Source organism: Scyliorhinus torazame, chromosome 11 (genome assembly GCF_047496885.1).
Source record: "Scyliorhinus torazame isolate Kashiwa2021f chromosome 11, sScyTor2.1, whole genome shotgun sequence".
NCBI classification, from domain to species: Eukaryota; Metazoa; Chordata; class Chondrichthyes; order Carcharhiniformes; family Scyliorhinidae; genus Scyliorhinus; species Scyliorhinus torazame.
Genome location: NC_092717.1, coordinates 164,844,684 through 165,133,041, shown reverse-complemented (window position 1 = coordinate 165,133,041; position 288,358 = coordinate 164,844,684). Strand labels below are relative to the sequence as shown.

At 48.5% G+C, this 288,358-nt stretch overlaps 1 protein-coding gene across 1 annotated transcript; it reads left to right on the top strand.

The window, feature by feature from the left end:
* The first annotated feature begins 78,604 nt into the window (after positions 1–78,604).
* Positions 78,605–287,732, top strand: cngb3.1 (cyclic nucleotide gated channel subunit beta 3, tandem duplicate 1). Its single transcript, XM_072468598.1, has 15 exons — positions 78,605–78,624; positions 79,322–79,485; positions 91,782–91,973; positions 111,077–111,285; positions 138,094–138,144; positions 138,255–138,341; positions 143,802–143,866; positions 149,931–150,053; positions 152,592–152,701; positions 157,232–157,263; positions 178,235–178,394; positions 178,484–178,581; positions 216,773–216,856; positions 254,114–254,232; positions 287,582–287,732. The coding sequence occupies exons 1-15, from the start codon at positions 78,605–78,607 to the stop codon at positions 287,730–287,732; spliced, it is 1,665 nt and encodes a 554-aa protein (XP_072324699.1).
* The last annotated feature ends 626 nt before the right edge of the window (positions 287,733–288,358 follow it).

Sequence of the window (288,358 nt, the reverse complement as noted above, 5' to 3'; positions counted from 1 at the left end):
GAAGTAGATCCTTGGAAAATAAAAGACAGGTTTAGAAAAAGGATCTGGATCGGCGCAGGCTGGGAGGGCCGAAGGGCCTGTTCCTGTGCTGTAATTTTCTTTGTTCTTTGTTCTTTATTAATGTTAGTGCGTCTGTCTTCCCAGCTGATTCAGAGCTAAAGTACATTTGGATTTTGCAGTGTATTTTAAGCTGTGTTTATGAGTATCCCCTGTGTAATGTTCATTTTTAGAAGCCTCAGTGATTACTTCAAATGCTTTAACAAAGTTTAATGCCTTAGTTGATATATGCAAGCCTCCTGGGAGCTAATGAGAACTATCTCTCTGACAGGTACTGCAGAGAATCAATCAGCACCCCTAAGAGTGTACGGCCAAAGGACATCCCAAAATGATGTCAGAGGAGATGTGTGTGCATGCACTGCACTTCAGCAGCTGCTGCTTTCGGACATTGAGCATGTCACATTAACAATTGAAATGTCAAAACCCTCCCCTTCCCCCACCTTCCTTCCCTCCCCTCTTCCCTCCCTACCTCCACTCTTTCCTCCCTCCTTCCCTCTCCTCTTCCTTCCCTCCCTCACTCCACTCTTCCCTCCCTCCCCTTTACAAATAGACAGAACTATTGTGTTTAAGGGAGAAAATATATTCTATTGCAAGAAATTTGTAAAATTGAGGGAGTTTTATGTCATTGTTCAACTGATAAAGTTAAATGTTAAATGCTAACTGGTTTTAAAGTTTTGAATTTATAAAATTATTTTTGTTAATAAATGTTTTACATTAAACGTTACAAGCTTCTACAAATGTCTTATTGAAACATCAGCACACATCATTGAACCTAACCTGTACATCCCTGGATAGTATGGGGCAACTTAGCATGGCAAATCCATCTAACCTGCGCATCTTTGCACTGTGGGAGGAAACCCACACAGGTACAGAGAGAATGCTCAAAGTCCACACAGTCACCCGAGGCCGGAATTGAACCCGGGTACCTGGCGCTGTCAAGCAGCAGTACTAACCACTGTGCCACCATGCCGCCGCCATTTCCTCTGGGTGCTTTGGTTTCCTCCCACTGTCCAAAGATGTGCAGGTTAAGTTGATTAGCCCCTTAGCGTCCAAAGATTAAGTGGAGTTATGGGGAAAGGGCGGAGGAGTGGGCCTGGGTAGAGTGCTCTTTCAGAGCGTCAGTGCCGTCTCGATGGGTTGAATGGCTTTCTGCTGCTCTGCAGTGATTCTATAATTCTATGAAAACAAATTGAAAAAAAATGTGATGTTACAAGGACAGTGACAGCAAAAAGCCCTAGGACACTTTTAAAATCTTATGACCATAATCTAAATAAAAACATATGAATATTTTAAGCATGTCACATATATAAAGTTATGCAATAATAGATTGTGTATTTAAATAGTTTCACAGATTTAAAACAAATAACCAAACCTATGTTCACTTATAAATAATCACTTTTAGTCACAAAAAAAAACTTTAAAAGAATCAGCAATAATGCCTGTTTAAAAGAAAGCAAAAAAAAACTTTTTAAAAATCCATATACCTTTAAAAGACTTGTTTAAAAAGTTGCCTATTGTTTTCTATCCCAATCTACTGTTTAAATACCTACAAATACCTTTAAATACCCCAAGCTGGCTGTGTCACAAGGGGGCAGGGCTGCACTCCTCCTGAGTGGCCCCTTTTAATTTGTCCCTCAGTTTGTTGATTTAATTTAATTGGTTGAACTTCAAAATAGTTCAACCACTGAAATTCCCCACAACCCTCACTGCCTCATGGAAATGTCATCCGCGCCCTTTCACACTGTACGGAGGCGTTTCCTGTATGGGCTGCTGCTGCAAACCCTTCACCTATTTGCCCTCGCCCCTTACCTGGACCTGTCCTTGCTTGCCGTCTGCAGGAGGAGGTCCCCACTGGAGATCTCTCTACAGATGAGTGCTCCCCTTCATTCTTGGGGACCTGGGGTGGAGGCAGTGCCATGCGACCATTGATTGCACTGGTTCATGGACTCGACAGCCATCTGCCTCTTGTCTACGTTAAATGTTTTACGATGCACCTTTTCGTTGCTCTTTGTTTCTGTTTCGGGCAGTGGCCCTTTAAGGAGCAGCCCCTTTTACCCCTTTTAATTTGATTTTGTTTAATTGTTTGAGCTATAGTTCAACCATGAAAATGCTATTAATGTCAAGGGGAGTGGTAGATTCTCTCTCATTGAAGATAGCCATTGCCTGGCACTGAAATGGCACAAAGATTACCTGCCACTTATCAGCCGAAGGCTGGATGTTGTGCATAAATTGTTTCACTGTCTGAGGAATTGTGAATAGAACTGAATACTGTGCAATCCCCACTTCCGACATGATGATGGAGGAGAAGTCATTGATGAATCAGCTGAACATGGTTGAACTTAAGATGCTACCCTGAGGAACTCCTGCAACAATGCCCTGTAGTGGAGATGATTGGCCTGCAACCGCAACAACCCTCTTCGTGCGAGGTCAGACACCAACCGGCAGAGAGATTTTCACCTGACCCCCACTGACTTCAGTTTTATTCAAAATCTTCTGTGCCACACTTAGTCAAATACTTTTTTGTTTGTCAAAGACGGTCAGTCTCACCTCACATCTAGAATTCAAATCTCTTGTCCATATTGCCATCAAGGCTGAATTATAGAATCATAGAATCATAGAAGTTTACAGCATGGAAACAGGCCCTTCGGCCCAACCAGTCCATGCCGCCCAGTTTTTACCATTAAGCTAGTCCCAGTTGTCCGCACTTGGCCCATAACCCTCTATACCCATCTTACCCATGTAACTATCTAAATGTTTTTTAAAAGACACAATTGTACCCGCCTCTACTACTACCTCTGGCAGCCCATTCCAGACACTCACTACCCTCTGAGTGAAGAAATTGCCCCTCTGGGCCCTTCTGAATCTCTCCCCTCTCACCTTAAACCTATGCCCTCTAGTTTTAGACTCCCCTACCTTTGGGAAAAGATGTTGACTATCTACCTTATCTATGCCCCTCATTATTTTATAGACCTCTATAAGATCACCCCTAAGCCTCCTACGCTCCAGGGAAAAAAGTCCCAGTCTATCCAGCCTCTCCTTATAACTCAAACCATCAAGTCCCGGCAACATCCTAGTAAATCTTTTCTGCACTCTTTCCAGTTTAATAATATCCTTTCTATAATAGGGTGACCAGAACTGCACACGGTATTCCAAGTGTGGCCGTACCAATATCTTGTACAACTTCAACAAGACGTCCCAACTCCTGTATTCAATGTTCTGACCAATGAAACCAAGCATGCCGAATGCCTTCTTCACCACCCTATCCACCTGCGACTCCACCTTCAAGGAGCTATGAACCTGTACTCCTAGATCTCTTTGTTCTATAACTCTCCCCAATGCCATACCATTAACTGAGTAGGTCCTGGACTGATTTGATCTGCCAAAATGCATCACCCCAAATTAGTTCTGCAGCAGAGTACCCCGGGTGGAACTCAAATTGAGTACCAGTGAGCAGGTTACTGATGAGTAAGTGTCACATGATACCATGGTTGACAACTCTTTCCAACAGTTCCTGATTATTCACAATATGGTTCTAAGGCCACATCACATTTAGCCTGTTTTTTGTGGGCAGGCCATACCTGCACTATTTTCCACTTTGGTAGCTGCCATTACTACAGCTCTATTAAAACAACTTGGCTAGAGACATAGCTCATTTTGGAGCACTGATCTGGAGCACAACAGGCAGTGTATTGTCAGAGCCCAGATGGGGCCTTAATTGCATTGGCAGAAGACTGAAAGTGAGATATCAAGATGAAATCTACTGATGCTGTAGTAATTTGATCACAATATCTATACACCTATAATCAGAACTACTGTTTTATAATAACTGAATGACTTGAGTCTTTCAATAATGTCAGAATCATTGTTTTTTAATTAAATTCTGGTAATCTCTTTCCATGCTCCTGACCCACAAAATGAAACAATTCAACGGCCTTGTTGCACCAACTTGGTGTCAGGAGGAGGCCGTTGAATCTCGCAAGAGGCCTCTAGCGCGATTCGTGACGTGGGTGCCGGAACGTGGCGACGAGGGGATTTTCACAGTAACTTCATTGCAGTGTTTGAAAAAAAATTTAGAGTACCCAGTTATTTTTTCCAATTAAGGGGCAATTTAGCGTGGCCACTCCACCTAGCATGCACATCTTTGGGTTGTGGGGGAGAAACCCACGCAGACACGGGGAGAATGTGTAAACTCCACACGGACAGTGGATTCGAACCTGGGTCCTCAGCGCCGTAGGCAGCAATGCTAACCCACTGCGCCACGTGCCGCCCCACTGCATTGCAGTGTTAATGTAAGCCTACTTGTGACAATAAAGATTATTATTTTTAAATTTAAATCGGGATTTAATGCTATCTCATGGGACATCACAAGCTGCCATCGCCCTCACTAGGTGTGATCCAGATCAACATAATTAACTGCTCATTTAAATATGCATTCGCAGGGTTCACATGGAATCTTGGCCTCAACGGCCGAGCCTAGGACATCCATCCCGTCAGGGCGTCGTTTAATATGCACCTAACGGGTGGGGGCTCCCAGACCATTGAAGACCCCTGATGGTTGGGGAAAGGGCAGGGTGACACTCTGGCTCTTCCTCTGGCACTGTCAGGGTGCCAGGCTTGTAGTGCCAAGGTGCTCAGATGCCACCACAGCACTACCAGGGGTCGGGCCGGGTGGGGGGCCTTACTCGGTAAAGGAGGTGATGGGGGCCCCGGGGTCCTCCCCAAGGTTTGGGGGTGAGAAGAGGTCAGAAACATGGGGGGGCCTGAAAGTGAGGGTGGGAGAAGATGGGGGCAGCCTTCCAAAATGAGGCCCTGATCTCCGAGGATCCTTTCCTGCTGGCAAGCTGAAACTCGCCAGCAGGAAATCACTCTGAGTGCGGCCTCAATGGAGAGAATCTCCACGAGGCCAAACAAAAGACAAAGTGCCGTTGAAAAGTGGGGTATTTCACGGCGCCTGTGGCCACCGAGTAACACCCCACTAAACCATTCAGCAGACTTTAACTGAAGTCTGCTGAATCATGTCCATAGTCTTGGTGGTTATGCCAGGACCTTGCCCACAGGGGCTCTCCCATGCTGGCCATTTGCAGGTTTATGGGTATAGCATGAGGGCATCTTATTTAATATGCTGGCTGTTTCCCAGGTCACCATGCCATTACTCAAGCACCTGTCTGCTCCATGCAGCCACAAAATTAAGCATATGCGCACCGCGAGGGCGATGGAGGAGGTAAGTGAGCGTGGCCTAATCAATCCAGCTCTTCAAGTCCAATTCAGTTTTACTTTGACTGCACCCATTTGTTGAGATGACCAGTGTCATGATATTCAAACACACACATCATGATGGACACACCAACAGACAAATCAGAACACACAACACCACAACCAATCACAGAAAGATATAAAAGCACAAACACGACACCTGGTGGTCAGTATTAGCTGGAGACAAGGACAAGGACAGACCTGCTACACGACACACTCAGGGAGACAGCACGTGCAGAGTATCCAGAACGAACTGTATACAAGAGTTAAAATAAAATAGAGTTGTACCACATACAACTGTGTTGGCTCATCTGTGCACCAGAGCACCCAACACCACATGGTACAGGAGTGGATCGATACCTGCCGGCATACCTCAGTGTACACAGACAACCAGCAGTGCCCAGGCAAAATGATAGAGCTCCCGGTTCCGCAGCCGCTCCAGTCCTACGGCGATCTCCGCGAAAACTGGCGGCGATTCCGGCAAGTGTTCGAATTGTTCCTGGTGGCAGCTGAACTCCAAGACCTGGATGATAGCGAAAAAATTGAATTTCTCCTCACCATCGCCGGTGCAAGGGCAAGAGAAATATTCACAAGGTTCAGGTTCTTCAGGAGGCAGCAAAGGTACGATTACCAGGCAGTCCTGGACAAATTCTCCAAGTACTGTGAAGAAAACGCAATCCAATCGGCAAGTAAAGGTAAGAAAAGCGGCAGTACTCACCTCGTGGCCGGGATCCCGGAGCCCGAATTCCCAGAGGCCGAAATCCCGGGCCTGAGAGAGGGCTGGGACGAGGTCGGTGGCCATCTTGCTAAAGGTATCACGCTAGCACAGTTGCGCGAGCAGTGCGCAGAACCGGAAGTTTCGTTTGCGCATGCGCGAGATGCTGCGCATGCGCAGTCAAGAAAACGGCCATCGGTAAAGGAACAGCGATCTGCGCATGCGCAGTCGCTTCCTACGTGCTACATACCGAGCGTCAGGATGTCAGAGGCCCCAGACCGCACCAATTTAAAGGGGAAACGTCCCAAATCCAATTTAAAAGGGAAACATCCCAAATCAAAAAAAACAAAAAGCTGTAAAACAACCTTCCCTCACCTGGAATGACAGCACATTGCCGCAAATTGACACAGGAGATGAATTTGACCTCCGAAGAACCCTCCGACAAGCAGTTACCTACGCACAAGCCGATGATTCCGACCTCGAATACTTCGATGACGATCTTTACAGTGTTTCCGGACCTCGCGAGCCCAATGATAGCTCCGTGGTCCTAGACGACTACGACTCGGACGAACCTTTCGTGTTGCACATTGGCGGCCCCCATATTGAATCCGACGCAGATGCGGATTCATTTTTCGGATTTGAAGATCTTCAACCCAGCAGATATGACGTCCCAACTTATCAGTACCGGATGATGCTGCAGCCTGACATTAACAGACAGGGAGCGGTGCAAGCCCACAGAGAGCGGCCTGCTGCCACACAGAGCATGGTCCACGTCCCGCTCAGCGTTCCCGACTCTATGAAAGAAGACATGCAAGACTCCAGAGCGCAGTCCTTGCATGAACAAGAAGTGACTCCAGAGTCACAAGCCTCCACTGCGAGCTTGTGGACAGACTCCACGATAGAAGGAACGCAAGACTCCAGCGCGCAGTCCTTGCATGAACAAGAAGTGACTCCACAGTCACAAGCCTCCACAGCAAGCTCGTGGACAGAATCCACAATTGCAGAAACGCAAGACTCCAGAGAGCAGTCCTAGCACGAACAAAAAGTGACTCCAGTGTCACAGGCCTCCACAGAGAGCTCGTGGACAGCCTCCACGATAGAAGAAACGCTTGACTCCGATGCACAGTCCTTGCAGGAACAAGACCATGAGGGTCTAGCAACCTCTCCTGACCAACCAGCGGTAGACGATGCAAGTCTGCCATGCTCACGTGAACAGCGCGAAGGCTATGACAGCCTACCATGCTCCACTGCACAGCAGCATGACCATGACGGTCTCTCATGCTACAATGAAGGGCACAGCGCTGATGACTGTTCAAGCCCAACTGAAGACAAGCCAAAGGAATCTCCTCTTCCAAGCCCGAAGGAAAAAGGTTCATGCGCTGACCTTCAGAATCATTGTAGCCAAACAGAGATTAATAATGCTGCACGGTCACAGAAGGATACTGAGGATTTGCTGAAGAAATTACCTGTATGTTTAACTACACTAACCCCAGTGATTAAGCAGTTATGTATGGGGAGTATAATGTGGGCAATTGAGAACAGTAAAAGAGAGACTGTGACCATGCCAGTCCCAGCAAAATCAGACCCAGAGACCATGAAGGCATGTACATTAGACAAAGATACATATGAGGTACCTGAGAAGAAAAGTGAAACGGAATTTTCTTTGGAAAATAGTACAATGTCGAGAGAAACATTGGATCCTATATTCGAGACCATACATATGGGAGAATTTGGGGGTAATAAACAAGGTTCTGCAATGTCTGGGGGAAGATTTAAAATTCCAAATAAGAAAAGCCCAAATGAAGGACAACGGCAAGATAATGCCAGTCCACCGACATGGTGTGCACCACCAGATGAAAACTCTGACAATTTACCCAACCCTAGTGAACAGCAAGCTGCTAATGAGGATCTATCCACGGGATGTGAGACGAGTGACGACAGCATCCCACTTCCCATGCAAAAGGTGCAAGGTGACAGACCTCGTCTAGTGCGTACCGAGGCACTCGACGATCACGGTGGGACCACTGACGACTGCGGTTGCGGCGCACCGCTTCCACCCTCGATGGCTCGAGCCTCTCCACTGGTCGGTGCATTCCTGCATGTTCCGACTCCAGAAGTGCAGCTTCAGGGAATCTCGGCTGCCTCCAGTGAACCTGTTGGGACTCCAGACGGGGAGCATCGACAAAAGGCAGACCGGACTCCAGATGGGGAGCAGCCAAGCGCCGACTCTGATTCGCGCACGCCAGACCTTGCTCCGGACGGGCGGTGTCGCGGCCTCGGTGATGGCACGCTCAGGGTGACGGCGGATGCCACGGTGACAGGGAATGGATCGCGTGGCAGTCCCACTGTGTCGGCAGTGGCGACCAGCACCGGCGGTCCAAGACGGACACACCAATTCGCGCCATCGCCAGACGTTGATGCGAGCAACAATTCTCTCTCCAAGGCGACATGCTTCAACGTTTCTCTGCGGAGTCGCCCTTCCGGCACAGCAGGTGGCCGGAACCAGCGTGCACGGTCTCGGCCAACTTCCACATCTGGCACAGTTATCGCCTTGCATGATATTAGTGATAGTGCTTCTTCGATGGCAACGACCCATCGGCTACAAGATGCCGTCCACCACAAACATAAAAAGAAAAAAGACTCCACCTTGTTCCTGGCATGCAGGGCGGATGGATTGGGGCGTAGGCGCAATCAGTGAGCTTTGCGCCGCCTTCCACGCTCGCAACTGAACCGTACGCACACGCCGGATCCTCCATTGGTTCCCAAGGATGACTTCGTGGAGATGCCATGGATCATGCCCCTTCCATCGCCACCCGTGACCAGGCCACAGCAGCTAAAATCCTCCCCTTGCAGAAGCTAAGGCTGTTTCTGGGACCTTGCCACCTGTCAAATCCAGGGCAAACTTTATTGAAGCAGACAAGTATTTTCTCCCTTTTGAGTTGGCATGCCAGTCGAAATGTCCCCGCATAGTCAGCACATCATCTGACTGTTTACAGAAATTAATTGATAGAATTATAGAGACAATATGTGGTTGTTCTCAAGGACCACAAACCGACGAAGGTGTTCAGTTGCAGATAATTAAGGCCTTACTAACTACAGTAACATCTCAGCACATAGAAATACACAAAGGAACTGTGTTACAGGCTGTTAGAACGCGCTACAATATACACCTGACCAGCAAAAAAACTTAGTAAACCAAACCACAGCCAAGGCAACACTAACAAAGATGTTGAATGTTATATTTGCACGAATGAAAAACCAAGCACTGCACGAAGTACAACAAATGGAAAAGTAGAGACTTCGGCAACAGCATCACCTCCAACAGTCCAAGGTGAACCAGTGTGACCCCAAATCTCCACAGCTGAACCAGCTTGAGGACCAGCCTATTCTTGAGGCGGTCACCCATTAGACTGGACTTATAACGCTGTTCATACGTTCAAGAAGTCAAACACTTCTGTATTATAACCTGTTGTTGTTTATCGTTCCAGATATCGTCTGACCGGACCACTGTTCAAGTTGTTTTTTTTTCTCGCATTCATGTTTTGTTATGGTACAACCTTGTTAGTGTGATGCACCCGACATCGCCCCATGTAAATAGTTACGTCATATACACACGCTGTACACAACACACACACACACTCTTAGATGCACTCACGACACGATCATATTTATAACCACGTAGGCACATATCTTTGTAAAAAGGGGGGATGTCATGATATTCAAACACACACATCATGATGGACACACCAACAGACAAATCAGAACACACAACACCACAACCAATCACAGAAAGATATAAAATCACAAACACGACACCTGGTGGTCAGTATTAGCTGGAGACACGGACAAGGACAGACCTGCTACACGACACACTCAGGGAGACAGCACGTGCAGAGTATCCAGAACGAACTGTATACAAGAGTTAAAATAAAATAGAGTTGTACCACATACAACTGTGTTGGCTCATCTGTGCACCAGAGCACCCAACACCACACAGTTTCCCCTTTCGGGGTGCAATTTACTTTATCTGAACAAACTTAAATTGGCCGAACATACACAGCCTTTCAGGGAGTGAAAATTCCAGATTTCAACTCCACTGTGTTTAAGAAAGTGCTTCATGATTTGTCTCTGTGGTGCCAGGCCCCTTGATGGGCTGATTGGCCAATAGGGTCACATGATGCAGAAAAACCATGGTGGAGGGTTGTCCCAGCAAGTGTGGGATTTTTCCTCAGATCGATTCTGGACATTGACTGGCAGCAACAAAACTGTAACACTCTGTAAGATAGTGAGCACAATTCAGCGACCGCCTTGCGCTGAGCGCAGATCGTAGTGCGCCAGGCGAATTGCGGGAGAGGGAAGTATCTAGGTTTGCACCAGGCGAAAATATCATTAACCCTCATTTTCATTTATTTCAATCTCAGTAACGAGTTTGAAGCCAAATGCAGTGGCCTCCCGGGAACTACCCGACTCCCCAGCGGGAAGTCGCGCGGGTAGTGTTTAGTACACGTTTTCAAATACGTGAAGCTCAATACTGAGGGGAATTGAGGAGGTGAGTAGTCATTTCCGTTTTCCAGCATGTACATCTAGGGCACCGGGGCTGCTGCCACAGTGCTCGGGGTGGGAGAGGGTGCGGGGTGGTTGGGCTTGGTCAGGGAGCTGAAGCGTTCCAGGTCAGGAGATGTGCCTAGGCAGGGGTGTGAGGGGCCTTGCGTCTGTGAATCTTTCAAAGCATCTTTAAATATTGTGGAGACCCATAAGAGGGGCAACCACAGCTACAGCCTGTCTATCCTACCAAACCCACAGGACAGAGCCATGCTGCAGACTGCCTGTCCTACCAAACTCCCTGAGGACAGAACCCTGCTACAGCTTTTCTCCTGAAAGTCAATTTCACTCCTTTGACTGTGAGCAGCCTCTAGTTTCACAGCTGAAGGCTATTTCAAATGAGGAATTTGCCTTGGTAGTTGTGAGAGTACTTCACGCTCCTGAACTCTGAAGTGCCTCCTCAAAGGTACAGGTGCCATGTCTCAGAACTCGATCGGGGACCTGTGTGGCATATCCCAATCATACACCCACAGGTGCATCTGGGAGGTTTCTAGATGCTCTGTATTTCCAGGCATCAGACCATATCACCTTACCTGGACCAAGTCCACCATGTCCGGGCTGCAGGATTTCCTGCATTCGTTGGGATGCCCCAGGTCCAGGGGGCAATCAATGGGACGCATGTTGCCCCGCGAGCACCGGGGATCAGGGAGTGCTCTATATTAACAGGAAGGGATTCCACTCCCTGAATTTTCAGATTGTGTGCGACTACCACCTCAGAATCATGCACATGTGTGTCCGCTACTCTGCGAGCGTACATGACAGCAACATCCTTGGTGAATTCGGAGATCCTCGGTGTTGTCAAGGGCCACCCCAGGATGAAGGGCTGATCCTTGGCGGACAAGGGATACCCCCTGAGGACATGGTTGATGACACCGATGCAAAGACCTGATACCAAGGCAGTGACCCATTAAAATGTGGTCCACGTTGCCACCCATGCTATCATTAAGCTGTGCATTGGGCTGATCAAGTTGTGGTTCCGATGCATTGACCCAGAGGTCTCTTACTTTGTGGTGGTCTGCTGTGACAGCCACAATTTGGCATAACAGCGGGATGGCATGCTGGAGGAGGAGGAGGCGGCGGGATATGTGGCCTCACCTGAGGAGGACGAGGAGGTGGACCAGAAGGGGTTGTAGAACGAGCTCAAGGAGCAGTCAGAAGATGGAAGACAGACTGCGGCGAGGGTCCGACATTCAAGGGGGACCGGGAAGACCCTCATCAACTCCAGATTTTTTTAGGACGAGGCGGTGTCCATCAGCTCCCTCCATTTTCTTCCCTCCCTCCCCCATTTCCCGCAGGCCTGCTGTGAAGATTAACGTGACAAAGGATTCACATGTATCAGGTGTGAAATGGTTTAATAGTGAACATTTTATTGTGACAGATTTCCATTCCCCCTAGCTACAGATAGTGAACCCCTCAGTGCCCACTTGGTGCTCCTCACTCTTCTTGATCTTCCGTGGACTAGAGCTATGTCTACATGTGTCTCCAGGATGCACATCAAAGGAGGAGGCAGAGTGCTGCTTTACGCGTCCTATGGCCTTTGATGCCCTCGACGGACATCCTCTGGAGGCCCTGGGGCTGGAGAGCCCCGACTAACTTACCAGTGTCACAGGTGTCGCCTTGCCACCCTAATCTGCCCACTGCCCTTGAGATGCGCCGGTGTCAGGAAGGGGGGAATCAGAAGAACTAAAGACCTCCGTAGTCTCCTTGGTGGCAGGCTCCGGATTGGCCTCCAGTGCTTCCACATTCCTAATGGTGCCCGTAAGACTCTGGAGGACTCCATGGGATGGAGGGGCAGCTGGAGCGAGCTCCAGAAGCCTCTAAGTCATCTGGCTCAGCCAGTCATGGAGGCCCCCAATTGTCTGCACCATGGGGGTCATGCCATCGCCAATTGTCCTCAGTGACTGGGCCATGCTCTGGAGTGCCTCGGCAAGATCCACCTGTGTCTGGGACACATCCGTTATCTCAGGATGTAGAGGCTCTCCGCTATGGTCGCCACAGACTGAGCCATGCCTTGGACACTATCACTCAAGTTGCAGAGCTCGTGCTCTAGGATTTCCACTGTAGTCGCCACCGGAGTGTGATGCCAGTGGGTTCGAAGGAACATGCTTGACGATTGGAAGTGGGGAGGGTGTGAGGTGTCAGCCAGTGGATTTGGGGGGAGTGGAGGGTTTGCGAATTTGAGGGGCCCAAGTAGAACTGATGCCAGGAGAGAGGTAGTAAATTACCCTTTCAGCTCGTTGAAGGTCGTTCGTCTTTTCTGACATTAGACTGGTCATGCTGCCCACATCCAATGCAGCTGCCACCATTTCCCAGGTGGCACTGCTGATCTTGCTGCTGGTTCACCCACCCCCTCGGGGAAACAGAATGCTCCACTTCTCATCCACAGCATCAAGAAGCCTTGTCAGGTCGGCATCTCCAAAGCGAGGAGCAAAGAACAAAGAACAAAGAACAAAGAAAAGTACAGCACAGGAACAGGCCCTTTGGCCCTCCAAGCCCGTGCCGATCATGCTGCCCGACTAAACTACAATCTTCTACACTTCCTGGGTCCGTATCCCTCTATTCCCATCCTATGCATGTATTTGTCAAGATGCCCCTTAAATGTCACTATCGTCCCTGCTTCCACCATCTCCTCCGGTAGCGAGTTCCAGGCACCCACTACCCTCTGTGTAAAAAACTTGCCTCGTACATCTACTCTAAACCTTGCCCCTCTCACGTTAAACCTATGCCCCCTAGTAATTGACCCCTCTACCCTGGGGAAAAGTCTCTGACTATCCACTCTGTCTATGCCCCTCATAATTTTGTAGACCTCTATCAGGTCGCCCCTCAAACTCCGTCGTTTCAGTGAGAACAAACCGAGTTTATTCAACCGCTCCTCATAGCTAATGCCCTCCATACCAGGCAACATTCTGGTAAATCGCTTCGGCACCCTCTCTAAAGGGTAAAAGGTCTGTGCTCTGCCCTGCTTGTGTGTTAACTGGGAGTGAGTGGTGAGGGAATGTTTCAAAGCAGCTCCCTTGTTAGCAGCGAACAGCTGAGATGCGAGTCGGGCAAATCAGGTGGCGATGGAGGCAGTAATGACAAGATTCTCACTGGTGCTCATTTTTGGCACTAAGTGCAGTTGAATACAGGCTGCGATGTCACCAACGTGGCCAACGCAAAATTCCCCACCAAACATCCCCAAAACCGACTTTAACTTTCGTCTGCGGAATCCTGCCCAGCATGTTGTAAATAAACATTAATTGTTTCATGCCTAGCTGGTGAGCTAAAGTTATTGCAGTCTCCTAAAGAGCCTAACATGAGAATGAAAATGATCTTTGTCAGTTGGAAGTACCTTGAAGAAATGGGAGTTTATCAAATAGCTGCAGTGATGTCAGTGTGTGGGTGGAGCTGGGCTGTCTTTCACTTTCGGTTTTGAGCTGGCAGATGCATTGTGTGTTTGGTTTCGTTTTCAGAGGTGGAGAGCTGCATTAAAAGCAAGCAGCTGCATAATGATCTCTCTCTCTACAAGCTAAGGAATGTCTCCAGATCATTGATGATTTCAAAGTAATACCTATTTCTGTAGAGCATTTAAACCTGCTTTCATTATTTTAAAAAGGATTTAACTTATGGATGTTGTTTGGGAAGATATTAAGGGTTACCTATAGAATATTGCATTTGGGAAAGTATCAGTGTTTGTAGTTGATAAGACATATACTGTGTGTTTATAAAATATTAACTGGATTCATAGAATAAACATTGTTTTGTTTTGAACATACTTTAGCTCTCTGTTGCACCACACCTGTAAAGTGGGCCCTTGTGCTCTCCATAACCAAAATATATTTAAAGTTGTGAGTCAGGGAAACTCCATGATATACTTTGGGATTCTCTAAACCCTGGCCCATAATAAATTGGGGGCTCGTGGGGTAAAAGTCTATCTTTTGTGATTGGGTTGACTTAGTGAACTTAAAGACAGTGAGGGGTGAGCATATTTGTGTTTGCTTTTCAGGTGTGGTATACCAGTTTAAGTAGGGTGTGTGTTGTGGCTCTTTCAGAGGCTCGGATATTTTTGGGAGTGGAGAAGGTCACACGCAGTACCTTACGAACAGAGACTAAAAAAAGGCTTTTACATTTGGCAAAAACATTGCAGTTAGCACACAAAAAGAAGAGGTACTTACGGTGCTAGCTGAGCATTTAAAATTGCCTGAGATACAGTCTGATTCATTAGAAATGACAAAAGTTCAGTTACAAATCAAGCAACTTGAACATGAAAAAGAATTAAAGCTTGAATACGAAATGAGAGATAAAGAGAGAGAAAGGGAGATACAGATCAGGGAAAAAGAAAAGGAGAGAGAAGAAAGAAACAAAGAAAGAACATCCCTCGCAGAACAAAAAGAAAGAGAAAGGGAGGTACAGATCAGGGAAAAAGAAAAAGAGAGAGAGGAAAGGGAAAAAGAGAGAGTCAGTTAAAATTGACAGATGTAAAGGGAAACGTACAGTTGGAGGATAGTGATGAGGATAAAGAGAAAGAACGTCATAGTCAAAGGCTTGGTGGGGATAAGAACATAAGAACATAAGAACTAGGGGCAGGAGTAGGCCATCTGGCCCCTCGAGCCTGCTCCGCCATTCAATGAGATCATGGCTGATCTTTTGTGGACTCAGCTCCACTTTCCGGCCGGAACACCATAACCCTTATTCCCTTTATTCTTCAAAAACCAATCTATCTTTATCTTAAAAACATTTAATAAAGGAGCCTCTACTGCTTCACAGGGCACTAAATTCCAGAGCTATTTAAATATGTCCAAGCATTGCCACGGTTTGATGAGAAGGAGGTAGAAGCTTTTTTCATTTCATTTGAGAAGGTAGCTAAACAAATGAAATGGCCACATGATATGTGGGTATTACTGATTTAAACAAAGCTGGTAGGTAGGGCTCGTGAAGTGTTTGCATCACTATCAGAGGGTCTATCTGGGATGTGTGAGGAGGTGAAAAAATCCATCTTGGGTGCATATGAACTAGTGCCTGAAGCCTACAGATAAAGGTTTAGAAATTTAAGGAAAGAACCTGGTCAAACATACATGGAGTTTGAAAGGATCAAACAGAGTAATTTTGATAGGTGGATAAGGGCTTTGAAAATAGACCAAACGTAGAAGCTCTCAGGGAAATTATACTTTTGGAGGAGTTTAAAAATTCAATTATTCAATTCCTGATGTAGTGAGAATCATGTAGAAAAGCAGAGGGTTAAAACTGTGAGGTTAGCAGCAGAAATGGCAGATGATTATGAATTAGTTCATAAATCAAAGCTTGGTTTCCGACATCAGTTTCAGCCTGTGAGGGATAGAAACTGGGGAAAAGGGAAATACTCAAGTGGTAGAGGTAAAGGAGATCTGATGGGAGATAATAAGGAGAGTGTACCTCAGATTTAAAAAGAAATCCAGGAGGGTGGAAGAGAAATTAAAAGTTTCAAATGTTTTCTCTGCAATAAACTAGGCCATGTAAAGTCACAGTGTTGGTGGTTGAAGAAAAGCACTGGGAAGGCTGATGTGATAAAATAGGATAAGTCAGTGGGGTTTGTTAAAGTGGTAAAGGAAAGCCCAAGTGAAGCGAAGGGGATGCAAAAGATTGTCCAGGCTGATCAAGAGGTGATTGATAAGAAGGTGCCAGATGCCTTTAAAGAATTTACCTGTGAGGGTAAAGTTTACTCATGTGTATCAGTAGGAGCAGGTAAAGAAGTCACAATTTTTAGAGATACGGGAGCTAGTCAATCTTTAATGGTAAGAGACGAGGAGTTATGTAGTTTGGGAAGAATATTGCCAGAAAAAGTGGTAATATGTGGAAATCAGGGTGAGAAGAGTAGTGTTCCATTATATAAAGTAAGGTTGGAAATTCCAGGGAAGAGTGGTGAAGTGGTAGAAGGAGTAATACAGAAACTATCTTGTCCAGGAATACAGTTTATCTTAGGTAATGATATAGCTGGATCGCAGGTGGGAGTGATGCCTACTGTGGTTGATAGGCCAGTGTGAGGTCATTTGGCAGTAAGGAAAACTCAAGCTGAAATCCAAAAACATTTTTATTGGCCTGGACCACATAAAGATGTAGTTAAATTTTGTTGATCATGTCACACATATCAAGTAATAGGGAAACCTCAAGCAGTGAAAAAACCAGCGCCCTTAATATCCATTCCAGCATTTGAGGAACCTTTTACAAGCATCTTAATTGATTGCGTAGGACTGCTTCCTAAAACAAAAAGTGGGAATCAATATCTTTTGACTATAATGGATGTGTTTATTAGGTTTCCAGAGGCCATTCGAGTACATAATATTATAGCTAAAAAGATTGTGGAGGAGTTACTTAAATTCTTTACTAGATATGGACTACCCACAGAAATACAATCGGATCAAGGATCAAATTTTACCTCAAGGTTATTCAAAGACGTTATGAATAGCTTAGGAATAAATCAATTTAAATCAACTGCGTACCATCCAGAATTGCAGGGAGCATTAGAAAGGTGGCATCAGACATTAAAGACAATGTTGAGGGCTATTGTCACGATTATCCAGAGGATTGGGATAAAGGAATTCCATTTGTACTGTTTGCAATTAGGATGCACCAAATGAGTCAACCAAATTCAGTCCTTTTGAACTAATTTTTGGTCATGAGGTAAGAGGACCACTTAAATTGATTGAGGAAAAATTGGTGAGTGAGCAGTCGGAACTTACATTATTGGATTATGTGTCAAATTTTAGGGAACGATTAAATAGAGCAGGGGAATTGGCTAGACAACTTTTAAAAGTTGCACAAAATGTGATGAAACGGGTAGCGGACAAGAAAGCAAAAGTTTGTAGTTTTGCCAGTAGAGATAAAGTTTTAGTATTGTTACTAGTGGTAGGTAAACCTTGAAAAGCAAGGTTTTGTGGACATTATCAGATTGAAAGGAAATTAAGTGAAGTGGTAAAAACGCCAGATAGAAGGAAACCTCACCGAGTGTGTCATGTGAAGATGCTTCAAAGGTACTTTGAAAGGGAAGGAGAGCAAAAGGGGGAGGTTTTAATGATTTTAACTCAAAGTGAGTGAAGAACCGAATCCAGATGACTTTGAATTTGACATACCTCAAATTAAATTGGAAATCGAGGATGTTCTTAAAAATTGGGATAAATTGTTGAATTACCTTCCAGAGGAAAAATGAACTGACCTGAAAGAGTTATTGATATCACATGGGCAAGTTTGTGGAGATAAGTTGGGAATCTCTAAAATGGCTATACATGATGTAGATGTGGGAAATGCTGTTCCAATTAAACAACATCCATATAGACTTAACCCTTTAAAATTGGGACATGTTAACAAGGAAATTGAAAGTATGTTTAAAAATGGCATAATTGAAGTGCGTTGCAGCCAATGGAGCTCTGAATGTATCTGACAATTCAAACTTAAAATTTGTAATTCCCAATTCCTGAAAATATAAATACATCCTCAGCTGTTAACAGGCAAGGGTTAATTCTCTGCTCGTTTGAAAAATAATTCAGAGTGTAAGTTTGCAACTGAACGTCATTACGTCATCGCCTCTCTTTATTTTGCCCTAACGAGAAACATGATCAGGGGATCCCTTTTTTTTCATAATCGCTGCTTTACACTCTTTTTATCTTTTTCCATCTCAGAATTTTTTAAACTTTCTTCTTGTGTCAGGAATAATTCTTTTTTTTTTAACCTGACAAGAAGTTTTAACTCAAGATCAATCCAGCACCGGATTTGTTATTTGTATTTTAACTATCCCAACTTCCAATCAATCCTATTAAATTAAAATTATCTTATCCTTACATGCGTGAATTTTGTATCCGGTTTAAAAATTCTTCATGTTTATCACAAATACCCTGGGAATCATCAGTAAACACGGATCTAGGTTGATAACTTTTGAAAACAAAGATTTGTTAATTACATTTCAGTTTGTTAGCTGTTTGACACAAACCACTTAAATTATGATTTTGAAATGACAATCTCACCATACTCACATACCAAGGAGGCTAGCACTTCAGTGCTTTGACCAAAATTAATTAGCTAAATGTCCTTGTGGTTTCTAAACTTCCAAATTCTAAATTCGAGGTTACTTCCCAGAAGATCCTTAGAACATCCACATAAAACAAACGAAACACATAGATTCTCACAGCTCGCAAACATCACAGTTAACTGTTAGTTTTCTCTCACATCTACAGATTCTTAAAGAGTATTAAACAAGATCCTCCATTCGCCTTCATCATAAAACTTTTATTTATTTTATTCCATTTAAGTCAATTTCCAATGATTGTTGAGCTCCCACAAACTCATAATTAAACCGAACAAATCAACTGTCTGCTGAAATGGTTAATATTCCTACAGAACGGAGAGTGGGCGGAGAAACTTGGAACACTATTTGCGTCACTTCACGTAATCTAAAAATTTACTTTGTTCAATTACTTTTATTCATAAAGGCATTTTCTTACTTTTAAACTGATTTTAATTTCCGATGTTACAGTGCTTTAGAGAAATTGCACAAGTATTTTTTAACTCAAATGATTTAAAAGTTCAAATTGGATCGAAACGGTGATTGAAGCTCTCAACATTGTGTGAAAGCGGGGCGTCCCCCATGCAGAAAGATTTCAACAATCAGTAAAGTTCAAATCAGATTTAATCATCTTATCGATAAGCTTTTCTGTGGTCCCTTATGGGGGAATCTTGGTCGACACACTTCCCATGGTAAAAGTTCAGATCTTACCTTGCATGCTGGCTTACCTTTGATCAAATAGCCAGGGACTCGAACCCTGCTAACCGTGTCTTCTCAGCTAAGGACTCTAACCTTGCTGGCCTTGCCTCATCAGCTAGGGACTCTAATCCTAGCAAGCTAGGGACTCAAACCCCAGTTCCGACAGGGGACTCAAACCCCAAGCAGGACTCAAACCTCCCTTTAGACTAATGATTTACCCTGGTAGTGTCACACAGGTGAGCGTATGCGTTTCTTTTGTCAAAACCTCGTAATACTGAAATCTGCCAGCTGCGGTCTCCGAGTTGTTGACTGGTGAGGCACTACGCTTGGTACCCATGTCCGGCATTCCAGGGGTTAGTCATCTCGGTGGAACCTCCAATTATTGTCAAAGTATTACAAGGCAGACACAGGAGCTCTTTTGATCAATCTTTATTGACATGTGCACATGGAGACGGACACAGTGAAGTTCACCGTATCATTCTGAATTAGTCCAGTAAGCAGAAACATTTATAGATTGATTAACCAATAGAATTAACAGATGCATTCTAAGCCATTAATTGAATGTCACATATGCCAATAATATCACTGTTAAACTTTCATTTTAGACCAATGAAAAGACAGTAATTCTAGCCAATAGAGAACACTAGAAAACAAGGCAAATGGAGCAATAGAAACACTAGCACTTTCTATCCTTCTTTTGCATACTTATCTTCCCTTTGACCTGAAGGTGACGGTAGTTTACAGACGAGCGCATCCTTATTATGACTACTTTCATCATTCTGTCTTCACAGACATGCATCATTCACTAAGAACCAGTTTGTTATTGAATCCATTCTAATTATGTCCTTCGCTTCTCCAGGATATTCTGGTTTCATACTAACTCATGACCCTTACTCAGAAACAGTATAATCATGGATTCCACAGCAGCAACTGAGCTTGTCTCAGTGGAACTGAGGCGCTGTGTGGGAACCTGTCTGGGATGTCACAGACGTCGGTGCACAGGTGCATCCATGCCGTAACGGAAGCTCTGTATGCCTTGTCAGCACAATATATCAGCTTCAATGTGGACCGAGCCATCAGAATGCCCGGGCAACGGGGTTTGCTGCCATCGCCAGGATGGCCCAGGTGCAGGAGGTGATCGACAGGACGTATGTCCACCTACGAGCACCGGCACATGAGGGCACAAACCGAAAGGCATTCTACTCCATGAATGTGCAGCTGGTGTGTGACCACAAGATGCACATCATGTACGTCTGTGCACAGTTCAATTGCCTGGACCGCTATGGAGGCGTCCATCATTATAGTGCTCGGACAGTCTCTCACATCGTGATGGCCTACTGTGTGCTCCACAACCCTCAGGGGTTCCTGCCTCCACCTGATGTACCACCACTGTGTGGTGCACCGCAGGAGCTCTTCACTAACATGCCTAACCAGGTGAGTGCCTCTGGCATGGTGGAGAGCGTTGGAGACAGTTGTGACAGGAAGTCGATGTCCTCCCCGGACTGGTGCTCTGGGGTGTCGCAGGTTTGCGCTTGGGGGCTCGCATCGCTGTCCATTGCCACCTCCTTGCTGGATGAGGTCTGGGGTTGTGGCTGGGGCGGGGGACACCAGAAGGGCCCATCTCATCGCCAGGTGATCCTGCAAGACACAAAACATAATGAATGGTTGGATCACGGATTGGGTTGGTGGTGTGGGAAAGGTGGGGTGGTGTGGAGATGGTGGGGTGCTAGGATTGTGGGGATGTGAGGGAAGTGGGGTGCTGTGGTTGGAGTGGTGTTGGGGAGGAGGGGGTTTGGGGTGCTGGGGTGGTATGGGGAGGTGAGGTGCTGGGTTTGGGGTGGTGTGGGGGAGGTGGGGGAGGTAGGTACGTTGTGCCACGTGTGCCACTTGGTTCCCCGATGCCAACCTCCACCTCGGCGACTGCCCTCTCCCCCAGTGCCAATGTCCAGGTCCAGTGCCCGGGCCGCTCCACAACAGTGTGGAGCCGGTGGTCCGACGACCCCCTCTAGTTTTCTCTCTCTCCCTGTGGTTATACGTTGCCTTCATCTTGCGGGGGGAAAACAGAAAATGCACAGTGTTAGACAGTCAGAAGTGGACAGCACAGGGGGTGGGCAGCTGGTGACCTTTGTGAACAGGGCACCCGGCCATGGCGGGTGGTATGGGTGTTGGCATGTGGTGCAGGGCGGGTGCATACAGATTGCCACTGGGTGCTGTTCGGGTGGGGGGGGGGGTGGTTACAGGTGGTGGGACAGGGGTTGGTGGCCAAGTGAGCGGGGCTGGTTACTCATCCTGGCCACTCTGAGGAGATTGTGCAGCTTCTTGTGACACTGCTGGCTGGCCCTGGCAATGGGGCCCATGCCTCCATGGTTTCTGCCACCTGTGCCCAGACCAGGTGTACGGCGACAGGTGGCAGCCTTCTTCTCACCCCGGGGAACAGGATGCTCTGCCTTTCTTCCACAGTGTCCATCAGGGTCTCGAGCTCCATATCTGCAAATTGTGGTGCCGCTCTTTGAGCTGCCATCTTGTTGGCTAGAATAAGTGTGTGTTGGGACTGGAGTGCTTATATGTGGCTGCTGCCCGTCAGCCTTATGAGTGCCGATCCTGACCCGGCGAATCGGACATCATTTTTCATTGGAATTGCTTTGGTTCCACGTGGCACCGGTGCTAGCCCATTAATGGATCCTGAATTTCTCAGGACCGGCACCGATTCCATGGTCGTAGAACCCCCTCGATTCAGTCCTGGTGTCAGCTCTTCGTCTCTGAAACGGAGAATCTGGCCCCACATCTTTTTTCATGCTCTGAGGTAAACATACTGCTAAGCAGTTAATAAGTAGTGAATAATAGGATTGCCTTTACTTAATCTTCTTATTTAAGTTTGTAATTGAATTGAGTGCTTTGAATATTAATGCTAATTCTGTCAATCAGATATACCTGATATTTGTATTAATTGTGCAATTAGTTTTATTTTTATTATTTTAGCTGATACTAAGATACTTATTTAATTGAATGTTAAATTTGCATCTACACAAAGCTCCATGTTCATGACACTAGGCATCCTCTATAGATCACAAATAAGCCACAGGCGGCTGTAAAAGGTGTCCCCAGGCTACATGCCTTTGGTGTATCGCAGTCCAATCCTGTCACAACCCAGCACCCATGTCTCTACATTGCCAGTACTGATTGTACAACAATCAGAAATAGAGAACCTGACTGATTTTCACCTTCCCAAGTCCAATAACACTTAAGACCATAAGACAAAGGAGCAGAAATAGGCCACTCGGCCCACTGAGTGCTCCTCCATTCAATCATATTTTTCTCACCCCATTCTCCTGCCTTCTACCCAGATCAACTAGAGTAGCCCAACAATGCTGCTGATGCTGAGATGAGTTATACAGAATCATCGAGTCATTCCAGCACAGAAGGAGACCAAGTCTATGCCAACAGTTACCTTACAAATGCGAACATAAGAATATACAAGGGAAATTTCAAATCAGGACAAAGCTACTTTAAAATAAGAACTGATTGGGCAGCACGGTAGCACAAGTGGATAGGACTGTGGCTTCACAGTGCCAGGTCCCAGGTTCGATCCCCCGCTAGGTCACTGTGCGGAGTCTGCACGTTTTCCCCGTGTCTGCGTTTCCTCCGGGTGCTCCGGTTTCCTCCCACAGTCCAAAGACGTGCAGCTTAAGTGAATTGGCCATGATAAATTGCCCTTAGTGACCAAAAAGGTTAGGAGGGGTTATTGGGTTATGGGGATAGGGTGGAAGTGAGGGCTTAAGTGGGTCGGTGCAGACTCGATGGGCCGAATGGCCTCCTTCTGCACTGTATGTATGTTCTATGATTTATGTCGGTCACTCTCCCAGCATCAAAATCAATCATTAGCTGGTGTAGAACTGTCAGTGCCCATTGAAATTACTGTTATAAATTTCAAGTCTACCTCAAATATTTTGTCAGCTTCAGTGGTGCTCCTTCCTCCTATCTACCTTATTTTCCAGGACTGGTTAGTATTACCCGATATTTAATCATATGGTGGCATCAAGTGAGGTGATATCAACCAAATGAAAAAGAGTAGGGGAGGGAACTGAGGTGGAAAACTAACTTGCATTCTTAACCACGGCTTAGCTCTTTGACTGGAATCTCACTGAGAGAGCTGGGCGGATTAAGAGCTTAATCCTGAGTAAGCCATGATTACAGTGGCAATCTTATTTGATTTCTTTCAACTGAGGCAGGAAAGTACCTTCAGATTGTTGGTGTTGGTGCAACAAACACATTGCCACAAAATGTTTCGTAAACTGTGGTTCAGGAAAGTTACACCAAAAGAGGACGAGCCAAAAGACATTCAAAAGGCTGGACCTCAGCTGGATTCAAAGGCACAGGTTAGTTAATGACTAATTGATTTTCCCACTGAGTTCTGTCACTATTACTATATGAATACCACGTAAGTTTTTTTTCTCCCCCCCCCTTGCTTATTTTCTTTCTTTGTAGGAAACTGAAACGTGTGGAAATGACACCGGGAATGCTGAAGAAAAGGATACAGAGGTCATAACAGTCCCCGGGAACAATGATGAGCAAGGTCTGGATTGAGTGACAGATACAGTGTACTGTTAAAGTATGGTCCTCAATATTGTCAATACGCTTAGGATCGATGTAATGTAAGAATTAGGTAAAATGATTGCTTCGTACAGCCGCTCAGTTAATCACGACAGGCCTATCAGTGGATAACAGCAACAGCCAGAGCAGTGGCACAATGGCTGGCTCTGTTGTCAAGCAGGGAGGGACAAAGAACACTAGAGCTATAGTTATAGGGGACTCTTTAGTTAGGGGTACAGATAGGCGCTTCTGTGGGTGTGAAAGAGACTCCAGGAAGGTAAGTTGCCTCTTTGGTGCCAGGGTCCAGGATGTCTCTCAACGAGCAGAAAGCATTCTGAAGGGAGAGGGTGAACAGCCAGAGGTTGTGGTACATATAGGTACTAACGGCATAGGTAAGAAGAGTGATGAGGTCCTGCAGCAGCAGTTTAGGGAATTAGGTAGAAAGTTAAAAAGCAGGACCTCTAGGGTTGTAATCTCGGGATTATTCCCTGCGCCACGTGCCAGTGAGGCTAGAAATAGGTAGTTAGTACAGCTCAACATGTGGCTAAATTGGTGGTGTAGGATGGAGGGTTTCAGATATCTGGACCATTGGAGTCTCTTCCAGGGCAGGTGGGACCTGTTCAAGAAGGATGGCTTGCATCTAAACTGGAGGGGCATAAATATTCTGACTGGGGGGTTTGCTGGTGTCACACGGGAAGATTTAACCAGTTTGGCAGGGGGTTGGGAAGCAGTGCAAAAGTGAATTAACTGAAGGGGAACTAGAGAGTAGGGCCAGTAAGATTCAGAGGAAGAGCAGGCAGGGTGTGGTTGCTGATCAAAGAGGGTCTGGTGGGCTGAAGTGCATTTCTTTCAATGTGAGAAGTGTAATAGGTAAGGCAGATGAACTTAGAGCTTGGATTAGTCCTTGGAATTATGATTTTGTTGCAATTACAGAGACTTGATTAAGGGAAGAACAGAATTGGCAGCTTAACGTTCCAGGATACAGATGTTTCAGGCGGGATAGAAGGGAAGTAAAAGGGGTGGGGCAGTTGCACTACAGGTTAAGGAGAAAATCACAGCTGTACTGTGGGAGGACGCCTTGAAGGGCTCATATAGCAAGGCAATATGGGTAGAGCTCAGGAATAGGAAGGGTGTAGTCACAACGGTGGGGTTTACTGCAGGCCTCCCAACAGCCAGTGGGAGATAGAGGAACAGATATGTAGGCAGATTTTGGCAAGGTGTAAAGGTCACAAGGTTGGTGTGGTGGGTGATTTTAACTTCCCCTATATTGACTGGGACTCACTTAATGCTAGGGGCGTGGATGAGGCAGAGTTTGTAAGGAGCATCCAGGAGGATTTCTTAAAAATGTATGTAGAGAGTCCAACTAGGGAAGGGGCCATACTGAACCTGGTATTAGGGAATGAGCCCAGCCTGGTGGTTGTCGTTTCAGTAGGGGAGCACTTCGGGAACAGTGACCACAATTCAGTAAGCATTAAGGTACTGATAGATAAAGATAAGTATAGTCCTCAGGTGAAGATGCTAAATTGGAGATAGGCAAATTACAAAAATATTAGGCAGGAACTGAAGAATGTAGTACAGTCAATTAATATCAAATTTGTCAAATTTATTGCATAGATTGACTGAACTCTTGAGGAAGGGTGTTGATGGTATTTGTCAAAGGGGTGTGACAAAAATTCAATTTTGTCTGAGAGTCAACTGGTAGAGGGTGCAATGTTTATACATTGTGATGTGTCCAAACAGATTAAGCTAGCATGTGATGCCTTTCCATACAGAGTAGGTGCTGTGATCTCTTGTGTATTTTATAGTGGTGAGGAAACACCAATTGCATTAATCACTTGCCCTCTCAGTGCCAGTGCCAAAATCTTTGATATTTGGAGTAAAAAGATTTATTATGTACTTGCATGGTCATAGTTTCATGATTGAAGCTGACCCTAAGCCATTGACAACTATTTTGAATCCAGACTTCATTCCCCACGTTACCTGCAGCCAAATACAGAGATGGGCTTTGATTTTGTCTGCTGATCAGTACAACATTAGATTCGGTTCAGACGATCATAACAGTAACGTGATGTCTAAAATACCATCACTATCAGACGAAGAACCCAACAAGGAAGATACATTTTTCTTTTCGGATGTAGATGAGTTTACTCACAGCAGATGACATTGATAGAACAACTTGTGGGGACCCTGTATTGGCAAGTGTCACCTATATCACAATGAGTGACGAACTCAGATTCGGGATGTAGAAAACAAGCAATTTTCTATGTGGAATATTGAGCTGTCACTTGAAAGGGGTCATGTTATGTGTGGAGCCAGACCAGGTACTGTGGAAATTTTCCCGGTGTGTCCTGTACACAAGAAACAGGACAAATCCAACCCAGCCAATTACCACCCTATCAGTCTACTCTCTATCATCAGCAAAGTGATAGAAGAAGTCATCAACAGTGCTATCAAGCATCACTTACTCAGCAATAACATGCACATGGATGCTCAGTTTGGGTTCCACCAGGGTCACTCAGCTCCTGACCTCATTACAGCCTTGGTTCAAACATGGACAAAAGAGCTGTATGCCAGAGGTGAGGTGAGAGTGACTGCCATTGACATCAAGGCAGCATTTTACAGAGTATGGCATCAAGGAGCCCTAGCTAAACTGGAGTCATACCTGGCACAAAGGAAGATGGTTGTGGTGGTTGGAGATCAATCATCTCAGCTCCAGGACATCACTACAGGAGTTCTTTAGGGTAGTGTCCTAGGCATCTTTAGATGCTTCATTAATAATCTCCCTTCTATCATAACATCAGAAGTGGGATGTTTGCACATGACTGCACAATGTTCAGCACCATTCATGACTCCTCAGCTAATGAAGCAGTACATGTCCAAATGAAGCAAAACCTTGACAATATCTAGGCTTTAGCTGACAAGTGGCCAGTTACATTCACGCCACACAAGTGCCAGGCAATGACCATCTCCTACAAGGCAGGATTTTACAATCAACATCCTGGGGGTTGCTGAACTGGTAGCCGCAGCAGGTCAAAGGCTAGGAATCCTACTGCGAGTAATTCACCTTCAGATGTTTGTCCAGCATCTACAAGGCTCAAGTCAGGAGTGTAATGGAATACTCTCCACTTGCCTGGATGAGAGCAGCTCCAACAACACTCAAGAAGCTCAACCCCATCCAGGACAAAGAAGCCCGCTTGATTGCTCCCCATTCCACAAACATTCAAACACTCCACGACCAACCAACGGTGGCAGCCGTGTGTACCATCTACAAGATGCACTGCAGTAACACACCAAGTTTCAAAGAACAAAGAAAAGTATAGCACAGGAACCGGCCCTTTGTCCCTCCAAGCCTGCACTGACCATGCCACCCGTCTAACCTAAAACCTTCCACACTTCCAGTGTCCGTAAGCCTCTATTCCCATCCTATTCACGTATTTGTCAAGGTGTCTTGAAACATCACTATCGTACCTGTTTCCACCACTTCCTCCAGCAGCGAGTTTAAGGCAACCCCTACCCTCTGTGTAAAAATCTTCCCTCGCACATCTCCTCTCAACATTGCTCCTCGCACTTTAAATCTATGTCCCCTAGTAATTGACTCTTCCATCCTGGGAAAAAGCTTCTGACTATCCACTCTTTCCATGCCCCTCATAAGTTTGTAGACTTCTATCAGGTCGCCCATCAGCCTCCGTCATTCTAGTGAGAAAAAGTCAAGTTTATCTCACCTCTCCTCAGAGCTCATGCCCTCCATACCGACAACATCCTGATAAACCTCTTCTGTACCCTTTCCAAAGCATCCACATCCTTCTGGTAGTGTGGTGAGCAGATTGAACACTATATTCCAAGTGTGGCCTAACTAAGATTCTATCCAGCTGCAGCATGACTTGCCAATTTTTATACTCAATGTTCCGGCCAATGAAGACAAGCATGCCGTATGCCTTATTGACTACCTTCTCCACCTGTGTTACCACTTTCAGTGACCGATGGACCTGTACACCCAGATCCCTCTGCCTGTCAATATTCTTAAGGGTTTTGACATTTACTGTATATTTCCCACCCATATGACACCTTCCAAATTGCATCACCTCACATTTTTCCAGATTAAACTCCATCTGCCATCACTTCACTCAAGTCTCCAACTGATCTATATCCTGCTGTGTCCTCTGACAGTCCATAACACTATCCACAATTCCATCAACCTTTGTGTTGTCCGCAAACTTACTAATCAGATCAGTTACATTTTCCTCCAAATCATTTATATATACTACAAATAGCAAAGGTCCCAGCACTGATCCCTGCGGAACACCACTAGTCACAGCCTTCCATTCAGAAAAACACCGTTCCACTGTAACCCTCTGTCTTCTATGACCGAGCCAGTTCTATATCCATCTTGCCAGCTCACCTCTGATCCCATATGACTTCACCTTCTATACCAGTCTGCCATGATGGCGCAAATCATCGTGAATGATTATGATTTAGTGGCCATTACTGAAACATGGTTAAAAGATGGTCACGACTGGGAGTTAAATATCCAAGGGTATCAGACTATGCGAAAGGATAGAATGGATGGTAAGGGCGGTGGTGTAGCTTTTTTGTTTAAGGATGGCATCCGGGCAATAGTAAGGGATGATATTGGTGCTATGGAGGACAAGGTTGAATCAATTTGGGTGGAAATCAGGAATAGTAAGGCGAAACGGTCACTGATAGGAGTAGTCTATAGGCCACCAAATAGTAACAGGATGGTAGGGCAGGCAATAAGCAAAGAAATAACAGATGCATGTAGAAATGGTACAGCGGTTATCATGGGAGATTTTAATCTGCATATTGATTGGTTTAACCAGGTTGGTAAAGGCAGCCTTGAGGAGGTGTTTATAGAATGTGCCTGGGATAATTTCCTGGAACAGTATGTAATGGAACCTACAAGGGAACAAGCGGTCCTAGATCTGGTCCTGTGTAATGAGGCAGCATTGATTAATGATCTCATAGTTCAGGATCCTCTTGGAAGGAGCGACCACAATATGGTGGAATTTAAAATACAGTTGGAGGATGACAAGGTAAAATCAAACACTAGTGTTTTGTGCTTAAACAAAGACGATTACAATGGGATGAGAGAAGAACTAGCTAAGGTAGACTGGGAGCAAAGACTTCATGGTGAAGCAGTTGAGGAACAGTGGAGAACCTTCCGAGCGATCTTTCACAGTGTTCAGAAAAGGTTCATACCGACAAAAAAGAAAGATGGTAGAAAGGGGAAAAATCGACCGTGGATATCTAAGGAGGTGAGGGAGAGTATCAAATTGAAGGAAAAAACATACAAAGTGGCAAGAATTAGTGGGAGACTAGAGGACTGGGAAGTCTTTAGGGGACAACAGAAAGCTACTAAAAAAGCTATAAAGAAGAGTAAGGTAGACTATGAAAGTAAACTGGCTCAGAACATAAAAGCAGATAGTAAAAGCTTCTACAAATATATAAGACAAAAAAGAGTGGCTAAGGTAAATTTTGGTCCTTTGGAAGGTGAGAAGGGAGATTTAATAATAGGAGACGGGGAAATGGCTGAGGAGCTGAACAGGTTTTTTGGTCAGTCTTCACAGTGGAGGACACAAATAACATGCCAGTGACTGATGGAAATAAAGATATGATAGGCGAGGACCTTGAGATGATTGTAATCACTAAGGAGGCAGTATTGGGCAAGCTAATGGGGCTAAAGGTAGACAAGTCTCCTGGCCCTGATGGGATGCATCCCAGAGTGTTAAAAGAGATGGCTAGGGAAATTGTAAACGCACTAGTGATAATTTATCAAAATTTACTAGACTCTGAGGTGGTCCCAGAGGATTGGAAAGTAGCAAACGTGACACCACTGTTTAAAAAAGGAGGTCGGCAGAAAGCGGGTAATTATAGGCCGGTAAGCTTAACTTCGGTTGTAGGGAAAATGCTGGAATCTATCATTAAGGAGGAAAAAGCGGGGCACCTGGAGGGAAATTGTCCCATTGGGCAGACACAGCATGGGTTCACAAAGGGTAGGTCGTGTCTGACTAATTTGATAGAATTTTTTGAGGACGTTACCAGTGCAGTAGATAACGGGGAGCCAATGGATGTGGTATATCTAGATTTCCAGACAGCTTTTGACAAGATGCCACACAAAAGGTTGCTGCATAAACTAAAGATGCATGGCATTGAGGGTAAAGTGGTAGCATGGGTAGAGGATTGGTTAACTAACAGAAAGCAGAGAGTGGGGATAAATGGGTGTTTCTCTGGTTGGCAACCTGTAACTAGTGGGGTCCCTCAAGTTTCAGTGTTGGGCCCGCAGTTGTTCACAATTTACGTAGACGATTTGGAGTTGGGGACCAAGTGCAATGTGTCAAAGTTTGCAGACAACACTAAGATGAGCGGTAAAGCAAAAAGTGCAGAGGATTACCGGAAGTCTGCAGAAGGATTTGGATAGGTTAGGTGAATGGGCTACGGTCTGGCAGATGGAATTCAATGTTGCCAAGTGTGAGGCTATCCATTTTGGGAGGAATAACAACAGAATGGATTATTATTTCAACGGTGAGATGTAAAACATGCTGCTGTGCAGAGGGACCTGGGTGTGCTGGTGCACGAGACGCAAAAAGTTGGTGTGCAGGTGCAACAGGTGATTAAGAAGGCTAATTGAGTTTTGTCTTTCATTGCTAGAGGGATGGAGTTCAAGACTAGGGAGGTTATGCTGCAATTGTATAGGGTGTTGGTGAGGCCGCATCTGGAGTATTGTGTTCAGTTTTGGTCTCCTTACCTGAGAAAGGACATATTGGCACTGGAGGGAGTGCAGAGGAGATTCACCATGTTGATCCCAGAGTTGAGGGTATTAGATTATGACGAGAGGTTGAGTAGACTGGGACTGTACTCATTGGAGTTTAGAAGGATGCAGGGGGATCTTATTGAAACATATAAAATTATGAAGGGAATAGATAGGATAGATGCGGGCAGGTTGTTTCCACTGGTCGGGGAAAGCAGAACTAGGGGGCATAGCCTCAAAATAAGGGGAAGTAGATTTAGGACGGAGTGTCGGAGGAACTTCTTCACCCAAAGGGTTGTGAATCTCTGGAATTCCTTGCCCAGTGAAGCAGTTGAGGCTCCTTCTTTAAACCTTTTTAAGAAAAAGATAGATACCTTTCTAAAGATTAAAGGGATTCGGGGATATGGTGTACGGGCCGGAGAGTGGAGCTGAGTCCACAAAGATCAGCCATGATCTCATTAAATGGCGGAGCAGGCTCGAGGGGCCAGATGGCCTACTCCTGTTCCTAGTTCTTATGTTCTTATGAGTGACCTTATCGAAGGCCTTACTGAAGTCTATGTCGACAGCATCCACTGTCCTACCTTCATCAATCATCTTTGTCAGTACCTCAAAAAACTCCATCAATTTAGTGAGACTCGACCTTCCCTTCACAAACCATGCTGCCCCGCGCTAGTACATCCATTTGCTTCCAAATGGGGGTAAATCCTGTTTCAAAGAATCCTCTCCACTAATTTTGCTATCACTGACGTAAGGCTCATCAACCTGTAATTTCCTGGATTATCCTTGCTTCCATTCTTAAACAAAGGAACAACATTAGCTATTCTCCAGTCCTCTGGGACCTCACCTGTAGCCAGTGAGGATACAAAGTTTCAGTCAAGGCCCCAGCAATTTCCTCCCTTGCTTGCCTGAGTATTCTGGGGTAGATCGCATTAGGCCCTGGGAATTTATCTATTTTAATGTATTTCAAGACGCCCAACACCTCCTCCTTTTTGATCTCAAAGTCGCCCAGACTATCTACACATCCTTCCACAGACTCATCATCCACCAAGCACTTCACTTTGGTGAATACGGATTCAAAGTACTCATTTATTACCTCACCCATTCCTCCAGCTCCACGCATGGATTCCCTCCCCTGTCCTTGAGTGGGCCAACCCATTCTCTGGCTACCCTCTTGTTTTTTACATACATATAAAAAGCCTTCGGATTTTCTTAATCGTGTTTGGCATTGACTTTTCGTGGCCCCATTTAGCCCTCCTGACCCCTTGCTTAAGTTCCTTCCTACTTTCTTTATATTCCTCACGGGTTTCGTCTGTTCCCAGCCTTCAAGCCCTTACAAATGCTTCCTTTTTCTTTTTGACTAGGTTCACAATATGCCTCATTATCCAAGGTTACCGAAACTTGCTATACTTATCCTTCCTCACAGGCACATGCCGGTCCTGAATTTCTAGCAATAAATATTCGACAGCATCTTCCAAACCCACAACCACTACCATCTAGAAGGACAAGATCAAGAGATGCCGGGGAACCCCACCACCTGGAGGTTCCCCTCCAAGTCACTCACCACCCTGACTTGGAAATATATTGCCGTCCCTTCACTGTTGCTGCGTCAAAATCCTGGAACTCCCTCCCTAACAGCACATTGCATGTACCTACACCTCAGAGGCTGCAGCAGTTCAAGAAGGTAACTCACCACCACCATCTGAAGTGCAATTAGGGATGGGCAATAAATGCTGGCCTAACCAGTGAAGCCAGCATTCCATCAATTAAGTTTTTTTTAATTCCTGAAAAATACAAAGCGTAACTGTTAGGTGATCTGCATGATCAGCACTTAGGGATGTGTTTGACAAAGAATCTGGTCACTCTTTGGTAGCCAGGGTTAGAAAAAGACATACAAAACACAGTGAAATGGTTGGAGGGTATGTCAAGCCGTAGAGATGAAGCTGCCATCGATAAATTTGCAAATGTGGAAATGGGGAGCTAGAGAGTAGCAGAGGGGACATATACAGAATTTGAAAGGTAACAGCTATTCATTGTGATGACAGCCATTTGAAGTGTGTTGTGATGTTCCCAATGAATCAAACAACAAGTAGAAAAACTCTAGATATTTTGCATAGATTTTTTTCTGCTTATGAGTTCCCGGAGGAAATGGTATCCGACAATGCACCTTAATTTTGTTCAGAAGCGTTTGCACAGTTCAAGAGAATGAATGGGTTAAATCACACTGGAGTTCGACCATATCATTCTGCTTCCAGTGGAGCAGCAGAGTGCACATTGCAAATTGTTAAGGGTTCTCTTAGATCAAATCTGAACAAATCTCACTACTACTGGCAGAAGGCCAGCTGAATTGTTTCTAAGAAGACGGCCCAGAACAAGGTTTTCATTGCTCAAGACACATCAATGAGCACAATAAGTAGATGAGAAACAATCGAGACAGAAAAAGAATCATAAAGCCACATCATTTAGCACAGTAAGTAGAAGAGAAGCAATTGAGACAGAAAGAGAGTCATGATACTAAGGGGAAATGTTTCTTCCTATCTATCCCTCAAATTTTGTACACCTCAATCAGACCACCCCTCAGCCTTCTCTGCTCCAAGGAAACCAAACCCAGCCAAACTACCTTCACTCCGTAGCTGGAATGCTTCAGATCAGGCAACAGCCTGGTGAATCACCTCTGCACCTTTTCTACTGCAATCTTATCCTTCCTATACTGCGGCAACCAGAACTGCATACAGTACACTAGCTGTGGTTTAATGAGCATTTTATTGAGCTCCACCGTATCTCCCTGCTCTAATGTTCTATACCTCAGCTAATAAAGGTAAGTATCTCATATGCCTTGTTAACCACCTTATCTACCTGGCCTGCTGCCTTCAGGGATCTTTGGATATGCACTCCAAGAACCCTCTGCTCCTTTGTACTTCCTAGCGTCCTGCCGTTCATTGTGTATTCCATTGCCTTGTTAGTCCTCCCAAAATGCATCACCTCACACTTTTCAAGGTTAAATTCCATTTGCCACTGTTTTGCCCATCTGACCAGCTATCTATATCATCCTGTAATCTCAGACTTTCCTCCTCACTATTGTTACACCACCAATTTTCATGTAATCTGTGAACTTACTGATCCTATCAGCTCACATTTAGACCATTAATGTATTCTACAAACAACAAATACTACAATCCCTGTAGTCCACCACTGGACACGGGCTTGCGGTCACAAAGACAACCTTCGACCACTAGCCTCTGCCTCCTGCCTCTACGTCAATTTTGGTTCCAATTTGCCAAATTGTCCTGGATCCTATGGGCTCTTACCTTCTTGATCAGTCTCCCATGCATGGCCTTGTCAAAAGCCTTACTGAACTCCAAGCAGCCATGTCAACTGAACCTGATTGGAAGTTTTGGGCCATTTTACATTAAGAAGGGAGGAACCTTAATTTTGTTCAGAAGAGTTTGCACAATTCAAGAGAATGAATGGGATAAATCACACTGGCGTTCGACCATATCATCCTGCTTCCAGTGGAGCAGCAGAATGCACAGTACAAATTGTTAAGGGTTCTCTTAGATCAAATCTGAACAAATGTTAGTTGTCATTGGATCACAGGTTGACGATTTTCTATTTGTTTGTCATAATAAATTTCATTACTACTGGCAGAAGGCCATCTGAATTGTTTCTAATTGTTTATATTTGGATTTGCATTTTTTACTGTTGTTGTTACTGTTATTATTATAAAATTACAAATACCTTAATAAAATGTTTTTTTTTAAAGAAGGGAGGAGTGTAATAATACCCACTTAAGGCCACTCATGTTTTTATGTAGATTCAACAAAGTCAGATCAAACTAGTTCACTTTTGTACCAGACGCTATATTGTACACATAAGACCATAAGGGGACCATAACCCCTGATCCCCTTATTGATAAAAAACCTATCTATCTCTGTTTTGAAGACACTCAGTGGTTTGGCCTCTACAGCCTTCTGCAGCAAAGAGTTCCACAGATTCACCACCCTCTGGCTGAAGAAATTCCTCATCATCTCTGTTTTAAACGATCGTCCCTTTAGTCTGAGATTGTGTCCTCTGCTTCTAGTTTTTCCCACAAGTGGAAACATTCTCTCCACGTCCACTCTATACAGGCCACGCGGTATCCTGTAAGTTTCAATAAGATCTCCCCTCATCCTTCTAAACCCCAATGAGTAGAGACCCAGAGTCCTCAACTGTTCCTCATACGACAAGGTTTCCGTTCCAGGGATCATTCTTGTGAACCTCCTCTGGACCCTTTCCAAGGTCAGCATATCCTTCCTTAGATACGGGGCCCAAAACTTATCACAATGCTCCAAATGGGGTCTGACCAGAGCCTTATTCAGCCTCGAAGTACATCCCTGGTCGTGTATTCCAGCCCTCTCGACATGAATGCTAACATTGCATTTGCCTTCCTAACTGCCGACTGAATCTGCATGTTAACCTTAAGAGAATCGTGAACAAGGACTCCCAAGTCCCTTTGTGCTTCTGATTTCCTAAGCATCTTCTCATTTAGAAAATAATCTGTGCCTCCATTTCTCCTTCCAAAGTGAATAACCTCACACTTTTCCACATTGTATTCCATCTGCCACTTCTTTGCCCACCCACCTAGCCTGTCCAAGTCCTTCTGAAGCCCGCTTGCTTCCTCAATACTAACTGCCCCTCTACAGATCTTTGTATCATCTGCAAACTTAGCAACAGTGCCTTCAGTTCCTTCTTCCAGATCATTAATGTATATTGTGAAAAGTTGTGGTCCCAGCACCAACCCCTGAGGTACACCGCTAGTCACCGGCTGCCACCCTGAAAAAGACCCCTTTATCCCCACTCTCTGCCTTCTGCCATTCAGCCAATCCTCTATCCATGTCAGATCCTATCCTGAACACCATGGGCTCTTAATTTATTTAACTGTCTCCGATGCGGCCCCTTGTCAAAGGCCTTCTGGACATCTAAATAAATCACGTCCACTGGTTCTTCTTTGTCAAACTTCCTTGTTACTTCCTCAAAGAACTCTAACAGATTTGTCAGACATGACCTCCCCTTGACGAAGCCGTGCTGACTCAGTCCTATTTTATCATGCACTTCCAAGTACTCCGAGATCTAGGGCGGAATTCTCCGCCCCGCCGCGCTACATTTATGGGATTATCCATTACACCGGCCGGTCAATGGGGTTTCCCATTGTGGGGAAGCCCCACACCATGGGAAATCCCCAGGCACCGGCGTAACGGAGAATCCCGTCGGCGGAGAACCCCGGCCCTCATCTTTAATAATGGACTCTAAAATATCACTCCAGAATGAGTGCTGTTGTTCTGCAAAGACACTTGTATGAGCATACGAACATACAAATTAGGAGCAGGAGTAGTCCATTCGGCCCCTCTCGCCTGCTCCACCATTTCATAAGATCATGGTTGATCTGATTTTAACCTCAACCCCACATTCCCAGCTATCCTTTACAGCCTTTCACCCCCTTGCTGATCAAGAATCTATCTGCCATAAAAATATTTTGCCAAATCCAGCTGGATGAGTCCAGCAGAAGGCTCTGCACCTTCAACACACCGTTTGGCACTGTCTCGGCATCGGAGCTCTTCCATCGCATCATGGAGCAGATGATGGAGGGCATTGAAGGGGTTCATGTGTACGTGGACGACATCATCATATGGTCCACAACCCCTGATTAGCATGTTTACCGTCTCCAGCAGGTATTCCGCCGTGTCCATGCCAATGCCTGAGGCTGAACAGGTGCAAATGTTGCTTTGGCATGTCGACACTCAAGTTCCTAGGTGACCAGATCTCTCAGCAGGGCGTGCGCCCGGACACAGACAAGGTCAAGGCCATCGAAGCCATGAAGGTTCCTGAAGTCAAGAAAGCGGTGTTGCGCTTCCTGTGTATGGTCAATTTTCTGGGCAAGTTCATCCCACACCTGGCCTCACACACCACGGCCCTACGAAAACTGGTGAAAAAGTCCATTGCCTTTCGTGCGGAAGGCAGCACATCAGGCAGAGTGGTTGGAGCTGAAAGCCAAGCTCACCACTGCACCAGTCTTGGCATTTTTTGACCCAGACAGGGAGACGAAGATCTCGACAGATGCGAGCCAGGATGGAATCGGTGCCATGCTGCTTCAACGCGATGACACTTCTTCCTTTGGCACCGGTAGCCTCCGCATCGAGGGCCATGACGGCCACTGAAACAAGGTATGCGGAAATAGGGAAGGAATGCCTGGGCCTTCTCACTGGCATTCTCAAGTTTCACGACTATGTCTATGGCCTGCCGACATTCACTGTCGAGACGGATCATAGGCCTCTGGTCCACATTATCCACAAGGACCTGAACGACATGACGCCTCAGTTGCAGCACATCCTCCTCAAACTCAGAAGGTATGAATTTGACTTAGTGTACACACCTGGCAAGGAGCTCATCATCGCTGATGCATTGTCCCGCTCCATCACATTGCCTAATGAACCGCTAGAAATCATCCGGCAGATTGAATCACAGGTGCAGCTGTGTGCTAGCACCCTCCCGGCGTCTGATGAGAAGGTGGTTTGTATCTGCGAGGAGACAGCCAAAGACCCCTCTTGCAGCGTGTCATGTACCACCTCGCTAATGATTGCAGAAAGGGCAGTTCCCTCAATTTTACAATGTAAACGACAACCTGACGGTGATTGATGGTATCCTCCTCAAGCTGGACCGGATTGTCATTCCACTCAGTCTCCAGAGCTTGGTGCTCCGCCAAATCCACGAGGGACACCTGGGCGTCGAGAAGTGCAGACGCAAGCCAGGCAGGTTGTCTACTGGCCCGGTATTAGCCAGGACATCTCGAACATGGTCCGCAACTGTGCAACCTGTCAACGCTTCCAGCCAGCGCAGAGCAAGGAGACGCTCCAGCAGCATGAAATCGAGACCTCCTTGTGGTCCAAGGTTGGCATCGACCTCTTTCGTGCGAATGGTCGTGACTACGTGTTGGTTATTGACTATTTCTCCAATTATCCTGAAGTCGTGAAGCTTTCAGACCTCACATCTTGGACCGTCATCAAGGCCTGGAAGGAGATGTTCTCCAGGCATGGTATCCCACTCACTGTCATGAGTGACAATGGCCCGTGCTTCAACAGCCACGAGTGGTCTGTTTGCCAAGTCATACCATTTCAAGCATGTCACTTCCAGCCCACATTATCCACAGACCAATGGGAAGGTTGAAAAAGGGGTGCACATTGTGAAACAGCTCATCTGCAAGGCCGCGGATTCTGCGTCTGACATCTACCTCGCGCTGCTTGCGTACAGGGCGACACCTCTGTCCACTGGCATTTCGCCGGCTCAACTCCTGATGAACAGAGACCTGCGGACGATACTTCCAGCCATACACTTGCCCAACCTGGATCACCTCCCGCTGCTGCAGAAGGTGCAGCAGCTCTGAAACCAGCAAAAGCAGGGCTATGATGCTCATGCCACCGATTTGCCCGTGTTATCCCCGGCAGACACTGTCAGGATCAAGATATCGGATGGTGGCTGGTCTGCTCCAGCTATCGTTGTTCGACAGGCTGAGCCCCGCTCCTATGTTGTACATATGGCTGATGGTTCTGTTGTGCGATGAAATAGACGGGCACTGCGCAAAGTTGCCTGCCCGCAACCGCTTTCTTCTCCGTTTCCGTCCGTTGTTTTGCCACTTCCTGATACCTCGAACTACGAGGCCACCAGTCAGGCTTCCATCCCGCCTGTCACGGCGCCATCGTCCCCACCACCACCTCTCCGGCAGTCGACAAGGATCAGACGCAAGCCCCAGAGACTGGACTTATGAACATTTATTTTGTTTGCTATGTTCTGTTTTCTCACATTAGACAGCTGTCTTCACATGTAAATATGTTCACATATGCCACCGCTTGTAAATATGTTAATATATGCCACCACATGTAAATATGTTCCCATATGCCAACAAAACATTTAAAAAAGGGGAGATGTCATGATATGCAGACATGCCGGTAATGATATACAGACAGGCACAGACAGGCAGCTAATGAACATAGAGAACAGGACATGACCAATAAGCAGGCAGGACACTCAGGGGTGGTATCTCACTATAAAAAGCACGAGGCGCTCACACTCTGCCTCTTTCCACTGATGAACATCTACAGAGCGAGTCAGGGTGTATTTACAGTATCACACCTCCAGCACGTGGCTAAGAGCTAGTCTGGTTCAGTCAGACAGAGTAACCACACTTAGGTTAGCAGAGAGTCAAACTCATAGAGAACTGTGCTAACTGTGCGACTGGTTCAATAAATCAGATTGAACTAACTTCAAGGTCTGGAGTATCTTTTGGTTAAAGCTGCATCCAGTTGCAGCCTGTGTTATCCCAGAGTACATAACACGACACTCCCATTCCAGGTATTAGTCTAATAAACCTTCTCTGAATTCCTTCCAATGAACATATATTCTTCCTTAAAAATAGCAGACCTATATTCTACACAATACTCCAGATGTGGTCTCACCAATGCCCTGTATGACTAAAGCACAACCTCCCTGCTTTGTATCCAATTCTCCTTGCATTAACCAAAGCATCCTGTTAATGTTGTATCTCTGAATTTGCTACACAGAGAACAGAATGGAAGTGCTCACACTTCGGCTTTTTACACACAATGAGAGGTTTTATTAGGGATGTTGCCCATACAATCTAAGATGGAGAACTGAACTGAGGTCCGTGCAAACACTCATTGCTGACATCACTACAGATCACGTGATGTTTCACCGGCAGGGATGTATTCTCTGATACTTAATAATTAAATTTCCTAATTACTTGTTGTACTTGCATACTAACATTTTGCGATTCATGCACGAGGACCAGAACCCTCTGCTTTTCAGAGCTCTGCAATCTCTCAGCATTGAGATAATATGGTCCTTTTATAAGTGATAAATGTTATTTTTCACTGATTAGCCAAGCAGAATGTTATCAAGGTCTTGCTCCATGTGGGCAAAGAACTGAGAAGTTGCAAATGATACAGAACAATGTGCAAACATCAACATTTACCTACATGTGATTATGTGTTTGTGGAAGCCAATCATCTCAGTCGCAGGGAATCACTGCAGGAGATCCTCTGGGCAGCGTCCAATCTTTAGCTGCTTCATCAATGATCTACCTGACAACAACAAAAATCAGAAAACCCGAATAAAATTTAGACAGAGTAAATTTGATTTTGTGAAAGGGAAATGGCGTTTAAAAATTTTGTCAGAGTTCTTTAAAGAACAGCAGGGGGGAGAAAGGGCAACCAGTAGACGTAGCGTACTTGGACTTCCAAAAGTTAGTTAATAGTGCGCCACTTACCAGGTTACTGCTCAAGACAAGTACTCACGATATTGGGGGCAGTATGTTAGCATGGATAGATGATTGGTTAACTGCACGGAATAGAATCTGAATTAATCGGTAATTTACAGATTGGTAAACTGTAATGAGTGGAGGGATCAGTGCTGGGACTATTTATGATCCATATTAATGACTTGGATGAAGGGATGTATTTTCGCCAAATTTGCAGACGATATAAAGATAGGTAGGAAAGCAAGATGTGAGAAGATTTCAAAGAGACTGCAAAAGGATATACATAGGTTAAGTAAGTGGGAAAAAATTGATAATTGGAGTACAATGTGAGAAAATGAGGGATTGTCAACTTTGGCAGGAGGGAATGCAAAACAAAAGGTTATTTAAATGGAGAGAGAATGCAGAATACTACGGTCAGAGAGATCCGGTGTCCTAGTACAGGAATCATGTGCTGGTTTCTCCTACCAATATTCTCATGGACAATTGCATGTACAACACGTAGATTGATGAGGATGAGGGTAGGTAGGACTTCCTCTCTCATCGGGTGGCACAGTGACATGGTGTTTAGCAGTGCTGCCTCACACCACCAGGGACCGGAGTTCAATTCCCACCTTGGGGTGACTATGTGGAGTTCGCAAATTCTCCCTGTGTCTGCGTGGGTTTCCTCCGGGTGCTTCGGTTTTCTCCCACAGTCCTAAGATGTGCAGGTTAGGTGGATTGGCCATGCTAAATTGCCCCTTAGTCTGCAAAGATGTGCAGGTTAGGTGGGGTTATGGGGGGTGGGGGGGGGGGGGGGGCGGCGGGGGGGGGGGGGGGGGAATGGGTGCAGGTGGGGTGCTTTTTTGGAGGGCCAGCGCAGCCTTAATGGGCTGAATAGCAATATGGGATTCTATGGATTGGCTTTTTCATCACCAGCCACACACATAATCTGGCAAATATGTCCTTCAGGACTTGCCCAGCTCAGTCAGTAGTGATGTGAGCAAGTTATTCATGGTGATGGGCACTAAAGTGCCATGCCTGGTATGGTTCTCTGTCCTCTTAGTGTTTCTCGCAAGTAACATTCAACATGAACAGCACTGATTCATCAGCTGAGGGAAGATGGTAGTTGATAATCGGCAGTAGGGTTGATTCCCATGCTGATCTGATGCCTCGAGACACCATGCGGTCTCCAGTCAATATTGAGGATTTCCAGGGCTACTCCCTTCTGATTGTGTACTATTGTGCCACCACCTTTGGTGGGTCTTTCCTACTGGTTGGATGGATTATACCCATGTATGGTAATGAAATAATCTGAAACCTCGCTTGTTATTTTGGCACAAGTTTCCAGCTGTTAGTAAGAAGGACTTTACAGGGTTGACTGTCTGTTGTCATTTCCAGTGCAAGGGTGATGCAAGGTTGCGCGTCCAATTTTATTCTTACTTGACATTTTTGTAATGGTTTGATACATTTGAGAGTGTAGTTAAGAGTTTACTACCTTGCTGTGGATCTCTGAAACACAGAAAGGAGACCAATCAGCCCATCATGTCTGCACCAGCTCTCCGAATGAGCTATTCACTTTGGGTCATTTCTCTGCCATTCTCCCTGTAACCCTGCAGAATCTTCCTTTTCAGATTATAGTCTAATTCCCTTATGAATGCCTTGATTGAACCTTCCTCCATCACACCCTCAGTCAGTGCATTCCGGACCTGAACCACTCGCTGCGTGAAAACGTTTTCCCTCCTGTCATTTTTGCTTCTTTTGCCAATTACTTTAAATCTGTGCCGTATCAATATTAATCCTTTCTGCCTATCTACTCTGTCCGAACCTCTTATGAAATTCACTAATTGACCCTGGCTGACTGAATTAATATGAATGCGTTCTGCTTGAACATGAGGTGATTGTGTCTCATATAGGCCAGACAGATAATGATGGCAGACTTTCTCCCCTGAAGCGCATTAGTGAAACAGGTAGCTTTTTACCACAATCTACTAGTTCCATGACTTATTAATTAGTTGAATTTAAAATCTCCCAATTGCCATTGTTGGATTTGAACTCAGTCTCCATTGCTTTAATTTGTAAAATTACCATTATACTACCTGAGGAGTGACATCCCCATGCCTTGTTGAATATTTCCTTTAACCTATTGTCATAATTTTGTTCCAGTTCAGGTTCATGGATCACGATCAGAGCATAACCTCAGGTTCATTCTCCCCTACGTAATTCAGAGCACTGATACAATGTAGTTCCACAACGTCTGCTCCAGTTTCAATCAATGAATTCAGTGCTAACACAGGGTTACATTTTTGACCTTGCTGTTTCTATAGCTCAGCTGTTGATAGTTAAAATTGGTCGAACATTCAAAGAAGACCCTGATTAATTATTTGTAAAGGATGGCTGGTTTCTGCCTTTACTTCTGGAATTGCTATCAAACGTCATTGTTTTGTCGCCACATACTTTATTCCAACCATTTTCTTCTGTCCTTATTTCACTCTCCCGAGGCATGCTTCTTGAAGGATTTATCTTACACCATTGTCACTGGCGGGGAGACTGCAATTAATATCACATTTACTGTATTGAACCACTTTGGAACAAGAGCAGGCACTGTTTATAACTCCAGCTGTTAGTATATTTAATACACTAACTGTTGTAAGACCTGTGAGCACTGACAGCTTTCTAAAACTGTTTTCAAATTAAAATGTATACTGTAATGTCCATGGAATTTCACATATAGTTTTCATTCCATAGTTATTGATTTTTAAAAACTTTCTCAAATAGGATCATAGAATTTACAGTGCAGAAGGAGGCCATTCGGCCCATCGGGTCTGCACCAGCCCTTGGAAAGAGCACCCTACCCAAGCACACACCTCCACCCATCCCCAGAACCCTGTAACCCCAACTACCTTTTTTCTGGTTTAGCATGGCCAATCCACCTAATAAGCACATCTTCGGACTGTGGGTGGAAACCGGAGCACCCGGAGGAAACCCACACAGACATGGGGAGAACGTCCAGACTCCGCACAGACAGTGACTCAAGCTGGGAATCAAACCTGGGACCCTGATGCTGTGAAGCGACAGTGTTAACCACTGTGCCGCCCACATGGCTACAGTGAAGTCAGATATGTTCTGATCAATATATGTGCAACAAAAATACCTTTGGTTTTCAAATTGTTCAGTGAACTTAGTGCGTGACTGAGGCACCAGTGACTGTAGTCAGCAAGTAGTACTATTTGACCAATAGAATCTCAACATTGTTTTCTATGTCACCAAAAGCATTCTGATTTATAAAGCCTCAGGAGATGGGGGGCTGGGGTTAAGGATTACTGGGAGCAAGCTGTCGTACGTCACACCTGAGAACAAAGGCAGAGGAGCAGCTGGGCTAACTGTGGAATTACTTTTCTGCCTCTAAAGTGTTGGACAGAAAACAGAGAGCAAGGTCTCGCAGAGAGAAAGGCTGCAGCTAGTGTGATCAGCAGTGAGGAGAGGGCTGCTTCTGCTCTACATGCTTGCAGGCAGGCCATGGAAGGGGGGGCCGTCTCTAGTCAAAGTATTACAACCTGTGGAAATCTAAACACGCCAGAAGATTTGTCCTGATTAAACCAGGAGGAGAAATTGTCAGAGTAGATCTTACTCAGGTACTCATTTTGGAAATTCTCCAAAAACTGAGGAAAATGTCTTTTGACGATCAGTAAAGATCAGTAACGATCAGTAAAGATCAGACGATCAGTAAATCTGCGCTGTAAATTCTATGATAAAGGTTATGAGTTGGCAAAACGGGGAGATGTGAACCCATTCGAAGCTGACAGTGGCCGTGGACAGTTTCCTATAAATACTATAATCCTGGGGAGAGAATGTTGTCATGTATGGGTGGCACAGTGGTTAGCACTGCTGCCTCACAGCACCAGAGGAAATAGCTGAGGCCTTGACAGAAATCTTTGGATCCTCGCTGTCTTCAGGGGATGTCCCGGAGGACTGGAGAATAGCCAATGTTGTTCCTCTGTTTAAGAAGGGTAGCAAGGATAATCCCGGGAACTACAGGCCGGTGAGCCTTACTTCAGTGGTAGGGAAATTACTGGAGAGAATTCTTCGAGACAGGATCTACTCCCATTTGGAAGCAAATGGACGTATTAGTGAGAGGCAGCACGGTTTTGTGAAGGGGAGGTCGTGTCTCACTAACTTGATAGAGTTTTTCGAGGAGGTCACTAAGATGATTGATGCAGGCAGGGCAGTAGATGTTGTCTATATGGACTTCAGTAAGGCCTTTGACAAGGTCCCTCATGGTAGACTATTACAAAAGGTGAAGTCACACGGGATCAGGGGTGAGCTGGCAAGGTGGATACAGAACTGGCTAGGCCATAGAAGGCAGAGAGTAGCAATGGAGGGATGCTTTTCTAATTGGAGGGCTGTGACCAGTGGTGTTCCACAGGGATCAGTGCTGGGACCTTTGCTCTTTGTAGTATATATAAATGATTTGGAGGAAAATGTAACCGGTCTGATTCGTAAGTTTGCAGACGACACAAAGGTTGGTGGAATTGCGGATAGCGATGAGGACTGTCAGAGGATACAGCAGGATTTAGATTGTCTGGAGACTTGGGCGGAGAGATGGCAGATGGAGTTTAATCCAGACAAATGTGAGGTAATGCATTTTGGAAGGTCTAATGCAGGTAGGGAATATACAGTGAATGGTAGAACCCTCAAGAGTATTGAAAGTCAAAGAGATCTAGGAGTACAGGTCCACAGGTCATTGAAAGGGGCAACACAGGTGGAGAAGGTAGTCAAGAAGGCATACGGCATGCTTGCCTTCATTGGCCGGGGCATTGAGTATAAGAATTGGCATGTCATGTTGCAGCTGTATAGAACCTTAGTTAGGCCACACTTGGAGTATAGTGTTCAATTCTGGTCGCCACACTACCAGAAGGATGTGGAGGCTTTAGAGAGGGTGCAGAAGAGATTTACCAGAATGTTGCCTGGTATGGAGGGCATTAGCTATGAGGAGCGGTTGAATAAACTCGGTTTGTTCTCACTGGAACGAAGGAGGTTGAGGGGAGACCTGATAGAGGTGTACAAAATTATGAGGGGCATAGACAGAGTGGATAGTCAGAGGCTTTTCCCCAGGGTAGAGGGGTCAATTACTAGGGGGCACAGGTTTAAGGTGAGAGGGGCAAGGTTTCGAGTAGATGTACGAGGCAAGTTTTTTACGCAGAGGGTAGTGGGTGCCTGGAACTCGCTACCGGAGGAGGTAGTGGAAGCAGGGACGATAGGGACATTTAAGGGGCACCTTGACAAATATATGAATAGGATGGGAATAGAAGGATACGGACCCAGGAAGTGTAGAAGATTGTAGTTTAGTCGGGCAGCATGGTCGGCACGGGCTTGGAGGGCCGAAGGGCCTGTTCCTGTGCTGTACATTTCTTTGTTCTTTGTTCTTTGTTCAGGGTCCTGGTTCAATTCCAACACTGATTGTCTGTGTGGAGTTGCAAATTCTCTCCGTGTCTGCGTGTATTTCCTCCGGGTGCTCCGGTTTCTTCCCACAGTCCAAAGATGTACAGGTTAGGTGCATTGGCCATATTAAATTGCCCCTAAGTGTCCACAGCTTAGGTGGGTTTAAAAGGATAAGGCGGGGGATTGAGCCTAGGGGGATTGAGCGAAGGGTCAGTGCAGACTCGATGGACTGAATGGCCTCCTTCTGCACTGAAGGGATTCTATGATGTGTATGTAATGTGGGGTCAAGGGTTGTGTTAAAGCATTACTAAGAGTTTTTCCTGTAGCTTACAGTATTAGTTGATTAATGGAATACTGGAATCTGGAACATTGTGTGTAGTTTTGGTCTTCATCTTTCAGAAAGGATATACTTGCATTGGAGGCGGTACAAAGGAAGTTCAATTAATTGATCCCTGGGATGTGGGACTGAATAAATTGGGCTTATATTCTCTAGAATTTAGAAAAACAAATTTCTCATTGAAACATTCAAGATTCTGAAGGAGCTTGGTAAGGTCGATGCTGAGAGATATTTCTGCTGGTCGGGGACACAATCGCAGGATAAGAGGCTGATCATTTGGGACTGAGACAAGGAGAAATTGCTTCACTCAAAAGGTTGCAAATTTTGAAATTCTTTACCCCATCGGGTTGCTCCATTGTTGAATACATTTAAGGCTGAGATAGACAGATTATTGATCTCTCAGGGAATCAAGGGATATGGGGAGCAGGGGCGAAATTCTCCCCCAATGGCGGGATGTCCGCCGACTGGCGCCAAAGCCGGCGCCAATCAGACGGGCATCGCGCCGGCCCAAAGGTGCGGAAGGCTCCGCATCTTTGGCGGCCTAGCCCCAACATTGAGGGGCTAGGCCGACGCCGGAGGGATTTCCGCCCCGCCAGCTGGCGGAAATGGCGTTTGTTTCCCCGCCAGCTGCCGCGGAAATGCGGCGCATCCGCGGGAGCGTCAGCGGCCGCTGTCAGTTTCCCGCGCATGCGCAGTGGGGAGAGTCTCTTCCGCCTCCGCCATGGTGGAGGCCGTGGCGGAGGCGGAAGGGAAAGAGTGCCCCCACGGCACAGGCCCGCCCGCAGATCGGTGGGCCCCGATCGCGGGCCAGGCCACCGTGGGGGCACCCCCCGGGGTCAGATCGCCCCACGCCCCCCCCCAGGACCCCGGAGCCCGCCCACGCCGCCTGGTCCCACCGGTAAATACCAGGTTTGATTTACGTCGGCGGGACAGGCAATTCCTGGGCGGGACTTCGGCACATCCGGGCCGGAGAATCCAGCGGGGGGTCCCGCCAACCGGCGCGGCCGGATTCCCGCCCCCGCCCAATCTCCGGGAGCGGAGACTTCGGCGGGGGCGGGGGCGGGATTCACGGCGGCCAACGGCCATTCTCCCACCCGGCGGGGGGTCGGAGAATGACGCCCCAGATATGGGAAAGTGGAGATGAAGCCCAAGATCAGCCATGATCACGCTGAATGGCAGAGCAGGCGCGATGGGTCAATGGTCTACTCCTGCTCCTATTTCTTGTGTGAGTTTTGAATAGTAGGAAATGTTTACTCATTTTTCTTTTCGTTGGTTTGTTGCAGTAAAAGTCTTAAAACTCGAAAGCCTGTTATGCAATTATTTAAATAGGTTACAGGGAATTCAAACCTCTTGGTTAAAATTATTGGTCTCTATGGAGATCATCACAGTATTCATATTTGAAAGTATAAAATTATATGTTTTAATTGAAATAAATTATTTTTAATACTATACAATTTAGATTTGTTTTCAATTGAAAGAAGTTACAATTACAAATGCGTTTGGTTTAATGCAAAAACTAATATTTTCACAGCCGCACTTTTCCAGAATCCTACATGTTGGAAAAGTACAAAAGAATCAAAGTTGCAGACAGCAAATAAAGCTCCTTCCGAACAGGGGCATGAATCAAGCTCCCAAATAGAATTAGCATCGAATGAAGAAGTTGGATTTAAGTAAGTAGCACTCAGCTAAAACAAATTAACACATTAATATGCACAAATGTTTAAGATGACATTAAAATGATCTTATTCCTTAAAATGTTTAATTAAGTACAGGGTGAGACCAGATAAACTAAAATAAAACATTGATATTCTTCATGAAAAGGAAAAAAATGTAATTTTGATATGTTAATGGAAGGAATAACTCTATTCTGCTTCATACTAATTAAACATAGGTTAAGGGTCTACTGGAAAATAAATAATATTTTGCCAGTGATGAAATATTCCAGGTTGCTTTTACTTGCATTGAATATTCAAAGCTCGCTTGTGTCCTCGGATATAAGATTTAAGGATTGCCTGGTTCGAGTAAACCAGCTGAATTTAAACTTAGACATGGGTTCTGATCTTCATTTACTGGATATTCAGATTTGAGTTCCTTTGCAATATGATAGAGTTTAGTGAGAGCTTTAAGTGCTATCTGTTGCAACAGCTGTCCCTGTACTTACAGATTAAGTGGTGGATGAAGATGAAAATAATCCTAACTGGGAAATTCAGAAAAGTCCCAATAGACTTCTGGTGCTTTGGTTCAGATTCAAAAATGTCTTCAAAGCACCAGGTATATTTTCTTTTGCACTGCTGAGTGAACTTAACAGACTATCATTGAGTGTTTGTGCAGAATCAAAGAGAGGATTTTGTTTCCACCTGATTATATAACTTCATGTTATGAACCATCCTCCAAATATTGGGTCCTATTTAATACTTTGCTGTCTGCTGGTTGTAATCTTCGCGCCATCTTCTTCAAGTCTACGCTGTCACCTGGGTAGATTAATTATTATTTTGCTTGACAGAGTGTAGCAATCAATGCACATTCCATTATAAAAAGCTGTGAAAGTCACTTATAAACATACTAATTAGGAGCATCGAGCTCCCGCTGTCATTCCATAAGATCATGGATGATCTTCCATAAGATCTGATTGTAACCTCAACTCCACATTCCCAACTACCCACGATAACCTTGGTTTTCAAAAATCCGGCTACCTCCATCTTAAAAATATCCAGACTTTTCTTGCACTGCCTTTTGAAGAAGAGAATTCCAAAGACTCACTACCCTCAGGTTCATAGAGTAGTTAAGAAGGCATACGGGACATTTGCCTTTATCAGTCGTGGCATAGATTATAAAAGTAGGGAGATTATGTTGGAGCTGCACAGAGCTTTTCTTAGGCCACAGCAGGATTACTATCAGCAGGTCTCGTCGCCTCACTATAAGAAGGACATGATTGCACTGGATAGGGTGCAGAGGAGATTCACCAAGATGTGGGATGGAGAATTTGAGCTATGAAGAGAGGCTGGATAATCTCAAGTTGTTTTCTTTAGAGCAGAGAAGGTTGAGGGGGGAATATAATAGAGGTGTTTAAGATTATGAGGGGTATGGACAGGGTTGATAGGAAGCAGCTGTCCCCCCTACTTGAAGAGTCAATAACAAGGGGGCATAATTTTAAGGTGAAAGGCAGGAGGTTTAGAGGGGATTTGAGGCATACAATTTTCACCCAGAGGATGGTGGAAGACTGGAATGCACAGCCTGGGAGGGTAGTAGAAGTGGGAAACCTCACAACCTTTAAAACGAATGTGAATGAGCACTTGAAATGTCATAACATTCAAGGCTATGGGCCAAGCGCTGGAAAATGAGATTACTGTCACTAATCTCACAGGCGCAGCCGGTAGATGTGGGGTGAAGCCTCCTGCGGGCTCCCCAGCAGCCAGTACTCCTCGCGAGATCTACCCAGATCTCACAAGGCATTGGGATCAGAATCCAACCCATAATGGGTAAGGCCAAGCCGCACTCGCTTAAGTCAGTTTTAAACCGTCTTCAGTGAGCTCACCCGAGATCTATCAGCCTCCCGGGATCTACTGGCCTCTCCAGGGAGACCCCATGAGCAATCTGGAACTTGTAGAATTTAACGGTTATCAAGGTGAGTGGACCAGGTGGAACGTGGACCAGGTGGAACGGCACCTGAGGATATTTCAGTCCTTCCGAGGTCCCTGGGTGGTCAGGGACAGGGCAGCATGGCTCTCTGGTCCTCCCCCTGGTATGCAGGTACCTTCGCACTGCCAGGCTGGCACCATGGCACTGCCGGCAGGAACCACAAACATTCAAACTTTCCACGACTGACGAACAGTAACTCACCGTTAGCACATGTGACTAGCACTGTGGCTTCACAGCGGCAGGGTCCCAGGTTCGATTCCATGCTGGGTCACTGTCTGTGAGGTGTCTGCACGTTCTCCCCGTGTCTGCATGGGTTTCCTCCGGGTGCTCCAGTTTCCTCCCACAGTCCAAAGATGCGCAGGTTAGGTGGATTGGCCATGCTAAATTGCCCTTAGTGTCCCCCTTAGTGAGGGCTGAAATGGGTTGGTGCAGACTCGATGGGCCGAATGGCCTCCTTCTGCACTGTATGTTCTATGTTCACCAAGGTTTTTCCAACAGCACCTTCCAAACCCACGGCCATTACTATCTAGAAGAAGATCAGCAGATACCTGGGACCCCCACCATTTGGAGGTTCCCTTCCAAGTCACTCACCACCCTAACTTGGAAATATATTGCCGTATCTTTTCTGTCACAGGGACAAAATCCTGGAATTCCCTCCCTAACAGCACTGTGGGTGTACCTACACCTGAAGGACTGCAGCAGTTCAAGAAGGCAACTGACCTCCACCTTCTGAAGGGCAACTAGGGAATGGGCAATAAATGCTGGCCTAACCAGTGATGCCCGCATCCTGTAACTTAATTTTTTTTTAAACGCAGAGATCAGGGCACCCTTTCAAAATGGTGCCCCGATCTCTGAGGAGCCAGTGTGGCCAGCGAAGTCAGCTCCCCAGTGATGAAAATAATTCTAAGTGTGGACGAAACTGGTGAGAAACTTCCCAGGGCTCAAAAAGTGACTAATGTGTCGTAAGATAGCGGTGGGAAACTCCCAGTAAAACCCGCCACAAATGACACATGGAAACTTTTCCGTTAGATCGCACCCAGTTTTGTCAGTGCAGACTCGATAGGCCAATGGGCCTCTTCTGAACTGTACGATTCTGAGAGAATATTTTTTTCCTCATCTATGTCTTCAATGGGCAACCCTTTATTTTAACACTGTGATCCCTAGTTCTAGATTCGCCAACAAAAGGAAACATCCTTTCCATATCCACCTTGGCAAGTCCCCCCAGAAACATCTATGTTTCAATCAATTTGCCTCTTAGTCTACTAAACCCAGCAGATACAAGCCCAGCATATACATCCTTTCCTTAAAAGACAACCCTCACACCCCAGTCTAGTAAACCTCTTCAAACTGCTGCCAAAACGTTCATATCCTCCCTTAAATAAGGAAACCAATACTGTGCACAGCACTCCAGATGTGGTCTCCCCAATGCCCTGTAATTGAGGCATAACCTTCCTACTTTTGTATTCAATTCCCATTGCAATAAATAATAACATGCTATTAGCTTTGCTAATTATTTGCTATGTCTGCATACTAACCTTTTGCGATTCATCTACTAGAACACCCAGATCCCTCTGCATTTCAGAGCTCTGCGATCTCTCGCCATTTAGATGTTTTTTTTATTCTTCCTGTCAAAATGGACAATTTCACATTTTCACACATTATACTCCATTTGCCAAATGTTTGCCCACTCACCTAACCTATCTCTATCACTTTGTAGCCTCCTTATGTCATCTACACAGCTTACTTTCAGACCGATCTTTGTGTCATCAGAAAATTGTGCAAATATCTTTGCTCCTTGCATCCAAATCATTTATATAAATTGTAGAATTGAGGCCCCATCACCAACCCCATGGCATACCATTCATTACATCCTGCCAACCAGAAAATGACTCATCTTCCGTCTCCTCTGTTTCCTGTTGGCTAGCCAACCTTCAATCCATGCCAATATTTACCCCCTACACCATGAACTTTTATTTTTTACAATGACCTTTGATGTGGCACCTTATCAAATGCCATCTGGAAATCTAAATACAGTTCCCCTTTATCCACAACACATGTTACTTCTTCAAAGAACTCCAATAAATTGGTTAAACATGATGTCCCTTTCACAAAACCATGCTGACTCTTCCTGATTATCCTGAATTTTTGCAAGTGCCCTGCTATAACATCTTTAATAATGGCTTCAAACATTTTCATGACAGAAATTCTGGTGATTCTATCCTTCCAGTGGGATGGAGGGATGATGTTGTTGGAGTGTACTATGTTGATTAATTTGATTCTGTGAATACGACCATGTTAGGCTATTGCTTGACTTATCTGTGAACAGTTCTCTCAACTTGGGCACCAGCTCTCAGATGTTGAGCTAGATAAAAATGAAGGGTTGAGATTGCGTGAGTCTTTCTCAGGACAAAGCTGTTTTGGTTCCAAAATGGTGCACAGTGCACATGCAAATTACTGGTTAGAGCCGCTCTGGACATCAACTGTAGTAGAACATTACTATTGGCAGAGGGATTTGCAGTGAAAGTATGCAGAATAAGAAAATCAGGGGCAAAATTCTCCGGAATCGGCGCGATGTCCGCCGGCTGGCGCCCAAAACGGCGCAAATCAGTCGTACATCGCGCCGCCCCAAAGGTGAGGAATGCTCCTCGCCCCGCGCCCCCCCCCAGGACCCCGGAGCCCGCCCGCGCCGCCTTGTCCCGCCGGTAAGGTAGGTGGTTTAATCTCCGCCGGCGGGACAGGCATTTTAGCTGCGGGACTTCGGCCCATCCGGGCCGGAGAATCGCGAGGGGGGGCCCGCCAACCGGCGGGGCGCGATTCCCGCCCCCGCCGAATCTCCGGTGCCGGAGAATTCGGCAACCGGCGGGGGCGGGATTCACGCCAGCCCCCGGCGATTCTCCGACCCGGCGGGGGGTCGGAGAATCTTGCCCCAGAACTCCAATCAGTGAGTAATGTTGATTTCACTAATGTGCTGCGTTTTGGAGTCCAACCCTTCAGCTAACACTTCATTTTAAATGCAGTGCAGGCGCAGCTAAGCATGTTTAATGGGACCAAGGACCTCTCAGCAAGACTATTTAAAGAATCATCATTTTCACTTGCCATTCCCCATTTACCTGCAGTCCCACACTTTACCTTCCCTCTGATGTGTTGGGTGCTCTGTATCCGTGGAACACATACGGGCCACTATTTTATTCAGTTAGAAACTGTTGAACATACTTTCACTGTGGGTTAACACGATGTTAGATTAAACTAAAGACCTATGCCTGTCCTAACCAGTCTATGCACTCAGCACATGGTGAAGATCTGTGCTGTAAGCTGTAAGCTCTGTCCTTCTGAGAGGCTGCATCCCGAATGAGCGGGAACTCTGATGCCCCCTGTCTTTATAGTGAGTGTGCTCTAACTGGTGATTGGCTGCGGTGTTGTGTGTGTTGATTGGTCTTGCTGTGTGTCCATCAGTGTGTGTGTATCTGAACCATGATATACTGGTGTGTATTATGACACCCTCTATTACTTACATCACAATGTCCACTTGATCACAATGCTGATCACAAAATAAACACTCCAAATGGGGGGCGGGATTCTCCCCTACCCGGCGGGGCGGGGGGTCCCGGCGCCAAGGAGTGGCGTGAAACACTCCAGCGTCGGGCCGCCCCGCACCTTCAGGAGCTAGGCCGGCCCCACAGTGGTTTGCGCCGCGCCAGCCGGCGGGGAAGGGGCTTGGCCCCACGCCAACCGGTGCCGAAGGGCCTCCGCCGGCCGGCACGAGTTGGCACATGCGCGGGAGCGCCAGCATGTGCTGGCGTCATCCCAGCGCATGCGCGGGAGGGTTCATCTCCGCATCGGCCATCGCGGTGGACCACAGCGGCCGACGCGGAGGAATAGAGTGGCCCCACGGCACAGGCCCGCCCGCGGATCGGTGGGCCCCGATCGCGGGCCAGGCCACCGTGGGGGCACCTCTCAGGGCCAGATCCCCCCGCACACCCCCGAGGACCCCGGACGCAGCCCGCGCAGCCAGGTCCCGCCAGTAATGACCTACTCTAATTTACACCAGCGGGACTGGCAAAAGACGGGCGGCCACCCGGCCCATCGCGGGCCGGAGAATCGCCGGCGCTGCGAGCGGCCGCCGACCGGCACGGCGCAATTCCCGCACCCACCAAATCCCGGCGCCGGAGATTTGGCGGGCGCCGGAGATTTGGCGGGGGCCGGATTCACGCCGTCCCCCACGATTCTCCGACCAAGCGGGGGGGGTCGGAGAATCATGCCCCAAGTCTATAAAGCAAAAACATTCCAATACTCCATTCAAAAGTTGACTAATCACCCTTGTGTATCACCTTAGTGCCTGCCTTCTGTGCGTCTTTGTCTAAGAGCTTGTTTACAATGGCACTCCAGTGACTGCAACATTCCTGCTGATTTACAGTAAGGGAACTACAGCTCATCTTACAGGATATCCTTGAGCAGCTCTGGACCTTGAAGGCTCAACTTCAGACTGTACCATCTAGGCATAGGTGGAAGCATGCAGCGTTTGGGGACTGCTGAACAACAGTAAGTGTTCTGGTAGAGTGGCAGCATTGGGAGCAGAAACACTGTTATCCTGAGAGGGGACGGCAGGTTTGCGCTAAAAAAAGCCACTAACATTCCCATGGGGCGGCAGCTCAGCATTCCCAGCAGTGAGTTGGCGGACAAGTGCAGCATTGCTGTGACTTTCTTAAATGTGGTGTTAGACTAGAAGACCACAAGACATAGGTGCAGAATTAGACCACTCGGCCCATCGAGTCTGCTCCACCATTCAATCATGGCTGATATTTTTCTCATTCCCATTCTCCTGCCTTCTCCCCATAACCCCTGATCCCCTCATTAATCAAGAATCTATCTCTGACTTAAAGACACTCAGTGATTTGGCCTCCACAACCTTCTAGGGCAAAGATTACAAAGATTCACCACCCTCTGGCTGAAGAAATTTCTCCTCATCTCTGTTTTAAACGATCGTCCCTTTAGCCTGAGATTGTGTCCTCTGGTTCCAGTTTTCCTACAAGCGGAAACATCCTCTCCATGTCCACTCTATCCAGGCCTCACAGTATTCTGTAAGTTTCAATAAGATCCCCCCTCATCCTTCTAAACTCCAATGAGTACAGACCCAGAGTCCTCAACCGACAAGCTCTTCATTCCAGGGATCATTCTTGTTAATCTCCCTTGGACCTTTTCCAAGGTCAGCACATCCTTCCTTAGATACGGGACCCAAAACTGCTCACAATATTCCAATTGGGGTCTGACCAGAGCACAATGCAGCCTTAGAAGTACATCCCTGGTCTTGTATTCTAGCCCTCTAGACATGAATGCTAACATTGCATTTGCCTTCCTAACTGCTGACTGAACCTGCACGTTAACCTTAAGAGAATCGTGAACAAGGACTCCCAAGTTCCTTTGTGCTTCTGATTCCTAAGCATTTCCCCATTTAGAAAATTACTATGCCTCCATTCCTCCTTCTAAAGTGCATAACCTCACACTTTTCCACATTGTACTTCATCTGCCACTTCATTGTCCACTCTCCTAGCCTGTCCAAATCCTTCTGCAGCCCCCCTGCTTCCTCAATACTACCTGTCCCTCTACAGATCTTTGTATCATCTGCAAACCTAGCAACAGTGTCTTCAGTTCCTTCTTCCAAATCATTAATGTATATTGTGAAAAGTTGTGGTACCAGCACAGACCCCTGAAGCACCCCACTAGTCACCGGCTGCCATCCTGAAAAAGACCCCTTTATCCCCAGTCTCTGCCTTCTGCCAGTCAGCCAATCCTCTATCCATGCCAGGATCTTACCCTTAACACCATGGGCTCTTAACTTATTTAACAGTCGCCTGTGTGGCACCTTGTCAAAGGCCTTCTGGAAATCTAAATAAATCATGTCCACTGGTTCTCCTTTGTCTAACTTCCTTGTTGCCTCCTCAAAGAACACTAACAGATTTGTCAGACATGACCTCCCTTTGACAAAGCTGTGCTGACTCAGTCCTATTTTACCATGCACTTCCAAGTACTCCGCAATCTCATCTTTAATAATGGACTCTAAATCTTACCAATGACTGAAGTCAGGGTAACCGGCCTATAATTTCCGTCTTCTGCCTCCCTCCTTTCTTAAACAGCGGTGTTACATTAGCCACTTTCCAGTCCTCTGGGACCCTTCCTGCCTCCAGTGATTCCTGAAAGATCACCACCAATGGCGCCACAATCTCCTCAACTATCTCTTTTAGAACTCTGGGGTGTAGTCCATCTGGTCCAGGGGATTCTTTGTGTTGCTAAATTCAGGATGGGTGGCGTAGTGTTCACAAAGACCACAAAATAGCTTTAACTTGAACAAAGCTATAAATTTATTCACACTACTAATTTGCTTAGCATCAATGCCTTATATAATTGTAACTCTAGCTCCCTCTAGTGGCTGATCTAGACATTCCATTAACCCTTGCAGTTCTTACATTTATGATAATACCACATCCCCTTTCTTTGGAAAAGAAAAATTATTATAAATTTGTTTGTGATATTTTTCTTTGAACATTACATGAGCTAGAATTAAACATAAATTTGTGATCACTTTTTTACATTCATTGTGCGAGGTGCCAGGGCGAGGTCTTGCACTTTGGAAAAAAGAATAGAGGCATGGACTATTTTCTAAACGGTGACAAAATTCATAATGCTGAAGTGCAAAGGGACTTGGGAGTCCTAGTCCAGGATTCTCTAAAGGTAAACTTGCAGGTTGAGTCCGTAATTAAGAAAGCAAATGCAATGTTGTCATTCATCTCAAGAGGCTTGGAATATAAAAGCAGGGATGTACTTCTGAAGCTTTATAAAGCATTAGTTAGGCCCCATTTAGAATACTGTGAGCAATTTTGGGCCCCACACCTCAGGAAGGACATTCTGGCACTGGAGCGGGTCCAGCGGAGATTCACACGGATGATCCCAGGAATGGTAGGCCTAACATACGATGAACGTCTGAGGATCCTGGGATTATATTCATTGGAGTTTAGGAGGCTGAGGGGAGATCTAATAGAAACTTACAAGATAATGAATGGCTTAGATAGGGTGGATGTAGGGAAGTTGTTTCCATTAGCAGGGGAGACTAGGACCCGGGGGCACAGCCTTTGAATAAAAGGGAGTCACTTTAGAACAGAGATGAGGAGAAATTTCTTCAGCCAGAGAGTGGTGGGTCTGTGGAATTCATTGCCACAGAGGGCGGTGGAGGCCGGGACGTTGATTGTCTTTAAGACAGAAGTTGATAAATTCTTGATTTCTCGAGGAATTAAGGGCTATGGAGAGAGAGCGGGTAAATGGAGTTGAAATCAGCCATGATTGAATGGTGGAGTGGACTCGATGGGCCGAATGGCCTTACTTCCGCTCCTATGTCTTATGGTCTTATGGTCTTATTTGCAAATAACTATTACATCACTTTGTTGATGATAAATGAAGAATTAGTACAATCATTACAAATTTAATCTTTTCGGTGGTCACCTCTTTCTCGTTGACCTTCTCAGTGGTGTCTTCAATGTATGCAATCGATCTTCAACATTGTCTTGCTGTATTAGTGTCAAGTAAGGATTAGGGAAGTCAATGTCCTTGAAGATATTCTCTTGATCAATAACATGTTGAAGTTGAGACGGAACATGATGTTTGATTCGTAACAGTGCGCTTCTATTTTGTCTGAACATAGGACCTTGTTCAGTCTGAACCAAGTACGATCTTGGTGCGACTTGACTTCGAACTTTAGCTATGTGTTGCCATCCACCATCAGGATTTTGTATACGTATGTAGTCTCCTTCCTGTAACTTTGATAGGGGTTTTGTTTGCTTGTCACAGTTATCTTTTTGTTTCTGTTTTCCTAATCTGATGCAGTTGTGTATCTTGATGATCCATATCTGGAATAGTATCTCAAGTAATGTAGTCTGAATCTTTCTACCCATTAACATCTGAGCTGGTGATAATCCAGATGACAGTGGTGTTGCTCTGTACGTCAACAATGCCAAAGATAAATCTTGCTTTATGGAACAATTTTTTAATTATTCCACCCTTCTATGCTTTGTCATTTGTTTGAGGATAGAGTGGGCTTGATGTGATGTGATTAAAGTTGTACTTCTCTGCAAACTGTGTCCACTCCCAGCTTGTGGAGCAAGGACCATTGTCAGAGACAATGTGTAATGGTATCCTATGGCGTGCAAAAATGGATTTTCCTGCATGTATGACAGATCTTGCTGTCGAATTATTCAGCGTCATCACCTCAGGATAGTTGGAATAATATTGATGATGACTAGATAGTCACGACCTTTAAAGTAGAACAAATCCTTTGTTCCATGGATTGGTAATGAGTTCAGTTTCTTCCATACTTCCTTTGCACTGCACAGTCTGATGCATTTGGCAGATTGTGCATTGTCTTGCCAGTCTACAACATTTCTCTATACCCTGATGACCCTTGTGAATCTGTTGCGGAATTCCTTGTTGGAGGCTTTCAGGAATAACTATCCTATCTCCTTTGAGTCGGAATCCATCTATTACTGTGAGATCATCTTTGATATATCGAAACGCAGAGCAACATCCATTGGGCCATCCTCCTTTGACGTATTTTATAACCCTCTGGAGCGTCAAGTCCTTTTCTGTTTCTTCTTCGATGATTCATAGTTTTCGGTCAGACACTAGAAGCATCTCGGCAATAAATGAGGCTTGTGCTTCCACTATGTGTGCCATACCTGTGTCTGATGTTTCAGTATCAGTGGTAGCTCTGGATAAGGTATCCGCAACAACTATGTCTTACCGTGGCTCTTCCTGCTGGTCAGTTGAAGTCTTGGTTGTGTGAACCCTTTCAACTAGGTTTCAATTTCCGCAAGCATTCCCAATTAGCGATGACTTATCATCTTCCACTATCTCAAAGTCGATTGGCATTTCAATGTTGCCATTTCTAACAACGAGACGGCAGGATCCTCTTGTGACTATGTTGTTACCATTGTAATCAGTCAGCCAACAAGTAGATTTCTGTATTAGCAGTGTACTATAAGCTTGTCTTAATTTTTTTCTGTGATAATATTTGCATGTGCTCCTGTATCAATTTTAAATGGTATATCTGAGCCATTTATTTCTAATAATACAGTCCACTTTTTAATTATCTTTGAGAGCTGTTGGACTGGTTTGTCATTACAATCCAGCAAATTAATCCTTGTGACTGCTTCAATCATGAAGGTACACTTTAGCGTGTACGGTGAGAAATCTTCATTATCAGTTAAGATATTTGATTTTTTATCTTCATTTTGAACACTTTGGATTCTTCTGTCGTCATTGTAGGACTTTTAAAATTTGTTTACTGGAGAAGCTGTTGAGAAATGACACTGTGCTGCAAAGTGGTTGAACTTGCAACAATTGGAACATTGTTTGCCTTTTGCCTGACTATTTTTTTTTACTGTGGGTATGGCCACAACGTGTGCATGTCATCACACTCGTGATGTCATTCTCAAAATGGTCACCAGAAGTCATATGCAGTTTTCTGTGCTGCGACACAGCATTAATGGCGTCAGCTCCATTTCCCGATTTCACGCTCTTTTCGTTTGCCCTGAGCTCTGCATAATTAGAGGATGCTTGTTCACTGACTTTGCCCGTATTAATCACGTCTTCTAGCGGTAAAATCGGCCGTCTTAGCATTTTTTCACCCAAACGTTCGGCATTTATCCCAAATTCAACTTGATCACGAAGCATTGAATCGGCAGCGGAGGAAAAGTTACACGACTGCGCTCTTAACTTTAAAGCTGTTATGAAAGAACCTACCAACTCCCCTTTTAACTGCAGCCTTTTTCTGAACATACAGCGCTTATAGGTCTCATTCACCTGCTTCTTGCAGTGTTCATCGAACTTCTGTAGCACTATGTTATATTTTGTTTTATCCTCATCAGCAGTAAATACAAAGGAGTTATAAAGCTCTAATGCTTGCGTTCCAGCCAAATTTAGTACAAGTGCTATTTTTCACTGATTGGAAGCATTTTCTTGCGCGGAGGAAGATAGGAAAATGTCAAACTGCTGTTTAAAGACTGCCCAGTTTTTACATAGTTTACCATTTGTCCTGAAGTAGTCAGGTTTCTTGAGACTCTCTATCTTACAATTTATCTTCTGTCTAGATTTTCTGATCCGTGTAGTGGCTTGATAATTTTCTTCAATCTTTTTATGCTAACTTATCTAATCTAACTTCTTCTTACTTCTAGAAATAAATTCCTGGTAACAAGTGGTGTTCTTTGTGTTGCTAAATTCAGGATGGTTGGCGTAGTGTTCACAAAGAGCACAAAATAGCTTGAACTTGAACAAAGCTATAAATTTATTGACACTACTAATTTGGATTCGACATGTACTCCTAAATAATATACAGTTGATAATTAAAATATTCCCGTACCGGCCTCCCCGAACAGGCGCCGGAATGTGGCGACTAGGGGCTTTGCACAGTAACTTCATTGAAGCCTACTTGTGACAATAAGTTATTATTATATTAAAATATAATCTACACTCACTGTTCTTGTGTTACTGGATGCAGGAGGGGCTGCACCTTCATGAGGGTGAGGGTGTCCAATCCCAAATTCAGGGGTTGGGAGTTCAGATATGGGGGTTTGGGGAAGTGCTGTCATGGGAATGATTTCTGGTCAGGATGTTGCCTCCTGAGTGGGAATAGTGATGATGCTGCTGGTACAAAGCATTCCTGTTCGTCTTGACCCACAAGCAATGCTGTTAAGGCACTTATTATTATTTTCTTCAATGAGATGCGGGTATTGCTGGCAAGGCCATAATGTGTTGGCTCTGATTACCCTTGAAAAAGTAGTGCTGAGCCACCTTCTTAAACCATCTGGTGCAGTTACACCTTCAATGCCACTGGGAAAGGAGTTCCAGGGTTTTGATCCCATAACAATGAAGGACTGGGGATACAGTTCAAAGTCAGGATAGTGTGCATGGCTTGGAGGGGGACTTGCAGATGGTGGCGCTTTCATGGACCTGCTGCCCTTGTCCTTCTAGGTGATAGAGGTTGTGGATTTTGAAGGTCGCGTTGAAGGAGCCTTGGTGGGTTGCTGCCATGCAACTTGTAGATGGTAAGACTGATGCCACTGTGCATCAGTTGTGGAGGGAATGAATTATGTTTGTGAGTGGGGTGCCGATCAATTTGGCTGCTTTGCCTTAGATGGTGTTGAGCTTCTTGAGTGTTAGTGGAGGCGCACTCTTCCAGATAGTAGAGAGTATTCCATCACACTCCTGACTTGCACCCTGTAGATGCTGGACAAGCTTTGGGGAGTCAGGTGGTTTGTTACCTGACTCAGAATTCTCAGCCTCTGACCTGCTCTTGTCGCCACAATATTTAAATGGCTAGTCCAGTTCTGTTTCTGGTCAATGATAACCCCAATTATGTTGATAGTTAGGGATTCAGCAATGGTAATGCCATTGAATGTCAAGGAAGGTGGTTAGAATCTGTTTTGTTGGAGATGGTAGTTTCCTGGCATTCTGTGGCATGAAAGGTACTTGCCATTTGTCAGCCAAAGCCTGAATGTTGGCTCAATGTATATCGGCAAAGACTAGTTCAGTATCTGAGGATTTTTCTGTGGTTTTGATCATTGTGCAATCATCAGTGAACATCTGCACTTCTGACCTTATGATGGAAAGATGGTCATTGATGAAACAGCTAAAGATGGTTTGGCCCAGGCCACTCATGCAGTAATATCTAGGCACTGAAATGATTGACCTCCAACAACCATAACTATATTCCATAAACATTCAATCCCTCCACCAGCAGCAAACAGTGGCAGCTGTGTGCATCATCTTCAAGATGCAGTGTGGCAACTCACCAAGGTTCCTAAGGCACAACCTTCCAAATGTACAGCCAAGACCATCTGGAAGGACAAGAGCAACAGATACATGGGAACACCACCACCTGGAGGTTCCCCTCCAAGTCACTCACTATCCTGACTTGGAAATATATTGCCGTTCCCTCTCTGTTGCTGGGTCAAAATCCTGGAACTCCCTCCCTAACAGCATTGTGGGTGTACCTACACCCCAGAGACTGCAGCGGTTCAAGAAGGCAACGCACCACCACCTTTTGAAACACAACCAGGGATGGGCAATAAATGCTGGCCTAACCAGCGACTCCCACATCCTGTAAATGAAAGAAAAAAATCTTTCTTTGTGCTACATATGATTACAACTAGTGGAGAGTTTTCTCTCTAACTCACATTGACTTTGATTTTGCCAGAGCTCATTCATGCCACGCCCGGTCAAATGCTGCCTTCATGTCAAGGGCAGTCACGTTTACCTCCCCTCTTGAGTTCAACTTTTCTCCATGTTTGTAATTAGTGGCCCTGGTGGAATCCAAACTGAGTGTCAATGAACAGGTTATTTTCTTATCTATTACCCAAAACTGTTCTTGCCACCTTTAAGCTCCAAGGAATGCCAGGCCTGAGAAACTCACATGACCAGGGTTAAACTTTTAAGACAATTAAATATGAGGATCCCAGACTTGGTATAACATTGAGTGGACAACCTGCCTCCTGTAAGATAGGTTGGCAGGCGCCCCCTGATTCAGGTATGAAGTGGGTTGGGGTCAGTATTAATCTTTTTAAGATGTTTACATCTCGCCCTATTTGAACTCGGCCATTTTGGGGTGTTAAAATTGCCACCATTGTTGTCCATTTTTAATTTGATCTTCCAATTCAAACCTAACTCATTTGTTTCTTGAAATAAGGCTAGTTGTCTGTCAAGGTCCCGAGGATTTTTCACTTGTACAGGAATGACATTTGGATTGCTTAAAATAAGAGCTTAATTTAAAAGTTGCCTTGCAATCTCTGGAAATGAGTTTGTCAATAACAGATGGCAGGTATTTATTCAACACCTTGGGGTGTGTATTTTAAAATGATCAAAATCCAATTTACATGCTCTGATATTTAAAATTCTTTCCAATGTTCTTTAGAAACTCGTTAAACGTACGCATGCCCATGTTGTTGGAACACATAATAATTGGTACTTTGTTAATTGTGGCCAGGCAAAATTACATGAATAAAATATTGATTTTTGATAGGATAATGCTGACCTTTTCCACTCCTAATGTACGCAAATGTCATTGCGTGTTCTATCCAACATAAGCAATGAAGTAACCATCAATCATTGGTTAGTGATGGCAGTGTGTGTTGAGTCCTTTGAGCATGCATCGTACAAAGACAATTATGAGATTTATGGTGTGCCATTATTAACGTATTAAAAGAATTGCCAGAAGCTTTGATGAGAAAAAGTAAACAGACTTAAGAATTCAGTACACCACTGCACTAATACTTTCCATAATAGGCCACAGCTATTTTAACACCTCGTAGTGAATCCCAGATTTAACAAGGCAATTAGAATAAGTGATCATGCAATCCCTGTTTTGAAAGGATGCATAGCCCCTGACATAGGGGCTAATCTTTCACTCATGCATGGACTGTAGAGGTGGTAAACAGATGATGGTGAAGAATATATGAAGACTAGTTGGATTGTTATTCCAGATATTTTTCTCAGGTTTAGGTCAAGCTCCATATGGGCGGCATGGTAGCACAGTGGTTAGCACTGTTGCTTTACAGCACCAGCGTCCCTGGTTCGATTCCCGGCATGTGTCACTGTCTGTGCGGAGTCTGCACGTTCTCCGTGTCTGTGTAGGTTTCCTCTGAGTCCTCCGGTTTCCTCCTAGAAGTCCCGACATGCTGTTAGGTGAATTGGACATTCTGAATTCTTCCTCAGTGTACCAAAACAGGCGCCGGAATGTAGCGACTAAGGGATTTTCACAGTAACGTCATTGCAGTGTTAATGTAAGCCTATTTGTGACAATAATAAAGATCATTATTTTCATAGAACTGGGGCGGGATTCTCCATCCCCAGAACCCAGAATGCATTCCCCACTGGGATGGAGAATTTGGTGTCAGGGCAATATTGGAATTGGCGCTGTGCCATGCTCCGACCCCTCGCCAGAGGAGTGAAGAGTTCCACGCCGCACGCCATCCGGAGCATGTAAATAAATACAAATATATCGTAATTCCCATCGGCATCTATTTAGTGGGCCCAGCGCCCTATGCTCCACCCTGCCATGATTCTCTGGCCCTGCAGCTGGATAACATGAAGGCAATGTTCATTTACGGTCTCTACAATCATGGCCCTGATATGGTGGACCAGGCGGTGGGCCAGGGGGGCAACCATTGACCATCCGTGCCAATCGCTCCCCCCCCCCCCAACAACCACACAGCAGCCCCAAGCCCCCAGATTGCCTTATGTCCGCTCCCCCCCGCCCATACCACCCACAGGTATGGGGGTGCCTCCCACTTCCCTGTCTGGACTGCTCTCTAGCTTTCAGACAGTGGTCCATTTTCTGGGGGGTGGGGGTGGGATCTGTGTGTGGGAGTTGCATTAGGCAGGTGTCGCTGTGGGGGTCCCCTATTACAGGGGTCCCTTTGGAGGGTCCCCTGTTACAGGGGTTCATGGGGGATGGCTCTGTCAGGCAATCTGGGAATGGGGGGCTGCCGTGCATTGGGGGGGGGGATGGGGGTTTGGGATGCTTTGCAGTGTGGGGGAGTGGTAGCCAGTGCCGATTTCCGTTTTTTGGGGGGGAGGGGGTGCAGGCTGCGGGATCTCGCTATTGTTCCGCCCGCTCAAGGTGATGGCCCAATATCGGAATTCCTCCAGAAATCCCTCGTATTCCACACCATGCATACATTTACATGGCGAGGAATACGGAATTGCATCTTGTTTTACGATCATAAGTGGATCGTAAAACTAGTGCAATTCAGCCCCGGCAGGAGAACGTATCTGGCCCTGTTCTTTCACCTCTGAAGTGGAGCACAGTATTGGAGCATACGGCTCAAGAAATCTTGTTTGCGTAAAGTGGCTGATGGAGAGAACACATTTTGAGCAATTTTGTGATGATCTCTATGATCAAGAGTAACAAAGTCCTTACGACAAAGCCTAAATCTTGCTCATGCACTTCCTCTGAACTCTCTTTCTACCAGATGACTTGTAATGTTTTGCTGATAGTAATCTGTGCTCAGCAAGCTTGGTCCCGTGTATGGAAGCTATGTTAACGTTCAGCTTCTCAAGGTCCATGTTAACTTTACCATGTTAGCTTGACAAAGAATCATCCAGACTCAAAACAATAGTTCCCTTCTCTCCCAACAGATGCTGTCAGATCTGCTGAGATTGTCCAGTATTTTCTGTTTTTGTTTCAGATTCCAGCATCTGCATTTACTCCACGTTAATCATAACTGTCTTATTGACCAGCTGCAAATCCCCTGTCAGTCCCACGCTGACATTATCAATCAAAGAGTTGGCATCCTCTTTCTTTTTGTTTGTGATGGTATGATGGACCCCATCCACTTGTTGAACAGAGACTCAAACCTCCAAGAACCGAATCCTGGGCAGTTGGATCACATTTTCTGGCTCTTCTAGCTCTGCCCATGTCAGGTGGCCCTTCATATTGCTGTCCGTGACCTAATTCCAGGTCACTGCCTCAACCTCCAACATCGGATTCCTGCCCTCCCGGACAGAGTGGGCCGAATCCTTAATTCCTTTGGACTCAGCCCAGCCTTGGGAGTGGGAAAGTAGGAGTCTTTGCAACAATCAGTGGCTCCCTATACCCTGGGAAAACTTTCAATCGCTGTAAACCCTCTGGCTTTTTTGAGTTGACTCTGGTGGTTTGTGATATAAATGCAAGTTCCTGCCCTTCTGAATATAGCAGCAGTAAAGACCTTGATACAGTGGTGTGCAGCAAGCCACTTTATCCCACCGAGGCCTCCATATGACTACTGAAGGCACCCTGTCACAAAGATGTTGAGCAGAGGACCTTTAAGAAGGGTAGAAGGGATAATCCAGGGAATGAGACACCAGTGAGCCTTACAGCAGTGGTACCAAAATTATTGGAAAAGGTTCTTAGTGACAGGATTAACTCACATTTGGAAACAAAGAGACTAGTTAGTAATAAGCAGCATGATTTTGTGAAGGGGAGGTCGTGTTTCACTAACTTGATCGAGTTTTTTGAGGAAGTGGTGAAGGTGATTGATAAAGGAAGTAAGAAGTCTTACAACACCAGGTTAAAGTCCAACAGGTTTGTTTCAAATCACTAGCTTTCAGAGCACTGCTCCTTCCTCAGGTGAACCTTCTGGCTCGTTTGAGTTGAGTCCGAAAGCTAGTGATTCGAAACAAACCTGTTGGACTTTAACCTGGTGTTGTAAGACTTCTTACTGTGCTCACCCAGCCCAATGCCGGCATCTCCACATCATGATAAAGGAAGGGCAGTGGATGCTGTCTACATGGACTTCAATAAAGCCTTTGACAAAGTCCCTCATGGCAGATTGGTACAAAAGGTGAAGTCACATAGGGTCAGAGATGATCTGGCAAGATGGATACAGAACTGGCACAGTCATGGAAGACAGAGGGTAGCGATGAAAGAGTATTTCTCTGAATGGAAGTCTGTGACTAGTGATGTTCCGCAGGAATCAGTGCTGGGATCATTGTTGTTCGCAGTGATGTGTTGGGTGCTCTGCTACACAGATGAACCAACATGGTTGCAGATGGTACAACTCAGTTTTATTACCAACATATATTTACAGTGGTAAACTGGTTACTGTGGTTCGATCATAATCCTTGAATCTGTGGACCTATTCCTAACACTATCTTGGAGTGGCACTCAGCACATGGTGGATGTCTGAGTGGCTTGCTGTGAGGTCTGTGCCCTGAGCTGTCTCCTGCTGGAATGAGCGGGAAGTGTCGTGTTCCCCGTTTTATAGTGTGTATGCTCTTGCCTGTGATTGGCTGTGGTGTTGTGTGTGTATTGATTGGTCCGTTGATCTGTCCATCAGTATGTATGTATGTTTGCACCATGATGTTTACCTGAATATCATGACATCCCCCCTTTTTTACAAGAACATGTGCCTATGTGGTTATAAATAGAGATGTGTACTGAGTGCAGCTGGATGTATGTGTGTGCAATATCTACAGCATGTACATGAGGCTAAACTATATACAAGGGGCGATGTCAAGTGCGACATAGCAACGAGGTTGTACCATAAACAAAAAACGGGGAAATGTTGAACGTCAAAACGAACTCCTGTAATGACAAGGAAAAAGAGAAACATATTAACACAGTGGTATTACGAGTTGAATGTTCAAACAGGCTCATAAGTCCAGTCTAGTAGGTGGGCGACGAATTCGGGTTGACCGCCTCAAGGGTGGGTCAGGATCCACCAGCTGAGGAATGGGCCTGGCCACGGGCGACGACGGAATGGGCATGGTGGCAGGAAGCTCCACGAAGTCGACATCAGGAACAACAGGAGGGCGTGGTACCGATGTAAGTTCCCGTAGCGAGCGTGGAAGCAGGCGAAGAGACCGGGGATTGCACCTGCGAATGGAGCCATCAGGCATGCGAACCTGGAACGAGCGGGGAGCCACGCGTTGGAGAACTTTGGCAGGTGCTGACCAGCCACCTTCTGGTAGGTGGATGCGGATGTCGTCTCCAGGCGCCAGGGCGGGAAGATCAGTCGCCCGTGTGTCTTATGCCATCTTCTGGCGAACGCGCTGCTGTTGCATCCTGTGCAGTACCGGAGCATGGTTGGTTGTGGGTACCAGAATGGATGGCACAGTGATCCTGAGGGCGTGACCCATCAACAGCTGGGCTGGTGAGAGGCCAGTGGCTAGTGGGGCCAAGCGATAGGCTAGCAGGGCTAGGCAGAAATCCGATCCGGCAGCAGCAAACTTGCAGAGGAGCCGCTTGGCAATGTGAACGCCCTTCTCCGCCTTTCCATTGGAATGCGGATGCAGACGGCTGGACGTCACGTGTTTGAAGCCATACGAAGCAGCAAAGGATGACCATTCCTGGCTGGCAAAACAGGGCCCATTGTCCAACATGACAGTAATCGGACTGCCGTGGCGAGCGAAGGTGTCTTTGCAGGCCTGTATGAGAGCGGACGATGTCAATCGTGCAGGCGTATGACCTCTGGATAGTTTGAAAAGTAATCAATGATGATTACGTAGTCCCTGCCGAGCGCGTGAAAAAGGTCCACACCCACCTTCGCCCAGGGGTTCGTCGCCAGCTCATGGGGCTGAAGCGTCTCAGGAGGTTGCGCCGGTTGAAACCTTTGGCAGGTGGGGCAGTTGAGCATCATATTGGCAATGTCATCACTGATGCCCGGCCAGTATACCGCCTCTCGGGCCCTCCGTCTGCACTTCTCAACCCCCAGATGGCCTTCGTGTAGTTGGTCGAGGACCAGCTTGTGCATGCTGTGCGGAATCACAATCCGTTCCAGCTTTAGGAGGACACCGTCAATGATGGCCAAGTCGTCCCGGACATTATAGAATTGTGGGCACTGTCCTTTGAGCCACCCTCCCGTCATGTGGTGCATCACACGTTGTAGAAGGGGGTCAGCCGCAGTCTCCCGGCGAATACGGGCCAGACTGGAGTCATCAGCTGGCAGATTTGCCGATGTGAAGGCCACCTACGCTTCGACCTGACAGACGAACCCCTCCGAGTCGGGCGGCGTGCTCACTGCTCTGGATAGGGCATCCGCAATGATAAGGTCCTTTCCTGGGGTGTAGACCAGTTGGACGTCGTACCTCCTGAGTTTGAGTAGGATGCACTGGAGGCGAGGGGTCATCTCGTTCAGGTCCTTATGTATGATGCTGACCAGGGGGTGATGGTCAGTCTCAACGGTAAACTGGGGGAGACCATACACGTAGTCATGGAACTTGTCTATTCCGGTTAACAAACCCAGGCACTCCTTTTTGATCTGCGCGTAGCGCTGTTCTGTGGGGGTCATGGCCCGCGAGGCATAGGCGACCGGAGCCCATGACGCAGTGTCATCCTGCTGAAGGAGTACCGCCCCAATGCCGGACTGGCTGGCATCAGTCGAAATTTTTGTGTCACGAAATGTGTCGAAAAACGCCAATACCAGGGCTGTGGTGAGCTTAATTTTGAGCTCCTCCCATTCCTTCTGGTGTGCGGGCAGCCACTGGAACTCCGTGGACTTCTTGACTAGGTGGCGAAGACCCTTCGTGTGGGAGGCAAGGTTGGGAATGAACTTCCCCAGGAAGTTGACCATGCCTAGGAAGCATAGCACTGCTTTCTTGTCTGCCGGCTGCGGCATGGCTGTAATGGCACTCACCTTGTCTGCATCCGGACGGACCGGGATATGTGGTCCCCCAGAAACTTCAGCTCAATTTGGCCGCAAGAACACTTGACTCGGTTGAGGCGCAGGCCGCTTTCCCGTATCCGCGCAAAGACGCGCTGGAGACGATTGATGTGCTCCTGTGGTGTGATGGACCAGATGATGACGTCGTCAACGTAGATGCACAGCCCTTCGATGCCCTCCATCATCTGTTCCATGATCCTGTGAAAGACCTCGGATGCCGAGATGATCCCAAATGGCATTCTGTTATAGCAGAACCTGGCGAAAGGAGTGTTGAAGGTGCACAGCTTCCTGCTGGACTGGTCCAGTTGGATCTGCCAAAAACACTTCGAGGCATCCAGTTTTGTAAAGATTTTAGCCCGGGCCATTTCGCTCGTGATCTCTTCCCGTTTGGGTATGGGGTAGTGTTCCCTCATTATGTTGTTGTTGAGGTCTTTTGGATCAGTGCAGATCCGGAGCTCGCCAGAGGGCTTCTTAACACACACCATGTAGCTGACCCATGTCATGGGCTCCGTGACCCGGTATAGCACCCCTTGGTCCTGGAGATCCTGCAGCTGCTGCTTGAGGCGGTCTTTGAGTGGCGCTGGGACCCTGCGAGGTGCGTGAATGACCGGGGTGGCGTCCGGTTTGAGCCGTATTCTGTAGGTATAGGGCAGTGTGCCCTCGAATGCCTCCTGGTTGTGGGCGAGGAGCGATTGAAGCTGTGCCCTAAATTCTGCATCCGGGAAGCCTGACGTGCCTTCTGGAGACAGAGCGTGGACCCGCTGCACGAGGTGGAGAACCTTGCATGCCTGTGCGCCTAGCAGGGAGTCCTTTGATGATCCGACTATTTCGAATGACAGTGTGGCCGTGTATGTGTTGTGTGTCACCTGGAGCTGGCAGGATCCCATAGCCGGGATAACGTTTCCATTGTAGTCGACCACCTTGCACCGGGTTGGCCGAATTGGTGGTCTGACCTTCATGGCGTAGTAGGCTGACCATGCTATGAGGTTGGCGGAGGCGCCAGTGTTCAGACTGAATGTTATCGGTGATCGGTTGACCATTAGGGTGGTACATCATTCATTCCCCGGACTGACGCTGTTCACTTGCAACGGCTGGTGGGTCCTGCCTGGAGACATCCAGTTCCTATCAATGACCGCAACACGGAAGGCGTCCCGGTCGTCTGTGTCACTGGTCTGGATATCGTCTGGGCATGACTCGTAGTAAAGAGGCTGAATGGTCCGCACGTCCCTGCGAGGCTGTCGGAATTGGGGAGCATTGGCAGGTTGAGCTGCTCGACAGTAGGCAGCGTAGTGGCCCATCTTGCCACAGCGGAGGCATTGTCATTTTTTTGCCGAACATTGCCGCTTTAAATGTGCGGCTCCGCAGTTGCCACACGTCGTGACGTCATGGCGTTCATTGCGCCACCGCGTATGCGCAGTTCGGTCTTGCGTTGAGCACGCCTGCGCATCACGTCCCTCTGTGTCGACGTCTTTTTTGGCACGCACAAACGCGGGAGGCCGCGCAAAGCGCGCAAAATGGCCGCCCTCGTCCGGGCCACAGGCCAGGAGGAACTCAATCGCCTGGACCCGTTCGGCCTCGTAGGACGCCTGCCTTGCCGATCCGGACGCGTAGGACCCCTGCCGCGCCGATTCGACCGCTTGAAATTGGGAGTAGCGGCTGGTCGCGTTTTCATGAAGGACACAGGCTTCGATTGCGGAGGCTAGGGTGAGGCCTTTAATTTTGAGGAGCTGCTGGCGTAGGGTGTCTGAGGTGACCCCAAAAACAATCTGGTCCCGAATCATTGAATTGGAGGTGGTGTCGTAACCGCAGGACTGCGCGAGGATACGGAGGTGTGCAAGGAAAGATTGAAAGGGCTGATCCTTACCCTGCAGGCACTGCTGGAAGAGATACCTCTCGAAACTCTTGTTTACCTTGACGCTGAAGTGTTGGTCGAGTTTGAGAAGGACCGTCTTGTACTTGGTCTTGTCCTCACCTTCCGCGAACACCAGGGAGTTGTAGACATGGATGGCGTGTTGCCCTGCCGTGGAGGGGAGGAGGGCGATTTTCCTGGTGTCCAAGGCGCTCTCCTTTTCATTGGTTTCCAGGAAGAGCTGGAAGCGCTGTTTGAACAGCTTCCAATTGACGCCGAGGTTTCCAGCGATTTGTAGCGGCTGCGGCGTGCTGACGGTGTCCATGGCGCAGGATGGCAGATTCCTGAGGATTCGTAGGTAGGTCTCACAGTTACCGGGTTCCAATCCTGGTACTATGATGTGTTGGGTGCTCTGCTACACAGCCGAACCAACACGGTTGCGAATGGTACAACTCAGTTTTATGACTAACATATATTTACAGTAGTAAACTGGTTACTGTGGTTCGATCATAACCCTTGAATCTGTGGATCTATTCCGAACACTATCTTGGAGTGGCACTCAGCACATGGTGGATGTCTGAGTGGCTTGCTGTGAGCTCTGTGCCCTGAGCTGTCTCCTGCTGGAATGAGCGGGAAGTGTCGTGTTCCCTGTTTTGTACTGTGTATGCTCTTGCCTGTGATTGGCTGTGGTGTTGTGTGTGTATTGATTGGTCCGTTGATCTGTCCATCAGTATGTATGTATGTTTGCACCATGATGTTTACCTGAATATCATGACACGCAGTAAATATAAATGATTTTGAGGAAAAAGTAGCTGGTCTGATTAGTATGTTTGCAGATGACACAAGGGTTGGTGGAGTTGCAGATAGTGAAAAGGATTGTCAGAAGATATAGCAGAATGTAGATCGGTTAAAGACTTGGACAGAGAAATGGCAGATGGAGTTTAATCTGAACAAATGTGATGTAATGCATTTTGGAAGGTCTACTACAGGTGGGACCTGTACTGTAAATGGCAGAACCCTTAGGAGTATTGACAGGCAGAGAGATCTGGCCATACAGCTCCACAGATCACTGAAAGTGGTAACGCAGGTGAGTAAGGCAGTCAAGAAGGCATATGGCATGCCTGCCTTCATCGGTCAGGGCATTAGTATAAAAATTGGCAAGTCATGCTGCTTGGTTAGGCCACATTTGGAATATTGTGTACAAGTCTGGCCGCCGCACTACCAGAAGAATATGGATGCTTTGGAGAGGGTACAGGAGAGGTTTACCAGAATGTTGCCTGGTCTGGAGTTTTTAAGCTATGAGGAGAGGTTGGATAAATTTGGATTGTTTTCCCTGGAACAAAGGAGGTTGAGGGATGACCTGATAAAGTTTTACAAAATTATGAGTGGCATGGACAGAGTGGTTAGTCAGATGCCTTTTCCAAGGGTGGAAGAGTCAATTACTAGGGGACATAGGTTTAAGGTGCAAGGGAGAAAGTTTAGAGGAGATGTGCAAGGTAGGTTTTTTTTACACAGATGTTGGTGAGTGCCTGGAATGCACTACCAGTGGAGTTGGTGGAAGCAGATATGATAGCAATGTTTAAGAGTCATCGTAGGGGCAGCATGGTGGCGCAGTGGTTAGCACTGCCGCCTCACAGCATCGATATCCCAGGTTCGATCCTGGCTCTGGTCACTGTCCGTGTGGAGTTTGCACATTCACCTCGTGTTTGCGTCCGTTTCGCCCCCACAACCCAAAGATGTGCTGGGTAGGTGGATTGGCCACATTAAATTGCCCATTAATTGGAAAAAATGAAGTGGATACTCTAAATTTTAAGAAAAAAGAGGCACCTTGACAAATACATGAATAGGATGTGAATAGAGGGATATGGACCCCGGAAGTGCAGAAGGTTTTAGTTTAGACCAGCATCATGATTGACGCAGGTTTGGATAGCAGAAGGCCTGTTCCTATGCTTTTCTTTGTGCGTTGCCTATTTGTGTCTCTGCCCATCTCTTTCTTGTAACAAAACGATCCATCTTCACAGTCCTCTTGCTTGCTAGCAGTTGGAAAATGGAAGAAGCTCTCCAGCAAGATTTGGCACCAAAAGCACGTACATACAGGGCAATTGACATCAAGTGTATGTGCAGGGCGCATGACCTGCTCACTGCTGCCACTTCTGGCCGGAAGACTGCAAACAGCCTCATTTCATTCTCATTTAAAAGGGGGCAGCGGCTGCCATTGTCAATAAGAATGCCGGTAGCGGCCATTGGGCGCTTCTCCCGCGGTCAGGACCACCCTGGGAACCCCGTCACTAATCTCTCCGCGACCCTCCCAACATTCGCACGTGACCCACCCTTTGAAAATCCCTGGTATAGTCCATGGGTGAAGTTGGCATGCTTTCTGCTTTTGTGTGCTAGTTTGCTTCTCATTTTCAAATTGGACAGCAGGATGTAAAAAATAGAACAAAATGCACAAGTCTGACCCTATCAGTGCCCATCCTCTCCACTGACAAGTCTTCAGATGGGTCTGCTCATGATGACACATGGAAATGTGTCTCTCACCGCCCCAGGCTAACAAAGAACAAAGAACAAAGAAATGTACAGCACAGGAACAGGCCCTTCGGCCCTCCAAGCCCGTGCCGACCATGCTGCCCGACTAAACTACAATCTTCTACACTTCCTGGGTCCATATCCCTCTATTCCCATCCTATTTATGTATTTGTCAAGATGCCCCTTAAATGTCACTATCGTCCCTGCTTCCACCACCTCCTCCGGTAGCGAGTTCCAGGCACCCACTACCCTCTGTGTAAAAAACTTGCCTCGTACATCTACTCGAAACCTTGCCCCTCACACCTTAAACCTGTGCCCCCTAGTAAATGACCCCTCTACCCTGGGGAAAAGCCTCTGACTATCCACTCTGTCTATGCCCATCATAATTTTGTAGACCTCTATCAGGTCGCCCCTCAACCTCCGTCGTTCTAGTGAGAACAAACCGAGTATATTCAACCGCTCCTCATAGCTAATGCCCTCCATACCAGGCAACATTCTGGTAAATCTCTTCTGCACCCTCTCTAAAGCCTCCACATCCTTCTGGTAGTGTGGCGACCAGAATTGAACGCTATCCTCCAAGTGTGGCCTAACTAAGATTCTATACAGCTGCAACATGACTTGCCAATTCATATACTCAATGCCCCGGCCAATGAAGGCAAGCATGCCGTATGCATTCTTGACTATCTTCTCCACCTGTGTTGCCCCTTTCAGTGACCTGTGGACCTGTACTCTTAGATCTCTCTGACTTTCAATACTCTTGAGGGTTCTACCATTCACTGTATATTCCCTACCTGCATTAGACCTTCCAAAATGCATTACCTCACATTTGTCCGGATTAAACTCCATCTGCCATCTCTCTGCCCAAGTCTCCAAACAATTTAAATCTTGCTGTATCCTCTGACAGTCCTCATCGCTATCCGCAATTCCACCAACAACTAACGCTTCAGTGAAATTAAGAAGAACTCAGAGGAAGAATTGGCCCCCAGACATGCATTGTGAAGGTCCACTGACAATGTGCAAACATCCTGGCACTCATGAACCAAACTCTCAGCTATGGACTAATTGCTACACTGCCCATGGACACCTCAGGAGAGTTAAAGGCAAAGGAAGTAAACCGGACAAAAAACTGTGGAGTGAAGCCGAAAGCCGGACTGATGTCTAAAGATGATACCCAGGGATAACCCAGGAAACTATAGGCCGGTGAGCCTCATATCGGTAGTAAGTAAATTATTGGAGAAACTTCTCAGGGACAGGATTTATATCCATTTGGAAACAAAGAGACTCATTAGCAATAGACAGCATGGAGATCGTGTCACACTAACTTGATCAAGTTTTTTGAGGAGGTGACAACGGTGATTGATGAGAGGAGGGCAGTGGATGGTGTGTACATGGACTTCAGTAAAGCCTTTGACAAGGTGCCTCATGGCAGACTGATACACAAGGTGAAGTCTCACAGGGTCAGAGATGAGATGGTAAGATGGATACAGAATTGGCTCGCTCACAGAAGGGAAAGGGTAGCAGTAGAAGGGTGTTTTTATGAATGGAAGGTTGTGACTGGTGGTGTTCCACAGGGATCGGTGCTGGGGCCTCTATTGTTTGTAGTATACACAAACGATTTGAAGGAAAATGTAGCTGGTCTGATTTGTAAGTTTGCAGATGACACCAAGGCTGGTGGAGTGGCAGATAGTGTTGAGCATTGTCAGAGTATAAGGCTGGACATAGATAGGTTGGAGACTTGGGCAGAGAAATGGCAAATGGAGTTTAAACCAGACAAATGTGAGGTAATGCATTTTGCTAGGTCTAACATAGAGGGGGAAAATACAGTAAATGGCAAAACTCTTAGGAATATAGAAAGTCAGCGAGATCTGGGCGTGCAGGTCCACAGATCTTTGAAAGTGGCAAACAAGTGGACAAGATAGTCAAGAAAGTATACGGAATGCTTGCTTTCATTGGACGGGGCATCGAGTATAAAAACTAGCAAGTCATGCTACAGTTGTATGGAACCTTGGTAAGACCGCAAATGGAATATTGCGCACAATTCTGGTCATGTGATGCTCAGCCTCTGGCAAAAATACTGGCAAGGCCATTAATGTGCCTCTCATTGGTACCTTGATTACGTTAAATGAGTGCCCCCACCATGCAGTGGACAGCCCATCACCTTCTCAGGCTGCCCTTGGAAAGTTGTCTGGAAGCAGGATTGCATTAGGAAGCTGTTCCAAAGACACTTCCTCTCTTCCTGAAATCCTACCACCAAGAGGTCAGGAAAATTCTACCCTTTGTTTCAGTAAGATAATATTACAAACAGGTTTTTCATGACAATAATTGCCATGGAACCTAGTGATCTTCAGCAGAACGTGGCTGCCACCATGTGATTTTAAAATCATGGGCACAATTTGACAGAAAATGTTCTCAAGGTGTCATTTTGGGCGCGATAGGCCGGGTGTTTCCCGACGTCTGCATTAGCGAGATCAACGCCGGTATTTAACGGCACTTAGTGCCAGAAATTACCCCCCATGAGCTTCTGGCCATTACTGGCTGTCTCACCATCTGATTCGCCAGACTCGTGCCTCAGTGTCTTGCCGCTAACAGGGGGAACTACTTTGAAACGCTCCCTCACCACTCACTCCCAGTCAACACACAAGCATGGCAGCACACAGACCTCCTCCTCGCTTTGGCGATGCCGACCTGACCAGGCATCACAACATCATCGATGAGAGACGGGACATCCAGTTCCCCTGAGGGGGCTGGACGACCAGCAGCAGGACCACCAATACCACCTGGGAGGCAATGGCAGCTGCTGTTAGTGCGACAAAGAGCACGTCAGAAGTGCAGAAGACCACCCATTCCGTTCCCCAGCTCGGGAGTGGGCAATCTACTCCCTCACTTTCCTCGCTCTAGACCACAGAAGCAAAAGAGGTGGCAGCAAACAGACACACGGCTTCCAAACATTAAACATTGAAAGGTCAATAATACAATAACGTCACCAGCAATCTGAAAAAGCATTTCTTTAATACCTTAACCATGCTGCTCAGGCGAAGCAGTCTGCCACTCCTTCCACCTTTCCAGCACTGTATTGATTTGATTTGATTTATTATTGTCACATGTATTAGTATACAGTGTAAAGTATTGTTTCTTGTATGCTGTATAAACAATGCATACCATACAGAGGGAAGGAAGGAGAGACTGCAGAATATAATGTTACAGTTACAGCAAGGTGTAGAGAAAAGATCAACTTAATACGAGGTAGGTCCATTCAAAAGTCTGATGGCAGTAGGGAAGAAGCTGTTCTTGAGTCGGTTGGTACGTGAGCTCAAACTTTGGAATCTTTATCCTGACGGGAGAAGGTGGAAGAGAGTATGTCCGGGGTGCGTGGGGTCCTTAATTATGCTTGCTGCCTTTCCAAGGCAACGGGAATTATAGATAGAGTTAATGGATGGGAGGCTGGTTTGCGTGATGGATTGAGCTACATTCACAACCTTTTGTAGTTTCCTGCGGTCGTGGGCAGCGCAGGATCCATACCAAGCTGTGATACAACCAGAAAGAAGATTTCTATGGTGCATCTGTAGAAGTTGGTGAGAGTCGCAGCTGACATGCCAAATTTCCTTAGTCTTCTGAGAAAGTAGAGTCGTTGGTGGGCTTTCTTAACTATAGTGTTGCATGGGGGGACCAGGACAGGTTGTTGGTGATCTGTACACCTAAAACCTTGAAGCGCTGCCGAGGCAGTTGTTGCTGCTTCTTTTTGTTGTCTTTTCCTATGGCTCTGTTCCAATTATGGCAATAAGTGAGTTTGCCCTTCTTTCTTTTGATATCTATGTTCTAATGCTCAGAGTCGCCAGGTATCAAGTGATACCACCACAAGGTTCAACTGGAAATCGATCAAAGAGCCAAACACCAGTTAGTTATTTCAAGGTCAAGGGTACTTTATTTACACACAATTAGTCATGCAACATAAACACTACTAGTTAACTACACCTATGGACCAAGACAACCTGTACTTAACTTCAGGCACCCGGCTTAGGTCAGAGGAACAGTGGCCTTTGTTCGATTCTGGATCTATCGAGTCTGGAGAAGTAACTGCTGCTCAGCTGGGCTCATCCATCTGGTAGTGAGCGTTGAACTTGGACTTGCTTCTGGTGGTGCTGCACTTGGGAAATGGCCATAGCCGGGGCGCCAGGTCCAAGAGAGGACGAACATATGGTGAACTCTTCTTCTCATACTTGGGGGTTTTCATGCTCTTTTGGGCGGTCCTTCAGTTTGGATCCCACTAATTGGGTGATCCCTGATCACTCTGTTCGATTCCTAACCAATAGGTGGGCGGGGATCTGGATGGCTGGGCGTGTCCCAAGCGGTCACTGACCCCATTATTTACGCTTCCCCTGAACAGGGAGTGGTGCCAAAATGTCTGGGACTGTACCTGTCGCTCGAGTACCAGTCCTTTGCTTTGGTGAAGATGGGCCATCAAATGCTAATCGGCCCATCAAAATGCTAATTGGATGGAGTTTCGATACCGTCTGGACTTCTTGCTTGCAAATATACATTTCAGGCTCTGAGCCTGCCTGGGTCTTGCTTTGTCCATTTTACCCGCTAGGCTTTGCGAGTTTCTCTGTCCCTAGTTGTAAGTGGCCATCGCAGATGGCTACAAAATCCAGGCCGTAAAGCGAGAGGGTCACAGCAGACAAGCACACAGCTGCCAGGCAAAAGAGCAAAACACTGCCAACAGTGAAAAAACAACTCAAAACCCCCCTCCCCTCTGCAACGCCTATAGTGGACCTGCATCAGTGGAAAGCCACTTGGTAAGCCAATCACCGGAAGGTCTCACCATTCTGGAGCACGGGAGGAGGGAGAGAGAGCGAAAACCACCTCCTCCCTCACCAGCACCGGCAGTGTCTTCCAGCGACTCCCATGCTACAGAGGCAGGAGAGGTAAAAAGATAATCCCCAGTTACATGGTATCCATCATACAATTCTCCGACAAATAGAGACCAAACACAGGCCAAAAGGAAACCAAGGAACATCAGCGACCCACACGGTTCTCATAACGGGAGCAGCTGATGGCTACTGAACATAAAAAGTCATCGGTAGACCATGAAAGTGTCCCTGCATAACCTCTGGGCTGCGCATTCCATCTGGGCTGCCACCCCTCCTCTCCTGTAGTATCAGCACCTGATCTTCCATCACGACCCTGTCCGACGACCGGGCCACAGGAACACAGGGGCTATGAACAGGTAATCCACGGGCCAGAACAGAATACACAGTCAACACACAAAACACTGTTTTGGCCTGTCAAAATCCTCCCCTCGCCGCATTCAAGGTAGAAGAGATCGAAAGGCACCTATCTTCTTTCTTCCTTCCCTTCATCCCGGAAAACAGCAAGTAAACCCAAGGGAAACAGGCAGCAGGCAAGCAGAAAAGGCTACAACAAACAGCAAACAAACTCTCAGCTATTGCAGGCTCCAGGCATTTTGTCACCAACAGGAGCAAACAGCAAACATAACCTGCAACTGGGAAGTGCTCTCACAACTAACAAGGCCAATTCCTCATGAGAAATAGCCTTCAGCTGTGAAGCTAGAAGTTACTCACAGTCAAGGGGAATTAAAGTGACCTTCAGCATATAATCAAGAAGAGGGCTCTGTCCTGGATGATTTTGGTAGGACAGACATGCTGCAGCTGTTGCCCCTGTATGGGTCTCCATAATATTAAAAGATGGATTGAATGCCTCAAAGATGAAAAATAAAACCTGAGATGTCCCCCTGCCCCCTGAGCACTGGGCCAGCAGAGCCTGTGCTCTTGAGCTGCATGCAGGAAAATGGAAATGGCTACTCACCTCCTCAGTTCCCCACAGCAGCCATTGTCCCAGCTTCACATTTTTAAAAAGGAATACTGAACGATGCTCGTGTGATTTCTCACTCGGGAGCCGGTTACTTCCCGGGGGGGGGGGGGGCCATTACATTCAACTTCAATCTCAATAATGAGATGGAAATTAATGCAAATGAGGGTTAATGATATGCTCATCATATTTGGGCAAGGTCCGGAACTATCTCGTCAGATAGCAAACTGATTCGCACCCGGCGCGAATCTCAATTTTGGCCTTTCCCACTATTTAACCGATGTACCCAGGTCCACGCTGGGCACAAGGATAAATCACGCCCATAGTTTTTGAAAATTAAGAAGTCTGTATACTCAGTATGTCTTCTACTATATCATCTCTACAGCCAAAAAGAATATAGCCACCTACAGATTAATTATTTAATTTATAATCTAATTAATACGTTTTCAAAATAGTCTGAATTAGTTCATACATTATAGTTCAATACCTTTTGTACATAAGTGTTGAATTTTATTTTTGCATTTCTTCGCAACATTTTTGTTTTGCAGTATTTCATGCTGCGATAAATGCAGTCAACAACCTGTACTGAGCAGTGATTTAGCTGATGTACAGCTGCAGAGCTTAGTGACACGTATGCGGGAAAGGACATCACTGTATAAAGAAAAGTTACTTGATCAGGATGGCTCTTCAGCAGAAGAAACTCCACCAGTCTGTAAGTTCAATCTTTCGAAGCAAATATCTAGCAGCTAATGAATCCCGTCGCACACGGTAATTAATGTACTGTGACATTTAGTCATGTAAACTGATGAGTAATGTATCAAGAAATAATGTAATTAATAATATGCACTTCTGTTCAGAGACCAAAGCTCGTTATGTGCTTATTTCCATCACATTAACTTTGGTTCCAAGTGTTTTAATATGATCTAGAAACAAAAGCAACAGAGAATCTTTCAAAATGTTGGATTTTCAATATTAGGGAATGAGGTTTGAATGACTGAACAACCTTTACTTGCTTTATGAACCTCTATATGGGAATTAAATGTGCATGAAAGAGTAAGCATCATATGGTGTTCAGAACGAGCAGACAAACTGAGCTAACTGATGCCAATAGTTAGGTAGATTGGCCATGTAAAATTGCCTGTTAGTGTTCAAAGATGTGCAGGTTAGGCGGGGCTATGGGGATAGCGCGGGGGAGTGGGCTGAGGGAGGGCCAGTGCAGACTCGATGGGCTGAATGTATGATTCTCTGATAAATTGCTCTTATTCTCTGAGACGTTCCTTTCCTTGGCTGGAGGATATGCAATTTCACGCTGACACACAGAAAAAATATAAATTTAAATCAGAAATGTGATGGTTCCATTCAGCTGTTTATTTAAACAACAGTATTGATATTGCTAATAACTTACAATACATAGGAACATTCATCCAAATAATAGTATGGCTAGTGTTCCATTATCAGAAGTGATGGGTACGTTCCTGCGTCTTTCTGTTTCACACTCCCATTTCATTTGGTCACGATATAGTCATGCTTTGTGACATTTGTAATGCCTCTGGCATTCCATAATAATTAAGAATAAAAGTAAAAAGCAAGTAAAAGTTGCCATACTCCCAGATGACCATAGACTGCTTTCCCCTTTGAGGGGGAGAGCTGACTGGTGGTGATTTGAAGTGTTCGCAATCTGTGTGAATGGAAGTAAGGCCTGCAAGGTTGGTGAGCAGGCTAGCCACATCACCATCATGCCGGAAGCCATTCAAGCAGGGGGAGCAAACAGGGATTCCAACTTTAACACTCACTTGGGCAATACACCCGTTGGTTCAGGCTGAAGAAGCACCACCTGTCAATTCCTGGAAAGAGAAATCCAGTCAGGTTTGTTTAAACCCCCTCAGATCAGCAAGTCATTCATTCAATTCTTTTTGATATTGATTTTGCTAGCTGTGATTGACAGGTTACACACAGCCCAGCTGTCAGTAGTTCTATTCCTCTTCCTTCTCGGTTGAGTAACTCTGAACTGCTCTAACCACAATATTTATAAACATCAAGCTTTGATTGACAGTCCTGCACCACTACAAATAGATTTAAGTGCTTTCTGATCACCTCCCTTCTCACTTGAATGATTTTGAAGTGGACAGTGGGAAATTGACACCAGGTAACTCTGTGCTTTTTCAGCGGGAAAGTGGAGCTGAGTCAACATAAGATCAGCCATGATCTCATTGAATGGCGGAGCAGGCTCGAAGGGCCTCCTCCTGCTCCTAGTTCTTATGTTCTTATGCTTTCACTAAACAGCTGCAGCTTTGATTCATCCATCTCCCTGCATGGATGAGTGTCTCTTAAGCACTGAAACACGATGTTTACCAACATTGACCACACCAAAGAGAGGTAAGTGCATTCCAATCACTAAGTGCATTCAATCACTCAAGCAATGCCCTTACCACTTTTTGATGTGGTTGATGTTTGGAAACATTGGGGTTTCAACACTTAGAGTCACTCATCCACGATCAGAGATGAATTAATGAAGGCTTCAGATGTTTTGTGGCAGCTGTCAATCACAGCCCACTACTGGAAAAGAAAAAATGGCTTGCAGCTAATGGATCTGAGGGGTTGAAACACGTGTCACAGCTGTTCTTCTAGGAATGGATACGTGGAGCTTCCAAATAAGTATCACAGCTGTGTTTTCTTTTCACTGCCTCTCTCTGGACTGCTCTCTAGCTTCCAGGCAGGGATCTCTTTTCTGGGGGGTGTGGGGGGAGGGGGGGTGTAGTCTTTAGGGGGTCCTTTTAGTCAGGAGCTCTCTGTAGGGGCTCCCTTTAGTTCGAGGGTATTTGTGGGCTCCCTCTATTTATGAGTCCCTGCAGGGGGGTTCATTCTTTTGGGCATCTCTGAGGGGGGTCTCTCTAGTTCGGACGTCTCTGTGTGAGGTTTCATTCTGGTTGGTTTGTAAAGGGTGGTTCAAACAAAGTATTTGGATTTGGCGGTCAAGCTGCAGTTGACTTTACCTGAAGGGGTGAGGAAGGTGGAGATAATTCAAGCAATATTTCAGCATTTAAATTTGCCAGAGACACAGCCTGCATCATTAGAATTAGTTAAAATTCAATTAAAAATGAAACAATTGGAAATGCAGGAAAAAGATAAAGAAAAAGAAATAAAACTGAGACAGCATGAATTGGAATTGAAAGCAAAAGAAAAAGAGGGAGAACTTGAATTTCAGAAAATGGAACTGCAAAGAGATTATCAATTTAAATGTGGGCTTAGTAAGAATTTCTACAGTTGCTTAAAAAGGAGAAAAGTAAATGAGGGCTGTTCCTCTGAAAATGGGGTATTAACAACATATAATAAAGAAATAGCAGATAAAATTAACAAATATTTTGCTTCTGCCTTCATAAAACCATAAGACATCGGAACAGAATTGGGCCACTCGGCCCATCGAGTCTGCTCCGCCATTCAATCATGGCTGATATTTTTCTCATCTCTATTCTCCTGCCTACTCCCCATAATCCCTGATCCCCTTATTAATAAAGAACCTATCTATCTCTGTCTTAAAGACACTCAGTGATTTGGCCTCCACAGCCTTCTGCAGCAAAGTGTTCCACAGATTCCGGATTCCTTTCCAAGGCCAGCTCATCCTTCCTTTGAAGAAAGTCATAAAGGATCGTTCCTTTAGTCTGGGATTGTGTCCTCTGCTTCTAGTTTTTCCTACAAGTGGAATCATCCTTTCCACCTCCACTCTATCCAGGACTCATAGTATTCTGTAAGTTTCCCCCTCATCCTTCTAAACTCCAACGAGTACAGACCCAGAGTCCTCAACCGTTCGTCATACGACAAGCTCTTCATTCCAGGAATCATTCCTGTGAACCACCTCCGGACGCTTTCCAAGGCCAGCTCATCCTTCCTTAGATATGGGGCCCAAACCTGCTCACAATACTCCAAATGGGGTCTGACCAGAGCCTTATATAGCCTAAGAAGTACCTCCCTGATCTTGTATTCTAGCCCTCTCGACATGAATGCTAACATTGCATTTGCCTTCCTAAATGCCGCCTGAACTTGCACGTTAACCTTAAGAGAATCGTGAACAAGGACTCCCAAGTCCCTTTGTGCTTCTGATTTCCTAAGCATTTCCCCATTGAGAAAATAGTCAATGCCTCCATTTCTCCTTCCAAAGTGCAAAACCTCACACTTTTCCACATTGTATTCCATCTGCCACTTCTTTGCCTACTCTCCTAGCCTGTCGAAGTCCTTCTACAGCCGCCTGCTTCCTCAATACTACCTGTCCCTCTACAGATCTTTGTATCATCTGCAAACTTCGCAACAGTGCCTTCAGTTCCTTCTTCCAGATCATTAATGTATATTAGAGAAGATACTAAAAACATTCTAGTAATAGCTGTAAATCAGAACGTGGAAGGGACAGAGGAACTTAGTGAAATTACAATCACGAGGGGAGCTGTACTGATGGAGCTGCAGGCTGACAAAGCTCTGGGTCGTGATGGATTCATCCTAATATCTCAGAAGAGGTCATTAATTGTTATGCATTGTAGCCAATGGCCTCTGTAATGTGGCACATGATAATGTGGTGACATCATCAGAGGCACTTGGGGGATTTTTCCTCCCTTCCCTTTTAAACTGCGAGCAAGCAACACCTCTGTAAATAAAGTCTGATAACTGATTATGTAACCTATGGTGTGGCAACCTGCTTATTATTTGTCTCCACTGAACCCCTTAGAATGTAACACTGATGAGGTAGTAAATGCACTGTTGTTTGTTTTCCAAAACTCACCAGATTCTGGAAAGGCTACATCAGAATGGAAAGTAGTAAATATAATCCTTCTATTCAAATAGGGAGAGAGGCAGAAAACAAGAAACTATGGGAGCGATTCTCCGAGCCCCGCGCCGAGCGCCACAGCGCTCCAACGCTGGCGCGCGATTCTCCGAGGTGCAGAGAATCGGCGCCATTTGCGCCGCCGCATTTGATGCGGCGCTGGCCACAGGCCACTGGAATCGACGGGGCCACCAATTCTCTGGCTCGGGTGGGCCTAGCGGCCGCGCGGAAAAAGCAGAGTCCCGCCGGCGGCATTCACCCCAGGTCGCTGCCGACAGGAACTCTGCGCAAAGGGTCGGGGGCGGCCTGTGGGGCAGGGGAAAAGTGCTCCTTCACCAGGGGGGGGGCCTCCGATGGGGTCTGGCCCATGATTGGAGCCCACCGATCGGCGGGCCGGCCTCTCCCCCCCCGGGCCGATTTTGTTGTGCGGCCGGCCCCTGAACCCCCACGCCATGTTGCGTAGGGGCCGGCACGCTGAGGAAGTCCCCCACGCATGCGTGGGTTGTCACGGTGCCCATTTGGTGCCGGGAAGGGAGGCTGGAGTAGCGTGAACCGCTCCAGCACGTGCTGGCCTCCTATGGGGGACAGAATTGGTCATCCCCGTAACCATTTCGCGCCGTCGTGAAACACAACGGCGTTCACGACGGCGCGAACACTTAGTCTCCATCTTGGAGAATCGCCCCCCATAGGTCAGTTAACTTGTCGTCTGTCGTGGGGAAGGTGCCAGAATCAATCGTTAAGGAGGTTATAGCTGGGCACCTGGAAAAATTCAAGGTAATCAGAAGGAGTCAGCATGGTTTGTGAAAGGGAAATCACAAATAACTAATTTCTTGGGACTTCTTTGCCGGAACTGTGGATAAAAGAGAGTCATTAGACGCACTGGGCAGGATTCTCCATTTGGGAGATGATGTTTTCCTGCCGGAGGTGAATTACAATCGGTTTACGATCCCCCTGGTAGCACAAACCATCAAGCAATTCAGTATTCCTTGCCATGCAAATTTATGCATGGCATGGAATATGAGGGATTCCCGGGTAGAATCCCATTATTGGGCCGCCATTTTGAGCAGACGACCCGATAACGAGACCCTGGAGCACCATGGAGGGCCGGAGCATCGGGCGCCAGGCTCACTGAAGATCCATTTGCATTCATTCACATGCTCCTGCTGACGAGCGACGTGGACCTCGATTCTGGGGGTTGGAGCATCACATTCGGGTCACCGCCCAGCGTGGATGCTGATTTTGCCCTTATGCCCGATTCTTCGTCACATCAGGGAAAGCAATTCCGGCATCCCCGGACAAAGAATCCTGCCCATGTACATGGATTTCCAGAAGGCATTTAATAAGGTGCCACATCCATGATAATATAAATAATCTTTTGTAGTGTCACAAGTAGGCTTACATTAACACTGCAATGAAGTTACTGTGAAAATCCCCAAGTCTCCACACTCCGACGCATGTTCAGGTACACTGATGGAGAATTCAGAATGTCCAATTCTCCTAACAAGCTTGTCTTTTGGGACTTGTGGGAGGAAACCGGAGCACCCAGAGGAAACCCACACAACCATGCAGAGAAAGTGCAAACTCCACACAGACAGTGACCAAAGCCAGGAATCAAACCCGGGGCCCTAGTGCTGTGAAGCAACTATGCTACCGTGCCACCCTGAAGATTTTGGGGGAAAATAAAAGTTCAGGGGGTAACATATTAGCATAGATAGAAGACTGGGTAGATGGCAGAAATGAAAAAGCATGCATAAATGAGTTTTTTCTGATTGATAGGATGTGGCAAGTGGAGTCACACAGGAGTCTTTTCTGGAGCCTCAACTTTTTACGATGTATATCAATAACTTACACAAGAGGAGCAAAGGCAAGGTAGCTAAATTTGAAGATAACCCACAGATAAGTATGCTGTGAAGAGGACATAAGGGATATTGCAGACACATATAGATAGGTTGAGTTAGTATTCAAAATGGTGGCAGATGGAGTCTAATGTGGGAAAATGTAAATGTTTTGACTTTGGCGGGGAGAATAAAAAAATGGAGTTTTCCTTAAATGGAAACGATTGCAGAACTCCAAAGGACCTAAGTGTTTAAGTGCATGAGTCAGAAAAGGTGAGTATGCAGGCTCAGCAAGTAACTATAAAGAATAATGGAATGCCGCCCTTTGTTAGAAGAGGAATTGAACATGCAGCAGGCTCGAGGGGCCAAATTCTGCTCTTACTTTGTATGTTCGCATGTAATTGCTTTTTTGTTTTTACTTCCATGATAAGCACAATTAGCACAGTTCAAAGTCATACCACCTCCCGTGACTAACTGTGAGCAATATCACTAGAGATTCATTGGAAGCATTGAAACAATTTGTATTTATATCTTGAAGTGTTTGTTTCAAATTCGAACATTTGATCATAACGCAAGTTCAATCCAGAATGCCCTACTTAGCATACAATGTAGCTCCCTCCCCAGATAGCACTTCTGTGAGTCTGACGATAGCTCTTAATTTACTCCCCTCTCATACCCACACTATTTTACTTTCATGTACAAAGTTTTAGTTTTGGTGTCTGTGAAACTGTGTGAAGAAATGTTGTTGTTATAAAGATGCACTTTCACAAACTGCATTAGTTTCCAAAAAAGGTATTTTTTAACAAGAATTGTACAGCAGCCCCATGGCTGCAGCCAGCTCCTCAAAATATCTCTGCCTAGGAACCTTTCTTACCATGAGGTGATTCCACATTCTGAGTTCGACGGGTCCCCTGGCCAGTTGACCCTTACTCTGCTGTGTCGCCATTAAAGGGACAAACACCACAGTCATGTAGTGCACTGCAACTTTGTGAGAGACAATGGGATGGCAATTGGTATCTACAAACACTGCAGTGGGACATGATATGGATTTGGGGGTAGAAGGCTGGGTGGTGATCTTCTGGAACAGAGTCAGAATCACTTGGAACAGCACAACAAGTAGGAAAGAAGTAGAAAAAAAAGAAGCCAGCATGCGTGGCTGGCAAAATCCGAATTCTTGAGGTAGCCTTCGTTGGGCCAGGAAAGTACAAGGCTGGAGCCAATTGTCACTTTGGAAGGGAGCGATCAAATGAGAAAATGAATGAGCTGAATGTATAATAATAATCGCTTATTGTCACATGTCGGCTTCCATGAAGTTACTGAGAAAAGCCCCTAGTCGCCACATTCCGGCGCCTGTTCGGGGAGGCTGGTACAGGAATTGAATCCGCGCTGGTGGCATTGTTCTGCATTACAAGCCAGCTCTTTAGCCCACTGTGCTAAACCAGCCCCATCAAGGTATCAACGTAATCAAGGTATAGAGCCAATTAGAGAGGGCAAGTGAGTCTAAGTTCCCACTTTTGATTCAAAAGATCTGTAAGACTCTATCTGCCATTAATCATTGACTCGGGTACTCAATATAAGACAAAATGGGCAGGATTCCCAACTCCCGCGCCGAGGTGGCCGCGCCATCGTGAATGCCGTTGAGGTTCACGACGGCGCGGAACGGCCCCGGTCCCGACCGATTCAGGCCCTGACAATAGGCCAGGATCGGGGCCGCGTCACCTACACGCGCCAGGCCTTGGCGCCCGCGTAAAAGCGGCGCCGCATAGATGACGCGGTTGCCGTCCTCTCTACGTCCGCCCCGCAAGAAGATGACGGACGGATCTTGCGGTGCCGCGGAAGGAAGGAGGTCCTCCTTCAGAGAGGACGGCCCGACGATCGGTGGGCACCGATCGCGGGCCACCCCACATTTAAGGTACCCCCCGCTGCAGGATCCGCCCTCTCCCCCCCCCGCAGGCCGCCCCCCCCCAGCTTTCACGCACCGCTCACGACGGCAGCGACCAGGTGTGGAAGGCGCCAGGGGGAACCCGCCGTTTTGGCCTGGCCGCTCGGCCCATCCGGGCCTGAGAATAGCGGGGGTGCCGGAGAATTGCCATTTTCGGTGTCTCCAGCGATTCTCCGACCAGCGGCCCGCGAAACTCGACCGGGCCGTTCCCGCCGCTTGGGAGAATCGCGGGAGGGAGTCGGACCGGCGTCCCGGGAAATTTTGGCGGCCCAGGCGATTCTCCCAACCGGCGTGGGAGTGGAGAATCGCGCCCAATGTGTTTAATATAAATCACTGTTATACTTTTTCTGGTATGCAGAGCAAATAAAACTGTCTTATCCTTGACATATTCTATCTTCTCTGAAGCATGTTTTGCCTTAATTTAAAAATAAATTAATTTACGGGATGTTGACGTCACTGGCTATGCCAGCATTTATTGTCCATCCCTAGTTGCCCTTCAGAATTTGTTGATAAGTTGCCTTCTTGAACCGCTGCAACCCCTGAGGTGTAGGTACACCAACAGTGCTGTTAGGGAAGGAGTTCCAGGAATTTGACCCAATGACAGTGAAGGAAATGTGATATATTTCCAAATCAGGGTGGTGAGTGACTTGGAGGGAAACCTCCAGGTGTTGGGGTCCCCAGGTGTCTGCTGCTCTTGTCCTTCTAGATGGTAGTGGTTGTAGGTTTGGTAGATGGCACACATGGCTGCCACTGTTCATCGGTGGTGAAAGGATTGCATGTTTGGGGAAGGGGTAGCAATCAAGTGGGCCGCTTGTCCTGGATGGTGTTAAGTTTCTTGAGTGTTATTGGAGCTGCATTCGTCCAGGCAAGTGGAGAATATTCCATTACACTCGTGACTTGTGCCTTGTAGATGGTGGACAGACTTTGGGGATCAGGAGATGAGATACTTGCCATAGGATTGTGGGGGATTCAGCGATGGTAATATCATTGAATGTCATGGGGTGATGGTTAGATCTTCTATTGTAGGAGATAGTCATTGCCTGGAACTTGTGTGGCACGAATGTAACTTGCCATTTGTCAGCCCAAGCTTGGATATTGTCCAGATCTTGCTGCATTTGAATATGAACTGTTTCATTATCTGATGAAACAGATAATGGTGCTGAACATTGTGCTGTCATCCACAAACATCCTCACATTTGACCTTGTGATGGAAGGGAGGTCATTGATGAAGCATCTGAGGATGCTGAGGACACAACCCTGAGGTACTGCTGCAGTGATGTCCTGGAGCTGAGATGATAGACCTCCAACCACCACAACCATCTTCTGTTGTGCCAGGTATGACTCCAACCAGTGGAGAGTTTTCAGCCTGTTTCCCATTGACTCCAGTTTTCCCAGGGCACCTTCAGACCATACTCGGTCAAATGCTGCCTTGATGTCGAGTATAGTCACTCTCACTTCATCTCTGACAGTCAGCTCTTTTGTCCATGTTTGAAGCAAGGCTGGAATGAAAGTCATGAGCTGAGTGACCCTGGCGGAACCCAAACTATGCGTCCATGAGCAGGTGAATAAATGCCACTTGATAACACTGTTGATGACCCCTCCATCACATTGCCGAAGATAGAGAGTAGACTGGTAGATGGTAATTGGCTGGGTTGGATTTGTCCTGTTTTTTGTGTACAGGACACACCTGCTGGCATTGTTCTGCATTGCAAGCCAGCTATTTAGCCCTGTGCTAAACCAGCCCCTGATTCATCAGCTGATAGTAGATGGTATGTGGTAATCTTTTTTACTTATTCCTAATTTTGCAAAGGTAAAGGTAGTGGATGGGTTTTGTTAACATGCTGAACTTTGGAGAGAGTGCAGCTGCATTCTGACCGGGTAGTGCTTGGCGGTTAGGAAGGTTAGAGAAGTTTTCTTTGTACAGAAGGCCGGCTGGCATAATGGGGGGCTTAATTACAGTCTGTCTTGGTCTGTAATATGGCAGGGAGATGGAGTTGAGGCTGCTGAGAGGGAAACTATGCACAGAGGGAGCAGGAGGTGAATTCTCACAGTCGGTCCTATGGATCGAGCATCTTCAGGAAACACTTTGCATACCATCACTTCAGAACAATTCCTAAGGCATCTGCAATTCACCAAAGATGCGGCTACAGAACCATATCACCTCCTTCAACTCTGCCATCTCTGTACATGCCTGTTTGGTTTGACAAGCCAGTCTCCTTCCCTTCTGAGGGAACTGGACTTCCTTCTGAGCCAGTGCAGCCTGGAGGAGAATTTCCGAGTGAGCCTAGGTGGCATGTCATTATTCCCAGAGTTGACAGAGCTCCCTAGATGTTCACTTCCAGGTTGCTGCCTTTTATAGATGGCCTGAGCCAAAACTCCCTTCTGTCTGCACCCCTTAACAGGTTGTCTGCCATTCCCTACCAACCATTAATTGAATGGCCCTGAGAACGTCATGCTTCCTCTCCCGTCTCCCTTCCATGGAGATACGCCACCTGCTTTAGGTCCTGGGCAGAATTCTCCATTCCCCCAGCCACATGTTTCTCGGTGGCGTGCCATTCGTTAGCAACGGGATTCTCTCTTCCCGCCACTTGTGAACAGGATTTGCCATTGTGGACACCACAGGCGGATTTCCCCAATAATGGGGCTATGTCCCCATGCCGGTGTGAAAAGCGGCACTAAACACTCCAGCGTCAATGGTCCCCGATAATGGGGAATGCTCCCCTTCCTAGGGGACTAGGTCAGCGCCGGAATGGTCCCCGCAGCTACAGCCAGCACGGAACGGCCGGCGTGCTTCCGCGCATGCGCACTACAGCCGGCGTGATTCTGCACCAGCCTCTGGGAAATACAGGGGCCCGGCGCGGAGGAACATAGGCCCCCACGAAACCAGCCCGCCCGCTGATCGGTGGGCCCCGATCGCGGGCCAGGCCACCATGCCCCCCCCCTCCTTTCCCGGGGTCGGATCCCCCGACACCCTCTCCACTACGGCCCCCGCGGACATACCTTCCAGGTCCTGCCGTGTGGGACCTGAGTAACCCACGCCGGCGGGACTCGGCCGAACTCAGCGGCCACTCGGCCCGTCAGGGCCCGGAGAATCGCCGGGGGGGGGGGCGTTTGCAATGGCCCCCAACCGGCGCGGCGGGAATCCCGTGGGCACTCGAGAATTGGCGGGGGAGAATCGGTAAGCCGGCGTTGGGGCGACGGGGCACGATTCTCGCGTCCCGCGGGGATTTTCCGACCTGGCGCGGGGTCGGAGGATCCCAGCCCACATGTCAGCAGGAGACCTGCAGTAGGGGTGCACTGCTGGCGGGAAAGGAAAATCCCAACAGCTGGAGAATTCTAGCCCTGATGTTAGGACTTTGTTGCTGTTGGTAAAATTCCAGCCATAGCTTCTCTCCTTCTGACAACGTCTTGAACCAAGGTTTCTAGTGCCACATCAAAAGCTCTGGGGGCCTGGACAGTTGTCTATTGTGCTACATGGTATCCTTCTCCTTACAGCCACTTGCACTAGAGGCAGTCAGCAGTAACCTCTGTGCAATGAATGCAGTTAGTTCCCTTTTAAGAGTGGGAGGCTGCCTTTAAGAGACACAAACTAGCTGAAACATTTGCAAGCCATGCAAGTTGCTGGACCTCCTGTTGAGTGTTCAACCAGCCAGAGGTGCAGATCACGCTCTGCTGAATGCTGCAATCATTGAAATGAGACGATAACTTAACATTTTAGTGCCAACTCCCTCAACAGGACTTGGCATGGGCTAATAACAAATTGCAACCCCAATTTTAAAAAGGAGCAATCCAGTTTTGATCCCTTAGTTTATACTTCTGATGAAACGTATCAATGTGACCTATTAACTCTTCCCTATCCACAAAAGTTGCCTGAACTGTTGAGTATTGCCAGCAGTTTATGTTTTGATTTCACATTTCCAGCACCTGCAGTATTTTGCTTTTAAACTAAATGGTAAAACTCTGCCTCTGATCGGCGCCCACCATTCTTTTCACGCAATTATAGGACATTAACCTCCAACCTTCTAAGAGCAGCCCGTACTTGATAACTCATTCTTTGATGGAGTGGTCTCCCAGATTTTAATGCAATCTACGATAAAAATGCTGAACATTTAATTATAATTAGCTTATTTCTAGCACAAGGTCATCAGGAATGAGCCCCACAATTAATTTAAAGATTGAATTTCTTTAGAATGTTGCCTGTCAAGCTACAGGAGATCTATTAGTAGCTGATTATTTCTAATTACTCTGATTAATATTGTGAAATTCCATTTCACATTTTTGGCTGTACGTGTTGTCAATGGAGGTTAATCAGGAATTTTGCAGGTTTTTTTAAAGTTAGCTTGGAGCACAAAACATTTCAATAGTTTGGCAAGACACAGTAAACACTATTTGATATTTATATATATTTCTCTTTTGCTTAGCTCCAGTCAAGAAGCTTCCTCCACAAAAGGAAGGCAAAAGGGAAGAAGTAAAACAAGAAGAAATAAAAGATGATGGGATCAAATCTGAAGAGGAATATCACTGTGATATGATTTGCTGTGAATTCAAGAGGCCTCCAGTCAAAAGGTTTATACAAAAGTTAAGAGTCCCTGAAAGCATTGATATATACACAGGTAATTTGTTCTTAATCCACAACTTTACCAGTGCAGATTGAATGGTGAACCAAATTTAGAATTAGATGCCCCCATTTTGTTTGCTTCATAAAGAAGTGAATCTTGCCAAAATTTACATTTGCTTCTAGGGGGAGCCATTTGATTGATGCAGTCTAATGAAGGAATATCTGGGAATTGAGTGAAGAGCTTGGATGTGTTTCACATGTAGTTTGATGTGGGAGAAGGGAAAATCATGGGCGTCATTCTCCGACCCCCCGCCGGGTCGGAGAATGGCCGTTGGCCGCCGTAAATCCCGCCCCCGCCCCTGCCGAAGTCTCCGGTACCAGAGATTGGGCGGGGGCGGGAATCGGGCCGCGCCGGTTGGCGGGCCCCCCCGCTCAATTCTCCGGCCCGGATGGGCCGAAGTCCCGCCCAGAAATTGCCTGTCCCGCCGGCGTAAATCAAAGCTGGTATTTACCGGCGGGACCAGGCGGTGTGGGCGGGCTCCGGTGTCCTGGGAGGGGGGGGGGGGGGGGGGGCGCGGAGCGATCTGACCCCGGGGGTGCTCCCACGGTGGCCTGGACCGCGATCGGGGCCCACCGATCCGCGGGCAGGCCTGTGCCATGGGGGCACTCTTTCCCTTCCGCCTCCACCACGGCCTCCACCATGGCGGAGGCAGAAGAGACTCTCCCCACTGCGCATGCGTGGGAAACTGTCGGCGGCCGCTGACGCTCCCGCGCATGCGCCGCATTTCCGCGCCAGCTGGCGGGACACCAAACGCCATTTCCGCCAGCTGGCGGGGCGGAAATCCCTCCGGCGCCGGCCTAGCCCCTCAATGTTGGGGCTCAGCCCCCAAAGATGCGGAGCATTCCGCACCTTTGGGCCTGCGCAATGCGCGTCTGATTGGCGCCGTTTCTGGCGCCAGTCGGCGGACATCGCGCCGTTGGGGGAGAATTTCGCCCCATATCTCAGGCAGTCTACTAATGCAGCACATATTTGTTTCGCTTGGTTTAGTTGATGGATAATTTCAATTGTGGGGTGCCTACTTCTATTTTGTAGCAATGTTCAAGATTTCTGTTCAGCTTCCTTATGGTATAGTTGAGGAATAAATCAATATTTTCTGGCAATGTTGGGAAGTCCCATGCTTAGATTTGGACTCCATTGTCATGAAGGTATGTTTTATGCTAACTGATGATTTCTGATCCACAGGCTAGAAACTTGAATTGAATTTTTAAAAAGCAGACTTTTTAAAAAATGCAGAGACTAAAGCATCTTGAACTCACAGCCCAAGATGGCATGCCTCAATTTTCATTATTCCATGGTCCACACTCCAATTCATTGGGGTGGAGTCATTTGGCCTATAAAACCCATCAAAGAAAATGACTTCAGGGAGTGTGAAGACTCACATCTCCCATCTCATTAACAAGGCATCTATAGCAATCAGCTGAGGTATTCAACTGTTGGAGACAGGCCATTAAGATGAATAGCTTGGATAATGGCAGCCAGGCTGAGTTAGCTTCCAGACATGAGCTAATCGGGAAAATATCTTCATCTAGGACAAGGCAGCCCATTTGATTGGCACCTCATCCAGCATCTTCAATATTCACTTCCTCCACCACCATTGTGAAGTGGCTGCAGTGTGTACCACCTACAAGACGTAGTGCACCAGCTCACCAAGACCTCGTCAACAGCTCTTCCTAGGCCTAAGACCATTACTGCCCAAAAGAACAAGGGTAGCAGGGACATGGGAACATCCTGTCCCAATTCACACACCATGCTAAACCTGGAAATATATCACTATTCCTTCATTGTTGCCCAATCAAAATCTAATCTCTCCTCCAGCCATTCATGTTCACTGATCCACAAGTCAAGAGAAATGATTATGAATATGCAACATATCAGAGCATAATCATCTCTCCCTCAGCTCCTCAACAGCTCCATATCATTGTAGGTTTCATCTATTAATCAAAAATTGTTGGGGGTGTCATTGTGTTACATCCCTTTTTTGCTATTAATTTCTATGGAATGGGAATAAGAACACAATGTTGATTTATGGAATAATGAATTCATTTTTCTGGACTCATTGGAGCTTCGAAGAATGAGAGGCAACATTATTGAGACGTATAGGATTCTCAGGGGCCTTAACAGTGGAAGAGCTGAGAGGTTGTTTCCCCTTATGGGAGAGTCTAGTCCCAGAGGGCATAATCTCAGAGTAAGGGATCGCCACTTAAGACAGGGAAGAGGGGGAATTTCTTATCTCAGAGGGTAGTGAATATGTAGAATTCTTTACCGCAGAGAGCTACAGAAGCCAGGTCGGTAAGTATGTTCAAGGCTGAGATAGACAGACTTTTAATCAGTAAGAGAACCAAGGGTTCTGGGGTTAAAGGGGTAAATGGAGTTGAAGATTATCACATCAGATCAGTCATGCTGTCATTGAATGGCAGAGCAGACTAGATGGGCTGAATGGTCTTCTTCAGCTCCTACATCTAATGGTTTTACAGTGGCATATACAATGCAAATTTTAGGAGAAAAGAATTGGAGGTCAATTTCATTGGGGCTCTCCCCATGGTCTATCACAACTTCAGTGACAGATTTGCAGAAACCCTGGGAAAGCAATGACTCTTCTGTCAGAGTGAACATACCAGAGAAGGTGCTCCATAGAAATTCGCCCCTTCCCTTAACTATGACAGTGCAAAGTTTAATGTGGTTTCTGATGGCTATGTTTTCTTTACTTTAAGGTACTGCGTTGAAAATTTGAATACAGTAATAAATAGAGGGGGGAAAAAGGAGGACTTGCATTTATATAGGGGGCTGGATTCCCCGCCCGCCGTGCCACTTTTCAGCCTCGACCCGCCAACGGGATTCTCTGTTACACCGGCTGGTCGATGGGGTTTCCCATTGTGGGACAGCCGCACGCCGTCGGGAAACACCGGGCGCCGGCAAAACGGAGAATCCCACCTACAGAGAATCCTGCCCTGGATCTTTTAGAACCCCCAGACATCTCAAAGCATGTTATGGCCAATGAATTATGTTTGAAGCGCAGTCATGGTTGTAATGTGGGAAACTACAGCAACTGATTTACTCACAGAATTTTGAACAAACACCTTCACTCTACCCGGTCAAAGGCGTTCTCTACATCCATTGATACAATTACCTCCAGCATTCCCCCCTCCCACCCCCGCCCCACCGTTTGGCAACCTTCCTATCTTACTAGAAAGCTACCTTACCTTCACAAATCCCGTTTAGTCTCCAAGACCACATTTGGCAGACTTCCCTCCAATCTTCTTGCCAATACCTTGGCCAGGACTTTCATTTCTGTATTCAGCAGCGAGATGGGCCTATAGGACCCGCATTCCAATGGATCCTTCCCCTTTTTTGGAATCACCAAAATCGATGCCTGCACCAGTGCCACCAGCAGCTCCCCCTTCACCATTGTTTCATAAAACATGCCCAAAAAGTGGGGGACCAACTCCGTCACAAACTGCTTATAAAATTTTGCCGAGAAGCCATCAGCCCTGGCACCTTACCCGACTACATCATACCAATACACTCCATCATGTCCTTTAGCCCTAATGGTTCCTCAAGGGCTTGCTTCTTACCCTCAGCCAACTCCGGGAAGTCCAGCCCATCTAGAAACCGGCCCATATCAGCCTCCTCCCCTCCTGCAACAACCCGTTTCGACCCTATACAGCCCCTCATAGAAGGCCTTGAACACGTCAATTATCCTCTCTCAATCTGACACCACAAAATTCGCCACCCCCCATCCACCCTGAATCCAAACTTCACCCCAGCCTCTGCTCCTGACCCGAAAAAAGTCTCACATCTAGATAGTGCGTGGCATAGTCTGAAATCGTTATTCCTGCATATTCCGCACCTTCCATCCCCTCAGCACCACCCGGCTTACCACAAAAAAGTCAATCCAGGAATATACTCTGTACACATGTGAGAAGAAATGTGGCACGGTAGAAAGAAGGACGACGCGGTAGCACAGTGGTTAGCACTGTTGCTTCACAGTGCCAAGGTCCCAGGTTCAATTCCCGGCTTGGGTCACTGTCTGTGTGGAGTTCTCCCTATTTCTGCGTGGGTTTCCTCCAGGTGCTCTGGTTTCCTCCCACAAGTCCCTAAAGACATGCTGTTAGGTAAATTGGACAATCTGAATTCTCCCTCAGTGTACCCCAACGGGTGCCGGAATGTGACGACCAGGGGATTTTCACAGTACCTTCATTTCAGTGTTAGTGTAAGCCTGTTGTGACACGAATAAAGATTATTATTATTATGATTATACTCCCTCTTTCCCGGGTGCCCAAATTTCCAAGGATCCACCATCCCAATCTTCCGGATAAACCCTCCCAGCTCTCGCACCAGTCTGAACTTCCCCATCGACTTAGTGCTTGGCCTATCCACCTTCAGCTCCAGTACACAATAAAAATCCCCCCCCCCCCCCCCCCCGCCCCACATAATTCAGCTGGTGAGAGTCCAAGTCTGGGATCACACCTGACAACCTCTTCATGAATCTGGCATCACCCCAATTAAGCACATACACATTCACCAATACCATCGGAGTCCCCACTAGCACCCCACTCACTATCAGAAACCTCCTCCCCCCCACCCCCAGGTTCCCACAACTCCCTCCTACGTAAACCCCGTTTTCTTATTCAGCAGTATGGCGACCCCCCTCGACTTCAAGTCAAACCCCAAGTGGAACATTTGCCCTACCCACCCCTTCCTCAGCCTCATCTCATCTTTCACCCGGAGATGTGTCTTCTGCAGGAAAATCACCTCGGCTCACTAACGTTTCAAGTGCGCCAACATCCAGGACCACTTAACCAGCCCATTTATCCCATGTCATGATTCTCACCAGAGGCATCTGCGTCCCATACCCCCTAGAGTCTGCCATCATCACTCTTGGGCTCCGCTCCCCCATCCCCACTCTAAATCACTCCCACCCAAGATGGCCCCCTGCCCCGTCCATGGCCAAACTCATCTTACAGAAATGCCGCGTCCCCCTCACCTCACCCCTTTTCCCAACCCCGCTCCCCCCCACCTCACTCCCCCTCTCACCCACACTGTCTAACCACTGCAGCCTCCATACTCCCAGAACGCCTTGATCCACTGCAATTCACATACCGTTGCAACCAGTCCACATCAGACGCCATTTCCCTGGCCCTACACTCAGCCCTAAAGCATCTCGAAAACAAGGACTCCTACATCAGACTCCTATCTATTGACTACAACTCCGCCTTCAACACCATAATCCCAGCGAAGCTCATATCAAAGCTCCAAAACCTAGGACTTGGCTCCCCACTCTGCAACTGGATCCTCGATTTTCTGACCAACAGACCACAATCAGTAAGAATGAACAACAACACCTCCTCCACAATAGTCCTCAATACCGGGGCCCCACAAGGCTGCGTACTTAGACCCCTACTCTACTCCCTGTACACACACGACTGCGTGGCAAAACCTTGTTTCCAACTCCATCTACAAGTTTGCTGACGGTACGACCATAGTGGGCCAGATCTCGAATAACGACGAGTCAGAATACAGAAAGGAGATAGAGAACCTAGTGGAGTGGTGTAGCGACAACAATCTCTCCCTCAATGCAGCAAAACTAAAGAGCTGGTCATTGACTTCAGGAAGCAAAGTACTGTACACACCCCTGTCAGCATCAACGGGGCCGAGGTGGAGATGGTTAGCAGTTTCAAATTCCTAGGGGTGCACATCTCCAAACATCTGTCCTGGTCCACCCACGTCGACGCTACCACCAAGAAAGCACAACAGCGCCTATACTTCCTCAGGAAACTCAGGAAATTCAGCATGTCCACATTAAACCTTACGAACTTTTACAGATGCACCATAGAAAGCATCCTATCGGGCTGCATCACAGCCTGGGATGGCAACTGCTCGGCTCAGGACCGCAAGAAACTTCAGAGAGTCATGAACACCGCCCAGTCCATCACACAAACCTGCCTCCCATCCATTGACTCCATCTACACCTCCCGCTGCCTGGGGAAAGCGGGCAGTATAATCAAAGATCCCTCCCACCCGGCTTACTCACTCTTCCAACTTCTTCCATCGGGCAGGAGATACAGAAGTCTGAGAACACGCACGAACAGACTCAAATACAGCTCCTTCCCCACTGTCACCAGACTCCTAAATGACCCTCTTATGGACTGACCTCATTAACACTACACCCTGTATGTTTCATCCGATGCCAGTGCTTATGTAGTTACATTGTATATGTTGTGTTGCCCTATTATGTATTTTGTTTTATTCCCTTTTTTTCTCATGTACTTAATGATCTGTTGAGCTGCTCGCAGAAAAATACTTTTCACTGTACCTCGGTACACGTGACAATAAACAAAATCCAATCCAAATCCAGCCACCACCAACCCCCCCGCAACCCACCTCTGTTCACGAGCATTTCTTGCTAGGTGGCAACTCCACCTGAGGGCCCGAACCCAAAACCCCACCATCATCAACCCCTCTACTCATCTCTCCTGCACCCACTATTGCTTCTCTCCTGTCCTCCTCAATGGTCCCTCCCCCAGTACCCTGCACCCAACCCAATGCAAGAAACATCATCCCAAAATGGCCCCCGTATAGAGCATTCTCTAACCACCCCGCCGCCCCATCCCAACTCACTACAACCCCTCATGCACTGTAGCAAGCATAACAAACAGTACAATACATTCGACACTACACCCCCAGCACCAAGGGTTCCCTCCAAAAAAAGCATCAATTTAACTTCAATATAAAAATACAAAAAAGTGGAAGGGTACAACCCCTCCCCCCCCGGAACAACCTTTCAGAGTCGGCAAATTCTCCCTGTGTCTGCGTGGTAAAAACATGGAACAAAATTTAACAGAGACAGAACTTCCACACACGTTCCTCTTTCAACCCTCCCCCAATTTATGTTCCTCAATAAAGTAATTTGCCTCCGCCAGTGTCCCAAAGTAATACTCCCAGCTCTCAAAAGTGACCCAAAGTTTGGCCGGGCACAACACCCCAAACCGAATCTGGCACCGGGACAACAACATCACGGCCTTGTTGAAACCTGCCCGTGTCTTGGCCAGCTCCACACCAATGTCCTGATAAATCCGGATTTGGTTTCCTCCCCAATCGCAATCCCGTTGCCATGGCCCACCTCAGGATCTTTTCCTTGTCCTGGCACGTGTGCATATGCACAATCACTGCCTGTGGCAGCTCCCCCGCTCTTGGCTTCTGCCTCAGAGACCTATGGGTCTGATCCACCTTGTCCATCACCTTCTTGTCCACCAACCTGGCCAGCATCCTCGCAACGTAGCTGTAGCGCACAATGACTTATGAGAGAGACGAGTAGTGATGAAGTCGATGAGGCTTTATTAAGCGAGACTTGTCCCCAGCAGTTCAGCAACAGAATGAAGCGGCGGGGAGAAGCTCGGGTTCTTATACTCCGCCTTCAGGGCGGAGCCAGGAGTCAACAGCCAACCAGGACCCGGGATCTGTCAGCCAATAGAATCACGGCTTCACAGTCTCACATGACCCCTAATACATACCACCACATTCACCCCTTGTTAAAAAGGAACCCGGCGGGGTGGTGGTTCGCATGGTGGTAGGGGTTTACAAGGCTGGTCCTGGGAGGAAAAGTTCGGGCATGTTACTACAGTTTTAGCCCTACACTGTGCTATGTACAAGGTTTGTGAAACTATTTACAATACTAGTAAGAAAAAATTTTTTTTTTTGTTACAGTCCAACAACATTCTTGGTGTCACGCCGATGCCACGAGTCGAGCGGGCGGTCTGGTCTTCCTCGTCGATCGCCTCAGCCCCGGTGGTGGTGCAGGTGCTTGTTCAGGCGTTGTCGTCTCTGGGAGCATTTCGGTGTTCGTTCCTGTTTCACTCCTGGGCGGGCACGGGAGGAGGACCGATCCTCCCAGGAAGGGGGCGGTCGCGGGGTGCGCCGGTGGTAGGGAGGGGATGATCGGTGTCGGGGGTGTGTGTGTGTTGCCGGCGGGCGCCAGGTCCCGCAGGGAGACCGTGTCCTGTCGGCCGTCGGGGTACGCCACGTAGGCGTACTGCGGGTTCGCGTGGAGAAGGTGAACCCTCTCGACCAACGGGTCCAATTTGTGCGCCCGCACATGTTTCCGGAGCAAGATGGGTCCTGGGGCCGCCAGCCAGGTCGGCAGCGACGTTCCGGAGGAGGACTTCCTGGGGAAGACAAGGAGGCGCTCATGAGGCGTTTGGTTAGTGGTGGTACACAGCAGCGACCGGATGGAGTTGAGAGCATCCGGGAGTACCTCCTGCCACCGGGAAACTGGGAGATCCCTGGACCGTAGGGCCAGCAGGACGGTCTTCCAGACCGTGCCATTCTCCCTCTCTACTTGCCCGTTCCCCCGGGGGTTGTAGCTGGTCATCCTGCTCGAGGCTATGCCCTTGCTGAGCAGGAACTGGCGCAGCTCGTCACTCATGAAGGAGGACCCCCTGTCGCTATGGATATATGCGGGGCAACCGAACAGTGTGAATATGGTGCCAAGGGCTTTAATGACTGTGGCCGCTGTCATGTCGGGGCAGGGGATGGCGAAGGGGAAACGAGAGTACTCGTCCACCACGTTAAGGAAGTATATGTTGCGGTCGGTGGAGGGGAGGGGCCCTTTGAAATCCAGACTGAGGCGTTCAAAGGGGCGGGAAGCCTTGATCAGGTGCGCTCTATCCGGCCTGAAAAAGTGCGGTTTGCACTCCGCGCAAATGTGGCAGTTCCTGGTGACTGTACAGACCTCCTCCACAGAGTAGGGGAGGTTGCGGGACTTTATGAAATGGTAGAACCGAGTGACCCCCGGGTGGCAGAGGTCCTCGTGGAGGGCTTGGAGACGGTCTATTTGTGCGTTGGCACATGTGCCGCGGGATAGGGCATCGGACGGCTCGTTCAGCTTTCCGGGACGGTACACGATCTCGTAGTTGAAGGTGGAGAGCTCAATCCTCCACCTTAAGATCTTGTCATTTTTAATTTTGCCCCGCTGTGCATTATCGAACATGAAGGCTACCGACCGTTGGTCGGTGAGGAGAGTGAATCTCCTGCCAGCCAGGTAATGCCTCCAATGTCGCACAGCTTCCACTATGGCTTGGGCTTCCTTTTCCACTGAGGAGTGGCGGATTTCTGAGGCGTGGAGGGTCCGGGAGAAAAAGGCCACGGGTCTGCCCGCTTGGTTAAGGGTGGCCGCCAGAGCTACGTCGGATGCGTCGCTCTCGACCTGGAAGGGGAGGGACTCGTCGATGGCAAGCATCGTGGCCTTTGCAATATCCGCTTTGATGCGGCTGAAGGCCTGGCGGGCCTCTGTCGACAGGGGGAAGGTAGTGGTCTGGATTAGCGGGCGGATTTGTCTGCATACTGGGGGACCCACTGGGCGTAATATGAAAAGAAACCCAGGCAACTTTTCAGGGCTTTGGAGCAGTGGGGGAGGGGAAATTCCATAAGGGGGCTCATGCGTTCGGGGTCGGGGCCTATTATCCCATTGCGCACTACGTATCCCAGGATGGCCAATCGGTTTGTGCTAAAAACGCACTTTTCCTCGTTGTATGTGAGGTTCAAGGCGTTAGCGGTCTGGAGGAATTTTTGGAGGTTGGCGTCGTGGTCCTGCTGTTCGTGGCCGCAGATGGTTACGTTGTCGAGATACGGGAACGTGGCCTGCAACCCGTGCTGGTCAACCATTCGGTCCATCTCCCGTTGGAAGACCGAGACCCCGTTCGTGACACCAAATGGGACCCTTAGGAAGTGGTATAGACGACCGTCTGCCTCGAAGGCTGTGTACTTGCGGTCACCTGGGCGGATGGGGAGCTGGTGGTAGGCGGACTTGAGGTCCACGGTGGAGAAAACCTTTTACTGGGCAATCCGATTTACCATGTCGGATATGCGGGGGAGAGGGTACGCATCTAGCTGTATGTACCTGTTGATGGTCTGGCTATAGTCTATGACCATCCTTTGCTTCTCCCCGGTCTTTACTACTACCACCTGGGCTCTCCAGGGACTATTGCTGGCCTGGATTATGCCTTCCTTCAGCAACCGCTGGACTTCAGACCTAATAAATGTCCGGTCCTGGGCGCTGTACCGTCTGCTCCTAGTGGCGATGGGTTTGCAATCCGGGGTGAAGTTTGCAAACAAGGACGGCGGTTCAACCTTGAGAGTTGCGAGGCCGCAGATAGTGAGTGGGGGTATTGGGCCGCTGAATTGAAATGTTAGGCTCTGCAGGTTACACTGGAAATCTAATCCCAGTAATGTGGGCGCGCAGAGTTGGAGAAGGACGTAGAGCCTGTAGTTTTTAAACTCCCTCCCTTGCACCGTTGATCTCTACGGAGTGGGATCCTGCAGCTAGGGAAATCTTTTGCGTACTTGGATGGATGGTCAGAAAACAGCGTCTTACCGTGTCTGGGTGAATGAAACTTTCGGTGCTCCCGGAGTCGATCAAGCATAATGTCTCGTGTCCGTTGATCAGCACCGTTGTTGTCGTCGTCTGGAGCGTCCGGGGCAGTGATTGGTCCAGAGTCACCGAAGCCAGTCGTGGTCGTAGTGTCGCGGCGTCTTATTCGGACCCCATGGAGCCGTCGATGCTGGGGTCCTTTGTTGTCATCCAAGATGGCGGCGTCCATGAATCGCACGTGGCCGGGGGTGGACAAAATGGCCGCCCCCATAGATCGTACGTGGTCGGGGGTGGACAAAATGGCCGCCCCCATGAATCGCACGTGGCTGGAGGGTCACAAGATGGCGGCGCCCATCCTCCCCTCGTGGTGCCCGGGACCCAAAATGGCGGCACCCGCGAGTCGCACATGGGGCGCTGGGGGGGGGTTGGGGAGCATTTGGGCTATGCTGGGCTCGTTCTTCTCCGGGGATTGCGGTGACCCCCCGGGACCGGCACACTGCCGCGTAATGGCCCTTCTTCCCGCAGCTTTTACAAATAGCTGCGCGGGCCGGGCAGCACTGCCGGGGGTGTTTCGCTTGCCCGCAGAAATAGCAGCGGGCCCCCCGGGATGGTCTGGCGCTTTAACCGCACAAGCCTGCGAGGGGGGGGTTGTCGCGACGGGGGTCCACGGAGCCCAAGGGGCTGCCGCGCGGTCGGGGCCGTAGGCGCGGGCGTTTTGCGAGGCCACGTCAAGGGAAGCTGCAAGGGCCCGTGCCTCTGACAGTCCTAACGACTCTCTTTCTAAAAGTCTTTGGCGGATTTGGGGAGAGTTCATACCTGCCACAAACGCATCGCGAATTAGCATGTCCGTGTGTTCGATCGCGTTCACCGGCGGGCAGCTGCAGCCCCGTCCCAAAATTAGCAGCGCGGCGTAGAATTCTTCTAGCGATTCTCCGGGACTTTGCCATCTTGTTGCGAGTTGGTAGCGCGCGTAGACCTGGTTCACGGGGCAAACGTAGATGCTCTTCAGTAATGCGAGCGCCGTCGGGAAATCCTCTGCGTCTTCTATGAGAGGGTAAATTTCCGGGCTTACCCTCGAATGCAGGACCTGCATTTTCTGGTCTTCGGAGGTAGCCTTCAAAACATGCTTGCCACTGTTTAAATACTGCTGCCAAGTTCGCTGCATGGGGGCTGATCCGCAGGCATTCCGGGGCGATCCGGAGCTCCATAGTCCTTTAAGCTCGCTTAATAAATTGTAGCGCACAATGACTTACGAGAGAGACGAGTAGTGATGAAGTCGATGAGACTTTATTAAGTGAGACTTGTCCCCAGCAGTTCAGCAACAGAATGAAGCTGCGGGGAGAAGCTCGGGTTCTTATACTCCGCCTTCAGGGCGGAGCCAGGAGTCAACAGCCAACCAGGACCCGGGATCTGTCAGCCAATAGCATCACGGCTTCACAGTCCCACATGACCCCTAATACATACCACCACAGTAGCCCACTGCACTTGTTCCCTCCACTCCCTCCAGTCGGCCCACAATCAGAAGATTTTGCCGCCTGGATCAGTTTTCCTGGTCCTCTACCTTTGTTCGCAGCGTCTTGCACATGTCCCCAGGATCGCCACCTCCGCTTCCAGTGAGACAATCCAGTCACTCTGGTCGGACACCACCTTCTCCACCTCTTAGATCATCACCCCTGCACCTTCAGGCTCTTCTCCACCTGATCCAATGTCCCGAGAAGATGTGCCACTGCTCCTCAATCACCTTCGACCAGTCACTCTGTATTTCTTTAAGCGGCTGCCCAAATCAGTCCTTAATGATGCTCCATTCCCAGCTTTCCAGTCGACAATGATCCTACCCCCTCTGCCATTTTTTTCAATTCATACTGCATCAAGAGTCTATTCCAACTCCTTAGCCAGGGTTTTTAGTGTCTTGTGTCGAGTTTGATAACCCGCAGGCCTGCTCATCTGGAGGAGAAGTGATCCCCCTCCACTCTCTGCACAAGGTTTCCGCTTAAATTCTCCGAAGTTCGGGTAAAAGGGGCTAAAACCAATACCTTCATGGAGGAGCCACCCTGTGTGCGACCACCGGGAGTCAAGAAAATGTAATCTTGATCTAAAATAAAAGCATCTTTGGATGTTGGATATATCCAATGCCCATGTTTTTCACTTCCTTCAGTGTGTTGCTCAATGTATTCTGAAACTGCTCTCTGCCAAAATGCTGATACCGTAGATCGTGGTGTAGAAGTCGACCCACCATGTAAGACATTCTCATTTTTTTACATCAAAATACATGTTTAGGCTGAGACTTTGGTGTTTAATCGACATCTCATTTTTCATGCATGTTTTAATGCTCAATTTTAGGGCTCATCAGAGACATATGTTTCTGGTTATACTTACCTTATAATTCAACACATGGGGTCAAAGAGGTGATACAAGCCATGTTGCCAAGTTGATACACAGGGGTTTAAAACACGCCCATCCAGAGCAGACTGTGCATGGTGACTAACAAGGAGCATTGGTGACTCCTTCACCAACACCAATAGTTCACATTTTATGCTTAATGTGTAAGTCACACTCTGTTTTGGGAAGGATTTTCCAAAGGTTGACTATTATGTCACAATCTAATCTAATTAATTTGCTCCATTAATGGTTTGACTTTTATCAAAATAAGCTTCAGCAGTTTCATGCACTCTAACTAGACAAAACTAGATGGACTCACTAGTTTGATACACAGGTGCTACTCACAAACAAAAATATCTGAACGTTACTTTTTTCCCAAAGAAGGAAATATGGCTATATACACTGACATTTACCCAATGGTAGAATGGCCGGCACGGTAGTACAGTGGGTAGCACAGTTGCTTCACAGCACTAGGGTCCCAGGTTCGATTCCCGCTTGGGTCACTGTCTGTGCGGAGTCTGCATGGGTTTCCTCCGGGTGCTCCAGTTTTCTCCCACAAGTCCCGAAAGACATGCTTGTTAGGTGAATTGGACATTCTGAATTCTCCCTCTGTGCACCCGAACAGGCGCCGGAGTGTGGCGACTTATTTCATTGCAGAGTTAATGTAAGCCTACTTGTGACAATAATAAAGATTATTATAAGTACCACCGTAGGGGACTTCCGATTGCGGCTATGCGGAGCTAAGTCGCACTTTCAGCAGCTCCCGCAAAAAATTGACTTTTGGGCTCTTTTCAGGGCCCCCAACGGACTTTTTGCGACGTTTCCCGCTGTGGGAAGGAGAGTACAATAGTTCCCCGACAGTATATGGCTTTTACCAGGAGCGGGGCGACTAAAAAAGTGGTGGTGGATCCGAAGAACGTGCGAGGGAAGAAGAACAAAATGACGGCGGGTGGGGACCAGGCAGCGTGGATGCAGTGGGCGCAGGAGCAACAGGAGGTTATCCAGCGCTGCTTTAGGGAGATTAAAGCGGACCTGCTTGAGCCAATGAAGGCTTCTATATATAAGCTGCTGGAGACACAGACGGCCCAGGGGGTGGTGATCCGCGAGGCCTGACAAAAGATCTCCGACAACGAGGACGAGATCTTAGGCCTGGCGATAAAAGTGGAGGCGCATGAGGCGCTCCACAAGAAATGGCAGGAGCGGTTCGAGGAGATGGAGAATCGGTCGAGGTAGAAGAACTTGCGGATTCTGAGCCTCCCGGAGGGGCTGGAGGGGCCGGACGTGGGGGCCTATGTGGTCACCATGTTGAACTCGCTTATGGGAGCGGGGTCCTTCCAGCGCCCCTGGAGCTAGAAGGGGCCCATAGAGTGCTGGCGAGGAGGCCCAAGGCTAACGAGCTGCCGCGGGCGGTGCTGGTGCGGTTTCATCGGTTCGCTGATCGGGCGTGTGTGCTCAGGTGGGCCAAGAAGGAGAGGAGCAGCAGGTGGGAGAACGCGGAGGTTCGAATTTACCAGGACTGGAGTACGGAGGTGGCGAAGAGGAGGGCCGGGTACAATCGAGTGAAGGCGATGCTGCACAGGAAGGGGGTGAAGTTTGGCATGCTGCAGCCGGCGCGACTGTGGGTCACCTACAAGGACCAGCACCATTATTTTGAGTCTCCGGAGGAGGCATGGACCTTTGTTCAGGCCGAGAAGTTGGACACAGATTGAGGGTCGGGATGGGCGTTTGGGGATTGCGGTTGATATGTTACTTTTTGAGGGGGGGTCCTTTGCTCTTTTTTTTTTTTTTCTGGTTGGGTGAGGGTGGTTAGGGCGGGTTGGGCACTGTTTTGGTTAGGTTGGTCGGGGGGGCTCTTGGAGGTGAGATGGGGCCCCGCGGGGGAAGGGGAGGCCCGAGTCAGGGGTGAGGGGACCGGGCCTGTAAAAGGAGCTGCGTCAGAGGTGGCGGGGCCAGATAGGTGGTAAGCGCGGGCTTTTTCCCGCGCTGAAGACTGGAGGGGGCGGGGCGGGGAAGCGAGGGTTGTTTCCCGTGCTTGGGATGGAAGGGGGAGGTGGAGAGCCTGCGGATGGGGAATGGAAGAGGAGGGCGTGTTACACAATGGGAGGAGTCGAAGGCGAGGCGGGAGTGGCCGGGGTCAGCAGGAGTCAGCTGACTTGCGGAAGTGCAATGGGGGGAGTAAAGCAGCTAGGAGGGGTCCTAGCCCGGGGGGGGATCGAGTTGCTGCTATGGTCAAGGGGGAGCTGGAGTGAGTGGGGGGTTTGAGACGGGGGTCTGCCGCCGTGGGGAACGGGCCAGGCGTGGGGTGCGGGCGCGTGGCTGGCAAAGGTCGACGGGGGAGGAGGGCGGGTAGCCCCCTGATCCGGCTGATAACCTGGAATGTAAGGGGACTGAACGGGCCGGTCAAGCGGGCCCGCGTGTTCGCAGACCAGGTAAAATTGAGGAAAGGGTGGGTAGGTCAGGTGTTTCATTCGGGGCTGGATGCCAAAAATCGAGGGGTGGCGATCTTGGTGGGAAAGAAGGTGTCGTTCGAGGCGTTGAGCATTGTGGCAGATAATGGCGGTAGGTACGTAATGGTTAGTGGTAACCTGCAGGGAGAGAGGGTGGTACTGGTCAATGTATATGCCCAGACTGGGACGATGCGGGTTTTATACAGCGCATGTTGGGTCGGATCCCAGATATGGAAGTGGGGGGCCTGATAATGGGGGGAGACTTTAAGACGGTGTTAGATCCGGCACTCGATCGCTCCAGGTCTAGGACAGGTAAGAAGCCGGCGGCGGCTAAGGTGCTGAGGGGGTTTATGGACCAGGTGGGAGGGGTGGACCTTTGGAGAGTTGCAAGGCCGGGGGCTAGGGAATTTTCATTCTTCTCACATGTCCATAAGGCTTATTCCCGGATCGACTTTTTTATTTTGAGCAGGGCGCTGATAGCGAGAGTAGATGATACTGAGTACTCGACGATTGCCATTTCGGATCACGCCCCGCATTGGGTGGACTTAGAGCTGGGGGGGGGAGAGGGACCAGCACCCGTTGTGGCGTTTGGAGGTGGGGCTGTTGGCGGACGAGGAGGTGAGTGAGCGGGTCCGAGGTACCTGGAGGCCAACGATAACGGGGAGGTCTGAGTGGGGATGGTATGGGAGGCGTTGAAGGTGGTGGTTAGGGGAGAGCTGATCTCCATTAGGGCCAACAAGGAGAGGAGGGAGCAGAGGGAGAGGGAGAGGCTGGTGGGGGAGTTGGTGAGGGTAGAACAGAGGAAGGACTGTTGAGGAAGAGGCGCAGCCTCCAGGCCGAATTCGACCTGGTGACCGCCAGGAAGGCGGAGGTGCAGTGGAGGAAGGCCAAGGGGGCGATTTATGAGTATGGGGAAAAGGCAAGCCGGATGCTGGCGCATTAGCTCCGGAAGCAGGACGCAGCTAGGGAGATTGGGGGAGTTAAGGACAGGGGAGGGAGTGTGGTGCAGAGTGGGGTTGGCTTCAATGGGGTCTTCAGGGACTTTTATGAGGAACTGTATCGGTCCGAGCCCCACTGGAGGAGGGAGGGATGGGCCGCTTTCTGGACCAATTGAGGTTTCCGAAGGTGGAGGAGGGACTGGTGGCGGGATTGGGGGCCCCAATTGGGCTGGAGGAGCTGACCAAAGGGATAGGGAGCATGCAGGCGGGGAAGGCACCGGGGTCGGACGGTTTCCCGGACGAATTTTATAAAAAATATATGTACCTGTTGGGCCCGTTGCTAGTTAGGACCTTTAATGAGGCAAGGGAGGGGGGGCTTTGCCCCCGACGATGTCCCGGGCACTGATCTCCTTGATCCTGAAGCGGGACAAGGAACCCCTGCAGTGTGGGTCTTACAGGCCGATTTTGCTGCTAAACGTAGATGCCAAGGTGCTGCCGAAGGTCTTAGCCACGAGGATTGAGGATTGTGTGCCACAAGTCATCCACGAAGACCAGACGGGGTTCGTGAAGGGGAGGCAGTTGAATGCGAATGTGCGGAGGCTTCTGAATGTTATCATGATGCCGGCGAGGAAGGGGGAGGCGGAGATAGTGGTGGCGATGGACGCTGAGAAAGCCTTTGATAGGGTAGAGTGGGGATACCTGTGGGAGGTGCTGAAGAGGTTTGGGTTTGGGGAGAGGTTTGTCAGGTGGGTCAGGCTGTTGTATGAGGTCCCGATGGCGAGTGTGGCCACGAACAGGAGGAGGTCTGAGTACTTTCGGTTGCACCAAAGGACGAGACAGGAGTGTCCCCTGTCCCCCCTGCTCTTCGCGCTGGCGATTGAACCCCTGGCTATGGCACTGAGGGAGTCGAGGAACTGGAGGGGGTTGGTACGGGGTGGGGAGGAGCATAGGGTGTCGCTCTATGCGGACGACTTGCTGCAATATGTGGCGGACCCAGTGGGGGGAATGCCGGAGGTAATGAGATCCTCAGGGAATTCAGGGATTTCTCAGGGTACAAGCTCAACATGGGGAAGAGCGAGTTGTTCGTGGTTCACCCAGGGGACCAGGAGAGGGGGATTGGCGAGCTCCCACTAAAAAGGGCGGAGAGGAGCTTCAGGTATTTGGGGATCCATGTGGCCAGGAGCTGGGGGGCCCTGCATAGGCTTAATTTCACAAGGCTGGTGGAGCAAATGGAGGAAGAGTTCAAGAGGTGGGACGCGTTGCCGCTGTCCTTGGCGAGTAGGGTGCAGTCAGTCAAAATGACGGTGCTCCCAAGGTTTTTGTTCCTGTTCCAGTGCCTCCCCGTGTTTATCCCGAAGGCCTTTTTTAGGCGGGTACGAGTCTGGGGGCGCTGGCAACAGCGCTGCTGCCGCACCCTCCAAGTAGGTATACCACGAGCCCGGTAGTGGCAGCTGCCCTCAAAATCTGGGGGCAGTGGAGGCGGCACAGGGGGGAAGTTGGGGCCTCAGTGTGGACCCCAATACGGGGGAATCACCGGTTCGTCCCAGGGTGGACAGATGGAGGGTTTTCGGGGTGGCACAGGGCAGGGATACAAAGGTTGGGAGACCTGTTTGTGGACGGGAAGTTTGCGAGCCTGGGTGAGTTCGAGGAGAAGTACGGGCTCCCCCTGGGAACACCTTCGGGTACTTACAGGTAAGGGCGTTTGCCAGGCGGCAGGTGGTGGAATTCCCGCGGTTGTTGCCACGCACAGTACAGGACAGGGTGCTCTTGGGGGGGGGGGGGGGGGGGGGGGAGTGGGGAAGGTCTCGGAAACTTACCAGGTGATGCAGGAGTTGGAGGAGGCCTCGGTGGTGGAGGTGAAAGGTAACTGGGAGGAGGAGTTGGGAGAGGAGATCGAGGAAGGGACGTGGGCAGATGCCCCAGGGAGGGTGAACTCTTCATCTTTGTGCGTGAGGCTCAGCCTCATACAGTTTAAGGTGCTGCATAGGGCACACATGACCGGGACAAGGATGCGCCGTTTTTTTGGGGGTGAGGACAGGTGTGTTAGGTGCTCAAGGAGCCCAGCAAATCACACCCATATGTTCTGGGCATGCCCAGCGCTGGAGGAATTTTGGAAGGGCATAGCAAGGACAATGTCGAGGGTGGTAGGATCCAGGTTCAAACCGGGCTGGGGGCTCGCAATATTTGGGGTGGCAGAGGAGCCGGGAGTGCAGGAGGCGAAAGAGGCCGGAATTCTGGCCTTTGCGTCCCTGGTAGCCCGGCGGAGGATTCTCCTTCAGTGGAAAGATACGAGGCCCCCAAGCGTGGAATCCTGGATCAGCGTTATGGCAGGGTTCATTAAATTGGAGAGGGTGAAATTCGCCTTGTGAGGGTCGGTCCAAGGGTTCTTCAGGCGGTGGCAACCGTTCTCAGACTTCCTGGCAGAACAGTAGACATTGGTCAATGGCAGCAGCAGATCGGGGGGGGGGGGGGGGGGTTACTTTATTTATGTTTATTTACACTGGGGGATCTGAGGGGGTGTATATAGTTGCTATGTTGGCTCTGTGTTAAGTTGGGGTGTTAATTTATTATTTTTGTACAGTGGGGAGGGGGGTATGGAGGGTTGTTTTTTGACTATGGTTTGTATTTAACCCAATTGGGTTCCTTTTTCATTTTGTTATTGATATTCTGTGAAAACCTTCATCAAAATTATTTTTTTTTAAAAAATAAGTACCACCGTAAGCTGGGTTAGTGGATAGCATTGAAATTAAAAATGAATGTCTGTCGATTCACCGAGCATGACCGACACCCAAGGCTGGAATTGAACTTGGGTCCCTGGTGCTGTGAGGCCACAGTGCTAACCACTGTGCCACCGTTCCGGCCCATCATAGCTTTAAGATAAATGTTAGACATGGTTTCAAAATATTTATACTGTGTGGAAGGTTTCTTCATGCTATTGTGTGATAATTATGAAATATTATGTTTCAGATCGTCTTTACGTGCTGTGGTTGTTTTTTGTGGTTCTGGCGTGGAACTGGAGCTGCTGGTTTATTCCTATCCGCTGGGCTTTCAACTATCAAACACCAGAGACTCTTACTTTCTGGTTAACCATGGATTATATATGTGACTTCATCTACCTACTTGATCTGTCAGTATTCCAGGTCCGACTGCAGTTCATTAAACAAGGAGACATAATAGTAAGCTTCTCTTTCATCAACCAATTTCAAATAATCATGTAATCATTTTGTTGAACTGATCATGTTTTGATGAAGAAAGAATAGTAACTCTAAATTCATCACTGATGTGCCATATCAAAATGGAAGATCCCTTATTTTCTTGCCAGTTTCTATTGAATTAGTTGGTTTTGTTTCAGGCACAAGTGGAAGTGAAATGAAATGAAAATGAAAATCGCTTATTGTCACAAGTAGGCTTCAAATGAAGTTACTGTGAAAAGCCCCTGGTCGCCACATTCCGGCGCCTGTTCGGGGAGGCCGATACAGGAATTGAACCCTCGCTGCTAGCCTTGTTCTGCGGTCTAGTTGGTTTCACTGCATGTCCCTGAGGTAGGGAAGGCAAAATTAAGTCAGAATTCCTGGTCCTGATTGCCACCTGGTGATAAGTACTGGAAAATACATGGGGAGCAGATTTTCCTCTTTTGCACTTAGTCATTAAAAAACTGTCGCACTTAAAGAAGGTTTGCCCCCACGTTCTCAAGGGTAATGAGGGGTGGAAACTCAGTGTCGGCAATGGTAATGTCCCATGAAGGAATATTTTTAAATGATATGGACAAATTGAGTTAATTGATCCCAACTGATTTTTCCATTCATTTAAGGACAGAATCGGGCTCAACGATGATGCCCTGATTTCAGATATTCATTGTCAAAGCGAACACATAAAGATTAAGGGAGCTTCTGGAGGACTTCCTCTGCCTAGAGCTATATTTTAGCTGTTGTAAGTACCTTTAAAGAAGGGGTGTAAAAAGGGAAGGAAATGAGGAAGTGTATCATAGCGAATGGCCTTAATATCCGTCATTAGCACAATAGCTCCTGAACGTAGGAAATGCTCCTGGGTCAACTTTGCTGGACCCTGTCCTGTTTTGCTGAACTTGAGTTCATTATGTATTTAGAGAGGGCTCCCAGCAGTATTCCATTAAAAATATTCCAATGTGTGGGACCAGACTGTTCCCAACTTTGGTGTCATATAGGACACTGAAATGAACTTCTGACCGTATATCAATTTCATCACTGTCTCAACCTCTGTAATATTGCATTACTCCACGTCCGTCCCCCCCTCAGCACATCTGCTGGTGAAACTCTCATCCATGCCTTGTGACCTCTAGACTTGATTACACCAATGCTCTGCTGGATGGTCTCTCCCATTCTACTCTCCGTAAAATGAGTTCAGCATAAAAACAGTTTGCTGCCCTTGACCTTACCCCTTACCTCATACCAAGCCCAGTTCACCCATCATCCGTGTGGTTCACTGATCAATATTAACTTCCTGATAAGTAATACCTCAATTGTAAAATTTTCATCTTGTTTTCAAAGCCCTCCCTGTGGTATTATCATAACTATCAGCACTGCAAGGGTTAATGTAGTGTTGAGAGTAGCCACTAGAGAGAGAAACAGTTACAACTATACAATACGAAGTCTTACAACACCAGGTTAAAGTCCAACAGGTTTGTTTCGATGTCACTAGCTTTCACCTCTTCACCTCTTCCAGGTGAACGATTCACCTGAGGAAGGAGCAGCGCTCCGAAAGCTAGTGACATCGAAACAAACCTGTTGGACTTTAACCTGGTGTTGTAAGACTTCGTACTGTGCTCACCCCAGTCCAACGCCGGCATCTCCACATCATGACAACTATACAAGGCAGTGTTGCTAAGCTTTGTGGGGACAGTGTATGCAGGAGTTAGCTAGTGAAGGTCAGAAGAGCAGATAGTGTAAGGAGTGCAGATCATAGTTTAAATCAGTAGTGAGGTTAGCTGTAGATGAGTGTAGTTAGATATTATTCATCAACTGTGTATTCTTAAGGAGTACGTGTCGAATCCAAGATAGTAGTGTTAATAAATTTGTACTTTTGTTTAAGTTAAAGCTATTTTGTAGTCTGTGTGAACACTACGCCATCCTGAAATAAGCAACACCAAGAACACAATACTCCCCAGGTTGACCCCCTCCAGATTTAATCTCCTCCAACCACAAAAGCCTCTGAGATAATAAAAACAGCAAAGGCTGGAAATACTCAGTAGGCCACATAGGATAGGAGGAGAGAGAAACAAAAAAGATGCTTCTGGCCAAAGCACTTTCATCAAAACCTTCCTAGATATCTTCACTCTTGCAATTCTGCCCATTTGAGAATCCCCAATTTTAACTGATCCACCATTGCCAGCCTTCAGCTGCTGAAGTTCCAAGCTCTGGAATTCCCTTCCGAAATCTCTCCTTTTTGTCCCCTTTTGAGATGCTCCTTACAGCATATCTCTTTGACCAAGCTGATCATCTACCCTAATATTCCTTGATACTCTGTCAGATTCTGCCTTATAGCACTCCAGTGAAGCGTCTTGTGATGATTTATTATGTGCTATATAAATGTAAGTTGTTGTTGTGGGGGGGCAGTGACTAAGGAAAATGGACCATCAGACATAGCCCCACCCTCTTGCTGTTGTTAACGTGAGGTGAATAAACACTCCAAAGGGCCTGAGGTAAATTTGAACAGCAAGAATTCAAGAGGCGTTACTGTCTCATTTTCCTTCATTTTCTTCCTCTGCATCAGTCGAAAGGCAGAATTCAGGAAGAAAACCCAGTCCCAACTATTTCCAAATTTAAAATGGATCATTTTTGAAATGTTACATTTCTGGATAGTAAAGACATCAAGGGATAGTGCGGGGGAATTGACGTTGAGGTAGATAATCAGCCATGATCTATTTGAATGGCAGAGCATGCTCGAGGGGCTGAATGACCTACACCTGCTCCTGTTTCCCATGTTCCTATTTGTTGCACAAGAGAATACTTTCTTCTAAGAATGCAAATTAAACTGAACTCAAAGCTTAAGTTGTTCTAAATATTGATTCTATCTTGTCAGGGACTATTCATTTTTGTCTTTACCTTCCCACTTAAGATGCTAACAGTTAAGTGTTCAGGTTCAGCCAGGCAGCATTGCCTTCCCAGCTATTGGTTACAATCCCTATCAATGGTGCTCAGGGTTAGCCAAAGACAGATGAACGAACAGGTTTTCCCTTCACATCCACCGCATTATAGAGGGGCTCTGAATTTTGTAGTCAAGTGAAAAACTGACATTTAAATCTTAGCAGTCAGGTCCAAGAAGTCTCATCTGGAGGCATGCAATGGGGAATGTGTCATTCACAATGGACATAATTTATGCTGGCCTTTTCCCAGTAGGTGCAAGAAAAAACAACTGTGTAAATAAGAAAACAATGTGAAAGTTTGATGCCCTAAAGGAAATGATAATAAAAACTCCTGCACTATACTTTATTTGTTAATGCATGGACCCCATTCATAGTTTTCACTTTGGTTGGTGTTTAGCAGGTAACCAGCAAGTGGTTGATCGTCTCCCCAACTAAATGGTTGTGAACTGGTCCCGGAGTGAAGTCTCTTAAGCCTAGCTGTTACGAATGGGGGACAAATTTAGTTTTTTCTGGGCAAGCTCAGTAGATGGAAAGCTTTTGCTACGCTGGGACACTTTGTCAAGGGAAGGGAAGAACTGAAGCCACTTACCTAGCTGCAATTGCATTTGGCCTCAATGAATCATAGAGCAGCAATGACAGCTAAGGGACAAAAACTAAAAATCCGTAAAGAAAAGTACACATCAATCAGTCCCAACCCAGTAAAGACTTTCAGTATGTAACCAGCAAGTTTAATAACGCATTCACTACACATCACCATTAAGCTGATATGATAATGATGGCCACTTTGTGCAGTTGCAATACTGCCATCATTTGGTGGATTCATTCAGTAGTGTTATGGGTCCGGGTTTACAGAACCCCAAAGTGTTTCATGGAGTTCAACCGACCCACAATTGTTAATAGATTGTGGTGTGGGAAGCACGCGGCGTACTCTCCAGGTGTGATACAGCAATTATGGACAAATGGTTTTTAAAACAAAACAATGTTTATTCTATGAACTCAATTTAACCTTTCAAAAACAAACATTGAATATCTTAACACCCATTACTTCAAAGATAACCCCAAAGGACTACAACACTGAATAATCCTTCAAACTGTTCCTTTAAACATCCAAAAGACTTCACCTTCAAAAACAGACATGAGGTTACATTCAATGCATTTATAGTCTTTGGATTTGCAGACATCAACAGACCAGCTCTGTGTTTTCTTCCTGCAACTCTCAGCAAAACACGTAGACACTCCCAGCTTTCTCCTCAAACTGAAACCAAAAGCAGAAGTGAGCTCAGCTCCCCCCACCCTCGGACATCACTTCAGTAATATGAGTATCTTTGGATCCTCGCTGTCTTCAGGGGATGTCCCAGAGGACTGGAGAATAGCCAATGTTGTTCCTCTGTTTAAGAAGGGTAGCAAGGATAATCCCGGGAACTACAGGCCGGTGAGCCTTACTTCAGTGGTAGGGAAATTACTGGAGAGAATTCTTCGAGACAGGATCTACTCCCATTTGGAAGCAAATGGACGTATTAGTGAGAGGCAGCACGGTTTTGTGAAGGGAAGGTCGTGTCTCACTAACTTGATAGAGTTTTTCAAGGAGGTCACTAAGATGATTGATGCAGGCAGGGCAGTGGATGTTGTCTATATGGACTTCAGTAAGGCCTTTGACAAGGTCCCTCATGGTAGACTAGTACAAAAGATGAAGTCACACGGGATCAGGGGTGAGCTGGCAAGGTGGATACAGAACTGGCTAGGCCACAGAAGGCAGAGAGTAGCAATGGAAGGATGCTTTTCTAATTGGAGGGCTGTGACCAGTGGTGTTCCACAGGGATCAGTGCTGGGACCTTTGCTCTTTGTAGTATATATAAATGATTTGGAGGAAAATGTAACTGGTCTGATTAGTAAGTTTGCAGACGACACAAAGGTTGGTGGAATTGCGGATAGCGATGAGGACTGTCGGAGGATACAGCAGGATTTAGATTGTTTGGAGACTTGGGCGGAGAGATGGCAGATGGAGTTTAATCCGGACAAATGTGAGGCAATGCATTTTGGAAGGTCTAATGCAGGTAGGGAATATACAGTGAATGGTAGAACCCTCAAGAGTATTGAAAGTCAAAGAGATCTAGGAGTACAGGTCCACAGATCATTGAAAGGGGCAACACAGGTGGAGAAGGTAGTCAAGAAGGCATATGGCATGCTTGCCTTCATTGGCCGGGGCATTGAGTATAAGAATTGGCAAGTCATGTTGCAGCTGTATAGAACCTTAGTTAGGCCACACTTGGAGTATAGATTTCAATTCTGGTCGCCACACTACCAGAAGGATGTGGAGGCTTTAGAGAGGATGTTGCCTGGTATGGAGGGCATTAGCTATGAGGAGCGGTTGAATAAACTCAGTTTGTTCTCACTGGAACGAAGGAGGTTGAGGGGAGACCTGATAGAGGTATACAAAATTATGAGGGGCATAGACAGAGTGGATAGTCAGAGGCTTTTCCCCAGGGTAGAGGGGTCAATTACTAGGGGGCATAGATTTAAGCTGAGAGGGGCAAGGTTTAGAGTAGATGTACGAGGCAAGTTTTTTACGCAGAGGGTAGTGGGTGCCTGGAACACGCTACCGGAGGAGGTGGTGGAAGCAGGGACGATAGTGACATTTAAGGGGCATCTTGACAAATACATGAATAGGATGGGAATAGAGGGATACGGACCCAGGAAGTGTAGAAGATTGTAGTTTAGTCGGGCAACATGGTCGGCACGGGCTTGGAGGGCCGAAGGGCCTGTTACTGTGCTGTACATTTCTTTGTTCTTTGTTCTTTGTTCTTTGTTCTATGATCAGCTCCATTTCTTAAAGGTACATTGCTTAAACATCCACTTCTTAAAGGTACTCTCACATGACAGTTGATATGAGACAATAGTGAAAAGAAACATCAAACGCGACTTCACAATAAACAGAATCATGAAATTAATGGCAGCACGGTAGCATTGTGGATAGCACAATTGCTTCACAGCTCCAGGGTCCCAGGTTCGATTCCGGCTTGGGTCACTGTCTGTGCGGAGTCTGCACATCCTCCCGGTGTGTGCGTGGGTTTCCTCCGGGTGCTCCGGTTTCCTCCCACAGTCCAAAGATGTGCAGGTTAGGTGGATTGGCCATGATAAATTGCCCTTTGTGTCCAAAATCCCCTTAGTGGTGGGTGGGGTTACTGGGTTATGGGGATAGGATGGGGGTGTTGACCTTGGGTAGGGTGCTCTTTCCAAGAGCCGTGCAGACTCGATGGGCCAAATGGCCTCCTTCTGCACTGTAAATTCTATAAATTCTATGTAACTAAAGATCAAAGAATGAGCTGTAGAATGTGCTAATTGTGGTTGTAATAATACAGTCCACCTGGTCACTATAATCCAGGGATCATAGCTGTTTGCACCACTCCACATTACCACTCCATGCTTCTATTGAACCTACCAAAATGTTTTGGGGCAGGGTATCAGGAGCGGGATTTTCCAATCTCCCAGCCGCGTGTTTCTCAGTGGCGCGCCGTTCACTGGTGGCAGGATTCTCTACTCCCGCTGCTCGACAACGGGATTTCCTATTGAAGCCACCCTACACCACCTGGAAACCCGTGGTGGTGTTTCGCTGCCCACGGGAAAAGAGAATCCCAATGGCCGGAGAATTGTGGCCCAGATCTCCGGGAATGAGCACTTGTCACAAATGCAATGTTTCCCAACCTTGGCAATGATCCTGGAAGTACATTTGGAAGCTGGTTTCACTGGAAGATGGTTTTCAGGTCAGCTTACTTGATAAAGTGATAGTTTGTGACCTACATGAGAGAGGTCACTTTAAAAATTAAAAAAAAACATTTCCCCTCAATTTCTGGGGTCCACATCCTCCAATCCTGTTCACTTCAAAGCGTAGCATGTCTCAACTCACTTGGAGTGGAAGTTTTCACATGTACACTCTCTCAGTACAGTAGCTAAGTTACTCTATTATTAATCCAGAGGCCTGGACTAATGATCTGAAGATATGAGTTTCAATTCCACCATGGCAACTCATGAATTTAAATTTGGTTAATTATTATTTTTTATTTGTTTGGCCAGAACAGTTTGATGTTATTAACAATAATAATGTTTATTAGTGTCACAAATAGGTTTACATTAACACTGCAAAGAAATTACTGTGAAAAGCCCCTAGTTGCCACACTCCAACGCCTGTTCGGGTACACAGAGGGAGAATTCAGAATGTCCAATTCACCTAACAAGCACGTCTTTCAGGACTTGTGGGAGGAAACGGGATAAACCCATACAGACACGGGGAGAACGTGCAGACTCCACACAGACAGTGACCCAAGCCGGGAATCAAACCTGGGTCACTGGAGCTGTGAAGCAACAATGCTAACCACTGTGATACCATGCCGCCATTCAATGGCTTAATCTGCCGCCGTGTGAGTGGCTGTGATGCCATCAGGAATGGATCTCGCAGGGCAGAAGATCAGTATATTAGAGATGGCCTGACTTGGATGAACACAGTCACTATTTGAGCTGTTCCTCACGTTCTACTTGGAGAACAAGTGGCTACATCCTACTGGTGAAGTTTTCAGCCACTCCAATAGATTTCCATTCGGGCGACAGTGGGCATCCACTGGAACTCTTGAGGAATTTCAGAGCAGGTCTTCAAAACGCTGTCTGCAAGTAGTCTCTTTTCTTGAAACTCCTAATAGTTTAAACATTCAGTTCTGTGTATTGAACAAAGCAGAACGGTGTTATCATAAAATTCCCAAATTCTAGCCTGATCTGTTACTCTACAACTGGGCCAGATATAGATTGTGAAAAATATTAAAGTTTATGGCCAAAATATTCAGCATTATTTAAAGCAAAAGCCAATTGCTGCAGATGCTGGAAATCTGAGGTAAAAACAGAAAATGGCAAAAATCACTGGGCTGGTCAAGTAGCATCTGCAGCAATAGAAACAGATGAAAGATCATTCACTGGAACTGTAATTTTAGTATTAATTTTCCTTTTTCTTGAGCTAATAAATAATACATTTCAGGTCGGCAGGGTGGTGCAGTGGTTAACACTGCTGGCTCACTGTGCCGAGGACCCAGATTCAATCCTGGCCCCGGATCACTGTCCGTGTGGAGTTTGCACATTCTCCCCTTGTCTGCACGGGTCTCACCCCCACAACCCAAAATGTGCAGGGTAGGTGGATTGGCCACTCTTTTGAGGTCCACCAACAAAACAGAAGAAAGGAAAACAAACTGAGGGACAAAGCAAAAAAGGGCCGCTCCTGTTAGGGGCACTGCCCGAACATAACAAAGATCAACAGAAACTTGAAAAACATCAAATAAGAGTGCAGTTAAAGGGGTCAATAAAGGACCCCAACCCCTGCGGTGCCCACAGGGCACGGAAGGCCTCGATGGTGCCCGTGGACACAGCATGCTCACTTTCCAGGGATACCCAGCCACAAATGTGGCCGCGGAAGAGGGGCAGACAGTCTGGCCGGACGACCCCTTCGGTTGCCCGCTGCCTGGACCTATAAATGGCGCGCTTCGCCAGGCCCAGGAGCAGGTTCACAAGGAGGTCCTCCGCATTCCCCGCCCCTCTCCGCACCGGGTGCCCGTAGATCAGGAGAGTGGGGCTGAAGTGCAAACAAACTCCAGCAAAAGATTGGTTAGAAAACTAAAAAGGGGGTGCAGCCTAAAACATGTAACATAGACATGGTCCACAGTCTCCACAAGGCAGCAAAAATGGCAGGCTTCTTGGGAGTCCGTGAACCGGTGCAATCGGTTATTGTATGGCACTGCTGCATGCAACACCCTCCACCCCAGGTCCCGATGATTGAGGGGAGGACTCCTCCATAGAGGGACCTCCAGTAGGCACCCCCGCCGCCAGACGGCAACCAGGCACGCCATGGCGTGTCCGGATGATGGGCAAGGGTAAGGAGGTGAAGGATGTGCAGCAGCAGCCCCTACAGGAAACCCCTCCGCGCAGTACGAAACGACACGGAGGTTATTTCCGTGAGGCGGCTAGGATTGTGGGGCACCAGCCCCAAAGGGAGGTTTCGGGGCCTGGGACCAATGTGGAATTCCGTCCGGGCAGGGGTTCGCCCAGACGGGATACCACCACACACCTGCGCGTCCTCCAAACCACGAGTGCCATCAGGTCCGAACACAATCGTTTCGAGGTCTCGGATGGCATTGGCTGCGAGACGGACGTCCACTGCTGCACGTTGTGCTAACTCATAGGGTGTCATCCAGCCTACTCCTCCGCCACCCAGCACATCCCCGATCCTGGTCACCCCGGCAGCCACAGCTCGCTCCTCTGCCAGCCACTCGAAATGGTATTGGTGGAGGTGCGGATTCGTGAGCAGTGGCTCCCTGACGACAACCACCACTCCTGACGGGGGGGGGAGCTGCGACGCGAGGCGACCATGTTCCAGACTTTGAGCAGGTCCTGGTAAAAGACGGGCAGCGCCTGCAGAGGGTAACGAAGACCTGCAGATCTATGAACAGGAGCTGCACGTCATAATTCAGGCCATACACCTGGCGGAAGAAATGCGTCACCAGGGCACACCATCATGGAGGGGGCTCAACGTAAAGGTATCGTTGCAGGGTCTGAAGGTGGAAGGTCGCCACCTGGGTGTGAACGCACACCAGCGCCTGGCCGGCCTCCCTAAGCGGGAGACTCAGGACCTCAGCAGCGACCCAGTGCAGTCTCTTGTCCCAGAAGAACTCTACGAGCATTCTCGGAATCTTTTTGACAAAGTCAGGGGGAGGGTCAAAGTGACCAGCCTGCACCACAACATGGAGGCTATCAGCTGGTTTCTGACGAGACCTCGACCCCTGTAAGACAGCACTAGGAGCAGTCTTGCCCAGCGTCTCAAGCGAGCGGCGACCTTGGTCTCCAGCTCCTGCCAGTTAGCCCGCCAGGATTCCTCAGCCGGGCAAAGATGGACTCCCAAATAGAGGAGGCTGGTTCTGCTCCAGGTGAAAGGCCTGAGCTCCTCAGGGAGGGGGTGCGTCTGCCACGGACAGACCAGGAGTCCGGAACATTTGGCCCAGTTGATCTTGGCAGAGGACGCGTCGGAGTACACAGCCTGGCACTCTCGCGTCCTCCGCAGGTCAGCAGGGTCAGTGAACATGAGGAGCACATCATCAGCAGAAGCCGAAAGGACCACCCCAATGCCCGGCCCGTGCAGAAGCAGTCCCGACAGCCTCCTCCGCAGGAGGCGCAGGAAAGGCTCCACGCAAATAGAATAAAGTTGGGCAGACAAAGGGCAGCCCTGACGCACTCCTCTCTCAAAGCGAAGGGGCGCCGTCAGGGTCACGTTAACCTTAACGAGACACTCTGCGGCAGTGTACAGAAGCCGGATCCAGGCGACAAATTGCGTCCTGAACCAGAATGCTTGCAGAGTCCCGAATAAATATTCGTGATCCACCCCGTCGAACGCCTTCTCCTGATCAAGGGACAGGAAGGCGCTCAACATAATGGACCAGGTCCCGGACCAGATGAATGTTGTCATGGATTGTGTGGCCCGGGACCGTGTAGGACTGGGCAGGGTGGACCATGTGGTCCAGCACGGTGCCAAGGAGCAAACTCAATGCCTTTGCGAAAATCTTGTAATCCGTGCTGAGGAGGGAGACAGGACGCCAGTTTTTAAGGTGGCGGAGATCCTCCCTCTTTGACAGCAAGGTAATGGTGGCTCTGCGCCATGAGAGGGACATCTCCCCGGTTGCAATACTTTCCCCCAGGACCCCCGCATAGTCGTTCCCAGGATGTCTCAGCACGCCCTGAAGAACTCCACGGTCAGCCCATCCAGCCCTGGGGTTTTGCCCCTGGACAGGCTGTCGAGCGCGCCGGTCAGCTCCCCGAGGCTTATAGGGGTATCAAGTCTACTGGCGCCCTCCGGGCCGACCTGCAGCAGGTCCTCCCACAAAACTCTGCAAGCATCCTCGCCGGATGGATCCAGAGAGAAGAGAGCGCTGTAGAAGCTTCGGATTTGGGCCCAAACTTCCTCCGGATCTGAGACGAGGGCCCTGTCGTCGGCCAGCAGCATAAGGAGCTGCTGACGGACCGCGCGCCTTTTTTCCAGCGAGTAGAAGAAGGGGAAACCGCGGTCCGTGTCCGTAAGGATCTGGATCCACGACCTCACGTACGCGCCCCAGGACCCGACAAGTTGCAGGTCCCGCATTGCGCCCTTCTTCTCTCTGTACACCAGCCGCAAGGCCGTGTCTTCATCGGGCTGACCGAGACGTGACTCCAGGTCAAGCATCTCCTTTTCCAACTCCTCGACCCTGGATTTCCACCTCATTGTCGACCCCCTCGCATACTCCTGACAGAAGGTATGCACGTGAGTCTTGCCCACGTCCCACCATAGCCTCAAGGAGGGGAAGCCTCCCCGTTTCCTTCTCCAGCCGGTCCAGAAGTGACGAAACAAGCTCGTCCTCCAACAGCAGGTTGTTAAAATGCCAGTACGCGGAGCGTGACTGAGTGTGAGACAGGGTGACCCCGCCCACACCAGACGGTGGTCTGAGAACGGCACCTGCTGCACAGAGGCCGTCGGGACATGGGGCAGGTACGCCCTTGAAATGTAGAGGCTGTCGATTCTGGACACTCCAACCCCAGGCCTCACAAATGTGAAGACACTGGAGTCAGGATGGAGAGTCCGCCAGACGTCCACCAAGTCAAAGCACCCGACCAGGTTCCTTAACTTCACCACCGCACGACAGCTGCACTGGGTACCAAGGCGGTCCCGAGGGTGCAATTAAAAGCCCCATGCACTCGCCTGCGGCGATGGTGCCAAGATGAGTGGACACTTGTTCAAAGAAAGCCGTCTGCTGCTGGCCAGTCTGGGGAGCGTAGACATTCACAAAGTGAAGTACCTCCACCCCCTCACGGGCCATCAGGTGCAGCAACCGACCTGGCACTGGCTCCTTGACCCCCCAAGATATCCGGTTGAAAATGTGGGGCCAACAAGATAGCCACCTCGCCTAAACGCGAGGTTAGGTGACTCCTGTAAACCCCCCCTCGCCACTCCAGGAGCCATGTGGCTTTGTCTCCCGGAGCGGTGTGGGTTTCTTGCAGGAAGCACGCCGCATACTTCCCGTCCCGGAGGACCGAGAAGTTCTGGAATCTGCGGAGCGCGTCCCTGCTGCCGTTAATGTTGAGGCGGGCTATGGTCACCTCCATGTCAGTAGTAAAGTGCCACCTTCACCTTTTCAGTGCTCAGAAGGAGCAGAGGAGCGCGGGCCCCTCTGCCCCCTCAGGAGTCCGGCGAGGAAAGATTTCTGCCAGCGCTGTCAGAAGCGTCCGCGTCTCCCACCTCTTTAACGTAGGTGCGGGAAGACCAGATGAGCAGCGCCAAGTCCGACCACCGGTAGAGGGCTAGCTGCACTCGGTTTCGGTGACCGCGGTTTGCACGCAGAAAATCCCGGAAATCCCCTCGGGGGATGAGGGGCGACTCGGTGTCGGCCACGAGGGAGTCCACCATCTCGCTGCTGATGGACCCAAAATCATCCCCGTGCCCCCCGTCCTCCTCCGGGCAGTCGCTGTCTGGGACCGACTCCTCCGCCACATTGAGTGTGGCGGATGGCACGGTCCCACCAATCATCCCGGGATCTGCCTCGATCCAACCCCCTGGATCGTCGACAGACGGGTTCCTCGCAGACTCCTCTAATTGTATCAGGCCAGAGGGAGGTGGCGGCTCAGATCCCCCTCCTCTTGCGACGCCGAGTCACCGGATAGACCCGGGAACAGTTCCGGAATAAGCTCCGGGGTGGAGATGGGGACTGCCGGCGTCGGAGGCTGGGATGGAGAGGGGAGGGGCTCCTCGCCACCACCACCCAATGGCCCTGAGGTCAACGAGCCGTCGCAGCCCTCCGGCGTTGTAAGAAGGAACGCCTCTGGGGTGCAAAATGGCACCGGGCAGAATGGGCCCTCGGGGGTCTCGCTCACACCCGGCCCCATGGGGTCCTGCTCGGGGGGCTGCGACAGGTCAAGGGTCGACAGATGATGGACTTTGTCTAATCTCTTCCGGGGGCGCGGTGTAATGTCGAGGGGCAGGGGTCGGGGCGCCACCCGTTCTGTTCTGGGGGGGGGGGGGTCATGATGTTTCCCTCCCCCCCTTCCAAGGAGTGGCGGCGCTTGCGGCGGGTGCCCTGCGCCGAAGAAATATCAATTCTTGCAACGCCCCCCCCTTCCCTCAACACTTTGCGCCTGGGTTTGAGATGTTGCCGTCTTCTGCACCGGCCTGGGAGCACGTGCATCACCACCCTCCCTCTCTCTTCCCCCCACCCCCCCCCCCCACTTGCTGACCCGTGCCAAAACAACGACGGGCCCGGTACCCGACGCTGAGGCGTCAATGGGCACGGGATGAGCTTGGGTGTCCGCGGTGGTGGCTTTGGAAGCGTAGCAGTTCTTCCGCATGTGCCCCACCTTCTTGCAGGCGTGGTACCGCACGCCATCTGCAGACCAGGAGAAGCGGAAGGTCTCCCCCAGATGGGAGACCTCGAATCCCCCCTCTAATTCATCCTCCCAGACCAAGCTGATGAAAGCCTGGCGCCAGAAGGAGTAGATGTGCCTGGTGGGGGCGTGCTTCAGGCCGAGAGGGAGCGGTGCTACCTCAGAACGAACCTCCCCCAGTAGTTCGTGGGGGAGGAAGAGCTCGGAAGGGAGGTAAGGCAGGACATTGGACAATTGGCCTCAAGAGCGTCCACTGCCACATAGGTCCCGCCCACCGTGAGCCCCTTTTCAAGGACAAGGTGAACCGCCCTCTTGGCCCTCAGGAAGAACACGACTTTCCTGTACATTCGAGAGGTGGCCACAATGGCCGATTGGCTGAGGACACCGGCCATTGCGCGAACGCATGCCTCTATGGTGACGGTGGGGTGACGGTAGCATTTTACGCCCAGTTTTCGCGTCAGCAACCGGAAAGGTGGCAGGGCTGCGGGAGCAGTGGAGGTCGAAGAGGCCACCACCCTCGCATAGGTGGCTCTGGTCGAACCCGCCATTGACGTAGATGGAGTGGCCATCAGGCCAAGTGCCACGCCCACCCCAATGGGGACTTTGTCGCGTTGGAAATTAATTGACAAAATAGATAGTGGAGAAGGAGTTGTCAGGGGCAGAGCGAGGTGGAATGACATACTCTCCCCCTTGGAAGATATACAGGGGAGCAAAGCAGGGAAGGGAAGAGAAGAGAAAACAAGGAGCACAGTTGGAGGAGGTCAGCAACACAGGAGGGTGGGGCATCATAGATGGAATGGTGCCCGAGGCGAGAGACTCCTGAGACTCCGGGTGAAGCTGGAGGGTGGGAGGATTGGGGATCTTCAGCTCAGGAGGGGGCCCAGCCAAAAAAAAAAATCAGTCCTGCTCCCACCTTAGGTCACCACACTGAGGTAAGTGACGCTGGTTTAAAGAAATCTTAGGCCAAAGTAGGGCTCAGCAAAATACAGTCTGTGCTCCCACTCTGGAACGACCACCCAATGGAACCGATCTCCTTCCTGCTGGTGTAAGGGATCTTCAGCCCGGGAGGGGCCCAGCAATCACTCAATGAGGGCAGCACGGTAGCATTGTGGATAGCACAATTGCTTCACAGCTCCAGGGTCCCAGGTTCAATTCCGGCTTGGGTCACTGTCTGTGCGGAGTCTGCACATCCTCCTCGTGTGTGCTCCGGTTTCCTCCGGGTGCTCCGGTTTCCTCCTACAGTCCAAAGATGTGCAGGTTAGGTGGATTGGCCATGATAAATTGCCCTTAGTGTCCCAAATTGCCCTTAGTGTTGGATGTTGTTACTGGGTTATGGGGATAGGGTGGAAGTGTTGGGTAGGGTGCTCTTTTCAAGAGCCAGTACAGACTCGATGGGCCGAATGGCCTCCTTCTGCACTGTAAATTCTATGATAATGGCCCCGTCCTGGAACAAGCTCACCAGATGGAATGAGGAACATAAGAACATAAGAACTAGAAGCAGGAGTAGGCCATCTGGCCCCTCGAGCCTGCTCCGCCATTCAATGAGATCATGGCTGATCTTTTGTGGACTCAGCTCCACTTTCCGGCCCGAACACGATAACCATTAATCCATTTATTCTTCAAAAAACGATCTATCTTTATCTTAAAAACATTTAATGAAGGAGCCTCGACGGCTTCACTGGGCACATAATTCCAGAGCTATTTAAATATGTCCAAGCATTGCCACGGTTTGATGAGAAGGAGGTAGAAGATTTTTTCATTTCATTTGAGAAGGTATCTTATTTTGAGGCTATGCCCCCTAGTTCTGCTTTCACCTGCCAGTGGAAACAACCTGCCCACATCTATCCTATCTATTCCCTTCATAATTTTATATGTTTCCATAAGATCCCCCCTCATCCTTCTACATTCCAACGAGTACAGTCCCCATGTACTCAACTTCTCGTCGTAATCCAACCCGTTCAGCTCTGGGATTAACCTAGTGAATTTCCTCTGCACACCCTCCAGCACCAGTACGTCCTTTCTCAGGCAAGGAGACCAAAACTGAACACAACACAAGGTGTGGCCTCACTAACACCTTATACAATTGCAGCATAACCTCCCTAGTCTTAAACTCTATCCCTCTAGCAATGAAGGACAACATTCCATTTGCCTTCTTAATCACCTGATGCACCTGTAAACCAACTTTTTGCTACTCATGCACTAGCACACCCAGGTCTCTCTGCACAGCAGCATGTTTTAATATTTTATTTAAATAATAATCCGTTTTGCTGTTATTCCTACCAAAATAGATAACCTCACATTTGTCAACATTGTATTCCATCTGCCAAACCCTAGCCCATTAACTTAACCTATCCAAATCCCTCTGCAGACTTCCAGTATCCTCTGCACTTTTTGCTTTACCACTCATCTTAGTGTCGTCTGCAAACTTGGACACATTGCCCTTGGTCCCCAACTCCGAATCATCTATATAAATTGTGAACAATTGTGGGCCCAACACTGATCCCTGAGGGACACCACGAGCTACTGATTGCCAACCAGCGAAACACCCATTAATCCCCACTCTTTGCTTTCTATTAATTAACCAATCCTCTATCCATGCTACTACTTTATCCATAATGCCATGCATCTTTATCTTATGCAGCAACCTTTTGTGTGGCACCTTGTCAAAGGCTTTCTGGAAATCCAGATATACCACATCCATTGGCTCCCCGTTATCTACCGCACTGGTAATGTCCCCCAAAAATTCCACTAAATTAGTTAGGCACGACCTGCCCTTTATGAACCCATGCTGCGTCTGCCCAATGGGACAATTTCCATCCAGATGCCTCACTATTTTTTCCTTGATGATAGAATCCAGCATCTTCCCTACTACAGAAGTTAAGCTCACTGGCCTATAATTACCCGCTTTCTGCCTACCTCCTTTTTTAAACAGTGGTGTCACGTTTGCTAATTTCCAATCCGCCGGGACCACCCCAGAGTCTAGTGAATTTTGGTAAATTATCACTAGTGCATTTGCAATTTCCCTAGCCATCTCTTTTAGCACTCTGGGATGCATTCCATCAGGTCCAGGAGACTTGTCTACCTTTAGCCCCATTAGCTTGCCCATCACTAACTCCTTAGTGATAACAATCACCTCAAGGACAAAGCCTCATTTCTATCAGTCACTGGCATGTTATTTATGTCTTCCACTGTGAAGACCGACCCAAAAAACCTGTTCAGTTCCTCAGCCATTTCCTCGGGTGAGATTCTCCGACCCCCCCGCCGGGTCGGAGAATCGCCGGGGGCTGGCGTGAATCCCGCCTCCGCCGGTTGCCGAATTCTCCGGCACCGGATATTTGGCAGGGGCGGGAATCGCGCCGCGCCAGTTGGCGGGCCTACCCCGGCGATTCTCCAGCCCGGATGGGCCGAAGTCCCGCTGCTAGAATGCCTGTCCTGCCGGATTAAACCACCTCTCTTACCGGCGGGACAAGGCTGCGCGGGCGGGCTCCGGGGTCCTGGGGGGGGCTGGGGGCGATCTAGCCCCGGGGGGTGCCCCCACGGTGGGTGCCCCCACGGTGGCATGGCCCGCGATCGGGGCCCACTGATCCGCGGGTGGGCCTGTGCCGTGGGGGCACTCTTTTCCTTCCGCCTTCGCCACAGTCTCCACCATGGCGGAGGCGGAAGAGACTCCCTCCACTGCGCACGCGCGGGGATGCCGTGTGCGGCCGCTGACGGTCCCACGCATGCCCCGCCCGGCAATGTCATTTCCGCGCCAGCTGGCGGGGCACCAAAGGCCTTTCCCATCAGCTGGCGGGGCGGAAATCAGTCTGGCGCGGGCCTAGCCCCTCAAGATTAGGGCTCGGACGCTCAAGGGGCAGAGGATTCCGCACCTTTGGGGCGGTGCGATGCCAGACTGATTCATGCCGTTTTTGGCGCCGGTCGGTGGACATTGCACCGATTACGGAGAATTTCGCCCCTCATCTCCCATTATTAAATCTCCCTTCTCATCCTCTAAAGGACCAATATTTACCGTAGCCACTCTTTTTTGTTTTATATATTTGTAGAAACTTTAACTATCTGTTTTTATATTCTGAGCAAGTTTACTCTCATAATCTATCTTACTCTTCTTTATAGCTTTTTTAGTAGCTTTCTGTTGCCCCCTAAAGATTTCCCAGTCCTCTTGTCTCCCACTAATCTTTGCCACGTTGTATGCTTTTTCCTTCAATTTGATGCTCTCCCTTATTTCCTTAGATATCCACAGTCGATTTTCCCTCTTTCTACCGTCCTTCCTTATTGTTGGTATAAACCTTTGCTGAGCACTGTGAAAAATCGCTTGGAAGTTTCTGCACTGTTCCTCAACTGTTTCACCATAAAGTCTTTGCTCCCAGTCTACCTTAGCTCGTTCTTCTCTCATCCCATTGTAATCTCCTTTGTTTAAGCACAAAACATTAGTGTTTTATTTTACCTTCTCACCCTCCATCTGTATTTTAAATTCCACCATATTGTGATCGCTCCTTCCGAGAGGATCGCTAACTATGAGATCCTTAATCAGTCCTGTCTCATCACACAGGACCGGATCTAGGACCACTTGTTCCCTCGTAGGTTCCATTACATCCTGTTCGAGGAAACTATCGCGGATACATTCTATAAACTCCTCCTCAAGGCTGCCTTGACTGACCTGGTTAAACCAATCTATATGTAAATTAAAATCCCCCATGATAACTGCTGTACCATTTCTACATGCATCAGTTATTTCTTTGTTTATTGCCTGCCCCACCATAATGTTACTATTTGGTGGCCTACAGACTACTCCTATCAGTGACTTTTTCGCCTTACTATTCCTGATTTCCACCCAAATGGATTCAACTTTATCCTCCATAGCACTGATGTCATCCCATACTATTGCCCGGATGTCATCCTTTTTTAAAAAAAATATATTTTATTGAAGTTTTTCAAACAAAGATTTTCCGTTTTTACAACTTAATAAAGAAATATACATTAAACGTTATTTAAATAATATATTAAACTAACAACAGATGGAAAAAGAAATAAACAAAAAGCAAATATCAACAACGAACTAAGAAAACAAAAACAAGAACACGGAATAATCCCCCCCCTCCCCCCTGGGTTGCTGCTGCTGTCTTTTCTGTTTTTCCATTATCGTTCCGCGAGATAGTCAAGGAACGGTTGCCACCGCCTGGTGAACCCCTGAGCCGATCCTCTTAACGCATATTTTATTCGTTCCAGTCTTATGAACCCTGCCATGTCGTTTATCCAGGCCTGCACGCCCGGGGGCTTCGCTTCTTTCCCCATAAGTAGAATCCTTCTCCGGGCTACTAGGGACGCAAAGGAAAAAACGTCGGCCTCTTTCGCCTCCTGCACTCCCGGCTCTTCTGCAACCCCAAATATTGCCAACCCCCAGCTTGGTTTGACCCGGACCCCCACCACCTTTGAGAGCACTATTGCCACACCCTCCCAGAACTCATGCAGTGCCGAACACGACCAGAACATGTGAGTGTGGTTCGCCGAGCTTCCCGAGCACCTCCCACACCTGTCCTCCACCCCAAAAAACCTGCTCAGTCTTGCTCCCATCATATGCGCTCTGTGTAGAACCTTAAATTGAATCAGGCTAAGCCTGGCACACGAGGACGAGGAATTTACCCTACTTAGGGCACCTTACCACAGCCCCTCCTCAATCTCTTCCCCCAGCTCCTCTTCCCATTTTCCCTTCAGCTCCTCTACCATCGCCTCCCCCTCGTCTCTCATCTCCCTGTATATTTCGGACACTTTACCTTCTCCAACCCATGCCCCTGAAATAACTCTATCCTGGACCCCTTGCGTCGGGAGCCGCGGAAATTCCCTCACCTGTTGCCTCGTAAATGCCCTCACTTGCATGTATCGGAAAGCATTCCCTGGTGGCAGCTTATATTTTTCTTCCAATGCTCCCAAACTCGCAAACGTCCCGTCCACAAACAGGTCCTTCAGCTTCCTAATTCCTGCTCGCTGCCAACATTGAAATCCCCCATCTATCCTCCCCGGGACGAACCTGTGGTTATTCCTTATCGGGGACCACACCGAGGCACTCGTCACTCCCCTATGTCGTCTCCACTGCCCCCAGATCCTCAAGGTCGCCACCACCACTGGGTTTGTGGTGTACCTTTTCGGCGAGATCAGTAGTGGCGCCGTCGCCAGCGCTTTTAGGCTCGTTCCCTTACAGGACGCTGTCCCCAACCTTTTCCACGCCGCACCTTCTTCTTCCCTTATCCACTTACAGACCATCGACACATTGGCGGCCCAATAGTAGTCACTCAGACTCGGCAGTGCCAATCCCCCTCTGTCCCTACTGCGCTGCAGGAACCCCCTCTTTACCCTCGGGGTCTTTCCCGCCCACACAAAGCTCATAATGCTCCTGTCTATTTTTTTAAAGAAGGCCTTTGTAATCAAGATGGGGAGGCACTGAAACACAAAACGAAACCTCGGGAGGACCACCATCTGCCCGCCAATGACAGGGGCACCATATCCCACCTCTTGAAGCCATCCACCGTCTGCTCTACCAATCGCGTCAGGTTAAGTTTATGTAGGGTTCCCCAGTTCCTGGCCACCTGAATCCCCAGGTATCGAAAATTCCTTGCTACACTCCTCAGCGGCAGAGCATCTATCCCCCTGCCCTGTTCCCCGGGGTGCATCACAAAAAGTTTGCTCTTTCCCATGTTTAATTTGTATCCCGAGAACTCTCCAAACTCCCTGAGTATCTGCATTACCTCTGGCATCCCCTCTACCGGGTCCGCCACATATAGCAGCAAATCGTCTGCATATAGTGACACTCGGTGTTCCTCCCCCCCTCTAAGCACCCCCCTCCATTTCTTAGAGTCCCTCAGCGCTATGGCCAATGGTTCAATTGCCAACGCGAACAGTAATGGGGACAGGGGGCACCCTTGTCTTGTACCCCTATGTAATCGAAAGTATCCCGATCTTTGCCTGTAACGACGCTTGCCACCGGGGCCGCGTACAAGAGTCTAACCCATCTGATGAACCCCTCCCCGAATCCAAATCTCTTCAGCACCTCCCACAAATAGTCCCACTCCACCCTATCGAATGCCTTCTCTGCATCCATCGCCACCACTATCTCTGCCTCCCCCTCCGGTGGGGGCATCATCATCACCCCCAGCAACCTTCGTACATTGGCATTCAATTGTCTCCCCTTAACAAATCTGTCTGGTCGTCATGTACCACCCCTGGGACACAATCCTCTATCCTTGTCGCCATCACTTTGGCCAGCAGCTTGGCATCTACGTTTAGGAGGGAGATGGGCCTGTATGACCCGCACTGCAGCGGGTCTTTGTCTCGTTTCAGGATTGGCGATATCATCGCCTCCGACATTGTCGGGGGTAATGTCCCCCTTTCCTTAGCCTCATTAAAGGTTCTCACCAAAAGCGGGGCCAACAGGTCCATATATTTCCTATAAAATTCCACCGGGAACCCATCTGGTCCCGGGGCCTTCCCTGCTTGCATGCTCCCAATTCCTTTGATCACCTCATCCACCTCAATCTGCGCCCCCAGACCTGCCACCTCCTGCCCCACCACCCTCGGGAACTCAAGCTGGCCCAAAAAGTGTCTCATTCCCTTTCCCCTCCGGGGTTTGGGACTTGTACAGCCTCTCATAGAATGTCTTGAACATCTCATTCACTTTCCCTGCTCTCTGCTCCATCCTTCCCGTTTCGTCCCTAACTCCACCAATCTCTCTCGCCGCCCCCCTCTTCCGAAGTTGTTGGGCCAGCAGCCGGCTCGCCTTTTCCCCATACTCATATTGTATCCCCTGTGCCTTCCTCCACTGTGTCTCTGCCTTTCCCGTGGTCAGCAGGTCAAACTCCGTCTGCAATCTTCGTCTTTCCCTGTATAGCCCTTCGTCTGGGGCCTCCGCATACTTCCTATCCACCCTCAAAATTTCCCCTACTAATCTCTCTCTTTCTTTACCCTCTTGTTTCCCCTTGTGGGCTCTGATGGAAACCAGCTCTCCTCTAACCACCGCCTTCAACGCTTCCCATACTACTCCCACCTGGACCTCCCCATCGTCATTGACCTCCAGGTATCTTTTGACACATTCCCTCACCCTTCCGCATACCCCCTCGTCCGCCAGTAGTCCCATTTCTAATCGCAAGAGTGGGCGCTGGTCCCTTTCCTATCCTAGTTCCAGATCCACCCAATGCTGGACGTGATCTGAAACGGCTATGGCCGAGTACTCCGTTCCTGCCACTTTCGGGATCAGTGCCCTTCCCAAAACAAAAAAGTCTATCCGGGAATATACCTTGTGGACGTGGGAGAAAAAGGAAAACTCTTTACCCATCGGTCTGGCGAATCTCCACGGATCTACTCCCCACATTTGCTCCATGAACCCCTTAAGCACCTTGGCCGCTGCCGGCCTTCTCCCGGTCCTGGATCTGGACCGGTCCAGCCCTGGGTCAAGCTCTGTGTTAAAATCCCCCCCCCCATTACCAAGCTTCCCGCCTCCAGGTCCGGGATACGTCCCAGCATTCGCTTCATGAATCCCGCGTCATCCCAGTTCGGGGCATATACGTTCACCAGCACAACCGCCTCACCCTGCAATCTGCCACTCACCATCACATACCTGCCCCCACTATCCACCACTATGGTCTTAGCCTCGAACGATACACGTTTCCCCACCAGTATTGCCACCCCTCTGTTTTTCACGTCCAACCCTGAGTGGAATACCTGCCCCACCCATCCTTTCCTTAGTCTAACCTGATCCGCCAACTTCAGGTGCGTCTCCTGGAGCATAACCACGTCCGCCTTCAGTCTCTTTAAGTGCGCAAACACCCTTGCCCTCTTAATCGGCCCATTTAAACCTCTCACATTCCACGTGATCAGCCGGGTTGGGGGGCCATTTACCCCCCCCCCCCACGTCGACTAGCCATCCCCTTTTTTAAACCATCTCCTCACCCAGGTCTCACGCACCCGTCTGTCCACCAGACGGCGCCCTCCCGTCCCGACCACCTCGTCTCGTATCAGCTCCCCCTTACTCTCAGCAGCAGCAACCCAGTTAATCCCCCCCCCCCAGATTCCCCTCTAGCTTGATTACTCCCCCCATATTGCTTCCGGAAGTCAGCTATCTCTGGCTGACCTCGGCTTCCCCCGTTCATCCTTTGACCTCCCTGCGTGTGAGGCTCCCTTCCTTCCTGCGCCCTTTTTCCCGGCATAGTTTCCATAGCGCGGGAAAATACCCGCGCCTCCCTCTCGGCCCCGCCCCTAATGGCGCAGTTCCCTCATTCCCCTTCCCTGTCCCCTTTTCCACCGGCACCCACATTTCTTCATGTCCCCCACATCGGGGGGGAAAAAAAATGTCCCCGTCCAACATTATTATACATTAGCCCTCCCCTCTCCCCACTTTACATTTCTGTGCCACCACCTCGCTACCCCTCTCCAGGCAATTTCTCAAGTCTAGTCCAATTTCTCTTCCTGAATAAATGTCCATGCCTCCTCCGCCGCCTCGAAGTAGTGGTGTTTGCCCTGATGTGTGACCCACAATCTCGCCGGCTGCAGCATCACAAATTTGACTTTCTTCCTATGGAGCACCGCCTTGGCCCGGTTGAAACTCGCCCTCCTTCTCGCCACCTCCGCACTCCAGTCTTGATACACGCGTATCACCGCGTTCTCCCACTTGCTACTCCGTGTCTTCTTAGCCCAGCTCAGGACCATCTCCCTGTCCCTGTAGCGATGGAACTTCACCACTATTGCTCTTGGTGTTTCCCCTGCCTTTGGTCTTCTCACGAGGATCCGGTACGTTCCCTCCACTTCCAGGGGGCCCGTTGGGGCTTCAGCTCCCATTAGAGTATGGAGCATCGTACTCACATACGCCCCAGCATCAGCTCCCTCTGTTCCTTCGGGGAGACCTGAAATCCGTAGGTTCTTCCTCCTCAAGCTGTTCTCCAGGGCTTCCAGCCTTTCTCTGCACCTCTTGTGTAGTGCCTCGTGCGTCTCCGTTTTTACCACCAGGCCCTGTATCTCGCCTTTGTTCTCGGCTGCCTTTGCCTTCACTCCACAGAGCTCCATCGCCTGGACCTTCTGTGTTTCCTTTAGTCCCTCGATTGCCAGTAACATCGGCGCCAGCACCTCTTTCTTGAGCTCCTCCACACATCGTCGGAGGAACTCCTGCTGTTCCGGGCCCCATACCATCTGGGCTCCCTCGGCCGCCATCTTGCTTCTTTCTCTTCTCTGCCGCTGCTCCAAAGGATCCTCCGCAATCTGGCCACTATTGTCGCTCCTTTCCATCCACACCCAGGGGGACTCCTTCCTTTGTCACCTCACACTGGGTTTGGCCGCAAAAAATTTCCGTTGGGGCTCCCGATAAGAGCCCAAAAGTCCGTTGAAACGGGAGGTGCCGAAACGTGCGGCTTAGCTGGTCATCGCCGCAACCGGAAGTCCGCCCGGATGTCATCCTTAAATAACAGAGCTACACCACCTCCCTTACCATCCACTCTGTCCTTCCGAATAGTTTGATACCCTCGGATATTTAACTCCCAGTCGTGACCATCCTTTAACCATGTTTCAGTAATGGCCACTAAATCATAGTCATTCACGATGATTTGCGCCATCAACTCATTTACCTTATTCCGAATACTATAAGCATTCAGGTAAAGTACACTTTGGTTGGCTTTTATACCTCTGTTTTGAACCTTAACACCTCGATCAGTACCCTCTCCTGTTATATTTCCTCTTAACTTTTCTCCTAATTTTCCTTGTCGTTGAACCCATATCTTCATGTAACAACCTGCCGCGTTGCTTACCATTTATGGTTTTACTTCCCGTTTTATTCTTTTTAGAGCCTATTCACTGAGCTGCCCTCAGTCACTGTACCTTCTCCTGTCGCCCTTTTTGATTTTTGACTATGGCTTCTCTGCTTTACACTTTCCCCCTTACTGCCTTTTGTTTCTGTCCCTGTTTTACTACCTTCCGACTTCCTGCATCGGTTCCAGGAAGGCCTGACAGTTGGGAGAACTGGGCAGGGCCGGGTCCTCAGCCGGGAGGGGCCCAGCAAACAAACAGTACAGGGGCTTTACTCCCACCTTGTTTTGCAGCAACCTTCCTGTTGTTGTTGTTGTTGTTGTTCCTTCCTTCCTTCTCTCTTTCCGCTCTCCTCCCTCTCTCTCTCCTTCCTGCAGGCAAGTCAGCAACAGCCAGCACTCAGCGACAGAGAGCTGCTGCAGCCACTCAAGGTGGATTGGCCATGCTAAATTGCCCCTTTATTGGAAAACTTAAAAATAAATTAAAGAGAAAAAAGTAGCACATTTCTCTTGAACAATTACGTTAACATAAGGAACTTGATGAAGGAGCAGTCTCCGTGACCGAAGATGATCCAAATGGCCAATCCTACCTAAACCAGGTAGGAGACTGGCCCCGTCTGGCGGAAAACAGTCCCTGAGAACCAGAAAGTACTGTCTGCAAATTTGCGGATGAACACCGTGTCCCCGGAGCGAATTGTCGGGTTGGTCAACGCCGAAGTGGGCAGTGTCCTAGTAGCTCCTGGTTATGGTGCACCTTTGCCTGATATTGGGGAATAGCAAGCTGAGGCGGGTATGGAGTTGTCGGCCCATGAGCATCTCAGCCGGGGCCACTCAGGTCACTGTGTGAACAAATATCGAGCCAGCCTTATATGCATGGAACCTGAAGTCTGTTTCCAGAGCCCTCGTTTAAACGTCTGTATCGCCCGCTCAGCTAACCAGTTAGCCGCCGGGTGGTAAGGGGCAGCCCGCACTTGCTGAATCCCGTTGGTTTTCAGGAACGCCGAAAACTCCTCACTGGTGAAAGAAGCCCCATTATCCATGACAAGGACCTGGGGATGCCTGCACTTTACCCTTCCTGAACCCTTGTGGCTATGAGTCTGTCATGAACACATCTTCCAAGTCTTGTTGCTCCGATCACATCCTCACCTGGAACCTTCCCACCATCGCCATCTTCAGGTTCCTGTCCTTCCTGTCCTTTATTTTCTGAGGAGCTCTCAGCCTCCTCCATGTCTCCCTCTGGCAAGTGGTCTCACCTTTGAAGCACCAGGTTGTGTTTATAATAAGTATTCATGCCATGCTAATATATGCAAATAATATCCTAACATGGATTAACGGAATCGCTGACCCACCATCATCCTGTCATGAAAGTGACAAAGTGCCTGCTCACACCTGCATATCACCTCACTATTCCAAAACCCAAACAGCATCTCACTCTTTCCCCTACTACCCTCAACTTCACCCCCATTCCTCCGATCCCCAGGCCTCCATACACACACCATCTCTTCATTCCGCACATCTCTGTCTAATCCCCTCCTCAGCACATACCATCGCCGCCTTATGGTACCTCAAGCAGCCAACAACCGGCAGCGCAAAGGTCCACATCCTGGAAGCTCCAGCAGTGAAACGATTCACATCCTGGAAGCTGCAGGGGGGAAAAGATCTACCTGGTAGATGCTCCACCCACCCACTGCTGTGCATTGTTTTCCAGGGTCCACGGTCACTGGAGGGCTCCATCTTCCACTCTCTGCAAGCCGCCCCAGGGCTCCACCCAGCATGTCCATGCCACATTGGTCCGGGGCTTCACCTGCATCCTATTAATGGGATGTAAAATGGCTTCATGTTGGATTGGGTGGGAATAACAACCCGCCACAACAGGCAGGAGAACACGCTCCCGTTGTCATTTCACGCCAGCGGGAGACTGCTTTTTCAGCTCCCGCCGCAATGTCCCCATTTCCCCCCCAAGGCAGCCATTACACCCTCCACTGCTTGGATTTGAAAACTAAATGCTGATGCCGGCGTGGGAACAGTGGTGTTTTACACCAGAAAAAATGCAAAAGCTGCACCGATCCTCCATCTGGTGGGGGGCTAGCAGCCACGCAGCGTAAAGCCGGCAATACCTGCAGATACGGCGGAGGATTGCTGGGTCGGTGGCTGCGCATGTGAACGACAGCAGGCCGTGCGCGGATCCGGCCTGCCACATACTGTCCCCCAGTAACCCCCCTCGCCACCACCAGACTACCCCCCCCCCCCCATCAGTACCCCTAGCCCCCACCAAACATCGCCTGCCCATGCCGCCACACCGGGTTCACGAAAAAAAAAGATAAGTGTTCCATGCCGTCGGGAACTCAGCCCATCAGGGGCGGAGCATCGGGGGAGGGCCTCAGGTGATGTTGTGAGGCCGTCCCGACGGCGTGCGATGTACTCTTTGTTTTTGAGGGGGCGGAGCATTGCAAAAGCACGCTACCCCCGATTTCGCCACAAATGGAGATTCTCCGGCCGATTGGCGAACACGATTTCGGCATCGGCAACCGGAGAATCCCGCCCGTCATCTTTCTTTATTTGTTGAACAAAAAAAAATTACAAAAAGTTTAAGTAAAAAATATTTTAATTGTGTAACATTAATTTCATAATTTATGCATTTTCTTGTTGTTTAGGCTGATAAAGAAGAAATGAGAAAGAATTATGTACAATCATTAAGATTCAAGGTAAACATGCATTTAGTTATGAACATCCAAGCAATTAGCAAATACATTTTTGACTAAGTTGCTTTTTAAGATTAAGAGTATGCTTCCAGATTTAAATTATGTGCCCACAGCTTGATCTGGCATCGATAATTCCATTTGATTTATTTTACCTGGTGTTTGACTGTAATCCGTTGTTTCGACTGAATCGTTTACTTAAGGTAAATACACTTTGATTATTGGCTTCATTTTAGAACTAATTTTCATGGATTCTGTTAAATTAAACTCTTGTCAGTGTAAATCTCATTGTTCTTTTCTTTTCTGAGTCTTTAAAATGTGCCTAGATTGCCAAGAGTTGATGAGAGCTATAAATCATATTCAATATGTTTACATTTTGACTGTATATTGAATAAAATTGATTTCATGATCTTGCCTCGTCAGGCAGAGACATGTGAAAATATTGGGAACATATTACACATTGGAGTGATAGCTGTAATCATTTATTTCATTATCATATTCATGTTGTTATGGGCCAGGGGTTAGAGAACCCCAAAGTGTATCATGGAGTTCACCTGACCCACAACTTTTACTAGATTGTGGTATGGGAAGCACACGGCCCACTCTACAGGTGTGGTACAGCAGAAATGGAAAAGTATTTTTCAAAGCAAAACAATGTTTATTCTATGAACTCAAGTTAACCTTTTTAAAACATACAGTGAACATCTTAGCAACCATTAATTCAAATACAACCCCCAAAGACTACAACACTAAGTAAACCTTTAAGCTTTCCTTTTTAACATCCATACAACTTAAAAACAAAACCTTTATCAGAAGCACATCAGGTTAAAGTCACTACTGAAAACTTTTATAATTCTGAATTCACCAAATGATCAAGAGATAGTCTTTTGATGGCAGAGAGAACAGCCGTACACCTGCTTGGTCTGGCTTCAGCTCCAACACTGAAAACGAAACTAAAACATACCCTGCAGTCTGCTCAAAAACCAAAGTAAAAAGCTGACAGACAGCCCAGCTCCACCCACTCTCTGACATCACTGCAGTAGTAAACACCCATTTCTTAAAGGTACTCTCACTACAGATATTTATATACACACCCATTTATAAACACCCATTTCTTAAAGGTACTCTCACATGACAATGTAAAATCCCAATTCTGTTCCGATAAAATACAAGTTATTTCTGATAAATTGCAAACTTGGAACACTGATTTGTGGGATGTATAGTTTCATTTTGTTCTGGTGTGAGGAGACAAGTGAAACCTCAGTGAGAATAAACAGCCCAGTCTTCGTATAACTCAACCACTTACATTTTAATTGGAGGTGGGTTGACGAGCCTGATCTCAGGAGGCGGGTCTATCATAAGGTTTTTCAAATGAGTTTGCATACCTCCAATTTAAGTGTCCCAGGTTTCAGGAATCCAGGCAGCTGATTTCTGGAGTGAAGAAGTTATCTGAAGGGGAAAGGTTGAGCAGGTTGGGCTTAGGCTCATTGGAGTTTTAAAGAATTAGAGGTGATTTTATTGAAATATATAAGATTCAGAGGGGGCTTGACAGGGTAGATACTGAGAGGATGTTTTCCCTTGTTGGGAATCTAGAACTAGGAGGGATAGTTTAAAAACTAGTGGTCTCCCATTTACGGTGGAGAAGAGGAGGATTTTCCTCTCAAAGAATTGGAATTCATTAACCAAGAGAGCAGAGGAGGCTGGGCCATTGAATGTATTCAAGGCTAAGTTTGAAAGATTTTTGATCTATAATGGAGTCAAGGATTTTGGAGAGCAGACAGAACATTACAATTAAGGCCACAATGAGATCAACCATGATCTTATTGATTGGTGGAGCAGACTTAATGGACCAATGGCCTACACCTGCTTATATTTCTCAGGTTCTTATGTTCTGTTTACAGTTTGCATGCTGCCTGCTACAGAATTAACAGATCAGGATTAACCATGCATTTTGACCATATGCCTGATGTGGGAAATTATGTAATTTATCGACATTAACTTCTGCGCTGGCGCTGGGCCTGGGCACATCTCCAGTATAACTACAGGAGGAGGGCTAGAAAATGCAGCAGAACATGATTTTCCTTAAGGCTCCAAATGCTTGAGGAAAAGGTAATTGATCTCAGAAACGATTGATGCCATTTGGAAGCTTGCGCTGGTCTTCCTTTGGGATAAATGGGAAATATTTCTCACTTGTCGCTCTACATAATTGGGCCTCGGCTTTCCAACATCTGGCTTAAATGGCAAGTAACATTCAAGGCAACATCAATATCCTGGGGTTCAGAATTGGCCAGAAATTTAACTGGACCAGTGACATAAATAACATGGCTACAAGAGCAGGCCTGAGGCTGTGCATTTTGTAGTCAGGAGCTCACCCCTCAGCTCCCCAAACCTTTTACACCACCCATAAGACACAAGTCAGGAATGTGATGCAATTATCTCCACCTGCCTGGATGATTGTAGCTCCAACAATACTCAAGAAGCTCAACGCCATCACAACAATGCAGCCCTTTTGTGTTGGCACCCCATCCATCTCCTTAACATTCACTCCCTCAGCAACTAGTTCAACAGGGCTGCAGTGTGTACTCAGCCATATAAGTGAACTGTGGCAAATCACTAAAGCTGCATCACAGCTATTCACGAAAGGCCAGTGATACCTACATCTCATGAAATAATGGAAAAATCTCCCAGACCCTTGACTTCAACTACCTAAAAGGACAAGGACAGCACGTGCATTGGAAGATTGCAACCTTCAAATTCCCCAAGTCACCCACCATCCTAGAATTATATCAGTCTTCATTCATCAGTATTGTGACAATATCTTGGAACTCCCTGCCGAACAGAACTGTGGAAGTATTTGTATTGCATAAACTGCAGAGGTTTAAGAAGGCAACTCATCACCCCTTCTCTGAGGTAATAAGGTGGTCCATAATTGTTGGCCGTGCTAGCAATGTCCATATGGAATCATAGAATCCCTGCAATGCAGAAGGAGGCCATTTGGCCCATCAAGTCTGCATCAACCCTCTGAATTGGCACCCTACTTAGGCTCAATCCCCTGCAACCCCCTAACCCCATCTAACCTTTTAGAGACGAAGGAGCAATTTAGAAATCTGCCTAATCTGCACATCTTTGGACTGCGGGAAGAAACCGGAGCGCCCAGAGGAAATCCACGCAGACATGTAAAGAACATGAAAACTCCACACAGTCACCCGAGGTCAGAATTGAACCAGGTCCCTGGCTCTGTGAGGCAGCAGTGATAATCATTGTGCCACCGTGCCGAATCTTGTGGATAAACAAATAAATCAATGGTTAGGATTTTAAACCCAGTGAAATTAAATCTAATTTCTTTGTTACCTTGGGCGCAGAGTGGAGACCAGTGAATCGTTTTCATTATTACCAAAATGAAAAAGAAATAATTTGTTTTTAAAACTATTAAGATTAGCATAGAATGTAGATCAAAAATGCACAAAGGTCTCTCAAGAGCAGAATATCTACCTCAAATATGACTTTCTTTTTCCAATTTTCTCCCCGTTCTTCCCCATTTTTGAACATTCTGACACGTGTTTGGGTATACCTCCACAGGTGACAACAGCAATTAGTTATCTTGCCCATAAGGCACTGTTTTATATGTGAGTATAATAGCCAATGAATAATAACAGTTCATCTGTTTGGAAGCTAGAGCCTGTATTCATCTAAAGTTCACATTTGCATGCCTTTAAGCAAAAGTGATTATAGTCATTAGTAAAGGGAACTCAATCTAATTTTCGTCACCCTTAGGCCAACACTCTGAATCCAGAGAAAGCATTGATACTGAAGAGCATATTTGTCGGAAATTAAAAGTTTTTAAAGTGAGTTAAAACAACTAAGATCTTGGGCTTGTTTGACCTACACACCTCATTTGTAAAGCCAAACTTTAGCCTGAGAGGTTCAGGATCTGTTTTTGTACAAATATGAGAGACCAACGCAGTGCTTATACTTTACAGCAGTCATTTATTTGGAACATATGAGTCCAGTGACATCTATGAGCAGTGAGGTTGCCACCAATTGTTTCCAGGTGGGCGGTTCATTTGGTGAGTTGGGTATTCAGAAATCTCTAAATTGCAAACCAAACAGCGGGTAAATTCAGTCAATCTATACCCGGCACGTAGAAGGACTGCAAATCAAAGAATTGGATGCCGAGGCCAGCACACTTGATTTTCCAGGGTTTGATCTTAATCCGTTCTCATCAAGTGAGTCCGTAAGCCAGCTGTGTAGATGCATTCACGTTACCTTCAGATGTCCTAACTTTTTTAAAACGAGTAGCGTTTTCCTTTACACATAGTTTTGTGTCTTAGCACGAAGAGATTCCAATGAATAGAGTTTCTGAAGTGTCTAATTACTTTCCTTACTAACAGCTAAGAAAATATTGCAAGCTGTAATTCCTCTTTGTACCTTTAATTACACTGGCCATGATTTTCTGGGCCCATTCGCCGAGTGCGCAAATCCAGTTATGGCCGCTAACTCTCGCGTGGGGTCCATTACGTGGGTTGTGGTGGCGAGATCTCAGTTTGAGATCTTGCCCACGCCCTCTGGCGACATAGTCAGGTTCACGCTCATTACCATAAATTTGAATTCATTTTCATAAATGGCTTAATTCAGCTGTTTCCAGGGTCATCAGTTAGCAGTGCCAGAGGCGGGGCCTCTGGGAACCCCATTCAGGGGGGCTCCCAGTTCGTAGGGGGGGGGGATGGTGGAAGGCAAGGTTTGTACCTACATGGCAGTGGGGAGGGGGGAACACTTTGGATGGGGGGATGCCCCGATGCAAGGATTGCTGGAGTACGGGGTGTTGGGTAACCCTAATGTGTGCATGATGCGGTGGGGGTGATTGAGTGGTGGTGGGAGATTGTCCTTCTATGTTTTCCTTGTCCGCCGGGTGTCCTGACGTCTGGGAGAGGGGAGGGGGGCCTTTAACGATGCCCTTTAAAAATGGCATCCCAATCTCTGAATCCCAGTTTTACCAGCGAGTTGAGGCCCCACTCCCCCTAGCTGGCTGTGTAATTCTCGCTAGTACTTTGAAATTGTGCAGAGTTATGTTTGATCTTGTTGGAAAAGGCAGCTGTGAAACCAGCAAGTTTCACACAACTTTTCTCGCCTGACCCAGCACAAGGTGCAATGTTTGGAAAATTCGACCTATTGCTAGCATTTGGACTGAAATCCATGTTTTGGTGAATTGCTAACCTAATTATTTAACAAATGTATTGAAGATCTTATTAAAATCACAAGTACATACAGTTAAAGCAAACATAAAACACAAGGCCTTCCTATACAATGTCTAGTTTTGGACCTTATCCATTGAAGACTTTTGCCTGGTTACATCAATTAGCAGTCTACAATAAACACTCTCAACTCAACTGAGTGACTATCCATATTTTGTTTCTGTCAACACAAGTTTGGTTGCATAACAATAGAATCGCACTTCAAATCTCTCTCATTGGATGTGATGCATTTGGGATCTCCGGAGGACATAATAAGGTGCTATAAAATTTCAAGCTAATTCTTTATAATAAAAAACATAGGAGCGATGAAACCTCTCAATATCAAAGTATTGAAGCTACTGGGAAAAAATGTTGAAAAAGAAATATTTCAAATGCTTTTTGTTATGTTTCTTTGGCTTTTCCTTCCTCCAGTATTTAACATTCCTTGAATTCAATGATCGACTTGAGGCTATAATGGAAAAAGCCTATATATACAGGTAAGCAACCATTTAGATGACAAAATCAATGTGTGTTTTGTGTGAAAATCTTTAGTAATAAAATGCCATGTTTATTAAACCCATGTGAAGAAATTCCGCTTGTAAGGCACAATTGAAATTTGTGTCTTTTTTAGTTAAAACAAATTTGTTTCTTGTGTAAATGCTGCTATCAGATGCGGTATCGAATTATCTGCTGAATATATATTTTCAAAACTGCTGACAGGAATCATCTTCCCTTCACCAGGCACAGAAAAAGATGTCACGCATAAAATAAAAAGCAAAGAGCTTGAGGCTGCAGTTTGTCTCAATCTTAGGCTGTCTGCACTGGCCAAGATTAAACTAAATTGATGCACACTGCTGCTTCACAGTTTCTTTAGCATAACCTCACTACACCACCATCTCTAACACTAATACACCTAATTTGCTTCTGAAAGGTCAATATTGACCCTCCAGGTGCAGCATCATATATATGTGCTGCAGACTGCGATGAGTATTCTAAAAGACTGCGTTCTTTCCCTAGAATCATGTGCTGAGATTGGGGTCAAGGGATTGTAGCAATAAATTAATGCTCGTTTTACTCTTTTGTTGACATTTAACTGCCTTTGCCTGAGGAGTGCAAACTAATTTCTGCAAGCGACATTTATATTTCTGTGCTGGTTTGCAATGTATAAAATAAAGGGTATTGAACACAAAGTAGTGAGAATCACTGGCAGCTCAGATTTGAATTGCAGCTGCATACAAATCAGCCCAGATTTTCTGTTTGTGTCATGAGGGCACCCCACCCACCACCACATACAGCCTCTTAACCTTGTCCAATTTTCCAGCCTCAGACTATTTAAATAATTTGCTGGGCTCGCTATTCTATCTTGCAGAGATTGGCTGAGGAGGACTGTTAGCAGCATTGGATGATTGTTGACCTCTGTGCTGCTAACTGAAGATTGCCAAACAAAAAGGGATTCGGCGTTGGTCGACGGCGAAATCGGGAAAGGCGATGAAGCGGAGAATCAGTTCCGACGGCAAAATTGCAACGGGCACCAATTTGACGCCAAATCACGATTCTCCGTCACCTCGACAGGGGCGCCAATGTGTTCTGGAAAGCACTTACAGTAAACACCATTTGCATATCATTAGCGGGCCTGACCCGGTATTATCCAGGGCCGCCGCGATTTTCCGCCTCCGATGGGCCGAGTTCCCGACGTCGCGGTTCACTTGTGCTTTTAAAAATCATGAAACCAGCATTGTGGCTGCTGAGGGAGAGAGAGAGGGGTTCAGACACGGAGAGGACCAACCGCGGTCTGCCGGGCCGGACACTGGCTAGGCTGGCTGGGGTGGGGTGGGCCCTGCCAGGGCCAGGGGAGAGAGGGGAAGCTGGGAACAGGCCGGGTAACCACCCACCCTGGTCGCTGGTTCTGCAAAGTGACACTGACCGTATAGGTGCCTCCACACCCCCCCTCCCGCACCCACCATCCGTCACCCCCCCCCAACCTGGCCACCACCCGCCGGCGGCCCACTAAGGGCAACAGCCACAGTAGTCCTTACAGGGGCTGCGGTACATACCCCTGGCGGGCTAAGTGCCAGCCAATGGTACCCCATGGCATCAGGGACGGCCGCCAGAGCCAGTGGCCCCCATGGTGCCGGCCACCAACGGGCCAAGGATGTGGGGATGGGGTAGGGGGACATGCGGGGTTGGAGCCCACAGTGCCAACCGGGGCCACCATTTAGCCCGGTGGACCTGGTTGGGCACGGGGGTATGAACCATGTTCACATGTCGGCCTTTCACCCCTTGCAGACAATGGATATTGGATTTCAACTGGCAATGGTGGACTTCCTGCTGATCGCCGCAGCCCTGGCGGATGCCTGTGTCTGTAGAATCTCAAGCTACTTGATGAGGAGGAAGCTACACCAGAGGAGTGGGCAGCAGTGGAACAGGACAGAGGGGCGGGTGGCAGCCGCCCAGTTGGAGAGCCAGCTGCCCACAGGCCAGGAGAAGGAGGGGCCAAGGAGGCGCCGCATGAGGCCGCGTGGGCACCTGCACGTGACAGGCCACTCTACACAAACCAAAAGGGGTTCCACGAGATGAACGCGCAGCTGATATGTGACCATCAACTGTGCATCATACACATCTGTGCCCAGTACCCGGGCACTGTGCATGACGCCTTCATTCTGGCACATTCGACGATTCATGACATGTTCGAGATGCCCCCCCGGCTGGGGCGTTGGCTCCTGGGTGGCAGGCATTATCCATTGCAGTCGTGGCTGATGACACCGTTCCGGAGACCACAGACTCTGCCGAGACCAGCTACAATGAAGCGACCAGGGGTGTGATCGAGCGATGCTTCAGCCTCCCGAAGATGCGGTTCAGGTGCCTGGGCCGCTCTGGCGATTCCCTCCAGTATGGAGAATTGCCTGCATCATGGTGGCCTGCTGCATCCTCCACAACATCGCACAGCAAAGGGACGATGTGCTGTAGGAGGAGGAACGCCAGGCCTCGTCCGATGAAGAGGATGTGGGAAAGGACAAAGATGGGCAGGACATGGGGCCCAGGCAAGCACAGGAGGCCGCACAACGTGTGCACCAGGGCCAGCATGCACAGGATGGTCTGATTGCCTCCAGGTTAATTGACTAGGGGGGGGCGGTGGAGGGGGGGGTGTACCAAGGCTGGTGGGCAGGTGAGTGTCTCTGGGATGATGGAGGATGTTGGAGATACCTGTGACGGGAAATCTGTGTGATCCTCCGACCCGAGCTCTGGGGTCTCCTGAGTCTCGGGCGGAGGGCTAATGTCCAAGCTGCTCTCAGCATCATGCTCGGTTCACCGGGGGTCCCGGCTGTGGCACTGACTGGGCATAGGGGACGCCAGACGGACCTGCCCCATCACCAGCAGGTTCTGCAAGACACAAGACAAGACGTATGATTAGACCGCGGCCAGGGGGGAATGGCGGTGGGCATGTGGGTGGGGGGTGGTGGTGTTGGTGCGAAGATTAGTGGGGGTGAGGCTACTATGGGGGTGAGGGTGCTGGGGGCGATTGGGAGGGGTTGGTACATGTGTCACAGAGAACCACAACTAAGCGGGGTCTCACTTCCTCACCCACGGCCGAGCCCCACCCTGGCGGCCTCCCGTTCCTCGGAGCTGCTGACCACATCCAAGGCTCACTGCTCGGCCACGGTGAGGGGCCGCAGATCCGGCGGTCCCCCTCCTGTCTTCTCACACTTCCACACTGTGTGTGGCTTTCTCCTGGGGGGTGGGGGAGGTGGGGGGAGGGGGGCAGGGGGAACAGAAAACGACAGTGTTATACAGTCAGACACATGCAGCCCAGGGGTTGGGTGGCTCAGTGGCCAGGGCACCCGGCCATGGCGGCCGGTATGGGCACCCGCATGTGGTGCGGAGTAGGGGTTCGGCCGTCCTCCTGGTGGGGGAGTGGATAGGGTTACGGGTGTGTGGGTCTTGGGTTACTGCTAAGGGCTCAGTGCTGCCTACTCACCCTGGCTGCCCTGAGGAGGTCGTGCAGTTTATTCCGGCACTGCTGACCCACCTGGACCGTGTTGCCCAGGGCGCTCACATCTTCTGCCACCTGCGCCCAGGCACAGTGAATGGCGGCAGCTGGCAGCCTCCTTCCCAGGCCGTGGTACAAGGCCATCCGCCACCCCTCCAACATGTCTCCATCTCGGCATCAGTAAGCCTCGGGGCTGCTCTCCTCACTGCCATCTTGTTGGCTGGGATGGTGTGTATGGGGAGTGCAGTGTGTGCATGTGGCTGCAGCTTGTCAGCCTTTGAGTGTGTATCTGCTACCATTTCTTATTAAAATCGACTGTGTTCCACGTGGCGCTGGTGTTAGCCCCTTAGCAGTAGCGGAATCAGTTCAGGTGTGGCGCCTGTTTTTCTGTCATGAAAGTCCATGAATTCTGCATGGGCGTCAACAATCCCGCCCAAAGTATTTCGAAGTCATGCAAAAAATGCATCTCATCATCCTGCAGTTGATTGAACAGGCTTTCCATATTTCTACATTTAAACTTGCTTTCCTCTCCCAACCTTAGCAATGCAGGACTCTGGGACAAACAAGTGCAATGGAGTTAATGGTTCTTCAGTGCAAGTGGCAGAATACACATAAAATGACACATTTCTGTCACTTGAATATCATTATAATATGCCTACACCCATGTATTGTACAGCACCCAGGCATTTAGAACATGTAAATATGGATGTAGACAGGGAGTCCATCCTGTTCCATTTCTAACTTCTGCCCATTCCAATTCTTCCACACAAATTGAGGGGAAGGAATGGTGGGGACAAGAGAATCCTCCCGTCATGTCTTTTCCTCCTTCACTAGGCCTCAGTGACAGATCAGCACCATCCCAAAGTCCCTTCCCAATAGTGCATAACAAATCCAGTGGTCTTTCTCACAGTTCTCAGAGATGTCCTGGTGAGACCACATTTGGAGTATTGTGTGCAGTTCTTGTCACCTCATTATAGGAAGGATGTGGAAGCATTGGAAAGGGTGCAAAGGATATTTACCAGGGTGCTGCCTGGATTGGAGGGTAGGTCTTATGAGGAAAGGTTGAGGGAGCTAGGGCTTTTCTCATTGGAGCGAAGGAGGATGAGAGGTGACTTAATAGAGGTTTATAAGATGATGAGAGGGATAGATAGAGTGGACATTCAGAGACTATTTCCTCGGGTGGATGTAGCTGTTACAAGAGGGCATAACTATAAGGTTCGGGGTGGGAGATATAGGAGGGATGTCCGAGGTAGGTTCTTTACTCAGAGAGTGGTTAGGGTGTGAAATGGACTGCCTGCTGTGATAGTGGAGTCGGACACTTTAGGAACTTTCAAGCGGTTATTGGATAGGCACATGGAGCACACCAGAATGACAGGGAGTGCGATAGCTTGATCTTGGTTTCGGACAAAGCTTGGCACAACACCGAGGGCCGAAGGGCCTGTTCTGTGCTGTACTGTTCTATGTTCTATGTCCACCAACACTGAGAGGCAGGTCCTAGCATCCACTGCCAGTATTGAGTGACAGGTTCCAAATGTTCTCTCCAACACTGAGCGGCACACGTCAGCAGAAATGTTGAGCGACTCTGTGTTCTTCACCAAAACAGGATTACAAATTCCAGTACCCAGGAACTCATAAAATCTACCCCTTTTAAGGCTATAAGAGATTAAGTTGATGCTTTATAATGCACTTAAGAAGATAAAAAGGAAAACAGAAAATTCTATCAATATGAAAGTAATTAACAATGAAGGAGAAGAAGACAGTTTCATGGTGGAATAATTTGTCACACTGAAACTGAAAGATAAGCAAGCATTTTACTATACTTTTTAAAACTAGAAGTACAGGACTTTCTGAATTCCATCTGAATTTAATGGTGGGACATGATTACTACTTTGGAATCCATTTTCTGATCGCAGCCAGCCAGATTGAGAAACTGTGGCCACCAGGCAGCAGTTGTGGAGTATGGAAGATGTTGGGAGGGAGAGATTGTGGGGCCTTAAATTGGAGGGAGGTGGTGGGACCTGGAGAGCACAGCACACAAGCTGACAGGGGAGGGGAGGGGGCAGTGAGGATATTTAGCGGTGGGGTGGGTATGACAGGTAGATGATCAAGGCCCATGGAAGAACAGGGGAGGAGATCAGCGAGCAGGACGAAAAGTTTTATTGTGGAAGGCAGTCTGAATTAGGTTGGTAGTGTAGAGTGGGAGGGGGAGGCAGGTAAAGCACTCCTGCTCCTCCTGGTTCACATCAGTGCTGGAAAGACAGTCCACCTGTCACTTCAGCTGCCATGTTTCCCAAGGCCTGTGAAACCAAGTCGGTCAGTACTAAAGCTGAAACAGAGACACTGGGTGAGTGTTTAGCTCACTCAAAACTTTAATTAGGATATCTTTAATCAGACCGAATTTGAGATGTACGGTGCATTTGCACAAAGGTGCTGTTTCTATAAATATACCACAACCCGATAAAACTTTGTTAATGAGCTGAGCCACTATGTTAGATAGCAACCCTGAAAGCTATGTTCCAGCAAATAGCTCACCATTGATACTAACTAGCATATACATCTCATTTTGTTTTCAGAGTTGCACGAACAACAGGATATCTGCTTTTCCTCCTGCATATAAATGCTTGTATTTATTACTGGGCTTCAAAGTATGAAGGCATTAACAGTACTAAATGGGTCTACAATGGCAAAGGAAATAGGTAAAAGTTTGAAAATACAGCTGCAAAAATGAAAGAGAGCATTTGGCACAGCAGTAGCAGAATGTATAATAGCTCTTCAATTTTACAGCCACAATGATTATATTTTCATAGTGACATACAATAATTTCAACCTTTGGGAATATAAGTGGGTTGTAAAATAAAAATCTACTATATATTCTGTATTTGCTGCCTCCTTCTGTCTTACCTGTGGTCCTCAGCATTTCCTTGTTGCGCTTGCCTGCTTACTCACTGCTCACTGATCCTGGAACTGTCTCCCTGGGACAGAGAGAAAGAGAGAGAGAGTGGTAAGATGTCATGGGAAGAGCCCTTGACAAAAAGCTATTGAGATTTACTACTCAAATCAAGTACAAATTAAGAGTTCTTTTGGCTATTTTGCAGAACTTCATTAAAACCATCATTTGTCACATTGCCAGTATTGTTTTTAACTACCAGATTATCTTGGTTAAGTTCTGCAGTTGATTTATTTAACACCAAAATCATGTTAATCTCCCATGTTAAAAAAAAGTATGGACTATTTTAAGCAACTATCCAATTTTCTGGATTAATAAAGCTCAATCGAATCGTGGGGTGTGACAGTGACAGTTGAACTCTGCCTCAGCTTTCCAATTACAGTTTAGAAATTCCATTCAGTGCATTGCCCTACATTCATACTCAGGTATCCATGGATGGGGAGGCAATGGCCTAGTGCTATTGTCATTGGACTAGTAATCCACGGACCCAGGGTAACACTCTGCTGGACCTGGGTTCGAATCCCACCATAAAAATCTGGAATTAAAAGTCTATGCAACCATGGTTGTAAAAACGCACCTGGTTCACTAATGTCCTTTAGGGAAAGAAATCTGTCATCCTTACCTGGTCTGGCCTACATGTGACTCCAGATCCACAGCAATGTGGTTGACTCTTGCCCCTCTGGGGTGGGCAATAAATGCTTGCCCAGCCAGTGATGCCCATATCCCATGAACAAATTTTAAAAAAGGATAGATTGCAGAACGTTAAGTCAATCATTTAAGAAAACAATCACAATCAGGACCATGTTCATATATTTTATTATTTATATTTCAAAATCCAAATCTGCTTGGCCTTTGTACTTGCTGATTGCTTCACTGCTGAATGTTGCATTGTTTTATTCTCTTTGAACCTGCACAGAACCTTACGTGTTTTCACTGAATCTTGAATTTATTTATTTTCTTTATATTTCATCATGTAAATTTGATGGTAAATTGTTATCTTTAACCATTCGCCACATGTTTAGATTCCTACTGGAAGTTGAAAATTTTCGATTTTTCAATTTTTTTTCAATGAATTCTTGTTTTTTCTTGCCCTGGTGGTAATTTTCTTTAGCTACGTCAGCTGTTTCCTTTATGCAGAGAAATCCCTTCTGATGATTGCTGAACTTCCATACCCCACCAATGAATTTGAGCAAATATTTCAGATGTGCAACTATTTTTCAGGAGTTCTTATTCTTTCAGCCATTCTTGGTCAGGTACATTTAACAATTTTTTTTAAAAATTCTAATATTTATTTTCTTGAAACTGCTTGTTGTATGATGAGAAAGAGACCTTTTGGACCTGATTTTTTTTATCTGCTATTTTTATTTTCAGTTCTTTATAAGCTTCCAGAGTTCCAATTTATTTTGGGCCAACTCAATTGGAAATCTGTAACTGATGGTGCAGTTGACAAAATCTCCTTCACATCAAAATATGGGACACTAAAAATACATAGACAATGAAATGTGTTTGCGTAGCGCTACCAGACTTGCGTAAATTCCACTGAGACAGGCAGCACTGTAGGCCGCTACCTGCAAAGCCTGTGCAGCGTTCCTCAATTATGTCAAGTAGCCTGTCCTGGGGAGTTAAGGTAAGTCTGCACAATGACACTGCAAGTGGTACTGCACAAACACATTTCTCCCACAGAGGCAATACAGATTTTAGGACTTAACTGGCAAATGGGTGACAGATACGATACACTATATCAAACTTAAAATAATGCAGTAGTAATACACAAGTTGCACTTATATAGCAGCAGCAACATGTTAAAACCGCTCAATAAACATTCAGCGATCAGTTACTGTTTGAGTGCAGTGATTGTTATTGTGTAAACATGGACATAGCCCCAAACAACAATATGAATGACCAGTGAACCTTTTGTATAATCTTTAGTATATTTTGTATATTTTGTTTATTTGCTCTGTGGAAGTGAGCAATGCTACGTTTTTAGTGCCCACCTTTAGTTGCCCTGAGAAAGTGGCCTTTCTCTTGGATTGCTGCAGTCCTTTGGTGATGGTGCTCTGACACCATTAGTTATGTATCCGAGTCCAAGATAAGTAATTAATTGGTTGCAATGCACTTTGTAACTTCCAGAGAATGAAAAAGGCACTATATGAATGCAACTTTTATCTTTTGTTTCAAATCGTTCTTGTTCTTATTGATACTGATGTTTTAACCAACAACTTCCATTCTGAAAATTTCCCCTAATTTAAACATGGTTCCAACTACTGAAAACATTTGTGTTCTCCAGGTACCTAAGGTGTTACTATTGGGCAATCCGCTCTTTGATTACTATTGGTGGTATTTCTGAACCAGTTACTCTCTTTGAAATAACCTTTCAGGGGTGCAATTATTTCCTAGGTGTTGTAGCATCGTCAATATGACGCGAGGCAGGTTGAGGTAATGTCAATTGAAGGCTTTATTAAGCAGAACTTTATCCCCAGCAGCGTGGTTACAGAATGCAGCTGCTGAGGGAAATGGAGGGAAAAGCTGAGTTCTTATACCGGCATTTCTGGGTGGAGTCCAGTAGGTGGCAGATCCTATCAAGACCTGGCATCCCTCCACCAATAGCCTGTCGACATGTGGTGTACCGTATTACCCCTAATACATACCACCACATTCACCCCTTGTTGAAAAAGAACCCGGCGGGATGGTGGTTCGCATGGTGGTAGGGGTTTACAGAGTCAGTACTGTGCCGTAACTTTGAACAAAACACAAAAATCGCTTCAACTGGGCCAACGGGCCAAACAGGGTCGGCATGATGCCATAACTATATCAAGACACAATAACTGAAAACGTTGAGAGTTAAAGTGATTCGATGAGCCGGATGGGCGCCGTGGTCGTCCTTTCCGATCGTCTCGTGAGTGGTGGTGATGGCGCTGGCTCGAGTCCCGTCGACTCTGGGAGCGTAGCGCTGTCCCCTGTGTCCTTACTCCTGGGCGGGTCTGGGAGGAGAACCGAACCCCCCGGGAAGGGGGTGGCTGCGGGATGAAACGGCAGGAGTGAGGAGGTGGTGATTGGCATTGGGGGGGTGTGGGTAGCTCCGGCGGGCGCCAGATCTCGCAGGGAGACCGTGTCCTGTCGGCCATCGGGGTATTCCACATAGGCGTATTGCGGGTTGGCGTAAAGGAGATGCACCCGTTCCACCAACGGATCTGATTTGTGCGCCCGCACTTGTCTCCGGAGCAGAATGGGTCCCGGAGCTGCTAGCCAGGTCGGAAGTGGCGTTCCAGAGGAGGACTTCCTAGGAAAGAGGAGGAGGCGCTCGTGAGGCGTTTGATTCGTGGTGGTGCACAGCAGGGACCGGATAGAGTGAAGGACATCCGGGAGGACTTCCTGCCAGCGGGAAATTGGGAGACTCCTAGACCGGAGGGCCAGCAGGACGGCCTTCCAGACCGTTCCATTCTCCCTTTCTACCTGCCTGTTCCCCCGGGGGTTGTAATTGGTCGTCCTGCTCGAGGCTATGCCCCTGCTGAGCAGGAATTGATGCAGTTCGTCACTCATAAAGGAGGACCCCCTGTCGCTATGGATATAGTCGGGGAAACTGAACAGTGTAAAAATGGTACCGAGGGCTTTAATGACCGTGGACGCGGTCATGTCGGGGCAGGGGATGACGAAAGGGAAATGGGAGTATTCGTCAACGACATTCAGGAAGTACGCGTTGCGATCGGTGGAGGGGAGGGGACCTTTGAAATCCAAACTGAGTCGTTCAAAGGGTCGAGAGGCCTTAACCAGGTGCGCTCTATCTGGCCTGAAAAAGTGCGGTTTGCACTCAGCGCAGATCTGGCAGTTTCTGGTGACTGTTCGGACGTCCTCGACGGAGTCAGGGAGGTTGCTGGCCTTAAGGAAGTGGTAGAAACGAGTGACCCCCGGGTGGCATTGGTCCTCGTGGAGGGCTTGTAGACAGTCCACTTGTACATTGGCACATGTGCCGCGAGATAGGGCATCGAATGGCTCGTTCAGCTTTCCGGGACGGTACAAGATCTCATAATTGAAGGTGGAGAGTTCGATCCTCCACCGCAAGATCTTGTCGTTCTTGATCTTGCCCCGCTGTGCATTATCGAACATGAAGGCAACCGACTGTTGGTCAGTGAGGAGAGTGAATCTCCTACCGGCCAGGTAATGCCTCCAGTGTCGCACAGCTTCCACTATTGCTTGTGCCTCCTTTTCCACTGAGGAGTGGCGGATATCTGAAGCGTGGAGGGTTCGGGAGAAGAAGGCCACGGGTCTGCCTGCTTGGTTGAGGGTGGCCGCCAGAGCTACATCCGATGCGTCGCTCTTGACCTGGAAGGAGAGGGACTCGTCGATGGCGCGCATCGTGGCCTTTGCGATATCCGCTTTGATGCAGCTAAAGGCCTGGCATGCCTCTGTTGACAGGGGAAAAGTAGTGGACTGGATTAGCGCACGGGCCTTGTCGGCGTATTGTGGAACCCACTGGGCGTAATAAGAAAAGAAGCCCAGGCAACATTTCAGGGCTTTGGCACAGTGGGGGAGAGGGAATTCCATGAGGGGGCGTATGCGTTCAGGGTCGGGGCCTATCACTGCATTACGCACTACGTAGCGCAGGATGGCTAGACGATCGGTGCGGAACACGCATTTTTCTTTGTTGTAAGTGAGGTTCAGGGCGTGAGCGGTCTGGAGGAACTTTTGGAGATTGGCGTCGTGGTCCTGCTGGTCGTGGCCGCAGATGGTGACGTTGTCGAGATACGGGAACGTGGCCCGTAAACCGTGCTGGTCAACCATTCGGTCCATCTCTCGTTGGAAGACCGAGACTCCGTTCGTGACGCCGAATGGAACCCTTAAAAAGTGGTATAACCGCCCGTCTGCTTCGAAGGCAGTATAGTTGCGGTCACCGGGACGGATGGGGAGCTGGTGGTAGGCGGACTTGAGGTCCACAGTGGAAAAGACCTTGTACTGTCCAATCCGATTGACCATGTCGGATATGCGGGGGAGAGGGTACGCATCTAGCTGAGTGTACCTATTGATGGTCTGACTATAGTCGATGACCATCCTCTGTTTCTCCCCGGTCTTAACAACTACCACCTGGGCTCTCCAGGGACTGTTGCTAGCCTGGAGGATGCCTTCCTTCAGCAGCCTCTGGACTTCGGACCGGATAAATGCTCGGTCCTGGGCGTAGTACCATCTGTTCCTTGTGGCGACAGGTTTGCAATCCGGGGTGAGGTTCGCAAACAAGGAAGGCGGTTAAACCTTGAGGGTCGCGAGGCCGCAGACAGTCAGTGGGGGTATAGGACCGCCAAATTTAAATGTTAAACTCTGGAGGTTGCATTGGAAGTCCAACCCTAGGAGTGTGGGTGCACAGAGATGGGGGAGGACATACAGCCTGTAATTTTGGAACTCCCTCCCCTGCACCGTTAGGTTAGCGATGCAGAACCCCGTGATCTGAACGGAGTGGGATCCCGCCGGCAGGAAAATTTTCCGGGTGCTTGGCCGAATTACAAGGGAACAGCGCCTTACCGTGTCCGCCTCTCCGTGCTCCCAGAGTCGATAAGACACGGCGTCTCGTAGCCATTCACTAGGACTGTAGTGGTTGCAGTCTGGAGCGTCCGGGGTCGCGACTGATTGAGTCAAAGCCAGACGTGGTTGTTGAAGTTGAGCATCGTAATCAGGCAGTATGTGGCCGTCTGTGTCATGGTCCTTCAGCCAAGATGGCGGCGTCCACGGATCGAGCGCGGTCGTGGGTGGACAAATTGGCGGCGCCCATCTCTCCCTCGTGGCGTCCGGGGTCCAAAATGGCGGCGTCCGTTGGTCGCACGTGGATCGCTGGGGGGGGCTGGGTCTGTGGTCCCGTTTCTTCCCCGGAGATAGCGGAGACCCCGCGGGACTTGCACACCGTCGCGTAGTGGCCCTTCTTCCCGCAGCTTTTGCAGGTAGCCGCGCGGGCCGGGCAGGGCTGCTGAGGGTGTTTCGGCTGGCCGCAAAAATAGCAGCGGGGCCCCCCCCGGTTGGTCTGGTGTTTTGGCCGCGCAGGTTTGCGGGGGTGGGGGGGGTGTCGGAGAGTCGACCGCAGCGGGGGTCCACGGAGCCCAAGGGGCTGTAGTGCGGTCGGGGGCGTAGGCGCGGGCATTACGCGAGGCCACATCGAGGGATGCCGCCAGGGCCCGAGCTTCTGTAAGTCCCAGAGATTCTTTCTCCAGAAGCCTCTGGCGGATCTAGCCAAACCTGCCACATACGCATCGCGGACCAGGAGCTCTGTGTGTTCATTCACTGTTACCGCCGGGCAGTTGCAGTTTCGACCCAGGATCTGCAGGGCGTTATAAAACTCATCCAGCGATTCCCCCGGAAATTGCCGTCGTGTGGCGAGCTGGTAGCGAGCAAAAACCTGGTTGGCGGGCCGGATGTAGATATCCTTCAGCGCAGCGATGGCACCGGTGAAACCGTTCTCGTCCTCGATAAGGGAGTAGACGGGAGGACTCACCCTGGAATAGAGGACCTGCATCTTTTGTTCGTCTGTCGGTGTGCCGGGGGCCATTCGGAGGTAGCCCTCAAAGCATGCCAGCCAGTGCTTGAAAATAGATGTCGAGTTAGCTGCTTGGGGTGCGATGCGCAGGCACTCTGGGGTGATTCGGAGTTCCATGTTCCCACGTCGTTTTCTTCAATTTAAATTCTGCTTAATAAATTGTAGCACCGTCAATATGACACGAGGCAGGTTGAGGTAATGTCAATTGAAGGCTTTATTAAGCAGAACTTTATCGCAGCAGCGTGGTTACAGAATGCAGCTGCTGAGGGAAATGGAGGGAAAAGCTGGGTTCTTATACTGGCATTTCTGGGTGGAGACCAGTAGGTGGCAGATCCTATCAGGACCTGGCATCCCTCCACCAATAACCTGTTGACACGTGGTGTACGTATTACCCCTAATACATACCACCACAGGTGTCTTTGTTTTCTCCAGCTTACTTGGTCAGGTAAATGGACATACCTCAAAAATGAATTGCTGTTCACTACAGTATATTCATTGTGTCATTTTTAAATTATGAATTAAGCTAAAGAAAAAAAGTAAAGGCTGAGCAAGAGGTTGGAAATCAGTATCACGGAGTAAAATATTAGCAAATTTTAGGTTTTCAAACCTTGATTGCACTATAATAGAAAACTCTGTTTCCCAATGGTGACATGGGATGGATTTGTTCTGCAATAAACTATTTTTCGTTTAAACCTGCATTAATCAATAAACTATGTATCACTTAGCAAAATCACATGAGAAAGATGGTAATGTTGAATTGCTGTGTTCAACAATATTAGAAGAACTTTTTTATAAGGAAAGGATATCCAACTCAAATAATGTTAGCGGATGTCTTTCAAGATCATTGACGAAAAGGGGGAGATGAGGACAATTTATTTTACTCAACGAGTTATAATCTGGAACATATCCTGAAAAGATGATGAGAAAGTAACTTGCAAAAGGAAAGTGGATATATCAATAAAACAGAAACCTTTGTAGGGGACTTGGGAAAGAACAGGCCCATGGGAAAAAAATTCAAAGAACTGACAGGCAGGATGGGCAAATTAACCTCCTCCAGTGCTGTATTATTCTAAGTGCAATGATCCCACATTCCCCTGCTCCTGTTATACAGGTAATTTGACAGCACTCAACAAATACAGCTCTCATGATTATCACCAAAGACCATCATGTATATGCGTTTTCACTCCTTGTTAACTGGTGTGTGACTTTATGCTTAGTAGTCCATGGGCATGTGTAGCCATCTGAGATGGCCACCTGCAAAGGACCATGGGAATTATGGCCAACCCAGGACTCAGTCAGATACAGAGCTTCTGTGTATTTGAAACGCAGGTAGCTAGACCTGATTGAAACCCCTGCTCGTTTGCATTCTAATAGCCCATTTCCCCAGAACAATAGGACTGCACTCAAGAAACCGATACAGCCACAGACTGATCAGCGTCACTCCGTTTACTCAGAGAGCCCAACTGCCAAGGTCGCAACTGCCAAGGACCCGCCCAGCCACCAAGGCACCCGCCTCTTTATTGGCCGAAATCGAAGGCAGTGATCGAAGCCCTGTCGAATTATTGGGTCCAAGATTAAGGACCGCCCCAAAGAGTGCAAAACCCTAGAGGGGTAAAAGGGGACACAGCCATGTGTTCAGTCTCTTTTGGACCCAGCCTGTGCCAGCCTCCTTTGAATCCGGCCTGTGCCAGCCCAACTGCAGCATAACGACCAGACAGCCAAGTTCAAGACCAACGATCGCAACCTGATGGATGAGCCCAGCAGAGACAGGGCCACTTCTTCAAACCATCCACTTGAAATCAAGATAAAGGCCTTATCCACTTGCACAGTGCCGGTCGCCTGAAGTTAAATATAGCTATTGTAGTTGATAGGTGTAGTTTAACTTATAGTATATTGTGCTTGCATGCCGAAGTAACCCTTGTGTGTAAATAAACCATCTTTGAACTTGAACTGACTAATTGGTTGTGTGGACATTTGACCGATATACGGGAAAGCCTTGTGGTTCAGTAAGAGAAATAGAAACACCCACAATATTGGCGACGCTGTTGGGACATAACATCGTATCATAAAAAGAGCCTCAGTATCATATTGGCGACTCTAAAGAGCAACATTATTGGCGACGCTGGTGGGATAGTGTTCCATTAAATTGGCAACATTTATTGGCAACCTCTGATGGGACTCGATTTAGAAGTGACTTTGTCACTCCGAGAGAACCACAAAGCTTTGAAATCCAATTGCGAGAGAAAGAAAGAACCACAAGTGCAAGCCGATATCGACCAAATCACCAAATTTCGGAAGTGTGTACTACCCTGCATGCGTACCAACAGGGATATAAGATAAACGCGTTAGATTGTGTCAAAACTATCGAGGGAATTGTGAACCGGAAAATAGCTTAGGCCATACCCGCAGTTCAAATTGCTGCCTTATCCCCCTTTCCCAAATTAACGATAAGAAACAGAGATTAACGGTAGGAAACGAGAAAAGAGAAATTAAAAAAGCGATATTAGAAGCAATGGCCACAAAAGCGATGGAACGTTTAATGATCCCACAGGAACCCGACGTCGCAGCGACCAACAGAGCAGAGCAATGCCCCATATGGGAGGAAGAGTTGAGGAAGTATTTAAAGGGGAAAGGATGGCCCCGTTGGTCCCATTTTTGTGCGAATGAGAGTCAGGTCCAGGAAGCATAGGACAAACTTGGTGGGACAACCTAACTGAGGTCCAAAAGAAAAATGCAGCGAAAGTCCAAAAGCCAATGGCAATAGTGTCCTGTTTGGCATAGTTGCGAGGCACAGAGGAGGTCGTGAAGATGCTCCGCAGGCAGTTAGTTGAGAAAGATGAGAAGAGTGAGGGAAACAATAGTGAAAGTGAAAAGATAATTGAGCAACTCCGGGAACAGTTAGCAGCTAAAGATAAGGAGATGGCTGATGTGAAACGTGCACACCAATCTTGTTTAGTTCACCTTAGCAGCTTTCAGACCCAGTTCGATAAAGTCTACCAAGATACACAGCGCGCAGTCCTGGTAAGAGAAGAAACAGAACAGCAGGTAGCCCAGCTAAGTAGTCAATGCACGGATTTTAAAGCAGCTTTGCGAGCACGCCACAGCTCCACAACAGAATAGAGACAGAGTACAGTAGACCACGCGAAATGGAGACAACAAATAGAGAAACTACAGTCACTGCTATCAGGGCAGACTGGATTTAGATATACCTTTGGACAAAATTTAGATGAGGAAGATGCCCCCGATTGGCAAGAATTAAATGAAAGCGGCCAGAGATATGTTGAGGATACAGGAAGTCAGAAACGAACCCCCCATGCCCCAAAAAGGAAAGCACCCGCACCACGGACTGCACAGGCAGCACACATCCCCATGAATCCGGTCACCACACAGCGCAAGTCATCGGATCAGGATGAGCCTGATTTCGTTTACACCACCCCACTATCCATAACCCAGTTGAGAGATGCTTGCACCAAAATCGTTCCATTTCAGCCCACCGCAGATCCGCACAGCTTCTTTGAGGAAGTGTGCCACCAAAACGTTATGTACGGTCCAGACGAGAGAGAGGAAGTCAAACTCATAGTTATGAGCCTTTGCCAGTCCGTAAGATCAGCTTTGCCAGAACCCCAGAATGTAGCAGGAGGGAACCTACAGGAAATGAAAACGGCTATTTTAGATGCGATTGGGTACAACAAGGGAGATCCAGTACAGGGTTTAAACCATTGTAGGCAAAAGAAGGGAGAGCATCCGACCGCATTTGCAGGTCGCCTCTGGATCCATTTTAAAGCAGTATTTGGGGATTTGAACCGCGCACACTTAAATGAGGACGACACCACTAAATGGTCCCGCACTTTAGTCTCGCATGCCACAGAAGCAGGCCAAAAGGCTTGTGTGAATTACGACCTCGCAGACCACACAAATAATAAAGTTTGGGTTTTAAAGAGACTCTCCAGAGCATGGGAACAATCTCTACACAAACAGGCAGATCAGGAACAGATAGAAACAAACATGCACCCAGTTAGAACTAACCAGGACCCAACATGGATAAACGAGGGTAGACATGAGGGACAGCACCCCAGAGCACAGGCACCACGAGGTTGCTACCATTGTGGACACATGGGACATTACGCCCGTGAATGTCGACAGAACCCCCCCCACCCAGGAACAATGTTAGGCCCATGCATAGTGTTAGCGCCCGTTCAGACGCTTTAGCGATCAACACCTCAGATTGATGGTGTCCAGACTCCCCAACTTGGGTCTGCGACACACTCTGGGACAAATCAGGCAGGCCAGTAGTCACAGGCACAGTCCGGGGACAATCAGTCGAATTTCTGTGGGACAGAGGAGGGTCCCGCACCACTTTAAACTCCTCCACCATGTTTCACCATGACAAATGGCCCACCACAGACACCATCATCCTTAATGGATTTACCGGACACCTACAACAAGGATACATCACAGCCCCCGTAGATATTTAGATAGGGAATATTAGCACCAGGCACCCCGTTGTTTTAGTCGACTTGCCCCAAACAGCCGAGCACATTCCAGGAATCGATTTTATGAGGTCCCATAATCTTTCCTTTGATCCAGTGAATAAATGTGTATGGAGAAATGCCAAAGCAGCTAGGACCCCCGCTATGCTCACAGTAGGGGATTATGAACATAGGATTTGCTCAGTAGGAGACTATTGTTTTGATCCGCAAACAATTAGTACAGACTAAACAATTAGAGAGGTCCTCGTGAAACACAAAGCTTTGCTCGCACAACACAAACACGATTGTGGGAAGATCCCAGGTACGGTCACAATTTCAGGTCCCGATCCAAAGCCACAAAAGCAATACGGTTTCCCACAGCAAGCCGAGGGTGAGAGTTCTAAAGGTATCAACAGTTTATTAGACCAAGGAGTAATGCGGCCCGTAGCCTCAACAAATAATGCCCCAATTTGGCCGGTAAGAAAACCCGATGGCTCATGGCGGTTAACGATCGACTACCGAGAACTTAACAAGGTAACCCCTTTATCAGCCCCCACCATTGCCATGAGTCCCGAGACCATGCTCAAGCAGGGAGTACAGGCAAAGTACTTTACAGTGCTGGACATCAGCAATGGCTTTTGGTCCAACCCATTAGACAAGGCCTGTCAATATAAGTTCGCGTTTACATTTCAAGGGCAGCAGTAACGTGGACATGCCTCCCGCAAGGATTCCACAACTCCCCCTCCATCTTTCACCGACAATTGGCCAACTGACTTTACAAATTTTCCCGACCCAAATGCCTTATACAGTATGTGGACGACTCACTCCTACAGACGGACGCTAAAAAAGAGCATGTGAAGCTTCTTTCGGAATTACTAGGTCTTTTGCAATCCATCGGATGCAAGGTCAACCCCCAAAAAGCCCAGATCTTAAAAGAAAAGGTCCTTTATTTAGGCACCATTATCACTCACGGGAAGAGAGAAATTGAACACAAACGAATCAAATCAATCGTTAAATTGCCCCTGCCCCACAATGTCACTGCACTCCGGTCATTCCTAGGTTTAGTAGGATATTGTAGGAATCATATAGATGGTTTTGCCACAAAAGCAGCCCCACTCTCAGAACTGCTTAAAAAGAACGCCCCATGGGAATGGCTTCCACAGCACACAGACGCCATCGAGGAATTAAAACGCGCCCTAGGCACAGCCCCCGCTTTGCAAGTTCCAGACCCACACTCGCCCTATGCCATCGAAGTGGCAACCACCGACCAAACCCTATCAGTAGTACTCCTGCAAGAACAACATGATCGCTTAGGACCTGTAGCCGATGCTTCACGAGTTTTGGACCCCGTAGAGCAAGGATTCTCAGCCTGCGAACGGCACGTTTCTGCAGTTTTTTGGGCAGGACAGTATTTTACGTACATCACAGGCCTTAACCCAGTAACGATCTTAACCGAGTGCATCCCAACGCAACTCTTGTTAGATGGTGGATTAAAGGACGGTTCAGTCAGCCAAATCAGAGCAGCTCGCTGGACACTGCTGTTACAAGGAAGGGACATTACAGTCAAACGTACCAAGAGCCACACATTTCTGGCCGATAATCTTCAGTATGCAGGGACCCCACATGAGTGCCAGATCACAGCAGACCAACACCACACAGGACCCTTTATTCCAAGGTCACTACCCTCACGTGCAGGCAGTAAAACACAGGATTCCCAGACCACGGGCAACGCTTTAAGGATTTATGTAGACGGTTCCTCCACGATAGAAAATGGAAAGAGAATAACTGGTTGTGGAATTTATGTAGAAGACGCACAGGGACGCGCATTAGAAGAAATCTCTTTAAAATTGTCCGGCCTCCTAGGTTCACAAGCAGCAGAACACGCAGCCATAGCATATGTAGTGCAACACCCAGATTCTTTCCCAACCCCCGCATACATACAATTAGACAGTCTATATGTATGCAATAGCTTGACAGAATTCCTGCCCCTGTGGGAATCTAGAGGATTTGTTTCAGCCAATGGAAAGCCCCTACCCTCTGCCCCGTTGTTGAAACACATTCTTAGGACAGCCTCAGACCGCACGTATGGTGTAATTAAAGTGAGAAGCCATCATCGTTCGCCCCCACCCGGTAATGTAAAGGCAGACGCCTTAGCCAGGCAGGATCACACCATGGTCACTTTTGGCAGCCCCCCGAAAGTGAACCGATACACGCAGTCCAGGTTTCCCAGACCAATATTGAGGATCTAGCCCAGGCCCAAAAGGCAGATGACACTCTCAAAAAGATTTTAGACGGTAACTTCCCAGCCCCCTATGATGAATGGAAGGACGCACTGACGGTACAGGATGGCATAGTTTTGAAAAATGGAACTTATGTGGTCCCCACCCAGGACAGAAACCAGATAATTTACCAGTCTCATGACGGACACGGACATCAGGGGATAGACAATACCATTGCCCATTTAAGACCATTGTGTTGGTGGCCCGATTTAAAAACCGATGTCACACATTATGTAGAGAATTGTCTTATCTGTGCTCAAAACAATCCTGAACCGTACACAAAGAAAGGACAATTACGCCACACCCGACCTGTTAATGGCCGCTGGTCAAACTTGCAACTCGACAACATTGGCCCCCTCCCCCTTTGCAGAAATGGAAGTACATGCTAGTTGTAATCGACACCTTTACGAAATGGGTAGAAGCATTTCCGTCACGGACAAACACATCAAAAGCCACCGCTAAGATTTTGACCCAGTAGATATTTACACGCTGGGGTTTCCCCCGCAGCATTGAGTCAGACCAAGGCTCCCACTTCACCGGCAGAGTCATGCAAAATGTTTTAACGGCTTTTGGAATCAGGCAAAAAATTCCACAGAGCATATCACCCCCAATCCAGCGGCATTGTTGAGAGAATGAACCGCACTTTAAAAGCGACCATTAGGAAGATGATGCAACAGAATAATACCACATGGGACACAGTTCTCCCATTTGCCCTCATGTTTATTCGGAACACCGTTTCCAGTTCCACAGGTTTCACCCCCCACACTCTCATGACCGGATGACCCATGAAGGGAATTGAATATTTATTAGGTCTCGATTTGGCAAGCCCCACAGTCACCGCCCTCACCCATGAAAAAGCAGTCCAACAAGTTACAGAGAATATTAAAGCAGCACAGCTCGCTACAGCTGTCCGACTAGGCGCTAGAAGATGTCATGATATGCAAACATGCAACCAATGAACACTCAGAATAGGACACAACCAATGGGCAGTCAGGACACTCAGAGGTGGCATCACCACAAGGGGGCATGACATAAACACGAGAAAAGAGATGAGGCACTCACACCCTGCCTCTTTCCACAGACAGACATCTAGAGAGTTAGGCAGGGTTGATCAGCAGCATCACACCCAGCACGTGGCTTAGAGCAAGCTGGTACAGTTAGACTGAGTTACTACAGTTAGATTAGCAGAGAGTCAAACTCATTTGAGAACTGTGTTAATAGTTCAATAAACACGTTGAACTCATTTCAGAGTCTGGAGCATCCTTTTGTTAAGATTGCATCAGGTAACAGCCTGTGTTATTGAAACAGCATAACACAACCGAAGAAAGCAGAGTAAAGCCTGCTTTGACAAAACCGTCCACCCCGTAGAGTATACAGTCGGTCAGCAAGTAATGGTTTCCCTCTACAACCCCAGTTCTTTCCTCTCCCCCAAATTTGCAGGACCCTACTCCATCTCGGACAAAGTGAACCTCTCCGTGTACAAGATAACGTACCCCAATGGTAAAACTGGTTGGTTCCACATCAACCAACTCAAAGTCTATGGAACCCAATGTAGCCACTCCCACCACATCTCTCTGGCAATGGGAGACGATTCTGCCCGCCCATTGACAACCAAGTGCAACCTTCCCCCAGCCATGCCAGCACATCCACAGACCCGACCTTGTCTCTGCCCACAGGTATAGACTTTCACCTTGAGCTTGATACGGTCTCCCTACGGGACTTGGCGCCCGCCGGAACCCCACGCGCACCCCAACCACCAACCCCACCCCCCCCTCCACAGCACCACACAGGAGGGTCAGTCCTCCCACCGCCCCTGCCTAGGCCCTCCCACCCACCGACGCCCCCTACAGGCGCCCCCCTCCCAGGTCAACCGTTTGCCCCACCAGCGCCGTCTAGGGGTGACAAAGCTGCCATGGAGGCCGAAGCCACGCTCCCGGAGTCGCAGGCGCCCAGACCCCCACCGGAATCACCACCGAGGCTCAGACGATCCAGGAGGACGACCAGGGCACCCAACCAACTGATTGCTTCAGTTCAACCGATCTGTAACTGTAAATAATAAACACTGACTGTATATATCTGCCATGACTGTAAATATACTCTAAACACTGTAAGGGGGTATCACAGTACCTCCATAGCTGATCATACCATGTTGAATATAGTTGTAGCCGCTGGCCACCACCCCCGCCGGACTCTTTTTTAACAGGGAGTGAATGTGGTATTATCAGGTATTGCAGTACCCGAGAGGCTGAAGTTCCATTGGTTAAATGTAGGGGTTTACCATTGGCTGTATAGTATGTAGCTCCGCCCTGATAGGCGGGGTATAAGAACCGGTGCCGTCCCAGCAGCCCTCATTCTGTACCTAAGCTGCTGGGCAACAGTTCTAGTCTATTAAAGCCTTCAGTTATGCTACAACCTCGTTTTAATAGTTATTGATCGTGCATCACCATGGCATGTCTTCCGCCGACTGATGAGGCAGACCATTTAAATTGCTGTTTCTGGGGGTCACGTGATGTGAGCGTGGGAGAAGCTGCGTTTTTGCAAGCTCTGGATCTGCTCATCTTTTAATCTTTAACTTTATCCTTGTGCACATTTCATCATTGTCTTTTTTCGGGACATATGCTTGGTAATATATCCTTGCCTGATTGGAGCTATGAAGAATCCTCGTGTGTTTGAGGCAGTCGGAGTTGGCTGAGGTGGGGCCCAGCTTGCAGCGGATTGTAGCTGATGAGCGGGCCTACGCCTCAGCAGTGCAGGAAGCATTGGGAGTGATAACCGCCTCTGAAAGTGTTGTTCTGGATGACGATCTCAACTCCGTGTTACAGGTCTTCGGTGCTCACCTTCAGGAACTGCAAAGTATCCTTGAGAGAATGACGGAGGTGCAGGACAGAGCCCGTGCATTAAATAGAGCACATTCCCTGGTATTCCCAGTTCATTGAGATCCCGCTGCTTGGTGTATCGCATATCCTGATGGAAATCGGGAGGCAGGGGCCAGGCAAGGAGTGCCCCTGTGTCCAGTTTCTGGTGGGAAGTGAGAGGCGAGTTCCCAACTGAGTCTGAAGATTGGCTGCCATGCTTTAGTAATCCTGACTTGGATGCTGGGCATATCAGGTTTGACAGAGCACGATATCTGCGGCCTTCAAGGCCTGTGGTCCTTCAAGGCCCCCCGACCGCTGGCCTTGTATGACCTTGTTTGGTGAAGGTGCCCCGTTTGTTGGAATCCTCGAGAAATCCTGAAAAATGTTTGATGATCCTGTCATGGCTTTGGCCTTTTCAAGCAACACAAATGGTATTATTATCCTGTGGTTCTTCAATAATCCTGGATTATGCTGTTGATAGCTTGTTGTTGTCTTTTCTCCTGTAACGTTGTGTGAGGTGTAAACACAAAGGCGAAAGTCGCCTGTTATTCTATTCTTGCAAAAACCATATTAAATCGAATCTATGATATGTGATCTGTGCACAGTTTTACTCCTTTCGTTTTATGTGCAGTTACCTTTGTGGTTATGGGAATGGAGTGCATTTTGGACACCCCTTACCTCATTGATAGAGAGGATGAGTGGTACCACTGTACGGTGATGGGTGGATGGTTGGTGTGGAGTTGGGTGATAGGGTTAGTTAAATCCTCACTGAGATTGAGGATAAGCCCCCAGCTAGAACTAACAATATCGGGTTTTTATTTCACTTTTTGTTATTTTGAATTTAAGAATCTGTGCGTACCTCCATCGCTGTCCCGGGAAGATTATGTATCCAGGGGTGGACTGGGTTCCTTCTGACTTTTCCTGTAGGTCGGTATTTTTAGGGAAGAGTGGTGGCACATGCCAAGGTGCACTCGGTTACTCTTTGATTGATTTGCTGACTGTTCCTAGACCAACTCAGGTGTTTTTCCCTGAAGGGTTTTTTTCTTCTGGTTGAGCAGTATATTGTTCAGTGGGAAGGTGCACTGCCCTGGGTGAGGTTGAGGAGGTTCAGAACTGGCTGAGGTATAAGCTTTGGGGCGTGCTGGAGATGCCGAGGGAGCTGGCTTTTGTATGCCAGAGGGTACCGAGCCAGGCCTGGTCCGCTGCTGCGGTTGGTATCCTGTTGCTCCCTGGAGCTTGGGATGTCCCTTCTGGAAGGCACTTATTAGGGACATCCGGGGAGGACTCTGTGTACTGGGGCCTGGGGTTGAGCTGAGTTCTGTGCTTTAGTTAATAGCCTGTTGCCCCTCTCTCCTTGTGGTCGGTGTCATGATATTCAAACACACACATCATGATGGACACACTAACAGGCAAATCAGAGTACACAACACCACAACCAATCACAGACAAGAACACCAACCACATAAAAAGCACGAGCACGACACCTGGTGGTCAGTAGGTCTGGGGAGAAGGGAACAAGAAAGAGCTGTTAAAACATCACAAGCAGGGAACCCCCACGTGCAGAGTGCAAAGACCAAACTGTAAATAGTAAGTTTAAATAAAATAGCGTTGTACCATATACAACCGTGTTGGCTCATCTGTGTGTCAGAACACCCAACACCACATGGTACAGGAGTGGATCGATACCTGCCTACTAACCTGCCATTCTGGACATGGACCACACCGACAAACCGCAGCCGATGCAAGTCGCGGGGAACCTAGGTACCAACTGGAAGCTCTACAGGCAGCGATTTGACCTGTACATCCGTGCCACCGAAAAACAGAATGCCTCGGATGACACGAAGATTGCAATGCTCCTCTTCTACGCAGGTCAGCACGCCACCAACGTCTTCAACTCACTGGTGTTCGAAGAAGGCGAAAACCAATCCAAATATGACACGGTCATCCTCAAACTGGACCAGCACTTTCAAGTTGAAGTAAATGAAAGTTTTGAAAGATACCTCTTTCAGCAACGCCTGCAAGGTAAGGAGGAGCTTTTTCAACCCTTCTTGACGCACCTCCGGATTCTAGCGCAGTCCTGCGGTTACGGCACCACCACAGAGTCCATGATCAGGGACCAGATTGTTTTTGGCGTTGCCTCTAGTGGCCTACGCCAGCAGCTTCTTAAAATGAAAAGCCTCACCTTAGCGTCTGCTGTGGAAGCCTGTGTCCTCCACGAAAATGCTACCTGCCGTTTTGCCCGATTTCAGGCGTCCGAGTTGGCACGGAGGGGGTCCCCAGCCGTCGAATCGGCAAGCCAGGCCGCCCACGACGTCGAACGCATCCAGGCCGTCGATTACTTCCCGACCCACGGCCCGGACGACAGCGGCCGCTTCCCGCGCTTTTCGCGGTCTCCCGCGCAGGTGCGCGCCAAAAATAACGGCCACAACGAGGGACGCACTGCGCAGGCGCGCCCACCGCAAGATCGCACTGCGCATGCGCATTGGCGCAACGAACGCCGTGACGTCATGACGTGCGGCAATTGTGGAGCTCTACATTTAAAAGGGCAATGTCCTGCAAAAAACCGACAGTGCCTCAGATGTGGCAAGATGGGCCACTACGTAGCCCACTGTCGTTCGGCTCAACCCATGGATCCGGCGCATCCTCGACAATCTCGCAGACAAGTCAGGACCGTCCAGCCCACGCATCAAGACTTCCAGTTAAGTGATGCAGATGACCAGGATGCCTTCCGCGTTTCCGTCATTGATGTCAACAAGGTCAATGCCATCAATCCAGCCGATGAGTGGTGTGCCACCCTGACGGTCAACCGATCGCGCGTCGCCTTCCGTCTGGACACCGGCGCATCCGCCAACCTGATTGCTTACTCTGCAGTCCAGGCCATGAAGGTCAAACCACCCATCACGCCATCCCGGCTCAAGATGGTTGACTATAACGGGAACGTCATCCCGTCCATAGGATCTTGCCAGCTACAGGTGACTCACAAGATGTACACGGCCACACTCCCCTTCGAAGTTGTCGGCTCATCAAAGGACTCGTTACTGGGCGCACAGGCGTGTAAGGTCCTTCACCTGGTACAGCGCATTATGTCTCTCTCTCCAGATGAGATATCCGACTTCCCGGATGCTGAGTTCCACGCAAATCTCCATTCCCTCCTTGCTGACAACCAGGAGGTTTTTGAAGGCATCGGGACATTGCCATACACGTACAAGATTCGACTCAGACCGGACGCCATCCCTGTCGTTCACGCACCTCGCAGGGTTCCTGCGCCACTCAAAGACCGCCTCAAGGCACAACTGCAGATTCTTCAGGACCAAGGGGTCCTATCCAGGGTCACGGAGCCCACGCCATGGGTCAGCTCCATGGTCTGTGTAAAGAAGCCCTCTGGCGAGCTCCGTATATGTATAGATCCTAAAGATCTGAATAACAACATCATGCGGGAACACTATCCCATCCCGAAACGAGAAGACCTCACCAGCGAGATGGCGCGAGCCAAAATATTCACTAAATTGGATGCGTCCAAAGGATTCTGGCAGATCCAACTGGACCCGGCCAGCCGAAGACTATGCACATTCAACACCCCTTTTGGCAGATTCTGCTACAACCGGATGCCATTCGGCATCATTTCAGCATCTGAAGTTTTCCACCGCATTATGGAGCAGATGATGGAAGGCATCGAAGGGGTACGTGTATATGTGGACGATATCATCATTTGGTCCACCACTCCGCAGGAACACATGCATCGTCTACGACGTGTCTTTACCCGCATATGACAAAATGGCCTGCGTCTCAACCGTGCGAAGTGTGCCTTCGGCCAGACGGAGTTGAAATTCCTCGGGGACCACATCTCAAGGTCAGGGGTCCGTCCCGATGCAGACAAGGTTAGCGCCATCACAGCCATGCCACGACCGGCTGACAAGAAGGCTGTCTTAAGATTCCTGGGCATGGTCAACTTCCTTGGGAAGTTCATTCCCAACCTGGCTTCTCATACAACAAATATGCGCCATCTCGTAAAAAAATCGACAGAATTCAACTGGCACCAATCGCATCAGCGGGAATGGGAGGAGCTCAAGCACAAACTGGTCACGGCACCAGTGCTGGCCTTCTTTGACACGACTCGCCCTACAAAGATCTCAACAGACGCCAGCCAATCTGGTATTGGAGCGGTACTCCTGCAAAAAGACAGCACGTCGTCATGAGCCCCGGTTGCATATGCCTCACGAGCCATGACCCCTACCGAACAGCGCTACGCGCAAATCGAAAAAGAATGCCTGGGCTTGTTAACTGGACTGGACAAGTTCCACGACTATGTGTATGGCCTGCCACGATTTACGGTCGAAACTGACCACCGCCCCCTGGTCAACATCATTAACAAAGACCTGAACGACATGACTCCTCGCCTCCAGCGCATCTTACTTAAACTCAGGAGGTACGATTTTGAACTGATCTACACTCCGGGGAAGGAGCTCATCGTGGCGGACACTCTTTCCCGAGCAGTGAGCACACCACCAGATGCGGAGGGGTTCGTGCGTCAAATTGAGGCACACGTAACTCTGACAGCAGCAAATCTGCCAGCTGATGATCCTAGTCTGGCCCACATACGCGCAGAGACGGCGACTGACCCCCTTCTGCAGCGAGTGATGCGCCACATGACGGAAGGGTGGCTAAAAGGGCAGTGCCCCCAGTTTTATAATGTGCGAGATGATCTCACCAACATAGACGGGGTCCTTATGAAATCACACAGGATCGTTATTCCGCACAGCGTGCGCCAGATGATTCTTCATCAACTACACGAAGGCCACTTGGGCGTCGAAAAATGCAGACGAAGGGCCCGGGAGGCGGTATATTGGCCGGGTATTAATGAAGTCATGGTGCTCAACTGCACAACCTGTCAGAGGTTTCAGCCGGCGCAACCTCCGGAAACACTTCTACCACACGAGATGGTGACGTCCCCCTGGGCGAAGGTGGGTGTTGACCTATTTCACGCGCTCGGCAGAGATTACATCGTTATTATAGACTACTTCTCAAACTACCCGGAAGTCATGCCTCTCCATGATCTGACGTCGTCCGCAGTCATTGGGGCCTGCAAGGAAACATTTGCTCGCTATGGCATTCCAAGGACTGTCATGTCAGACAATGGACCCTGTTTCGCCAGCCGTGAATGGTCGTCCTTTGCCGCAGCATATGGTTTCACTCATGTGACATCCAGCCCTCTGCATCCACAATCGAACGGGAAGGCTGAAAAGGGTGTCCACATCGCCAAGCGGCTTCTGTGCAAGGCGGCTGCTGCCGGATCGGACTTTAACCTTGCCTTGCTGGCCTATCGATCGGCCCCGCTATCCACGGGTCTCTCGCCAGCGCAGCTACTAATGGGTCGCTCCCTCAGGACGACGGTACCTTCCATCCTGGCACCAACAACAGACCATGAGGCGGTTCTTCGGAACATGCAACTGCAGCGTGATCGCCAGAAAAGTCGGTACGACACACGAGCGACGGACCTGCCCCCCCTGTCCTCCGGAGACAAAGTACGCGTCCATCAACCGTATGGTGGCTGGTCAGCACCGGCCGAAGTCCTCCGACAAGTGGCTCCCCGCTCGTTCCTGGTTCGCATGCCGGATGGTTCCGTGCGTCGCCGCAATCGGCGCGCCCTTCGCCGACTTCCACGCTCACAGCCACACAGTACGCACACGCCAGATCCTCAACAGGCTTCCGAGGATGACTTTGTGGAGCTGCCGCACATCACGCCCTTTCCATCGCCACCCATGGCCATGCCTGCACAGCAGCCGGTGGTTCTTGATCCACCCTTGAGACGGTCAACCCGAACTCGTCGCAAGCCCATTAGACTGGACTTATAATACCGTTCATATGTTTAACAAGTTGCACAATTTTACATGATAACCTGTTGTTGTTTATCGTTCCAGATGTCGTCTGACTGGACAACTGTTCAAGTTTTTTTTTTTTCTTCTTCTCTCGTTCGCATTTATGTTATGTTATGGTACAACTTGGTTCATGTGACGCACCCGACATCGCCCCATGTACATAGTTCCGTCATATGCACATGCTGCACACGACACACACACACTCTTAGATGCACTCACGACACGATCATATTTATTACCACGTAGGCACATATCTTTGTAAAAAGGGGGGATGTCATGATATTCAAACACACACATCATGATGGACACACTAACAGGCAAATCAGAGTACACAACACCACAACCAATCACAGACAAGAACACCAACCACATAAAAAGCACGAGCACGACACCTGGTGGTCAGTAGGTCTGGGGAGAAGGGAACAAGAAAGAGCTGTTAAAACATCACAAGCAGGGAACCCCCACGTGCAGAGTGCAAAGACCAAACTGTAAATAGTAAGTTTAAATAAAATAGCGTTGTACCATATACAACCGTGTTGGCTCATCTGTGTGTCAGAACACCCAACACCACAGTCGGGATACTTTTTTATTCGATTGAGCAGGGTTTTTTTCTCTTCCTCATGAATAATGCTGAGCATGCACTGGGGGAATACGGATCCACAGTTGGGTCCTGACCCTTGGTTATCCTGTGATCCACTCCTGGTAGTTCTCCGTCCCTTTCGTTGGGAGGCATCGTCAACACTGATCATAATCTGTATGTATAGCTGGTGATCCTCTCTGTATACGTGTATGGAATGATGTTCGCTCTGTACTGGGCCTGAGACTGAGGTTATGTTGCGTTGTGTGGTCTATATCTAACATCCTTTTAGAACTGGAGTTCTCGTGAATTTTCCTTGTTTTATTTAAGGGTGGGTGTAAAGAATCCGTGATTGGATCGTGCAGGGGGTACAGATGGGTTTGGTATCCGAGGGAAGGAGATGGCGGTGTGTCATTGCTGCCTCTGCCGCTGCTGGAGTTGAAGGAGTTGTACATTGGTGCACACTTGAACATGGCGCAAAAAGTTCTTCCTAAGTTCTTGTGGTAATTGCGAGCAATCACTGCATGAAAGGTGTGCACCATTTTACCGTGTTTCCAAGGCTTTATCCTGTTTCTCCCCTCTTCTCTGGTGGGGCTTTTAGGAATATCGAGTTAAATCTAAAGAGTGTATTGACCCAGTTGTACTGCTGTTCTCCTCTGTATTCATGTATGTTGAGCCTTTACGTTTTCTTGTGGTGCTGTACCATTCCTGTGGTTTTGTTGTGTTGTTTGTTAAATTGTTAAATTTCAATAAATAATAATTTTTTATTGAATTGCTGCTTAAACCACCGGGCAAGATGGGCCAAAACATATTGGCCCATGCTTCTGGATCATTCGGCCATGCTTTGAAATTTTAAGTCTATCTTTTCCTTATCATTAACATTCCCTTCATCATTAGTCTATTCCACCATTTCTTGCTCCTGCAACACTGCCTGGCCAGATTGCAGTTCTTCTATATTTAAAAAGGAAAGGGGAGGGAGAGATTGCAAGAGATGCATCCTTAAACCATTTGCAGGTTGCAAATCAGAAGAGTTATTATGATGAGGGGAAATTGGGATGTGAGAAGGAGGATTATGTATGAACACACTGTCATGTTATTCACCCTGGGGCAACACGGACTGCAACACGATGCAGTTAAATGATCAAGCATACACCAAACCTAGGCGTTGGTTCAATAAGATTTATTGAACTTCAGTAACGAAGCACACAGCTGCCTGTGGGGTGACTCTCTACTACTCTAAGTAAACTAACATGAACGATCTAGACCAGGCTAGCTCTGATCCACGTGTAGAAGGTGTTGAATGATTTGTACACCCTGACTGTCACTACAGTTGTCACCAGTGGAAAGAGGCAGAGTGCTGATGCCTCGTGTGGTTTATAGTTGGAAGCCCCCCGTCTGGTGTTCTGTCTGGTGATTGGTCGTGTTCTGTTCTGTATGTTGATTAGCTCACCTAGGTGTCTGTCACTGCCTGCTTTTACCTCATGATGTGCATGGGTGCATATTATGACACACACCATCATTTTCAATGATTCGACCCCATTGCAGATTATGGCCTTTGTCATGGCCGCACCACCGCACCAATGAAGGCAAGTACTGTCTATTCCACGCGGGTAAGGACATGCATCCATGTCTGCTACCCATGGTTAGGTGATGTCATCTTTGTCCTGCAAGAGAGAGGAAAGTGTGTCAGTGAGTATGGTGCAATGGGTTTGGGTAACATGGCTACCATGGTTAAATAACTGGTGGCATGTGCAAGCTGCGAGATGTTGGTATGAGGTTTGCAGGAATATTAGTTATGTGAGACTGAGGTAAAGCTATGAATGTGAGGCAGTAGTCATGACTGATAAGAAATTATTGGTAGGTGAGTGACAAAAGGGTTGTGCTCAATTGAGTAGTGTGTAAATCTAGTGGCTGAGGTTTAAGGATGGTATCTGAAGATGAATTCAGCACGCTACCATAGTGGTTAACACGATGGCTTCACAGCGCCAGGGTCCCAGGTTGGATTCCCGGCTTGGGTCACTGTCTGTGCGAAGTCTGCACGTTCTCCCCAGGTCTGCATGGGTTTCCTCCAGGTGTTCCGGTTTCCTCCCACAGTCCGAAGATGAGAAGTTTAGGTGGATTAGCCATGCTAAATTGCCCTTAGTGTCCAAAAAGGGTAGGTGGGGTTACTGGATTACGGGAATAGGTTGGAAGTGTAGGTTTAAATGGGGTGCTCTTTCCAAGGGCTGGTGCAGACTCGATGGGCCGAAAGGCCTCCTTCGGCACTGTAAATTCTATGATTCTATGAATTCAGTGGCCTTGAACACGCGTGCAATATCATTGAATGTCTTGTAGCACTGCTTCAAATATGACAAGGAAACTGAGCCTTTACTTACAGACTTTATTTTGTGGATATTCCTCCTGAAAGTTTCATCTCTTTGCTGGTTACTCCACTGCTGCTTCCCTGCTTACTGTTCCCACTCTCCTGAGAAACAACAGAGCTGTGAACATCACGCTACTCCAGATCCTGTTGCTGGTGATGTTGCTGGTCACCTTGGTTCTTATCTGCAGTCCAATCTAAGGAAGCAAAAGTAGCATCCATCTTGATCTGAGGGAGCAAACTTCCAAAGAGTAGAAAGTAACATTGCAGAAAAGATACCCTTCCCCATCAAGTCCCCTGAGATTGATTAAGCTCTGTTAATTGCTGTTGTATATTCACCCTGCTGTCACTGGTGAATTTCAAGGAGCCCAGGAAACCCATGGATTTGATTACATCAAATTGACACACCGGTCAAAAGTGTGTGCTCATATCACTCTAATGGGGATTGTATGCAGGCCGCCTAACATGCTCAAATTAAATAAAGTGAGTTAAAACAGGCTTCCCCACACAATGACATTTTTCCTGTTTTTGATCCTCTGACTCGCACCCAACCCACACAATCTTCCAGATTAAAATTCAGCACTTTATTTCATAACATAATCTGTTATCTTGAACCCAAGCCCATTTTATTATTTCAAAACTATCTCAAATTCAAAAGGACAATTTTGCTGAACTGACAGGACACAACAATGTTCAATAACATTTTCCCAAAATAAACTTCCTTCCTTGATACACAGCAATGGGAAGGAACCATTTTCTCGTTTAAAATAAACATTTGCTTATCCCTTTAAATTTTAAGTAAATTCTCCCTTCTTGACTGCTTGAGAAAATCATCTGGAATTATCAAATTCATTCCAATTTCAGGAACAAATTATGGCCAGTTTCGGCGTTTTCACATTAGCAACAGACTGCTTAGCATTTACTTAAGATGTCCACCAGACATTTTTCCACATTGCTATCATGGGGATAGCAAAAGAGACTTTAATCATTTTTTTCCCCCGGGGTCACTTTTTATTACAGTCAATAATAAAATCAAAATGTGATAGCTAGCTATCACATCCCAATGCAACCAAGATAATTGAAGAGGTAGAATTGCCTCATATCTCCTAAAGGTGTAGGGGCACCAACCACATGAATTTCCCACAACATTTTCCACTTCAAACCACCAAGCATTAAAGAAATTCAAAACCATCACAATAATATTATTTTAATGTCATTGGGGTTAATTTTGACTTTGGGCAATGGAAATGAAAATCGGGAGATGTGCAGCTGACCTGATAGAAGCCATTTTGCATCATTACTCAAAGTTAAAATCACAATATTGCGTGTGAGCTGAAAACTTGGGCGAAATTCTCCCCCAACGGCGCGATGTCCGCCGACTGGCGCCAAAGACGGCGCCAATCAGGCGGGCATCGAGCCGGCCCAAAGGTGCGGAATGCTCCGCATCTTTGGGGGCCTAGCCCCAACATTGAGGGGCGAGGCCGACGCCGGAGGGATTTCCGCCCCGCCAGCTGGCGGAAATGGCGTTTGTTGCCCCGCCAGCTGGCGCGGAAATGCGGCGAACGCACGGGAGCGTCAGCGGCCGCTGACAGTTTCCCGGCGCATGCGCGGGAGCGTCAGCGGCCGCTGTCAGTTTCCCGCGCATGCGCAGTGGGGAGAGTCTCTTCCGCCTCCGCCATGGTGGAGGCCGTAGCGGAGGCGGAAGGGAAAGAGTGTACCCATGGCACAGGCCCACCCGTGGATCGGTGGGCCCCGATCGCGGGCCAGGCCACCGTGGGGGCACCCCCCAGGGTCAGATCGCCCCGCGCCCCCCCCCCCAGGACCCCGGATCCCGCCCACGCCGCCTGGTCCCGCCGGTAAACACCAGGTTTGATTTACGCCGGCGGGACAGGCAATTTCTGGGCGGGACTTCGGCCCATCCAGGCCGGAGAATCCAGCGGGGGGTCCCGCCAACCGGCGCGGCCCGATTCCCGCCCCTGCCCAATCTCCGGTACCGGAGACTTCGGCGGGGGCGGGGGCGGGATTCACGGCGGCCAACATCTATTCTCCGACCCGGCGGGGGGTCAGAGAATGACGCCCCTGGTGTTGGTCTAAATCTTAGGCAATTCCTCAACCTGCAAGTAATCTAAGGCTTCATGCTCCCAGAGTCCAAAAATGATTTATTCTTTGTTAGGTAGTCTCCAAGATCTTCAATTGAAAGTGTCATAACCCCCACGAGGATCATGGGGAACAATCATTGATCTACCTGTGGGACCTGTGGAATACGAGTTTCCGCGGGACGGAGGCCAACTATCTGCGGCTCATTGTGAGTAAGGTATAAAAGCAGGCTCCAATCAGAGCCTGGTGCAATAAATCGTCCCAGCTAGGATTGCACTGGGAGTATGATCATACATTAGACAAGCTATTGTAAATATGTAAATTATATACCATCAATTCACTGCGAGACTATGAGAACGAGTGAACATAAGGCTTTATTATCCAGGAACTTGCCTGCCAGTGTCTGCTGTACAAATGAGTGCCGCCCACAGGTGGCAGGTCCATATATCGCCCCGGGGGGCGGAGCCAGAGGCTGTGCCCCCCGGGGTTCTAGTACAATACCTGGAAGTAGATCGCATTACCATTTCCTGGCCATCGGCACAGTATTATAAAGACAGCTCATATTCAGGTGAATACATTCACCACAGTAAATAAATTAATCTTCGTTAACGCCAGTTTTCTCAAAGAGATTGGTTTAGCACAGTGGGCTAAACAGCTGGCTTGTAATGCAGAACAAGACCAGCAGCGCGGGCTCAATTCCCGTACCGACCTCCCCGAACAGGCAGCAGAATGTGGCTACTAGGGGCTTTTCACAGTAACTTCATTGAAGCCTACTTGTGACAATAAGCAATTATTAACAATTATAGAAGGGTAGTGTGAAAGTGCTTGACAAAGAGGATCAAGTAAGCTTGCTGCGGCACTTAATTGAAATGTCTGATGGGTCGTCCTTTTTCCTACTTTTCAGATGCGTGATATTATTGGGAGAGCCACTGCAAGACAGAACAATTACCAAACTTCAATTGACAACACAATGACATACATGAATGCATATTCAGTTGCAAGAAATGTGCAAAATCGTGTGCGTAAATGGTATGAATACACATGGGAATCTCAAGGCCTGCTGGGTATGTAAGCTGAGCCCACACTTGCTGCCTCTTTCAGAAATGTTTCTGGTGGCCTCTTTTACAATAAAAATAAACTGTATTTCTTTCAGACTCATCTGAGCTAATGGAAAATATGCCAGTACAAATGCAGCTGTCCATTGCTATTGATCAAAACTATGCAATAGTCAGTAAAGTTGACCTGTTTAAGGTATGTGTATTGGAACCGTTACACTGCAAATAAACTATTGCATTTTGGCTTTGAAATTCCTCTGCACGTTACTTTTGTTGACGTTAATTTTCTTACTGTGCCATATTAACATATTTATTAGTTAACTTATTGATTAATTTAAAATAGTTTGTTGCAAACGTGTTAATGACACTGCCAAAAAGTAGTATCTGTACATAACAGGATATCTGTTAATCTTTATCTGGGGTATCTTTAATTTAATAAAACGAGAGGAGCCAGGAGTTTAAAAAGAGCATGAGAGGAACCAGGGTCGGGATTCTCCGACCTCCCGGTGGGTTGGAGAATCGCCGGGGGGCGGCGTGAATACTGCCCTGCCACTCCGACGCCGGCTGCCAAATTCTCCGGCGCCGGTTTTCAGGCGGGGATCACGCCGCGGCGGTCGGGGGCCGTTGGCAGTGACACCCCCCGGCAATTCCCCGGGCCCTGATGGGCCGAGCAGCCGCCCGTTTTTGCCCAGTCCCGCTGATGTGAAATAGACATGGTCCATCCTGATGGGACCTGGCTTGGAGGGCGGCTAGCGGAGTCCTCGGGGCAGCGTGGGGGGATCCGGCCCCGGGGTTGGGGGGGGCGGGGCCTTGGTGGCTTGGCCATTGATTGGGGCCCACCGATCTCCGGGCGGGCCTGTGCCGTGGGGGCACTCTTTCCCTCTGCGCTGGCCTCTGTAAGGCTCCGCCATGGCCGGCGCAGAGAAGAAACCCGCTGCGCATGCGCAGGAAACACGCCGGTGGTTCTGCGCATGCCAGAAGTTTAAAAAGAGCACGAGATGAACCAGGCACGGGATTCTCCGATGGCGCCGGCCTAGCCCCCGGAAGTGCGGAGGATTCCGCAACTTCCGGGCAGCCCAACGCCAGAGTGGTCCGCGCCGCTCTTGGGGCCGGTGTCGGGCCATCCCGCCAATTGCAGGAGAATCCCGGCCCAAGAGTTCAAAAAGAGCACGAGAGGAGCCTGGAGTTTATAAAGCGTGCGAGAGGAGTCAGTGGCTGGATTCTCCGTGAGCTGACACCGAAATCGCGAAACGCGATCGGGCGGAGAATAGCTTCCGACGCCGAAATCGAGCCTGATGCCGGTTTCATACCAAATCGACATGCATGGGTAGGGCCGCGGTGCCAACCGGTCCACCGTGTAGCCATGGCACCTGGTTGGGCACAGGTGTATGCGTCATGACAACATGTTTGCCTTTCACCCCCTGCAGAAAATAATGACTTTCGACAACAACCTGCGATGCTGGTCTGCATGCAGCCCTGTGGCAGCATGAGTGGGGGCCGCTCAGAGAGGAGGCGGAGGCTGCAGCAGAGGAGCGGGCTGCAGAGGGGCAGCTGGCAGCCGTTCAGGATGGAGGGCCGGCTTCCCAATAGGCCAAGGAGGAGCAGGAGGAGGAGGAGAAGGAGGAGGTGCCAAGGGAGGCACCGGATGAGACCACACGTGTACCATGACCGCATGTCCTGTGAGGACCTTCCGGACCAGGCGTGCAGAAGAAGACTGCGGTTGAGCAGGGAGACAGTGCAACACATCTGCCAGATGATGGCACACCTGGCACTGCATGGGTATGGGGGAGGACATCCGCTCCTGGTGGCCGCCAAGGTGACGGTCGCTCTGAATTTTTACGTGATGGGGTCGTTCCAGTCACTGAGTGGGGACCTGTCCGGCATCTCCTACGCAGCACCGACGCCCTGTATGCCCAGGAGGAGCAGTACATCCAGTACCCTGTAGACCACGCCCACTAGGATGCCCGAGCAGCGGGGTTCGTTGCCATCGCCTGGATGCCCCGGGTCCGGGGGTCATCGATGGGGTTCATGTTCCCCTATGCCACCGGCAGATAACAGACCGCTGTTCACCAACAGGAAGGATTACCATTCAAGGAACATTTAGGTGGTCTGTGACCATCAGATGCGGATCATGCACGTCTGCGCCCAGTACCCGGGCAGTGTACATGATTCTTTCATCTTGGCGCACTCGGTGATCCCCGACATGTTCGAGGGACACAACCCCCGGCTGCGGGGCTGTGGCTGAGCAACAGGGGTTACCTGGTGCGGCCGTGGCTGATGACGCCTATACGGAGGCCACAGAGCGACGCGGAGACCCGCTACAATGATGCCCATTGTGCGACCAGGGGTGTGTGTGTGTGGGGGGGAGAATCTCTTAAGTGCGGCTGCAGCTGTGCGGCAATCCGCTGTCGTTCCGCGTATAAAGTGTAATGTTTCCCTTGACGCCCGTGCTAGCCCCTTTGGAGTGGCTGAATACTATCACCTGTCGCGCCCTTTTTACCATCTCGAAACTCCACAGTTTTCACAACGGCGTCAGCACTTAGTCTCAGAAACGGAGAATCCATCCCGAGGAATATAAAAGAGCGCGAAAGGAGCCAGGAGTTTAAAAAGAGCATGAGGGGAGCCGGGAGTTTAAAAGAGCGCGAGAGGAGCCAAGAGTCTAAAAGAATATAAAAGGAGCCAGGAGTCTAAAGGAATGTGAGAGGAGCTAGCAGTCTAAAAGTAGAGGTGTCTGGGCTGGCGATATGCGTAGCTGCACGATGTGAAAGCTGGCAGATCCCATTACGAGCAGCAGTGATCACATCTGCAGCATGTGTTTGTTGCCCGAGGAATGTCGGCACAGAATTGATGAGCTGGAGTCTGAACTTCAGACCCTGTGGCACATCCGGGAGGGGGGGAGTTACCTGGATGATTTGTAAGGTGACTGCGGGAGTGAAAGTTGGGAATGAGGCTGAATGCTATCAGAGATTAATAAAGGAGGTCAGAATGTGTGGAAAGCATAGTGCACAAGGAAATCCTGCAAGGGAAAGATAAATCAGTAGGGCATATTTAAAAACCTGGGCTGGATTCTCCACCCCGCCACACCACATTTCTGTTTCAGCACACAGGCGGGGTATCTGTTACGCCAGCTGGTCAATGGGGTTTCCATTGTGGGGCAGCCCCACGCCGTCGGGAAACCCCTGGGCTTCGGGCAAAATGGAACATCCCACTGGCGGAGAATCCAGCCCCTTGTACCTAAATGCATGCAATATTTGGAATAAAGTCAATGAGCTGACAGCACAAATCGAGACAAATGGGTATGTTTTGGTGGGGTTTGAACAGCCGAGGGTACTCAGTATTCCTAAAGGATAGACAGGATGGAACAGGAGGTGGAATTGCTTTATTGGTTAAAGATGGCATCAGGGCTGTATTAAGAAATTATATATGGCAGCACCGTGGCGCATTGGTTAGCACTCCTGTCTCACGACACCGAGGTCCCAGGTTCGATCCCGGCTCTGGGTCACTGTCCGTGTGGAGTTTGCACATTCTCCCTGTGTTTGCATGGGTTTCGCTCCCACAACCCAAAGATGTTCAGGGTAGGTGGATTGGCCACGCTAAATTGCCCCTTAATTAGAAAAATGTAATTGGGCACTCTAAATTTATTTTTTAAAAAGGCAAAAAAAGAAATGATATTGGTACTAAGGGCCAAAATGTTGAATCAATCTGGGTGGACATAAAAAATAAGGAAAAAAAACTCCTTGGTAGGAGAAGTATATTCCTGAGAGGAAGAGGAAGTGTAACAGAGAGAAGAACGTTCCATGGCTAAACAAGAAAGTCAAGGAAGGCAGAAAGGCAAAAGCTAGACCATACCCATACTGCAAAAGCTAGTGGTAAGCTGGGGGGTGTGGAGAACTTTAAGGTTCAGCAAAAGGATACTAAAAATAAAATCGAAAGAGCTAAGATGAACTATGAAAGGAAACTAGCAGAAAACATAAATACTGATACCAAAAGCTTATACAAGTATAGAAAGAGGAAGAGACTAGCTAATTAAATGTTGTCCCTTTAGAGGATGATACTGGTGAGGTAATAAGGAGGAACATAGAAATGGCAGCAGAGGCACTGAACCAACCTTTTGTCTCTGTCTTCACAGTAGAAGATAATTTTAAAAATTCCAAAAACAACATTTAATGCAGAGTAATTTGGTGCAATAACCATCACTAAGGAGACGGTATTGAATAAACTGATCGAATTAAGGGCAGATAAATATCCAGGGCCTGATGGCCTGCACACTAGGGTATTAGGGAGGTGGCAGCGGAGATAGTGGATGCATTGATTATGGTTTTCAGAATTCCCTGGATTCTGGAAGGGTCCCGAAGGATTGGAAACACACTAATGTGACGCCCCTATTCAAAAAGGGAGAGAGGCAAAAAGTAGGAAACTATAGACTGGTTAGCTTGACCTCTGTGGTGGGGAAGTTGCTGGAATCACTCATTAAGAAGGAGATGACTGAACATTTGGAAAGACAAAGCTCAATCCACCATTATCAGCATGGTTTAACGAAGGGTAAGTCATATTTGACAAACTTGCTTGAGTTCTTTGAGGACGTAAGCAGCAAGGTGGCTAATTGGGAACCTGTGGATGTGGTATATCTAGACTTCCAGAAGGCGTTTGATAAGGTGCCGCATAAAAGACTGATCCAGAAGGTTAGATCGCAGGGATTGGGGGTAGAATACTAGATTGGATTGAGGATTGGCTGACTGACAGAAAGCAGAGGGTCGGGGTAAATGGGTCCTTCTCTGGCTGGCGAGCTCTAACCAGTGGGCCCTGCCGATTCCAGCGGCCCGCAGCCGGCGCCGCGCCAAACGCGCCGGCGCAATTGGCGCCGATTCTCTGCACCTCGGAGAATCACGCGCCGGTGTCAGTGCATCGTGGCGCGGGGCTCGGAGAATCGCCCCCTGGGTGTTTTTGTTCATGAATTGCAGAAAGTCGGTATGCAGATACAGCATGTATTTAAAAAGACAAATGGAGTGTTAGTGTTTATTGCCAAAGGACTGGAGTATAAAGGTAGAGAAGTGTTGTTGCAATTATATAGGGTGTTGGTCAGACCACATCTGGAGTATTGTATCCAGTTTTGGTCTCCTTATTTCAGGAATGATGAAATGAAATGAAATGAAATGAAAATCGCTTATTGTCACAAGTAGGCTTCAAATGAAGTTACTCTAAAAAGCCCCTAGTCACCACATTCCGGCGCCTGTTTGGGAAATAATGCGGTGGCATTGGAGGCAGTTCAGAGGAGGCACCAGATTGATTCTGGGGATGAAAGGGTTGTCGTATGAGGAGAGATTAAACAGATTGGGCTTATACTCACTGGAGTTTAGAAGTATAAGAGAGGCTCTAATCGAGGTGTATAAAATACTAAATGGGATTGATAACGTAAATGTCGACCAAATGTTCCCCCTTGTGGGGCAATCTGGAAAGAAAGATCACGGATATAAATTGAGAGACGGTAAATTTAGAACTGAGATGACGAGGAACTACTTCTCGCAGATTGGCAAAATTGTGGAACTCACTGCCCCATAGTGCGGTAGAGCCTGACTCATTAAATGGTTTCAAGAAGGAGATAGATATATTAAAGGGATATTGGCAACAGTTGGGGAGGTGGATTTGAGACCAGGAAGAGATCAGCCATGATCTGATTGAATGGGGGAGCAGACTCGAAGGCTGAATTGCCTACTTCTCCTAATTCATATGTTCTTATGTTCCTATTGTGGCATTGATAAACAATGCTTGTTGTCTCAGATGAGTACAATGCCATATATTGTCTGGACACAGATGTTGATTTTAATGGCTTCTTCTTGGACAAATTTTGAGTGGGTCATTTTAATTGCCACCTCTCTCCACCTGCGTTATGCCAAGCAGGGACGCAGTTAAAATGGAACGGAGAATTTACCCATTCTAATTCGATTGACCAACTGCAATTTTAGCCCAGATTTAATGAGTAATGGTCCGCTGAGGGGGCAACCATCCGCAGCTCCCATGCCAACCCCGGGATCATGTGTACCAATTCCGGAATCCCTTATCCCTTCCCGTCTGAACCACCGATTACCCGTAACCCCCACTGACTGCTGAGGCCTCTATCCATACGTCTGAAGGCTATTGCTGAATTGGCAATCATAGTTAAGTGTGCACTTCATACATCCTGTGGGGACGTGAGTGACATCTCGCAACCCACAGCCCACAGGTGCATCCGACAAGTCACGGATGCCCTGTTTACCTGGGCAAAAAACTACATCAACTTTGACATGGACCAAGCCCAACAAGATGTCCGGGCAGCAGGATTCTCCGCCATCGCCGGGATGCCCCAGGCCCAGGGGCTGATAGACTGCATGCATGTTCGCCTTGAGAACACCGGGCCAGCTGGGAGTGTTCTACATCAACAAGCACTCCCTTAACGTACAGCTCATGTGTGACCACCACATGTAAATCATGCACATGTGTGTATGCTTCCCAGGGAGTGTGCACAGCAGCTACATCCCGGAGTAGTCAGACATCCCCGGCCTCTTCGAGGACCACCCCAGGATGACCGGCTGGCTCTTGGGGATAAGGGGTACCCGCTCAAGACCTGGCTAATGGCGCCAGTACGGAGGCCGGCGGCCGAAGCGGAGACCCCATACAACGAGACCCAGGTGGCCACACGAGCTACCATTGAGCGGCACATCAGACTTCTTAAAATGCGCTTCCGATGCCTCGACCACTCTGGTCGTGTTCTGCAGTACACACCACGGAGGGTCGCCCACTTTGTGGTGGTCTGCTGTGTCCTCCACAACCTGGCACAGTGCTGGAGGTAAGAGGTGAGGAATATGTGCCATCTCCGAGGAGGAGGGGGTGGACAAGGATGAGAACGAGGGTGATGAGGAGGTGCCAGAGTGGCAGGGGCTGGAGAACGAGCCCGGGGTGGACCCACCGGACCAGCCAGAGGCTGCAGGACAGACGGCAGCGGCGAGGGTCCAGGAAGCCTAGAGGGCCAGGGAGGCCATCATACTCGCCCACTTCACTTAGGATATGGCCTGGTCCATCACCCCCCCACTCCCATTTTCCATCCCCTCCCCAGGGTCTGTGTCACATCACTCCAGTGTGCAGGGACTGTGTCGGCACCGTCAGTAGGTCAACAGTCAAGGGCAGGGGGGTGATGATAACCCGCAGAGAGCTGAACGCTGGTGCTCCTAAATCTATGCCACAGCCTGACCCCTGCCTGTCTGTTGAGTGTTCGCTCACACCCGTCACCTGCACGCTGTGTGCCCGGGGAGAGATGGGGGCCAGAAGCCTGGAGAGATAGGCCAAGGTTTCGGAGGTCAGCCACATTGCGAAAGAAACTGACAGAGGTGTCATACTAGTTGTGGTGAGGGCTTTTTAATGTCTCACAGTGTCCAACAATACCCCACTCTCCCAATGGTGCTGCCCCATTCTACCCTCCACCCATTAATTCCACCTCACCCCCTACCTACTCCTCTCTCCTGCAGCACCCCCCCCCCCACCCTCTGTCACTCAAGTGATCCTCAACATGCTTAGCTTTCACTGCTCTACCGCTACGTCTAGGTGTGTCCCCAGGATGGACATCAGAGGTGGAGACAGCCAGCTGCTTACCATGCCCCGTGGCCTTCAATGCCGTTGGCGGACATCCTCTAGGGCTCTGGGGCCCGAGGGCGCTGGCGCACTTGCCAGCGACACATGCTGCCCTGTCCCATGTGCTGACTATGAGAAGTAATCTTATCAATGGTGGTGGAAAGGTCTCGGTGGAGGGGGCAGGGGTGGTGTCAACTCACATGTGCATCCCAGTGTAGGTCGTTGACCTTCTTGTGGCACTGGAGGCCAGTCCTCCTGGACACGCTTTCCGAGCTGACGCCTACTGCCACTTCATCCCAGGCGGCATTGGCTGCCCTGTGGCTCACCCTCTGGGATCCTCGGGGGAACAAGACATCCCTTCTGCCTCGACAGCATCAACTAGCCTCATCAGGTCTGTGTCTCCAAACCTTGGGGTTGGATGTCTCGGCACTATGGCTGCGAGCTGAGTGGGGTTGGCTGTGCAAGTGCTGTTTAAGTGTTGCTCGACCTTGTTAGCGGGGGCTGGCGAGCGCGGTCCCAGTGAAGTGACTGGTGATCCTTCATTTGTGGTGTGAAGCCCGTGGGGCCTTGTTAAGTGGACCAATTAGCGTTGTATTGCGTTGCCGGCCTCACCAGGCTGAGCGCCAGGAAGCTTGCGATAGTTCCCGCTCGTTACCACACATAGAAATCTTTCCGGAGAATCTTGCCCTCTATTTTGAAGAGTGAGCAGCTGGGAGTTTGATGAGTGAGGCAATCTTATTCCAGCTTTATCTGCATTTCGCGCTGAACTAAAAATTCTTGTTTCAGTCAATTTTAAATTTCCAGCCTTAAGCAGAGATAAACAAGCTCTCTACTCGAGAGCAGTTGTATTTGACTAATTAGGTAGCAGGCTTAGTCTGGTTTCCAGCAGAGCTGACACATCTGAATCTCAACTAATATAAATAAAGGGCTCTCAGTGCGACTTTATGCAGTGAGCAGCAGCGGGTTCAGCAGGTGAGCGAGTTCAGTGAAGAGGGCGAGGAGATGCCCTTTTCAATTTCTATCTTTGTCAGCCTCCAGTATTTGGTCTTACTTTGGTACATAGGAAGAAGCTGATTGGTGAGCAACTGATGCGTTATAATAAATAGTTTGTAAAAGTTAAAGTTGGGAAGGGCAGCTCATCCAGTGGAATATGCATGCTGTGGAATGTGGGAAGGCACAAATGCACCATGTATGCTCGACAAACACATCTGCAGGAAGTGTCGCTGGCTGTAGAAGCTTGAGCTCTGGGTTTCAGAAATCGAGCAGTGGCTGGAGTCACTGTGGGGTATCTGTGAGGCAGTGAACTATGTGGATAGCACGTTTAGGGAGGTGGTCACTCTGCAGGTTAGGAGTGTTCAGGTCGAGAGGGAACGGGTGACTGCCAGCTAGTTTAAGAGAATTAAGCAGCTAGTGGAGGAGTCCCCTGAGTTGATCTCAGTCACTAACCCGTTTTCCATCTTAGATACTGGTGAAGGTGATAGTTCCTCAGAAAAGTGCAACAAGAACCATGATCATGGCACCATGGGTGGCTCCGTTGCACAGTTTTGTAAGGGCCCCGAAGAATCCAGCACGAGTTTTAAGGATACAAAATAATAACGTTTATTTACTATAACAATATATACATAACAGTAGCAGTAACTTCCCTTGCTACCTTCTCCTTCCTCCTGGTTCCTGGACTGGCCAGCTTATTTATAGTAGGAGTTTCTCCGCCCCCCTCATTGGGGAAGTTCATACTCCCATAGGATTGTGGGATAGTCATTAGTCCCCAGCCAATCGTCAGTAGGCAGGTTATAACATCCCTCCCCCCCAAAGTCCAAGGAATCCACCGTAGGCCCTGGCGAAGGAAGGCGTCAAACTCGTTTGGCCGCAGGCCGGACGCCATTTGCACGCGGCGCTGGATCAGGCGGCGTATAACGAGACGGAGACCGGCGCTTCCGTGATGAACGGCGCGGTTGTACATCCACGGCCTGTGGACCCGAGGATTCCCCCCTCTGATTCATCCTGTGTCTCCATCTCGGAGTCAGAGTCTGCTGCCTCCGTCATGTCAGCGGCTCTATCCCCATTCGGTCCCGTCACGACCTGCGCAGGCTTCGAGTGAGGCACCAGTGGAAGATTTGGAGGACTACCTTCCCTTGTTTCTGGTCTTTGCCGCTGTTGAACTGAGCTCCGGGGGCAGGGATCTTTTGCGGGGATGATCTTCTGGACCGGACGTGGTCTACATGTTTTCGCTGGAGACGACCCTGGGCTTGCACTTGGTACGATATAGGGCCCGTTTGGCGAAAGATTACACCAGGAACCCATTGGGCACCACCAGCAAAATTCCGCACGAATACTGGGTCACCGGGCGCAAACTGCCGAATCGGACGATGCCGAGACAATCCCGGTCCCTGCCGTTCTTGTGTGCGGCGTACTTTTGCGCCAATGTCCGGGAAGACCATACTAAGGCGGGTGCGAAGTCTCCGGCCCATTAGGAGTTCTGCGGGAGCTACCCCAGTCACTGTATGGGGGGTGGTCCTGTACGTGAACAAAAACCGAGCCAGTCTCGTGTCCATTGATCCGGAAGACTGCTTCTTTAGGCCTCTTTTGAGTGTTTGCACTGCACGCTCTGCCAACCCATTTGAAGCCGGGTGGTAAGGGGCAGTGCGGATATGGCGGATGCCGTTCGTCTTTGTAAACCTAGCAAACTCCTCACTCGTGAATGGAGTGCCATTATCCGTGACCAGCACCTCGGGGAGGCCATGCGTGCTAAATGATAAACGCATTTTTTCAATTGTTGCGCAGGACGTTGTCCCCTGCATCTTATGCACCTCCAGCCATTTGGACTGGGCGTCAATTAATAGAAGGAACATGGAATTCTGAAAAGGGCCTGCGAAATCTGCATGTAAGCGTGCCCAAGGCTGCCCTGGCCATTCCCAGTGATGTAGGGGCGCGGCCGGCGGAAGCTTCTGATGCTCCTGATGCTCCTGGCAAATGGAGCAGTTTTGGGCCACCTTCTCAATGTCGGTGTTGAGGCCTGGCCACCAGACGTAACTCCGGGCCATAATTTTCATCTTGGTCACGCCCGGATGCCCATTGTGCAAGTCTGATAATATCAGCTCCTGGCCTTTTTCCGGGACAATCACACGCGTCCCCCACAAGAGGATGCCGTCTTCCACGCTGAACTCTGACAGCTTGGAGGAAAATGCCCGCAACTCGCCTGGGAGCTGTCTATGCTGCCCACCATACAGGACTATGTGCCGAACCTTTGACAGGACTGGCTCCGTCTGGGTCCACTCACGGATCTGTGATGCCGTGACAGGCAAGGTGTCCATAAAATTTAGGGTTGCGACCACCTCACCGGTCGTGGGGGTCGACATGGGGCCGGTTGATAAAGGCAATCGGCTCAGTGCGTCGGCATTTGCTATCTGCGTACCTGGTTTGTGCTCCAGAGAATACTCATATGCAGCAAGCAACAAAGCCCAGCGCTGGATCCGTGCAGAAGCAATGGGCGGTATTGGCTTATCCTCTCTGAAGAGTCCCAGCAGGGGCTTATGATCAGTCACGATAGTGAAATGGCGGCCGTACACATACTGGTGGAAGCGTTTCACCGCGAAAACCACTGCCAGGCCCTCCTTCTCGATCTGCGCGTACTTTTTCTCCGCTGCAGTCAATGTGCGGGAGGCGAAAGCTATCGGTCGCTCGGCCCCGTTCTCCATCTTGTGGGACAGGACAGCCCCAATACCATACGGGGATGCATCACATGTGACGAGCAAAGGCTTTCCCGGATCATAGTGGGTTAGTAACCCAGACGACGACAATTGTTGCTTTACCCGCCGGAAAGCAGTTTCTTGCGGCTGACCCCAAACCCAGGTGTGATTTTTCTTTAGCAGCAGGTGTAAGGGGGCCAGCGTAGTTGCCATATTGGGGAGGAACTTCCCGTAATAGTTTACGAGACCGAGAAAAGAACGAAGATGCGAAGTGTCAGTCGGGGTGGGGGCATGTTGAATTGCACGCACCTTCTCTGCGATGGGGTGCAGACCCTCGCGGTCCACCCGATAACCTAGGTAGACTACTTCTTTTGCCTGAAATATGCACTTTGTGTGACGTAAACGGACTCCAGCCTCCGAAAGGCGTTTAAGGACAGCCTCCAGATTTTCCAAATGCTCTTGCTCCGACGTCCCTGTAATCAACACGTCATCTAAGTAGACAGCCACACGTGGTAAACCTCTCAAAATGCCCTCCATAACACGTTGAAAAATTGCGCAGGCAGAGGATACTCCAAAGGGCAACCGTGTATATTCATGCAGGCCCCGGTGTGTGTTAATTGTTACATATGGTCGGGAGGCAGGGTCCAGCTCCAACTGCAGGTAGGCGTGACTCATATCTAATTTTGTGAATGAGAGTCCGCCTGCAAGTTTCGCGTAGAGATCCTCTATGCGAGGCATTGGGTATCGGTCGAGTCGGGAAACTGTATTCACTGTAAGTTTATAGTCGCCACACAAGTGAACTGTGGCATCTGGCTTCATTACTGGTACAATTGGTGCTGCCCAGTCAGCAAAACGGACGGGCCTGATAATACCCAAACTCTCCAAACGAGTGAGCTCCCCTTCTACCTTCTCGAGCAAAGCGTAAGGCACTGGGCGCGCCCGGAAATAGCGTGGCGTGGCTCCTGGTTCAACTTGGATACGGGCTACGGCCCCTTTTATTTTCCTCAAACCAGGCTGGAATACCTCTGGGTATCGTCCTAGCACCTCAGTCAACCCTCCAGAAACTGTTTGGAGGATGTGCTTCCATTGCAACCGCAAATGGCGCAACCAGTCCCGACCCAACAGGCTGGGCCCGTGGCCATGCACTACGATAAGTGGGAAACGCCCCTCCTGGCGTCCATAGACAACAGAGGTCATTGTAGTTCCTGCAATGTCCAGTGGTTCCCCGTGTAGGTGGCCAACCTGGCCTGTGAGTCAGTTCATCCACATGGAAGGTACGGCCTCTGGGCTGGTCCCAGTTACGGCCCCTGGGCTGATCCCAGTTTCGGTCGGAACGACGGCGCCTCTGGCGTCCCCAGGACCGCCGTCCGCGACGGGGTCGGCGCCTACAAGTCTGACATGGACATGGCTCCTCATCCATTGGCTCTGGAGAAGGCTCCCTTCGGAGAGGAATGTCCGATGGCCACTGGCGTCGGTCCGGTCGTTGCCTCGCCCAAGGTACCGCAGGAGTGCGGGGGGACATGTTTGGGCGGAAAGGGTTGCGCCCCAAGGCATGCACTTCCATTCCCTGTAGCTCCTGTACTCCTCGCTCTGCGCTCTCTCGGGACAAGACTATTTGTATTGCCTGTTGAAAAGTCAATGTTGGCTCCGCTAACAACTTTCTCTGGGTGGCCGCATTGTTAATACCGCAAACCAAACGGTCGCGTAACATTTCTGACAAGGTCTCACCATAGTCACAATATTCCGCAATCCTGCGTAGCCTGGATAAAAAATCGGCAAGGGATTCTCCAGGGGTCCTCTCAGCAGTATTAAACTGGTAACGCTGGACTATCGTTGACGGGGTTGGGTTAAAGTGTTGCCCCACTATATTCACAAGTTCGTCAAACGTTTTGGTGTCCGGCGCAGCTGGGTACGTAAGGCTCCTAATCACCCCAAACGTATGCGGCCCGCAGGCGGTGAGCAATATGACCACCTGGCGCTCGTTTTCAGTGATATTGTTTGCCCGGAAATAGTAACGCATCCGTTGTGTGTACTGGTTCCAGCTTTCCAGCGCAGCATCAAAAACATCCAAACGTCCGTACAGAGGCATGGTATAATAGAAAACAACTTCCAACCTGTATCCAACAAAAATCCAAGGAGGTGGCTTCAGCAGTGTAGACAGCTATTCACTTTTACCTTCGTCGCCAGTTTTGTAAGGGCCCCGAAGAATCCAGCACGAGTTTTAAGGATACAAAATAATAACGTTTATTTACTATAACAATATATACATAACAGTAGCAGTAACTTCCCTTGCTACCTTCTGTGGTAGTATGTATTAGTGGTCATGTGGGGCTGGAAGCCCTAATGTCATTGGCTGACAGATCCCGGGTCCTGGTTGGCCGTTGACCTCTAGCTCCGCCCTGAAGGCGGAGTATAAGAAGCCGGAGTCCTCCCCCGCAGGCCAGTCTACTATCGAGCTGCGGGGGAACAGACACGCTTAATAAAGCCTCATCGACTTCACTCTATTCATCTCACGGAGTCTTTGTGCGCTACAATTTACTAAGCGTGCCTAAAAAGGACTATGGAACTCAGGATCATCCCGGAATGCCTGAGGATCAGCCCCCACGCAGTGAACGCGGCAGCAGCCTTCAAGCACTGGCAAACTCGTTTTGAGGCCTACCTCAGAACGGCCACCGGCCGGGTCACAGAAGACCAAAAACTACAGGTCCTGCACTCGAGGTTAAGCACGGAGATTTTCTCCCTCATCGAAGACGCGGAGGATTTCCAGACGGCGTTCGCAGCACTGAAAAGTCTCTACGTCCACCCAGTTAACCAAATCTACGCTCGCTACCAGCTCGCGACGAGACGGCAAAGTCCCGGAGAATCGATGGACGAATTCTCCGCCGCGCTGCTAATTTTGGGACGAGCCTGCAGCTGCCCTTCGGTGAACACAAATGAACACACGGACATGTTAATGCGCGATGCTTTTGTGGCAGGTATTAATTCCTCCCAAATCCGCCAAAGACTTCTAGAAAAAGAATCGCTAGGACTCTCAGAGGCACGGGCCCTAGCAGCCTCTCTAGACGTGGCCGCGTGTAATACCCGCGCCTACGGCCCCGACCGCGCGGCAGCCCATTGGGCTCCGTACGCACCCGTCGCGACAAACCCACCCCCCCCCCGGACACCCCACAGGCTTGCGCGGTCCAAACGCCAAGTCGCACCAGGGGCGCCCGCTGCTATTTCTGCGGCCAGGCGAAACACCCCCGGCAGCGCTGCCCGGCCCGCGCAGCAATCAGCAAGAGCTGCGGGAAAAAGGGCCATTTCGTGGTTGTGTGCCGGTCCCGCGAGGTCGCCGCTGTCCCGGGAGAACAGGGAGCCCTGCACGCCGCTTACGCTCCCCAACCCCCCCAGCGCCCCATGTACGACCCGCAGGCGCAGCCGCTCTGGGTCCCAACCACCGCGGTCCCGGGAGAACAGGGAGCCCTGCACGCCGCTTACGCTCCCCAACCGCCCCCCCCCCCCCCCCCGTCCCCACGTATGACCCGCCGGTGCTACCAATTTGGGTCCCGACCACCGCTGTCCCCAGAGATGAGTGAGCTCCGCGCGGTCCGAACGCTCCCCAACCCCCCCAGCGCCCCATGTGCGACCCGCAGACGCCGCCATTTTGGGTCCCGGCCACCACGAGGGGAGGAAGGGCGCCGCCATCTTGTACCACCCCAGACCTGTACGACGCGTGGGGGCGGCCATTTTGTCCACCCCCGCCGCCATCTTGTGACCCCGCAGCCACGTGCAATGTATGGGGGCAGCCATTTTGTTCATCCCCGACGCCATCTTGGACGGCAACAACGGACCCCAGTGTCGACGGCTCCACGGGGTTCAAGGAAGACGCTCCACTACTACAACCACGTCTCGCTTCAATTACGCTCGATCAAGCTCGGCCCCGGACACTCCAGACGACGACGACAACGGTGCTAATAAACGGGCACGAGACACCATGCCTAGTCGACTCCGGGAGCACGGAGAGCTTTATCCACCCCGACACGGTAAGACGCTGTTCCTTGACCACCTATCCCAGCGCACAAAAGATTTCCCTAGCTGCAGGATCCCACTCCGTACAGATCCAAGGTTTCTGCATAGTTACCCTAACGGTGCAGGGGAGGGAGTTCAAAAACTACAAACTACACGTCCTTCCCCAACTCTGCGCCCCCACATTACTGGGATTAGATTTCCAGTGCAATCTACAGAGCCTTACGTTCAAATTCGGCGGCCCAATACCCCCACTCACTATCTGCGGCCTCGCAACCCTCAAGGTGCAACCCCCGTCCTTGTTTGCGAACCTCACCCCGGATTGCAAACCCGTCGCCACTAGGAGCAGACGGTACAGCGCCCAGGACCGGACCTTCATTCGGTCCGAAGTCCAGCGGCTACTAAAGGAAGGCATAATCCAGGCCAGCAATAGCCCCTGGAGAGCACAGGTGGTAGTAGTGAAGACAGGGGAGAAACAAAGGATGGTCATAGATTATAGCCAGACCATCAACAGGTACACACAACTAGACGCGTACCCTCTCCCCCGCATATCCGACATGGTCAATCGGATTGCCCAGTATAAAGTTTTCTCCACCGTGGACCTCAAGTCCGCCTACCACCAGCTCCCCATCCGCCCAAGTGACCGCAGGTACACAGCCTTCGAGGAAGACGGGCGATTATACCATTTCCTAAGGGTCCCATTTGGCGTCACAAACGGGGTCTCGGTCTTCCAACGGGAGATGAACCGAATGGTTGATCAACATGGGTTGCGGGCCACGTTCCCGTATCTCGACAACGTAACCATCTGCGGCCACGACCAGCAGGACCACGACGCCAACCTCCAAAAATTCCTCCAGACCGCCAAAGCCTTGAACCTCACGTATAACGAGGACAAGTGCGTTTTTAGCACCAACCAGCTAGCCATTCTGGGCTACGTAGTGCGCAATGGGATAATAGGCCCCGACCCCGAACGTATGCGCGCCCTCATGGAATTTCCCCTCCCGCACTGCTCAAAAGCCCTGAAACGCTGCCTGGGGTTTTTTTCATACTACGCCCAGTGGGTCCCCCAGTACGCAGACAAGGCCCGCCCCCTAATACAGACCACGACCTTCCCTCTGTCGACAGAGGCTTGCCAGGCCTTCAGCCGCATCAGAGCGGATATCGCAAAGGCCACGATGCGCGCCATCGACGAGTCCCTCCCCTTCCAGGTCGAGAACGACGCCTCCGACGTAGCTCTAGCGGCCACCCTTAACCAAGCGGGCAGACCCGTGGCCTTTTTCTCCCGAACCCTCCACGCTTCAGAAATCCGCCACTCCTCAGTGGAAAAGGAAGCCCAAGCCATTGGAAGCTGTGCGACATTGGAGGCATTACCTGGCCGGCAGGAGATTCACTCTCCTCACCGACCAACGGTCGGTAGCCTTCATGTTCGATAATGCACTGCGGGGCAAAATCAAAAACGACAAGATCTTGAGGTGGAGGATCGAGCTCTCCGCCTTCAACTACGAGATCTTGTATCGTCCCGGAAAGCTGAACGAGCCGTCCGATGCCCTACGCACATTTGTGCCAACGCACAAATTAACCGCCTCCAAACCCTCCACGAGGACCTCTGCCACCCGGGGGTCACTCGGTTTTTCCACTTTATCAAGTCCCGCAACCTCCCATACTCTTTAGAGGAGGTCCGTACAGTCACAAGGGACTGCCACATCTGCGCGGAATGCAAACCGCATTTTTTCAGTCCGGATGGTGCGCGCCTGATTAAGGCTTCCCACCCCTTTGAAAGCCTTAGTCTGGATTTCAAAGGGCCCCTCCCCTCCACCGGCGCAACACATACTTCCTTAATGTGGTGTACGAATACTCCCGCTTTCCATTCGCCATTCCCTGCTCTGAAATGACCGCGGCCACAGTCATTAAAGCCCTGAACACCATCTTCACACTGTTCGGTTGCCCCGCATACGTCCACAGCGACAGGGGGTCCTCTTTCATGAGTGACGAGCTGCGGCAGTTCCTGCTCAGCAAGGGCATAGCCTCAAGCTGGACGACCAGCTACAACCCCCGGGGGAACGGGCAAGTAGAGAGGGAGAATGGCACGGTCTGGAAGACCGTCCTACTGGCCCTACGGTCCAGGGACCTCCCAGTTTCACGGTGGCAGGAGGTCCTCCCGGACGCTCTCCACTCCATCCGGTTGCTATTGTGTACAAGCACTAATCAAACGCCTCATGAGCCTCTCCTTGTCTTCCCTAGGAAGTCCTCCTGTGGAACGTCGCTGCCAACCTGGCTGGCGGCCCCAGGACCCATCTTGCTCCGAAAGCATGTGCGGGCACACAAGGCGGACCCGTTGGTCGAAAGGGTTCACCTCCTCCACGCGAACCCGCAGTACGCTTACGTGGAGTACCCCGACGGCCGACAGGACACGGTCTCCCTGCGAGATCTGGCGCCCGCCGGCAACACACACACCCCCCCGACACCATTCACCCAACCCCCCCCCTTCCTGCCACCGCCGCACCCCGCGACCGCCCCCTTCCCAGGAGGATCAGTCCTCCTCCCAGGCCCGACCAGGAATAAAGCTCAAGCTGAAACCGTAAGGCTCCCGGAGACGACAACACCGGAACAAGCACCACCACCACCACCGGGGCCGAGGCGATCGACACGGACGACCAGACCGCCCGACCGACTCGTGGCGTCGATCTAAATCAATATATGGACTTTTCACAAGAACATTTTGCTTTTCTCCCGATACCTTCTGTAAATAGTTGAAACAGGACAAAATTGGACATACTGTATTGCCATATGAATGTTTTCCTCCCAGGACCAGCCCTGTAAACCCTTACCACCATGCGAAGCATCACCCCGCCAGGTTCATTTTTGACAAGGGGTGAATGTGTTGTATGTATTAGGGGTCATGTGGGACTGGAAGCCCTAATGTCATTGGCTGACAGATCCCGGGTCCTGGTTGGCCGTTGACCTCTAGCTCCGCCCTGAAGGCGGAGTATAAGAAGCCGGAATCCTCCCCCGCAGGCCAGTCTACTATCGAGCTGCGGGGGAACAGACACACTTAATAAAGCCTCATCGACTTCACTCTATTCGTCTCACGGAGTCTTTGTGCTCTACACCTTTTCCTTCCTCCTGGTTCCTGGACTGGCCAGCTTATTTATAGTAGGAGTTTCTCCGCCCCCCTCATTGGGGAAGTTCATACCCCCATAGGATTGTGGGATAGTCATTAGTCCCCAGCCAATCGTCAGTAAGCAGGTTATAACACACAGGAAGAAAGAAAGAAGAACGGAAAAGCAACAGTGAAAGGGGATTCATTAAGTAGGGGAACAAACAGGCATTTCTGGCGCCACAGTTGGGACACCAGGGTGGCATGTTGCCTCCCTGGTACCAGAATCATGGATGGTACAGTATGGCTGCAGGACTTTGTTTTAGGGGAGTGTGAACAGCCAGTTGTTGTGGTCTACCTGGCTACCAACAACATGGGTAGGAAGCGTGGTAAAGGCGTGAAAGCAGATTTTAGGGAGTTAGGAAATAAACTAAAAAGCAGGACCGCAAAAGCAGTGATCTCAGGATTAATCCGAGTGCCGTGTGTCAGTGAGCACAGGAATTGGAGGATTGAGTGATTGACCAAGTGGCCACAGAATTGGTTTAAGAGGGAAGGCATCAGATTTCTGAGGCCTTGGGACCCATTCTGGTACAGGATGGACAGGTTGCACCTGAACAGGATTGGGATGAACATCCTCACAGGGAGGTGGGAACCTAAGGGGGTGCTCAGATTGGATGGAAGCAAAACTGTTTACAAGAAGTAGAAAAGTAGTAAGCGGAATTAGAAAGCAGATGAGGTGAAGACAAGCATCAAATAGGATCAGGATGCAAAATTATGTTAAAAAGCGAAAGTTAAAGACACTCTATCTGAATACACGCAACATTCACAATACGCTAGATGATTTAAAGGCACAAATAGCATAGATTGGTAGGATTTAATTGCCATTTAAGAAACATGGGGCGCAATTCTCCCAAAACGTTTCTAAGAGGTCTTAGGCGGGAACCAAGGTGCGATCCCCACCTCATGGTTCAGTGTGATACAGATTGCAATCCACCCACACCTAGAAATGTTTTTGGAGGTTGGGGTGATCTATGTCCTAAATGAGTGTGCAGGACCTGAAGACGTCGGCAGGTCCAGTTCCTCAGAGATTTTTAAAGGACATATATTGGCATTGGTAGGTCATGGTAAGATTGAAGGGGGTGTGAGGGCTTGAGGGTTGTGTTTTTGTTTCAATTTTTTATGCTTTCATTCAGCAAAGTGCCAGAGCTCAGAGTCAGGCTTTCCCAGCCAGCCCACCTCCGCATCCGACAGTCTCTAACATCCCTGACTCCTAATCCAATACGTAAGCTCCCAGAATGAAAATGAGAACTGTGGGTGGCCATTTTCTAAAGGTCAGATTTGCATAGCCGTCTCTGCACTCCAAACCTGGGGAGTTGTGGTGAATGTATCCACCTAATGCATGCATGATACTGTAACCTATGACCTATGACCTGGAAGTGGTAATATGAGCTGCTTCCAGGTACTGTACTGTAACCCCGGTGGGCTCTGCCTCTGGCTCCGCCCTCACCGGGGCCATATATAGACCGGCCGCCTGTGGGAGGTATTCATCTGTACAACCGACTCTTGCTAGACAGGTTCATGACTAATAAAGCCTAATGTTCACTCGCTCTCTCTGCCTCTCGGTGAATTGAAGGTATATCAATTTATTAGTCATGGACAGCACTATGGAAGCCACTCTAAAGCCAGACAGGCTCAAACTCGACGCCTGCACGTCCGAAGCCAAGGAGATATTCGAACATTGGCTTTGATGCTTCGAGGCCTACCTCAGCTCCTCCACAACGCCTCCCACGGAGACCCTCAAGCTGCGACTCCTCCACGCTCGGGTGAGCCATCGAATCTCAGTAATGATTGAGAAAGCAGCCACGTAAGAGGCAGCGGTCGCAACCCTCAAGGCACACTTCGTGAAGCCCGTAAATGAGGTGTTCGCCAGACACCTTCGCACTACTCGCCGTCAACGCGCCGGAGAATCGCTGGACGTGTATCTGGAAATCCTGACTCTGCTGGAAAACAGGACATCCAACCTGCGGGACACGATAAAGCTAGCTACCTCGTTAGAGGTGGGCTACCAGAACCTCAGTGTGTTCCCCGCGGGCCTGGCGAATCCCTCGTGAACACCCTCGTCGCAGCCCCCGTCGGACCCGACTACGTCGCATGCCTGCGCCGCGCGGCTGCCAGCCCAGCCCGGGGAACTGCAGTGCTACTTTTGCGACCAGGGCCAACACCCCCGGCAGCGTTGCCCTACCTGCACAGTGATGTGCAGCAACTGTGGAAAAAAAGGGCACTTCGCTAGAGTCTGTCTGGGCCGTCCTAAGATTCAGAAATCGAAAACGTGCCTGCCCGGAACACCCCCGTCAGATGCATCATCAGCATCGTGCGACTCATGGGTGCCGCCATCTTGCTCGCCCTCTCCAACACCGACCGACACGTGCGACTCATGGGGGCCGCCATATTGGCCGCCGGCTCCGGCACCGACCATCACGTGCGACCGATGGGGGCGCCCATCTTGGTCGCCATCTTCACCCCAGCCCGACACGTGCGACTCATGGGGGCCGCCGTCTTGTGATTCCACACAGGCTTCCCAGAGCTGGGCACAGTCACTCTCGACCAGTCGCAGCCGAAACAGCTGAAGAACTCCATGATGGTCGTCCGGGTCAACGGGCACGAGACCCCCTGTCTTTTCGACTCCGGGATCATGGAGAGCTTTGTCCACCCCAACACGGAAGTCCATCTCCGGGGTCTCGCTTCCCTCTTGGCTGACAACTCCGGGACCAGTCCTTCTCCGGAGGCACATGAGGAGCCATAAGACCGACCCCCTGGTCGAGAGGGTCCAGCTGCTCCGCGCCAACCCCCAGTACACCTACATCGCGCACCAGGATGGACGGCAAGATACGGTCTCCCTACAGGACCTGGCGCCAGCTGGTTCCCCTACCAATGTGCCCTGCTGCCCACTGCCACCCCAGCGCCCTGTACGCTCCCCCGTGTCTCCTGTATTGTCCCGCGCCGACACTGCCACCACCCATCACCCCTGCCTACTCCCACACCCCAACCGTCTCCGACATGCCGGACTGAGGCTCAAGCTCCAGACACGATGCCCCTGGACTCACCACCTGCAACAACCGTGCCCGCCGCACCGCCAGAGCTGAGGAGGTCGAAGAGAACGATCCGGCCTCCAGATAGACTGAATATGTAATGACCCCACGTCACCCGCGCTGGAATTTTAACAGGGGGTTAATGTGGTGAATGTATTCACCTAATGCATGCATGATATTGTAACCTATAACGTGGAAGTGGTAATACGAGCTGCTTCCAGGTACTGTACTGTAACCCTGGTGGGCTCTGCCTCTGGCTCCGCCCTCACCGGGGCCATATATAGACCTGCCGCCTGTGGGCATCATTCATCTGTACAATCGAGTCTGGCTAGGCAAGTTCATAACTAATAAAGCCTAATGTTCACTCGCTCTCTCTGCCTCTCGGTGAATTGAAGGTATATCAGGAGTGAAAATCTGGGCCTTTATAGTGTAAGTGGCAAGCGTATCTTCTTCAAGTTGCTAACTGGTTCACCTTTAACTATGGAACTTGGACTCTGATATATTACTGAAGCTCTGGCCTCGTTTCATGCATTTTCTATCACATTGTTACCTATGAGCTTTGCAATTAAGCAATAAAAAGAGTAGCAAGCAAAAGTTGGTTAACATATCCGATTGAAACTGTTTGGTTTAAAGATTCCTCCTGCAATGTTATTTTATTAAATTAATTTGGACAATCTCGTCCCAGTTTCTAAGGAAAGAAACTCTCTGCTTCGAAAACTGCACAGTGCTGACATGGGCACCAAAAATATACTATTTGCAGCATTGACAATTATCACTTCCAAGGACCAACAAATAAATAGAAAATATATTTTATCTTTGCAACCCAATACTCATTATTGTTAATGGTGTGCTGTAGAGGAAAGAGCTTACTCCCTACGGTGAAATGATCAAACTTATGCCAGTCCTTAGTGAAATATGCATCAGCCTCCAGCTGTACATGAGCATTTGGAGCAGACAGTTAAATTTGAACAGCAATTATAAGCCACAAGGTGACAGGGGCAGTGTGTATTTTTTGCTTTCTTTTCAGTGTGGAAATGTTCTGTACTTTTCCCAGGAGAATCTGAAATTGATCATTAGAAATAACCTATTACACACTGCAACTGGTGCTGCTGATTTCCAACAAGCACATTTTGTTCTTAGGCCAAATCATTATAGAGTACACTTGTTTGACCTAGATAAAATCCAGATTCAGTAACTCAGGTAACCAACCCACTTTTGCAATATGGAAAGCATGCCAGAGTCCAGAAGACAATGAAACAAGGGGTGGAATTTTCATCTAACCAACACAGATTTTAACTCAACCTCAGAATTAGAAACCAACTTCTGGGGTTTCTAACCAATTATAGGATGAATAGCAAAATTTCTATTTAAAGGCATCCCAACAGGAGACAGAATGGCTGCATTCATGAAATTTCAACAAGCAACATGGGAAGGTTGTCCTTCAAATCTAACACTTCTCTGGAGGTCCCGCTGCAGGCTATGGGGCACAGAGAGAAGAATTTGTTCCCACAGATGGAGGAGGCCAGCCTCTCAGATCAAACAGATATGGCAGATGCAGTGAGCAGGAGGAATGTGGTCTTTTGCACCTTGATACAGCGCCACAGGAGGTTTAGTTGCCTCATCAGGGCAGGTAAAATGAGTGGCATCCCACTTTCAGGTGCCAACCCCCAAAATCCAACTTTTTCACTGTTCTCCTGCAAAACACTTCTCAGAATTGCAACTCTACCATCCCTTCCTCTCGCGGGACCTTTTCACGTCCCTATCTGAACAGCCAATGCTTACACTAACCCTCGCCGTAGTGCTATATCACACACATCCTTCATAGTCACCCGGCCCAAATGCTGTCATTCCATCCTCTCCACACAAACCATCCCTCACAAATTCATTACTTTCTGTTTTCTCTCCTTCAGGAGTAGAGGGTGTAAAACTCCAGTGAAAGACAGGGAACCGCCCAGTGAAAGGCACTTTGACTACTGCAAAGCAAAGGGCCCTGGGAATCAGCAGAGTGGTGAGTAATGACCATTGGTGATGGAGAGAATTAGAAATCACTCTGCCACTTGGCACATACCAATCGGCCCTATTGCATATAACTGAAACATGAACAGCTCCGGTGTTCGTTGTAATTCATGTCTTTCGTTTCTTGCAAGACCCTCAAGACGTAAGAGCTGGAGCATGAGGAAGCCAAAGCATCTTCAGAGGAGGTTGAAAACTCTGAGGAAGCACCATTATAGGACTGTCTACAAGCTCAGACACACACCTTAGTGAGAACTCTAGAGGCAGTGAGATGCTCTCACATTGTGAGATACATGCCAAAGGCGGAATCTTACCATATTCTTTCAAAGTGTTGGTTCCAGTGAGAAAACTAGGGAGAATCCCGCTGGCACCGATGGCGGGAAACCTCCCCGAATACTCAGCATCTTTAATAACATTTTTTTTTCCCAATTGATTCACGTCGCACTCATGACCACTTGCCTCTGATATATTCACCCTGGGAAACCTTAATTGGCGGGACTTTCCTTGCCCTCTGTGGTGTGTTCTGCTGCAGCGGAGGGTGGTTTGCCAATGTCCAGTCATGGGATCTTTCGGCCCTGCTGTTGTCAGCGGGGTCTCCCATTGAATTTACCCCTCTCCGGCAACGGGAGTTCACCATCAGTGAGACCTTAAGATCCCGCCAGCATGAATGGCCAGAAAATCACACCCTTTCTCTGGGACACTCCTTTTAGTGCTTCCCCAGCACTGTCCAGCACTTGTCCCAAGTTCAGTCAGGGGGGTGGCTGCCAGGAAGACAGCACCATGATTCAAGGAGGGATCCCTCACCAATCTCCTGGATGCTGTGGAGCAAAGGTGTAACATTCTCTACCTGCAACCACGCAAATGTCCATCAAGCAAGCTCACCAACCCCTCCTGCGACGCAGTGGGCGCAATAATGAGTGCCAGCTCGTTCCATAAAAGGACAGGGCAACAGTGCCGGAAGAAGATGAAGACCTTCTTTGTGCAGCCAGGATAAGTAAGAACGATGGTACTAAAGATGACAGCATCCCTCCTCGGATTGCAGGAGGAGTCCCATTGCCTTCTGTCCAAGGAGATTGTGACGTCACTCCTATGCAACAAGGTCAACATTGTAATGGTGGCGTCCACAGTGGAGACCTTGGTGCAGGATGTGCATTCCATAGCGGAGAATGTCCACTCCATGATTCAACTCATGACCTCTATGGCTGAGGCACGTGCTCCACGGTGCAAGACTTCAACTGCATCGTGCAGGCACTGATGAGGACGACAGAGCTTTTGGATTTCACTCCATATTCCCCTCTATCCCATGAAGGAAGCCAAGGTCCCCGGGCTCCGCAGTTACAAAGGATAGGCAGGGGCTCAGCTCAGGGCCTTCCACCCTAGAGACCCTGAAGGTGTCCAGTCTATCTAGCACTGCCAGTGAGCGACGCACCTCCAGGCCCGCACACCGAGGAGGGCATCGTTGTAACACTCATGCAGCCCAAAAATAGGCCTGCCCCACAGGGGACACATGCCAAAGTTATCCCAAGCATCAAGGCGTTGAAATCAGCAGACCATCTCAACCTCAGCTGTAGATCCTGGAGATACACCTGGACATAGTGGGATGGTCAGGAAGAGTAAGTCCCTATTAACACCGAGTGGGATTGGGTGAACATAGGCACTAGTGGGGATAAGTCGCCATTGTAATATCACTCTTGTATTCAAAATCACTTTGTTCACCCATATAGATCCTCATTGCTGTCATGTCATGGCACCATGCTCTGCAAACCCCCGCACACACTCAACGCTACATCCCTGCACAGTGTGAGAATGGCAGCGTTATGTCTGTCTCACCTCTCACAATGACAATGCAGTAAAGCCATGCTGCTGCTGTCATGGGACCCCAAGCCCCCCCCCCCCCAACACCCCCATCCATGGAATGTTTGCCCCAGTGCAACCCCCGTTCCTCCCACCCTCACCCTGCATCAATATGCAGGCATCTCATGTCTAATAGTATTCTGTTGTGATGAGGATGCTCAGGGCTGAAAAGATGTTGAGTCTGTCCACCTCATTAGTAGGTGGAGAAAAACACCAGGACCCCTGGCCTCGGAGGGGGCTGTAGTAGCTGAGATTTGTCGTCCAGCATCTCTGGGTCCTATGATAAGCCTGTTTATTGGCAGGTTGCATTCAATTCTCTGTCAGACAGGAATCAGACAAATCGCTAAGCAATGCTCTGTTCTCACTGGAAGTCATCATCATTTTCCTACAGCATGCAGCCAATTGCTTTAACGCCCTGCGCAAAATATAGCCATCATCACAATGACCTCCCACAGGCACCACCTTTGAGGTCTTCACAAACAAGTCCTCGATGTCGTCAAATCGAGAGTCAGTGAGGGCGTCCCTGGCCATTACCCGACATTCTTCCTCCTCCATGGGTTGCATCTCTCCACCCTCCCCGGAGTCTGCATGTTATCCCCATGTTTGCGTGGGTTTCCTCTGGGTGCTCTGGTTTCCTCCCACAAGTCCCGAAAGACGTGCTGTTGGGTGAATTGGACATTCTGAATTCTCCTTCGGTGTACCCGAACAGGCGCTGGAATATAGCGACTAGGGGATTTTTGCAGTATTAATGTAAGCCTACTTGTGACAATAATAATAAAGGAAAGAAAGATTCTGAGGAAATGTGCTGCTCCTCCGTCTCCTCCTGGTCCAGCCAGGATCAGAGGATTGGATAGGGTGGACAGTGAGAGCCTTTTTCCTCGGATGGTGATGTCTAGCATGAGGGGACATAGCTTTAAATTGAGGGGAGATAGATATAAGACAGACGTCAGAGGTAGGTTCTTTACTCAGAGAGTAGTAAGGGCGTGGAATGCCAGGCCTGCAACAGTAGTGGACTCGCCAACACTAAGGGTATTCAAATGGTCATTGGATAGACATATGGACGATAAGGGAATAGTGTAAATGGGCTTTAGAGTGGTTTCACAGGTCGGCGCAACATCGAGGGCTGAAGGGCCTGTACTGCGCTGTAATGTTCTATGTTCTATGTTCTATGCTCTCCCCCTTGCAATGCCAGGCGGTGCAGAATGCAGCAGACCACTATGATGGAGGACACCATCTAGGGACTGTCCAGGCACCGGACTGCCCCTTGAGCAGACCAATAGCCTGCTCAACCAGCGCACGCGTTGACACATGAGCCTCATTGCAGCAAGTCTCAGCGGGTGTTTGTGGCCTCCCCTCTGGCATCATCAGTCACCTCCTGAGTGGGTATCCTTTGTCGCCGAGGAGCCACTCCTCCAGCTGCTGCTCTCCCTCAAAAACGGCTGAGGTCTGCAAGCACCCCAAGATGTAACGATCACAGACGATTCCCTGGAAACGGGCATGCACCTGCATAATACGCATCATGTGGTCACAAGGAAACTGGACATTGAGGGAATGGAACCCCTTGCACGTCAAAAATGCTACCCCAGGGCACCATGGGGAATGCAGGGGTACATGGGTGCAGTTGATGACACCCTGCACCTGAGGCATGCCTGCTATGTGGCCCTGGAGTCCTGGCTTGCATGATCCGGTCCAAGTTGATGTACATGTTCATCCTCGCATATAGCGCATCAGTGACTTCCCTTATTTTTTTATTTTTAAAAAACTTTTTACAGTAGCCAATTATTTTTCTTTTCCAATTAAGGGGCAATTTAGTGTGGCCAATCCACCTAACCAGCACATTTTTGGGTTGTGGGGGTGAAACCCAAGCAGACATGAGGAGAATGTGCAAACGGACAGTGACCCAGGGCCGGGATTCGAACCCGGGTCCTCAGCACAGCACCACAGTCCCAGTGCTAACCACTGCGCCACATGCCGTCCTTTCAGTGACTTCCTTTATGCACTTGTGCGCTGCTGGCTGGGAAATGTTAATAAGGTCACCCGTACAGCCCTGAAACGAGCCGTTGACATAGAAATTCAGAGCAACAGTGACTTTCAGAGCCATTGGCAATGGGTGACCTCCCAGTCCACTTGGGGGCAATTCTTGCATCACCTCACACAAGTGGTCCACTGTCCTTCGGGACAGACGTAGTCTTCTCCAAAACTGATCCTCTGACCTCTGGAGGTAGGAAGTTCCACATTGTTATACCTGTGGCTGTTCGTGTCTCCTCCAAGGCACTGTAATCTGTGGCCCTGCATCTGGAAGATTAACGGGTCCTGTTCCCCCTCCTCTGCAGGACGCTGGTACTGGCCACGTGCAGCGGCACGTCGATGCTGCTGGTGCTGCCCAATCGCAATCATAAGAATTGCCAGATCGACTGATTCCATGATTATCCAGAATCAAAAACTGAAACAAAGAGAACATCAAAGTGAGCAATGAGGAGGCCCGACAATGTGCTGACCCACAACCCTCTCAGGATTTGGGGCATCCACCCATGCAAATCCCCCAATGTGAGTGCCTGTCACATGAGCCTCACTGCCTGTCCTGTCACACAGCAGCCACTTCCCATCAATTGTCCCTCTCAACTCCACATGAATGAAGCGCTTCAACCCTTGAGAGCCTAAGCGAACCTCGTAACTCACCGAAATGTGAAGAATTGGGGCAGTTGAATGTATTCAGTGGACCTGCGTGCTAACCTCCTGGGGAGAACTAGTTACTGCCCCCTCGTCACCTCTTGAACAGGGTGACTGATGAGCTCCTTCTCCATAATGCCTTGCATTGGGGGCCATAACTGTGGCACATCTCTAGATGTGAGTATGAGCCTTGAAGTTCAGTGCTTGGGGCTTCCAATTATTTGATCAACATAAATAACTGAGGGACAGATTAAAGGGACAAAAAGGGACAGATTAAACAAAAAGCGAATCACAAATGAGACTTCAAACTTCTAACTAAAATGTGATGAAGGGGTCAATAAGGCACTCTGGACCCTGCAGACCCCAACAGGCACGGAAAGTCTTGAAGGTGCCAGTGGATACTGCATGTTCCTTCTCCAACGACACCCAACCGTGAATGCAGCTGTGGCATCGGGGCAAATAATAAAGTGTTAAACATTGGGTACCAGTCAGTGGCACACTCATGTATAAGAATACAGATTAAATTGGCAGAATTGACTCGTCAGGAAGGGTCAAGGAGCTGATTAGGCAACTGGCTTCCCCTTGTGGCAGGCGAAGCACACCGGATGGATGTGAAGACTGAAATTAGCATATCAACTTCATCCTTAGAGGGCACCCACATTCCCCCAGCTCTCATGGGCCGTGGATTAAGCAAGCCTTCCAACTTGAGCAGCTAGCCACCCAGGCACTAATCCATGACAGCCTGACCTCCATAAACAGTGGCCTGGAACTTCCAGACAGTTCTTGCCCTCTGGCTTCACAGTTCTGCCTGAGTCTGGGGGTTCATTCTCACTGTAGTCCTCCCTGCTGTGTGAGGGTCTTCATGCCTCATGAGGCTGGAGACACATCTCTTGCCAGAATCCCCGACTCTGTCCATGTAGCCTGGCCTCTCGGGACCCCGCCCAAGAATCTCACAGCTGCCCCAGTGCTGACCATGTGGATTCTCCTGCTCCCACCTACTTTCCAGCTCCACTCTGGAAGGGTGCCTCAGCAGTCATATCGCCACAAGCCCAGCAAGGAGGACATGGGAAGCGCTGCCTACAAGGCAGCCACCTGACCCCTATAAACCTAGAGGCTCACAGATATGAAGAGTTTTTCGAGGAGGTCACTAAGATGATTGATGCAGGTAGGGCAGTAGATGTTGTCTATATGGACTTCAGTAAGGCCTTTGACAAGGTCCCTCATGGTAGACTAGTACAAAAGGTGAAGTCACACGGGATCAAGGGTGAACTGGCAAGGTGGATACAGAACTGGCTAGGCCATAGAAGGCAGAGGGTAGCAATGGAGGGATGCTTTTCTAATTGGAGGGCTGTGACCAGTGGTGTTCCACAGGGATCAGTGCTGGGACCTTTGCTCTTTGTAGTATATATAAATGATTTGGAGGAAAATGTAACTGGTCTGATTAGTAAGTTTGCAGACGACACAAAGGTTGGTGGAATTGCGGATAGCGATGAGGACTGTCTGAGGATACAGCAGGATTTAGATTGTCTGGAGACTTGGGCGGAGAGATGGCAGATGGAGTTTAACCTGGACAAATGTGAGGTAATGCATTTTGGAAGGGCTAATGCAGGTAGGGAATATACAGTGAATGGTAGAACCCTCAAGAGTATTGAAAGTCAAAGAGATCTAGGAGTACAGGTCCACAGATCACTGAAAGGGGCTACACAGGTGGAGAAGGTAGTCAAGAAGGCATACGGCATGCTTGCCTTCATTGGCCGGGGCATTGAGTATAAGAATTGGCAAGTCATGTTGCAGCTGTATAGAACCTTAGTTAGGCCACACTTGGAGTATAGTGTTCAATTCTGGTCGCCACACTACCAGAAGGATGTGGAGGCTTTAGAGAGGGTGCAGAAGAGATTTACCAGAATGTTGCCTGGTATGGAGGGCATAAGCTATGAGGAGCGATTGAATAAACTCGGTTTGTTCTCACTGGAACGAAGGAGGTTGAGGGGCGACCTGATAGAGGTATACAAAATTATGAGGGGCATAGACAGAGTGGATAGTCAGAGGCTTTTCCCCAGGGTAGAGGGGTCAATTACTAGGGGGCATAGGTTTAAGGTGAGAGGGGCAAAGTTTAGAGTAGATGTACGAGGCAAGTTTTTTACGCAGAGGGTAGTGGGTGCCTGGAACTCACTACCGGAGGAGGTAGTGGAAGCAGGGACGATAGGGACATTTAAGGGGCATCTTGACAAATATATGAATAGGATGGGAATAGAAGGATACGGACCCAGGAAGTGTAGAAGATTGTAGTTTAGTCGGGCAGTATGGTCGGCACGGGCTTGGAGGGCCGAAGGGCCTGTTCCTGTGCTGTACATTTCTTTGTTCTTTGTTCTTTGTAAGAGCCATTAAGGTCTGCGAGGATCCTTTTCTGCAGCAGCAACCTAGAACGGTAGCACTGTGGTTAATACTGTTGCTTCACAGTGCTAGGGTCCCAGGTTCGATTCCTGGCTCGGGTTTACTGTCTGTGTGGAGACTGCACCTTCTCCCCATGCCTGCGTGGGTTTCGTCCGGGTGCTCCGGTTTCCTCCCACAAATCCCGAAAGACGTGCTGTTAGGTAGTTTGGACATTCTGAATTCTCCCTCTGTGTACCTGAAGAGGTCCCAGAATGTGAAGACTAGGGGCTTTTCACAGTAACTTCATTGCAGTGTTAATGTAAGCCTACTTGTGACAATAAAGATCATATTAAAGAAAATAGACTTCACTCAGCACTTTCAGAGGCACAGCGCATCCTTGGAGAGGGATTGGCGGAGGCCGTGTAAAACATGAGTGTCAAGATGTCTCCGAGTTTTTTGCTCGTATATTCCCGTATTAGTGGAAAGAGTAGCCACTTGCCCGGAGCATCAGATGTGACAGTCTATGAAGTGTATCCTTCCACGACCAATGTCCTGCACACTTGAGCAGGGATTTCCCAGTCCCACCATGGCGGGACCCACCATGGGCAAATCAGCAGCCCAGCCAAAAGTCCATTGATGCTGGAAAATCCCACTCATAATCTTTCACTCTAAACAGGATGGAAGAAAACCTCCCCTTATCTGTTCAGCAACTCCCTGAGATGCAGCAAAGTGCTCTCCAACTATTAGTAATCAGGGATCCGTAGATGGGCTGAGAGAAGGTAGATGGAGAAAGGGCAAACGGGAGTCGGGACCCTGCTCAGCGTGATCCCACTTGTCATCACTTGAACAACACACCTTCAAGTCAGAACTCCAGAGGCTGCCTCCAGACCAGATGGCTGCACCGACCTTTGCACAGGTACAGTAGGAAGGCCTCTCAGGGGCCCCAAAATGCAGAAGAATTATGTCACAGCTGCCAGAGTAGGCAATGAGCAGCCTGCCTCTAGGTCTGCTGCAACCACAGTGGGTAGTAGCACATGGAAGTAAAAGGGAAAGAGAGGCTTTTTAGTTCACAGAATCGCGTAATTGGTACATCACAAAAGGAGGCTATTTGGCCAAATGTGTTTGCATCATCTCTCCAAATAAGCAATTCATCTAGTGTCTTCACCCTGTAAGCCTACACATAGAACATAGAACATTACAGCGCAGTACAGGCCCTTCGGCCCTCGATGTTGCGCCGACCTGTGAAACCACTCTAAAGCTCATCTACACTATTCCCTTATCATCCATATGTCTATCCAATGACCATTTGAATGCCCTTAGTGTTGGAAAGTCCACTACTGTTGCAGGCAGGGCATTCCACTCCATTACTACTGTCTGGGTAAAGAACCTACCTCTGACATCTGTCTTATATCTATCTCCCCTCAATTAAAGCTATGTCCCCTCGTACGAGACATCACCATCCGAGGAAAAAGGCTCTCACTGTCCACCCTATCCAATCCTCTGATCATCTTGTATGCCTCAATTAAGTCACCTCTTAACCTTCTTCTCTCTAACGAAAACAGCCTCAAGGCCCTCAGCCTTTCCTCATAAGATCTTCCCTCCATACCAGGCAACATTCTGGTAAATCTCCTCTGCACCCTTTCCAATGCTTCCACATCCTTCATATACGGCGACCGGAATTGCACGCAATACTCCAAATGCGGCCGCACCAGAGTTTTTTCTTCCTTTTCCGATAGCAGTCTAATTCCCTATTGAATGCCTTAATTGAGCCTGCCTCCACCACACTCTCAGGCAGCACCTTCCTGACATTAACAATTCGCTCCCCAAAAGTTTTTCCTTGTGTTGCTTTTGCTTCTTGAGGCACTATCAATTACGACGAGACGAGAGTAGAGAGTAATCGAGGCTTTATTAAGCAGAGATGTGTTGCCCCCTGCAGCTGCTGCCGAATTGGCTGCAGCTCGGTGAGCACACACATTTATACTCCGCCTACTGGGTGGAGCCAGCAGGCAGGGATCTACCCCCGTACCTGTAGTACAGGAGCCTTACCGTATTACCTCTCATATACGTATTATACAAACAGTGGTGACTACCACGTTCACCCCCTGTTAAAAAAGAGTCCAGAGGGGATGGTGGAAAACTATTTACATGGTATGTGAGCATTTTTAAAAACTATTTACATTGTATGTGAGCATTTTTAAAGAGTACAGTTTGGCGAAAGTTCACAAATTTAGCCGGTCGGGTGCCTTGATCCTCCGTTGTGAGCGCCCCAGTCCCGGTGGTGAAGCAGGCGCCGGCTTGGTCGCCTGTGACTCTGGGAGTGTGTAGTCCTCATCCTCATCCCCGGGTGGAACCAATGGGAGGACGGATCGTCCTGGAGCGGGGGCTGTGGTGAGGTGCGCAGGTGGGAGGGTGGGTGGCGCCGGGGCAATTGGAGGGGGGGGGGGGGAACCAGCTGGTGCCAGGTCCCTGAGGGAGACTGTGTCTTGGTGGCCGTCGGGGTACACCATGTAGGTGTACTGCTGGTTTGCATGTAGCAGCTGTACCCTTTCGACCAACGGGTCCGCCTTGTGGAGCCGCACGTGCTTGCGGAGGAGGATGGGTCCTGGGGCTGCCAGCCACATTGGGATCGAAACCCCGGAGGTGGACTTCCTAGGGAAGGCAAGGAGACGTTCATGGGGGGTTTCATTAGTCGCAGTGCAAAGTAGCGAACGGATGGAGTGGAGGGCGCCGGGGAGGACGTCCTGCCAGCGGGAGACCGGGAGATTTTTAGACCGTAGGGCCAGCAGGACGGCTTTCCAAACCGACCCGTTCTCCCTCTCCACCTGCCCGTTTCCCCAGAGGTTGCAGCTGGTCGTCGTGCACGAGGCAATGCCCTTGCTGAGCAGGAACTGACGCAGCTCATCACTCATAAAGGAGGATCCCCAGTCGCTGTGGACGTAAGCGGTGAAACCGAACAGGGTGAAGATACTGCTGAGGCCTTTGATGACTGTGGCAGACGTCAAATCGGGGCATGGGATGGCGAAGGGCAATCTGGAGTATTCCTCAACCATGTTCAGGAAATACGTGTTTCGGTCGGAGGAGAGGAGGGACCCTTTGAAATCCACGCTGAGGCGTTCAAAGGGACGGGAGGCCTTCACCAGGTGCACTCGGTCTGGCCGGTAGAAGTGCGGTTTGCACTCCGCGCAGACCTGGCAGTCTTTGGTGACCGTCCTGACTTCCGCAATGGAGTAGGGTAGGTTGCGGGCCTTTATGAAGTGAAAGAACCGGATGACCTCTGGGTGACAGAGACCATTGCGTACGGCCCGGAGTCGGTCCACTTGAGCGCTGGCACATGTACCTCGGGATAGGGGATCGGGGGGCTCGTTGAGCTTACCGGGGCGATACAAAATCTGGTAATTATAGGTGGAGAGCTCGATCCACCACCTAAATATTTTATCATTTTTGATCTTGCCCAGCTGTGTCTTATTGATCATGAAGGCAACCGACCGTTGGTCAGTGAGGAGAATGAATCTCCTGCCGGCCAGGTAATGCCTCCAATGCCGCACAGCTTCAACGATGGCTTGGGCCTCCTTTTCGACAGGTGTGCCGAATTTTGGAGGCATGGAGGGTGCGGGATAAGAATGCCAGGTGTCTGCCTGCCTGATTGAGGGTGGCGGCCAGAGCGACGTCTGATGCATCACTCTTGATTTGAAAGGGGAGGGTGTCGTCGACCGTGTCCATCGCGGCCTTGTCGATGTCGTCCGTGATACGGGTTGAAGGCATGGTGGGCCTCAGCCGTCAGGGGGAAAACTCTGGAGTGTATGAGTGGGCAGGCCTTGTCCGCATAGTTAGGGACCCACCGGGCCTAGTATGAGAAGAACCCCAGGCATCGTTTGAGGGCCTTGGGGCTGTGGGGGAGGGGGAGTTCCATGAGGGGGCACATGCGATCGGGGTCGGGCCCTAGAAGACCGAGACCCCATTAGTGACGCCTAAGGGAACCCTAAGGAAGTGGTAAAAACGGCTGTCTGCTTCGAACGCAGGGTATTGGCGGTCCGCCTTTCGGATGGGGAGCTGGTGGTAGGCAGATTTCAGGTCCACTGTAGAGAAGACCCGGTACTGTGCAATCTGATTTACCATATCAGATATGCGTGGGAGGGGGTACGCGTCGAGCTGCGTGTACCGATTGATGGTCTGACTGTAGTCAACGACCATCCTGTGTTTCTTCCCAGTCTTTACAACTACCACTTGGGCTCTCCAGGGGCTGTTGCTGGCCTCGATGATGCCTTCCCACAGCAGCCGCTGGACCTCCGACCTGATGAAGGTCCTGTCCTGGCCACTGTACCGTCTGCTCCTGGTGGCAAGGGCTTGCAATCCGGGGTGAGGTTCGCAAACAGGGAGGGCGGGTCGACCTTAAGGGTCGTGAGGCCGCAGACGGTGAGGGGTGGTAGGGGTCCACCGAATTTTAGAGTTAGACTTTGGAGGTTGCACTGGAAATCCAGGTCGAGGAGCAAGGCAGCACAGAGGTCAGGGAGGATGTAGAGCCGGAAGTTGCTGAACTCTATGCCCTGGACGGTGAGGGTGGTGATGCAGTAACCACGGATCACCACGGAGTGGGATCCAGAGGCCAGGGAGATTCCTTGGGTAACAGGGTGTACCACGAGGGAGCAGCGCCTTAGCATAGCGGGGTGGATGAGCTCTCCTTGCTCCCGGAGTCGAGAAAGCAAGATGTCTTGTGGCCATCGACTTTCACCGTCATTGTCGCGGTTGCGAGGTTGTGTGGCCGGGACTGGTCGAGCGTGATGGAGGCGAGCTGCGGCTGGTGTTGGTGGGCCCCGGGCTGGTCGACGGCAGTTGCGGGTGATGAGCGGCCAGATGAGGTGCCCGACGAGCAGGGGTCCTGAGGCGCCGTCCAAAATGGCGCCGAAGATGGCGGTGCCCATGGGCCACACGAGGTCTGATGGGGGGGGAAGGTGACGGCGCCCATGGGCTGCGGGGCCGAAAATGGCGGCGCCCACGGGTTGCACGTGGGGGGTGCACGTGAGCCTGGACACAGCGGCGATCGACCGGGCCTGGCACACCGCAGCAAAATGCCCCTTCTTCCCGCAGGTCTTGCAGATTGCACTCCGCGCCGGGCAGTGCTGCCGGGGGTGCTTTGTCGGCCCGCAGAAATAGCACTTGGGCCCCCCAGGGTTTGCTGGCTGCTGTGCGCCGCAGGCTTGGGGTTGGCTGGGGGTGGCCGCTGGTGGGACCCACGATGTCCATGAGGGGGGCGCCGTGCAGCCGTGGGCGTACGCTTGTACATTACGGGAGGTTACCGTTAGTGAGGTTGCGAGTTTCTTGGTCACCGCGATGTCGAGCGTACCCCCTTCTGAGAGGCGCTGGCGGATGTACGCCGACCCTATACCCGTAACGAAAGCATCCCTGATTAAGAGTTCAGTATGTTCAACGGCCGAAACTGCCTGGAAATCACAGTTCCTCGCCAGGGCATGCAGGGCTCGCCATAAATCGTCCAATGACTCACCGGGGAGTTGTTGCCGCGTAGACAGGAGGTGCCTGGCGCAGAGTTTGTTGATCGACCGGATGTAGCTCTCTTTCAGAAGCGTCATGGCCTCAGTGTAGTTGGGCGCATCCCAGATAAGGGGAAAAATATCGGAGCTCAACCGTGTGTACAGCATCTGGAGTTTCTGCGCTTCTGAGGGTTGTTCTGTCGCTGATCCGATGTAGGCTTCAAAGCAAGCTAGCCAGTGGTCGAAGGCCGACGTGGCGTTGGCTGTTTGAGGGTGCAGCTGCAGGCGATCTGGCTTGATGCGTAGGTCCATCGCTGTAAAATCTCTTCTTAATAAATTGAGGCACTATCAATTACGACGAGACGAGAGTAGAGAGTAATCGAGGCTTTATTAAGCAGAGATGGGTTGCCTCCTGCAGCTGCTGCCGAAATGGCTGCAGCTCGGTGAGCACACATATTTATACCCCGCCTACTGGGCGGAGCCAGCAGGCAGGGATCTTCCCCCGTACCTGTAGTACAGGAGCCTTACCGTATTACCTCTCATATACGTATTATACAAACAGTGGTGACTACCACACTTCTTGTGCCACTTACTTTAAATCTGTGCCCTTCATTTTCGATACCTTTCACGAGGGGGAACAGTTTCTCCCTTTCTACTCTGTTCTGACTCAGCTTGATTTTGAATCCCTGTCTCAAATCTCCTCTCAACTGTCTCTTCTCCGAAGAAAACTGTCCCAACTTTTCTGATCTATCTTCATGATTGAAGTTTCTCATGCCTGGAAACTTATTTTCTGCACTCTCTCTAATGCCATCACATCTACTCTACTCCCTGTACACACACGACTGCGTGGCAAAACTTGGTTCCAACTCCATCTACAGGTTTGCTGACGATACGACCATAGTGGGCCGGATCTCGAATAACGATGAGTCCGAATACAGGAGGGAGATAGAGAACCTAGTGGAGTGGTGTAGCGACAACAATCTCTCCCTCAATGCCAGCAAAACTAAAGAGCTGGTAATTAACTTCAGGAAGCAAAGTACTGTACACACCCCTGTCAGCATCAATGGGGCCGAGGTGGAGATGGTTAGCAGTTTCAAATTCCCAAGGGTGCACATCTCCAAAAATCTGTCCTGGTCCACCCACGTCGACGCTACCACCAAGAAAGCACAACAGCGCCTATACTTCCTCAGGAAACTAAGGAAATTCAGCATGTCCACATTAACCCTTACCACCTTTTACAGATGCACCATAGAAAGCATCCTATCAGGCTGCATCACAGCCTGGTATGGCAACTGCTCGGCCCAGGACCGCAAGAAACGTCAGAGAGTCGTGAACACCGCCCAGTCCATCACACAAACCTGCCTCCCATCCATTGACTCCATCTACACCTCCCGCTGCCTGGGGAAAGCGGGCAGTATAATCAAAGATCCCTCCCACCTGGCTTACTCACTCTTCCAACTTCTTCCATCGGGCAGGAGATACAGAAGTCTGAGAACACGCACGAACAGACTCAAAAACAGCTTCTTCCCCACTGTTACTAGACTCCTAAATGACCCTCTTATGGACTGATTTCATTAACACTACACCCTGTATGCTTCATCCGATGCCAGTGCTTATGTAGTTACATTGTATATGTTGTGTTGCCCTATTATGTATTTTCTTTTATTCCCTTTTCTTCTCATGTACTTAATGATCTGTTGAGCTGCTCGCAGAAAAATACTTTTCACTCTACCTCGGTACACGTGGCAATAAACAAATCCAATCCAATCCAATCCAATCTTTCTCACAGTGGAGCTCCCAGGCCTGGACTCAATACTCCAGCTTAGGCCAAACTATTTCTTACACAAGTTTAAAAAACCTCTTTGTTCTTGTGCTCTATGCTATATTAACCACGTTCTCAACCTGCCACTTTTAATAACTTATGTACATAAATATGTAGGTTCCTCTGCTCCTATGCCCCCTTTAAAATTGTACCCTTTGTTTTATATTGTCTGTAGAAGTATCTATAAAAGTCTATAGCAAAGTGATAGAAGGTGTCATTAATACAGCAATAGAACGGCACTTATTCATTGGTAGAGAACTGACTTGCGTGATTTTAGCAATGTGTCTGCTTTAATGTATTGGAAAATGTAAATAACTCATGCACTTTATTTCAAATCTCCCTGTTAAAATCCAGAACTGAGCAGGGTCAAGTTGGGGTTTCAACATGCCTACTTTTTTCTTTGGAAATTTAACCCAAACCTGTGCCCCTCCAGCTCTTGGCCAGTTAGAATCTGCCCAAGGTTTCACATATTCATCAATTCCTGTATTAGTATAACTGTATTTCACGTAGATGTTCCCACACCTTTGAAGAACAGATTTGTTGGTTCCCCCACTACGTTCTATCCATAATTCAGCGAAGAAGGAAGAAATACAATTTTCTTCGTATTTGTATATCTAGTGCTATCTAAAAACCACTAAAATGCTTATCTGATTGGACTTTAATCAATATTATATTCCCTTGTCTCCACAGGAGTGTGACCAACAGATGATATATGACATGCTGCTCAGGCTGAACTCGGTTGTATATTTGCCTGGTGATTTTGTCTGTAAGAAGGTAAACTTAATTTTTCTCATGATTGTCAAATGCGCCTAATTAAATTGAATTGGGCCTATATTTCAATCGTGCATAACATTGTGTTCAGAATTCGCGTTGAAGCTAAATTATAAATATCTGAAAAAAGTGAAGCTTGCCAGTCTCCCTTTACAAAGATATTTTAGAATTATATGTAATTATGGAAATTTGATAATTGAATTACATTATAGACATGTACTAGAGACATGCAAAGACTGTCGGAAGCATTTGTTGTCAATGTAAATTATTATTGGCCATCTTAATTAAACATTATTAGAAAAGTGGCTTTAATGCAGAATTTCACAGGCAGCAAAAAATAATTCAAGCCTCCAAGTTCTTCTTTCTCTTTATTACTATTTAAAATGTAAAGTAGGTGCTTTTGTTTGTCACAGTTTTTTCTGGCATGTTGATAATTACACTCTCACATCTGGCTATGATGCTTGCAATTGCCTTTCCTGTCTGGAATCTGGACTGTCTCTTGTGAGATCACGGCCGCAATTTAATGGCCACGTTGTGCGTTAAGCGAGAGCGCAATGAGGCTCAGTCAAGGTAACGTTACATGCGGTTGTCTGGGGTATAGGATCTGGGGTCCAGTGATCAGGGGCCCCTGAAGCAGGCTGTGCATGGTGTGCATGACGGGGAGTGATGGATGGAATGGGGGGGAGAGGAGAGATGGGAGAACATGGAGGGTCCCGGAGTGGATGATACCGCTGGTTGTTAGTCTCAGACCCTCGCCAGTCCCTTACAAATATTGCATGGGAAGGACGATATCGTGGACCAGCAGAACATTCCCTAGTGTTTCTGATGGCAGGCCAGGTGGCCATCCGCTGGAGAAGGCAGCGACAGCAGCATCGGCAGAGGCTTGAGGCTGCGGCCCATGTGCAGGGCCCCGCCCCACACGCTGAGGACCCGGCCGTCCATCAGGCTAGGGAGGGACCCAGAGGTGGAGATCTGCAATGGCCCAAGGTGTACAGGCGTCGCTGGTTTTTTGAACAGATGGTGGGTAGCACGTGTCGCAGGAGGCTTCGCTTCAACAAGGGGATGGTGCAACACCTGTGCCACGTCCTTGCGCACTTGGCACCACGTGGAGGAGGAGAATACCCACTCCCAGTGGCCGTCAGGATCACCGCAACCTTGAACTTCTACACCTCAGGATCATTCTGGAGGACCTTTGAGCCATCTCACAAGCTCCGGGCTGATGCTTGATCAATAACTCCTGAGATGAGATTGGAGACAATTGAAGGCTTTATTGCACTAGATGTTTCCCCCAGCAGCGCAGGGACAGAATGCAGCTGCTGGGGAGACTCAGGCTCTTATACTCCGCCTTACTGGGCGGAACCAGCAGACAGGCTTCACCAATGAAAATGGTAGTCTCAGGTACCTCCCACACCAATGGTCTTACAGCATTATTCAGGGTACCGTAATACCCCTAATACCAACTACTATATTCACCCCCTGTTAAAAAAAGACTCTGGCGGGGGTGGTGGTCTTGCGTTATACAGTGGTAGAGGTGTAGGTTATGGTGGTACCCGGTATACATTAACACAGTGTTTTGCCTCGTTACATGTCGCAACTATTTACAATAATTGTTTACAATCAGAGTGAAGAAATTAGTCGATCGGGGGCCCTGGTCGTCCTCTGCGATCGTCGTAGCTTCGGTGGTGATGCAGGCACCGGCTCGGGCATCCGTGGCTCCGGGAGCGTGGCTTCGGCTTCTTCAGCAGCTTCATCGCCCCTAGATGGGACCAGTGGAATGACCGATCCACCTGGGAAGGGGGCGGCTGTGGGATGCGCCGGTGGGAGGGAGGATGGGGTCGGTAGTGGAGGTGCGGGTGGGGATCCAGCGGGCGCCAGGTCCCGTAGGGAGACCGTATCCTGTCGGCTGTTGGGTATGCCACGTAGGCGTATTGAGGGTTAGCGTGCAGGAGGTGGACCCTCTTGACCAATGGGTCCGTCTTGTGTGCCCGCATGTGGTTGCGGAGCAGGATGGGTCCAGGAGCTACTAGCCAGGTTGGGAGCGAGGTCCCGGAGGAGGACTTCCTAGGGAAGACAAGGAGACGGTCGTGAGGGGTTTGGTTGGTTGTGGTACACAGCAGTGATCGGATGGAGTGGAGAGCATCCGGGAGGACTTCCTGCCAGCGAGAGGCAGGGAGATTCCTGGACCGTAGGGCCAGTCGGACGGCCTTCCAGACTGTTCCGTTCTCCCTCTCCACCTGCCCGTTTCCCCGGGGGTTGTAACTGGTCGTCCTGCTCGAGGCAATGCCCTTGCTGAGCAGGAATTGACGCAGTTTGTTGCTCATGAAGGAGGACCCCCTATCACTGTATATGTAGGCGGGGAAACCGAACAGCGTGAAGATACTGTGGAGGGCTTTTATGACAGTGGCTGCGGTCATGTCGGGGCAGGGGATGGCGAATGGGAACCGGGAGTACTCGTCAATCGCGTTCAGGAAGTACGTGTTGCGGTCAGTGGAGGGGAGGGGCCCTTTGAAGTCCAGGCTGAGACGCTCAAAGGGACGGGAAGCCTTTATCAGGTGTGCTTTCTCTGGCCTGTAGAAGTGCGGCTTGCACTCCGCGCAGATTTGGCAATTTCTGGTGGAGGCCCTGACCTCCTCGATGGAGGAGGGCAGGTTTCGGGTCTTAATGAAATAGAAGAATCGAGTGACCCCCGGGTGGCAGAGGTCCTCGTGGACGGCCCGGAGGCGGTCCACTTGTGCGTTGGCACATACGGGATAGGGCATCAGGAGGCTCATTTGGCTTCCCGGGACGATACAAGATCTCATAGTTGTAGGTGGAGAGCTCGATCCTCCACCGTAAGATCTTATCGTTCTTTATCATGCCCCGCTGTGCATTATCGAACATGAAAGCAACCGACCGTTGGTCAGTGAGGAGAGTGAATCTCCTGCCGGCCAGGTAATGCCTCCAGTGCCGCACAGTTTCTACTATGGCCAGGGCCTCCTTTTCAACCGAGGAATGGCGGATTTCTGAAGCGTGGAGGGTCCGGGAGAAGAAGGCCACGGGTCTGCCCGCTTGGTTGAGGGTGGCCGCCAGGGCTACGTCGGACGCGTCGCTCTCGACTTGGAAGGGGAGGGATTCGTCGATTGCGTGCATCGTGGCCTTTGCGATGTCCGCTTTGATGCGGCTGAAGGCCTGGCGAGCCTCTGCCAACAGGGGAAAAACTGTGGATTGTATTAGTGGGCGGGCCTTGTCCACATAGTTAGGGACCCACTGGGCATAATATTGAAAAAATCCCAGGCAGTGTTTCAGGGCTTTGGAGCAGTGGGTGAGGGGGAACTCCATGAGGGGGCGCATGCGTTCGGGATCAGGGCCTATAACTCCATCATGCACTACATGGCCGAGGATGGCTAGACGGTTGGTGCTAAACACGCATTTGTCCTTGTTATATGTCAGGTTAAGGATATTTGCGGTATGGAGGAATTTTCGGAGGTTGGTGTCGTGGTCCTGCTGGTCGCGGCCGCAGATGGAGACGTTATCGAGGTACGGAAACGTGGCCCGCAAACCGTACCGGTCAACCATTCGGTCCATCTCCCGTTGGAAGACCGAGACTCCATTTATGACACCGAAGGGAACCCTTAGGAAGTGGTAGAGCCGCCCGTCTGCTTCGAATGCAGTGTATTTGCGGTCACTAGGGCAGATGGGGAGCTGGTGGTAGGCGGATTTTAGATCCACCGTGGAAAAGACCTTGCACTGTGCAATCTGATTGACCAGATCAGAAAAGCAGGGGAGAGGGTACGCATCGAGCTGCGTATACCTGTTGATGGTCTGACTATAATCGATGACCATCCCCAGTCTTTACAACCACTACTTGAGCTCTCCAGGGACTGTTGCTAGCCTCAATAATACCTTCTTTCAGTAACCTCTGGACTTCCGACATAATGACGGTCCGGTCCTGGGCACTGTACCATCTGCTCCTGGTGGCAACGGGTTTGCAATCCGGGGTAAGGTTCGCAAACAGGGAAGGCGGATCGACTTTGAGGGTCGCGAGGCTGCAGACAGTGAGGGGGGTATCGGGCCACCAAATTTAAAAGTTAAGCTCTGGAGGTTACATTGGAAGTCTAACCCTCGGGGCGTGGCAGCGCAGAGGTGAGGAAGGACATAGAGCCGATAATTTTTTAACTCCCTTCTCTGGACCGTGCGGTTCGCTTTGCAGAACCCTTTGATCTCTACCGAGTGACACCCGGAGGCCAGGGAGATTTTTTGGTTGACTGGGTGGATGGGAAGAGAATAGCGCCTTACCTTATTGGGGTGTATGAAGCTCTCTGTGCTCCCGGAGTCGATCAGGCAGGATGTTTTATGCCCGTTGATGAGCATGGTCGTGGTCGTGGTCGAGAGTGTTCGGGGCCGAGACTGGTCCAGGGTCACCGAGGCAAGTCGAGGCAAAATTTGGATGTTTTCCTTGGGCAGTGTTTGGTCATCCGAGTCGGGGTCCTGAGAGTCCAGCCAAGATGGCGGCGCCCATCCGTCACGCATGGTCCCCGGGGAAAAGATGGCGGCGCCCGGAGGCCGCACGTGGCCCTGGAGAAGGAAGATGGTGGCACCCGCTGGCTGCACGCGGCTCGTGGAGAGAATTGGTGGCGGTCCCGGTTCGCCCCCGGAGACCACGGCGACCGCCCGGGCCTGGCATACTGCCACGAAATGGCCCTTTTTGCCGCACCCTTTACAGATGGATGAGCAGGACAGGCAGCGCTACCAGGGGTGCTAGGCTTGCCCGCAAAAATAGCAGCAGGGCCCCCCGGGGTTGCCTGGCAGTCTCGCAGCGCAAGCTTGTAGGGGTATGGGGGATGCATCGGAGTCAGCCGCGGGGGGGGGTTCCACGCTGCCCAAGGGGCTGCTACGTGGTCAGGGACGTAGGTGCGGGCGTTTTGGGAGGCCACATCCAGGGAGCTAGCAAGGACCCGTGCCTCCTTGAGGCCTAGTGTCTCTTTCTCCAGCAATCGCTGGTGGATTTGGGAGGACAGCATACCTGCAACAAAAGCGTCCCAGATCAAACGTTCTGTGTGGTCGCTGGCCGAAACTTGCGGGCAGTCACAGTTCCTCCCTAACACCAGGAGAGCACGGTAGAACTCTTCCAGCGATTCCCCGGGGATTTATCACCTCGTCGCTAGCAGATGTCGGGCGTAGACCTGGTTTACTGGGCGAATATAGTGTCCTTTCAGCAGGGTCATTGCGGCCTCGAAATCGTCCGCATTCTCGATGAGGGTGTAGATTTCTGAGCTCACCCTCGAGTGGGGAACTTGCATTTTCTGGTCCTCCGTAGGTTCAGTCGTGGCTGTCCTGAGGTACCCTTTGAAGCACGCCAGCCAGTGTTTGAAGGTTGCCGCTGAGTTTGCTGCATGGGGGCTGAGTTGCAGACACTCCGGCTTGATACGGAGCTCCATTCTTTAAAATCTAGTGCAATAAATTGATGCTCGATCAATAACTCCTGAGACGAGATTAGAGACAATTGAAGGCTTTATTGCACTAGATGTTTCCCCCAGCAGCGCAGGTACAGAATGCAGCTGCTGGGGAGACTCAGGCTCTTATACTCCGCCTTACTGGGCGGAACCAGCAGGTAGGCTTCACCAATGAAAATAGCAGTCTCAGGTACCTCCCACACCAATGGTCTTACAGCATTATTCAAGGTACCGTAATACCCCTAATACCGGCTACCACATAGGCCACAGTGTATCCGTGAAATCACCGATGCTATGTTTACCCAGGCAGAAAACTATACAAATTTTGACCTGAACTAAGCCTGACAGGATGCCCAGGTAGCAGGATTCTCCACCCTTGCTGGGATGCCCAAGTTCAGGGGGCACTGGCTGGCAGGCATGTCACCGTGCACACATCGGGCCATCTGGGTATGCCCTACATCAACCAGAAGGGGTTCCACTCCCGGAACATCCAGCTCATGTGCAGCCACCACCTGAAGTTGGCCCTCTCCCATCAGTTGTGGGGCAACTTTTCCTGCAGGGACACAGAGGGGGCATCATTAGCCACATGCGTGGTTACCCGCCAAGGGGGGGGCGGTGGCTTGGAGGTTGGAGGAGAGGACTTGGAGAGATGGGTCGTACGGGGGTGAGAGGGAACGGGGCATATGGGGCATGCGGTGTATGGGGTGTGGAGAGTATGGGGGATGGGGAGTATATATACCGTTTTATAGCGGTGACGGCCTCACTGGGCTGAGCGTCAGGAAGCTTGTGACAGTTCCCGCTCGCTGCCATGCTTTTGGTTAAATCGCGCCCCAAATGTTTCTTTGCTCATTGGTAATTATGGTAAAACAGTTCATAAAGGCAGAACTGCAGCCGCTTGTCCATGGGGCGGTACGGTAGCACAGTGGCCAGCACTGTCACTTCACAGCTCCAACATCGCAGATTCGATTCCCGGCTTGGGTCACTGTCTGTGCGGAGTCTGCACGTTCTCCCCGTGTGTGCGTGGGTTTCCTCCGGGTGCTCCGGTTTCCTCTCACAGTCTAAAGATGTGCAGGTTAGATGGATTGGCAATGCTAAATGGCCCTTAGTGTCCAATAAACGTTTAGGTGGGGTTACTCAGTTACGGGGATGGGGTGGAGGTGTGGACTTAAGTAGGGTGTTCTTTCTGAGGGTTAGTGCAGACGCAATGGGCCGAATGGCCTCCTTCTGTACTGTAAATTCTATGAATCTATGAAGGCTTCCAATAAATCCTCTTTTGATTCAGGGAGGCACATGAGTCATGCTTTATTTCACTCATGATAGCATCGAACAAAATGATGCATCCTAATTACATTTTTATTTTCATGCCTAGTGTTTCCAAACAAGCCAAAAAGTGTCAGCTGTGGCTCAGTGGTAGCTCTTCTGCCTCTGAAACAGAAGGTTGTAAATTCAATTCCAATTTCCTAGAGTATGTAACCTGTGCTGACAGGTAAGCAGTGATGCACTATCAATTATGACGAGACGAGAGTAGAGAGTAATCGAGGCTTTATTACGTAGAGATGTGTGGCCTCCTACAGCTGATGCAAAAATGGCCGGAGCTCAGTGAGCACACACATTTATACTCTGCCTACTGGGCGGAGCCAGCAGGCAGGGAACTACCCCCGTACCTGCAGTACAGGAGCCTTACCATATTACATCTCATACGTGCACTGTATACAACAGTGGTGACTACCACATTAACCCCCTGTTAAAAAGGAGTCCGGCGGGGGTGGTGGAAAACTATTTACATGTAATTGAGCATTTTTTAGAAGTGTACAGTTCTGGAAAAGTTCACAAATTCAGCCGGTCAGGTGCCTTGATCCTCCGTTGTGAGCGCCGCAGTCCTGGTGATGATGCAGGCACCGGCGTGGTTGCCGGTGACTCCGGGAGCATGTAGTCCTCATCTTCATCCCCGGGTGGAACCAATGGGAGGATGGACCGTCCAGTAGCGGGGACTGTGGTGAGGTGCGCTGGGGGGAGGATGGGGGCGCCGGGGCAGTTGGGAGGGGGGGGTGGGGACACAGCTGGTGCCAGGTCCCTGAGGGAGACTGTTTCTTGGCGGCCTTCGGGGTACGCCATGTAGGCATACTGCGGGTTTGCATGGAGCAGCTGCACCCCCTCGACCAATGGGTCCGCCTTGTGGAGCCGCACGTGCTTGCGGAGGACGGGTCCTGGAACTGCCAGCTACATTGGAAGCGAAAACCTGGAGGTGGACTTCCTGGGGAAGGCAAGGAGACTTTCATGGGGGGTTGCATTAATCGTAGTGCAAAGTAGCGACCGGATGAGTGGAGGGCGTCGGGAAGGACCGCCTGCCAGCGGGAGACCGGGAGAATTTTAGACCATAGAGCCAGCAGGACGGCCTTCCAGACCGTCTCGTTCTCCCTCTCCACCTGCCTGTTTCCCCGGGGGTTGTAGCTGTCGTCCTGCTCGAGCCAATGCCTTTGCTGAGCAGGAATTGATGCAGCTCATCACTCATAAAGGAGGATCCCCGGTCGCTGTGGATGTAATCGGATAAGCTGAACAGAGTGAAGGTGGTATTGAGGGCCCTGATGACTGTGGCAGACGTCACATCGGGGCATGGGATGGCAAAGGGGAATCTGGAGTATTCGTCGACCACGTAAAGGAAGTACGTGTTTCAGTCAGAGGAGGGGAAAGGCCTTTTGAAGTCCATGCTGAGGCGTTCGAAGGGACGGGAGGCCATTACCAGGTGCGCCCGGTCTGGCCGGTAGAAGTGCGGTTTGCACTCCGCGCAGACCTGGCAGTCTTTGGTGACCGCCCTGACTTCCGCAATGGAGTATGGCAGGTTGCGGGCCTTAATGAAGTGAAAAAAACAGGTGAACCCCTGGGTGACAGAGACTATTGTGTAGGGCCCGGAGTCAGTCCACTTGTGCGCTGGCACATGTACCTCAGGATAGGGCATCGGGGGGTTCGTTGAGCTTACCGGGGCGATACAAAATCTCGTAATTGTAGGTGGACAGCTTGATTCTCCACCTGAAGATTTGATCATTTTTGATCTTGCCCCGCTGTGGGTTATTGAACATGATGGCAACCCACCGTTGGTCATTGAGGAGAGTGAATCTCCTGCCGGCCAGGTAATGCCTCCAATGCCGCACAGCTTCAACAATGGCTTGGGCCTCCTTTTCAATGGAGGAGTGCCGAATTTCGGAGGCATGGAGGTGCCTCCATGCGGGAAAAGAATGCCACGGGTCTGCCTGCCTGGTTGAGGGTGGCGGCTAGAGCCACGTCTGATGCATCGCTCTCAACTTGAAAGGGGAGGGTCTCGTCGACCGCGTGCATCACGGCCTTGGCGATGTCAGCCTTGATACGGTTGAAGGACTGGTGGGCCTCGGCCATCAGGAAGAAAACTGTGGAGTGAATGAGTGTCAAAGTCAATATTTTCCCGCTTCTTGTGCCGGCGTCTGTCTCTTTCCTCCGGGTCTGGCTCAATCACTTCTTCAGTCCCCCACGGAATTCACTCAGGATATTGGTAACTGCTCGCTTGCACCAAAATGTCAAAGTCAATATTTTCCCGCTTCTTGTGCCGGCGTCCGTCTCTTTCCTCCGGGTCTGGCTCGATCACTTCTTCAGTCCCCCACGGAATTCACTCAGGATATTGGTAACTGCTCGCTGCGCCAAAATGTCAAAGTCAATATTTTCCGGCTTCTGTAGTAGAAAGATTCAACACACTCGTTAAGACAGAATAACAAGCTTTATATTCGTAAACAACTGCATGCAGTAATGGCTGAAACTTGAAGTCAGAGAGCAGTCAACAAAACTGCTGAGTAATGCCTCCAATGCCGCACAGCTTCAACAATGGCTTGGGCCTCCTTTTCGTTGGAGGAGTGTCGAATTTCGGAGGCATAGAGGGTACGGGAGAAGAAAGCCACGGGCCTGCCGTAGTTGAGTGTAGCGGCCAGAGCAATTTCAAACACATCGCTCTCCACCTGGAATGGGATGGACTCGTCCACAGTGTGCATCGCGGCTTTGGCAATGTCTGCCTTGATGCGGTTGAAGGCCAGTCGGGCCTCAGCCGTCAGGGGAAAGCGGTGGATTTGATCAGTGGACGGGCCTTGTCCGCATAATTGGGGACCCACTGGGCGTAGTACTAGAAGAACCTCAGGCATCTCTTCAGAGCTTTGGGGCAGTGGGGGAGGGTGAGTTCCAGGAGGGGGCGCATGTGGTCAGGGTCGGGTCCTAGGACTCCGTGTTCCATGACGTAGCCGAGGATGGCTAGGCGGGTTGTGCAGAAGAAGCATTTTTCTCTATTATAGGTGAGGTTCAGCAGTTTAGCGGTGTGGAGGAAGTGCCGGATGTTCTCGTCTTGGTCCTGCTGGTCATGGCCGCAGATGGTGACATTGTCTAAGTACGGGAACGTGGCCCGCAGCCCGTACTGGTCAACCATTCGGTCCATTTCTCTTTGGAAGACCGAGACTCTATTGGTGATGCCGAAGGGGACCCTGAGGAAGTGGTAGAGGCGGCCATCTGCCTCAAAGGCAGTGTATTGGCGGTCCTCCCGGCGGATAGGGAGCTGGTGGTACGCAGACTTCAAGTCAACAGTGGAGAAGACTCAATACTGCGCAATCTAATTGACCATGTCAGATATGCGGGGGAGGGGGTACACATCGAGCTGCGTGTACTGGTTGATGGTCTGACTGTTGTCGATGACCATCCGGTGCTTCTCCCCAGTCTTGACGACCACCACTTGAGCTCTCCAGGGACTGTTACTAGCCTCAATGATCCTCTCTCGCAGGAGTCGCTGGACCTCTGACCTGATAAAGGCCCTGTCGCAGGCACTGTATCGTCTGCTCCTGGTAGTGACGGGCTTACAGTCCGGGGTGAGATTTGCGAAGAGCGAGGGTGGGGCGACCTTCAGGGTCGCGAGGCTACCCTGGTGAGGGGGGGCAGGGGTCCACCGAACTTTAAAGTAAGGCTTTGGAGGTGGCACTAGAAGTCGAGCCCCAGTAATAGGGCAGTGCAGAGATGGGGAAGGACGTAGAGTTTGAAGTTAGCGTACTCTACGCCTTGTACAGTAAGGGTGGCGATACAGTACCCCCGGATTTCTACTGCGTGGGATCCGGAAGCCAGGAGGTTTTCTGGGTCGCGGATAGGATTGGGAGAGAGCAGCGTCTTACGGTATCTGGGTGGGTGAAGCTGTCTGCTCCCGGAGTCGAAAAGGCAGGCCATCTCGTGCCCGTTGATCCAGACGGTCATCGTAGACTTCGTGAGGTGGTGCGTCCGGGACTGATCGAGCGTGATGGAGGCGAGCTTCGGAAGGCGATTGGTAGGCCAGTCGGAGGTAGCGGCGGCCAGCGTACGGTCGGGTGAGCTGGGCTCCCAGGAGGCTGCGGGGTGGTCCCAAGATGGCGGCCCACATGGGTCGCGCGTGGCGGGTGGCAGCGGCGATGGCGTACAAGATGGCGGCCCCCGTGGGTCACGCGTGGCGGTTGGAGGGTGCGTTAAAGATGGCGGCCCACATGGGTCGCATGTGGCAGACAAAATTGAAGATGGCGGCGCTCACGAGTCGCACATGGCGGGTGGCACGGCAGCTGGGGGCGGCCCCAACAGGCAGCAGGCAGCGCTGCTGGGCCTAGAAAATTTAGGGGGAGATCGGGCCTGGCAGGCTTTTGCAAAGTGGCCCTTTTTCCCACAGCCGTTGCAAGTTGCGTTCCGTGCCGGGCAGCGTTGTCTGGGGTGATTACCCTGGCCGCAAAAGTAGCACCTTGAGCCTCCGGTGTTGGCGGGCCGCTGCGCGGCGCAGGCTTGTGTCGCACCTGCTCGGTTGATGGCTGCGCCCACGAGGCCCACGAGGGTGCCGCACGGTCGAATGTGTAGGCCTCCATGTTCTGGGAGGCCACGTCCAGCGAGTTGGAGAGTTGCAGTGTCTCTGGGAGGCCGATTGTCCGCCCTTCTAGGAATCGGTGGCGGATATAGTTTGATTTCATGCCCGCGACATAAGCATCCCTGATCAGCAGCTCCACGTGCTGGGTAGCCGGTATCACCCGGCAGTCACAGTTCCGTCAGAGTATATGCAAGGCACACAGGAATTCTGCAAGGGATTCCCCAGGGCGTTGCCGACTCATGGCGAAGAGGTGCCTAGCATACATCTCGTTAACGGATTTCATGTATTGTCCCTTCAGTAGCATTATTGCGTCTGCATACGAGGGGGCGTCACTGATGAGAAGAAAGACTCTTGGGCTCACCCGTGCGTGGAGGATCTGCTTCTTCTGGAGGTCTGTGAAGTCTTCGGTGAAGGATGCGAGGTACGCTTCGAAACAGCTTAGCCAGTGCTCAAAAGTTTCTGTGGCATTGGCTGCCTGTGGGTCCAGCTCCAGGTGATCAGGCTTCCGTGATGAGTTCATCTTAAAGTTTAGTATATTAAATTGATATGCGTTCAATAAGCACACGACGAGTTATGAATGTAACTGAGGCTTTAATACACTAAACAGCAAGCCTCCTGGCCTCTGACCCGAACTGGGTCGGAGGCGGAGACTTGCCACCTTTATACATGAGCCCGAGGGGAGGAGCCACAGGCAGAGCCAGCCTGGACAAGCCCAGGCATGTACAACACAACACAATACAATGCAATACTGTGGTTTACCACAGCCTTGAAGAGAGTTAATTCATCGTCGTCGTGTGCCAGACTTAGCTTGATCCAGTTCAAGGTGGTCCACAGGGCCCAGATGACAGTAGCCCGGATGAGCAGGTTCTTTGAGGTAGTGGAGGACAGATGTGGGTGGTGTGGGGTAGCCCAGCGAACCATGTACATATGTTTTGGGCATGTCCGAAATTGAGGGGATTCTGGCAGGGATTTACGGACGTTATGTCAGAAGTCCTGGAAGGAAGGGTAACTCCGAGTCCAGAACTGGCAATATTTGGGGTATCGGAAGATCCAGGGGCCAAGGGCGGGAGGGAGGCCGATGTCCTGGTCTTCTCATGCCTGGTGGCCCAGAGACGGATTGTGCTGGGATGGAGGGACTCGGAGCCCCGCAGCCAGGAGAGTGGGTCAGCGATATGGCAGGGTTTCTCAGTCTGGAAGAAAATCAAGTTCGCTTTGAGAGGATCAATTCAAGGGTTCGCCCGGAGATGGCAGCCGTTCATCGATTTCTTCATGGAAAATTGAACGTCAGCAGTAAGGGGGGGGGGAGGGGAAAAGTGGGGGGTTGGAAAACAAGAGGCATGGTGTTGCTGCTAACTTTAGCCTTAGTTTAATTGCTCTGTTTTATCACCTTTGCTCTTGAGTCGCCAGGTATCTTTCTGATACCGCCACGTGGTTCAAGTCCGAGTAATGATCAATAATCCAACACACCGCTTAGTAAGAGTTAAATCAACGCACATTTATTATATACAGTAATCAATACTCATGCATAAATTCTACTTCTAAGCTACTTCCTACAACTAACAGGCCAATACTTAACTTGGAAATGGCCCACCAGGTCAGGGAAACGAATGGCCTTTCGTTTGGGTTCTGAGCCTGCGGGATTCGAAGCTGGTACAGATCGATAGCTAGGAGCGCCTATCTCGTAGCGAGCATTGAAGTAAGACTTACGATTTGAGCGGCTGTTGCAGAAGGTCAGCAGAAGGGTCGCAGGAGGGTGGCAGAGAGGAGCAGGGTCGATTTGAACTTGGACTCTATTCTTATAGTCCCCAGGGGCATCCCGCCGTTCGGGGCGGACCCTGTACCTGGTTCCAAGTGATTGGACTTTGTCCCAATCACTTGGTTCGATATTCTCCAATGCAGGAGCGATTCCTTGACCGATGGGCGGTCTTGGGGTGATCGTTCACCTCCCTTTGTGTCGGCTCCTGTTGGCGCCGAAAAGTCTGGGTTGGCTTTGTGTCTAAAATGTTACACATTGTTCCTGGGGATTGCTCATTAGTATTCAGATGGTTGGTGTTTTGTTGTGCTGATGGCTGCAGGTATCGATCTTGTCTGGCCTTCCTAGAGGCAAATACACAGTTTTACCTGCAGCTGCTTGTTTTAGTCCTGTTGGCTGATTTTCCCATCAGCCTTTTCCGTTCGCCATTTTAAATCGGGGTTGGCCATTCTAAATCGGGAGTTAGCCATTTTAACTGGCTACATGCCCTCCTTGTGATCCTAACGCGAAGCGTGAATGATCACATCATTATGTTGCTTTCCATTCCCTGACCTGGGGGGGGGGACACTTCCTTCATGGCCTCTGCACTGACCATAGCTATGCACAAAACATTTTAACTAACAATTGTAAGGGCGCTATTTCAGACAGGGACATGCATTACAAAACAATAAACTTGGAACCTCTAACTTATTTTTAATATACTACACTCACTTAAACATTCCATTATCCTACCTTCCTCAATCATACAACAAAATCATAGCATTTCATACAGTCTTTCCTGGCTTGGCAGTCAAGCTCAGGATCATACAATTTTTTGCTCATGAAAAAGTTCTTTACATCTCTTTATTTACAATAACAATAAACGCAAGTGAATGCACTTTATTACTTTATTATAGATCGCAGGGGTCGGGGGTCTGGTCGTAACCGAACACAGGGGATCTGATCCTATATACCAGGGTGCGAGCGCGGTAGGCTCTCCTTCTCCATTTCCGTAGACGCATAGTCTGCACGATGCAGCAGAGTATCGCCAACGCTAGTAGTGTTTCGATCACATAGGACAGGGAGTACCAGGTTATGAACCGGGCACACCAAGAAGATGTAGTGTCGCTGGTGACTGGGCTCTGGGTACTGCGGGATAGTGAAACATTAACGGCTGGGGGTCTTGAAGTCATGGGGTTCGCGGTCACGCACAACCAAATGTCCAATAACATTATGTTGATCCATATGAAGGAAGTCCTCATGGCTGTTCTCTTTCCTTTTCTTTCTTTGTTTTCTCCGGACCTGGAGCTTCTGGAGTTCTGTATAAACAAGCATAGTGTCTGTAACTATCTTTGTTTAATATCTGATATGCTAGTGTGTCTGTCCTTTTGTGCCAATTATTCCCTTTATAATTGGTCACTATGTGTGACTCCCTCATTTTGTTTCAAAAAACAAATTTTAGGACACGGCACACTTCCCAATAATGAACCAGTGCTGGTTTAGCATCCAAATGTTCCAGGGTGTAAATAGCAGATGGCCGGCAATCTAAAGGTTACCTAAACAAACAAAACTTTTTGAACTGAAAAATGCCAAAATGAGGTGCGTATGGACCGCGATGGGTAAGAGTTGGATGGAGTCCCCGGGTGGGACGGCTACCAATGCCGTATCTCCCCTACCCAAGCGTAATTGACCAGCGGGGGGGGGGGTTCCCAGGCAGGGCGGGTCTCAAGCCGTTTCTCCACTGCCTGAGCAACCGACAAGAACGGGCAAAAATGTAGTCATCGTGGTGGGGCTGCCGTAGTGGTTCTATCCTTCGAACCAGAAGGGCAGTTACGATCAGGCGTCTGGTACCCGAACAAGTGTCTGCAGACAAGCTAGTTCCTCTGAACAAGTGTCTGGCAACGGTGGATCTCTGTGGGCAAGTCCTCAGAGGTTTCAGGTGAATTGGCATCTGGCAATGGTTAGTCTCTGAAGGCAAGTCCTCAGAGGTTTCGGCCGAATAGGCGTGTGGCAGTGAGAAAGATTCTCCTGTCGGACATACAACATTTTACAAACGTACACACAACATAAAACATTCTGCAGGTTCCATCAGAAAGGACAACACTTCTCCCAAGCGGTTCCTTTAAAACATCATCTGGACACCTCAGTTCTCAGCTGCGAACAGGGTCACAAAGGGGTTCTCAGTTTGGGAGTCAGACCCAAGGTCATCCTCGTCTCCCGGGTTCCAAACTCTGGAGTGGATTAGGGCTGAAAGGGCTGCATGGTGTGAGGTGGGGTTGCTCTCGTCGTTGCGGACGAGTCGGTATGAGCTGTCACGGTGCCAATAATTGGTGTCTAGTTGTGTGGGGACAAAATCGGGGTCGTCAGTGTGGTTCGGTGGTCGGTGGTGGGGCTTGTTCAGGAAAGTGATCAGGAAGGGATCACTTGGATCGTAGTCGGAATCGCTGGGTGTGGGTCCTGTTGCATGGCGATAGTAGGGAGGCGTGCTGTGGCTATCGTCCGAGTCACAGTCGCTGTCTCTGCTGCTGCAGTCTGTGGGCGTTCCGGGGCGGAGTGTATATTTTGGGGGTGGAGTTGAGGTCGAGTCCGTGGCTGGGCTGGACGTGTTGGGGGTTGGTTGGGTTACGTTGGCTGTGGGCGGGGTGTGGTCTGCTGCGCCAAGCATGACGTGGTGTGCGTGGTTCGACTGTGTTCCATAAGCCTTCAGCTGGTTTATATGAAACCATGCAGTCTTACCATTGGGGTACTTTATTTTATAAATGGAAGGGCTTACTTTATCCGCAATGGAATACGGACCCGAGTATTTTGGTGACAGGAATGTGCTGGGGTTATATACAGACAGCATCACTTGCTGTCCGATACTATACTCAGTCGCATGCACTGTCTTGTCGAAACGAGCCTTGCTCTGTTTCTTTCTGGTGCCCAAGTTTACTGAGGCTGCTAGCTGAGCCGTTTTAACATTTGCAACTAATTGCTCCACGGCTTTCATGTGTGTGAGGGCCGTCACTTCGGGGCTGGTCAGGTTCAAACCTAACAAATATTCTGTGCCTTTCATGGGGCGTCCGGTCATGAGAGTGTGTGGGGTGTAACCTGTGGAGGTAGAAATAGTGTTACGCAAAAACATCAGCGCAAAAGGGAGGACTGAGTCCCAAGTGGTGTTGTTCTGCTCGACCATTTTTCTGAGGGTGGTTTTTAGGGTCCGATTCATGCGCTCCACGATACCACTCGACTGTGGGTGGTATACACTGTGGAATTTTTGGGTGATGCCAAATATCGTGAGGACGTTCTGCATGACACGTCCCATAAAATGGGAGCCTTGGTCCGATTCAATGCTGCGGGGGAGTCCCCATCTTGTAAAGATGTGGTGGGTCAGAATCTTGGCTGTGGTTTTTGCAGTGTTTGTGCGGGCTGGAAATGCTTCCACCCATTTTGTAAATGTGTCTATGACCACACGTACATATTTATAGCCATTCCTGCAAGGGGGCAATGGTCCTATAAAATCGATTTGGAGGTTAGTCCAAGGGCCATTAACGGGTCGGGTGTGGCTGAGTTGAGCCTTTTTGGCATATTTGTCCGGATTATTCTGCGCACAGATAAGACAGTTTTCTATGTAATGGTTTACATCTTCCTTTAAAGTCGGCCACCAACAAAGCTGTTTGGGATGGGCTGTAGTGGGATCGATTCCCTGATGTCTATGACCGTCATGGAACAAACAAATCAATTGGTTCCTGTCCTGTTCAGGAACCGCATAAAGGGTGTCCTTTAACACCACACCGTCATGTGTGGTCAGTGTATTTCTAAATCTCTCATAGGGAGCTGGATAGTTTCCCTTTACAATCTCCGTGAGATTGCTGTCCTGCTTCTGGGCCTCCACTAGATCCTCGCTCTTTGTCTGTGAGACCTGAACTGCACTCACTGGTGCGCTTTCGGGGGGTTTCCAAAAATACCCATGTCTGGAACCTGCTTTAGCCAGTGCGTCGGCTTTTACATTTCCAGGGGGTAGGAACGATGGTGGCTGCGGACTTTGATGATCCCAAAAGTCCTGTTCTGGGCTTTTTCTAAAATATGACGGAGCAATGGGGCTGAGGGGAGGGATTTTCCGTCTGCGGAAACAAATCCTCTTGCTTCCCACAGGTGCAGAAATTCCGTAAGACTGTGACAGATATAGAGGCTGTCCGATTATATATCTGCTGGGCTGGGGAAGGAATCTGGGTGTTCAACTATATATGCAATGGCCGCAAGCCCATTTAAGTCCGGGTAGTTTTAACGATATTTCCTCGAGGCCGCGTCCCTGTGCGTCTTCGACATAGATACCGCAACCTGTTATGCGCTGCCCATCCAAGACTGTGGAAGATCCATGCACATAAATCTTTATGGGCTCACACGTGTCCGTGTGCGGGGGGCTCTGAGTTGAACTATCTATCTTTCTGGGGGGTGTTTTAGCGATAAAGGGGCCTGTGTTGTGGTGTGGAGAGATAATCTCACATTCATGGGGGGTTCCAGGGTACTGTAGGTTGTCGGCTAAAAAAGTGTGGGTCTTTGTCCATTTCACAGTGATGTCCCGTCCCTGCAAGAGAAGGGTCCATCTAGCTGCTCTTATTTGACTGACGGTACCGTCCTTGAGTCGTCCTTCCAGTAAAAGTTGGGTGGGGTTGTGTTCTGTGAGAATTGTGGTGGGGTTCAGCCCGGTAATGTTCGAAAAGTACTGGACTGCCCAGAAAACTGTGAGCAGGTGCCTCTCACAGGCTGAAAATCCCTGCTCCACAGCATCTAAAAGTCGGGAGGCGTAAGCTACAGGCCTTAACTGGTCATGCCGTTCCTGGAGGAGCACGGCTGAAAGAGTGCGGTCTGTGGTCGCTACCTCTATGGCGTAAGGGGAAAGCGGGTCTGGAACTTGCAGTGCGGGGGCTGCTATGAGTGCCTATTTTAAAGAGTCCACAGCATCCGTATGCTGCGGAAGCCATTCCCAGGGGGCTCCTTTCTTTAGGAGGTCTGAGAGGGGCGCTGCCTTGCTGGCGAAACCGTCAATGTGGTTTCGGCAGTGTCCAACCAGTCCTAAAAATGACCGGAGGGCTGAAACGTTCGGGGGAAGGGGCAATTTAGCAAACGAGTCAATCCTTTTATGCTCGATCTCGCGTTTACCATGTGTGATAATTGTTCCCAAATATATCACTTTTTCTTCCAAAATCTGGGCCTTTTTGGGGTTGACTTTACAACCAATTGAATGTAATAGTTCCAGGAGTTCGGACAGAAGCTCAATGTGCCCTTTCTTGGTGTCTGTCTGCAGTAGTAGGTGGTCTACGTACTGTGCCAGACATTCGGGGCGAGAGAATTTTGCTAAACCATTTGCCAGCTGTCGGTGGAAAATGGAGGGGGAGTTGTGGAAGCCTTGTGGCAGGCATGTCCACGTGTACTGCTGCGCTTTAAAGGTGAAGGCAAATTTGTACTGGCACGCCTTTGCCAATAGAATGGACCAGAATCCATTACTGACGTCCAAAACCGTGAAGTATCAGGAATTGAGTCCCTGCTTGAGCATGGTCTCGGGACTTGTTGCTACGGTAGGGGCTGCTGCGGGGGTGACTTTGTTAAGTTCCCGATAATCGATGGTCAGTCGCCATGATCCATCGGGCTTTCTCACTGGCCAAATCGGGGCATTATTAGTGGAGGCTACTGATCTCAGTACACTCTGCTCTAATAAGCTCTCTATTACTTTTGAGATTTCTCCCTTTGCCTCTTGGGGAAATCCGTACTGTTTTTGGGGTCTAGGGTCAGGTCCTGTTATTTGTACGGAGCCAGTCATCCGTCCACAGTCGTGCTTGTGTGTCGCGAATGCTGCCCTGTTCTTTTGCAGAACTGCCCTAACCTGCTTGTCCGTGCTAAGCGTGGTCGGGTTGAACCAAAATTCGCCTACGGCGCTAATTCTGTCCATGTACTCTCCTATGTTGAGCGTTGCGGGGGCTCTTGCGGATTTTGCCATCTTCCAGACACATTGGTTGACTGGATCGAATGAAAGGTGGTGGGAATTCATGAAATCAATTCCCAGAATGTGTTCTGCTGTGTGGGCAGGTCAACTAAAACCACAGGGTGCTTTGTGGTGATGGTGCCGATTTGAATGGGTACAGGGGCTGTGATGTGTCCCTGCTGTGAGTGGTCTGTAAAGCCACTGAGGATGATTGTGGCTGTCGTGGGCCACTTGTCTTTTTGGAACATGGTGGAGGAATTTATTGTGGTGCGGGACCCTCCTGTGTTCCAGAGAAATTCGATGGGCTGTCCCCGAATTTTTGCTGCAACTACTGGTCATCCGGACCTATCCCAAAGGGTGTCGCAGACCCAACTGGGGGATCCCGTACACCGTCAGTCCGTTCTGGGCAAGTCCGTCTGATCCGAATGGACGCTGACGCTATGAATGGGCTCAGTCTTTTTCTTACTCAGAGTGCCCGTCTGCTGGGCTCTCTGTGGCGTTTTAGGGGCATTGCACTCTTTGGCGAAGTGTCCCCACTGTCCGCAGTTGTAACACTCCTGTGACGTGGGTGGGGGGCTGTTCTTTCCCTCATTCACCCATGCGGGGTTGTGGTGTGTTGTTTTTACTGCCTGCATATCTGCGCCGGCCTGCTTTCCCTCACTATTATTAACGGTGGGTTTACTTTGAATAGATTGTTCCCAAACGCGGGACAATCTTTTCACTACCCACTTCTAGTTATGGGCTTCCTCTGAGGGATCATAACTCGTACAAGCTTTCTGTCCTGTTTCTGTGGCATGGGAGATCAGGGTGCGGGTCCATTTGGCCATGTTGTCTGGGGACAAATGGGCACAGTCTCCGTCTCCAAAGACTGCTGCGAAGTGAATCCACAGGCGTCCAGCGAACGCTGTGGGGTGCTCAGATTTCTTCTGCCTACATTTGTTGAGACCATCTACGGGGTCTTCCCGGTTATACCCGATCACGTCCAAGATCGCGGTTTTCATTTCTCCAAGGGTGCCTCCTCCTACATTCTGTGGGGCAGGAAGGGCTGCTGCTACTGACGGATCTAAACTTAAAACTGTGAGCTTTACATGCTCTCGCTCATCCAGGCCGTACATGTGCGCCTGATGTCTAACTGTAGCAAAGAAATGGTCGGGGTCTGAGGTGGGGTGGAACGGTGTGATCTTCTCGCATGCGTCCCGTAATTGGGTCACTGTTAAGGGGGTGGAATATAGAAATTCTGCATCGTCCGATGTGGCAGTGCGGTGGGTGGTTACTGCGTTCATTGGAGCTTGAACTATCTGCTGTGTGGGGGGTTGGGGTGCTTTTCTCTTTTGGGGCTTTCCCTGCGCAAATGTTCCCTGAACATATCTCTGCGCTGTTTTGTTTAACTCTTCCCAATCAGGGCCGTCTTCCTGATCTAACTTTTCCCCAAAGGTTTCCTGAAAACCTTTTTGAACAGAAAGCAGTGATTGCAGCTCTGCAATCTGCTTCCGGCACTTTGCGTGATCTAAGGTGCTTCGTCTTTGTTCTGTGGTGGTAGCATGGAGTGCTCTTAATGCTGCCTTGAGATCATTACACTGTTTCTGTAATGTCTCTCCCTGTTTTTCTGTCTCCTCTCGTACCAGGACTGCACGTTGCGTGTCCTGATAGGCCTTTTCGTATTGAGACTGGAAGCTGCTTTAATGCGCCAGACAAGACTGGTGAGCCCGTTTGGCATCATCCACCTCTCCGTCTTTTGCTGCCAATTTCCTCCTCAATTCCATATTCTCTCTTTCTACTTCGCTTACATCTACCTTACTCATCCGATGTATGCCCTCAACTTCTTTGCGGAGCGTCTTAACGACCTCCTCTGTGCCTTGCAATTGTGCCAAACAGGACACGATTGCCATCGGCTTGCGAGCTTTTCCCAAGCTCTTTTTGTGGATCTCGCTCAGGTTCTCCCACCAAGTATGTCCTATACTCCCGGGACCTGATTCCTCGTTATCACAGTAATCATTCCAAAAGGGCCATCCTTTCCCTTTGAGATATTTCCTGATTTCTTCCTCCCAAATGGGACATTGTCCCACTCCACTGCTGCTGGGCACTGCAACCGCAAATTCCTCAGGGTTCATGAGGCGCTGCATTGCCTGCATTGCCATCTTTCCTATCCGACTGCTCCTTCTTTAAAATTTGGAACAGGGGACTAAGGCGGTGTTGTAAATACGGGTACGGCTTTCGCTACTTTCCGATATACAAACTTCCGACAGTTTTGTCGCAACAAAAATCTATCAGTTTTACCTTATGTCCCTGTTAGTTATGCATGCATACACACACTTCCGAATTATGAGTATTGATCAGAACTGCTTGAACACTTGTGGTTTTCTGTTTCCAATTGGACTTCTAATTCAAAGGTTGTGGGTTCGAGTCCCACCAGAGTCACCAAATGTTGCTGCTAACTTTAGCCTTAGTTTAATTGTTCTGTTTTGTCACCTTTGCTCTTGAGTCGCCAGGTATCTTTCTGATACCGCCACGTGGTTCAAGTCCGAGTAATGATCAATAATCCAACACACCGCTTAGAAAGAGTTAAATCAACGCACATTTATTATATACAGTAATCAATACTCATGCATAAATTCTACTTCTAAGCTACTTCCTACAACTAACAGGCCAATACTTAACTTGGAAATGGCCCACCAGGTCAGGGAAACAAATGGCCTTTCATTTGGGTTCTGAGCCTGCGGGATTCGAAGCTGGTACAGATCGATAGCTAGGAGCGCCTATCTCGTAACGAGCGTTGAAGTAAGACTTACGATTTGAGCGGCTGTTGCAGAAGGTCAACAGAGGGTGGCAGAGAGGAGCAGGGTCGATTTGAACTTGGACTCTATTCTTATAGTCCCCAGGGGCATCCCGCCTTTCGGGGCGGACCCTGTACCTGGCTCCAAGTGATTGGACTTTGTCCCAATCACTTGGTTCGATATTCTCCAATGCTGGAGCGATTCCTTGATTGATGGGCGGTCTTGGGGTGATCGTTCACCTCCCTTTGTGTCGGCTCCTGTTGGCGCCGAAAAGTCTGGGTTGGCTTTGTGTCTAAAATATTGCACATTGTTCCCGGGGATTGCTCATTAATATTCAGATGGCTGGTGTTTTGTTGTGCTGATGGCTGCAGGTATCGATCTTGCCTGGCCTTCCTAGAGGTGAATACACAGTTTTACCTGCAGGTGCTTGTTTTAGTCCTGTTGGCTGATTTTCCGATCAGCCTTTTCCATTCGCCATTTTAAATCGGGGTTGGCCATTCTAAATCGGGAGTTAGCCATTTTAACTGGCTACATTGGCCATGTTGGATAAGGACAGGGAGCTTAGTATACGGGTAATTAGGGGATAGGGCGGAGGTAGTAAGGGACGTTGTTTACTGTTTTTTGTTTTTTAGGTGTTGTGCGTGTGTCGGCCCATGCGTTTGTTTAAGAAATGATAATGTGTTAAACTGTGAAAATTACAAATGCTTCAATAAAATATTTTCTAAAAACAAAAGGTAGAGAATTCAGGTAGAGGGTCTCTGCCTACTGCTGTTTCTTCGGCAGGGTCTTTCCCTTTGCTGGTATATATGTTGAGTTCTGCCTGCACAGAATATGCCTTATTATATCTCCTCATCAGAAACTAGTTTATTTTTCCTTAGGAATAATGGTGAGGCCATTCCCAGCCAATGGAGTTCGGGTATTACTCATCTACATGCCATCTTGGTAAAGTAGAGATTTTCATATCCATTTTCTAAATTTCAAGTTTGGAATCGACTGCAACCCTATTGTGAAACCTGCCTTTCTAATTAGCTGGAGAAGTGCATCCATTAACCACAGGAAGGATGATTTGCATTTTAATGACTTATCAAAGATATATCCAGGAAGGGCCATTTGCATTTTACTGACTATGTCAAGATTTGCCCAAACAGGAAAAGTACCTCAAGGTTCTTGCAGTTCTATTGATGGGAAAGAAAATGCCACCAGGCCTCTCAACTCCATTTTGTTTTGTTCGTAAGAAAGTGTCCATTTTTGGTTTCTATTTCATATGTTCATATTCATATTGCATACGTTCTCAATCAGCCCTTTAAGATTTACATATACAACCGATGACGAGAGTGAAACATCAAATGTAGAACACTCTCTCTTGTGACAAGGGAAAGATTTTTCGAAAGATTGTATTTCCCACCTAACCACCCAAAGAGTCAGCAGGAAATGCAACCCTGCCGATACTCCAAAGAGCATTAATTGGCTTGAGACAAAACTTTGTCTCTCAACTGAAGGGAAGAGAGCCCTGCCTCAGAGGTACTGGCCAATCTGATTAACTGGCACCTCAGTAGTCCCAGCAGCAGCAATAGCTGGACTGGGATAAGCAGTGCCTAGGTCCAGGAGCAGGTAAACACAGGTGGTCTCATGGTGGGGAGGGTAGGTGAGACCCAAAGGGGATGGAGTTCTGATGGAGAATCCAAAAGGGGAGGAAGCAACTGCAGGGGTCAGAGCTTGTAGGGGCGTGGCCATGCCTGATGTGGAAAGGAAGCTATTGATGGAGGTGATCTAGTTCCTAGCCCTCCGAGGCCTGAGCAGTGTGACTGTCTGGGCTTTCTCTCTGCTCTGAACTCTTCCTGCAAGCCTGAGAATTGAGGTCAGGTGGGAAACATCCCTTAAGTGGTTACTAATTACCTACTTAAGGGGCTCAATGGGGGAACGGACAGGCAAGTGGGTCAGCCTAGGCCACGCTCAGCCCACCATAAAATTGTGGATGGGTTAGGGTGGGCCGGAGGGTGGGAATGTAATCTGAGGAGTTTTACACAAGTTCCCCGGGCGGGATTCTCCGACCCTCCACGCCGGAATCGAGCCCGGCGCAGGGGTGGCGAATAGCCGTTCACGCCGGAAATCCGGCGAGACGGCGCTTCTGCGATTCTCCACAGACCAACCAGTCATACGCGCGTGGTCGATGCGGCGCCAGTTGGGGGCCGTTGAAAGCGATGGGTTCCCCATGCCATCCCATTCCCTCCACTAACTAAATAGGAGTCAGTCTTCCCACTGGCAGGAATGAGCCATGTTGGCTTCCCCACCAAGCTCACCCCAGCCCGGCCCTGTCTCGACAGGTCGGACATTTCGCTTCGATTTCTAGAAGTTAGCTACTCTCTTCCTAGCTCTTGCTTTTCCAGTGCTACCAGTTCATCGCTGAACAGCAGGAGGTTTGTTATCTTGCTACTGCACATGTATGCCTTTCCTATCTTATTATACCCTCCAAATCAGTGATTTAGGGTCTCCTTGGGATCTTACTGCTTCTGTATAATTTCTGTCCTAGCCACTCAAGCTGATATTTTGAAGGCACAACAGTCAAGTTGAGCTCACAGCAGCTAATGAGGTCAATTTACAGAAATTAAACAACTTGCCGAATACATAACAGCACAATGTCGTGTAAAATAACAGTGGGAAAGGCGACACGGTGGCGCAATGGTTAGCACTGCTGCCTCACGGCCTTGAGGACCCGGGTTCGATCCCGGCCCTGGGTCACTGTCCATGTGGAGTTTGCGCATTCTCCCGGCGTCTGCGTGGGTCTCACCCCCACAATCTAAAAAAATGTTCAGTGTAGGTGGATTGGCCACGTGAAATTGCCCCTTAATTTGGAAAAAAATAACTGGATACTCTAAATTTAAAAAAAAGTAAAATAACAGTGGTAAACGGCTTGATCTTTGAAAACTAAATTTGCTGATTGCTGTGAATGGAATGAGCCTTTTTGCTAACAGCCTGTAGCGCAGTCCAACATCCAGGTTTAGCGGCAAGGATATCAGTAAACCTGCATGGAGATGCATCAAGCCGTCTTTCCAACATGGTTCCACCACTGGCCAACCAACACAAACGTGGGAAGCCTATGGATCAGCCTTGTACTGAATGGCTGCTGATATTTGATCAAGGCTGTCAATTTTTCCAGTAATTTGGGATTCTGAAAGGGGCACACAGAACAGCAACAACACCACCTCAAGGGAGAGGAAAGCTCGGTGACTGGTGAGGTTCTTCTCGCCACAAATTCTGCCAGACCTGCTGAGTCTTTCCAGTATTTTCCACTTTTAGTTTAGTAGAGGAGAAGAGGGATTGGCAGTCATTTCCTACAGCTATGCACTGAGTCAGGCAGGCTGCCTGCCAAAGAAGTGAAACTTCGCACGTTTGGAGCCAGTGCACAGGATGAAGCTGGAGTGAAGTTGTCTCCCAGGTCCACTGCACCAACTGGAGACAGGATTAGGTGCTTGAAAGGTTCATTGCCATGGTGGCTTCATTTGTCAATGCAGTCTCTGCAGTCAGAGTTTGAATCTTGCAATGAGGAGAGGGGCAGAGAGCTGGGGAACCAGCCACAGGGAGCGATAACTCCTTACTCGTGAAAGGGGTCCCATTGTCTGTAACGACCACTTCAGGGATGCTGTGCGTGCAAAATGACAGGTGCAACTTCTCGATGGTTGCCTGGGAGGTGGTCACTGTCATCCTGTGGACCTCCAGCCATTTTGACTGGGCATCAATAACTAGGAGGAACATTGAACCCTGAAATAGACCAGCAAAGTCGGTATGCAATAGTGCCTACGGTCATCCTAGCCATTCCGAAGGGCGAAGGCTTGCAGCCGGTGGGAGTTTCTGATGCTCCTCACAGACAGAACATTGATGGGTCAGCTTCTCAATGTCCGCATCCAGACCCGGCCATAAGGTGTAACTGGGCGGCAACAACTTAATTTTGGACATCCCCAGGTGTCCATTGTGGAGGTCCTACAATATCAACTCCTGGCCTTTTTCAGGAATGACAACACACGCACCCCATAACAACATACCGTCCTCCACACTACATCCTGACAGTTTGGATGAAAATGTCCTTTACTCTTCTAGTAGCTGTCGATGCTGACCTCCATATAACACCATGTGGCAAACCTTTGCGAAAATTAGATCTGTCTGAGTCCATTCACGGATCAAGGGCGCCGTGACAGGCAAAGACTCCATGAAGTTTAGAGTGGCGACCATTTTGTGGCTATGAGGCGATGTGGGGCTAGTCAGTAAAGGCAAACAGCTCAGTGCCCAGCATTCACTATCTGGGTCCCCAGCTGATGCTCGAGAGAATATTCGTAAGTGGCCAACAGCAGAGCCCAGCGCTTGATTCATAGAACATAGAACATAGAACAATACAGGCCCTTCGGCCCACGATGTTGCACCGAAACAAAAGCCATCTAACCTACACTATACCATTATCATCCATATGTTTATCCAATAAACTTTTAAATGCCCTCAATGTTGGCGAGTTCACTACTGTAGCAGGTAGGGCATTCCACGGCCTCACTACTCTTTGCGTAAAGAACCTACCCCTGACCTCTGTCCTATATCTATTACCCCTCAGTTTAAGGCTATGTCCCCTCGTGCTAGCCATTTCCATCCGCGGGAGAAGGCTCTCACTGTCCACCCTATCTATCCCTCTGATCATTTTGTATGCCTCAATTAAGTCTCCTCTTAACCTTCTTCTCTCTAACGAAAACAACCTCAAGTCCATCAGCCTTTCCTCATAAGATTTTCCCTCCATACCAGGCAACATCCTGGTAAATCTCCTCTGCACCCGTTCCAAAGCCTCCACGTCCTTCCTATAATGCGGTGACCAGAACTGTACGCAATACTCCAAATGCGGCCGTACCAGAGTTCTGTACAGCTGCAACATGACCTCCTGACTCCGGAACTCAATCCCTCTACCAATAAAGGCCAACACTCCATAGGCCTTCTTCACCACCCTATCAACCTGGGTGGCAACTTTCAGGGATCTATGTACATGGACACCTAGATCCCTCTGCTCATCCACACTTTCAAGAACTTTTCCATTAGCCAAATATTCCACATTCCTGTTTTTCCTTCCAAAGTGAATCACCTCACACTTCTCTACATTAAACTCCATTTGCCACCTCTCAGCCCAGCACTGCAGCTTATCTATATCCCTCTGTAACCTGCTACTTCCTTCCACACTATCGACAACACCACCGACTTTAGTATCGTCTGCAAATTTACTCACCCACCCTTCTGCGCCTTCCTCTAGGTCATTGATAAAAATGACAAACAGCAACGGCCCCAGAACAGATCCTTGTGGTACTCCACTTGTGACAGAACTCCATTCTGAACATTTCCCATCAACCACCACCCTCTGTCTTCTTTCAGCTAGCCAATTTCTGATCCACATCTCTAAATCACCCTCAATCCCCAGCCTCCGTATTTTCTGCAATAGCCTACCGTGGGGAACCTTAACAAACGCTTTGCTGAAATCCATATACACCACATCAACTGCTCTACCCTCGTCTACCTGTTCAGTCACCTTCTCAAAGAACTCGATAAGGTTTGTGAGGCATGACCTACCCTTCACAAAGCCATGCTGACTATCCCTGATCATATTATTCCTATCTAGATGATTATAAATCTTGTCTCTTATAATCCCCTCCAAGACTTTACCCACTACAAATGTGAGGCTCACCGGTCTATAGTTGCCGGGGTTGTCTCTGCTCCCCTTTTTGAACAAAGGGACCACATTTGCTATCCTCCAGTCCTCTGGCACTATTCCTGTATCCAATGATGACATAAAAATCAAAGCCAATGGTCCAGCAATCTCTTCCCTGGCCTCCCAGAGAATCCTAGGATAAATCCCATCAGGTCCCGGGGACTTATCTATTTTCAGCCTGTCCAGAATTGCCAACACTTCTTCCCTACGTACCTCAATGCCATCTAATCTATTTACCTGGAGCTCAGCATTCTCCTCCACAACATTATCTTTTTCCTGAGTGAATACTGACGAAAAATATTCATTTAGTATCCCACCTATCTCTTCAGACATTCGCGAGGAGGCAATGGGTGGTATCACCCTGTTCTCCTTTAAAAGACCATTTAAAGGCTTATGATCCATAATAATAGCGAAATAGCGGCCCTAAGTGTACAGGTGAAATTATTTCACTGTATAGACCACTGCCAGATGTTCCTTTTCGATCTACGCATATTTCCGATCTGCTGCAGTCAGCGTCGGAGAGACGAAAACAATCCCACCATTCTCGATCCGGTGTCACAGGTCGGCCCCAATACCATAAGGTGATGCATCGCACGTGACAAGTAAGGATTTGGCGGGATTGTGGTGGGTCAGTAACCTGGAAGACGATAACTACCTCTTCACCTGCAGAAATGTTGTTTCCTGCGGCTGGCCCCGGGCCTATACTTTGATTCTTCTTCAAAAGGAGATGTAAGGGGTTGCAAGGTTCGGGATGAACTTGCCGTAATAGTTAACAAGTCTAAACAATGAACGAAGTTCCGAGGCATCCATCGGGGTGCGGGCCTGCTGAATGATGCGCACTTTGTTTAAACGGGGTGTAAGCCTTCGTGGTCCAGCCGGTAACTGGGGTAGACCACCTCTCTTGCATTGAACACACATTTCGCCTGATGCAACTGGACACCAGACTCAGAGAAACACTCAGATGCTTTCGTTCGGTCGCTCCCGTCATCTAAATAAACCGTCACATGTGGCAACCCCCTGGGGGTGTTCTCAATTACTCATTGAAATAAAGCACAGGCAAAGGACACCCCGAAAGGCAGTCCTCTGTGTGTATTTATTGTAACTTATTTCTGGGAGGCCACATGCAATTCAAGCTGTAAACAAATGTGGTTCATGTCGAGCTTAGTGAACAAACGTCTATCCACCAACTTTGCATAAAGATCTTCAGTGCAGAGCATGGTGCAGCAATCCAACCTTGAAGCCATTTTCATGATGAGCTTATAGTCCCCGCACAACCAAACCATCTTGTCTGGCTTTAATACCGCCATCACTAGGGCTATCCAGTCTGTGAAAAATACAGTCCTGATAATACCCAGTGTCTCCAGTTTCTACTTTTTCCAACAACGTATAATATTGGGTGGCATCGTGGCACAGTGGTTAGCATTGCTGCTTCATGGCTCCAGGGTCCCAGGTTCGATTCCTGGCTTCGATCACTGTCTGTGTGGAGCCTGCACGTTCTCCCTGTGTCTGCGTGGGTTTCCTCTGGATGCTCCGGTTTCACCACACAAGTCCCGAAAGATGTGCTGTTCGGTGAATTTCTGAATTCTCTGCCGGAATGTGGCGACAAGGGGCTTTTTACATTAACTTCATTGCAGTGTTAATGGAAGCCTACTTGTGACAATAAAAATTATTATTAGGGGACTGGGAGTGCCTGGAAATACTGAGGTTAAGCTCCCGAGTCGACAGGAATGCCAGCTACGGCTCCTTTTTTCTTTCCCAGGCCGGGTTGAATACCTTTGGGGTATTTGCCCAACACTTTGCTTAAGCCCCGGACCCTATTTGGAGAATGCGCTGCCAATTTAACTATAAATGGCCAACCAACCACGGCCCAACAAACCAGGGCCTTGTCCCCAGACCACAGTAAGCGGGAGGCGTGCCGATTGGCGACATAAACCACCGGAGTCATGGTGGTACCTGCAATATCCTATGGCTCACCAGTGTGAGCCAACCGAGCCTTGGTATCAGTTAGGTCCAAATTCTGTATTCCCTGTTTAGTGCAACCGAACGTACCCTGCTCCACATTGGAAACCGCCAGACCCAGGTCCAGTAAATGCCCATTCACTTGCACTGCAATGCTTATGAGGGCCACCCAAGGCGCCGCCATGCAATTTAACTGCATGCAGCCACCTTCTTCAGGCTCATCCAGGTAGAAAGTGCAGGCTCTAGGCAGATGCCTACCTCTACCGGGCGCCTGGATCTCTGGTTGGGCTGCGGTCTGCGTTCTTACCTGGGCCAGCGACGACATGCCCCGCAACGACCCGGCTCGCCCACAGAGGCTTCTGGGAAAGTTTCCTGTTGGGCCAACTCCACCTTCGCCAACGGGTTGGGCCTTTATGGTACTCAGTCCAGGACTGGGTAGCAGTCTGGGGAGTGGTCCCGCGCCGGGAGGGGTGCACCCCAAGGCGTTTAATTCCATGCCTTGTATTTCCTGCTCCCCTTACTCTGTGCTTTCCAGGGACAGCAAAATTTGTATGGCTTGTTGTAGATTCTGGGAAGGTTCGGCCAATATTTCTTTGTATGGCTGCATTGATAATGCTGCATATTAGACTGTCTCGCAGCATTTCCTTCAGGGCAATGCCATATTTGCAAAACTTGACAATCTTGCGCAACGTGGACAAATATTCGGTGACGGACTCACCTAGGGTCCTCTCCGCGGTATTAAAACGATGCATCTGTACAATAACAGATGGAGTTGGGTTACAGTGATGCCTTACTAGAGTGACTAGTTGGTCGAAGGTTTGCGTATCAGGCGCTGCCGGCTAGGTAAGGCTTCGTATCACTCTGAACGTATGGACGCCAAGGCAGTCAGCAAGATGACTATCTGGCAATCATTCTCATGATATTATTTGCTCTGAAAAAGTAGTGCATTCACTCCACATACTGATTTCAGTCCTCCAAGCTGGCGTCAAACCGACCGAACAGAAGCATAATGAAGAAAGAATTCCAACCTTTATCCACCAGGGTCTGGGAGGTGGCTTATCCGGTGGTGTAGCAGCTTTGATAACTATCCAGTTTCACCCATGTCGCCAGTTTTATAAGGTCACAAAGGAACCCACACCGATTAGTTCAAAGAAACTTAGTTTATTTACAATAACTATTATATACAACACACGATAAATCCCAGCTGGCTCTGTCTTGCCAGTGCCTAACTGGCCGGCTTTATATACCTTACAACTAGACATTGTTTGGAGGGCCCCCAACCCTTAACGGGGAAGCTCATATTCTTCAAGGTTCATGGGAAAGTCAATTGTTCCTACTCCATATGGCACTTAAGGGTTATAGCAATCAGGTTTGCCACCAATCAGTACAATCGGGATGAAAGGGTGGTAAGCTGTAAGGTCATAGCTTTATTTCCCCAGGGGTATGGGGTAATCAACTGTACACATCTGGCGATTGACGCTCTTTCAGAGCAACCAGGTAGAACATAGAACATAGAACAGTACATACCCTTCGGCTCACAATGTTGTGCCGACCATTTATCCTAATCTAAGATCAACCGAACCTACACCCCTTCAATTTACTGCTGTCCATGTGCCTGTCCAAGAGTCGCTTAAATGTCCCTAATGACTCAGACTCCACCACCTCTGCTGGCAGTGCATTCCACGCACCCACCACTCTCTGTGTAAAGAACCTACCTCTGACATCTCCCCTATACCTTCCTCCAATCACATTCAAATTATATCCCCTCGTGACAGCCATTTCCACCCTGGGGAAAAGTCTCTGGCTCTCCACTCTATCCATGCTTCTCATCACCTTGTACACCTCTATCAAGTCACCTCTTTTCCTTCTTCGGTCCAGTGAGAAAAGCCCTAGCTCCCTCAACCTTTCTTCATAAAACATGCCTTCCAGTCCAGGCAGCATCCTGGTAAATATCCTCTTCACCCTCTCCAAAGCATCCACATCCTTCCTATAATGAGGCAACCAGAGCTGGACACAGTGTTCCAAGTGTGGTCTGACCAGGGTGTTATAAAGCTGCAGCAAAACCTTTGTGAATGGGGACAGCTTCTCTCATGAATATTCAAGTAATCTATGACCACCATTGTAGGATCTTGCTGTTTGTGCAAGTTTTCTGAGAAGCTGCTACGTCTCCTTCATCCTTTGACAGTCCAAATTGTCTCAGCTGTTCAAACGACCCAAATGTCTTCAAGAAAAGACACTGGAGCTAAGGGGTATCAACTGAAGACAAGACTACTGACACCTACGTGCAACCTCAACACAGGCAGAGAAGATATAGTTCCCCGGTCACTGGACAGTGACATGCGTTGTAGCTAGCCTTGTGACTCTATCTCTAATCTGCACACATTTCTCATGAATTCCAGTGCAACAATCCACCAAAACATGAAGTCCTCACCTTGAGGCATTCTTCTTGTCTTCTCATGAACTGCCCTTATAATCTTGATGACATCCCAACAAGGCCTCTGTCAAAATTCACACTCATGAGGTGCTTACCTTTACACAGTGTCCATCTCGTTGCATCCACATCTTGTGAGGGCACACTACTGCAGGCCAATGGGTGGCCGATCTCTTCCACCCATCATTCAATAGACCTCATGAGGCCTTGTGCAAACTCTCTGCATCCACATGGTGCTTTGGGTCTCTCAATGAGGGTCACAATTATTTTGATAGAAGAAGCCATGCACCTACATGGCAGAGACATGACACCACTTGTGGCATGGATGGACCCCTTCATCATTTTCATGTGGGGGTGTAAAGCCTCTGAAACTCTGACAGATTTTCATACATTTGACACTTGAGTTTTGCAATTTGCATGAAACTGCACCTTTCTTCACTCCTGTGGGGGAATATAGCCACACCTCTCATTGCCTCTATTACCTCCTCCTGTGTATCTGTGCTCAATGTTCTGAATGCCCACCAACATGAGAGCATCTGACTGATGTTATGGAGCCTCTGAAATGTCCACTGCACTAGATGCCCATTACTGTATCTTCCGGAGAGACATGATTTAAGTGAAACAGCTAATCCACGAAACAATCCCTGGCATCTTCGCTTAATTAGAATCTCACACATGATCAAAGAAATAATAGAATCTACCATCACTTTAGTAAATCTCTATTGGTTCCACACAATGGGCTTGATTCTCCGCCTCCCAACGGCGGCAGAGAGATCTGTGATCGGGCAGAGAATCCAGCGTTGTCAAAAAAATGAGATCTCCCACTGCTCCAGTCCTTCCCCCCCCCCTCCCCCGCCCACGGCAGCAGTATCAAGGTTCGCAGCCCATACTAGTGGCAGGATGCAAATGACCCATAACCAAGGCTCTCCCAAAGAAGAGACCACCCCCCCTCCCCTTATAAGTGAGTTGGGGCTTGGGGGGGGGGGGGTGTTCGTGTCGGGGGTTGAGTGATCTGGACGCCATTTCGAAATGTCATCCCGATCTCCTCTTGCACTGAGGAGTTCTGACGGGTCTAAGCGCAGCCTTGGCGGGCATTCTCTGCTGAGGCCCCGGATTGCAACAAAGTACGGTAGATAGCGTGGTCTTTCTTGGCACAGTGAGTGCCAGGAAATACCTGGCTAATCACACTCGACACGGGACCCTGCTGCAATTTCGGTAGATCACTCACATTATCTCTGTTTCTCTCTCCATAGATGCTGCCAGACGAGCTGAGTTTTTCTAGCATTTCCATTTTATCCTAATTATCCTTTCTACGTGAGGTTTGGTGGCCTCCTCCTCCTATCAGTTGGAAACCTGAGTCTTCCCTTGCTGTCTGCGGGAGCACGTCCAGGGAGATGTTACTAAGTCTTGGCACAATCCTCCCTGGCACTGCCGCCACCTCTCTGTAATCTCCCTTGTTCAGCATTATAATGGGCTCTGTGACTGCAGCCTGCCACCAGGCAGCAGACTCCCCATAAAAATAGTGCCTGCCTGCCACCCACGATTTGCCGGCTTGCCCATCTGCTGGCCATTGATGGGCTCTGCGTGGCATAATTGGCAAGGAGGTCCCAAAACCCATCTGTGTATCTGTCCAATCCTGATATGCCCCTGCCATTGGATTCTCCGCACAATCAGCAAAATCCAGCTTTCTGTCCTCAACCACAAACCACAGCCTTAAATTGTCTATTAGCCCATAAACTGCCTGGACTACATGTTAATGGCTTTGTAACAGTTCCATATCGAGGTTGAATGACCCACAGCTGGGAGTTAATTCTATTATTCAGATGCAGCCTTGAGGCTTAATTTGCATATTAATGTTGTATTGAAGTCCTAACGAAAGCAACCTTGCATAAACCAAATATTCCAAAGCTGGATGACATGGTAAATCTTCCTCGCTTTACGTTTATATTGTATAGAGCACAAACTATTACTATATGCAGAAAGCTCATTGTGCTTCTCTTTATACTCGGTGACATTACTGTGGAATTAAATGCTTTATTTCTCTGCACTTTTTATGTATTTAGAAACATTTTATTGGCTAATGAGGTTACTTGATGGAGTTAGAGAAATTATATACTTGCAATAATATGGCAACTTTCACTTCATCAAGATGCATGAACATGCTTCATGGTCAACTAATCGCTGCTGCGAAGGAACCATAGGGTTCCTACAGTGCAGAAGGAGGCCATTCAGCCCATCGGGTCTACACCACCCCTCTGAAAGAGTACTTTACCTAAGCCCAATTCCCTCATCCACTCCCCGGAACCCCACAACCCCAGCTAATCTGCACGTCTTTAGATTTAGGCATGACCAATCCACCTAACTTGCACATCTTTGCACTGTGGGAGGAAACAGGAGCATCCAGAGGAAACCCACACAGACATGGGGAAGAAGTGCAAACTCCACACAAACAGCCGTCCAAGGCTGGAATCAAACCCAGGTTCCTGTCACTCTGAGACAGCAGTGCTAACCACTGTGCCATCATGTTGCCCATTCTTATACACAAACTTGGCAGCCAATGTGTGAAATGAAATGAAAAGTAAAGAATTGAGTAAAAAAAACAAACTGCTAGGCATTTGGCTGCATTGAGGGCTTTTGAGATGCAGATTAGACTAGTAGCAGGGTGAAACCGATGCTTTGTTCAGCAATGTGGAGTCTAGCGGTCTAGTGTCCTAGGTCATCGCCACACCCAGTTTTCTTTCTCTCAGAGAGAATCAGGCCGTCGTGCAATAAGCAGAAGAAGTCTGTGTTTGACTCCAGACGTTTTGCTCTAAACTAGAAAGGGTCCCCAAAAGAAAGCTACAGGACCAGTGTGGTAATTATTTGCTGGATCTGGTTCACAGTATTAAAACCTATGGAATGTTATTTTGGGGAGGTGTATTCTTTATTCTCTGAGTTTTGGAAAGTAGGTAGATTAGATCGGTGGGGGTGGTAATGCAACTACACTGTCTAGGTAACCATTATTGTAGTTAATTGTAAATGTTGTTCTTTATTGTTGTTTTTCTTGTATTTTAAAGATGAATTTTGCTAATTGAATGTTCACAACGAGACCCATTTCCTCAATGGGCTTTATCTCTTTATGCACATTTTTCCCAAATCACAAAAATAAACTGTTAAGAACCGGCATTCCGACTTCCGGTGACAGCGGGCGGGAGGCAGCCGCACACTGGAGGGCTCCCGCTCGGGAATAGGAATTTCGGAGGTTTAACGGCGGGTCCTGGGGGCAATGGAGGCTGTAAAGGTTGTAAGAAGGCACAGGGAGGAGAAATGTCCAAGTTTGGGAGAAAAACGGCCATTCAAAAGGGGGTTAACGGAAGTCCAGTGCAGGAACTATAAGGAAAGCGGAGGCTGGGGCAGCAGGGGAGGCTGCATTGCTCACAGCAGAAGAAATGACCACGGTGATGGCTGTGGAACTTGAAAAACAGTTCACAAAACACATGGAAGCGATGAAGAAGGAGATGGGGGCGGTATTGAAAGTGCTGGTGGAGGAGGCGATTGCCCCGGTGAGGGCGGCAATATCAAGCGTAGTGGCAGAGGTGCGGGAGCAAGGTGAGACACTGAAGGACGTGGAAGAGGCATTATCGCAGCACAGTGATCAACTTACCTCGATGGGGAACGGGTTGCGGAGGGTGATAGAGACCAACAAGGGTCTGCGAGCCAAAATGGAAGACATGGAAAACAGATCCAGGCGACAGAATCTGAGGATTATGGGTCTGCCCTAAGGGGTGGAAGGCCCGAGGCCGACGGAGTATTTTGCCACAATGTTGGCGAAGCTATTGGGGGAGGGGGATAATCCCTCCCGATATGAACTGGATCGGGCTCATCGGTCTTGGAGGCCTATACCAAAGGCGAGTGAGCCGACAAAAGTAGTAACTCTGTGTTTCCGTAGGTATAGCGTGAAGGAGAAAGTCCTGTGCTGGGCAAAGCAGAAGCGGGAGGTGCAGTGGGCTGGAACTAGTATACGTATATACCAGGACTTTACGGTGGAGCTGGCGAGGAGGTGGGCTGTCTTCAGCTGGGTGAAGAAGGCACTGTACAACAGCAAGGTGCAGTACGGCATAGTATATCCAGCTAAGTTGAGGGTGACCTACAAATCCAAGGACCTTTATTTTGGGACGGCGGAAGCAGCGGAGGAGTTTGCGAAGACAGAGGACTGTGGCAGAATTGAGAAATGGTCGTGTACCGGTGGAGCCTCATGTAACTTTATTTTTTCACTGCGTGTTTGTGTATGTACTAAATGAGTCGACGTTGTATATATTTGGACAAGGGAAGAGATGGGACTTTCATTTGCAATGATGGTTCTTTGGGGCTTGGGTGTGTATGGGGGGGTTGTGTGCTGAAGGGGATTTCTTGGATTTCCTGGGACCGGCAAGGGGGAAGGAGACCCGGGCTGGGGCCTCCATGCTGACCGGTTTCAGCCGGCCAGTGAACGGGAGTGAGGTGGGGGCGGCCATCGGAGCCTTGCAGAACAGGTTTCGGTGAGTCTAGCCGGGATGAAAAGTTGGGGGAAGGAACCGAGGTTGGGGGGAGGAGTTTACAAGAGGAAGTGGAGGGGAGGAGTCAGGGAGGGGGGGTCTACAATTCATGGGTGTCATTCACGGTACTCTTTCGGGGATTGGATGGCATTGAATATTGGCGGGGGAGGGGGGTTTGGAGAGTGGACTATATATGTCAATGGTGAGCATGGGCGATTCCTGATTCCTTTTTTCCTTTTTTTTTCTCCCACCTTGGGAGGTTTTGTTTTATTTGATGCTTATATTGTCAGACGGGTCATTGTTTGGGGGGAGGGGGGGGAGGATGGGATCGTTGTTGTTGATAAGGGGATTGACATTGTATTCATTACCGTTTACTGTTTGTTGGTGGGGTGTAAATTCTGAAGAAAATGTGAAAATGGAGAATAAAAATATTTTAATTTTAAAAAAACGGCATTCCAAGTTTCCCTTCTAGGATTTGTAATGCTCTTGCATTGAATATCAGTGGGGTTTATAACAATAGCAATGTCCCCAAAACAGCAATAAGTTAAATAACCAATTAAGATAATGAGATTGTAATACCCAGGTCTTCTTCAAGTATGTTCCACAGGATCTGTACAAGCATTTAGGGCTGCAGTACCCCTGACAATGTAACTTTTTCTCAATACCACACTGCACTGTCAGCCAGGGTTATGTGCTCAGGATCTGAAATCAAGTTTCAATCCACAAACCTTTGACTCAGAGAACTTTTTGCCAAGGCTGACCCAACCAATTTCAGGACTTTGATATGAGAGCATGAGACACTAATTGTGACAATATTAAATGAACCTTAAACTCACGTTTTATATTTCAGGGAGATATAGGCAAGGAAATGTACATCATCAAGGCAGGACAGGTTCAAGTGCTTGATGGAGCTGATGGCAAAAAGGTCCTGGTTACCTTGAAGTGTGGATCAGTATTTGGAGAAATCAGGTAATGTTGTGGTTTAGGAATGGAATTAATTAGTACTAATAAATGTATAATATATACATATTTGTAATAATATCAAAACAATTATACCCAAAAGGTTATGAGGAGTTATTTGAAATGTATTTGAAGATTATATAATAGGAAAACAATGCCATTTGAACATATTGATGTAAGATTTCTGGGAAGACTTTTGGGACAATTTTGAAGGGAAACAGAATGATCCGGTGGTTGTATCCTTCACAATGGCCAATATCAATCACAGAGCAAATGTAACTGCTGTATTCAAGAAAGGAGGCAGACAGGAAGCAAGAAACGACAGGCCAGTTAGCCTTACATAAGTGAGAGGGAAAATTCTGGAATCTATTATTCAGGAAGCTTCAACAGAGCAGGCACAATAATAGCATTCCTATCTCCGGGCCAGAAGCTCTGGGTTCAAGTCCCACTTTATGCAAGGTCCATTGATAATGTGACTAAAATAGGTTGATCATCAGCCTATAAATCCTTCCGATATATCTGATGGCAGGTGGCAAGAACAGGCGTGTTTCCTGGTCAGCCATACTGTAAAAGGAAACTGCAAACCACTGCTGTACTTTGCTAAGCATAATCGTGGACCAATCCAATGAACATTTCTAGGCACCAGCATGCGCATAGTACATGAAAGGGGAGGAGGGTAACAGGGCACTTCGAAAATTTCAATGCAATCAGTCAGAGTCAACATTATTTCATGAAAGGGAAATCATTTTTTAAAATATTTTTTATTAGGGTATTTACAATTAGAACATAGAACATAGAACAATACAGCGCAGTACAGGCCCTTCGGCCCACGATGTTGCACCGAAACAAAAGCCATCTAACCTACACTATGCCATTATCATCCATATGTTTATCCAATAAACTTTTAAATGCCCTCAATGTTGGCGAGTTCACTACTGTAGCAGGTAGGGCATTCCACGGCCTCACTACTCTTTGCGTAAAGAACCTACCTCTGACCTCTGTCCTATATCTATTACCCCTCAGTTTAAAGTTATGTCCCCTCGTGCCAGCCATTTCCATCCGCGGGAGAAGGCTCTCACTGTCCACCCGATCCAACCCCCTGATCATTTTGTATGCCTCTATTAAGTCTCCTCTTAACCTTCTTCTCTCCAACGAAAACAACCTCAAGTCCATCAGCCTTTCCTCATAAGATTTTCCCTCCATACCAGGCAACATCCTGGTAAATCTCCTCTGCACCCGCTCCAAAGCCTCCACGTCCTTCCTATAATGCGGTGACCAGAACTGTACGCAATACTCCAAATGCGGCCGTACCAGAGTTCTGTACAGCTGCAACATGACCTCCCGACTCCGGAACTCAATCCCTCTACCAATAAAGGCCAACACTCCATAGGCCTTCTTCACAACCCTATCAACCTGGGTGGCAACTTTCAGGGATCTATGTACATGGACACCTAGATCCCTCTGCTCATCCACACTTTCAAGAACTTTACCATTAGCCAAATATTCCGCATTCCTGTTATTCCTTCCAAAGTGAATCACCTCACACTTCTCCACATTAAACTCCATTTGCCACCTCTCAGCCCAGCTCTGCAGCTTATCTATATCCCTCTGTAACCTGCTACATCCTTCCACACTATCGACAACACCACCGACTTTAGTATCGTCTGCAAATTTACTCACCCACCCTTCTGCGCCTTCCTCTAGGTCATTGATAAAAATGACAAACAGCAACGGCCCCAGAACAGATCCTTGTGGTACTCCACTTGTGACTGTACTCCATTCTGAACATTTCCCATCAACCACCACCCTCTGTCTTCTTTCAGCTAGCCAATTTCTGATCCACATCTCTAAATCACCCTCAATCCCCAGCCTCCGTATTTTTTGCAATAGCCTACCGTGGGGAACCTTATCAAACGCTTTGCTGAAATCCATATACACCACATCAACTGCTCTACCCTCGTCTACCTGTTCAGTCACCTTCTCAAAGAACTCAATAAGGTTTGTGAGGCATGACCTACCCTTCACAAAGCCATGCTGACTATCCCTGATCATATTATTCCTATCTAGATGATTATAAATCTTGTCCCTTATAATCCCCTCCAAGACTTTACCCACTACAGACGTGAGGCTCACCGGTCTATAGTTGCCGGGGTTGTCTCTGCTCCCCTTTTTGAACAAAGGGACCACATTTGCTATCCTCCAGTCCTCTGGCACTATTCCTGTAGCCACTGATGACATAAAAATCAAAGCCAAAGGTCCAGCAATCTCTTCCCTGGCCTCCCATAGAATCCTAAGATAAATCCCATCAGGTCCCGGGGACTTATCTAATAATTATTATTTTTATAATAATAATAATAACAGCGACATAAACATGGCACAATAAACATTTCCACCCCCATCACAATCTTCAGCCCACCCAACAATAAAATAACAGTCTGGCCCTCCCCCCACCCCACCCCACTTTTCTGGGGAATTCAGCTTCCGCTGACATTTTAATTTTCCCCGAGAAAGTCGACAAACAGCTGCCACCTCCGGGTGAACCCTACCATTGACTCTCTTAAGGCGAACTTTATTTTCTCGAGACTAAGAAACCCAGCCACGTCACTAACCCAGGTCTCTGCACTCGGGGGCTTTGAGTCCCTCCACATTAACAAGATCTGTCTCCGGGCTACTCGGCAAAGGCCAAGACGTCGGCCTCTTTCACCCCGGCACATTCGACACTCCAAAGATCGCCACCTCCGGACTCGGCACCACCTGTGTCTTCAGTACCGTGGACATCACCTTAGCGAAACCCTGCCAAAACCCTCTGAGCTCCGGGCATGCCCAAAACATGTGGACATGATTTGCTGGACGTCCCGCGCACACCGCCTGCCCTCGACCCCGAAAAACTTGCTATTCCGAGCCACCATCGTGTGTGCCTGGTGGTCTACCTTGAATTGTATCAGGCTAAGCCTGGCACATGATGAGGATGTGTTAATCTGCTTAGGGCATCCAGCCACAGACCCGCCTCTATCTCTCCCCCCAGCTCGCCTTCCCACTTGCCCTTTAGCTCCCCCACCGGAGTTTCCTCCGATTCCATAAGTTCTTGGTAGATGTCTGATACCTTCCCCTCTCCCACCCATGTCCTGGAGACTACTCTGTCCCGTATACCCCGTGGCGGCAGCAGCGAGTAGGTCGGAACCTGCCTTCTCAAAAAGTCTCGTCCCTGCAGATACCTAAACCAATTCCCTGCTGGCAATTCAAATGTATCGTCCGGCTTTCAAGCTGGGAACCTCCCATCTATAAATAGATCCCATATCCTCCTAATGCCTGCCCTTTGCCATCTCCGGAACCCACCATCCAGCCTACCCGGTACAAACCGATGGTTATTATAAATTGGGGTCCAAATCGATGCTCCCTCCACTCTCTTATATCTCCTCCATTGCCCCCAGATTCTCAAGACCGGCACCACCACTGACTTGCGGAGGAGTATCGGGCCAGTGAGAACGGCAGAGGTGCCGTTATCAGTGCTCCCGAACTTGTGTCTTTACATGACGCCTCCTCCATCTGCTCCCACACCGACCGATCCCCCCCCCCCCCCCCCACTACCCACTTCTTAATCATGGCTATATTTGCCGCCCAGTAATAATTACAAAGGTTCGGCAGCCCCAACCCACCCTCCCCCGACTGCACTCCAGAAACACTTTCTCCACTCGCGGTGTTTTACCCGCCCACACAAAGCCCAAGATAACCTTATTCGCCCGTTTAAAAAAGGCCCTTAGGATGAAGATGGGGAGGCACTGAAAGACAAACAGAAATCTGGGGAGAACCGTCATTTTCAAGGTCTGTACCCTCCCCGCCAGTGATAGCTGGACCATGTCCTATCTCTTAAAATCCTCTTTCATTTGTTCTACAAGCCGAGATAGGTTTAACTTGTGCAGTGCTTCCCATTCCCGAGCCACTGTATTCCCAAATATCGAAAGCTCCTTCCTACCATTTTAAATGGCAGCTCTCCCAGTCTCTTCTCCTACTGTCGCGCCTGGATCACGAACATCTTGCTTTTCCCCATGTTCAATTCATACCCTGCGGTAGTCACCACCAGTAGTATATTACATGTATTACGGCACTGCCCGTATATTAGAGGTACAAGGGTAAATCCCTGCCTGCTGGTTCCGCCCAGTAGGTGGTGTATAAATGTGTGGGCTCTCCTGTGCTGCAGCCATTCTGGTTCCAGCTACAGGAGGCACAACATCTCTTGGGAGTATGAGCATGGATAGAAGGTTGATTAGCAAACAAGAAGCAGAGACAATGGATAAATGGGTCATTTTCAGGTTGACAAGCTGTAACGAGTGGAGTGTCACAGAGGTCAGTGCTGTGGGCTCAACCATTTACAGTTTATATAAATGACCTGGATGAAGGGACCAAACGTATGGTTGCTAAATTTGTTGATGACTCAAAGATAGATCAGAGAGTAAGTTGTGAAAAGATCATAAGGAGCCTGAATAGGATTTGAGTAGGTTGTGAGTGGACAAACATTGTCAGATGGAATATAATGTAGGAAAATGTGAACCTGTTCACTTTGGCAGGTAGAATACAAATGTATTACGATAATCTTTATTAGTATCACAAGTAGGCTTACATTATCTCTGCAATGAAGTTACTGTGAAAAGCCCCTAGTCGCCACACTCAGGTGCCTGTTTAGGTACACTGAGGGAGAATTCAGAATGTCCAAATCACTTAACAAGCACGTCTTTTGGGACTTGTGGGAGGAAACCGGAGCACCCGGAGGAAACCCATGCAGATACGGGGAGAACATGCAGACTTCACACAGACAGTGACCCAAGCCGGGAATCGAACCCGGGGCCCTGGCACTGTGAACCAACAGGCTAACTACTGTGCTACCGTTTCACACTATTTAAATTGAGAAAGATTGGATAACACTGCTGTGCATTGGGATTTGGGTGTCCTGGTAAATTATTGACAAAAAATTGTTATGCAAGTTTAGCAAGCGATTAAGAAGGCAAATGGACTGTTATTGTTTATTGCAAGGGGAATGGAGTATAAAATTAGGGATGTCTTATTACAGTTGTTTAGCATGGTGGTGAGACCACATCTGGAGTACTATGTACAATTTTGGTCTCCCTAGTTACAAATTGGTATAATTGCACCTGTCTAATTATTAAGGACAGCTGGTCAGCTCTCACCATTGGCTAAGAGGCTGAACAAGAGCCATAACTTTTTAAAGTTTTAAGATGGTGTGGAAAGATCGATTTGTTCCAGGAGTGATAGTATAAGAAATATGGCTTCATTATTTTATAAACAAACTTTATTAAAAGATTTTAAAATATATTTAAACTTCACCCCGAACATTAACAGATGTCATGCAGTTTCTTAAACTTAACACGTTAATTCGTATTAAACAACACTGTAACAGAACTGCAGCTCTCATGCCACTTTCACAGGCAGACAAAGGCAATACTTGGATTTATGTCGCAATTTCTCTCCTGGTAGGGACATTTGTTCTGAACCCTTTTTCCAAAGCCTGCTGCGGTGGCAACTTTCATGACCTCCTTGGTCGATTTCCAAAGCCTTCTCCCCTGTAACTGTTCAAAATAATACTCCTTCTCTCTCTGAGATCCGCTCAGCCCCTCAAACAAAGGCTCTCTCTCCTGAGGTGCCCAGACTCAAACCCACCAGCGTTATCTTGGCTGCTTGATTTCCCACTCCTGTTTAAACAAAAGAGTCATGCTATTGATATGCAACTAACCTCCCATTGACGGGCATAGAGGCCATGAGACTCTGTAAAGGGCTATTGCTGGTCAGACAGGAGTGTCCCAAAAGACAATGGATTTGGAGTGAATCACCCTTGCTGAACTGGACCATCCTGTGTATTCCCATTAACGGTTTAAGTCTCAATGGGACAACATAACTTGGCCAGGTGTAAGCTTATCCCTCTGACTCTGCTAGCAGGTTTTTTTCCCTCAGTCCAATTACCCCCTAAATTATCTACTGTGTTGGGGTCTCATTTCTGGACCCAATTGCCTAATATCTCCCTTGCTTTACATAATTGCATCAGAAGCAGTTCAGAGAAAGTTCACAGCTGTTTCCTGGGATGAAGGGGTTATGTAATGGGGAATGTTTGGATAGGTTAGGCCTGCATCCATTGGCGTTTAGAAGAATGAGAGGTGATCTTAATGAATCATATAAGGTCCTAGGGGACTTGACAGGGTGGACACTGAGAGGGTGATCCCCTTTATGGAAGAGTCTAACATAGAAACATAGAAAATAGAAGGAAGAGCAGACTATTCAGCCCTTCAAACCTGCTCTGCCATTCATTATGATCGTAGCTGATCATCCAACTCAGTAACCTGTTACCGCTTTCTCTCATATCCTTTGATTCTTTTAGCCCCAAGAGCTATATATAACTCCTTCTTGAAAACATACTTGGCTCATCTGCTTTCTGTGGTAGAGAATTCCACAGCTCACCACTCTCTGGGCGATGGGATGTTTCCTCATCTCAGTCCTAAAGGGTCTACCCCGTATCCTCAAACTTTGACCCCTGGTTCTGGAATCCCACACCATCAGGTACATCCATCCTGCATCTATCCTGTCTAGTCCTGTTAGAATTTTACAGGTTTCTATGAATTCCCCTTCATTCATCTAAACTCCACAGAATATAATCCGAATCGACCCAATCTCTACTCATACGTCAGTCCAGCCACCCCAAGAGTCAGTCAGGTAAACGTTCACTGTACTCCCTTCATGGCAAGAACATTCTTCCTCAGAAACCAAAACAGCACACAATATTCCAGGTGTGGTCTCACCCAGGGCCTTTATAATTGCAGCAAGACATCCTTGCTCCTGTATTCAAATCCTCTCACAATGAATGCCAATGTACCATTTGGCTTCTTCACTATCTGCTGCTTACTTTCAGCGATTGATATCCAAGAACACCAGGTGTCATTGCAAATTATCCTCTCCAAATCTATAGCCATTCAGATGATAATCTGCCTGCCTGATTTTGCTACCAAAGGGGAACACCTCATATTAATCCACATTATACTGAACCTGACAAACATTTGCCCACTCACTGAAGTTGTCCTAAACATCACTGCGTCCTCCTCACAGCTCACCTCCCACTCAACTTTGTGTCATCTGCAGGTTTGGGGATATTACAATTAGTTCCCTCATCTAAATCATTGATATCCATTGTGAATAGCTGGGGTCCGAGAACTGATCCCTGCGGTACCCCACTAATCACTGCCTGCCATTTGGAAAAAGATCTGTTTATTCCTGTTCTTTGTTTCCTCTCTGCCAACTAATTTTCTATCCATCTCAATACACCACCCCCAATCCCATGTTCTTTAATTTTACGCGCTAACCTCTTATGTGGGAACTTTGAAAAAGCCTTCTGGAAGTCCAAATGCACCACTTCCGCTGGCTCCCTCTCATCAACTCTATTAATTACATCCTCAAAGAATTCCCGTAGATTTGTCAAGCATGACTTCCCTTTCGTAAATCTGTCCGATACTGCAACTGTTTTCGAAGTGCTCTGCTGTTAAGTCTTTTATAACTGACCGTAGTATTTTCCCCACTATCGACATCAGGCTGACTGGTTTTTAGTTCACTCTTTTCTCTCTACCTCCCTTTTTAAATAGTGGGGTTACATTAGCTAACATCAGCTAGGGGCGGCACGGTAGCACTGTTGCTTCACAACGCCAGGGTCCGAGGTTCGATTCCCAGCTTGGGTCACTGTCTGTGCGGAGTCTGCAAGTTATCCCCTTGTCCATGTGGGTTTTCTCCGGGTGCTGCAGGTTCCTCCCACATGTCCTAAAAGATGTGCTGTTAGGTAATTTGGACATTCTGAATTCTCCCTCTGGATTGGATTGGATTTGTTTATTGTCACGTGTACCGAGGTACAGTGAAAAGTATTTTCCTGCGAGCAGCTCAACAGATCATTAAGTACATGAGAAGAAAGGGAATAAAAGAAAATACAGAATAGGGCAACACAACATATACAATGTAACTACATAAGCACTGGCATTGGATGAAGCATACAGGGTGTAGTGTTAATGAAGTCAGTCCATTAGAGGGTCATTTAGGAGTCTGGTAACAGTGGGGAAGAAGCTGTTTTTGAGTCTGTTTGTGCGTGTTCTCAGACTCCTGTATCTCCTGCCTGATGGAAGAAGTTGGAAGAGTGAGTAAGCCGGGCGGGAGGGATCTTTGATTATACTGCCCGCTTTCCCCAGGCAGCGGGAGGTGTAGATGGAGTCAATGGATGGGAGGCAGGTTCGTGTGATGGACTGGGCGGTGTTCACGACTCTCTGATGTTTCTTGCGGTCCTGGGCCGAGCAGTTGCCATACCAGGCTGTGATGCAGCCTGATAGGATGCTTTCTATGGTGCATCTGTAAACATTGGTAAGAGTCAATGTGGACATGCCGAATTTCCTTAGTTTCCTGAGGAAGTATAGGCGCTGTTGTGCTTTCTTGGTGGTAGCGTCGACATGGGTGGACGAGAACAGATTTTTGGAGATGTGCACCCCTAGGAATTTGAAACTGCTAACCATCTCCACCTCGGCCCCGTTGATGCTGACAGGGGTGTGACAGGCACTCTGCTTCCTGAAGTCAATGACCAGCTCTTTAGTTTTGCTGGCATTGAGGGAGAGATTGTTGTCGCTACACCACTCCACTAGGTTCTCTATCTCCCTCCTATATTTAGGCTCACGTTATTCGAGATCCGGCCCACTATGGTCGTATCGTCAGCAAACTTGTAGATGGAGTTGGAACCAAGTTTTGCCACGCAGTCGTGTGTGTACAGGGAGTAGAGTAGGGGGCTAAGTACGCAGCCTTGCGGGGCGCCAGTGTTGAGGACTATTGTTGGAGGAGGTGTTGTTGTTCATTCTTACTGATTGTGGTCTGTTGGTCAGAAAATCGAGGATCCAGTTGCAGAGTGGGGAGCCAAGTCCTAGGTTTTGGAGCTTTGATATGAGCTTGGCTGGGATTATGGTGTTGAAGGCGGAGCTGTAGTCAATAAATAGGAGTCTAATGTAGGAGTCCTTGTTTTCGAGATGCTCTAGGGATGAGTGTAGGGCCAGGGAAATGGTGTCTGATGTGGACCGGTTGCAGCAGTATGCGAATTGCAGTGGATCAAGGCGTTCTGGGAGTATGAGGTGATGCACTTCATGATCAACCTCTCGAAGCACTTCATTACGATTGAAGTCAGGGCCACTGGTCGGTAGTCATTGAGGCATGTTGCCTGGTTCTTCTTTGGTACTGGTATGATGGTGGTCTTCTTGAAGCAGGTGGGGACCTCAGAGTGGAGTAGGGACAGGTTAAAGATGTCCGTGAATACCTCTGCCAGCTAGTCCGCGCAGGCTCTGAGTGCACGACCAGGGATCCCGTCTGGGCCCGTCACCTTCCGAGGGTTCACTTTCAGGAAGGCCAATCTGACTTCGGAAGCTGTGATGGTGGGTATGGGTGAATTATGGGCTGCTGGGGCACTCGCCAGCGGATTGTTGGTTACCTGCTCGAACCGAGCATTGAGTTCATCGGGGAGCGGTGCGCTGCTGGCGGAGATACTGTTCGGCTTCGCTTTGTAGCCCGTTATGTTGTTTAGTCCTTGCCACAACTGCCGAGAGTCTGTCTGTGACTCTAGCTTGGTTTGATATTCTCTCTTGGCATTCCGGATGGCTTTGCGGAGCTCGGTGTACCCGAACAGGCGCCGGAGTGTGGCGACTAGGGAATTTTCACAGTAACTTCATTGCAGTGTTAATGTAAGCCTACTTCTGACAATAATAAAGATTATTATTATTATTACCTTCCAATCCATAGGAACTGTACCAGAATCTATTGAACCTTGGAAGATGACTGGCAATGCACCCACTTTTTCTAGGGTCACTTCCTTAAATACTCCGGGATGTAGATTATCAGGCCCTGGGGATTTATCAGCCTTCAATCCTATCAATTTCCCCAATACCATTGCCCTACTAATACTGATTTCCTTCAGTTCCTCCCTCCCACTGAACATTTTTGGTACATTATTTGTGTCCTCCTTTGTGAAGACAAACCAAAGTATGTATTTAGTTGATCAGCCATTTCTTTGTTCCACTTTATACATTCCCCTATTTCATAGAAACCCTACAATGCAGAAGGAGGCAATTCAGCCCATCAAGTCTGCACTGACTCTCTGAAAGGTCACCCTACCAAGGTCCACTCCCCCACCCTATCCCATAACCACACCTAACCTGCATATCTTTGGATGCTGACGTACAATTTAACACTGTATTTGCCGTTACCAATCTTTTTATCTTCACATACCTATAGAAACTTTTACAGTCAGTTTCTCTATTCGCCGCAAGCTTACTCTCACTCTATCTTTCCCTCCTTACTCAATCCCTCTGTCCTCCTTGCCAGAATTCTAAACTGCTCCCAATCCTCATGCCTGCTGTTTTTTCTGGCCAATTTCTATGCCTCTTCCTCGGATGTAATGCTGCCTCTAATTTCCCTTATAAGACATGGTTTGGCCACCTTTCGTGTTTATTTGTGCACCAGACAGAAATAAACAATTGTTGCAGTTCACCCATGTGCTCTTTGAATGTTTGTCATTGCTCATCCACCATCATCCCTTTGAGTCACGTCTTCCAATCCATCATAGCCAACTCATATCTCATACCATCGTAGTTTCCTTTATTTAGATTCAGGACCCTAATCTCAGATTCAACTACATTACTCTCCAATTTGATGAAGAATTCTATCATACTATGGTCACTCATCCCCAAGGGATTAGCACAACTTGATTGCCAATTATTCCTTTCTCATTACACAATGCCCAGTCTAGGATGGCCTGTTCTCTCATTGGTTCCCCAGAACTACAACTAAAGGGTAGAGTTTAAAAAGAGTCTCCCATTTAAGACGGACGGGAGGATATTTTGTTTTATTTCAGAGGGGCTTTAATATGTGCAATTCTCTTCTCCAGAGAGCAGTGAAGGCTGGGTCATTGATATTTTTAAGACTGAGTTACATAGGTCCGAGATTGACAAAGAAGTCAAAGAGTACAGGGAATAGACTGGACAGTAGAGTTGAGGCCACAAACAAATCAGCCATCGTCTTATTAAAGGGCGTAGAGGTTGGAGGGGCCATGCAGCCTACCTTGGCTCCTAAATCATATGTTCATATCCTAGGTCAGAGGCATTTGTTTATTACTGGTGAGAAAACATGTTCATCTTCGGTAAGATATAGGAAATTCCCCGAAACTGCATGCCCAACTGGGACTGCAGGGCCATGGGAATCTCACTGGAACAATGGTTAAATCTCCACCTCCTCTTTCTGATGGCTGTGGTAAGGTAATCCATTAAGAATCACATGGGCTGCCCACCAAAGGGTGAATATTTAGGATTCACACCTTAGAAAACTTTTGACAAAGAGGATAAGGAACAAATCGTGAATGGGGGTTGAATTTTAGCACTGTGAAAAATTTAGATTTAGGCCCAGGTATGGGTGGTTAAAGCTGAAATTCTGAAGAACATGTGTACTGAAGCAGACCAGGGAAGAACGCAGCCAGCAGCCACCCTCAGAGAAAACAAGTGCTGTGTCAGCAAGGTTTTGATACAAGTCTTGGTTTTTCCAGTCTTGAGTGAGAGAGGGAGAAGCCTGTGAAATACCTCCCAGTAGCAACAGTGGATGTTTCTGGAATTTTTATAGAGAAAATCTATAAGGACTGTTGCCTAAAAGGGGGTTTTAGATTTGAGTTTAACTAAACAGAAAACTTCTGAGAAAAATTTGAAGAACTATTACTACCTGTGTAAATATAATCTTGTGTGTTTAAGTTTTCTTTTTTTTAAGAACCGTTTAAATTTAATATTTAAAATGTCCTAAATTTGGTTCAAAATTCTTGCTCCTGACTTCAACACACATACCTTTTCAAATAAAATACATATTGTAAATCAATGTGATAGTTTGTCCAACCATCCCTTTGTGATTTGGCAACCCAGGAATTACCACCTGCCATATAATAATGCCTGGCTTAGGTCTTTAAATAACTTCCTTTTATGTCATTATCATATCTTCAGGGATAACAAAGAGTCACCTTCTTTGATACTGCAGGAAAGTTTCTTTTTGTTCGAAAGTCACAGCTAGACCTGGCTTCAGTCACTTTAAAGTCTTTGTCCAGATTTTTTTTAATTTTAGGAAGTGGCTGTAATGATATGACTATATATCAAAACTATATAATGAGGTCTTAGCTCCATTACAATCTTATTATAACAACATTTGAGAAGAAGTCAGTTGCATCAAAATTTCAGCCTTGCAGTCTATAATCATTATCATTTTTAAACATGTTCATAAAGCTAAAATGTAACTTAGCCACTGGTGGCAATTCAAACAAGGGATTTCCAGCTGCTGGCAGGATTCCAGTGGCACAATATATGAGCCAAACAGATTTTCAGCTTCAGTAATAGATCCATAGCCAGGTCTGGATATAACTCATGCCCTGCTCAAAAGCTAGTGAAGGTAATCCGCTATGAACTGCCACTGGATAAGAGGATAGTAAATCTTGAGGTATTTTTCACTTTTTAAAATATTGTTCAAAGTAAAGCTCGGGATTGCTTGTCTCCCTCATAAATGGAATGGGCTTGGGAACCTGAATTGTAGCTCCAGTATACAGGAGGTTGAGAGTAGTGTGGTCATGAGTAAGGTTTCAAAGTTGCAGGAGTGTACCAGCAGGCAGGAAGGTGGTTTAAAGTATGTCTTCTTCAATGCCAGGAGCATCCGGAATAAGGTGGGTGAACTTGCGGCATGGGTTGGTACCTGGGACTTCGATGTTGTGGCCACTTCGGAGACATGGATAGAGCAGGGACAAGAATGGTTGTTGCAGGTGCCGGGGTTTAGATATTTCAGTAAGCTCAGGGAAGGCGGTAAAAGAGGGGGAGGGGTGGCATTGTTAGTCAAGTTCAGTATTACGGTGGCAGAAAGGATGTTTGATGAGGACTCGTCTACTGAGGTAGCATGGGCTGAGGTTAGAAACAGGAAAGGAGAGGTCACCCTGTTAGGGGTTTTCTATAGGCCTTCAAAAAGTTCCAGAGATGTAGAGGAAAGGATTGCAAAGATGATTCTGGATAGGAGCGAAAGCAACAGGGTAGTTGTTATGGGGGACTTTAACTTTCCAAATATTGACTGGAAACGCTATAGTTTGAGTACTTTAGATGGGTCCACTTTTGTCCAATGTGTGCAGGAGGGTTTCCTGACACAGTACGTAGATAGGCTAACGAGAGGCGAGGCTATATTGGATTTGGTACTGGGTAATGAACCAGGACAGGTGTTAGATTTGGAGGTAGGTGAGCACTTTGGTGATAGTGACCACAATTCGATTACATTTACTTTAGTGATGGAAAGGGATAGGTATTACCGCAGGGCAAGAGTTATATCTGGGGGATAGGCAATTATGATGCGATGAGGCAAGACTTAGGATGCATCGGATGGGGAGGAAAACTGCAGGGGATGGGCACAATGGAAATGTGGAGCTTGTTCAAGGAACAGCTACTGCTTGTCCTTGATACGTATGAACCTGTCAGGCAGGGAGGAAGTGGTGGAGCAAAGGAAACTGTGTTTTGCTTAAGCAGTCGAAACACTTGTCAAGAGGAAGAAGGAGGCTTATGTAAAGATGAGACATGAAGGTTCAGTTAGGGCGTTCAAACGTTACAAGTTAGCTAGGAAAGACCGAAAGAGAGAGCTAAGAAGATCCAGGAGGGGACATGAGAAGTCTTTGGCAGGTAGGATCAAGGATAACCCTAAAGCTTTCTATAGATATGTCAGGAATAAACGAATGACTAGGGTAAGAGTAGGGCCAGTCAAGGACAGTAGTGGGAAGTTGTGCTTGGAGTCCGAGGAGATAGGAGAGGTGCTAAATGAATATTTTTCATCAGTATTCACACAGGAAAAAGACAATGTTGTCGAGGAGAACACTGAGATTCAGGCTATTAGACTAGAAGGGCTTGAGGTTCAGAAGGAGGAGGTGTTAGCAATTCTGGAAAGTGTGAAAATAGGTAAGTCCCCTGGGCCGGATGGGATTTATCCTAGGATTCTCTGGGAAGCTAGGGAGGAGATTGCTGAGCCTTTGGCTTTGATCTTTAAGTCATCTTTGTCTACAGGAATAGTGCCAGAAGACTGGAGGATAGCAAATGTTGTCCCCTTGTTCAAGAAGGGGAGTAGAGACAACCCAGGTAACTATAGAACAGTGAGCTTTACTTCTGTTGTGGGCAAAATCTTGGAAAGGTTTATAAGAGATAGGATGTATAATCATCTGGAAAGGAATAATTTGATTAGAGATAGTCAACACGGTTTTGTGAAGGGTAGGTCGAGCCTCACAAACCTTATTGAGTTCTTTGAGAAAGTGACCAAACAGGTGGATGAGGATAAAGCAGTTGATGTGGTGTATATGGATTTCAGTAAAGCGTTTGATAAGGTTCCCCATGGTAGGCTACTATAGAAAATACGGAGGCATGGGTGATTTAGCAGTTTGGATCAGAAATTGGCTAGCTGGAAGAAGACAAAGGGTGGTGGTTGATGGGAAATGTTCAGACTGGAGTCCAGTTACTAGTGGTGTACCACAAGGATCTGTTTTGGGGCCACTGCTGTTTGTCATTTTTATAAATGACCTGGAGGAAGGCGTAGAAGGATGGGTTAGTAAATTTGCAGATTACACTAAAGTCGGTGGAATTGTGGACAGTGCGGAAGGATGTTACAAGTTGCAGAGGGACATAGATAAGCTGCAGCGCTGGGCTGAGAGGTGGCAAATGGAGTTTAATGTAGAAAGTGTGAGGTGATTCATTTTGGAAGGAATAACAGGAAGACAGAGTACTGGGCTAATGGTAAGATTCTTGGCAGTGTGGATGAGCAGAGAGATCTCGGTGTCCATGTACATAGATCCCTGAAAGTTGCCACCCAGGTTGAGAGGGTTGTTAAGGCGTACGGTGTGTTAGCTTTTATTGGTAGAGGGATTGAGTTTCGGAGCCATGAGGTCATGTTGCAGCTGTACAAAACTCTGGTGCAGCCGCATTTGGAGTATTGCGTGCAATTCTGGTCACCGCATTATAGGAAGGATGTGGAAGCATTGGAAAGGGTGCAGAGGAGATTTACCAGAATGTTGCTGGTATGGAGGGAAGATCTTATGAGGAAAGGCTGAGGGACTTGAGGCCGATTTCGTTAAAGAGAAGAAAGTTAAGAGGTGACTTAATTGAGGCATACAAGATGATCAGAGGATTGGATAGGGTGGACAGTGAGAGCCTTTTTCCTCAGATGGTGATGTCTAGCACGAGGGGACATAGCTTTAAAGTGATGGGAGATAGATATAAGACAGATGTCAGAGGTAGGTTCTTTACTCAGAGAGTAGTAAGGGCGTGGAATGCCCTGCCTGCAACAGTAGTGGACTCGCCAACACTAAGGGCATCCAAATGGTCATTGGATAGACATATGGACGATAAGGGAATAGTGTAGATGGGCTTTAGAGTGGTTTCACAGGTCGGCGCAACATCGAGGGCCGAAGGGCCTGTACTGCGCTGTAATTGTCTATGTTCTATACGGGGCTGTTTAGCACAGGGCTAAATCGCTGGCTTTGAAAGCAGACCAAGGCTGGCCAGCAGCACGGTTCAATTCCCGTAACAGCCTCCCCGAACAGGCGCCGGAATGTGGCGACTAGGGGCTTTTCACAGTAACTTCATTTGAAGCCTACTTGTGACAATAAGCAATTTTCATTTTTCATGTTCTATAAAACTTATGAAATGTGTAGTGTTCCATTTATACACATAAGTCAGTTTAAGTCTTTAGTTGAATTGCTGTAAACTTTTGACCTTGACTTTTAATTTTGGGTGTTGGGATGAAAATAACAATTTCTGTCAAGGGCAGAATAGATTGATATATTCTGAATATGAACAATAACGAACAGGAAAAGGTCTACTAGTTCATCAATCCTGTTCCACCTGACTGTAATGCCTTAAGAATCACAGTACATATCCCACCCTATCCCACCCAAAAGCTATGTAATAATAGGGTTGGTTTATAGGGAGCTCCGTAGTCTCCACGCCCAACTCCCTGGCTAAAAGGTTGGAATAGAGGGAGGCTGCCACACATCAATTTAACTCCGGAAGCAGTGTTAGTTGCTTTAACTTCCACTCCTGTTTCGTGCGGTATTTCCACCTTAACGTGCTGCCAGCGAATCTGATTGAACAGTGGCCACTCCTGAGACTGTAGGCAGTCCCAGCATACGTAGGAGGCCAGGTAAGTCTGGGCTTGTGACTCAGTGAGGAGGGGTGAGGGGAATGGCGATGCTGTGTTCAAGAGCCAAGGGGAGGGTTAAGGGAGAAAATAACCTGGGAGGAAGTGCCGGGGGTGATGGAATTGGAGGCGGTGTGCAGAGGCAGGGGGATGAAACCCTTAAGTGGTCATTTAAGGGCCTCATTAGGCTCCAGGGTGGAACAGCTCCAATGCACCCACTAAAATTTCAGACAAATCAGGGCAGATGGTGTGCTGGTCTCCCACCTGTAGGGCCCCCACCTTCAAAACCATCAACACGGAGCTTAAAATCCAAACCACAATGATCTTGTAGTCAACAATTTGCATTTAAACAATCTCCTTGAATAGAAAAATGACTCGAGGTTCCAAGCAGAATCATGGTCAGACAATAAGAAACAGTGCTGATCCAGAGAAGGCAAAATCAATAATTACTAAAAGGTTGGTTATAGAGATGGACTTTAAATATGGTCTCAAAGAAATTGAGGCAGACAAGCAAAGAGATTACTAATAGAAGAGATATTTAAGTCAATCAGGAGAAATGAATGTCATTGGCCACACCAGCATTTATTGCCCATCCCTAATTGTCCTTGCGAAGTTGAGCAACATTTTTGAACCGTTGCCATACATGTGGTCTTTAAGGTGGTGGATGGGCTGCTTTGTCCTGGATAATACTGAGCTTCTTGAGTGTTTGGAACTGCATTCAGTAAGGGAATAGTATTCCATCACACACCAGACTTGTGCCTTTCAGATGATGAGCAGACTTTGGGGAGTCAAAAGGCGAGTTATTAACTGCAGAATTCCTAGCTTCTACCTGCTCTTGAGACCACAGTATTTATGTGGCTTGTCCAGTTAAGTTTCTGGTCAATGGCAACCACCAGGGTGTTGATAGTGGGGGATTCAGCAATGGTAATGCTATCGAATGTCAAGGGGAGACGGTTTAGATTCTGTCTTATTTGAGATGGTACTTGATGGCTCAAATGTCATTTACCACTTATCGGCATGACTCTGAATGTGGCGTGAATTGAATTGCTGAAGACTGGTATCTATAAAGTTGGACTCCTCAAGATGAGGCCAAGATTGACGTGAGACAAAGATCAAAACTCACTGCAGTTTCTCTACACCAGAGGAAATAGCTTCTTTATATCCAGCACATCGAATCCTTTACTCATTTTAAACACCAATTAACTTCAACATTCTAAAGTTAAGAGAATTAAAACCAACCACGCACACCACTGCTTCAAATGTACCTCTCAGACTATGCTGATTCGGCACAGACAGACAGCATTGAATATCCGCACAACATTCTCCAATAAAGACACCCATGCAGGCTGCACAAGCAGTCTGTGCCCAGGGAGAAGCCTGTGTCGCACAGCTTGAAGTGGCACAACATGTACAGGTTTTTTCCATCAATATATATTTCTCAAACCTGAACTGATGTCATATTCAATTTTTTCTATGTATTATATGTAGCAACTTAAATCTATGTTGGAATCTCATGAAAAAGTATTTAACGTGAATTATATGAGCACAATTTAAAATTCAAATGCATTATTAATGCATACCTTCTCTGGCTTACTTAAATGAAAGATCTTTAGAATAGTCTATAAGTCAATGCCCATTACTATAGTCTGTTAATGATGGAACCAACTTTGTTAGATGCAAAGAATATCTCATTGTAATAGACTCCGTTTGCAGCTTCAGTAATTGATTTCATTTGTGCCAGCACTCAAAAATATTTATTAATTGGTGGGTGTAAACTCTGAAATCAGGATTGATGGTGTCTGACTCCACTCCCAACAAACTTTTGAATTTCATCTGTTAAGCTTTTCAGATTGTATGATTGTGGCTTACCTCAATATTTGTAACATTTTGTATTCATACAGGCAGTCTTTGGATTTACAAAACAATTATTGAAAACCACGTTGTAAGTCAAAACATTGTACGTCAGAACCAATTTTCCCATCGGAACAATGGATGGGATTCTCCGATCCCCAGCCACGTATTTCTCGGCGATGTGCTATTCGTGGTGGGATTCTATCTTCCCGCTGCTTGTCAATGGAATTTCCCATTGAAACCATCCCACACCGCCAAGAAACCCGCTGGTGGAGGTGCGCTGCCAGCGGGAACAGAGAATCCCGATGACTGAAGAATTCCACTGAAGGTTATAAATGGTGGGCGGGATTCTCTGATCCTGAGGCTAAGTGTTGACGTTGCCGTAAACAGGCCCCCAGGGTCAGTGATCCTGCACCTCACAGGGGGCCAGCACGGCACTGGACCGACTCACGCAGCTCCAGCCGCCGATACTGGCGTCAAACGGGCGCCGCGGGTCTGCGCAAGCACGCTGCGACCGGCGCAAACTCGTGCATGCGCGCTAGTTGTCTTCTCCGCACCGGCAACATGGTGGAGAGCTACAGGGGCCCGGCACGGATAAAATAGGCCCCCATTAGGAGAAGCCGGCCCGCCGATCGGTAGGCTCCAATCGCGGGCCAGGCCACGGTGGAGGACCCCCCCCCCCCCCCCGGGTCGGATCCCCCCCCCCCCTACCAGGCCGCCCCGCAGGGTGAACGCCGAGGACCCGCCGGGTAGGACCACACGTGAATGGCGCCGCCGGGACTTGGCCTATCTCGGCGGCCACTCGGCCCAATGCACGCGGAGAATCGACGGGGGGGGGGGGGGGGGGGGGGCGCGTAGAGTGACCCCCGACCGGAGAATCGGTGGACCGGCATCGGAGCAGCGTCCTGTGAATCGCGCCCCCCCACCCACCGATTCTCCAACCCGGCCCGGGGATGGAGAATCCCGCCCAGTTTGGTTCCTGAACCAAGTCCAGAAATCATTCATTTGATGCCCAACAGTGTTAATTTCTTGCAACTCTTGCCATTTCAAGTCACTGAGGTGACTTAATACCTGCACGCCTTAACACAGGTTCTTCAAATAGTATGGGGGATATAACAAAACCATCAATCACAGTCAGTTGCCTGTTTAACGTTGAGTTAAATATCTCATTGTAATAGACTCCGTTTGCAGCTCCAGTAATTGATTTCATTTGTGCCAGCACTCAAAAATATTCATTAATTGGTGGGTGTAAACTCTGAAACCAAGATTTAAAATTAAAAAGAAAAAAAAAATTTAGTAACCCAATTCATTTTTTCCAATTAAGGGCAATTTAGCATGGCCAATCCACATAGCCTGCATATCTTTGGGTTGTGGGGGCGAAACCCACGAAAACATGGGGAGAATGTGAAACTCCACACGGATAGCGACCCAGAGCCGGGATCTAACCTGGGACCTCAGCGCCGTGAGGCAGCAGGGCTAATCCACTGCGCCACCATGCTGCCCTTGAAATCAGAATTGATGGTGTCTGGCTCAGAGTTTGGGTATTTTTGTACATACATGATTTGGAGGAAAATGTAGCCGGTCTGATTAGAAAGTTCGCAGATGACACCAAGGTTGGTGGAGTGGCAGATAGTGTTAAGAATTGTCAGAAGATACAGCAGGACCTGGGTAGGTTGGAGAATTGGGCAGAGAAATGGCAAATGGAGTTTAACCCGGACAAATATGAGGTAATGCATTTTGGTAGGTCTAACATAGAGGGGAAATATACTGTAAATGGCAAAACTCTTAGGAATGTAGAAAATCAGAGAGATCTGGGCGTGCATGCCCACAGATCTTTGAAGGTGGCAACACAAGTGGACAAGGTAGTCAAGAAAGCATACGGAATGCTTGCCTTCATTGAATGGGGCATCGAGTATAAAAATTGGCAAGTCATGCTACAGTTGTATAGAACCTTGGTAAGGCCGCATTTGGAATTTTGCGGACAATTTTGGTCGCCAGACTACCAGAAGGATGTGGAGGCTTTGAAAAGGGTGCAGAGGAAGTTTACCAGGATATTGCCTGGTCTGGAGGGTGTTAGATATGTGGAGAGGCTGAATAGACTCAGACTGTTTTCATTAGAAAGACGGAGGTTGAGGGGTGACCTGATAGAGGTCTACAAAATTATGAGGGGCATGGATAGAGTGGATGGGCAGGCACTCTTTCCCAGGTGGAGGGTTCAGTCATCAGGGGGCATAGATTTAAGGTACATGGGGCAAAGTTTAGAGGAGATGTGCGAGGCAGGTTTTTTACGCAAAGGGTGGTGAGTGTCTGGAACGCATTGCCAGGGGAGGTTTTTGAAGCAGATACATTAACACCTTTCAAAAGGCATCTTGACATACACATGGATAGAATGGGTATAGAGGGACACGGCACAAGGAAGTGCTGAGGGTTTTGGCGGGTATTGTGACCAGTACAGGCTTGGAGGGCCGAAGGACCTGTTCCTCTGCTGTATTGTTCTTTGTTCTATTGTGTGCAGTTTTGGTCTCCTAGTTTGAGGAAGGACATTCTTGCTATTGAGGTTGTCCAGCAAAGGGTCACCAGACGAATTCCCTGGATGGCAGGACTGATATATGAAGAAAGCATAGATCGACTGGGCTTGTACTGACTGGAGTTTAGAAGAATGAGGGGGCATCTCATAGAAACACATAAAATCCTGATGGGACTGGACAGGCGAGATGCAGGAAGAATTGTTCCCAATGCTGGGGCCATCCAGAACTAGGGGTCACCGCCTTAGCATAGGGATAAGCCATTTAGGACTGAGATGAGGAAGAACTTTTTCTCTCAGCGAGTTATGAACTTGTGGAATTCTCTACCACAGAAAGCTGTCGGGCCCAGTTTGTTGGATATATTCAAGAGAGAGCTGGACATGGCCCTTGTGGCTAAAGAGATTAAGGGGTATGGAGAGAAAGTGGGATGGGATACTGAACTTACATGATCAGCCATGATCATATTGAATGGTGGTGCAGGCTCGAAGAGCCGAATGGCCTAGTCCTGCACCTATTTTCTATGTTTCTATGTTATGGACATCCATGGCCTGTGACTGACCAAAATAGAGAAGGCTCATCTGGCAAGGCATCAAATATATCAAGAGACTTCATCAGGGACATGCAGAGCAAAGTCAAAGCATTGGAGGGAGCACACAATTCTCCAAATAACCCATTTATCCAATCCTTCATATACCACCTGCCCCATATGTGGCAGAGTCAACAGAGGTACATTGGTCCTGAGATGGCTGATACGTCCAATTGAACCAGAATGGAAGCAAGTCATCCCCAATCCCAAGGGACTATCTCAGAAGAAGACAAGTTATTTTGGATGAAGGATCAGGACCAAGTTGACAAGCACCAGCGCAGAGTAAGAGTTGTTGCTCGCAGAACCCATCTCTGCTTGAGCAACAGAGCTGTAGATTGCAATTGGCCACCCCCAGCACACACGTCTACGGGCAGGCAATAAGCTTCCCCATCATGTCTGAACACCAGTAGCTCAGGAGTCTCACTCTCAAATCAGATGGAAAGGACATTTGCAACCTGGCAGAACAAGATCTGCTGCCAAGTAGATCTGGTGGCCACACTTTACCAGTGGTTATCAAAGGCACCACCACCCTCTTCTCCCTTGCCTTGGGACCATTCCAGGTCTCTTCCAAAAGATATTCCGAAGCCCAATAGGCTGCCCACAAATGCTGATGGATTATTTATTTGTCAGAGGCATCAATTATGTCAACTTTTCCAGCAATCATGGCAGCCAGAATGAGCAACCACTTGGGGGTTGTGGCTCTGGCTGCTCCTATAGTTGCTAGGCTGCAGCAACTGTTCATCTTCTGGGGAGGACACTGCAGGGATCTGGAGATTCTTCCTTCCATCTCAGCTCCCACCTGCATGACTCATGCCAGAAGTAAACATTGACTTAAGTATCACCTCACTAACAATCCAATAACACAAACAGCAGGAAATATTTTGCAGGTTAAGGGGATTATGTTGTGCTATACGTGCACCTGAAATAGGTTTAATTTAGGCATTTACCAAATTAAACTGAATCACAATGTTATGGGCGAGGCGTTTTCAGAACCCCAAGATGTATCATGGAGTTCAACCAACCTCTCCCTTTAATGGATTTGTTGCTTTTCCGAGCACACAACTTTTTTCCCAGGTGTGGGGTTACAATTATGGACACACGGGTTTTTAAACACAAAACACTGTTTATTCCATGAACTCAACTTAACATCTTAAATAAACATTGGATCTCTTAGCACCCCTTACTTCAAAGATAACTCAGAAAATATTGCAACAGTACATAATTCCTTAAAATATTCCTTCAAACTTCCAAGAGACTTAACACCTTTAAACAGTATCACATCAGGTTAAACGCTTCACTATTATAAGTATAAATCACCCCAAATGATCCAGAGATAGTCTTTCATGGGAGAGATCCAGCTCACTGCAAAACACAGACACACACCCAGCTCTTTTCAAAACTGAAACTTCAAAATCTGCAAAACTAAACTACAAAATGGCTGACCTGACCTCAGCCCCACCCACTCTCTGACATCACTGTTTTCTTAAAGCTACATTGCTTAAACATCCATGTCTTAAAAGTACTCTCACATGACACCTCCCCACAAGAAAAAAAAACCATCAACTTCAAGATGGTTTCATTTTTCACTTTTGCACCATCCACTAAGAAATGTACACATTAAATATACCATTTCATTTTTTTAAAAAAAAACACATGCAAACAGGTATAACAATATAGTCCATTTTTATTTGTTCTTCCTCCAACCGAAAACCTTCTCGATTGACAGTCTCTTTGAACAAAGTCTCTGCACGATCCATCCATTCCTCGACTCCTCGGCATTTCCCTTTAGAATCAGATACTTTAGTTCAATCTGACCCCAAGCCCCTTGCAATTCTCCAATACAGGAACATTGGTTACCACAGCTTTCAGGCAGTCAAATGCCTGTTGAAAGTCTGCTGTCCATTGAACTTTTTTACGTTTCTTCAGCAATTCCATCAGTGGAGTAATCACGCCACAAAACCTTTGCACAACTGTTCGATCAAATTCATTCATGCTAAGAAATCGCATTATTTCCCTTCGTCTTGAGGATAACGGAAACTCCGCAAGGAAAGTGATTTGGGCTTCTTCAAATTCACTTTTGGCTAGGTTCATCACCAAACCCGCCACCTGAAGTCGATCAAAGAACTCCACACAATATTTTAAATGTTCTTTCCATGTCTGGAAGTTGAAAATAAAAGCAGATTGTCCCAATTTCTCAATGCAATCCCTCAAGCATGGGATAGGATAAGAGTCCGTTCTTGTAACTGCATTCACCTTTCGATAGTCCACACACAACCGTCTGGTTTAGGTACCATCACTATAGGTGAGCTCCATTGGCTGCAACCCACTTCAATTATGCCATTCTTCAGCATTCTCTCAATCTCTCTGTTAACCTGTGCCAATTTTAAAGGATTAAGTCTATATGGATGTTGTTTGATAGGAACAGCAGTTCCTGCTTCTACATCATGTATAGCCATTTTAGTACTTCCCAATTTATCTCTACAAACTTGCCCATGTGATATCAATAACTCTTTCAGGTCAGTTTGTTTTTCCTCTGGAAGGTAACTTAACAATTCATCCCAATTTTTAAGAACATCCTCATTTTCCAATTTAATTTGAGGTATGTCAAATTCACAGTCATCTGGATTTGGTTCGTCACTTTGAGTTAGACTCCTTAAAACCTCCTTTTCCTCTCCTTCCCTTTCAAAGTACCTTTTAAGCATATTCACATGACACACTCGGTGAGTCTTCCTTCCATCTGGTGTTTTTACAACATAATTCACCTCACTTAATTTCCTTTCAATCTTATACGGTCCACAAAACCCAGCTTTTAAAGGCTCCCCTACCACTGGTAACAACACTAAAACTTTATCCCCACTGGTAAAACTACGAACTTTGGATTTCTTGTCCGCTATCCGTTTCATCACATTTTGTGCAACTTTCAAATGTTGTCTAGCCAATTCACCTGCTCTATTTAATCGTTCCCTAAAATTTGACACGTAATCCAACAGTGTAATTTCTGATTTCTCACCCACCAATTTTTCCTGAATCAATTTAAGTGGTCCTCTTAGCTCATGACCAAAAATTAGTTCAAAAGGATTAAATTTGGTAGACTCATTAGGAGCATCCTAATTGCAAACAATACGGATGGGATTCCTTTATCCCAATCCTCTGGATAATCTTGACAATACGCCCGCAACATTGTCTTTAATGTCTGATGCCACCTTTCTTACGCTCCCTGTGATTCTGGATGGTACGCAGTTGATTTAAATTGTTGTATTCCTAAGCTATCCATAACTTCTTTGAATAACTTTGAAGTAAAATTTGTTCCTTGATCCGATTGAATTTCTGTGGATAGTCCATATCGAGTAAAGAATTTAAGTAACTCCTCCACAATCCTTTTAGCTGTAATATTACGTACTGGAATGGCCTCTGGAAACCTAGTAGAAACATCCATTATAGTCAAACGATATTGATTCCCAGTTTTTGTTTAGGAAGCGGTCCTACACAATCGATTAGGACCCTGGTAAAAGGTTCCTCAAATGCTGGAATGGGTATTAAGGGCACTGGTTATATCATTGCTTGAGGTTTCCCTATCACTTGAATGTGTGACATGATTGACAAAATTTAACTACATCTTTATGTAGTCCAGGCCAATAAAAATGTTTCTGGATTTTAGCTTGAGTTTTCCTTATTCCCAAATGACCTCCCATTGGTACCTCATGTGCAACTCGCAACACCTCCTTTCTATATCCTACCGGCAATACTACTTGATGAACTTCTGCCCACTTTTCATCCACCTGCATATGTACAGGTCTCCATTTTCTCATCAAGACATCATTTTTACGGTAATAACACTCTGGTACACTCTCAGATTCCTCTTCCGTATATGCTTTCTGATATATCTGTTTTATTTCTACATCTTTCTGTTGTAACTCCACCAATTTTCCTGAACTAAAAATATCCGCCTCACCCTCCACCTGTTCTTGTTCTTTTTCAACCATCTGATCAAAAATCATTTCTGATAATTGCACTTCTAACTTAACCTTCACTCTTTGATTTCTCCTCTGGTCTTAACCTGTGACTTTGCGACCTTGTTACTACACAATCCAGAAAAATCCCAGGATATTCGTCCTTCAACACTTCAGTTGTCTGATTTTCCACTGGCTTATCAACCACAGTTGGCATCACTCCCATCTGCGATCCAGCTATATCATTACCCAAGATAAACTGTATTCCTGGACAAGATAGTTTATCTATTACTCCTACTGCCACTTCACCACTCTTCACTGGACTTTCCAACCTTACCTTATATAATGGAACGCTACTTCTCTCACCCTGAATTCCACATATCATCACCTTTTCTGGCAACATTCCTCCCAAACTACATAATTCCTCATCTCTTACCATCAAAGATTGACTAGCCCCTGTATCTCTTAAAATTGTGGCTTCTTTACCTGCTCCTCCTGATACACATGAGTAAACATTACTCACACAAGTAAATTCTTTAAATACATCTGGCACCTTCTTAACAATTACTTCTTGAACAGGCTGTACAATCGTTTGCACATAGAACATAGAAAAAATACAGCACAGAACAGGCCCTTCTGCCCACGATGTTGTGCCAAAACTTTTTCCTAGATTAATCATAGATTATCATTGAATTTACCATGCAGAAGGAGGCCATTCGGCCCACTGAGTCTGCACCGGCTCTTGGAAAGAGCACCCTACCCAAGGTCAACATCCTTCACTTCCCTTGGGCTATCCTTTCCCATTCTAACAAACCCCACTCTCTTATCCTGTTTTACCACATCAGCCTTCCCAGTGCTTTTCTTCAACCACCATCACTGTGAATTTACATGGCCTAGTTTATTACAGTGAAAACATCTGAAACTTTTCATTTCTTTTCCACCCTCCTGGATTTTTTTAAAAATCCGAGGTACACTCTCTTTATTGTCTCCCATCAGATCACCTTTACCTTTACCACTTGAGTATATCTCATGTCCCCAGTTTCTATCCCTCACCGGCTGAAACTGATGTCGGAAACCAATCTTTGATTTATGAACTAATTCATAATCATCTGCCATTTCCGCTGCTAATCTCGCAGTTTTAACCCTCTGTTCTTCCATACGAGTTCTCACTACATCAGGAATTGAATTTTTAAACTCCTCCAAAAGTACAATTTCTCTGAGAGCTTCATATGTTTGGTCTATTTTCAAAGCCCTTATCCACCTATCAAAATTACTCTGAGCCTTTCAAACTCCATGTAAGTTTGGCCAAATTATTTCCTTAAATTTCTAAACCTTTGTCTGTAAGCTTCAGGCACTAGCTCATGTGCACTTAAGATGGATTTCTTCACCACCTCATACGTTCCAGATACCTCCTTCGGTAGTGATGCAAACACTTCACTAGCTCTACCTACCAGCTTTGTTGAATCAGTAACACCCACATGTCCTGTGGCCATTTCATTTGTTTAGCTACCTTCTCAAATGAAAAGGGCTTCCACTTCCTTCTCTTCAAACCTTGGCAATGCTTGGACATATTTAAATAGATTCCCACCAAGCCTTCGACTATGACGCTCTTTCTCACTATCATCATCACTATCATCCAACTGTACGTTTCCCTTTACATCTGCCAATTTTAACTGATTGTCATGTTTCATGGCCATTTTCTGAAGTTCAAACTCCCTCTCTTCATCTTTTTCCCTGATCTGTATCTCCCTTTCTTTTTCTTTTTGTTCTGCTAGGGCTATTCTTTCTTTTCTCCTTTCTGCTCTCTCCTTTTGTTTTTCCTCTCTCTCTCTTTCTTTTTCCTCTCTCTCTCTCTTTCTCGTTCCTCTCTCTCTCTTTCTTTTTCCTCTCTCTCACTCTCATATGCCAGCCGCTTTAATTCTGTCTCATGTTCCATTTGTTTAATTTGCAACTGAATTTTTGCCATTTCTAATGAGTCAAACTCTATCTCAGGCAACTTTAAATGCTTAACCACCGCCATAATTACCTCACCTTTTCGCATTTTGTCAGGTCATGTTAACTGCAATATTCTTGCCAAATCGAACAGTCTGCTTTTCGTTTCTGTCCGTAAAGTATTACGTGTAACATTCTCCACCCCCAAAAACTCCTGAGCCTCTGAAAGAGCCATTGTTCACAACATTCTCCCCACTTAAACTAAAATACCACACCGGAAAAGCAACAATCCTTCACTGTCTTTAATTTCACAAAAGCCAATCCAATAGATAGATTTTTATCCCCTTCGAGCCCCCAATTGTTATGGGCGAGGCGTTTTCAGAACCCCAAAATGTATCATGGAGTTCAACCATCCTCTCCCTTTAATGGATTTGTTGCTTTTCCGAGCACACGGATTTTTTCCGAGGTGTGGGATTACAATTATGGACACGTGGGTTTTTAAATACAAAACACTGTTTATTCCATGAACTCAACGGAACATCTCAAATAAACATTGGATCTCTTAACACCCCTTACTTCAAAGATAACTCAGAAAATATTGCAACAGTACATAATTCCTTAAAATGTTCCTTCAAACTTCCAAGAGACTTAACACCTTTAAACAGTATCACAGCAGGTTAAAGGCTTCACTATTATAAGTACAAATCACCCCAAATGATCCAGAGATAGTCTTTCATGGGAGAGATCCAGCTCACTGCAAAACACAGACACACACCCAGCTCTTTTCAAAACTGAAAATTCAAAATCTGCAAAACTAAACTGCAAAATGGCTGACCTGACCTCAGCCCCACCCACTCTCTGACATCACTGTTTTCTTAAAGGTACATTGCTTAAACATCCATGTCTTAAAAGTACTCTCACATGACAATAATAATAATAATCTTTATTGTTGCAAGTAAGCTTACATTAACACTGCAATGAAGTTACTGTGAAAATCCCGTAGTCGCCACACTCCGGTGCCTGTTCGGGTACACTGAGGATGAATTCAGAATGTCCAAATTACCTAACAGCTCGTCCTTCGGGAATTGTGGAAGGAAACCGGAGCACCCGGAGGAAACTAGCAGACACTAGGAGAACGTGCAGACTCCGCACAGACAGTGACCCAAGCAGAGAATCGAACTTGGGACCCTGGCATTCTGAAGCAACAGTGCTAACCAGTGAATTTACTCCCTTCCATAAGACCATAAGACATAGGAGTGGAAGTAAGGCCATTCGGCCCATCGAGTCCACTCCACCATTCAATCATGGCTGATTTCAACTCCATTTACCCGCTCTCTCTCCATAGCCCTTAATTCCTTGAGAAATCAAGAATTTATCAACTTCTGTCTTAAAGACACTCAACGTCCCAGCCTCACCGCCCTCTGTGGCAATGAATTCCACAGACCCACCACTCTCTGGCTGAAGAAATTTCTCCTCATCTCTGTTCTAAAGTGACTCCCTTTTATTCTAAGGCTGTGCCCCCGGGTCCTAGTCTCCCCTGCTAATGGAAACAACTTCCCTACATCCACCCTATCTAAGCCATTCATTATCTTGTAAGTTTCTATTAGATCTCCCCTCAACCTCCTGAACTCCAATAAATATAATCCCAGGATCCTCAGACATTCATCGTATGTTAGGCCTACCATTCCTGGGATCATCCGTGTGAATCTCCGCTGGACCCGCTCCAGTGCCAGTATGTCCTTCCTGAGGTGTGGGGCCCAAAATTGCTCACAGTATTCTAAATGGGGCCTAACTAATGCTTTATAAAGCTTCAGAAGTACATCCCTGCTTTTATATTCCAAGCCTCTTGAGATGAATGACAACATTGCATTTGCTTTCTTAATTACGGACTCAACCTGCAAGTTTACCTTTAGAGAATCCTGGACTAGGACTCCCAAGTCCTTTTGCATTCAGCATTATGAATTTTGTCACCGTTTAAAAAATAGTCCATGCCTCTATTCTTTTTTCCAAAGTGCAAGACCTCGCACTTGCCCACGTTGAATTTCATCAGCCATTTCTTGGACCACTCTCCTAAACTGTCTAAATCTTTCTGCAGCCTCCCCACCTCCTCCATACTACCTGCCCCTCCACCTATCTTTGTATCATCGGCAAACTTAGCCAGAATGCCCCCAGTCCCGTCATCTAGATCGTTAATATATAAAGAGAACAGCTGAGGCCCCAACACTGACCCCTGCGGGACACCACTCGTCACCGGTTGCCATTCCGAAAAAGAACCTTTTATCCCAACTCTCTGCCTTCTGCCTGACAGCCAATCGTTAATCCATGTTAGTACCTTGCCTCGAATACCATGGGCCCTTATTTTACTCAGCAGTCTCCCGTGAGGCACCTTATCAAAGGCCTTTTGGAAGTCAAGATAGATAACATCCATTGGCTCTCCTTGGTCTAACCTATTTGTTATCTCTTCAAAGAACTCTAACAGGTTTGTCAGGCACGACCTCACGACCTCCCCTTACTAAATCCATGCTGACTTGTCCTAATCCGACCCTGCACTTCCAAGAATTTAGAAATCTCATCCTTAACAATGGATTCTAGAATCTTGCCAACAACCGAGGTTCGGCTAATTGGCCTATAATTTTCCATCTTTTTCCTTGTTCCCTTCTTGGACAGGGGGGTTACAACAGCGATTTTCCAATCCTCTGGGACTTTCCCTGACTCCAGTGACTTTTGAAAGATTATAACTAACGCCTCCACTATTTCTTCAGCTATCTCCTTTAGAACTCTAGGATGTAGCCCATCTGGGCCTGGGGATTTATCAATTTTTGGACCTCTTCGTTTCTCTAGCACTTTCTCCTTTGTGATGGCTACCATATTCAACTCTGCCCCCTGACTCTCTGGAATTGTTGGGATATTACTCATGTCTTCTACTGTGAAGACTAACGCAAAGTACTTATTCAGTTCCTCAGCTATTTCCTTGTCTCCCATCACAAAATTACCAGCGTCATTTTGGAGCAGCCCAATGTCAACTTTTGCCTCCCGTTTGTTTTTAATGTATTTAAAGAAACTTTTACTATCATTCCTAATGTTACTGGCTAGCCCACCTTCAAATTTGATCCTCTCTTTCCTTATTTCTCTCTTTGTTATCCTCTGTTTGTTTTGTAGTCTTCCCAATCTTATGACTTCCCACTACTCTATGCCACATTATAGGCTTTCGCTTTTGCTTTGATGCATTCCCTAAGTTCCTTTGTCAGCCATGGCTGCCTAATCCCCCCTCTGATAACCTTTCTTTTCTTTGGGATGAACCTCTGTACTGTGTCCTCAATTACTCCCAGAAACTCCTGCCATTGCTGTTCTACTGTCTTTCCCACTAGGCTCTGTTCCCAGTTGATTTTCGTCAGTTCCTCCCTCATGCCCCTGTAGTTACCTTTATTTAACTGTAACACCTTTACATCTGATTCTACCTTCTTTCTTTCAAATTGGAGATTGAATTCGACCACATTATGATCACTGCCTCCTAAGTGCTCCCTTACTTTAAGATCTTTAATCAAGTCTGGCTCATTACATAACACTAAGTCCAGAATGGCCTGTTCCCTCATGGGCTCCATCACAAGCTGTTCCAAAAAGCCCTCCTGTAAACATTCAATGAATTCCCTTTCCTTGGGTCCACTGGCAGCATTATTTACCCAGTCCACCTGCATATTGAAGTCCCCCATGATCACTGTGACCTTGCCTTTCTGACATGCACTTTCTATTTCGTGGTGCATTTTGTGCCCCCGGTCCTGACCACTGTTAGGAGGCCTGTACATAACTCCCATTATGGTTTTTTTGCCTTTGTGGTTCCTCAACTCTACCCACACAGACTCCACATCATCTGACCCTATGTCGTTTAGTGCTATTGATTTAATTTCATTCCTAATTAACAAGGCAACCCCGCCCCCTCTGCCCACCTCTCTGTCTTTTCAATAGGTTGTGAATCCCTGGATGTTTAAATGCCAGTCCTGAACCCCCTGCAACCATGTCTCTGTGATGCCTACCACATCATACCTGCCAGTCACAATCTGGGCCACAAGCTCATCTACCTTGTTCCCTACACTGCGCGCATTTAAATATAGCACCTTTAATTCTCTATTGACCGTCCCTTTTTGTTTTCTTAGTGTGGAGGACCGTGGTTTACTGAGCCTTTCCATACACTGTGTCATATTTTGTGGGATGGGGACAATCGTAACCACTCTTGAGTTTTGTCTGTTCGTGTTTTTTTGTATTCCTAAGCAGCTACGCTCCCCGCTGATTACTTCACCTCTTGGTTCCCTGACTTTCCCTTACCCCCCAATCTTTAGTTTAAAGTCCTATTGACCACCCTATTTACTCTTTTCGCCAGAACACTGGTCCCAGCTCGGTTCAGGTGGAGACCATCCCAACGGTGTAGGTCCCCCCTGTCCCAAAACTGATGCCAGTGTCCCATGAAAAGGAACCCCTCATTCCCACACCATTCTTTCAGCCACGTGTTAACTTCCCTTATTCTTGCCTCCCTATGCCAATTTGCACGTGGCTCGGGCAGTAATCTGGAGATTATGACCCTTGAGGACCTGTTTTTTAATTTGAATCCTAGCTCTTTATAATCTCTAAACAGGTCCTCTTTCCTAGACTTGCCTATATTGTTGGTACCGACATGGACCACAACAACTGGATCCTCCCCCTCCCTCTCCAGTATCCTATCAAGCCGGTCAGAGATGTCCCGCACCCTAGCACAGGGCGGGCAACATACCATGCGGGACTCTTTATCCTGCTCACAAAGGATACTATCTATCCCCCGATAATAGAATCCCCTACAACTACGACTTGCCTATTTACTCCCTCCCCTTGAATGGCCTGTTGAACCATGGTGCCTTGGTCAGCTGATTCATCCTTCCTGCAACCCTGTTCGCCATCCACACAGGGAGCAAGTGCCTCATACCTGTTGGACAGAGTCAAGGGCTGAGGCTCCTGAGTTCCTGACTGCTGGTTCCCTTTACCTGCCTGACTTGCAGTCACACCCTGCTGTCCCTGGCCACTGTCAGGATTTAAACTACTTACTCTGACAGGTGTGACTGCCTCCTGAAACACAGTTTCCAGGTAAGTCTCCCCCTCCCGGATGTGCCTCAGTGTTTGAAGCTCAGACTCCAGCTCATCAACTCTGAGCCGGAGCTCTTCGAGCAGCCAACACTTACTGCAGATGTGGTCGCTGCAGCTCGCAATGGGATCTGCCAGCTCCCACATCAAGCAGCTCAATTCATCACCTGACCAGCCATCACTAATTAATTAATTAGTTTAAGTTAAGTTTATGGTGGGGGCAGCTTCAGACAATCAGACACTAATCTACCCTGCACTTTTAACTGAAAAACAGCACAATTAGATTAACCACTTACCTTTCCTGGTTACCTCACTGCACCAAACTACCAAATTCTCGCTGTCTGTATCTCTCTCACTCCAGCTGTGTCTCCTTGACCTGCGCAATGCTAATAATATAATAATGCTAATAATAATAATATAATATGGCACTTACCTCACACCAATGGATCTTATTATTAGGTTAGAGGAGGAGGGTGGGTGGGAGACACTATACGTGTAGTGTCTCGGGTTTCCTCTCCACCAGAATTTATTGGTTTGTGGGGGGGTGGGCCTTCCCAGAAGTCGAACTTCCGGTTCCCGCCTTATATTAAACAAAAAAAACAGAAAAGAAGAACAGAAACGGGACTAGGTAAGTGTTTTTAAAGGAAAAACTTACCTCCCAGAAATCACTTGCGCACCGCTCCCGCCAGTTTATCTGAGTTATCACTAACTCTGCTCTCCTCCTAAATAACTACATCGACTAGTTATTTAAATCTATAGAATAAATCTCACCTGATCAGACTAGTCATTTCCTGTACCTGTGCCCAATTATAAATAGATTGTTTTTGTCACTGTCCCCATTGAGTCTTGATGATCTTGCATCAGCTTGCATTGGCAACTTTGCATTAATTCAGCGGTATTAATTTTTCATTGGATTGGCTATTTATTTATACATAAATGTATATTCTAGTGTTGAAAGATCTGCTCAAGTCTGTCAAAGCTCCTGTCCTTTCAACAAAACACTGGCTGTTGGTTATTTGCGTGTGACTGCAGCCATTCTGCTGCTTTAATCCATTACATTTGATTTGCTTGATAAAATAAACAGTTTATTTATTCCAATACAAATGTATAAGTGATGAATGCAGCCCAAAGTTGGAATTGATTAGGTTCTCTTATTATTGCAGTCTCCTGGCAGGAGATGGAGGGAATCGACGCACTGCCAATGTCATTGCCAGTGGATTTACAGACTTGTTCATTTTGAACAAAAAGACGCTGAATGAAATTCTGGTGAATTATCCAGATTTCCAAAAGATCCTTAAAAAGAAGGCCAAGTAAGTAAAGAATACTTCAAATAAGATGATAAATATGTTAATGCAGAAATATATAACTGGAAAAATAAAACACCACTTACACATCTACACCTAGTATCCTCACTGTTCCCATGTTTGGAGAGATTACCCCTTCATAGTCATTGATAACACAGGTCACTTTTCCACGTCCCTCTTCATTGCCAAGTTTAAATGGAACACTGAATATGTATTTGTAAATCTAAAACACACAAGAAATCATCCATTTCATTTAACTTATGGCCAAGTCACAAGCCGTGCTTTAGACAACAGATACACAAGCTACATGTGACCTATTGACTTGTCTTGTTTGTCACTGTAATCCTAACTATTCTACCTTGCTAGGTTGTTTATATTGTTATACTTGAGGCTTATTCATAAATAAGCATGGTCCAAGGTGTAGAAAATCAAAATTTCTTTCATGTGACAAGGTGTGCATCTTTAAGACAACTACCCAATAATCATGCATCTCTTCAAAAGTTCATCTGCCTTTATTTCTGTGCTTCTTTGGTAACTTTTTAGTCACCATTTGCATGTCATCTCTTCACACCATCTGCACCTAATTCCATGGGCGGGATTTTCCAGCCATCCCCGTCAATGGGATCTTCCAGTCCA

Coding starts and splice junctions, on each gene's coding strand:
- cngb3.1 (XM_072468598.1), top strand. CDS start 78,605: ATGCTGCAGCTGTTGCCCCT. Junction 150,054..152,591: donor TACAATGGCAAAGGAAATAG/GTAAAAGTTTGA, acceptor TGTGTTCTCCAG/GTACCTAAGGTGTTACTATT. Junction 178,395..178,483: donor GGAATCTCAAGGCCTGCTGG/GTATGTAAGCTG, acceptor TATTTCTTTCAG/ACTCATCTGAGCTAATGGAA.